The sequence below is a fragment of the Balaenoptera borealis genome, assembly GCF_965194805.1.
Source record: "Balaenoptera borealis genome assembly, chromosome: 2".
Classification (NCBI taxonomy): Eukaryota; Metazoa; Chordata; class Mammalia; order Artiodactyla; family Balaenopteridae; genus Balaenoptera; species Balaenoptera borealis.
Window position 1 is genome coordinate 38,973,987 of NC_138867.1, and position 288,358 is coordinate 39,262,344.

Genomic DNA, 288,358 nt, shown 5'->3' on the forward strand with positions numbered 1-288,358 from the left:
GTTTGCCCTACAAACAGTCCACACAAGAAAAATGCTTGACAGAGGACAATGCAGTTCATATTATACATAATAAAATGTAAGAAAATAAAAAATACAAGACAGAAATTAATGACATTGCCCGTTAATAAGGAAATGTTTAAGTAAATTGTGGAACATTAACTGGATGCATTTCTAGTCCTGGTTACACCATAACCACTTAAACTGCTATGAATGCATTTTAAAATTCCAGTAAAGTCCATGTATCATGAAATCACTACACTACAAATATTGACTTTCTAGCCTTAAGGCTCTTGCTTGCAGTGTTGCCTAGGCCACTTGTTTCTGCAAAGGTGCTTGATGAAACCCCCAGGTGTCAAGGAGAGGGCCATTGTCTTATTCATTTATGTGTCCTCATTGCATGGCAGAACAGAACTAAATAAACTGAATGGAAGGAAATGGGAGATCCCTGTGGATTTGGAGAAGAGTGTCCAATGTATCCCATAGTGTTTTGCCCTTGGGGAAGCAGGGAGGGGGGACTGCTGCTGTCACAGTAATTGCTTTTGTGGTTGGAGGGGGGACTCTCACTTACCTCCCCACCCCTCCCAGCCCCTCCCTTCCCCCAGAGAACATCTTCCCTCACAGCTGTCTGCAAGGTTAGGAACCATGCCTTTTTCAGTAAGTAATATGTGCCTTCCATGTGGACACCCTGTAATGAATATGGAGAAAACCTGAGGCTATAACCAATGTTTTTTGTCTTACTTATCCATTGTCTTGCCTGGATTGTATACTTAGTTGTTTAAATCAAGCCCTTGATGTTTAACACGAAAGCAGCTGGGCATCAAATGAACTCCTGCTTCTCACTATAGTCTCCAAAATCATCCTGGCTTTTCTTCAACTCTCTGCACCATGTATGAGACTTAAACCCATTCTTAGGTCAGATTCTCCTAAACACACTTTCGAGTCAACAAGGGAATTTTGTTTGAATCCAGGCCACAGGACATAAAATAAGTGTTCCTGAAGGAACGTTCTCTTCCTTCTTGTATTGGTTCAATTCATCCTGCACTTTAACTCCTGTCTCTGGTTCCAGAATTTGGTACCGCCTCTCACAGTGTTAAGCATCTGGGCTTTTAGGCTTTTCAGAATGCTGTATACTTTAGGAAGGTCAGCACTTTGTAACAATTTTCCAAAGAAAACAGTCTTTGTTGCCATAACCTTCTTGTATAACCAAGTTCACAGGGCCTGGAAGCATTTTGTAATCGTATTGAAACAGCAAAAACTGCCCTGGGGGACCACCCAAGGGACAGGGATAAATTGGTTGCCTCCATTAAGTGATCTTTAAGCATCAAATTTTAGTAGAAATGTTGGGGAGTAAGCGATCACTTAAAAAAGAGGTTGCCTGAGGTCTGAGAGTGCAAGTTGGCCTATATTTAATAACTGCAAGGTCATTGCATGAAATCAGTAAGAGGAAGCAGAGAGAAGTGGGTATCTTATTTCCATACCCTCCGTGCTCTGATGGTTTGTGATGTCAGCAGACCTTCAAAATGGAATGATTGCCTTTAAAATATCATATCATCTCATTAACGAGAAAAGAGATCAAAGAATTTTCTCCAATATCCAGTCATGACACTATAATTTAAAAATGCTTTGCAATGATTCCCATCCCAGGACCTCGAATTCTTTTTCTTAATTAATTTCATTCATAGAAACTGCTCTAAGGGCCAGAGATTTTTATGGCTCTTTTGCAGAGAAGTCGGGTCACATGCAAGGAATTCTCGATTAGGCACGCTAATACTGGAAGAGATCAGGAGTGAAGATTATCCCAAATAGTGGATAATCCAAAAATCCTCTCTGTTGACCTTTGGAAGCTATGGCATTATTTGTTGTCATTTTTGCTGCTGCTGCTGCTGGGGTTTTTGTTTGTTTGTTTGCTTCCTGTTGGTTGTTTTTTGGGTTTTTTTGCCAGAAGACACTGAGTAGCACACTAACAGAAAGGACCTCAATGCCAAACTGACCAAATGCCAGTCGAGAAGGTGGCTCGTGAACATCCTGAATGGCAACAGAAGGGGGCCCTGATATAAGGCATGCAGTAGATCGAAGGAAAACAGATACATATAAACCTCACGTTTGTGTTGTCAGAGAGAAAAACAATTCTTCCCATGGCTTCTTTACTAGAGTAATAACCCGGTTATTAATTTATCTTTGGTAAAATGAAAAGGAAATAGAGTTGAAATGAATATGAACTTGCATTGCAAATTTGAAATGCTGAATTTTAAAAAATCTCCCCTAACGATAAGGTATATAGAATCTGACATTTTTTGGCCAGGAAAAACCTGATTGAGCTTTATCATTCAGGGAATTGTTTTTGCTGATGTTTTTAAGTGGAATCAGAAGCTAATTAGTTGGGAATAGAGCATGAAGTGAGAGAGTTAAAATATATACTTGGTGTTTGGTTCAAAATATCCCAAAGCTTCCCAGATATTTGTTGCACCCTGTCAGCCTTCACAGGAATCATCTTTATCTTGGTCATGTAGATCCTAAACATAGTTCATCTCTATATTACTCTTCCTAAAATGGATGCACCAACAAATGTACACTGAGTCTCTCTCACACTGAAATAACTGTCAAAATGGGGATCAAAACAAGAACATTAATTCATTCATCCATTCATCTATCCACTTGTTTATTTACCTTCTGTATAGAAAATACTGTTAGATGAAGGATACTGATTGTGTGTACAACATCTCTGAGCATACAATCTACCTGGTAATATAGGGTATTTATATAAGAAGCAACTAAACCTTTTGGTATGGGAAGTTCAAATGACTTGTAAATTCTGCGTATCAGTGTGAGGAGTATTGTTTTTTTGTCAAATCTTCTACATGCTACCTGTGAGGTATCTACTTACGCCAGCTGCTTTCATCCTCACAACACCCCTCTGAATTAAAGTTATCAGCCACATCCCCCAAGTGCAAAACCTGATGCTCATTGAAGAGCTGACTACAATTACAGCCCAGGACTCCAGGGTTTCAGTAAGACATTCCAGATCTGGCCTCCAGGAAACAAAAAGTAGGGAGAGGAAGAAAGGAGACATGGACAGAAACGTAAAAAGAATTTGCCTCAGTTGGGGTGGAGGGGAATGTATAGTTTTTTTTTAAATTTTAATTATTTATTTATTTATTTATTATTTTTGGCTGTGTTGGGTCTTCGTTTCTGTGCGCGGGCTCTCTCTAGCTGCGGCAAGCGGGGGCCACTCTTCATCGCGGTGCGCGGGCCTCTCACTGTCGCGGCCTCTCTTGTTGCGGAGCACAGGCTCCAGACGCGCAGGCTCAGTAGTTGTGGCTCACGGGCTTAGTTGCTCCGCGGCATGTGGGATCCTCCCAGACCAGGGCTCGAACCCGTGTCCCCTGCATTGGCAGGCAGATTCTCAACCACTGCGCACCCAGGGAAGCCCCACGTATAGTTTTTATATGGAGCTAAATACTAAGAAAGAGAAATCCTCAACCACAACATTATAAGGGAAAAGAAGCAACTAAAACTGTATAGAAATGTAATTGCACGGGAAGAGTGAACGCTACCATATCTTCCTCTAGGCTCATAACCTTGCATCTCTCTGAGTCTGTTTCTTCATCCACTGGTTAGACTACCTCATAGATGATTAAAAAGTTCATATTATATATTCTATGCTAAAATGTTTTAAAACTGGCACAGTAAATTGAATGTGAAATAAATCGGCAAGTGCTTTTATTGAACATATTTTGTTAGCCATACCTAAATTCGCTAACCCAGATAGCTCTAAATTAGGATCAGCCACGATTATTTTATGATGTCGTTATGAATATGACACTAAGAAATGTTAGTTCATCAATTACAGCATGGAAATGGCCTTTGCTAAATCCATTGGTTCATATTATGTGATGCAGCTGGTAAAGAGGTATAGTTGCATATTCCTATGTTGTATCATAAGCCTAGGTCCAAAAACCTCTACTATTCCATAAGCAATGGATTGGTACCTCTTGAATTTAACTGTTTAATAAACGAGGACAGAAGAGGTAAGCTATATATTGTTCTGTCAGTGTTAGATAAAGAAATAGGAAATTTCATTTTAAAAATACCAACAAGAGTTACAAAATTATTCCATTGCTTTTCTAGGTTTAGTGATCTTACACAAAATTTTGCATCAAATTGCAATTACAGTTGTAAAAATGTTAAGAATTTTCTTCATGTGTTTAACCTTTGCTAGCCACCCTCTACATGATGCAACATCAAAGGAATTCCTTTGGGAAAAAGGAGATAATCAGGTTTGTTAGAGAAGAACTTTCATATGTCATCACCATTACTTACCGAACTATAGTGAAGTATAATTTTGCAAACAAGGAAGGATCAAAAAAGATATGACAGAAATCCTCTTTAGCCACATTCTTAAAGCTGATCCAAACAATGTTCGATTTTTATCTTCCATGACAAATCAGGTGTCAAGGTGAGTTTGGGTACCACTTCCATTGAATGAACTTCTCAATTAGATGACAACCAAACGATACGTTCAAGCTGCTGTAATTTAACAATATAGAAATAAAGGCCTTTAATCTCTTGTATTTTCCTCTACAATCCTCCATTTATTTCAGTATTGGAGAAAGGAGGAAACTTGTCACAAACCCTTTTGAGAACAAAGCATTAGCTTTTTATTAGAGACTGGGAGTTCAGCTTACTTATACATGCCTCAGTGTCAGGTAAACCAATGTCTAATTTTTTTTCTCTTTCATTCCTGTAAAACTTTGATGCTCACAATAGAATGTCATCATCAAACACAAAGATTTCCACAGGTGCCAGACTGGTTGGAATAGAACTTGATCTCTGCTAGGTGAGGACTCTTATTGTAGAAGGTTGTGTCTTTTGTCTTTTCAGACTGGATGGTGATTATCTTACAACTGTTAAATATATAGCATCTACAAATACACACTTTATTTGGACTTAACTGCAAATATGCAGATAATTTCCACTTCTGTATAAGAATAACCTGGTTTTTATTTTTTGTAGTTTTCAAAGCACTGTCAACTGTTTTATCTCTTTCAATTATCACAACAGTTCTATGGTGTGGTTAGGTATATGTCTCAAAACAAAACAAAAACAAAAACAAGAAACAGATTTTCAAGTTTTAGAGACTTTCCGTAAATCTTATGTGCAGTAAATGTGGTAACATAAGAAACAGATTTCATAATGTCTGGAAATTTGTTTAGAATATTTAGAGTCACCTGTAGTCTACCACTTTCTTGAATAACAATGAAAATATTTATTATAAGGATCAACAGCTATAGAAATGGAAAGGATTGGAATATGGCTTAGTTTTATTGCTTACGTATATCCTATCTTTTAGTGGCCATTTCAATGTACATGTTTATTTTTTAGTGGTTATCACTATAGAGATATAGATCACAGAGAGGATCTCATTTTCATATATCTTTCTAGCAATTTTTAATATCAGGAGGCCACTAGGATTCCTGTTTATTTGTTAGACTTCATGCAGACATAATGAAATAGAATCTTAACAAATGCATAAATGCTAGTCAGGTCCCAGAGACACGGAATAAGTCACATGAACATAAATAAAATGAGAGCCATGAAAGCTATTCTAAAAAAAAAAGGGTAGGTACAATTGGGGTGGGGAGAGCAAAATCATGTCCAAGGCTAGCAAGGAAATTAATAGGAGGTAAAAGATGATCAGAGATACTGACTCCTTCTTATTTAACAAGAAAAACAATTTTTTTTCATGTATGTCAATGGGTGGTCTCCATCAAATTCTCCCTTCCCTGTTCCTGGAGGGACTTCTCATAGTTACTCAAAGCTGGGAATGAGGTCCATCCATGTCACTGCAAATGGCATTATTTCATTCTTTTTGATGGCTGAGTAGTATTCCATTGTATATATGTACCACATCTTCTTTATCCATTCCTCCATCGATGGACACTTAGGTTGCTTCCTTGTCCTGGCTATTGTAAATAGTGCTGCAGTGAACATTGAGGTGCATGTATCTTTTTGAATTATGGTTTTCTCCAGATACATGCCCAGGAGTGGGATTGCCTGATCATACGGTAGCTGTCTTTTCAGTTTTTTTACCTAGAGATTGTCATGCTGAGTGAAGTAAGTCAGACAGAGTAAGACAAGTATCATACGATATTTATATGTGGAATCTAAAAAAATGGTACAAATGAACTTATTTACGAAACAGAAATAGAGTCACAGATATAGAAAACAAACTTATGGTTACCAAGGGGGGAAGGTTGGAGGGAGAGCGATAAATTGGGAAGTTGGGACTGACATATGCACACTACTATATATAAAATAGATAACTAATATGAACCTACTGTATAGCACAGGGAACTCTACTCAATACTCTGTAATGACCTATATGGGAATAGAATCTAAAAAAGAATGGATATATGTATATGTATAACTGATTCACTTTGGTGTACAGCAGAAACTAACACAACATTGTAAATCAACTATACTCCAATAAAAAATAATTTAAAAAAAAACTGGAAATGAGGCACTGTCAGGATCCAGCTCTATTTTGTACGCACGAAGGGTAGAACATTCCAAAGAGCTATAGCTACATAAATGCATGACCAACTGAGAGGTAACATCATGGAGTTGGGAGTGGGGAGGAAAAAAGATAAGGATTATACCACAGGTAGCAGGAGAACTCAGAGAACAATAGAAGGTGTAAAATGGGATATTGGGGGAGAAAAGGTGATCAAAGATGTGTTGTTAAAAGTGACAGCTCCTTGAAAGCAATATCGGTACTACTCAAGATCTAGAAGAAGAGAAATTTCTGGGAAGCTTGAAGACCCAATGATTATCATAAAATACAGTCTTGCTCAATGTCTGTATTATTGATTGAAGAAATAAATGCTAAAAATTGTTGTTATATGTCATTTGGTTGAGACCAAAATGCCATATGAAAAATCTAGGATTCCTTGCTAAAGCAATATGTAACTCTTACCTATGCTTAACTCACTTAGAAGTTCATACAGAGTGTTTAAGAACATGGATTGAAGAAATGTAGGTATGAGCTGAGCTCTGGATCTGAGCTCTGCCACTTATTATTTCAGGGATAATAGGTAAATTATTTAAATTCGTGTGATCTCAGATTTCTCATTTGTTAATTGAGATAGTAATATGTATGTTCCTCACAGGGTTGTTACACAGGTTCTGTTACATAATGTAGGTATACCTGTTAGCACAGTGTTCAGTACTAGACTGAACTCAGTGTATGGTAGAACCAGATAATGCAAATGAAAAAGCAAAAATGTTAATGTCACAAAATGACTGGAATTTTAGCAGCATTTCACACAAGTGACCAATGTGTTCTTTTCCCTGTGAAATTATTTCTTCTCTTCACGTAATGCTGTGGCTCTCTTCCTGTTTTTTTTCCTGCAAGAAGCATTCAAAGTGATCTTATAAAAATGCAATACACAGCATGCTGTTCTCCAGAATAAGCCTCTCCCTTATCTCCCCATTGCATTTGTAATATATTCAAACCCCTTCCTGCAAACCCTTTCTACCTGCTTCCTTTCTATCTTTCCTTCTACTTTCTCAAGATAGGTTTCTTCCCATTCATTCCTCAAGCACATTAAGAATGTTCTTATTTTAGGGTATTTGCTATAGCCATTTCCTCTGCTGGGATGCTTTTCCAGCAAGCAACTTAAGGTTGATTAAGTTTTGCCCTATCGATTTTACGTCCGTGCAGGACTTCTCAGTCTCTGCATTGTTAACGTTTGGTCTGGCTAATTTTTTGTGGTGGGGACAGGAATCCTGTGATTTACAGGATATTCAGAAGTATCCCTGGACTCTGTCTATTAGATGCCAGTAGAACACCTCTCCACTCCCCTAGTTGTAAAGAGAAAAATGTTTCCAGATATGACCAGATATCCCCTAGTGGGCAAAATCACACACCACCCACGCCAAACATACCACTGAAATCACTGGCTTCAGGTCACTTTCTCAGAGAAGCCTTTCCTCATTCCTCAACCAAAGGTAGCCCGAGTCACTATCTATCCCCCTTTATCTTTATCTATAGATAAAGATACATAGATAGATATCTATCTTTATCTATCATAAAGCACATTAATCACTTAATCTTTTCTTACTAAATGATTTATTTGATTATTGTCTATTCCCCCCACCCCCAGCCACCAATACAGTATAAGTGCCTTGAGAACAGAAGCCATGACTGGCTTATGTATAATAAATATGTGATGAATACATACGTACATAAATACGTACATGTTAGTTTAATAAATGGATAGATGAAGAATGTGTGCAGTGTCCAAACTGCAGTTTAGTTTTATAAACCCTGACTCTAAACATGATTTTATGTTAGTAATTTAAAGATTAAATCTTATATTACACTAATTTAACAAATATTAATTGAGTGCTTCCTATGCAACAGACATTATCCTGGTTGCTTGGCAATGCAGTGGTCAACAGGACAGAAGAGACTTACATTAATTCTGAAGTCATTTGACAGGTATTTTAAGGTTGCAGAGTGGAGGGACACAAAGAATATTATTGGTAAAGTAGATTTGTTGCAAGCATCATGTGGGAGGATTGTACATCCTCTCTTTAGTCCTTAATTGTATATTTCTTCTGAATCCCAGTCTTCCAAGACTGAGATATTTTTCCCAACACTTTCCATAGTTAATCCAAAAGAAGAATTGGATTTGCCTTTCCTAATCCATTAGGAATAGCTTTATCTATGCTTGTATATATATATATGTCTGTACATATGTGCATCTAAAAATGGAAATGATTGGAATAAGTCCTGAAACATAGCTAAGTAATATAAACATAATTTTGTTATGTATGTACTTTATATAAGTAGGATCTTATTCTAAACATTGTCTATAATTTGCTTTTGTTGAATCCCAATATATGTTGGAGTTTCTTTCCATATTAGTTTATATAAATCTACATTGCTCTTTCAAAGTATTTAATAGAAATTCATATTATGGATATGTTAACTATGTTTAATTATTGTGTATTCATTTAATTTATTTACAGTTTTCATTATTACAAGCCTATAACTTTTCTTGTGTAAGTATATCTGGAAGTAGAATTATTAAATTGAAGGGTAGGCATTTACATTTTAATGTAATTCCAAACACTCTTCTAAAAAGTTGATGAATTTATATCTGTACTGATTTAATGGTTGTGTGTGTATATTAATATTACCTATTAATCTGTATATATTATAAACAGGTTCCAAATACATTCTCCCTGTTATTATTTTTTAAGACTCTGAGTATGATTATTTTCCTATAGAGAAGTTTTATGTTCTTTTAAAATGTAGGCAAACATGTTAGTCTTTTTCTTTGAGATATTTGTGTTTTATGTTTTGCTAATTAATTAAGTAGGCCTTCACTAATCCAAGTTAATTTTTCCTTATAATTATTGTTTCTATAGTTTTTTAAAAATGTGTAACTAGTTAATCCTCTAGAATTTGTTTCTTGTATATGGTGTGAAGTAAGGATTTAACTTTTTCTTCCAAACAGATAGTCCGTTATTAAAATATCATTCATAGGATGGTATTAAATCACATATTTAATATATACAAAATTATCAAAATTATGTATGTCTATATCTTTCAGAAGTCTTGTGTTTAATTGATCTTATTAATTCTGTGCCAATTCCATACCATTTTGTTAATATAATTTTATAGTAGGTTTTGACATTTGGTAAAATTTTCCTCTTACCCAACTCCCTGTAATATTTTTTCTATTTTTTCTATTCCAGATGAATTTTAGAACCAGTTTAGCAAGTTTTATTTTTAAAAAATTGTCAGCATTGTATTTCTTTTATAATCAAAAGTACAATGATGACAAAACTATTAAAAAATAAAATATATAATAATGTTTAATACTGGCAAAATTCTATGAAACCCCATACTCTGAGACAATACTTTTGGCAATTTGTACTTGTAGCCACATGTACAAAGCTTTCTAAAATTAATTTTATAATTAAAAATTATGCATATATGTTTTAACTCAGTAACCCTCAGTATGTTTCTTTAGGAATAACATTTTAAAAAGGAAGTGGTCATACGGATTTTATTATAACATGGAAAAGACTTGGAAAGAGCTTTAATGTCCAATGGCAGAAAAAGGATACTATGATACATTAGCTAACTTCTCCTTAAAGAGCAAGTTGCTAAATCAGTTGGGTTGCAGGCTATATGGTCTGTGTAGCAAATATTCAACTGTTCTGTTGTGTCACAAAAGCAGCTATAGACAATATAGAAACAAATGGATATGGCTGTGTTCCAATAAAACTTTATTTACAAAAATGGCTGATTGGCCTATAGGCTGCAGTTTGAGTCCTGTTATAGAACCATAATAGTGCATATAAATATAATAGCAGTAGCCTGGAGAGTATCTTGTGCTAGAGGATAAATAAGAAAAGGCAGAGTAAAAATATACCCACATTGTGATTGTAATTATGAGTAAATTGTAGGTGTGGAGAAGAACTTGTGAGGAACTAATAAAAATGTAAAACTTTTTAGTTATAAGGCAGTTAGATTTGTGGATTGTTTTCTTTTGTTTTAATTATTTATTTGCTCTTTGTGCCGAACAATATTGTTCAACTTAAAAAAATCAATATTTCGTTCTGTAACATTTCTTTCAGTGTCCTTAATCTTTCCCCATTTATTTCTTGTCTGCATTCTGCATTAAGCCATTCCATATGTGACCTGACTTTCAATTATTTAAGCCCTACACTTAATGGCCTATCTCACACTATATCTCTTATTCTCTTTTTCCTCCCATCTGCTTATACTATTAATCAATTAACAACTCCAGCCCTTCACTTCTGAAAAGAATGATAAAAGTAAGAAAAATCTCAAATACTTTGATATTTGCTAGAAACTTTCAAAAGTTATGATTCTTCCAAGTAATTTTTCTGATATCCCTGATATCCCTAAATATATTTAGTTCTAAATCATTATAGAGCTCTCTTCAGATAATGAAAAATAGTACAAAATATGTACAGTTGTAAAAGGGAAAAACTCATATCATGATAGGAATTCTCATTATAAACATGAGCAATTCGGGAAACTAGAAACATGTGCATAATTATATATAGCCTACATTAGCAAAACCTTAACAAACTTAAACCTAATCTGCGAAGAATAGATTGTTTGATTACTCTCTGTCTTTAATAGGCCTGAGCTATCACTTGGGGGAAATGCTAAAAGTGCTAATGTTACATTTTAAAGTGAACTACTGGCGACCTCTCTGCATCAAATAAATCTAAATTGAACATTATATTGATGGACTTTAACCACCAATAGATAGTATAAACTGTCTGAAAATGATTAAAAGTCCAGTGGAATGGGCAGTGAAATCATTAATCAAGCTACTTGTTTGGAATACTGAATGTTCATAAATGTATAATTGATACTTTTGCAACGTGCATTTGCTATAATTCTTCATTGTAGACGTGATCTAACATGAGCACATAAACCTTTCAGGAATATCAGTACATTTTTTATAAATAAAATAGTTTACGTCTCTGGTGCTTTGTATCAGTCTGCATTTCATTATGTTTTGTGTGCGAGGATGTGACTAGCACAACCTAAAAGGCCTGGATACCTAACTGTTGTGCCATGAAGCCCTTAGAAGGAATTGCCAAAGATCTTCAGGAAACACTTAAAGTGGCAGCAGCAACTGAAATAGGAATAAAATTGTGAGGGCCATCTGTTGGAAAAATCAAAACATCTGGATAAATGTAGGCCATAAGGCTCCTGAGATTGGCAAAACTATTCTATAATGAACAGGTATTGGATTTAGAGGGGATGATTTCATTTGACTGGGAATAAGAAACTAATGTGGGACATATGTTAGCCATACTTCATGTCATTGCTTCACATCTCAGGTGCAGAACACTTGGGATTGCAGTCTCCAAACTCCGTAGTAGGTCTGCACATTGTGAAAGTAGCAATTCGTAGACTTACTTCCCTGGGGGAAATCCTGAACATTTTCATGTAGTGAATAGTTATCTTTTGTGGGGAGACATAAATGTTTTCTATAAATAATTGTTTTTGATTTCTTCTTTTTCTTAAACATGCTTTCTCTGCTTTTAGAATCATAATCCAGGCTCTGATAGTAGTCAAAGAAGCATTCACACATTTAAGGTTAAATATCTCAACTGTCGTGTGTTACTTAAAAATATGTCTGTCCTTGGAGGTATTATAATAGAGAAAAAAGGAAAGTATACCATTTAAATTTGAGGATAAAAAACATTCCACTAATTTAAGAATATCAGTTTCTAGGGAACTAAGCACTGTTTTCAAAATGTTTTATACAACTTAAAATTATTTGTATCCTTTATTTTCTATTCATATTGATTGCTTTCTTTGAAAATATATTCTTATATTTCTTTACAAAAGAAGTTTGCTTGCTTATTTCCAGGTGGTCATAGAGGAGTGATTGCAGATGGAAAGTGGATGCCTCTGGTTTATGAAAGAGTTGCTAAAGAGGAATTTCTGAATGGCAAAGCTTACTGTCTATAACAAACACCCTCTTCTTAGGATGTTAGACCAAGATCACATCTGAATTATCTCCCTGCATCATCCCAAGTAAAGTCTCAGGACTCAAGGTCTTTTGGCCTTGTTTTGAGTGCATTGGTCACTGCTACTTGCCCCCGGCATCTTCTGCCCTCCCAGAACAAACAGGCTTCATTCAGTCTCAGAAACATAGATGGCAAGTAGTTACAAAGAAATCAGAAAATGTTACCTTGTTATTGAGAACTGCTTGAGCTCAAACCAAAATAACACAGATGGAGAGCCAAAGAGAAAGAAGCAAGCTGGTGGAATGCTCAGTGACAGCCTTGGGCACGTCCTCCCTGAGTCTTTCAAAGAATGGTCACCCCACTTGGCTGACCCAGAACAGTTTGTCCCCAGGCTGCAGGTGCTGCAGAAAACCATGGATCCACTGGAAGGGGCCATTCTGGTATTTGAAATAATTTTTAAAAAGTGATATGGACCACCTTTCAAGGATTGTTCCCCAGTCTCTCATCCCTCACAATCACCTCAAAACACAATTTTAATTACAAAAATCAGAAGAAATACATACCATGCATGAGTACAACTTAATCCCTAACATATTTTCTGTCTCTTTCCCTGTAAAAATCTGTATCACAAAAGATAAAGAACAAGAAAAAATACATTTTATAAGTGCTAACTTATGAGTGGAATATTAAAAATCCATATATACAAAAACCTTAATGAATCATCATAATCTGAAGAAAACTAAATGACTAGAATTTAAATTATGACAGGATATTTAGAAAAAGCTGTATTGCTATAGTAGTTTCAAGGATGTTCCTTTTAAAATAAATTTTATTATGTAGTTAAGATCTTTAAGGTTCTTGATTGGGTGATTAATTTTTCAAAGCATGACAGATAAATGGGTATTTTTAAAGTGCATAAATGTCTTCAAAATTATAGTTACAACTTACAGCTTATAAAGTGGTGAATCGTATCAACATTATTGCACACTTTAATGACTATTATGTTTACATGTATTTTGAAAATACTTTAATGTCTTCTTAAGAGTGTTTTGTGTTTGGTTGTTTGTTCGTTTGTTTAGTTTTTGGCTGTGCTGGGTCTTTATTGCAGCACACGGGCTTCTCTAGTTAAGAGTGCTTTAAGTTTTGTCCTGCACATCATTGAATTTTACCTCTAAGATACATTTGACTGTATGAAAACTTTATCTCAAACAAAGTAACTAAAGGCATGAGTTTTAAGAACAAGTCCTAAGATGTGTGAAAGTAACATGTGTTAAAAAGACATATACAATATTGATCAAGGCGGAATCTGAAATGGGTTAAATTAATATATATCTCAGAAATCTGGGATCCTCTGAAACCAGAACAAAGGTGGTGCAACCAGAGCAATATCAGAGAGTGATCCTAACCTCCTACATGATGATGAATGTGGCAAATGGACAGTTAACCACTGATATTCCCAGGATTTCTGCAATCTACATACAGTATTTGATATATATGATGATAATACCTATTACTACAACTGTACTATAGAGCTTGTCAGGAAAGCATGTGGTGAACAGTTCAGGGGAGTAAATCTTACCAGGTGTAACTCATACAAACAAAGTAGAAGGTTTATAAGAAACATGCTCTAAAATTTAGTGCTTCTTAAATTTGAATGTGCATACAAATCATCTGGAGATCTTATTAAAACATAAACTTTGATGCAGGAATACTGGGGGTGCCTAAGAATCTGCCTCTCCACAAACTTCCAGGAGATGCTTTATGTTTCTGGTTTGAAGACCAAACCGAGAGTAGCAAGAGTTGACATTTCTCGTGCCTGATGCAGCACAAAATTACCATATTTGACAACTGGGGATAAAGTAAAATAAAAAATGATAAGCCTTTAAATTGGCATGTTTTGATGTCGAGTAACATTATAGGGTCCCTACTTTGTACATGGTACTGTACATAAACTCTCTATATGTATTATCTCATTTAATATTCCCACACCCTATGGATGAGGAGCTAGTATTAACATTACTTTTTTATTAGAAAACCATGCTTTAGAGCTGTAGAATTAGTATAAAAATTGGTATTCAAATACAGGTTTTTTCCAATTCTAAGCCATACTTGTGTACTTATTTAATGATATTATTTCATATAGAAACCTAGAGATATGATGGAGAAGGCAGAGTGAGAATATACTTAGAATTTATATTGATGTAATTTGGGGTCATCCAAATGCAAGAAAGCCAAGTAATTCACAGAGTTCATTAAAGTAGAAACGACCATTTTATAGGGTTTAATTTGTCGTATGCATTGTTCATTCCTTCTTGATTTAGTATAATGCATATATCTATTTTAAAGATTATGTCATTATTGGATATTTGCAGATGGCATAAGGAGATAGTATTTCAGGTAAAGATGATTTCATGTGCAAAGCAGTGGGACTGTAACAGCATGTTGTAGTTGGGAAAATATAGTTTGGGTTGCTGGAACATTTAGTCTGAGGAAACAGCACCTGGAAATAGACCAGAGAGCAGGACATGCGCCAGATCACGAATGGTCATTCAGTGGAGTGTTGGCTTTATGACACAGGTAGAATGTCACTGAAGGAGAAATCAAATGCAAATCTATTATTTTTAAAAGAGGAGTCTATTGGAAAAGAGGAGAAAGGATTGAAAGGGGAAGAGACACTAGGCAACCATACCAGTTTGGGAATTTTTTCATAGTCAAGGCAAGAGAAAAGGCTTAGTTTTAAGGTGGTTCCCATAGAGGTAATGATTTAAGAAATATTTAAGAGGTGATATTATTATTAGAATGTTGTGAACAAATGGGTTGAGAGAAGTGATAGAATTGACTTAGATTATAATTTGTAAAATTGTTTAAAAATTAGTTCCGTTACCAGAATTGAAGTATTCTTTTAAAGTATTTTTTTGGACATGTTGACATCGAAATGCCAGTAAAATATACAGGTCTTTTTTTATTGCCTACAGATACAACATAGCATAGGAAAGGCAAAGGTTTACCTTGAGGGCCAATTTCAATGCACTGACAGATGCTCAAAGTGCTGTGCCGTCATGCTGCTACATCTAAGTTCATCAGAAAATAGATTCCTGTAGCTGTTTTGGTTACCTATTGGATTATTTTTAACCTTCCAGAAAATAAAATATAAGATATTCAGGTAGAGTCAAGACTGAAGTAAATGCAAAATCCTCAACTCAAAGAGATAAAAAAAAGAACCAAATGAAAGAAGTAAAGGAGAAATCTTTCCTAGGTGTCAGAACAGAAAAATAAGCTATATTTATATAATTGTCAGGAACGTATCTTTTTTGTGTGAACTAATCTTATATATGTAATGATTATTTCTCTGTAATGTAGTTTTTATTAGATTTTTGAAATATACTATAAAAATATTTATTTGTAGTTTATTCTAGCCATTTTCTCACAACTACAAAAACTTTGTGAACAATAGTTGAAAGGGAAAGATGTAAAGAAAAATCATGGAAAAAATAAATTCCTTTGAAGACACTTTAGTAATAATGTGAAAGTATTACATATACCCTTTACATAAAAATTCAATTCTTAGAATTGTAACTGGGAAAATAGTGATAGACATAGTATGCAAATTGAGCTACACTGAATTTACTGTAGGAAAGCTTAATTTTTAAAACTTTTGATTGAAGCAATACATGCATGCATATGAATTTTTAACCAATTGGCTCTTAGAATATTTCTTTAAAAAGTCTTTGCCCATACTTCTTCTAAGGACCATTGCTATTTTTTATTTCAATAGGTATCTTTCTTCCTCTAAATAAATTGTTTCTATTACTATCTATAATTTTAGATATTATCAATTTATTCTTTGCTACAAATGATTAAGATTTAGCTTGATTAAACTAAAATACCTCTCTTTTCTTTTCCTCCCAATAAAGCTACATAGCTATTTTTGGTTCTTCAGTTAGTTATATTTGTATGTTTGTAAATTTAAAGGATGAAATTTAACACCTATATCTTTTTGTAGACAGTGATAAGTAGAAATTTTTTATGCTTTCTAAGTTCATGATATAAGTATCCCATGATTGCTTCTATTTAGTATTTTATTGGAATACTTAACAAATTCAACAAGATAAAAAACAGAAATTAATTATAAATATTTTTAAACTGCATCATTTGCATATAACTATCTATGTGCACCCAAGTGAATATAACAAGGTCATTAATAATTAAAAGAGAGGTAAGAAGGGAAAGTATGAGAGACTAAAGCAAAAGAAACATTTGTAGTAATAATGGCTAAAAACTTTTCCAAGCTTAGTGACAGACACCAAACTACAGATCCAGGAAGTTCAGAGAGTAGGAAACAAGGTAAATACCAAGAAATCTACACCTTTCAACTGCAGAAAACCAAAGACAAAGTGAAAATATTGAAAGAAACCAGAGAGAACCTTACCTATAGAAGAACAAAGATAAGAATTACAATGGGCTTCTCATCAGAAATTATTGCAAGCAAGAAGAGAATGGAGTGAAATATTTCAATTGTTGGAAAGAAAAAACAAAACAAACAAACATTCATTTAAAATTCTGTATTCAGTGAAGTTATCCATCAAAAGTGAAGAAGAAATACTTTCTCAAACAAAAACCAAAGGAATTCATCACCACCAGCAGAAATAACCTGCAAGAAATCTTAAAGGAAGTTCTTCAGACATAATGAAAATGATATAGGTCAGAAACTCAGATCTATGTAAAGAAAAGAAGAACATCAGAAAATGAATGAATAAAAGTAAAATAAAATATTTTATTTTTCTTATTCTTAATCTAAAAGACAACACTGACTGTTTAAAATAGAAATATTAACAATGTTTTGGATGATTATAGCATATGGATAAATGAAATAAATGACAGCAATATTCTAAGAAATGAGAGGAAGGAATTAGGAATATTCTGTTATAAATACCAGCATTACATGTGAAATGGAATAGTCTTTTTTGAAGGTGGATTTAGATTAGATAAATATATAAATTTCAAAATGTAGTGCAACCACTCAATTTTTTTAAGAGGTATAATTGATTGGCTAAGAAAGATGAAAAAATGAAAGCATATAAAATGTCAATTAAAACAACAAAAGGTAGAAAAAGAGAGGAAATATAGAAATAAAGAACAAGTGCAACAGATTGAAAAAAGTCACATTCACCAAGATACCAAATTCTGAGCTATAAAACATACTACCAAATATAAAGGACTAGGAATCATATGAAGTATGTTCTTAGACCACAAGTTTAAGTTTCAAGTTTAAAAGTACTAGTTCAGATGGTTTCACTGGAGGGTTCACTGGTGAGTTGAAGAAATGATACCAATTCCCCATAATCTCTTCTAGAAAATAGAAGTACAGCAAACGCTTTCTAACTTATTCTATGAGACCAGCATTACCCTAATAAAAAACCACATAAAAATATTGCAAAAATCTTCAGCAAAATGTTAATAAATTGGATCCAACAAATAACATATGAAAGAACAATCAATATAATTTGTCATTATGGAAGAGAATCAAAGGACTGGATATGAAAGACCTACTTGGTGAGCAGGAAAGTATGTCTGGGATAGCATAGCCAGTCACTGGAATAGCCGATCACAGATTAATTGAGGGAATGAACTCTCAAAATGCTAAGGAATGGAAGGCTAAAGGAAGGACTGGGGAGAAAATGACATAAGATTACCCATGGACTTCCTTGTTTTTTGTTATTATATAGTTTTTGAAATGAGTCATCCAGACAGAAATGGCCTGTAAAGGGAAAATATTAACCAGGGAAAAAAGTTACCAAAGGATGGATCCCTGTTTCAGATCACTGAATGATACCAACGATCAAAATGACTTTTTAAAAGATATTTGAAGAGGGTGCAGGACATGGAAAAGACGAAAAAGGATATGCCATAACTGTACTCCCTCACGATGTATTAGGATACTAAAGAGACCAATCCAATGGGGCAACCCCCAGTTCTTTTATTAAAACCTAGTCATGTGAAGACTCCGCCGCTGAGGTAGAAGCATTGGTTGTTCGAATACAAATACCCCTGAACACAGTTCAAGTACTGAAGGGTAGTCTCCACTTATAATGGTGGCCTGCAAACAATATTTAATTAGAAAATGGACCTCTTTTCATTGCCCAGGCAACACAGAAGTTGGTCCCCTAGCAAGGAATAAGGTAGCTATTCTATGATCCTTGGAGCAGCTGGCCTATAGATCCCTGGAATAGTTTAACAAAGGCATATTTCACCAGGCCAGTGTTTTGCCCCCCATGACAGGCTGGCTGGATGTTTGCCTGTAGCTAATTATGCTAAGCATGCTCTGAATAAAACTGTTCCTCACAGATTCCATGTGCTCTCAGCAGTCTGATGAGAATCTAGGAGTTCATTGTAAGGAAGGAGGGAGAGGCCTGGACCAACAATTGCGGTCAGGACCCTGAGTCTAGATATATCTTACCACATCTATTTTTCACCTCTACTCTGACTCTCAGGGGGCTGGGAAGTCTGGATCTCACCCTGAGCCTAGGGATGAGGGACACATACCCCAAATCACTGCTGCATCCTCATTCATTGTTGGTGGCCATCTCACTGGAGCTGGACCCCTTCTCTGCACTTTGGAAAAAATATTGCACTTCCAAATTCACATACTGTGTTTTAAGACCTTGTGCTGGCTGTTCTCATCCTGATACAGGTGGAGAGAAGTTCACTCAACCATCATGAGATGAAGGGGTCCTTCCAGGTAATAGCTCTGTATATGGGTTAGACAGTATTAATTATATAATATATTTTATTACATATTATTATTATATAATTATAATTCCAAAACAATGAGAAACCCCTCATTTAGTAGAAAGGGGACATTTAAAATCATCAGAGACAGGGATAGGTGCATATTTATTGTCTTGAACTTATCCCCCACTGCTCTGAATTCTTTTGTACATCTCCCTCAGCAGTGGCTTCCTCAGCTAATCTGTCATGATTCTGGCCAGTACTGACAAGGACGGAGCTGTTAGCCATTCAATTTGTGTAAGTCAAGATCCCCTGAGAAGCAGACACCAAGAAAGGAGTAGACATGCAAGAGAATTACTGGAAGAGAGCACATAGGAAGGATAAAGTGGAAGAAGCAAGAGTAGGCAGGGAAAGACTTTGTACAGCAGTGCAGGCCTGTGAAAGGAAGTTTTGGTAGGTAGAGTCCAGACTCCAGCACCTTTGTAATACATTTTCTAGTGAATTTTCAAACAGGGCAATGGGGAGTCTTTGAGCCAAAGTTGCCCATTTGAGGATTCCCATGACTCACAGAAACAAGCTTGTGTTAGCATCACTGTTGTGCTTAGTCACTGATAGGGATTGATTGGGAATTGGCCAGAGGAATGTGGTAGATCCCAAGGGTTGGCAGCTGGGACTGTCAATCAGCTATGGTCTCTGTAGCAGATCCAAGTGGTGTGTTCCCATGGCTGCCATATATATATATATCTGTGTGTGTCTTTAAAATGTGATAAATGTTACTTTTCAAATTCGTGAAAAAAGAATGACCTAGTCAGTATATGGCACTGAAAAATGTTGGCCAGCATGTACGCTTCCTGATAGGAGCAACTTGTCATACTTTTGAATGGATTCCCATTACCTAGAAATATGCCTAGCATTTCATAGTTGCTAAAAACAGTTTTCTTAGTTATATTGAATAGTCTATCTTTTAAAAAAAAGATCCCTACTTCATACCTTTTAGTAAAATTAATCTCAGATATTCAAAGATTTGATCATGATAGTTATAAAAGTATTGGAAAAAGTGTAAGAAAATGTATTTATAAATTTAGGGTAGGAATAATTTTAATTAGACAAGCAAAAAAAAAAGAGAAACGATACATTTGGTTATGTATAAATTTAAAGTTTCTTTCTAAAGTTTCTTTCTAAATTAAAAGATAAGCAACAAACTGATATATTACAGATGAAGGATTAATATGCAAATGTATTTGAATACCTACATATCACTAAGAAATAGAGAAAACTGACAGTGATCATAAAAGAAATGCCCAATAAACATGAGTGATGTTTGAGAGCTGGTAATCTGGGAAATGCATTAAGATAACATACATCTTAATCTATTAGATTTACAAAAACATAAATAGTTTAATAAGGTTACAGATTGGTGAAAGCATGGTTAACAGATGCCAGCAGGACTGTATTTTGAACAGCCATATTTGACAGTATATTTTGACCATTTTGGCATATAATATAAAGAAAATATTTTGCATATTCTATGTACCAGCAATTCAACTTCTAGTTTTCCATTCTAGAGAAATACTCTCACATATACAAGAAAAATTCTTTTACAAGGATCTTCATTGGATAGGTATTATCATTTTTAACAGTGAAAGATTTGAAGCAAATTGAAAGTCTGTGGAAAAAGGAAGGACTAAAGAAATTATTGCATATCCATAGTATGGAGGAAATTGCAGTTATTAAACAAATGAGGTATACATTTAGATCTTTCAGATATTCTTGAGTAAAAAAGGAAAATTATAAAACAACCAAAAATGTAATGTTATGTTTTAAAGATACAATTATGATAACAAGTATTGGTGAGGATGCAGAGAAATTGGAACCCTCATTCACTGCTGGTGGGAATGTAAAATGGAACATCTACTTTTGAAAACAGTCTGGCATTTCCTCAAAAGATTAAACATAGAGTTACCATTATGACCCAGCGATTCTACTCCTAGGTATTTAGGCCAGAGAAAAGGAAACATATGTCCACACAAAAACTTGTACACAAATGCTTACAGAAGCATTATTAGTAATAGCCAAAAAGTAGAAACAATTAAATGTCCATCAACTGATGAATGAATAAATAAAATGTATATTCGTCCAATGGAATACTATTCAGTTATAAAATGAAATAAAGTGCTGATGTGTGCTACAACATGGATTAACCTTGAACATTATGCTAAATGAAAGAAGCCAGTCACAAAGGATCACATATGGTTTCATTTATATGAGATATTCAGAATAGGCAAATCTATAAAGATAGATTAGTGGTTGCCTAGTGCTGAAGGGGTTGTTTGTGGCTTGGGGGTTGGGAAAGTAACAGCTAGTGGGAGCAGCGTTTCTTTTTGGAGCAATGTTCTAGTGTTGGTTATGGTGATATACACAAAACTCAGTGAACATACTAAAAATGATTGAATTGTACACTTTAAATGAGTGAATTGTATGACATGTGAATAATATCTCAATAAAATTGTTAGAAGTATAATTATAAAATAAAGTTACATATTTTCTGTAAGGGCGTATATATGCACCTAAATTAATTGAAAAAGCTCACACACCAAGTTGATAACTATATATCTGAGGAAGAACACAGGGGACTACAATTGAAAATTACATTCTCAAATGGATTTTAGCTTTATCTTTAATGTTTTCAATTTTTTTTCAGGTAGCATGTATTTGTGTGCTACTAGTGTAAATGATAAATAATTCTCAAAATTTATTTTCCTAATAGAGGGTTCCTCTACATCAGACTTATCAAAGACTTCTATAAAGGGAGGTTCAGGTTTCACCACCCCTCTTCTCACTCAATGTCTCACCACCAAATCTTGAAAAAAAAAAAGACAAACTGTGTATGTCTAGAGTGTATCCTTGCCAAACGTAAAGTGGAAGTCCTGAGAAGTGCACTAAAGTGCCGCCAAATATGTCACCCTTCCACTGAGCAGCAACTTGATCTCCAAATAATGTAAGGTCACAGCCCACAGATAATGTGTCACACTCACTCTTACTCAGCTGGGGATTCTATTAGGAGTGCTCTTCTACTTTATGAGAGAGCTAAGAGTCGCTTCCACAACATCCCCACCAAAACCCTATAACATTTGGCGATGGAATCTCTATTCTTATGTTGAATTTGCAAGAATTAAACAAAAACATCTATTTGAACTCATGTTGATGTATAAAAGATATGCTACTCAAGATTTTTTGAGGTATGCCTGAAATATCTGAAGCATTAAATAAAAGAACTTTGTGAGAAATCTGGAAGAACATAAACTACTTAGCTACAGGTACAAAGTAAAAATTTATTTCTATAAAGCCACAAAAGAAGTTTCAGTTTGATGAATAAATTAAGATTATACTGAGCATTTTTTTCCATAGTTTGTAGAACACCCAGAGCAGTACTTCAAATATTTTCCTTCTCCTTTAAGTACAGTAGAATTTAATTCATAACATCTTGAATTTCCAAATTAAAATCACCTTCAATTAAAGAATTTCAATCAGCCATAGAAAAAAAGAGTGCTATATTTTCTAACCATAAGTGATTACGTATTCATCAAAGCTATATGTGTATTTAAATGGAAAAGTCTAAAAAAGTAATAAAGCAGGATTCTGCAGACCAGAAAGCAATTAGTCTCAGGTGTTTCCTGTTAATAAATTAGACTAAACTAAGGGCCAGACTTGTGAAATAATTTCCATTAATTAAAAAATCAAGGGTTTAATGTTTATTCTCTTTTCCCAAAGGTGAACTTGAAAGCTATGTTCTTAACTAAACAAGAGAACATAATTACATTTATACTTAAAGCTTTGAGGTACCATTTTATTTTTCCAAATGACCAGGTGTGATATTGAAATAACATGAATGACTGGGAAATCTGGGAAACCAGTTTTCAATCAACAATTAATGATTGACCATCTGTTTTGTATACGTTAATCTAGGAGCCAGGGTGTGACACATCACTTATTAACCATACCTCCTGCTTCCAGGGATTCCCAATCTAAACTAAACTATATGAAACAACATGATTCAGTGATATCTTGTAGGATATACCCTTTACATCATATTAAATTTTGAGCGACATCAGAGAAGATCATATTTACAGAGTACTACTGTAATTAGGAAGTTGGACTTGAGCTGGAACTTGGAAGATAGATGGCAGATGCAGAGGTGAAGAAGATGAAGGAGGATGCCAGGTAAGTCAACCATCAAAGCAATGACACAGAGTTAAGAATGAGAGTGGTCTGCTCACTGGAGGAAACAAAGGAGTCTTTCCTGATAGAAGAGAAATGTGTATACAAGACAATAAAGAGAAGAAGGTAGGACAGGTAGGGTAGGATCAGGTAAGGAAGCCTTAAACCCAGGTCAAACCTACTTTGATAAGAAATAGGGAGCTATTGCAGGTTTCTGAGTAGAAGAGAAACCATATCAGAGTGGTAGGTCAAAAATCAGGCTGGCACTGATTTTTCAAGAGGGAATTCCTCTAAATAATTCTAGTGCAGAAATGTATCTAGATGGAAGTAAAATTGGCTTAAAAATTCCAATAAAATATGGATGCGCTTTGATTACTTACTAATTACATATGTCAAAGAAAGGTATGAATCAGACAACTTATCTTCAGTCCCAGGTAGAACCGATTGAGGGACATGAAGTGAAGAAGATCATAGGTTCACCTTTGAACATGTTGAGTTTGCAGAGAACCCATCTTAAAATATCAGAAGGTATACAGAGAGAGCCAAAGACTGGCTGAGAAAATTCTGGAAATGCAGATTTGAAAGTCAGCAACATAGCTGAGAAACAAATACATATAAGAGGACCAAGTTCCCAAAACTGAAACTTGGACGTCTCAGTGGTTAAAGAGAAGCCAGAAAAGGAAACAAAGAAGGATTAATCAAGGAAGCAGGAAGCAAAGTAGGACATTATTTCACAGAAGCAAGTGAAGTAAGGCAGTTCAAGAAGGGTGGAGTCACCAATTTCAGAGGATATAGAATCATCAGAGACTGAGAAAAAAAAAAAAAGGCCTCTGGGATTTGCACACACACACACATACACACACATATTATTGGTGACCTAGAAGAATACACAGGGTGAAGTTTTTTAAACTACATACTAAAAAAACCCAAAACTTAATTTACACTAACATTTAAAATTGTTTCTGTTTCTCCCTAATACAGAAAAAGCTTGTTTATCCAACATTTGCATTATTATTCAATGCCTTGACACATCTGCAGTGCTGTAAAACTGCATTTATAATAATAGTCCTAAGATACTTAAAGGTGATTTTATATCATCCCAAAAGGTCAATGGAATATAGCACTAGACACAATTACCCCTTTACCAGGTTATCCATGCAGATGATACAAAAGGGTACCTGATGAAATTAGAAATTCCACATCATATATCTTCAAGCTCACTCATAGTCAAAAGTAAGTATCAAAAATCTGCAAATGTCAAAATCAACTATACTGTTTCAGTTTCAGTGTATTTCACTGTGTTGTTATTGTTTGTCAAATAAGCACTCTACATTAAAGAGGCTATTTGTTTCACCAAAACTCAGTACGCTGAAGAGTTAATTGTGCTTGGAAAGAGGTGGAGAATAAGTCAGAAATCTATGACTGTTAATTACAGAATGGCTTTCACTGCCTGTAATTTTTTTTCTACTGTTCCTAACAAAGCTAAATTGCTTTATCGCCAGTATCACAGTAATATCATTATAGTTAGAAATGAAATTAATAATATTCCTGAGAAACGGCTTTCTCTTGACCATAATAATAATGTTTTATATTTTTTTAAGCAAGAAAATGTCGTCCTGTGACAAAAAAGTATTGTCTTGAGAGCAAATCTAGCTTCTCTCACTAGCTTCTCCATACCACCTCAGCTGTTTCTTAATTGCTTAAGTCTAATTTTCCTGTCTTTCAAATAAAAATAATGATTCTAGTCATATTTATCTCATAAAGTTTCTATGAGAAAAAATGAGAAATTACTGTAAAAATCTTTAACACATCAAAAGGAATTAGCCCTTAGAGATTCAATCAACCCTTTCCACGATAAAAATAATTATTGCTTAAAAATATTAACACGTGATTCATATGTAGCTTTGTGAAAACAGTTCTGCTGCCAATTTTCACGCAGTGGAAGACTTTGATTATTAAAAGTATAATATAGGTTTGATTTTTTTTAGCAGAAAATACATGGTCATAACATTCTAATTCCCTCTTGTCAAGAGGATTGTTGCATCTAGAAGCCTGAAAGAAAATGTGCCTTAAACCCTGTCTTTACTTCTTTATTCCCTTGTTTTGGGCTGATCACCTTGTATCATGTCTCTCCTCTGAATTCCCTTTCTTTCCGTAACTGCATGAGCATGTTTATATTAGCTGTCAGAGTAGAGTAAGGCCCAAAGCCACAAGCAGCCTGGCCAGCTCAAGGGGACCCTTGCAGGGCCCCATTACAAGGTTTTTATTGTTGGAGGGAGCAACTGCTCGCAATCACATTTTCAGATTCCCTGCAACCAAAGGGTTTGTTTGTGTTTGTGTGTATCCCAGGCAGCCTCCTTATTATAGGAAGCATTACTCATCAGTGCATATGGCCCATTAACATTTGACCGCTGTCCATAGGGCAAAGCTCCATCCTCCCAAGGACCAGGCAAGAGGTTATACAAAGCCGGAGGGAGTTCTAGGGTCAATAGATCCTCCTAACTGATTTAATTATATACTTATTAACCATTATGAATAAAAGTCTCATTCTGATCAACATTTACTCAACAATTTGGCTGGGTCAGTCTGGCTTTTGCATCAAGCCACTACTGCTATTTTTCTTGACACCAGATTATTCTCCCCCTAACCCTGCCTTTAAAAAAATAACCCTGGGATATTTCAGAGAACTACTTCCTAATTATCCTCATTCTTCCTGGCTCTTCTCCCCATAGAAATCCTTCAAAATATTCAAACTGTTATCACTAAATACGTTCACTGCATGCATCTAAATGTATTTTTATACATCATATTATGCTTTGCTTACACCTGAAATCAGGTCAACAGATTTCTTAAAATGTTTGACATCTAATAACTCCTCATTCTTTTTTTTAATCTATGTTTCACTCTTTCCAATAAGTTATTAGAGATAGCAATTGCTGAAATCCACAGTATCTGAACAGAAACCTCAGAAGGTCCCTCTGCTGTGTTGTTTTAATTTTCAAAGCTTGGAAGCATCTAAAGTATTTTATCATTGCCACATCTCTGAACCTTCTATCAATTTATTTCAAGGAAATATTATTTAAAAATTTAAAAACATAATTGCTTAACAATCATTTAATCTTCTGTTAGCCTATTGTTTATAATTTATATCAGATTTTGATTAGTAATGTATCTAAATAAATTTGGAGATAAGCTTTTTTTTTTCTCATATAAGACAGGGTGGGGAGTTTCTGTTTAGTTATTATTTTGGTTTAAATACCCTTGTATTTGTGTTTATTGTGTAACAAATTACCACAAAACTGTACCTATTTATCATCTCAGAGGTCTGTAAGATGAAAGTATGACCATAGTCCAACTGTGTTCTCTGCTTGAGAGGTCTTAGAAAACTGAAATCAATGGGTGGGCTATGTTCTCACTAGGAGTCTTGACTAGGGAAGAAGTGCCTTTCCAAGCTCATTCAAGTTGTTGACAAAATTCAGCTTCTTGTGGTTGTAGGACTGAGGTTCCTGTTTTCTTTCTGGCTGTTAGCCAGGGATTGCTCTCATCTCCTACAGGCCACCTTCATGTACAAAATGCACAAAAGGGAAAATTGCTTCTTCATGACCAAGGAAAGCAGTTTCTTGGTCTGCAGCTGTTACTGAGTCTTTTTCTTTTAAACATCTTTATTGGAGTATAATTGCTTTACAACAGTGTGTTAGTTTCTGCTTTATAACAAAGTGAATCAGCTATACATATACATATATCCCCATATCTCTTCCCTCTTGCGTCTCCCTCCCTCCCACCCTCCCTATCCCACCCCTCTAGGTGGTCACAAAGCACCGAGCTGATCAGCCATAAAAAGAAACGAAATTGAGTTATTTGTAGTGAGGTGGATGGACCTAGAGTCTGTCATACAGAGTGAAGCAAGTCAGAAAGAGGAAAACAAATACCGTATGCTAACACATATATATATGGAATCTAAAAAAAAAAAAAAAAAAAAAGGTCATGAAGAACCTAGGGGCAGGATGGGAATAAAGACACAGAATGGCTAGAGAATGGACTTGAGGACATGGGGAGGGGGAAGGATAAGTTGGGACAAAGGGAGAGAGTGGCATGGACATATATACATTATCAAATAGTACTCTGAGTCCTTTAAAAAGAGCTTGCTTGAGACTCACCCAGAATTATCTTCCTTTTGATCATATTAACATCACCTGTTTACAGACTTAATTACATCTGCAAATCTTTTCACCTTTGCCTGCCAAGTTACATAACCTAATCACAGGGGTGATATCCATCATATTCACATACCCTGCCCACATTTAAGTGGAAAAGATTACACTGAAAGTGACTGTAGGCAGTAATTGTAGGGCCTTGGCAGCATTCTGCCTGATACAACTCTAATCAAAAAGATCTTAATTAAGACAACAATGACATTTTTGTTGATGTTACTGTTGTTCTTTTATTGGAGTATACTTGACAATTACCTCAACTTTCTAGGGCATTGTAGAGAACTATAAGCTGAAACTTTTTCTGACAAAATTTAATAGTCCTGATTGTAAACTAAGACATTCCTAAAGATTGCCTGATTGCTCTAAACATTATAAATGTTATCCTGGGATGAAGCCAGACTTGCAGGGAGTTGAGACGCATGCAACATTTTTTGGTCCCTCAAAGACTAGAATTTACTAATCTTGGCTATCCTATTATCTCTCAGCCTACACTTAAACTTAGAATAAACATCTCTAAGAATCTCATCATCATATTTACAATATGGTAGATGCTCACTATACAGCATGGCCTCATTTTTATGGAAGAAGTTTCCCTCTGGAAGAAGTTTCCCTCAGGTTTTTTTTTTTTTTTTTTTAAAGGAATTCCTTTATTTTTATTATTTATTTATTTATTTATTTATTTTTGGCTGTGTTGGGTCTTCGTTTCTGTGCAAGGGCTTTCTCTAGTTGCGGCAAGCGGGGGCCACTCTTCATCGCGGTGCGCAGGCCTCTCACTATCGCGGCCTCTCTTGTTGCGGAGCACAGGCTCCAGATGCGCAGGCTCAGTAGTTGTGGCTCACGGGCCCAGTTGCTCCTTGGCATGTGGGATCTTCCCAGACCAGGGCTCGAACCCGTGTCCCCTGCATTAGCAGGCAGATTCTCAACCACTGTGCCACCAGGGAAGCCCTCCCTCAGGTTTTAATAGAAGGATTAATTATATGTCTTCAGGAAAATTAGTTTTGATTTTGTGGATATTGATACATATAACTGATCAAGATTGCAGTTTTATCTTGGCTACTATAAAGCATACAATCAAATGTATAACATAACCCTAGGAAATATACAAGAAATTTTGGGTACAATCTTTATCCTAATTTTAATTTAATTTTCTTGCCTGTGTTTTCTTTTTCACGTTAAACTTCTTCACTTAATTTTTTTAATCTTGTGGTTCCACAAGTATATTTATAAATTGCCTTAAATCTTTTCTGAAATAAATCAGTTAATATATATTGATCATTGTCAGGGGAGCAGTTTTAAGTACTCTAGCAGGAACCTAAAACACACTCTTTTATTTTTCCTTCCTCTCAAAAAGGAGACTAGCTAATGGGTTCACAAAATAATTAAGAATGCACATAAAAAAGGATTAAACATGTGTTAAAAGAAATATAGAAATGAGCATATATAGTCATTATAACATACAAACATTTAACACTTTATTGTATAAATGTTCCTTTTTATGTAAACCAAATAATATCAGGCCTTACCTGTGGTTCAAATTAAATCATATTAATATTAAATCATGTTAATTCCCCAAACCACAAGTTTCTCATCTTGTGCCCATCTGCTCATGTAATGCTTTAATTCCATTGAAAATACATACTCCAACTATTCTGAGGAGTTGCCCCAAAAATGTCTCACCCTCAATCCAGACTGTCAGCCAAGGTCACTGTGTGACATGTGTCTTTATGTCCTTCTACTTCTGATCTGGCTCCTATTCCTCAACATCTGTTGTTCCTTTTAATAGGGCCACACAGGAGGATTATACTTATCTATGATACTCCATCCTATACCCTTGCCCCCCATCTTTCCCTAAACCACTGACCCAGCAAAAGTACTCATCCCTCTTCTCTAAAAAAAAAAATCTAGTATCATCATCATCATCATCATCTTTATTATTGAGTGTACACAAAGTACTAGGCACAGAGTGCAGTGATTTACAGGGACTATTTCACTAAATGTCACAAATATTACTATCTTCATTATCTTTAGGGGATAATGAATGCACAGGGAGATTAAGACACTTGCCCATGTTCATTCAACTAATAAGTGGAGAAGCTGAAACTCAAGCCTAGGTAGTCAAATCCTCATTCTTTAACTGATATACTATACGAATTCCTGATGTAAGTTAATAAATGCAAACAGAGGAGATGTGGTCAACTCTGAATCCCACCTCAGTATGTTGCTATGTCCAATTATATTCACATCTCTGATCAGTGATAACCCCATAAACCCTACTCTTGCCTTTTTTATAGGAAAATAAAATGAGATTCAGAAAAACAAAATGACTTTTGTAAGATTTCACAATTAATACCTGGTAAAGGTAGGACTCATAATTCTATTGGATCAGCACCTTGAAGTCAGGTACTCACCTGTACAACTCTAGCACCTGTGAAAGTGCTTAGTATGCAGAATGCCTTCAACAAATGTTGGCTGGATGAATGAATGAATGAGTGAATAATGAATAAAATCAAGAAAACTTGATTATTAATTCAATCCTTTTTTTCTTTATACCACAGGTGTCCCATTATGACAGTAGTCCTGAAGGAAAGATGCATTCCTGGTAAGTACTATTTATCCAGAAAGTGCATGGTTAGTGTTTTAAAATCAAAGATCATAGTTTAAAGAGTGAAAAAGAAAGGAATTTTATATGGGTGCAATGGTATGTGATGGGGTAATAGAGAAACACATGTACCTGTACGTAAGTGATGTTAAACATGTTTGCCTGGCTAAAGTCTAATCTGAGTTAACTTACTAAGAATTAACTGCTTAAGTGATGAAGGACCAGTTGATAGAAGCACAGCTTTTTTTTCTAGTTCTGTTTTTAAGCTTTAGCAAGTGTTGGGAAAATTTGAAAACAATATTACTTTTATTAAGTGCTTCTAGAAAATGTGTGCAGAACATGTTACGAAGGCCAAACAAAAAACAATGAGGTGTTAAAACTTGTAATAAACTGCAAATCTTTTATTAGGGAGTCATTGTACCTTTCTAAGCAGGGAAGACACATGATTTAAAAACATAAAAAATAAAAGCCAGGGCTTCCCTGGTGGCGCAGTGGTTAAGAATCCTCCTGCTAATGCAGGGGACACAGGTTCAAGCCTGGTCTGGGAAGATCCCACATGCCTCGGAGCAACTAAGCCCGTGCGCCACAACTACTGAAGCCAGCACTCCTAGAGCCTGTGCTCTGCAACAAGAGAAGCCACCGCAATGAGAAGCCCGTGCAGTACAATGAAGAGTAGACCCACTCTCCGCAACTAGAGAAAGCCCGCGCGCAGCAACAAAGACCCAACGCAGCCAAAAATAAATAAAAATAAAATAAATCTATTAAATAAATAAATAAAAGCTAAATCTCTGCTTTACGTGTCTTGAGAAGGGGTCAGATTTTATTCAGGGGGATTAGCAATTTACTATTATTGATTTCACCTTATAAGACTAATTGTTCATAATTTTATGAGAAATCCTTAGTTTAGACTGGCTTAAACTTTATAGTTTGAAATCTATTGGCCCATTAATGTTTTCAACAGTCCCAGTTTTTCCAAAGTTCTTTTTCCACCTAATGTGCATACTAGTAGGTATTATAAGCCAAGTTTTTTTCCAGTGTATTCTCAGTAATATTTTAATAACATATTAAGTGATCAGTCAAAGTCATAAGCAAAAGAAACCAACTCTGGACATATTTGGCAGAAAATGATTTATGTTAAAAGAATTGGATAGTTCACAGAGTTTCCAAGATGACCAAAGAAAGAGAGGCCACACAGCCAGGAAAAACTCCAAGATAATGTTGCAGAACATATCGGTCCGGGAGGCGGTTGGCCGCGGATCTCCTCTGCTGTTGTTTCCAGCATAGATAGAAGTCAGCTCTACCCCAAAAAGGGACATACACGCTTGCCCCTGAAGAATGATGCTTGATTACTTTGCCTGTGGAGATGGGGAAGAATTTCTATCATCATATCTACCATCATCTTCAGAATGAATTTTGTTATATTCCTCTTTGGGGGTGTAATTAACTTTATATTCAAATCTACGGCATCTTTGGCAGAGGCTGGAGCATATCTCCATTACGGGGTCTCCACTGAAGACCCCTTATCAGGGTTTGCTGATGGCTCCGTATAGCATCTCACAAACATCTCATGAATCACTGGTTTCACTGGGTCTTAAGAGCCACATGGCAAGGGTCTTCTTTGGCCCCCACTTAAAGCTGTAAAACTTTTGGGTCTTACAATAAACAGATTTGTTTGTTGCCTCTAAATCCAGGAAGGCTCACCAAATACTATATCCCTACTTAGTGGGAGGGAACGCAGAGTTCAGCTATTGCTCTGCCATTTTGTAGGGAGTACATACCTCCACATGTTATAATCCGTGGGTCTCTGGAAACTTCACCAAGGTGTCAGGATAACATATTTTCATGAATTTATCTACTATCTTCTAGTGAAGCACCAACAAACTTCTACTCCCCTGTACTAACAGTGTGATTTTGTCAAAGTAGTGGGCCAAGATGATATTCAGAGGGATAGTCAGAAGATTAAATTCCCTGCAAATTAAATTGTGGTCTATAACTGGAGATAGCTCATGTCTTTTGCAAGACATTGAAGATGTACTTCTGTCCATGACAGGTAAAAATTACATATATATGTATAAAACTTCCAGATTATACTAGTTGCTAGGTTTGTATTGATAGGACCCAAGAAAGAAACCACATCTGGAACTGCAGTTGCAATCAGAATTACTGCTTACACTAAAGATAATTCAACTGCTATTTTTAGTATCAGTCAAAGAGGAAAGTTCAATGTGGACACAGCAAAAATCATCACCTCTTAATCTTTTAAGTCTTTGATAGCAGGATCGATCTCTACTGTTCTCTCTGAGCTGCAGTATTGTTTTTGTTTTACTATTTTGGTATGGGATGGGGAGGTTCTGGAGTTTCCCTTTAGCATTTTCTATCACGATAATCCTTACTCTATGAGTAAAGGTGGGAATTCTGTCAGTTGTTTAGAATATTAATTCCATTTGGAAACTAGGGAATAAAATGTAGGTTAGGTTTGGGGCTTTACTGAGCCTAACATAAGATGGACTTGGGTCTTGACTCCCATAAACCCCTTTATGACAGGTACAGTGATATTCTGGCTTTATTCCAGGATCTACCTTGAACCAAGTGTCCAAGAACTCCTGAAAGTTATGGATAATTATCTTTTCCAAAGATGCAGTTATTCTAATAAATAGACACAATTCCCTTTGGGAAAACATTAAGAGGTAGAGTCAGAGTATGTACTTCTCATATAACAGATTCCAAACAAAATTATCTATCCCTCCCTTGGTTGAAGGATCATGAGATATCTGTACTGACCCAGCTCTAAAAATCGGGTGAGGAAATGTTATAAATTGTGGTGGCTTAAGTAAGGCCTCTACTCATGAGGTCTAGGGTTTATGCAGTTCTGTGTTCATATCAAGGACCCTATGATCAATATGCCACCACAAAATGCCTTATGGAACACACCATTCTGTTCCCTTTGCTCATATTGCTGCTGTTTATAGTCACTATGACCTGATTAGTCTAACAGTGATGCACCATTTCTTACCTTCTGACATCCTGGGATCCAGTATCACACTGAAGTCAGGGAGCCCTTGACTGCAGTATCTTGCACAAACATTACTTTTCTCCGGAGTGCAACCCCCTGCAGTACCTTTTAGAGATGTGGGGACTCCATTCCCTAGAATATTTCTCAAAAACTTGGAGTAGTGAATGTTTACTGGGCCCTTCAGAGAGCATAGTCAGGCAGCAGTTGAGCCGTTCAATGTGTTCAACCTTCTTTAACATTTGCTAATCCGTGAACCTTTAGATTCTTTCATCTACATTATGCCAAAGAATTTGAGTTCAGTGTAAAGTTAACCAAACTGAAAAAAAAAAACCCCACACTCAACTGCTCAAGCTGGCACAGTGAACCAAGAATCAGCTTGGTAACTGAGTGTATATTGATTGATTTAACCCATTCTAAAATTATTCCTCTCCCTCTTAGATCTAGAATTTTCCATTCTTGCACATTTTCTCCACATCTATATCCATATAAATCATACAAATTATCAATATCTTATAAGCTTTCTATGCCAAGGGTGTGTGTGTGTTTGTGTGTGTGTGTGTGTGTGTGTGATTTCCTTACCCAAATATTCTTGACTCTGATTCTGGTTATAGGTCTGGGGACTACGTGAGGAGTCACGAGTACCTGGTATGATCCTTCCATCAGGGAAGTCAGTGCCCTCCAATAAGACCTAACTACAAGGAGGAGGACCCAATTCCAGTGTTTTCCGCCTATAAATTCCCATTCCAGTTTTCAGAATCCCAGTTTTCCCCCAGGTCAAAGGCCTAGTGAATTCAATTAGTATGATAATCTGGCAACCTGAACAATCAAATTTTAAGTTTGGTTTTGGCAGTTGCAGCCCTGAGGACTCTAGACAAAAGATAATATTTTAGTATGCTTGTATAAAAACCCTGGTATTTGGACTGAAATCAAGATTTTGAGACTTTTGTCCATCATTTTCTTTTCTTTAAGCCATGCATGTGATTAGAAGCAACTCCCCCCCTTCCCCACCCCCGACAGGCCTTGCACTCTTCAGGGCCATCATACTTTCTTATGTCAGCATCCACTTTGTCCCCCAAAGTCTCACCTAGTCTGAGGTCACTCCTTAGAAGTCAGGTTGTAAGAAACATACGAACTCTATATAATCAAGCAAGATGTAAGTTAATAAAAATATATTCAATAATTGTATTAGGATGTGTCATGGCAGGTTATATTGTTGTCAAAAAATATATAACCTCCAGAAGCTTAGTTGCTTATATAGAGAAAAATATGTGTTACTTTCTCATGCTACATGTCTAATGCGGGTTGGTCAAGGACTTTCTTCGTTCACCACAACTACTCAAAGAATTGGACCACTGGAGTCATTTTTGACATGTGCTTTCAAAATCACTGAAGCAGTGGGAAGAAAATATGGCAAATTGCACATTGGCTTGAAAACTCCTGTCACATCACTTCTGGTCAAACTATTTTGGCCAAAACACATATTATGGCTGCACATACTTCAAAGCAAGTGGGACAGAGCAATTCTACTGTGTGCTCAGAAGAAAAGAGCAAAAATGTTTGTGAACATTTCTACTGTTCACTGCAGAACTCAGAGGATTTTCAGCAGGGCGGGAGACTTAGGCTTTTATTCCAAGCATCCTGAAACAGTTTAAAACCCCATTTTTTACCAAGGATGAAAGTACATTGACACATCATAATCATCCAAAGTCCATAGTTTACCTTAAGGTTCATTTCTTGATGTTGTACATTCTATGCATTTTGACAAATGTATAATAACATATACCCATTAATTTAATATCATAGGGAGTATTTTCACTGCCCTAAAAATCCTTCGTGCTCTGCCTATTCATCTCTCTCTTTTTCCTCACCCTTGCCAACCACTGATCTTTTTATTGTCTCCATAGTTTTGCCTTTTCCAGAATGTAATATAGTTGAAATCACACAGTATGTAGCCTTTTCAGATTGGCATCTTTTACTTAGTAATATGCATCTAAATTTCGTCCATATCTTTTCATGGCTTGATAGCTCATTTCTTTTTTGCACTAAATAACATTCCATTGTCTGGATGTACCACCCACTGAAAGACCTCTTTGTTGCTGCCATGTTTGGGCGATTATGAATAAAGTTGCTGTAAATATCTGTGTGCAGGTTTTTTGTGTAGACATGTTTTCAGCTCCTTTGGGTAAATACCAAAGAGTGTGATTGCTGGATCATATGGTAAGAGTAGGCTTAGTTTTGTAAGAAACCTCCAAACTGTGTTCCAAAGTGGCTGTATTATTTTGCATTCCTACCAGCAATGAACGAGAGTTTGTGTTGCTCCAAATTTTTGCCAGCATTTTGTTTTGCCAGTGTTCTGAATATTGGCCATTGTAATAGGTGCATAAATGCATATATATATATACATATATGTTTTTCACACTCTTTTGTGGTCAGTTAATTATCTCACTCAGAAAATCTTGTATATGAGTGTGTATACATACATATGTATATGAAAATTCGCTGGTTTATGAGAACCCATTAAGACGTCAAAACTCTATCTCAATTCAAATAGTAGTTTTGTACAATATTACATGCCCTCTAGTTTACTACATGCTACAAAAAGAAAGTAAGGGAGATTGTAAAAGAAATATCTAATACAGGGTGCTCAGAAAAATAAATGTAAGCCCAAAAAGTTAAATGACACTTCTTAGGGACATCAAGAGTTGAGATGAGAGTTAAAGGAAGGAGTGGTAGAACTTTATTCTTTTATTAAGAACATTAAATTCACAAAATAAACTCATAAAAGAAATACAAGTATATCTAATACCATTATCCTAGTAAGGATTACAAGAAAAAATTCAAGTTTATGTCAGTGCTAATGTTGAGTCTTTCAATTAACCTTCTCCAAGATACCTAATTATGACTAACTTAAGTGGTCTTAAGACTTGTGGCTAATTTTTAGCTACAGTTGAATAGAAACTGAGCCTCTGATATACATAAATAGAACAAGCCCAGGGAGAATCTGGCAACATGCTCTTTGCATCGAAAGAGTTGATTAGGCTAAAATTGACAAATATTTATAAAGCAAATTTTAAGTAGAAAATGTTTAGTTTGAAAATTCTTTTAAACATTATATCATTAGAATATGAAAGACAATTACTATCCTGTCACTGGAGAACTATTTATTTAATTTTAAACTAAAAATGCTTAAGAAAAATAAAACATTTGATTCATTAGCTACAGTATCTAGAGTTTGACATTATATGAGGGGGTGTGTTCATACCAATTTTGATATCCCCCATTATCATGACTTACACACTTCATAGATACTTGTCAACTCATTTCAAAATGCCTTCAAAGGAAGAGAAGGAATTACAATGCCTAGCCAATCCTGCTTAGCAATTTTCAGATATGCCTTTACATACATGGACTCTAAAGGAGAAATACGTTTTAAGACTGTGACTGACAGCACAGCTGGGTTGTGCCGAACATGTCGTGGCATGACTCTGAAAGTATAAACTCTGGAACTGAGTCTCAAAGTTCTTTTTATTGCAGTTTGCATAAACAATCCACATCCACATCATTGAAAACCTTTGCTTCAAATATGCTAATGAAAGATTAACACATGGAATTGGGATGTATGAGAAATTATCTAATGCGTGTCCTTACAATAAATTTTTAACTAATATAATTCCCTAGAGTAATACACTATAGTAGTACAGTCATGACTCAATGAAATACCTCACTATAACACATATTATTCACTATAGTCTGATACTCAAGCACCGTGTTTAAAAATCTTTCTCTCTGCAGAAATTTCCGTATTTGTTTACTTAGGCAGCCATATTCTAATCTACAGTACTGAGTTTTTATTTCTACTTCAATATAAGATAAAAGAGTCAGCTGTGTCCAGAAACAGGATTTTTAAAAGTGACAATTCTCCAGCCTTCATCTCAAGAAGAAAACAAAAATAGCCCAAAATATGACAACGTGTCCTACAGGGTTATTAATGAAGTTTTGTCTGGAAACCAATTGAGGTGATAAGGTATAGTCATGTGGACAAAAAAGTAGTAATTTTTTTAAACAAGGAAAACTAGTTAAGAAATAACTAGTCTTGTCTCTTCGTACAGTTAGTAGATGAGTTAGTGTAACTACGAAAAACAGTATATCCAAGTTTAAAAAAATGTTCTCACTCTTTTAAATTAAGCCATTCTAATGAAGTAGACCAGACGATATAGTAAGGGAACCATAGTTAGGAATAGATGGAAAGATTACTCTTGTTGAGCAACTTAATAGGCATCAATATCCAAAAATATCAACTCTACTTAAGAAAATCTCATAGTTTCTGTTTTCCAGAGGTACAGTAGGATCATTTGAAATTTTGTACTTTCTTCTATGCTAAATTAAGTTTGTTTTTTTCATGTCAGGACTGACTATATGCCATAACATAAGTAATCATTTCCATAGATTCCTAGGGGATGAACATCTGGCCCATATTTGCTGATGATGATCATGTTTATATGTTGCCTCCAGACTGGACCTGGCATGCCTGTGTAGTAATTTTGGCTATTCTGATGGCTGCTACCACCAAATGGAATATATGCTGTTTCAGATCAATTGTTAAGACATCTGAAAGCATCAGATGAATGATAACCTGGTCCAATCTGTGACGCTTAGAAATATTCATGAATAACATTTCTTTGAGTCTGTATTTAGAAACATTATACATGGTATTTTCCATGAATACTAATCCTTAAATATCTAAGGTGGTTTAACCTAATAGAATGATTGAAAAGACTTTCTTGCACTTGCTGGTAGATGTTTATTTGGCTGTATTGAAGGGACCAATAGATTCCTCCAAATACTCTGAAACATTATTAGCCTAAAAGATAGATAATTGACCCTCAAGAGGGGGGAGAAGGGCCACCTTATTTCCCTGACAATTTTATCCAAATGTAATGTTCTCCCTTGTTATGTAAAATGATTTCCTAGGACCCAAAGCATATCAGATAACAGAGCGTAATTTTTATTTATTGAATGTGTGCTACGTACCAGATATAATATAAAGTATGCGAATTACTGGCATAAAGTAATGAAAATTACTTCCCAACTAGTGAAATATTGACTTTAAAAATTGTCTTAGAGATAAGAAGTAGGATTTTCAAAATTATTGTGCATTCATTGTATGGAAAGTAATACAATATCCTAATGCCACACATCTTTCAATCTTTGATTTCTGTAAAAATCATTTTATGAGGCATAAATTTTCAAACAGAACTGAAACAATTTTGCAGAAAATTTTAAGCTGTTTAAAATGAAAATTACTATAAGCTCACTTGCAAAGACAACGAATACTTGCAAAAAATAGTAAAGAAAAATGTCCAAAACAAAACAAAGACAAAATTGAATAAGTGACAAAAAGAGTATAAATTCCAATAACAAAACCTGAAGATATTGGAAAGAAATGAAAAGGAGACTTAAAATTAAAACTTAAAAGAAAGAAGGCTGGCAAAATAAGGTTACAATTCATGGGACACAAAACCCACAAATAATTAAAAGAAGAAAATTGTGATGAATATAAGTAAAAATTATCCCATTTAACTAACATTTATAACATTATTACTCTTATGCATCTGGTGTTGATTTTGACAAAAAGAAAATCACAGATTTGACAAAGGAGCAATGGGCATGTATTGATATATTTAAAGTCTCTAAGATTTCTTCTATTGCTTTATATGTTTGTCTTACTGCAAATTAGGAAATAATCTGCTTAGGAAAACTTTTAAAGTATTATTATATTACGCATAAATTTTCTTAAACATTTTATAGAAAAGAGTTCAAGTAGTTTCCACAAAACACATTCTCTCTGACAGCTCCAAATGGCCGCACATTACCCAGGGTTGGTTAACTCCCCTTTGTGCTTATTGAACTTGTTCCTATAAACTCTTCAATCCCTCCAACCCAATTAATGGGACGAAATGCCTAAATAAACAAGAAAGGGAAGACCTTTAAAAGTTCTACTACCCCTAATAAAAGAACTTCATTTTGAATGTTTGCAGCTTATAGTTGACACTTTACTATGACTAACAGTATAGACATCCCCCCTGCATTTCTGTGCGCCCAGTAATGACACCCACCTCACCAAGCGTTGAGAGTTTTCATACATTGGCAGTTAAAGTCATTTGGCCTTTGGCCTTGTGCCTTCAGGGGTTAGAGGCACTTATTTAAGAGGAAAGATTAAATTAACCATAGCTAGACCAAAGAATAACTAAAAGAAATAAAAAGCAAAAAGATAAAGGAATGAGGAAGCACATTAGATGGTAAAATGAGGAAGTCATTAAGCAAATGAAACCTTAGATTGAATAATTGGCAAAATTTCCTGGAACAAAAGAGCTCTTAACTCTGAAGTACTGTTGTTCTGTGACCAGAGTGACTGAGCTGCCCTTGGGTCGGGCAACACTAGATTGGCAGCTTGCGGCAAGCTTTGCTGGACTAACAATCCAAGTCAGACCAAGGAAATTCCTTTAATGTTTAACACCTAGCTGTGTCTGTGGGAACATGAAATCAGTATTATTTCTTTCTCACTCTCAAAAAGTGCAAAATACTCTGGGTAACTGTACCAACCATCAATCTTCATAGTCCGCTGGGTAGAAATTTTTGTTATACATTTCAGACTCATCTAGATCAAAGCATCTATAGGGCAGGAGTCTTCCTGTCCTTAATGCCTGTTATGGTGTCTGACACTGTGAATGCGAATGATGTATGAATATGTCTGGTAAGTTAGCCTAAAAATTATGTTAGGTCAAATTATTCTGAAGTAATCACTAGATATTTTCTAATTTCTGATTCTATGTCCTTCTGATTTCATTGCCCATGTTTCTGAAAGAATGATTCAGAGGCGACTGTGATCATTCATAAATGTTTATTGCTCATTAGACACCAGCGTTTCACTGTATCTCACCATCCATAATTTTTTCCACGTCGTGCAAAATTTAATAAGATACAGAGATGTTCGTTTTCATCTCCAAGCCCATTGAGATGCCACTTTTCAAGTTCTGTGTTGAACACTAAAGTGCCCTTAATAAATGAGTCCAGATGGCGTGTGTATGTGAGACAGGTTAGGTAAGTGCGTGAGATGTAGACCACAAATAGCTTTATACACAATCACTTCATAAGATGCCACATGGCCTGGGGTAATTTTCCATAGCAGAATCTAAATAACATTGTTCATTTGCTAATGGTCTAAATATCATAATTAGGACATGTTGCTGCTATAGAACTCTAATTACTGATAAAAAGGAACTTTCATCATGACCCTCTCCCATTTAAAGAAAATGATCATTATACCTAACTCCAGCCTTTCAACCCCTTGATCATTCCAATAAAGCATTTTGGAAAATGCCAAACACATTGCCTGGTTTACAATTGCTGTTCTAACTGGGAACTAATGATTTATGTCTTTTTCAAATGTCATATATTTGGAATCATTACCAGGTGAGAATCAAAATAGCAAAAAGTGGATGTCTCGGAAACCATGAGACACATGCTTACTAAGGTTACAACTAGCCACTGTACCACTTCTCTCTTTCACTTCATCTCGTGCCAGAGGCATTACAAAGCAAGCCAAAAGTAAGTTTAATCTAGTCAAGTTCAATTGCAGCAGTATGGTTTCATGTACCTTAGCATTCATCAGACCCATTGGATCTCTCTGCAAACACACGTATCTGTACATCTCTACATAACACCAAGGCTGGACTAGCTTTATGATGTGGGCTGCCTACATGATGTGATATGGAGAGTCTCTCTGTTTAAAAAAATATATCCCTGATTGTCTATTACAATTACCAAAAGTCCATTACCAGAATTTTGTTATAGACTCTGATGTGTCCCCAATGAAAACTCAAATATCCTTAAAAGGAAAAGCATGGTAATCTATATTAGCTAAAATCTTGATTACCTTGAGAGCAAGGTGTGAGCAGGTCTTCTGGTTAGACAATAGAAATAGGGTCTTGGAACCATGAATGGTCATTCACTCCTTCACTTAGAAAATAAGCATTGACTAGGAACCTATTTTATTCTAAGAAAAAATATAATTTAGGGCATAGAGATGCATGTGTATGATGTCTGTATTCAAAGAGCTTAGAGTTCACTGGAGGAGACAGTCAAGACATAAGGCAATCAAAGTAGGAAAAGTACCATGATAGAAAAAGGGAACTATGGAAGCACGTGGGAGGGGAATCTAAACTGGGCTGGGTTAAAAGGAGACAGTGTGGAAGCTTGCTTGAGGAGATCATATATAAGTTAAACTCTAAAGGTGTCACCCTTCAATAGGGCCTTACAGAGTTAACTATGTTTTCATATTCTATTAATGAAAAACCAGGGCAATTACCTTCCTTGACTCATAGTCAGTCAAGAATAATTTTTGTGGGCTTCCCTGGTGGCGCAGTGGTTGAGAATCTGCCTGCCAATGCAGGGGACACGGGTTCGAGCCCTGGTCTGGGAAGATCCCACATGCCACGGAGCAACTGGGCCCGTGAGCCACAATTACTGAGCCTGCGCGTCTGGAGCCTGTGCTCCGCAACAAGAGAGGCCGCGATGGTGAGAGGCCCGCGCACCGCGATGAGGCGTGGTCCCCACTTGCCGCAACTAGAGAAAGCCCTCGCACAGAAACGAAGACTCAACACAGTCATAAATAAATAAAGAAAGAAAAAAGAACGTGAATTTCTAAAAAAAAAAAAGAATAATTTTTGTGACTTCTTGGTTGTAACCGTAGTTTTAGTATTAGAATTGCAACATGCCCCATGAACTGAATATTAATCAGCAGACTTGTACCATTTTCTCACTTGGTGTCTCTGGAAATTGAGCAAATACCTTGTCCTTTTTGTGTCTTAGTTGCCTCATATGTGAAATGTGCAGTTGGCATCCCCAATCCTAATTTGTTTAGGGCATCTTCCCTGCCCAGGTTGAGGCTGGGGTTGAAACTGTGTCCAAGGTTCTGAGACAACAGACAGGATCCCCTCCTTCCCACCTTCAAAAGAATAAGTAAAAGGTATGTGCGTGTTCCTGACAAATTTTGCTTATGTCACCATTTTGTACAGTAACAAACAAATCTCTGACCTTAGAAAGTAGCTCTTTATATTTACCATCATATTTAAAGTTTTTCTCTAGAAACTTATTTTTCTTAGAACATTACCTAAAGGAAAAAGGAAAAAATACATTAAACGTTATATTTGATTTTTGTAACCGAACACAGTTTAGTTAAAAATCATGAAATAGAATGTAGTTACCAAGCTTCTTTAAATTTTTTTCAGCAGGTTTTCATTAATTTAGGCAATTTTTTAATCTTTTGTTGAAGTATAGTTTTATTGAAGTATAGTTATTGATGTACAATATTACGTAAGTTACAGGTGTACAACATAGTGAGTCACAATTTTTAAAGGTTATACTCCATTTATAGTTATTATAAAATATTGGCTATATTCCCTGTGTTGTACAATATATCCTTGTAGCTTATTTTGTACATAATAGTTTGTACCTCTTGCTCCCCTACCCCTATGTTTCCCCTCCCCCCTTCCCTCTTCCCACTAGTTGGTAACCACTAGTTTGTTCTTTATATCTGTGAGTCTGGTTCTTTTTTTTATATTCACTAGTTGTGTTTTTTAGATTCCACATATAAGTGATGTCATATAGTATTTGTCTTTCTCTGTCTGATTTATTTCACTTACCATAATACCCTCCAAGTCTATCCATGTTGCTGCAAATGGCAAAATTCCATTCTTTTTTATTGCTGAGTAGTATTCCATTGTATATATACAACATCTCCTTTATCCATTCATCTGTTGATGGACACGTAGGTTGCTTCCATATCTTGGCAATTGTAAATAATGCTGCTGTGAACATTGGAGTGCATGTATCATTTCAAATTAGTGTTTTTGCTTTTTTTGGGTATATACCCAGGAGTGGAATTGCTGCATAGCAGGGTAGTTCTATATTTAGTTTTTCAAGAAACCTCCATACAGTTTTCCACAGTGGCTGCACCAATTTACATTCTCACCAACAGTGTATGAGGCTTCCCTTTTCTCCACATCCTCACCAACATTTGTTATTTGTGTTCTTTTTGATGATACTTAGGTGATAGGTGTAGACAAAGGCAGATTTTCTATAAGTTAATTAAGAAGGGCAAATTAAAATTATAACAGCCATAGTGTTCTTCATCAATTGTTCTTTTTTAAAGCATAATATATATTTTACACCAATATAAAAATATTTGTTATTTAATAATTACAATGATCACAAAATGATGAACAACACAATTTGTGAACTAGTTTTCCAGATCACTGAATTTGGAAATAATATTCCTACAAAGAACTTTTTTTCATCATTAACTGTCACCTTACTATGCCTAATTCTATTCTGACTCTGGAGAAAGGAATAAGACTTAGAATTAATGATAGTAAGCTTGAATGAATTTTGTTATGGAGCCATGGGGAAAAAGTCTGGGTGGTTCTCTAGGTTGCTTTCCTCCAGGTTTAGATTGCTGAAGCAATCTAAAATCTTTCAATTGAGGAAGAGCTAAGTAAATGATATATATACATACAATGAAACATTACTCAGTTCTTAAAAAGTGAGGCAGGTATATGTGTACAGCTAATGCAAAGCTATCTAAAAGTAAGAGTAAAATTATTTTTAAAAGGTCCAAAACATTGGTTAGAATATGTGCATAATTATATAAATTTTTAAAGATTTAATTAGGAAATTTAATTGCGTGTGTGCATGTGTGTGTGTATGTGTGTGTATGTGTGCACTTCTGAGAGATATAACTGAATATCAGGATGGGAGGGAGGCTAACTTTATATTCTATCCATATTTTACGGTTTGACTACTAAAATTGTAAAATAATTTTGATAGTTTGATGATTTTTATCAAATACATAAATTATTTTTTAATAATTAAAATTGTATAATTGTATTACAATTAAAATTGTATAATAATTATCTTGGAAATTAAGAAAATACTGATATATTTCATAATTTGGGGAACAAAAGTAAGGCAAGTTTTTTCAAAGTATGTTTTATAGAAACAGTCTTGGAGATGCTGTTAAAACAATGACAAAAACAGCCATAACGAAAACTACAACAGAAAAGTGCTATTTAGTCAAAATAATCAGAACCACCTTGAACTCTACCTCAGACAACAATAATGAGTATTCACATATGCAAGCCTCTTAAAAATCTTGCAAGCAAGAAATTTTACTGGTTTTAACCAAGCGTTTCCTTTTTTTTTTTATTTTTGTGTTACCAGTCTCCTCAGATATAATCGTATTTTGAAATAAAATGCAATGTTTTAATATATGGTACTAAGGAAAAAAATGTATGTGAACAGACAGAATAAACTCAAAAAACTTTGTGACTGTTTGCTTTATTTTTTAAATTTTTTTGCCAGTCTAAATATATATATATATATTTTTTGAATTTTTGAATTTTATTTTATTTATATTTTTATACAGAAGGTTCTTATTAGTTATCCATTTTAAATATATTAGTGTATACATGTCAATCCCAATATCCCAGTTCATCCCACCACCACCCCCCCACCACTTTCCCCCTTGGTGTCCATACGTTTGTTCTCTACATCTGTGTCTCAATTTCTGCCCTGCAAACCGGTTTAACCAAGGATTTTCCAAACACATTTTTTCAGGTAATTTTTTTGTGTTTGACTTATCACCTATTAATATCTCACAAAACATACTTGTAGCATCCTTTTAGAACTGTAGCAGAAACAATGTGATCATTTTAGCTGTTTGAGAATGGGACTGAAACAGTTGATTCAGACTCGCTTGGCTGCCAGCTGGAGAAATTCCAGGAGGCTGGCATCTTGGCCACACTCCTGGGTGCCATGGTCCTTCCCTCTGTCTCTGGGAAGTTACAAAATACTGAGAGGCATGCTGCCCTCATTTGGAGGGCACGCACACGGCTGGGATTTGTCTGAGATCCATGAGAAAGAGAGCAGCTCCAGAACTTTATTTTCTTTGGTACAAAGCCAAAGCCAAGAAACTCTTGGCAGAGAAGACCTTTTTCTCAGAAATTGGGCAAAATTCATATTTGAACACTTCAAGTGGCAGAATCCTGTTGATTCCTTTGCAGAGGGGCTACCCCTGGACTTGTTCTTGGTGCCATTGTTTGCTTATGCCGGTGCTATTAGAACTGGAAAGTCACCGTATTACTGGCCTGGGTTGTTCCTGCTCCAGCATTTGGGAGAGAAATGCAATTGGCATGCAGGGAGAACTTGGAGGATGGAAATGTCTTCCACATAGTTGCTAGAAGGGTAAGGGTTTGCCAATTCTTTTTGTTTGGCTGCTTCATTTTGGGGGCAAAAAACACTTACGTATTTTCTAATGATAATCTAATAAAACTAGAAATCACCAATAAAAGATGAAGTATTAGAAATTAAGATACACTCAGGAATAACCACTGAATCAGAGAGAAACTGAAAATAAAACTTACCTATGAGATATACAAAAGCTGCACTTATGAGAGAAGTTATAACCTAAATGCCTAAATTAATGCAGAATTATGGGAAGTAAATTTGAACAGTAAATACATAAATGCCTGCATAAAAGGCAGGTGTGGTTTTTTTATTGTTGTTCTATGAGGTTTTCCCTCATAAGTGAATCATTGTATATTTGAGTTCTTATAAAACCTCTCAAATAATCTATCAGGCTCTCAGTAGTTTTGAAAATCAATGATCTATTTGAGGAAGACATATTAGCCTTAAATGACAGCCCTCAGTGCTATTTTGGAATGATTATAATACAGTTTACCTGACAGAATTTGTTAAAGAAGGTAGTAAGGAAATTGAAGGTGGATTTAGTGATTATCCCTGAGTAAATGATTTTATAGTTATATGTTTGGGATTTTATGAGAAACATGGATCTTAAAAATTATTTGGAATAAAAATATAGTGGTCACAGTTTAGAGATTATGCAAATTCATTTTGGAATACATTGGAACGAATGAGAAAAACTGTCTTATGTCATGCAAATAAGATTGAAGTGTGTTAGGAAATTCAGCTATGATTTCAAAAAATGCTACATCTTAAATAACTTAGACGATGTGAAGGTTATGTGCATTAGAAACAAGTACCCAATGATTCACAAAGTGGAACCAGTGGCAAAAATTACAATAATTTCAAAGATGCATTTAACAAGTTTGAATAAAATTGTTTCAAAAATGTGAGAGAAGTGTTTCCCACACCGCATGTAAGAAGCTTGGAAATTGCTACTCCATCCTAATAACAAGTAAAAAGCTGAACAAACTGGAAAATCAACAACTTACTTAGATCTGTAAGGGAAGTGAGCTCACAAGGTAAACCGTGGTGCCCCAAATTGCAGAGGCAGACAGGTAAGCACAGAGAATCACAGCAGCAACCCCCATGGGTACCAGGGCTGAGGCAGGGAACCTGAACTGATGATTGATAATCACTGAACTGCTGTAACAGGATTAAGATTATTTGATGAAAAATAAATCAAGGAATTAAATATAAATTTTCATAGGTATAGGACACTGATAACACCAAGTAGGAGCAAGCAGTTATATAAAATATCCAAGTGGAAATACTGAGAATGAAAAATAAAATTGTTTAAATAAAGAGCTCATCAGAGAAGATGAATAGCCAAATAATGAATTAGTGGGTTAGAATTTCAGATTGAATAACTTTGCCAGAAAACACCAAAATTAATAAAGAATTGAAAATGGTAAGTGCTAAAAAATTAAAGTGTCAATAACTTTAAAATAGAATTTCTGAAAAATAAGTATAAATAGAGAATATAGATTATTTAAATATAATCACCAAGAATTTCTTAAGTAAGGATATCTGAGAAATTAAAGGATGGTTCAATATTGGGTAATTTTTAATGTTATTCATTATTTTCATGGGTCAGAAGGAAAGTAATGTTCTTTCAACTGATTTAGGGAAAGCAATAGAAATATTTTACCATTTATTTATTATTTGAAACACTTATAAAACTAGAAATAAAAACTTAACTTAGTAAAAGCCATATACACAAATCTCTATAATACTTAATGAATAAACTTAATAAAATCAAAAGCAGTATTCAGTCAAGGATGTTCAGTATCATTACTATTATTTACCACTATCCATAAGAAAATAAAAAAAGAGAGATGTAAGAATTAAAAGGTAAGAAATAAAACTATTATCGTTTGTAGATTATATAAACATCCACATAGAAAACTTCACAAAATCAACAGATACTCAAAACTTACTCAACTAATAATATAACATTTTTACAAAACAACAGAACTATATTATCTATTAAGGTCTTAAAATGCATAAGCTCTATATAGATAAAAAGTTTAAAAACTGTCTTGAAGAACATCATAAAAAGAGTTAAAATAAATAAATATACCCCTTTCACTGATGGACTGACTTAACACTATCGATTCCAATCTTGTAAACTTACAAGTTATTGGTAGCTATAATATCCATAGAACTCCAGGAAATCATATAGAAAACTATTTTTAAAATAGCAAAATTAGTACAGTCAAATTGATTATAAAACTAATATAATAAAAAGATACTATTACAGGAATGGACAAGTAAGTAGTCAAACAGAATAGAGAAACCAGAAACCAGAATGGGATACAGATAGGTTAGATAGATAGATAGATAGATAGATAGATAGATGATAGTGTTTGGTTTGGCAAAATTGGCATTCATTTAATTCTAAGACAAATGATGGTTTATGTAAAAAATGGCATTAACATAGTTCATTAACTATTTGGGGGGAAAACTAGATTACATCATATATAAAAATAAATTCCAGGTTTTTAGTAATGGTGAAGTGTCATTTATACCAAGCCTTCCACTGAAAAAAAGAAATGAGAATAGCTAGACAAATAATAATTATAATCTGTTTAAAAACATTAAAAAAATACCAAAGAAGAAAACTGGAGAATGCACCATTCCAAGAAAAAAACAAAAAAGCAATTGAAGGTACTCAATATTTTCCCTCTGTCCCCTCAATACTTCTCATTCCTGCTTCTTACTTAAAGAGAAAGACCTGCATGTACATTAATAGTTCTCTTGTGCTCTGAGAGAAGTTGACAGGTGTAAAATGCATATTGTAGAAAGGACGTTTTTAGAAGGAACCATAAATAAACCCCAGAAAAAATAAAAGAAAAATAATAAAAATTAATAGGAGAAATTCATAAAATAGCAAAGGCTATTTTAAACTAAAGAGAGTCAAGAAAACCAAGTTATTTTTCTTTGGAAAAACTTGTAAATTTCTTGCAGAATTAATCTAGAAAAAAGAGAGAAGGCACAAATAACAATACCAAGATTGAAAAAACAATTACTATATGTACATATTATTCATAGTATACATATTATGCTACAGACATTTAATAGTTCATAAGAGAATCTTATAAAAACTTTTTGCCAATAAATTTGCAAATGTAGATGATCTAGAAAGATACAACATATCAAAACTAAAATAAGAATAGAAAATGTTAATATTCTTTTATCCAATACAGAAATTGAATCTGTAAATAAAACCTCGTCTGTAGAAAACTACAGGTTCTGATGGATTCAATGGAGTATTCTAACAAGTGTTTAAGGAAGAAGAAAGCCAGTTTCACACAAACTTTTTAGAGATGAAAGTAACAGATAACACTTAAGGCATTAGGTATTGTTAAACCTTATTAAGAACACTAAAGCTATTACCAAAAAGAAAAAATACATATATATATATTTTTTCTCTTTCATGAAGAGAAAGGCAAAATATCTTCACAAAAACATTAGCAAATTAAATCTAGTATTATATAAAAATGATAATTTATCTCAACACAGTTGAAAGTATCCCAGGAATAAAGGACTAAGTTAACACTTGAAAATTACTAAGTACTATTCATTAATTAATAGACTAAAGTAAATATAACATATGATCCTCTCTACCAATTTAGAAAATGCATTTGACATGATTTGACATTTCATGTACGATTAAAAACAAAACCACTTTGTAAACTAGAAATAGAAAGGCACTTAATAAAGTAATAAAAGGTATAACTTTTAAACTATTAAAAGGTATTGATAAAGTCTATAGCAAAAATCATACATGATGGCAGAACTGGAGGAATCAGACTCCCTGACTTCAGACTATACTACAAAGCTACAGTAATCAAGACAATATGGTACAGCTACAAAAACAGAAATATAGATCAATGGAACAGGATAGAAAGCCCAGAGGTAAACCCATGCACCTATGGTCAACTAATCTATGACAAAGGAAACAAGGATATACAAGACAGTAGGAGAAAAGACAGTCTCTTCAATAAGTGGTGCTGGGAAAACTGGACAGCTACATGCAAAAGAATGAAATTAGAACACTCCCTAACACCATACACAAAAATAAACTCAAAATGGATTAAACACCTAAATGTAAGACTGGACACTATAAAACTCTTAGAGGAAAGCACAGGAAAAACACTCTTTGAAATAAATCACAGCAAGATCTTTTTTGACCCACCTCCTAGAGTAATGGAAATAAAAACAAAAATGAACAAATGGGACCCAATGAAACTTAAAAGCTTTTGCACAGCAAAGGAAACTATAAACAAGATGAAAAGACAACCCTCCGAATAGGAGAAAATATTTGCAAACGAATCAATGGACAAAGGATTAATCTCCAAAATATATAAACAGCTCATGAAGCTCAATATTAAAAAAACAAACAACCCAATCCAAAAATGGGCAGAAGACCTAAATAGACATTTCTTCAAAGAAGACATACAGATGGCCAAGAGGCACATGAAAAGCTGCTCAACATCACTAATTATTAGAGAAATGCAAATCAAAACTACAATGAGGTATCACCTCACACCAGTTAGAGTGGGTATCATCAGAAAATCTACAAACAACAAATGCTGGAGAGGGTGTGGAGAAAAGGGAACACTTTTGCACTGTTGGTGGGAATGTAAATTGATACAGCCACTATGGAGAACAGTATGGAGATTCCTTAAAAAACTAAAAATAGAATTAACATATGATCCAGCAATCCCACTACTGGGCATATACTCAGAGAGAGCCACAATTCAAAAAGACACATGCGGGCTTCCCTGGTGGTGCAGTGGCTGAGAATCTGCCTGCTACTGCAGGGGACGCGGGTTCAAGCCCTGGTCTGGGAGGATCCCACATGCCGCGGAGCAACTAGGCCCGTGAGCCACAACTACTGAGCCTGCGTGTCTGGAGCCTGTGCTCCACAACAAGAGAGGCCACAATAGTGAGAGGCCCGCACACTACGATGAAGAGTGGCCCCCGCTTGCTGCAACTAGAGAAAGCCCTAGCACAGAAACGAAGACCCAACATAGCAATCAATCAATCAATCAATCTTTAAAAAAAAAAAAAAAGACACATTCACCCCAATGTTCATAGCAGCACTATTTACAATAGCCAGGTCATGGAAGCAACCTAAATGCCCATGGACAGATGATTGGATTAAGAAGATGTGGTACATATATACAATGGAATATTACTCAGCCATAAAAAGGAATGAAATTGGGTCATTTGTAGAGATGTGAGTGGACCTAGAGACTGTCATACAGAGTGAAGTAAGTCAGAAAGAAAAACAAATATCACATATTAACGCATATATTGGAATCTAGAAAAATGGTACAGATGAACTGGTTTGCAAGGCAGAAATAGAGACACAGATGTAGAGAACAAATGTATGGACACTAAGGGGGAAAGCAGGGGGACGGGGTGGTGGTGGGATGAATTGGGAGATTGGGATTGACATATACACACTAATATGTATAAAATAGATAACTAATAAGAACCTGCTGTATAAAAAATAAATAAAATAAAATTCAAAAAAAATCATACATGATGGAATATTGAAAAGTTTCCCTTTTATATGTAGAATGGGCTTAGATAGCTCAAAAAAGCAGGAAAAAAATAAGATGCATGGCTTGGAAAGGAAGAAATAAAACTGTTATTATTAGTTATAAAAATCCCTGTGAAGTCCAGAGATGAATTAGAAGGGTTAAAACGTGAGTTCAGTTGCATTGCTGGAACAGTGTCAGTATTAAAATATCAATTATATTTCTATATGCCAGAAACAAATAACAATAAAAATTCTAAAGCTATATTTTACTGTAGCAAAAAAAAAAAATCAATTACATAGAAATTGAGAGAATTTAAAGAAATAAATCATTGTACTGTCCTTCTGGATAGTGTCATATTTCCAAATTGATTTTTTTAACGCAATTTCACTAAAGTTTGAGAATTTTTTGGCATTGTGTGGAAACTGAGAAACTAATTTTATTTAAAATGTATATGGTCATGAAAAGTACTTGTAATAGCAAAGACAATATTAAGGAGCAAAAGAAGGAATATTAATTCTACCAGTTATTTAGACTAATAGATAAAAGGCTACAGTTATTAAAACAGTGAGGTATTAGCGCAGGATTGACAGATAGACCATGCAAAGAGATTCAAAATAGACCCACCCCAAGGGGCTGCCCCACCATGTAGGGAGAACAAGATGGTCTTTCAGTAAATAGGCAATTTGGACAACCACATGGGGGAAAAAAACAAAGCTTTACTCTCATCTCTTACCATATGTACTATTAACTCCAGACAGTTTGAAGATCTAAATGTGAAATGCCAGACAATAACATTTCTGGGAAATAATATAAGAGCCATCAGTGGAGTAGAGGAAGAATTCTTAAACATGACACACAAAAATACTAACCATAACTGAAAAGCATGATATATTGGACAATATTAAAACTGAGTTATTTAATTTGCATCAAATGGCACTTTTAGAATAATAAAAAGTCAACAGAGTGGAAAAAGAGGATATTTTTGACATGTAACCAATCAAGACCTCATATCTAACATGTACCACAATGTTCACTGCAGCACTATTTACAGTAACCAGGACATGGAAACAACCTAAATGTCCATTGACAGACGAATGGATAAAGAAGATGTGGCACATATATACAATGGAATATTACTCAGCCATAAAAAGGAACAAAACTGAGTTATTTGTAGTGAGGTGGATGGACCTAGAGTCTGTCATACAGAGTGAAGTAAGTCAGAAAGACAAAAACTAATACTGTATGCTAACATATATATGGAATCTAGAAAAATGGTACTGATGAACCTAGTGGTAGGGCAGGAATAAAGATGCAGATGTTGAGAACAGACTTGAGGACACAGCAGGGGAAGGGGAGGCTGGAACATAGTGAGAGAGTAGCATTGACATACATACACTACCAAATGTAAAATGGATGGCTGGTGGGAAGCTGCTGATAGCACAGGGAGATCAGCTCCGTGCTTTGTGACCACCTAGAGGGGTGGGATAGGGAGGGTGGGAGGGAGACTCAAGATGGAGGGGAATGGGGATATGTGTGTGCATATAGCTGATTCACTTTGTCATATGGCAGAAACTAACACGACATTGTGAAGCAAATATACTCCAATAAAGATGTATAAAAAATAAATAGAACTAAAAAAAAAAAGACCTCATATGTAAATATTTAAAGAATGTTTACAACTCAATAAAAGACAATCCAATAGAACAATGTACAATTGGCTTCAAAATAAAGAAGAAAACCAATAACCGATAAACTTATGAAAAAGTGCTTGAAATCTTAAGGAATCCGAGAAATACATATTAAATTCAAAATGAGATATTACTACATGTCCTCCAGAATGTCTAAAATTGAAAGACAAACAATACCAAGTACTGGCTATCATAGATAATGATACTAATTTGTAAAAGAGATATTCCAAAAGGTCAGAAAAGCATAAAATATTTCTCAACTTTACTGATTGGAAGATGCAAATTGAATGATCGAAGTGTAAATTATAAATCATTTTGGATATTATCACACACACATGATGGAGTAACCATACTATAGATACTATGTAGCTATGAAAACAAATGTGTTAATACATCAACTATATTGATCTGAACGGTTGCTAGGGACACATAGTCCAATTAAAAAAGAAAATTGCAGAGTTATGGTTTTGGTTTAAAAAATATTCCAGTGCAACAAGAACAAAACAATCAAAATGCATATACATATAAATATTCATAAGTATTTATGAGCAGGGGAAAATATGTGGATGAAAACACATCAGGCTGTTAGCATGTTTCCTAGGGCAACGGATGTAGAGATTTCAGAGAAGGAAGAAATAGTTAACCTGTTCTTTATATGTCTTATATTATTTCCCAAATTAATGAGTACGTAGTACTTCTGTATTTTTAAAACAATGTAATAAAAGATAAATAAAACTAAAACATAGAATAATAAAAATTAAGATGACTAAAAAATTTAAGCTGAACAAAACAGCTACCATGTTCACGTTCTGGCAATACATCTTATGACCAAAAAATTCACTGAGAGCTAAAATTTCACTTAGAATTAAACTCTCAAGAAGCAGACTTTTTCTAGATTCCATGGCGGATGTGATAAAAAGCAAGGATGCCTTGTGATAGTTTTCTTTGTTTGTTTTCTGTGAATCACTGGGGCCTTTATACATGACTAAAGTAGACATTTGGAATTGATAGATTTTGTTATCTAGAAAAAACATGGTATATTTTGAAGAACTCTTTTCATAGTTGTTGAGTCTTTTTGATGATGGTTTTATTCTATTTGGCATGCTCAGTGCTGTGTCTCCTTCACATTTTTATAGTTACTTTTTAATAAACATCTTTAAACACTTTCTTAATCTTTCTCAATTCTTCCTGGCCTGACCAGAAAGATAGCACTATTTTTGAAAGTGTGAAATTAAGCACTTGCTTAAGGAGCTGCATTTTGATGATCATTTCTTTTTGTCACATCAAAACAGTGCTGGCCTGAGGAATCACATGAATGCTTTTGTCTTTCAATTTAAGTAAAAGTAACCATTACAGATAGCATCAGTGGCATTTTCTCAGTTTTGAAAAAAGTGTATTCTGCACGTTATTTATACCTACTTAATGTAGCAAGACAATAAACCATAAATTAGATCCATATTATCGCTGGGTTTTTAAATATTTGTTTTTTCTTTGGACCACTAAAAGACACACATACAGACCTAGGATGATGTTCAATTTCTTCATTTGGCCAACTATATGTAAAAGAAATTTCTAGGAAACAATATGAATTTGCATTTCTTGGATGACTTAATAAACTACTTTTTAACATCTGTATGTTAAGAGTTAGTATCTGTTATATGTTTCAGTGCTTTAACTCATCTAAACATGTGTTTCAGAAAGTGATCTGCATAATAACTTAATTGATATTCAGCAAATGAAGTATCCTTAGCTTTGTTTTCTTTTTGCTTGATTTTCATTATTACTGTTATTATTATTATTATTATCTCAAAGTTTGATGGCAAGAAGCAACTTTTCATTGGTTGAAATATTTATTAACAGTGGAGAAGTTACCTTAAAAATGTTATTTTACTTACGGTTTGTTATCTTTTTTTAGAGTTAGTTAACAATCTTCAGAACTGTTAATATGTTTGACTTTTCCTTAGAGAGTTGATTTTAATAATCCATTGTCATTAATAGATTTTAAATAAATATACATATATATTTACTTGCTTCAAATTATTGACAGATTTGGACTCAACAATCAAACCCATTTGCAAAAGTGTTATTTAGGGTTAATAATTCACATTGTGGTAACAAAATAAAGCCAAAACTATATAGTAACTGTACAGTAAAAAAGCTCCTTGACATAGGTCCTGGCAGTGATTTTTCAGATTTGACACCAAAAGCAAACGCAACAGAAGCAAAAATAAAAAAGTGGCACTACATCAAACTAAAAAGCTTCTGCACAGCAAAAGAAACTATGAACAAAACGAAAAGGGGACCTACCAAATGGGAGAAAATATTTGCAAATCATGTATCTTCTGGGAAGGGATTAATAGCCAAAATATAGAAACATAATAGAAGAATGGTTCCCAGGCTGGGGCGAGTTGGGAAATAGGGAGAATTTGCTAAAACGGTACAAACTTTCAGTTACAAGACAAATAAGGTCTGAGGATCTAATGTAAAGCATGACTATAGGTGATAACACTGTATTATGTAATTGGAATTTGCTAAGAGAGTAGAACTTAACTGTTCTCACACTAAAAAGTTAAAAAAGACAAAACAAAAAAAAACTCACAAAGCTTCAAAAAGTTTTTTAAAAAATTCACAAACCTTCCATTGACCTCATTGTCATTTTTCAATGTTTTTCTCTTATGTCTTTCTACAATTATATCTATTTGTAACATATATTTGGTAGATGTTATTTTCCCCTATATGGACAAATTTTAGCTCTTTTTTATATTCAAATGCTGTGTTAATGGTTTTTACCTTAAATTTTATGTTCATCAAACTGTTAACTGGCATTTTTCCTCACAGGCTTTTTCAGATTGAAAATGCAGTTCTGTGTTCTGACTTTTTATTTGGTTCATTAGTGAACAGTGATGTTACATGGGTTGTCATGGCTCAGGAGTTTAGGAGGGAGCGTGAAGCTTGGGAGTGTATTTAAGAAGTTTCTGCCGCGTGGATCTGTGCCTGTAGTGTCTTAGGAAAGCTTGCCGTGAGACTTCACACCTCTCAGGGATTGCGCCACAGAACCCACTGGCAATTTGCATGTGCTCAAAAATTTATATTTATATATTATATATCAAGTCGAAATGCTAAAGTAAGCCTTTAGAGGGTAGCTTTTAAAAGTTTCTACAAAAAATCCATGGATTAAACATAATGCCAATAATGCAAGCACATGCGAGCAAAAAAGGGCGGAGCTGACCTTATCCAACTTTGAAAAAGGCTTAACTAAGAATATTAAAATTATCTGAGGAAATCAGACAAAAAATTGAAATAATTAAGAAAACTATTTGAATGTGGATTTATAACAAAAGTCATTGACAATGAACTTTTCCTTAAGTATAAATTGTACTTTGAGATGTTAACTATTAATAGAAGTATATATAAAACCTTTGTGAATAGAAATACATATATTGGGAATGCATGACTTAAAATGCATGACATCTTTTTGATGTGCTATATAAATGCAAACAGTTGGAAACTAGGTCATAATGAACTGTGACTCCTGGTTTACTATTCACTTTCCTTCCTGGGACCTTGAGCTCTCTAATGCCAAGAACTTCCCAGCCTGTGAACAATATCCGCAACATAAGAGAAATTTATCAAAAATTTTTTGCAGATAATTTAATATTTTAGGTTATTCAAAGGATAAATAGACTTAGATCTTGCCATCAAGGAACTTATGATTTGTTGATAACTAATTATTATGACTAATGAAGATGTTTTATCCAATGCGTATAATACTATCCCCTACAGAAAAGTTTGTCGTCAGTAAGGACTTAAAGTTGATCACTTCCCAGCATCCACTTTATGAAAATCAAACGATAGTCCTGCTGAACCAAAACTAATTTCTCACATATACTTTTGTATTTTAATCTTATTTCTAGTTCCATGGGTTCTAGTTCCGTCTTTTGCTCACCTCTCTCTAATTCATTGTAGGTTGTCTGCAGTTGTGGTCTGCTCATGTTGCATGCCCTAGGCAGCCTCTCTTCAACATACCTGAACTGCCCCCTGCCCAAATATAGCATCACAATGAAGTATCAAAGCAGCAATGAAATGGATCAAAGGTGACAGGCTGTATATTCTGGAATACAGACTTTTCTGCAAAAAATTACCATTAAAAAAAAAGAAACAAAGAAAAAACAAAGAAAGACCCCACCATCTTTGTTCACTGGTAGTATAAGTTCAATTAAATGTGTTATATAGCAGCATACAAAATTATTTTTTTCCCTTGTGATGAGAATTCTTAGGATCTACTCTCTTAGAAACTTTCAAATATACCATACAGCATTGTTAACTATAGTCATCATGTTGTACATTACATCCCTAGTACTTATTTATCTTATTTTAAAAATCAGGTATCTGGGGCTTCCCTGGTGGCGCAGTGGTTGAGAATCTGCCTGCCAATGGAGGGGACACGGGTTCGAGCCCTGGTCTGGGAAGATCCCACATGCCGCGGAGCGACTAAGCCCGTGAGCCACAGTTGCTGAGCCTGCGCGTCTGGAGCCTGTGCTCCGCAACGGGAGAGGCCACGACAGTGAGAGGCCCGCGCACCGCGATGAACAGTGGTCCCCGCTCGCCGCAACTAGAGAAAGCCCTCGCACAGAAACGAAGACCCAACACAGCCATAAATAAATAAATAAATAAATAAAATTAAAAAAAAAAAATATTGTTGACCAAAAAATTAATAGTCAATGTAAGAAAGAAACAGAAAATTAAAAAAAAAAAATCAGGTATCTGGAAATATAAAGGGAAACTAGGTCACATCAAGGTAGGACTTTAGATTCTAAGACGTAATATTTTAAAGCATGCTGACCTCATATTCCAAAGAACAAGAAAGAGACATTTAAAGAAAAAAGAAGTAAAAATGTCAAATCCCTTCACAAAGGGAAAAATGATATGTATCTAAACAGCAAGTTAAATGAAAACTCAAAAATATGCTATTTGTTTACCTCATGCCTTTTTTAATCCAAAAGAGATTTTGAAATCAGATGAATAAAGAAATTTATACTGTTCCATGGAAATATATATATTGTAGATGTTTTAACTACATGACAACAAAAGTTTAAAGGTTTAGGCAGGTCATGAACAGATAATATATTACTAGAATATTCACCTTAAAGACAAAGACATCATTGTTCATGGAGCTGATCTTCTGATTTTTGGTGACTGAAGAATTCTCTTAGTTCTCCAAATCATTTCTGTTATTCTTTTAGCTTCCAACAATAGCAGCTAACTTATTATGCTTCACTTTAATGGTGAGATAATTGCATTTTGGAATAATATTTAACTGCTATGTTTTAAGACCCGTTGTGAAGTCATTTCCAGTCATTTCAAAAGCACAAACACTTGCTTACTTGTAAACGGTTTCCTTTCTTCGCCAAGGACACCAGGCATGTCAAAACTCTTGTTTCTTCCTATCTCTGACGCCAAAAAGATTAAGAAGGATAAGAATTAATACAATTTAGCATGACTAGAGGGATATTCATCCTCTGAATTTGTTTAGCTTCATTAGATTAAATTTACAATAATGCAGTAAGCATAAGAGTTTCATATCTTAACACAATAATTCTTAGTTACATCACAGTTAATAGTCTTGCTTCAGCTCTTCATACAACTATCTCATGTATAATCTTATATCTGTTTTCTAAACATATTTTCTGGCAACCCAGACCTCACTAAGGATCTTGTCTAAATAAATATATTCTCTATTTAGTTCATACCATGGGGAAATTATCTTTAATGGCAAAAGATCATAGACTGTACACAAAAACATTAATAAATACATAATAATAATAACACTCATACCCCAGAAAGACAAACTCACCTGATTCAAGGACTATACATGGACTGTGGTATTACAAAATAATCATTACCACTCCGTGTAATTCTGGGGCAAGTAAATTTAGTGATTGTCTCATTACAAAAGCTGGAAATTTAACAAGTTGAGAGATGGAATAGAGGTCACCAAAACCAGAGGAATGAACAGATCCCAGAAATGTGTGCAGAACCTAAGTCCAAGAAGCTTGGAAAGGGATGTTCACTAAAGCAAATGGGTAAGCAGCAGATGTAGAAATTGAACTGAGGCGCCAAAAATTCAGGAAATCAGAAGATGGGAGTAATTGCAAGCAAGTCCAGAGGGAAAAGAGGTTTCTAGTGTAAAATGGCATATGGTTTGCAGCCCATGATCCAGCTGGTCTCAACTGTGCCCAAAAATATCCGTGAAGGCAGAGGAAAATCACAAAAGTCAGAACACTGTAAATCAGAATCGACAATAAACCCATTACCAGTATCTATAAAGAATGTTCATAAACTACAGAGCTAAAAAAATTGTATTAAAAATTGTAATAGATATTCCAACCTTATTTGCCCAATTAAAAGTAGATAAAATATTCCCTCTTTGCTATTTTTCCTGATTCAGAAATAAATCTTCATCGACCTGGAAACTAGGGAACTATCTATTATATGCATACCACATTTTGAGATTCCTCTTCCCTCTCCATAACCCAATGACTATTACTACCATGACTCTCTCTCTTTGTATGTCTATTTGGAGACTATAAAAAATAGAAGGAAAACAACTAGTCAGGAGTGTGTATGTGTGTGTATGTGTTTGTGTTGGGGAGAGGTTGTCTAGTGAGGTTGTACAACATCCTAGAAGGTATAATCTTTACAAACAAAGTGTTATATAGAAAAATATTAATGAGAAAGAACTCAGAACAGTGAATACTGTTAAGTTTTGAAAGCATCATTTATTCAGAGTGCTGCAAAATTCGGCACTGAAGTACAGGCAATCCTATCTCAGGTCAACAACACCTCACTGGCACTTAGTCAATAGATATTGGGCTAAGAATTATGTGCATCAACCTACTTTCTGCTTGTAGCCCTGGGAAAGAATTCTGCCAGTGTGCAAGTGTATAGAGAAGCAATGGCAGTCCAATCAGTGGAATTTGGGACATCCAAGAGAAGATGGTGAAAAGTATGTATTTTTTCAGCATAGCATTCACTGGGGTTACTTATGTCGCATGAGTGAGACACAGTCCCATATAAATGTTGGTAACTATTGGCAACATTCTAACTCCCTAACACTGAGAATGAAATATTCCATGCCTGGAATCCTGCACCCCTCTCACTAGGCTACTGAGAGTGACCTGAGGATGTAAATAAGTCAGGAGTTTCACATTTTTATTTTAAAATGTCTGATTGCCACAATAGGTAATAGCTAATTCATTCTTTTCATCTTTACTTGAAGTAATGGCGAATGTCAGGGTGAGATTTTGGAAACAGAGTGGCCAAGCATAAGCACAAGCATAAGGTCTGCTTGCCTTATCCATGAATAATATCAATGATCTCACTGTGTGGTTTTTAAGCGGGTTGTGAAAGCAATTTTAACATAGGAATTTCAAAACTGAGCTGTTAACAGCAGCTCAACGAATTAAGGATTAACTTTGGTGATTCATATGCATGACGACACACATCTGAATGTATATGCTTTAGTATGTTTGCTAAAACGCCAGACACACCTAAAATTCTTCTTAATATTTCATAGCCATTCCTTGAAAAAAGCTTTTGCGACACAGACACTGCTCTGCATCAGTTCACATTTTTTCTGGTCCCTCAAGGCTTTATGCCCAGATACCTTCTTGCTGCTCAGCTCTATTGATTTGGGTCTGAGCACATAGCCTTGGTGCTCAAATCCAGTTGCCCAGTCTCCTTGTTGACCTTGCCCTACAGTATCTGCCACACTTTTTCTCTTAGTGGAACTTTTTGGATGAGACTTTGGACCCATATATTAGCCTCGTTTCCTATTTTATCAACTGTACTCCCCCCTATGCCCACCTGCCCTGTGGCTGCTCAAGCCCTGGCATGATCCTTTTCACTCTCAATTCAAATGAGGATGTTGCTTGAATTTACAAATTTAGTTGGGATGTTATGTAGGCAAAGCCACAAAGACAAAATAAATTGATAAAAATCATACCCTTTGCAGTTTTAATTTTGTGTCCATTGCTTGATTTCCACAGGGAGAAATCTGATGTCAGTGGGAACCGAGGCCAGAAAGTGAAGACAGCACTGAGCCTTCTTTTGGGCCAGAGAAAAAATGTAAACAGATGTATTAAAACATTGCAAAATCTGTTAGATGTGTGAGCAGACGCTGGGTTATAAGAGTAATTATTATCAGGTTCTCCTATTGCCTGAAATATTCAAAGCTAATTTATTTGGGGGTACTTAAGATGGTTTTAAGAAAACTTTCTACTGCTGTATATTCTGGGAAATGTGCATTTCTTCACTGCATATTGAGAAGATTTTCAATGGTCGTGTTGCTGCCTACGTCTGAGTTTAAATTCTCACACTTTAAATCTTCACAATTGGAGAAGTTTAGGTTTAGAAAACCTGTCTTTTAACTGCTTTCCAACCAACTTCATTGCACATTGTCTATCACTCCCTTTGTGGCTTTTCTCTTTCCCCAACAATGTACGTGGCTCAGGTAAAGAGTAGATGTGAAAACATATAAGTAGGCTCTGGAAGTTTCTTGATTCTTCAAATTATCTTAAAAGAAAATTACTAGGCCTAAATTCACACTGAGTTTCAGAGCTTGTGTATGGTTAATTTACTGTTCTATCTGTCTTGCTGCTGAACTGATGTTTTTGTTTGTTTAATGTGAGTGGTCTTTCTAATCCCATTAAGTGGAAACAAAGTTTACAAATGTAAATCCATTTTACTTTGATTTAGTACTTTTGCAAGACCAGGCTTCACAAATCAAGGCATGAACTTTGACAGCAGGAGTAGTTTCAAAAGGTGTTTTTTCCCCACCTTTGAGAGAAGAGGACTAAGACCTTTTCTAAGGGATTCCTTTTTTTCTCTCTAAAGATAAACACTGGGAGTGTGGGAGGTTGAGAGGATCAGGGACTTGGCAGACACTTTTTGTCCAGAACTAACTGGTGAGCCTAAAAGCCCGAGGTCCTGCAGGTGGAATACGATCTGTGGGATTACTCCTGTTGTTGTTCTATTGTTAAATCAATCCCCATTCTTTGAAGGGAAAAATTAGCTGAGAATCTCTGTGAGGCCCTGAGGATGAAATTTTGGGCTCTGAGTCAGAAGACCTGGGCGAGCCGTAATCACTTTGACCCTCACTTCTCATAGGCACCAAATAATAGCAGTGATGGCGACCATTTACTGAACAATTAGAATGTGTTAGCTCCTTCTCATTTCTATTTGTAGTTTCCACAGTAGCCCACGCAAGTTTCTGAAAGAATTAATTTAGTGAAATGTACATGAAAACTCCTGCCACGCTCTCTAATGTTCTTGTGAAAAATCAAATGGAGAAATTTATATAGAAACCATCTGAAAATTGAAGTTATTATTCCCACTGGAAAGGACTCTTGGCTACCCCTCTTGAAATCAATTTCATAGCTATTTCTTCATAATTCAGTTACTCTCAGAGGAAAAAGAAATTGTATAAAGATTGTACGTCTTGATAAGCAATAAGTCAAACTAAGAACCTATAGATATCTATACTTTCCCCTGAGTAACAACTTGGAAAAAGTCAATGTAATACTTTGATGGATATTATTAACAGGAGATTATGGAATTAAGATACTTAAAGTCTAGTGAGAAAAATTTTACATTTGTTTCTGGGACTCAATAAATACATCACTATTTATAAAAATGAAAACAAAAATAACCTAATTGACATGATCATTAAAGAGTAACACTCAATGAGTGGGTGATAAACTGTTTTCTAAAGGTATGTTTATGCTCTTGTTCCAAGAAAAGTTTATGCACCAAAATTATAGTCCTTCTTTTTATATATACCTTGAAAGTAATGATAATTTGGGCACATTGTTTAAACAATGTAAAAAATTATCATACACACACATACACATGAGAAAAAGAAAGAAGAAAGAGAAAGCAGAGATAAACTTTTGTCCTCAAACCTGGACATGCAGGAAATATTTTTATTTAAAAATTTTCTGCAACTTCATTTCTGACCCTGAGACTCCATTTTATATCTACCTAAAAAATTCAATTGTCATCATTCTTGGGTGTCTTCCTTATTTCGACAGGTTTTTTTCCAGAGTGAAGGCCTTGGGGGACATTTATTGGCATTCTGTCATCTATTCCCTTGTTTGCAAAACCACTTCAGGTCTGTTACTTCTATGACAGGCTTAAGAGAAGGCATGTTTTCTGACTTGCCCATGCACTCATTTTCCTTTCATATCTGAAATCTTGTTGCTTCCCTGGTGAGGTCAGAAAACACCGTCCTTCTTTCTTTCCTCCTCCACAAGTTCAGGGGATCTCTATTCTTGAGGGAGGTTTGCCTATCCTTTATGGACACTCTCATCCATATATTTCTCCAAAACACATTGTCTTAATCTGCAGATCTTCCTTTATATGCTTTAAATTCACTTAGGACATAGATTTTCAGAAAACAAAAGCCAGAAATACCCACAGTTTATTTCTGCTTTCCGTTCCTGCTACCATCTCTTAAGTTGTTCAAAACTTGACAATCTCCTTAAATTGAGCAAGGGAGAGAGAGAAAATGATAATGTAGTATAGTATGTATAATTTTAGTATAGTATGTATAATTTAGTATCTCTGTGGTAGGATGACATAATAGTCCCCAAATATATCCCAATCCTGTTCCCCAGAATCTGTGAATGTTACCTTATACCGGAAAAAGCATTTTGCAGACGTGATTAAGTTAAGGATCTTAAGTTTGGGGACTGTTTGTTATGCAGCAGTGGATAACCAAGATAGAAGTTAATATCTAAAAAGGTAGATACTGCTATAAGAATAACCTAAATCATGGGCAGTGACTTTGGGACTGGTCAGTAAGGACACTGTTGGTGGGGGCTTGAAGTGCAGGGAGAAGAGTGCTATTGCAAGCTGGAGGGATTTGTGATATATATTTGGTGGAGCAATTGGTGAGACTGTCACTAGCTATAAGCTGGAAGATGTGAAAAGGACCTAATAAATCTGTGGTCTAGATAAGGTGATTTTCAGGCAGAAAAAAAGTATAATGTACATTTTTAAGCTGTCTTTGATAAAGTATTTCAAAAGAGAGATGTACTAAGTAAGGAAGGAAATGTTCAACTTTTGAGCAGAATTTAGAAGAATTATTTACACAACAGGATTTACTGGGTTGGAAAATAAAACTGTTTTTCACTCTCAGGATTTCCAGTTGGCAAAAGGTTTTCAAAGTTAGGAAAGGCCTCAGTGCAAATATCAAGTACAGAGTACTGACAATAAAATGTGACTTCAGGGTAATAATCAAGTCAAGTCAAGCTATAAGATCCCTTTTTGAGGCTTGAGGAATATTTACGATGGTGCTTTATAGTCCTCTCAGCTATACAAAAGACATATAAGAATCTTAATGTTATGCCTCTTACAGTCTCTATGTCAAACAAAAGGGCTCTTAAGACTTAAAGAAAAAAGAATAGATACATGAATATGTATAACTGAATCACTTTGCTGTACACCTGAAACTAACCCAGCATTGTTAATCAACTATACTCCAATATAAAATAAACATTAAAAAAAAAACGACTTAAGGGAATCATTCTATAGCACTCAGGGTAGACAGGGTCTTTTTCTAAGAGATTTATTAGCATAGCTTTTGTCTAATGGACTGGATTATAATTTGATAATCTGGAAACCCATGAAGCTTTTAAAGGAATTATATCAGCTTGGACTGAAAGAGACAGAGACAGTCAAAGAAAAAAAAAAAATCTCTAAGCTCTTTTTCTTTTCTATAGGTCAGAAATATTGGCTGAGAAAACTATTCACGTGCTAACACTGGCCTTTCTTATGGAAAATGAAGGATGTCTCAGAAGGCAGAGCCAGTATCCCAGAGGGTGAAACAAATAGCTGCAGAAAACCACTCCCAGAGAGCAGAACTTAGTCCTAATGAACATAATTCCTTTGTTTCCAGAACAATGAAAAGGGCTGGATTTCAGAATTTTTATGAATCAGTGACTGCTATGTGCCTCTCATCACCTCAGCCCTCATTTTTGAGTAAGATATTCTACCGTGGTTCATTTGTCTCTGTCCCACCCTCAATATAGAATATGGGTAGCTTATTCTATATTGGGTAGCTTATATGGATAGCTTTAGTTCACAGGTCTTCATTAGGGAGAGCTGCACCCGAAGTCTCATACATTACTGGAACCTGATTTCAGTTATGAGATTTTGGACCCTAAGCCTGAGCATAATGCCATTAAGGAATGAGGCTTTAGAGGTCTTACAGGAGAGGGAAGTTAAGTATATTTTACAAGTGGGAAAGACATGAAAATCACTGGAAACCAGAGGGTGAACTGTGATAGACTATAACCTTTTTTTAATTGAGACATAACTGACATATAACATTATATTAGTTTCAGGTGTACAACATAATGATTTGCTATTTGTATATATTGTGAAATGATCACCACAATAAGTGTGGTTGACGTCCGTCACCACACATAGTTATCATTTTTTTCTTGTGATGAAAATTTTAAGATTTCCTCTCTTAGCGAGTTTCAAATATACAATACAGTATTATTAACTATAGTCACCATGCTGTACATTATACCACCCCCCAGGACTTACTTATTTTATAACTGGAAGTATGTACCTTTTGACCATCTTTACCCATTTCCCCCACCCTTCACTCCTGCCTTTGGCAACCACTGATCTGTTCTCTGTATCTACGAGTTAGTTCAGTTTTTTTGTTCATTGGTTTGTTTTAGATTTCACATATAAGTGAGATGTTATTTGTAGTTCTCTGCCTGACTTATTTAACTTAGCATAATGCCTTCAAGATCCATCCATGTTGTCACAAATGGCAGGATTTCCTTATTTTTTATGGCTGGATAATATTGCACTATGTATGTATATATATATATATATATATATATATATATATATATATAGTATATATCACATTTTCTTTTATCCCATTCATTTGTCAGTGGAACTTAGTTGTTTTCCTGTCTTGGCTATTGTGAATAATGCTGTAGTGAGCATGGGGGTGCATATATTTTTTTGAGTTGGTGTTTTTGTTTCCTTCAAATTAATATCCAGAAGTGGAGTTGCTGGATCATATAGTAGTTCTTTTTAAATTTTTTTTGAGAAACCTCCATACTGTTTTCCATAAGGTCTGTACCAGTTTACATTCCCACCAACAGTGCACAAAGGTTTTCTTTTCTCCACATTCCCTGGTATACATTCTTAAGTGTCCCTTATCAAGAACTGTGAAAAATATGAGACAAATTAGCCTGCCACAGTATCACTGATGCTGGTAGAGGCAGAAGAGTCCTGGATTAGAGCTAAAAGATAGGTTATTACTCTCAACAATAGTTTGTGGCCAGAGGATTATCATTTTTGTGCTAGTTGCACACATCTGAATTCTCACAAGATGACAGAGATCCGTATTACACTTGCACATACAGCAGATTGTGTTACAAGAGAATGACTCCAAGCTAATGGAACCCAAATCTTTTATCATGGGCACTAAACCTGCTTGCTGTTGCTCTGGAGAAAGACAGTAATTTCATTATACCAGCCTTTTGCTCAGAAGAAGACATATCTGTCTTCCAAGGCTATTCATTATACAGCTGTCTGTGAAAAGATAGTTCAATACAAAGGCAGCTAGTTAGTGTCTCTGCTCAAAAGAAGTGCAGAAATGCAAGAGACCCGTGGGGAATTGTCTCTCAGAAAATACTTCCAGTTATTAGCAGAGATTTCTGTTTGTTTCGGTACTGGATATATTCCTTTTCATTGTAAAGATTTAATGTCAATTCAGTTCAAGGACTGTGTCCTTCGTGATGCACTGCAGGCTCAAATCTGGCCTCCTCCACTCTTGGAGTAAGGGGGCAGGTTCTGGCTCAAAGGAAGGTCATCTTTTTTCCTTCTATGCGCTCACTCCCCACTTTTGGGGGCACGGTGGAGAAATAGGGGACTTAGGTGTCAGTGAGAGAGAGATGCGTCTGGCTTCACTCTGGTATTGATTGGTCTCATTTTCTCCTAGTGTTTTCTGTTGACATGATGTTTGAAGACATATGGGCATATTTTTCTCAGCTTGTTCCAGACTCCTTTCCCTCTTCAAAGGATAGCCCTGACTCCCTTTGACAAGTCAAAGGTATAAAATCACCAATCTTTCTCTGGTATGAACATCTATTCACTTGACGTCTATGACCTCTTGAGCAGCAATGCACCTCATGCCCACCACTAACCTTCATGCACCTTTACATGTAGCATCAAGAACACTTGCTATCCTCTCCTGAACCCTTAAAGAACTGCAGAGAACTGGGTCAGGAGTAAGGTTGCCCCATCTTCTTCCCAGACGTATTTCATCATGGCCCCTTGAAGACCATAATGATATCAAGCTTTTCAACTCTCCTCAAATCCATCAACTCAAATTCAACATCGATCAAGTTGTTTCCTTCACTAATACCTTTGTTCTTTGTTTTCAGCCTGAAAAAGGATCACCTATGACATTTGTTAAAATTCAGATTTCCAGCTCCCAAGCATAGAGATATTGTTTCAAGAGTTTGACTGTTTAACAAGCTTTTCACATGATTCTGATCATGATTTTGATACATTGGTCCCTCTGTTTCCCCTCCCTTATCAGAATAAGTAGCATTCTTCAAAACAGTGCAAATACTGTGGAAACAGTGTAATATATTGGAAAAAGCATTGGCTTTGCAGTCAGCCAGATGTGCATTCAGATCCTGGTTCTGTTAGTTATTAAAACTTTCTTCTTTTTGAAAGGAAATAGATCTTTGGTGACATCTAAGAGAAATTAATTGGTGCATGTGCCATAAAATATGATAAGCAGGAATGTCTAGTTTTCTGTAAAGGGTGAGGTAGTATTTTTAGCTTTTCAGTAGATATTTCAGCAGGCAATATGATCTCTGTCACAGCTACTCAACTCTGCTGCTGTAGCATAAAAACAGCCATAGAGGGGCTTCCCTGGTGGCGCAGTGGTTGGGAGTCTGCCTGCCAATGCAGGGGACACTGGTTCGAGCCCTGGTCTGGGAAGATCCCACATGCCGCGGAACAGCTGGGCCCGTGAGCCACAATTACTGAGCCTACGCGTCTGGAGCCTGTGCTCCGCAACAAGAGAGGCCGCGATAGTGAGAGGCCCGCGCACCGCAGTGAAGAGTGGCCCCCGCTTGCCACAACTAGAGAAAGCCCTTGCACAGAAACGAAGACCCAACACAGCCACTAATTAATTAATTAATTAATTAATTAAAAAAAAAAAAAAACCAGCCATAGACAAGAAGTGAGCAAATGAGAGGGGCTGTGTTCCAATGAAACTTTATTGACAAAATCAGAGGCCGGCCAGATTTGTCATGTGGGTTGTGCCTTATTGTCCCCTCTATAGAACATGAAAGTGATAAAACCAAATTTGTGAATGTGTAAATTATGAACCATAATTTGGTGATCAATTTTACAATTGTAAATAAGTTTTCCTAACAGAAAGAAAATTTTAAAAGGACTTGATTCTGGGGTCACATTATGGAGAAATTAACCACCACTGGGCCAGATTTTGCATCTCTAATTTTTATTAATTGGAAGACCTTCTTTATGATGGAGTGTCACCTATCTTTAAGGGGAGATTTGTAGTAGAGTGGATTATTTGTCCATTCTTTACTTTATCCACATAATTAAATTATAAATCCATACTATTTGGCATGTAACTTTCTTTGCTTTCCTATAGTTGGTAGAGCAGACTTACTCAGGGTTTTTTTTTTATGTCAATCTTTGGTCAGTGGGGTATTAGCAACTGTGACATAAAGAGAAATTTGTAAAGCTGTAGCATAATTGGCCCTGTACTTTAGAACACACACACATGATGAGGACACACTTAGGCTAGCCTTCTGGTTCCATGAGGAGGCTGTCAAACATGTGAGGCAGAACCGCCCTAGCTGAACCTAGCTGCCTTCAGAAGCATGAGTGAGTCCAGTTATGACCAGTAGAACCATCCAAACAAGCCCAGCTTAGACAACCTTCAACAACATGCAGCTAAGTGAGAATAAGTAATTCAGTGTTTCAAGCCAGTTTCATTTCAATAATTTGAATTTTTTTTGGTGCTTTCCTCTTTATTGATGTGCCTTCTACCTTCCCCCCACAATTTCAGTCCCTTCCATTTACCCCCCAAAAAGAAGGTAGTGAAAAGAAGGGATTGTTGGGGTTCTGAGCTCCTTGAGCAGTTAGAAAGGGAACAGAAACCAAAATAATCACTGGATGTGACAGAGATTGACAATCAAGAAGTCTAAAACAGAATGGGAAAGGTGGTAGAGAAAGGGGAAGAAAGGAGAAAAGAAAGGTAAGAGAGGACATCTCCCCCAGTAATCCTCATGTTAAGAGGGGCTGGAGGAGAGTCTCAAACATTATGAAGTGCAGGTCCTGAGGACGCGAGTTGGTGTTTGAGCCTCAAGGAGGAGTAGGTCAAGGAAGGGGGCCCCCCTCTCTCTTTGTAGAATGGGACCGCCCCACCTTAGCGGCAGCAGCTTCACAGGCCGTAGACACTTTCATCACCATAGGCAATGTACAGAAAGAAGTCTTCTTCATGGTGTTCCTGGTATAGCTCACCCATAGTGGCACTGGTGGGTGGAATGACATTGTTGACAAAGAAAAACAAGGCATCCTCAGCTCAGAGATGAACTTGCTTCCCGATCAAGAAGTAGAACTGACCAACTATAAGATCAGAAGGCACCAGGTATATCTTTTTGTCCAGGTCTCCTATCTGAACTTTGGGAGCCTTTTCTACTATCACCAGGACCCGGTCCGGGTATTTCTTTCAGATCTTCTCGCCCTCAGAACCACGCTTCTCTAACGGATACTCCTCTTTATACACGAAGTTCATCCTCCCAGGAACTGGGCTGGACCGGGCTGGGCTGAGAGAACCTGGGGTGGGGGCTGGGAAGAGGGGGCCGGTGGCAGCGACCTCAATAATTTGAATTTTTAACAAATTTTTAGATGATTCTGATATACGTTATATATTTGTTCCTCTATTTTTCCTCCCATTGAGTTTTGGGATGGTTTTTAACACAATGTTATTTTGATCAGAATTAACTGATAAAGGGTTAATGTCATATGTATTTCACAGTCAGACATAGACAGACAGTCAGACAGACACACACACACACACCCCAATACAGGTCTACTGGCTTAGAACTTGCATGGAAATTTTCTTCTATTTCTTTAATATTTTTTTTCCAGTCTCCATTGCTGGTTTCAGAAAATGATGCTAGAGCCATAGGCAAGAACCAAATGAAATGGTACGTGCCAATGTATAACTTAGTAGCCATAAGAAGACACTAAAGGATTCTAAGCAAAGGTATCTCATGTTTATATTGTGCTTTAAATTTTTATATTATCAATCATTTATACTGAAGTGCAATTTTATTTTCCATAAAATAATTATTTTTGATTTTAGCCCCAAATCTGCTAATAGAGAGGAAAATAAAAATAAGAATAAAAATAACTTACAAACTCAGCCCTGCCAAGCAACCTAGTTTCTTCTACTTTAGAACTTTGTCTCTTTCAGGTTAGCTAGGTAAATCAAAGGCTCTCCACCTACTCTATTTTTCCTATTCCCACATCACCCTTCTTTTTCACCTCTCTTTGGTGTATATCTGAGCATTTAAAAAAAACTTGTAAGAGTGGGATAAGAGGGGCCTCTGTTCCATGAGCTGCCCTCTCGATTCCTTCTGGTCTCCCTTACTGATGTACCCATTCCCTTCTGTCTGTAGCATCGGCTACTATGGCCCATGGTCATCCCACAGTCTCCAGTCAAAAGGGGACTAAATACTTTCCCAGTACGAATTACATGTGTCTTCAGATCTCCAGACCACTTATTATCACTTTAAAATGCAAACAGGAGCTTGTGAACCTATTCCATTTACATTCACACCATGGGGAACTAGAGTCAAAGGTTATCTTGGGTCCATTCTCTCTGATTAAATACACTGCGTGCTGGAGGTGCTCTTTGAGGTGATGTCTTTCCAAAGTTCAAACATAAAGGGAAATACAAACTTCTGCTTTCAGCTAAGTTTGAAAATTATTAAGAATGCAGAATCTAGGATAATGCTTCTCCAATTTCAATATGCATATGAATCACCTAGCAATCTCTTTAAACTGCAGATTCTTATATAGTAGGTCTGGATTGGAGCCCTCCAAATCTGTATATGAACAAGCTTCCAGGTAATGCCAGTGTTGCCAGCCCATGAACTGCACTGTGAGAAATGGAATCACATTAAATTCCAGAGCATTTGGAAACTGATTGGAAGGCAGAGTTAATGTCAAGGAAAAATTTTGAGATAGCTTACCATCCTTTAAACTGGCCTTGCCAACTGTTTAGAGTGTTATAACTTTCTTCCCCAGCAGTTCCAAAACCCTGCAAATTTATGTTCGATGTAACCTTCATCACCATGTATTGAAACTATTTTCTGTTCCCCTCAACTCTCTGAAACAACTCTCTGTGCCTAATTCTTTTGGCACTGCTTTTGCCCGATCCAGTGGGACACCGAATATTCTCAAGAAATGTATGATGAATGACCTGTGTTCTCAGTTTAGGTGTGCAAAATATGCCAATATCTTTACCAAACTTCTGAGTGTTATAAGTAAAAAAAAAAAATCTACATCAGCTTGTTTCCTTTCATTTGTAATGTAGAGGAACAGCCTAGCCAATTGCACTTTCTGGTTACTGGATTTTAAACCAGTATAAAAGAAACATATACATAATATGCAAAACTGAAAAGATTATTGCTATTTCACCTTCCTCCTCTCCACTCTCATCCTGTACCCCTTGCCTCAGAATATTCATTGGCTAAGTGCTGAAGAGCAAAAACTAAAATATTGTCATCTATGATTGAATTTTGTTACAGCACATATTTATGAGAATGTAATTCATCTCAAAAGTCTATATAATTACTGTTCCTCTTAAATAATTTTAAAAAGTATAATATAATGGAAAATTTTGGAATCTACACTGGTCCTAGAAATACAGCCTTTTTCTAAATATAAAATTAATTATTACATTCTAAGCTTTCTGTGCAGCATTCAAACAACCAGTTGGTGAGGTACAAGTCAAATGAGAGAAGAGGAACTGGTCCGACTATCAAAAATGCATTTCTAAGGTAAAATTTGCAACAGAACATGTTTAGATCAGGGTTTTAATCTATCAATCATTATTATCATTAAACTATTATTTTCCAACTTTATATAAGCTCCCTTTGGTTCCCTGAATACTACAGTTGATTTTAAGCTCTAATCCAAAATGAAATGTAACATTCTTTTTGCTTTATGTAGAAACATCAGTGACTTTCAAATTATCCAAGAAAAGACAAATTTCCAATAATGAGACTTGTTTGAATAATTTTTAAGTGATTCCAGGCAATATATATTTACTAATGTATAGAACATGGAAAGTTTTAGCTTCAAATTATGAACTTACAAAAAGTTTGTAAAGGACTGAATATAAGGGGGGAGTTATGGAAAATATTTGGTCACCTTAATTATAGGTTTAAATGCCACAAATGCTATAATAATACTTTTTACTTTGTTTTAATTTATAAGCAACCAAACCACTTTATAAACATTAAGCCAAATATATCTTTAAAGTAAGACTTCTTTTTTTCTCCCTGAGTATCGTTCATAGACTGATAAAAATGAAGTGAAAAGTAAATGTTTTCCTCTAGGCAGGAAAAGTACCTTCCATGCTAGAGCAGTTCTGAAAATGGTAACCACAATTCCTCCCAATTTTTTGCTTTTTCCTCTCTATAACTGTTAATTATAATAAAGCATACAGAAAAGTTTTTCTTGAATGATAGCTCTGGTCTGCTATTATGTTTTTATTAATATTTTTACTTTATTTAATTTATTATTATGAGGATGAAACAATTTGGGGATTTCTTTTTCCACTACTCAATGTTTTTTTCAGCAACAGATTGTTTTCTCTTATTTGACAGTATTCTGAAAACCACCTACTCATTCATGTTTGATGTGGTCAGACCTCTGTGGTGAACTAAAGACCATCATTACTGTTTGTTTAGTGTTCACATTTTGTTTAGCAGGGGTTTCATATTAGTGGCTACTCTGGGAGATGTATCTCAGATAATTATGGCAGAAAAGCAGCAAAGGAAAGGCTGAATGAAGCAACCCTAGGCTGGAATTCTCAATCTTGCCTTCAAGTGAACAAATATGTTTTCATTAGACGCCCCTCTTTCTCCACAGTATCTCTTAAATAAAGAACTTTTTCTTTGTACAGTAGACCAAAAAATGTATGCATTTAGTCTTTATAGATTTTACTTTTATTGATTTTGCATGTTGTGTAAATAGTTTCACTGAATACTTAATTATTCTTAGATTCTACTTGTTTGCAGCTTCCCTTCGTTTACTTATTTTAAAAAATATTTTATGTAGACAAAGGTGCTGTGGCTGTGTCCTCAGATCCTCAGACAGTTCTCCCATTAAAGTTATCTATTCTGTTTGTGACATGATAGCTTAGCAGGACTCAGTAGGCCATTAGGAAAATAAGCAAATTCTTATCTGGAAGTCATTAACTAGAATCACTCATTCTCTTGCCTGGAAGTTGGTTCTTTTCACATCCTGGAAAAATATTTTGATAGAGAATTAAGTGCTGGTGAAAGGTGAGTATATGGCAGAGAGACTGGAATGGGTAGGGGACTAAAGCCGCATTTGTCTGTGTGATCACTGAGGGACATTAACAAAGGCAAGGTCAGTGACCAGCTGCTGGCATTGCCATAGTTCACTGCTTAAGTTCTGACATAGAAATAACAGATTCATAGCCAATCCATTCTACCTCACTGAAGGGTCTTCTCATCTATGTCAGTAATAGGTAGCTTTAGGTTACATAGTTTTAATCCACAGTTCTTGATGATGATCTGTGGAGATTATCTAGAACTGCAAATTAAAACTCTTAGCCATTCCGAATCCAGTGGGTCATCTAAACCCAAGACATTAGCTAGAGGTTACCTTCCCAGCTCCAACATCAATTTCAAGGAAATATCCTGATCCAAAATCAAGAATAGATTCCCTCAGTCAGATTCCCCCACTGAAGTCCATAGTGAATAAATGAGCAGAGTTTGAGAGACTCTTCTTAGCAGGAGGTAAAATATGCTTTTCTTTGGAAAATCATGTCATTTTTGTAATATAGAAGCATTTGCCCATGAGAAAGTTAATCTCATTTATAATTAAATTGTGATATAAATACCCATTCATGCCCATATATCCAAGTGTGTGGTTCTTTTGTTCAGCTATCATACATAGAGTAAACATGAAGTAAAGCTAGATCTGTCTCTCAATTCTAAGTCAGCACATCACTCCTGGTATTTGCTGACCAAGCTTAGAAACCGAGTAACATCATAATATAAATTGTTTAGTGATTCATTGGGTTGCAAAGGCATTGTATTTTAGAACTGTATTATTTCATTTATGTCCAGGAGGACTGATTAAGAGTCTGGGGCCATTTAGTCGATGGGTCCAGTGCTCTGTGATGGTTTCCTGGAACATGAATGATCTATGAGCACACTGTTGAGTGGTGAACTTCCGCCAGCCCCCCACAGAGATTCTGTCCCAGGGCCCAGATTGTGCTGAGCTCCAGGGGGAAGATACATAGAGTCAGAGCCAGCAATTTCGCTGGCTGATAGTTCCCCCCACATCTCCAAGATATGAAAAGACAAGTGAAAGGGGACAGTTTTAGAGGACCTTTCACTCCCCTTCCTGACAATGTCCTGGAACATGCATCATCACTGACCTTAACTATCCTCTTAGGGAAAAGGACAGATAGTAGGGGTTTACGGTAATTTGTGTTCAGTCTTGTGGATCAGAAAAATCAAGAATAATGTGTCCTTCAGATAAAATCAATATCATTGAAATTAAATTACAGAAAACTTAATAAGATTGTGCTGGTTACTTATAAATGCACTCTAAATATTATTGCTAATGCACACACCATTAAAGGGAAAAATTAAAAGGGAAAAATTATTCTCACAGATCAGAACACAAGATTATAAATCTGAGTTCGAGATTCCCTAAGTTAAGAACATATCTTTGAGTGCACATTATCTATGCAAAAAATGTTCTGGCTTTATATATGATAAAACAAAGTTTTCTTATTGTTTTTTAAAGAGTAAGATCAAAAGAAAAGCAGAGAAAACCGTGTAGATATTGTAGATGTCTAGAGCAGGACTCTAGTCTGATGTCTGTATAAATAATCTGGCAATATACTTGTGAATATAGAACTTATTTAGTAAGCTGCCGAAAGAATCCATAAATTTTCTAAAATTGCTTAGTTTAAATTTGGTAGTGTCATAGAGCTTTTGAGTGAATATGGCTCAATCTGCTTTCCTGATAACTCAAAATATACACAATTCATAATAGTATGTCTATGTAGTAATGATGACATAGTTTAGTATCATCATTTTGACAAAGATCAGAGGGAACAAATCACTAAATTACCAATGAAGAGAAAATCATCACTGTGCTATAGCCAAATCGTGTTTGGGCAAAATATTGTAAGACCTGAGCCCAGATGATGAGTTTTGTGGAAAGACTGATAACTATGGATATTGGACTTGGGAGAAAAGTGAGCATATCTTTAGTTTATAACACAGTATTAAGAAATTTCTCATCTGACTTCTTGCCGAACTGAACTGGCTACTTAAATGCACCCATGGGATGGAATGAGGTAATGGTAAAAGCCTTTGAAATCGCCCAAACTGTCCTCACTTGAGGAAACAAATACAGAGACCCTGATTTCAACGTAACCATTTCTAAAATACTGGGGGAATAGGTGTGGTATGTTATATGGAGGTTTTTATTTTCCTGCAGCAAGTGTCAGGTTTTCGAGATCCCTAAGTTAAGAAAAAAAAATCCAGAATTTAGCGTCAAGACATAGTGAGGGGTAGAAACAAAAGGTGACTTAGCCCCCCGCTCCCTCATAATCCTCTGCAGACTAAAATTTGGTGGTCAAACAAGCCAGAGCTGAACTCTATTATGGCCACACTAAAGACACAAGGAAAATCAGTTGGTTAGATTGCTGATGAAGATTTTGTTAGAAATCAATTCTCTGTGGGATAGTTCTGTTCCATCACATGAAACCAATTCTCTAAATCTTGACAGCTTTTTCATAAGCACTGACGGTGGATCACAGAAGGGGCCAGGTATTCTTGTATCACTGTAAATCCATCAACGTGTTTCTTTAAATATATGTCAATTCTATGTACACAGAAAGTACACACTTATTTGAGAACTGTTTGTTATTAATCATAATAGCTATATTTCACTGAGTGTGCCCTATGGACCAGGTGCTATGCTGAGAGCCTATATACCTCATCTCAATTAACCCTTACACTAACACCAGGAGTAGATATCAAGCCAAATATGTGAGATGCCCAGAGTATCATAGCTAGTAAGTGGGAGACACAAGATTTGAAATCATTCCATCTGTTTCTTATTTTTACATTCTAAGCCACTTCATTATATTGTTATTCCATTGTTTTCTGTTTCTAAATAGCCATTCAAGACTAGGTGATATATTCCAAGAGTCTGTGAATTTGTAGGTTAATTTAGGTTGTAAGTTTTTAATCTAGATGATAATTCAAACATTTAGGATTTCAAGTCCAGTATAGCCGATCTGCCTTGGCTGCATTATAACAAGAAATCCATTCCAGTAAATATGACTGCGTTTTCTGTGCTATTGATAATCATATGAACAGATTCCACAGGAATAAGAGCTCATTGGATATATTTATATTTATATATGGTCATGTCTCAAACATACACATCTTGGCCTCTGTTATTAAAAGAAAAATGAAGTAGAAAAGGTAAACTCTTTTTTCTGCTTAATCAGCCATAGCCTAAATGTCAGAAGGATTAAGTTTCAGGATAAGCCTGGAGAGGTAGATAGGAGACACACACACACACACACACACACACACACACACACACACACACACCTCACTCACCAGAACAGTAGGAACCTAGGTGGCAGTATTTCATTAGTAGAGGATTTACAAAGGGTTGATTAATAAAGTGAGTAATGTCATTAAGCTACCAAAATAATTTTGGAAACCAATGATCCCGATGTATTCTTGACTCCTCCAACTATATCTGATGGATTAACTTTTAGTTCTGGACATCATATTTTAGGAGGACTATTGTAAGTCTGTAATATCAGTAGACAGTAGCAAGATGATGGGGACTTAAAAGTAGTACTGATATTAAAATGGTCAAAAAGTCTGGGTGAGCTTAAGAGAATGAAAGAAAAGGTTGGAGAGTTAAATGACAGTGGTCACCCAGTATTTGAAAGGCTGTTATGTAGGAGCAGGAAAAAACTTAGCTTTACATGGTTTCCAAGGATAGAAGTAGGACCAATGGGTAAAAGCTATAGAGAGGTAGATACCTGGTTCAACTAGGAAGAACTTTCTAGTCATTATTACTATACAACAATGGAAGAGGCTGCCATAATATAAATTCACAAAGAATGGGAAAAAAATTAAAGGTACTGTCAGAGGCAGAAGAAAAATGAGGGGGAAAGAAAAGGACTCTAAAGAAAGCAGAGAGTAAAACAGCAAAACCATAACAAAGTCAGAGTTACGGAGTCTGCTTTGGAAATCAAAACTGTTTTGTCCAGGAAGGTTTAATTGTAGATATGCTGGAAAGTAGTGGATTAAAAATAGATTTCTTTCTACTTTACCTGCAGAATAATGTTGTAAATCATGTAGTAAAAAAGTAAGAGATACAAACTTAATACAACCATTTCTAAGCTATTTTTTGAGGATAGAACCAATTCTAGTCACATAAAGCATCTTGCATGATGTTCTTTTTTTCATCTTCTATTAAATCTTTTCTGGAGGAAATGTTTGTCAGTTCAAATAAAGCTATTGTTATTGGTTAAAAGAATAATATAAAGTCAGAGTGTTTTTTTGTGGATTTGTTTTCTATTTAAGAATAGAGCATTCAACTTCATTAGCAAACCATATTGTTTTAAATTAAATTTCCAAATAAATATACTTGGGTGTGAATTCAAGGGAAAATATTTTGCAAAACTCAAGGAAAAAAAATTAACATCCAAACTCAAAACATTCTAGTGGTTTTGTAAAACTGAAACATTTTCTGTCAAGGTTTTTAAAATAATGAATTCTAACCACATGTGCCCAGCAAAATCTACGTTCTTCAAGGCATCCGTCCTGCCCATACAAAAGTTAATAGTGACATCTTGTGGTTAGTTTTTACTCTTAAAAAAGCCTGTGTGTGTGTATGCAAAGTACAGAAATAATGCCCTTTTGTTTTACTGCAAAAATATCTAGTTTCTCCTTCCACTTCCAAATATTTTTGTGGTGCTTATCCCCTATGCAGATCTTTAATTGTTAAATTAGTTGTTTAAAATCACAAAAGCATAAGTCATGTTGATGGCATGTATTCTTGATATGATTTGATGAGAATGGCATTTTACCTCTGTGGTCTTCCTTCTCAAAATCCATAACCCCAATCTAACCATGAGGAAAATATCAAACAAACCCAACCTGAGAGGCAGTTTCCAAAAACTGACCAGTATTCCTCAAAACTGTCCAGGTCTTCAGAAACAAGGAAAATCTGGGAAGCTACTACAGACCAGGGGAGGCTAAGGAGACATGACAACTAAATGTAATGTGATATCTTGGATGGGATCTTGGAATAGAAAGAGGACATTATGGAAAAACTAGAGAAATCCAAATAAAGACTGGACCCTAATTAATAGAAATGCACCATTGCTGGTTTCTTAGTTGTGATATATGTGCCATGGTCATGTAAAATGTTAAAAATTAGGAGAAACTTGTTGAGGGGTATATGGAAATAGAATTCTATAACATCCTTGCAACTGTTCTGTAAATCTCAAACTATTCCCCAAATTTTTAAAGTTTATTTAAATTTAAAAATACTTTCATGCTATGAAAGGTCACTGGATTTACTGGCTGGGACATATTTACCTTTCCAAAAATAAGAAACCAAAAATAAAGATTTTGCAGTTTCTAAATGTTCCAGGTCTTATGTAATGAACTTATATTGCTATGCAAATGCAATTAATAAAAACCTGATTTCTTTACAGAAAGCCTTAGGGCTTAACCCCAGATACAACATTCCTGAATTCCTCTCTTTGCATCTTTCCCACACAAATAAGACAATTTCATTATGAAATTATAAATACAGTGGAAGTAATTCCTGCTCCCTTTGATGTTATCTCCTATGTCTCATCCCCTTCCACCTCCTCTTCCTTCCTTCCCCCCTCTCCTCCTCACCTACAAACTTTTGCACTTGCTATTCTGACTGACTGGAACTCCCTTTCCTCAGGTATCTTCATGGTTCACTCCTTGATTCCCTTCAGTTTTCTGTTCAAACATCCCTTGTCAATGAAGTCCTTCCTGATCAGCTTACATAAAAAGTCACCCTCCACCATCACTCTCTGTCCTCTTGCCCTACTTTATTATCCTCCAGAATGCTTATCCAGCATGTGAATATTACATATTTATTTTCTATCTCTCTGGGACAGCATGTAAGCTTCAGGAGACTAAGAACTTTACTTGTTTTGTTCACAGCTGAATCCCCAGTGCCCAGGGCAGCCCAGTGTCCAGTACATGATATGCACTCAACAGCATTTGTTCAATGAAGCTAAAATCTCCTCTAAAACTGGTGTCTACTGTTCCAGTTCTTCTCACTGGAGGAGAAAACTGGTGTCTCTTCCCCATTTCAGCCCACATTTATGATGCCCTCAGCTCCCATTTCTGTCTTCCTCTTCTCAGGCTCCACATGATATGCAATGTTTACTCTCTATCTGTAGCCAGCTCCCATATCTATTCTCTGCCATGCTTTGTGCACTCGGAAGCTGAGCCCCGAGGACTGCCTCCCTTGGACTCCCTGACTGGCTGGTTTCTATCTGGGTTTGGATAAAGGGCCTGAGAAGAGAGAAGTTGAGGTATTTCTTCTGTGTCCCCCCTGTTTTGTACCCAGATATCCCATGACGACAGGTACCATCAGGTGGTTCCTCCTTCAGGGGACAGGTCTCTCTGGGCTCAGGTAATGCGCTTTCCTCCTTTGCCTCTTCACAGCTTGAGGTAGGCATGTCTGTTTGCTGTTGCTGGTCTCTGAGTGTTTCATCATCCCTAGTGTGCTCTCTTAACCCTGCCCACACCTCTGTAAGTAGCCTGTTAATTAAAATCTCTTCATTTGTACCATGTGGGGTGCATTCTTTTTACTGCCATGACCGAGTGATAGCCTGGAGCAGTGGTTCTCAAAAATTAGCATGCATCAGAATGACCTAGAAGATTTGCTAAAATATGGATTGCTGGGCACCACCCCCAGAGTTTCTGATTTAGTAGATCTGGGGTGAGGCCCCCAAATTTACATTTCTCACGAGTTCCCAGGCAATGGTGACAGTGCTAGTCTGAGGATCACGCAATGTTATCACTGCCCTACAGAGTATTCTTTCATGATCCTAAGTGATATATGTTGGGGGTGTAGTAGTGAAAACTTCCCACAAACGTGAAATAGAGATTGTGAGTGCTGGAGGATGAAGGGTGAGAGCAGGCTCAGGAAAAATAGTGTTTTAATTTCATTAGGATGTGTGAACTACTTCATCTTCCTGGTCCCTACCACGAATATCAGAGTGCTGCATAATCATAATAACAGCTAAAATTTATTGAACATTCACAATGCTCCTGTCACTCTTCCAAGCACGTTGAAGTAGTATCATCTCATTTAAACATAACAATGGCCTTATCAGGTAGATATGTTATTATTTCCATTTTAAAGATGAATGAAGGGGACACAGAGAGGTTAAGTGACTTGCCCAAGATGGCAAAGCTAAAATATAGTAGAACCATGACTTTTACCGAGGCAGTCTGACTCCAGTGGATATACTTATCCACTAATCTGAAAAAGAGGTGCTCCTGGGATCAGAGCACTTGGGTCATTGTCACCTTTCTAACCCATGTTGTTGGATGAATCATCACCAGAGGTTTTATTCTTAATATTCTCTAATAACGAAAAGGTCACAGTCATAAAAATTCTACCTCTCTCTTCACACAACAACACTATAGTCATGATGGTATTTCCTAATGAACTCAATAGCCAAATAATTCAAGCCCTTGAATGAAATATAATGGTCCTTGTAGATCTTTAAGTGCTATAAATTCTAAAAATTTTTGTCACCCACTTTTTTGAACTAGAGATTGAAGTCTCTTCTCTTTCATGATGATTAAAGTTCAAATTCATTGTACAAAAGGCAACTGGGGGATTTGCCAAATAATGTACAGAAACCAAATAATGTACAAAAACCAAATATGAGAAAGTTGAGGGTTGCGTCTGTGTATACATACGTGTGTGTGCACATGTGTGCACATGTAAACATAGACTTTCCTCTTATCCAACCTAAACCCCATGGTGCATTATTCTAATAACTCAGTCTATAAACCTTAATGTTCCATCTTCGTTTAAATTTTTGCATAGCCTTCTGTGCAACTCTCAGCCATCTTTTCTACTCCATTGCTGGAAAAAAAATTAGAATCATCTAGATTGCTGCCAGCAAATTAAGTTTCTACACTTAATTGGTCCCTCAACAATATTGTAACAGTCAGAGTTCAGCCTAGATATTTAGACCAGAAGGAGTTTTAATGAAGGAAATTAGAGGCAGGAAGGTTTCTTTCAGAAAATCCAGAAATGCAACTATTACAGGAATGTCCCCACCATTGGTCTCAGCTGCTGTTGTACAGAAGGAAATGACTTATTTGTCACAGGGAAAAACATGAATATTAACCTTTATCTCACACCATACACAAAATCAATTCCAGATGAATTAAAGACTAAAATGTGAAAAAATAAGTAATAAAATGTTTGGATGATAATATAATATATCTGTAACATCAGGGTTGAGAAATGCTTCCTAAGCCAGATTTAAAAATGAGCAAAACATAAATATGACCACATTGAAGTCAAGAAATGATGTTTATCAAATGATATAAAAAAGAAAGTGAAGAGTCAAGCTACATACTGGAAAACATAATTTCAAGTCATTTAAAAAAGATGGACAACTCCTGAAGAGGCATTTCATAGCAGAGGAAATACAAATGATCAGCAAACATATTTAAACATGGTCAAATTCATTAGTAGTCAGGGAAATGCAAATTAGAACCACAAAAATTCTATTTTACACACACCAAATGAGCAAAAATGTGTCTGACAGTATCAAGTGTTGCTGATGATAAATTAGTGGAAACAATTGCCTTGGAAAAATATTTGATGCCCTACTAAAGTTGAAGATGACCCCACCATTCCACTTTTAGCATATACTACAGAGAACGTATGTTCGAGGAGGATTATTTGAAATAGCCAAAAACGAGAAACAATGCAAATGTTAAAAAAACAGGAGGATTACCCTACTGAAATCTATCCATAAAAAGTAATACTATGCAACAGAAAAGTAAGCAAACCACAACTATAAAATTCAATATGGAGAAATCTTAGAATCTTAAAGTTGAATAATTAAGCCCATCACAGAAGAAAATACATAGCATGACTTCATTTAGTTCATTAAAGTTCAAAAACATGCAAAACTAAACAATATGTAGTCAGGACTGCCTTGAATGCTCACACAGGTTGTTCACTGCACAAATCCATGGCTGCCACTTAGAGAATAAATATTTAAGAATATCCACTTATGGTAAGAATATCCATTACTGAGAACAATTATGTTCTCAGTAATGTAGCTAGTAGCTTCCTTGTTATCAAATCAGTACGAATTATCTGTTTCTATTTAAGTTCTCTTCAAGATTCAACACTATCTGGGATCCTCTATCATGATTTCTACAAAACTACGCTCTTCTGGCCTTCTTTCTATCTCTGAGGATGTTTCTCCTTTACCTTGGCAAAGATCCTCTAATCTGCCAACCTCTGAAATATTGGTGTCCACCAAAGTCCAAACTACTCTCTTCTCATTCTCAGTAATGTGTCAAGGCAATCTCACTTGTGCTCATGGTTTCAACCTACCACACATTTATTGACCTCCACATCTGTATTTCCAGACTACACCTTGGTCCTGAGCTCCACTGTCATATGTCTAATAATTGGTAGAAGGATATCCAAAAATGGACTCATCATTTTCCCCGACTAAAACCTACTTCCCTCCACATTTGAATAATGATGCCAACATCGGTATCATTTCCCTGAGGGTTATTCTAGGAGATTTTTCATGTTCCTTTATTTCCTATATAAGTTCAGTTGATTATACAACCAAAATTTCTCTCCTATATATCACCCTCTCCATCACCACTTCAGTTCAGACTCTCATCATTTTTCTCTTGACAATTGCAGTAGCTTTATTAATGTTTTGTACACCTCCATTCTTATCCCTCATATTTATTCTTTGCTGCCATCAGAGTTATCTTTCCTATATGTAATAATTTCTCTGCCTATAGTTCTGCCATGATTGCCCATCCCCTAAAGGATCACATGCAAAATTATTATGGCATACAAGACTCTACATAAAGATACAGTCATTACAACATAAAGGATAAACTCAGGTCCAAAATCTTCATCCTACATCAAGACTTCATGTTCCTATTACTGTGGGAACAAGCCAGCCCTAGTTGCTGGGCTCAGGGAATCATGGAGGTATAGCTATAAATGAAGAAGCTACTTTGTCAAAGATATCACTTTCTCTCTAGTTCAGAATGACACTTCTTGGGCACAAGTCTAAGATTCTGTTTATTCTCCCACCGATGTAGAGCAGACTAGCTGAACACGATGTTGTGCCTTTTATCCTGTTTCTCTTTCTGCCACCTGTCTTCCTGGGAAGCCTCTGCAACTGTGTTTTGTTGTCAGCTCAATGTGTAGGCCATGGAACCTGCACTTAAACAAGAGGTGAGCTTCTTCCAAGTTAGCTGTTGTCTGTTCTGATTCCACACTGGCTTCTTTCAGGTTATTCTCTGTTGACTTTTGACACTTCTTCAAGTGTCTGATAGTTTCTTCCAATTCCTAGCACTGAATTTACTAGTTTATCCTCTCTAAATTTGAACTTGGGTGAGCAGACTATTAGACTTTGGCATGGAAGATCAGTACAATCTAACCCAGAATTCTACTTTGGGTTAGAATTTTACTATATGATCAAATTTATTCAACAAGGAATTGGCTATCTGATATAATAAGAAATGGTACATCTATTCAGATTCTGATTACCTGTTACTTTTTTTCCTAACTTTTAATTTCCAAGTTTTGTTCTGATTTGTAAAAGAAAGAAACAATCTGTATCCAATAAAGATAAATTAGAAATTATAGGGAGGAAAAATGCCAATAATTCCATCACCAATTTTCAACATTTGTTAACATTTTATTGCACTTTTTTCCTGGGCTTTTCTGTGTGTCTTTGTGTACATATATTTCTTAATGAATCATGAAGCTAATGCAGTTTTTTTTAGTCTTTTTAATTTGTATTTATTTCAAAAGCATTTCATACAGAGAAATAGGAAAATATATAACCCAATAATCAGTTTGGTAGGACACTAAGCCACATTAAAATCTGATCCTATATATAAAAAGTATATTCAATTTCATTGGTATCTCCTTAAGAAGTCTTTGTTGGGGAGGAAGGACCAGACCTATGTACAGATAGAGAATAGGATGAGGGGAAACTCACCAATCTAGTATTTAAGGAAGCTTCATCAGATGCATGGCCTCTTAGGGGCTTCACTTCTAGACTGGGAATAGATTGTGAGTAGATCAGTGCTTCTGTTGATCCTGTCTTCATTTAAAATTTTGACATTTTGTTCACTATGAACTTTTTGGTATTAACTTTGATTTTTTAAAGATGTTTTATTAAAAATATCATTTATATAATATTGATGTTTTTGCACCACTCAAAGTCTGCACTGGAGGTGAGTGAGACACTTGCCTTACTCCTGACTCAATGTGCCTGCCCCAACTACCCTTTTCTCCCCTTCTCTGCTCAGAAGTGTAGCATATTCATGTGGCCACCAAAAAAATCAGAAGTTTCTACTGCATTCTCCAACCAGACCCTTCCTCCATGGGCTGTTTTTTCATGCTTCCAAAGCCTTTCATCTTTCTTACCTCATCAACCCCAAAATAAGTCTTAAATACATTCTATTCCTCAGTGTTCTTCTCTTACCTGGTTGTAGACAATAGATAATCTATATGGTACGTGACTGTTGAAGGATAATTATATTATTATTCTTAGGGTATATGTATGTGTTTAAAAAGAATCTGCCCAGAGATAAAATCTCTTCTCATTAATTTAGTACAGAAATATATATTTTTTCTGCACTAGGAAGGTAGCTGTAGACAAGACAGACGAAACTCCTGCCCATGGAATTTACATTATGCCAGATATATAAAGATATGATCAAGAATGGTGACATCTCATACACCTTGGCAAATAGTAAGGAAGGAATGATAACAAAAATGCTGATAACAGAAACAGGACCTAAAAAAATCTTGAAAAGATAGAGTTGTCTGACTTGAATAAGATGACACTGAAGGGGGTAGATGTAAAATGTTGAATTTGAGATTCAGTGGTTATAACTACAGAGCAGGAGATGTAGCTTAGTCATAGTTCACGTGAGACATTAGGCTTAGCTTGACAGAAACTATGAATTGACAGAAATGTCTGCCGGGTCTCCCTTGTCCACACCATTAATTCAGGTAGTAAGTAATGTGAAGGGAGATGTTTCGGGCTTGTGTTGGGAGTCCCCAAGGCCACCCTTAAGTTTGATGATTTTCAAGAAGTACTCACAGAACGCAAATGCTTTTATGCTCATGGTTATGGCTCATTATAGTAAAAGGATAAAGATTAATATCAATAAAGGAAAAAGGTGCATAGAGTAGAGGCCAGGAGAAAACAGGTGCAAGCTTCTAGTTGTCCTCTCTCACTGGTGTCATACAGATAATGTGTAATTCTCCCAGCAACAACATATGACGTGTTGCCAACCAACAAAGCTTACCTGAACCTTGATGTCTAGGATTTTTACTGAGGGTCAGTCACATAGGCACAGAGTACTTGCTTGACTGACCTTATTTACACTCTAGCCTCTTCAGAGGTCAAATTGATACTGTATGGTCCAAGACCCCAGTTATACAAAAACACACTCATCTAGCAGGATATTCCAAGGGCTTAGAGGTTAAATCCCAGGACCCACCCCTACCCCCTCCTCTAGCCAGTCTTTGCTTTGGAACGTTCAGAGTTTGAACACTCCAAGCCTGGTCAGTTAATGCCTTACTACACAGTTGTTTAACTCAACAGTATGAAAATATCATCAGGGAATCGGGACCATCTTTCCATTCTGTCATCTTTAGCATTTCTGTGATGTTTCCATTCATGGTTATAAATGGCTGAAGCAATTTCAAGCATCACATGGAGATACTGAGTTGGCCAAAAAGTTCTTTGGGGTTTTTCCATAAGATGTTACAGGAAAACCCGAATGAACTTTTTGGCCAACACAATACAATAACTGCTGGGGAAGAAGATGGTGTCTCCTTTTATTGAAGAGAAAAACCTTTCTAGAAGCCTCACGGGGAATTCCCCTTCAGGCTTCATGGACCAGGATTGGGTCATATGTCCTTTTCTGAGCCATCATTGAAAATTGGCTAGAATTACCACAACTGGCTCAAGCTAATCATGATCTACCCCCATGGACTGAGGGAAGTGTTGGCTTTGCAGAGCGTATTGGATGATAAATGCCTGAACACGATTAAGGTTCTACCACTCAGGAAGAAGAAGAAGAGAGGGATGGTCACTGAATTCCAAAAACATGCCACAACCAGAAAACTGAATAGATGAGAAGATATAGAAATATCCATCTCAATTCAGTATAATGAAAAACACTGTTTTACACACTATTTTGTATGTGTGTAAAGTAACACCTATTATGTTGTATTCTAATTATTTCTTTATGAAAAGTAAAAATGTATGTGGGACGAAAGACAAGTTCTTGGGGTATCTGTTCAGTTAGGAAATTACTTGATTATTGAGAAATTACACTTAGAGAAAAGGAATCTACACAAATTGAGAAAGACAGCCCTTGGGTGTTATCCCTTAAGTTTCCCTTTGTATAGGGTACTATACTAAAGAAAATGATTTATAGGAGAAAAGAAAATTGGTAGATATGCAAGTGTCATTAATACAGGTTTCCATTAAAATAGAGAAGAGTTATAAATCTGTATGCTCTCCCATAGAAAATATTCAGTGTGACATCAGTGACACTATCCTGAATTGTATGTTGATAACAGAGGACATGGCCTGGGATATAAAAGGGGAAAAAATGTAGAATGGAGCTAGGAAAGTGGATATGATTCTTACACAAGTTCTAGCATCATATGCTGCTTGAGAGGCAATGTGCTCAAGGTAGCCAGAGATAAAAGGACACCTGGCAGGAGACTTTTATCAATATACCCAAGAGATATAACAAAGCAAAATCTGAGCCCAATATTTACTGAACATCTCTACATCATTGACATTGGAACATACAAAATCTAGTAAAATGATGTATGGTCATACTGGAGTCATACTGTGTCTCTGTATTTATTTTAGAATATTATGAATTGGAGTATTATGACTACGGGTACACTGAGACATCAATGTATACATAGTCACATGTAAGTGACCTCCCTCCTCAATTCAAATCCACGTCTAAATTAATTTAGGACATGCATCAACTATACACCTCCAATTGTACAATAATGGAAATGTTTCTACTGAACTTTTTCATGCATAATCCAGTTGGGCTATTCTTTGTAACTTCCGTAACACTTTCTCTTATTTCAAGGACCACTAATCCAGATGAATTAGATTAAAATCTAAATTTTCACATAAGGTGGGAGGATTTTCTTCAGCAAAACAGAAAACTAGAAGTCATAAAAAAGAAGATACACATTTTTGAATGGATAAAAATTTTGTGTAGCAAGACTCCAAATTAACAAATTGATAACACACAGTGAATATTTTATAGGCAAAGAACTTCAAAGAAAAAGACCAAAAAAGGGCAAAGCCTATTCATAAAAAAGAAATGTAAGTGGTGGACAAATATATGAAAAGATGCTCAACCTCAGTTGCGGTCTGTGTTATAGTAATTAAACAAGGAGGCAGTTAGACTGAGGTGTCTCTAATGCCTTGGTAACCGAGGTAAGCAAACTGAAATCTAAGTCAGAGTCAATGCACTCAAATCTAAGAAAACAAAACTGAAGAACAGCTAATCACAAAAAGCCAACCAGCCTTCCCCAAATAAGGCAACCACCTAAGCTGTAGCCAATCAGATAATTTCTTTGCTTTGCCTCTGATCTTCTCTGGAAAAGTCTATCCCTTGGCTTCAGTCAGCAGAGCACTCCTAAACACTTTCAGTTTGGTGCTGCCCAATTAGAACCAATGTTTGCCGAAATAAACTCCTGTAAATTTTAATGTACCTTTGTTTACCTTTTAACATCTGATAAATAAAAGTTAAAGCAATTATATAATCTATTAAGCTTGGCCAAAATTACTTTTTAAAAAGGCAGTGTTGGTGAGAATGGGAGAAAATGTGCACTTCACTGTGGTAGAAGTGTAAATTGTTGGTAATATGTCTAAAAATCAAAAGGGCATATAACTTGTGTCACGGAAACTCCACTCTTCAGAGTCTAGCCTAGGAAAATAAAAGCAGTAGTACTTAAACATATTTATTATATAATTGCCTGTAATGTAAAAAAGAAAGGAGATTTAAAAATATTGAATTAACCTGAATGCCCATCTACAAGACTGTCTAAATAAATTATAGTAGATGCATACTAAGGATTATAAAGCAGCTATCAAAAAAAGTGTTAAATTTTTATCTATTGACCTAGAGGACTCTTCTTATGTATGAGATTAATTCTGTTTTTCTTTAAAACTTATCCTACCCAAAGTGAAAAAATAAGTGTCTTGTAAGTATTTGTCTCTCATATAAGCATCTATAGAAAATATTTATAGCTTTATGAGCATTGTGGGAGACAATTATTGGGTCTGCTGCTCTGAAGCCATGAGTGGGAGATAAATCTATCTATGGCAGAGCAATGAACCTGTATTGTTGGTTCTTTTCCTCACATAACAATAAGTCTGGAGACAAGCATCTGGACTAATGCATGGCTTCAAGAAGATAAGAAGGTCCCAGCCACACCTATCTTTCTGTTTCCTCACTCTTCAAAATGGGCTTTTGTCCCCCCTGGTTTATGGCTTCTTGCATCTGTGGTCCAGGAAGAAAAAAAAGGTGGGGGGAGATCCTCTCCTTGTGAAGCTTGCCTTTTATTTAGGAAAGATTGCCCTCTCCAGGGACATTCTTAATATGGCAAAAATGGGTGATTTGATTAATCAAATGTTTTTATTCTTCTAAAATGACACACATTCTTGTGGGTGACCAATACTCATATTAGAATGTAGAAAAATAACTCAATTAAAAATTATAATGAGAATATTTGATTCCTTGATGATACATCTAAAATGATTTAGAAAAAGAAGGTAGACTTCTCTCTCTATTTCTGTATATAGACATACACACACACTATCTCTGTCTTGTTTTCAGCTGAAGCCCTAAAACACTAGGTGCCAAGTAGTTCCATGTTTCCAAGTAAGTGCCAGGCTAAGTATGCAGCAATTGCAAAGGAGTTTATAAAACACGGTTTTGTACTTCTTGACCCTCCCCCAATCCAAAGGTCAGGAGAGACTGAGAACATACTGAGAGTCTCTCCCACCCCAACGTCATCATTGACAGGGCAGGAGGAGCGACTTTCCTTTATCTCAAGCCTACCTAGAAAGACCATCAGACCCCCTGGAGGAGCTTAGTACTGGTTTCTTGGAGTTTGGGGGCACAGTGGTGTCTGAGTCACAACTTAAAACATGGAGTTGCCAGGAGCAGCCTAGTGAGCAGGGGAGAAGCTGAGGTAGGGAAGCAGAGGAAGCCCACCCAGGCTTCCGCCAGCCAGGCTAAGGCAGCTTGAGTTAAGGGTGGAGAGAGAGGATAGAACTTTAAATGAAGTTGACAGCATTGTTTCTGTTCCTTATTGCATTGAACTGAACATGGAGTTACAGGGTTAAGACATTTTTGTGACTAGAAGGAACTGGAGGATTTGTCTGAGATCAACTAGAAAAATAATAAATCTTGACCTACATTTTCTCCAAGATGCAAGAAGGAAACAGCTCTTCAGAGTGGATTTGAATAAGCAGTCAGTGACAAGAACAAATAACATCTGACCCTTTGAGTGTGTATGTATATGTCAAAATTCTTATGCAGGAATAGAGTTCTTTAAAAAGATATACCAGAGACTGGTAACAGTAATTGCCTCTGGAGAAGGAAAGGGAGGAACTAACCAAATGTAAAATAGATAGCTAGTGGGAAGCTGCCGCATAGCACAGGGAGATCAGCTCTGTGCTTTGTGACCACCTAGAGGGGTGGGATAGGGAGGGTGGGAGGGAGGGAGACGCAAGAGGGAAGAGATATGGGAACATATGTATATGTATAACTGATTCACTTTGTTATAAAGCAGAAACTAACACACCATTGTAAAGCAATTATACTCCAATAAAGATGTTAAAAAAAAAAAAAAAGAGTGAGGAAGGAGGAGAGTTTTTCACTGCCCATCCTTTGGTCTCTGAATTATTGACCTTAGACATTTATTATTTAAGAAAAATTTGATTTTAAAAGGGTCACTGGAATTTTGCAGTGGCTCTGATTTATCTTTGTAAACATCAATTACAAATTGTATAAACATGCTGAAATCAACTATACTCTAATAAAAATTTTTTAAAAAGAATTAAAAAAACCATACTGAGAAGTAGCAAGGTCTGATCAATAGAAATACCAATAAAAGGAGCTAACCAAGAAGTTCAAGAATCCTGAATTAGCAGTTTCTTTGAAATCTGAAATGCTATCTACTTTTTAATCAAACTTATCTTAGGGAGTGAAAATCATAGAAGAGTTTTCGTTTTATAATTTTTTATATGTGGTTGAAATTTCCAATCACAAATATGATCAACATATATACTTTTTCAAAACACGTATTATACCTTTGTGTACTGCTTAACCACAAACAACAACAATGATAAATTCAAACTTACACTTTTCAAGTTCTTAGAAGTCTACTTTGCAGATTATTTATCCACTCAATCGTTTACAGCAAATCATTGTAACATGGAAGCTCAGTGCCGTGTTATAATCATGAAATATTAGTCAATAAGAAAAACACGCCACCTTATTCCTACAAACTTTGACGGCGCACCAAAGTGAACATTTTTTGTGGGTTTTTTCTATAGATGTATTAACCTTAATTTCTGTGGGAAAATATTTGGAACATTATGCTATTGATATGGACTGTAGAAGTTGATTCTAATTACTATTTTTCATTTAATGAATTTCTTTGCCATGACCATATTTTATTGTTGCTGTTGTTATATAGGTTTTAGGACACTGATGCCTCAGAATTGTTCGCCCACAGTGGAGGACCATATCCTGATCATGGAAGTTAAAGTGCTCTTATTTCTTGGAAGCAGAATTAGATACATGATTATTTGCTGACATGGCAGTCAACTTTCTCCATTCTCCCCACGATCTATGTCATTTTGAGTTGACTTAGGTTGTTGACTCATTATTCCTGAGAAGTCCACTGTGACCTCCTTTTCTGTAGTTTAGCAAACTTAAAGCTCTGCTGTGCTGTCCTATGACTACTGTATCTCTGATAAGATTTTTGAGGCCAAGAGAAAATATTTCAGTTTCCCTCACATTGCTTATTTGTGAGATAGGAAAAGTCATGGACTAGTCAAAATAATGCACAAGATTCTGAAATATTTTGTGCTAAGTAGATATAGGTGAATTTCATATTATCCCAATTTCCTATTATTTCTGAATTGTGCATACAATCTTAGAAAGTTGACTTCCTACCTTTTAAGAATTCCTGGATCTCATCGTTCTAGTTTACAAAACCACTCTTTACGAGCATGGGCTTCATGGTCAGAGATCATGGTTTAATGCTGGTTCTGACCCTTAATGAGCTTGAGCAAATCCCTTACCTCAGGAAAATCAGTGCTCTGATTTAAAGTATGTTGCTGAGGGAATTAAAAACATTGGCACCTATAGAGTGTTTGGTACTTGGCAAATGTTGTTTTGCATCATTTTACATATGCCACCTCATTAAATCCCCATAGCAAACTTGTAAAGTGGGTTTTATTAATCTAGTCTCCTAAATAAGGAAAGTGAAAGTGGCAGAGCTGGGCCTGGATCTCAAATGAGATCTTTCAAATCAGCAAAGAGTGAGAGAGTGGCATGGACATATATACACTACCACGTGTAAAACCAATAGCTAGTGGGAAGCAGCCGCATAGCATAGGGAGATCAGCTCGGTGCTTTGTGACCACCTAGAGGGGTGGGATAGGGAGGGTGGGAAGGAAGGAGACGCAACAGGGAGGGGATATGGGGATATATGTATATGTATAGCCGATTAACTTTGTTATGAAGCAGAAACTAACACACCATTGTAAAGCAACTATACTCCAATAAAGATGTTAAAACAAATAAACAAACAAACAAAAAACACATAAGTAAATTCATGAAATTCTTTATGATACCAAAAAAAAAAACAAACAAACAACAAATCAGCAAAGAGAATGGTTTAGGGAAGACAAAGAACATACTTCCATAGGTGCATATAAATTGTTATATGTTGGACCTGTAGGAAAAGAACATTTATCTTCATTTTTTTTCTTGTATCTAACTCTAAATGCAGACTATCTACATTAAAGTTTCTCAACCCCCATCTACACTACTCACAGATTGATCTGCCCCTGACACTGACAGTTGTACTCTGTCATCATTGACAGTACTTATCCGATTTTCCTGACCCAGAGCCATAACTTCTCTCTCAGTTTCCAAGATAAACATGTTACTAGAATGATGTTCTGGTAAGGGGATGTCATGAATCAGCTCTGTACACTCCCACTTAGGAGAGGAACAGGGTGACTGGTCCCAGATGTATGTGGCACTGCCTTTCTGTTAGTCAGGGAATGCTTCATCTAAACTAAGCTCCTTGCCCGAGCTTATGGTTAATGCCGGCAAGAAGGGTCTTCAGGTTCTGGGGAAGGGAATGGGCTGCAACTGCCACCCGCACCATTCTCCATAAGGGTCTCTTGATGGTCCCCAGTGACCTGCGCCCAGCTTTGCTGGGCTTTTTTTAGCTTGCAAACTTTGCTTTTTGTTCTGAAGTGCTGGGATCTGAGAATCCTGTACCGAAATCTAATCATGGATAATTTCTCATACATCATATGAAGAGATACTTTTATTCTTCTTCTCTGTCGATTAAGTTGGAACTTTTTTGGAATCAGGTGTCCCCCATTCCTGTGGTGGTCCAGCCCTTGGTAGCAGCCATAACAAAAGCGCTTTCTCTTATGGTAGCTCAAGGTGACCACGATTGTGCCACTCTCACCTGTACTCTGGCTCTTCCCATTGAACTTCATAGGAAGATCAGAAGCCTGTGGCTCTGTCCTAGGTCTGTGACCACTGGCCTGACTTAAAACACTATTTGCTGGTACGTCGGCAGCTGCCTTCACGAAACTTTTCTCTCCAGAGTGTTCATGATCAGAGTTCTTTGCTGATGATAGCAACTTCTCTGCTTGGAGTTTCAGGAAGGTACTTGAGGAGGAAATGAAGTGTTTAGTGTCCTTTCTTTTCACTTTAGAGGACAAAGTACTAAGATTCTGAACAGCCATATCGGACTTTGTCTTAGCAAAAAGGGGTTCATCCTGGATCCACATTTTCTGGATTTGAAGGGCCTTCTTTCTGCGTTGGAAATGCCTCAAATGCCTGCTCCAAGTAACTGGCCTTCCCAACTTGGCTTTCAGAATGCACAACTGTTGATGAAAGTAGAACTTCTTAAAGCCTCCAAACCCAGTATTCTATTTCTAAGAAAAGGCTAAGTGGATTCCTTTCCTCCATAGAATTTTCGTCTGTTTTTTCATTTTTCTGATGCATAATGAGATCTGAAGGCAGCTGTGTCCCTCGCTGCTGGAACCTGTCACGCCGCGGGTCCGGATGCTGCGGCAGCTTGGACGGCGGCTGCACCTTCGCCAGCTTTAGGGGAAAGCCCGTCAGCAGCAGGCGCCTGGCCTGCTTACAGCGGCCATGGCCGCCGAGCTTCCTCTGGAAGGGTTGGCTTTTCTCACTCAATCTAATTTTCTGGAGATTCATGCAGGTATTACATGTATCAGTAGGTCTTTCCTTGTTATTGCCGAGAGTATTCCATGGTATCGATGTATCATAGATTGATTAAACATTCACCCATTGAAGGACACCTGGGTTTTGTTTTGGTTTTTTGTTTGTTTTAATTTGGGGCTCTAATGAATAAGGTTATAATTATGTATAGGTTTTTGCTTGAAAATAAATTTTCCTTTTTCTGGGATAGAAGCCCTAAGAGTGTGGGTCATGTGATAGCTGTATGGTTAATTTTTTGACGAAAATGACAAATTGTTTTCTAGAGTAGCTGTGCCATTTTACATTCACCCAGCAAAGTACTGGGTGATCTAATTTCTCCTAATCCTCATCGTTCGTTGTTATTTTATTTTAGCTATTCTGATAAGAGTATAATAAAAGCTCATTTTGATTTTAATTTGCATTTCCGTTATGGTTAATGATCTTGAACATCGTTTCATGTGCTTATTTGCCATCTGTATATTCTCTTTGATAGTCAGTTTTTTAAAACCTATCTTCTAATTGGATTGTTTTGTTTACTGTTGAGTTTTGAGAGTTCCTTTTTATGTGTTCTAGATACTGGTTGTTTGTCAGATATATGGTTTGCAGTTATTTTCTCTCACTCTGTAGCTTTTTCATCCTTTTAAGAGTATGTTTTGCAGAGCAAAAGGTTTATTTTGATGATGCCCAGTTTATCAATTTTTCCTTTTATGGATCATGCTTCTGGTGTCAACACTAAAAACTCTTTGCCTAGCTCTGGAACCCAAGGATTTTTTCCTCTTTTTTTTTTTCTAATAATTTTATGTTTACATTTAAGTCTGTGGTCCACTTTGAGTTAATTTTTCCTAAAGATGTAAGAAATAGGTCGAAGTTCTTTTTGTTTTTATTTTTAGCTTATGGATGTTCAATTGTTCTAGCACTGTTTGTTGAAGAGTCTATCTTTCCTCCACTGATTACTATAGCTAAATATTAAGTCTTGAAATCAAATAGACTGGTCCTCCCCCTTCATTCTTTTTTTTTCAAAATTGTTTTAATTGTTCTTCATCTGTTGATGAGAAAGAGCTCTGTGACTTTGCAAAAAAAACCCAGAGGGAGGATAATATTCCCTTTGGAGGGTGATTGTGAGATTATGGGCACTGACACATATAAAGTACTTATTATAGTACCTGGCATATGATGCAGACACTTAGCTTTCTTCCTGTTGATTCTAAACCAACCATCAAAAATCCTACACATACACACACACACACAGACTCTCTCCTCCAGTAATACTGTTTTTATGTTCTCTGTTTTATGTAAATGTGTTATATATGCAACCAGGTAAGAAATATGCCTTCAGTAAGAAATACATGTGAAGGAAACAACTCAAAAGGACTAGCTGTTACTCTCATCCACATCTGTAAATAGGAACTATCCAGTCTCCATCTCCTTCCCATACCTTCAGTTTGAGATATAAGCTCTGATAAGGACCTCAATCAACTGGGAGGTTATGGTCTCATCCAAACATCAACAGAACTCATGCCCAGTCAGGAGACAGGGAGATAGGTTCCCAACAGGACAATAAAAAGTGAGTATAAATATTGCCTAACTCATCAGAACCTGTTTCTGAATTGGCTATTGACTATTGCTGGCAAAAGGGTAATGTCCTATTCCACTTTAGCCCACTGGTCTCCTTGCTGTTCCTCCCACTTTCCAGATACATTGTGACCTTTTTGCCCTGGTTGGAATGTTTTTCCCCCAGATATCCACATGGCTCTATCTTTCATCTCCTTCAGATGTTATTCAAGTGTCACTTTCTCACGGAGGTCTTCTCTGCTCAGTCTATTGAAATCACCCTACACAACCCCTAAACCCAAATAGTCTTCTTCCCAGCTTTATTTTTCTTCTTGGCTCTTATCACCATCTAGCACAGAATACGTATACTTGACAAATTTGGTTAGATTTCACGTACTAACTTGTAAGCTCTATGAAGGCCTTTATTTCACTGTTGTATACTATGTACCTAGAAAGGTGCTTCTATGTAGTAGTCACTTGATAAATATTTGTTGACTGAATCAAGTAGAGAGGTTTCAAAAGGCCATTGGAGAATGTCATGGCTTTTAACTCTAATACTTTAAATCTAAGATCAGTGGCAACCTTAATAGGGAAGATCTTAATATCCATTTCTTCTAGGAGAATGTCAACTAAATAAACATATATAATAGATAAATACATGTTTCACAGATTCTCCTATTTCCTTTCCCAAATCTTAACCCACTCTTCTGCTGCCCTCTCCCCTTCCAAAAAAAGATGACAGATTAAAGGAAAAATGCATTTCTTGCCCATTGGCCTTCTCTTCTTATTCCACTGCTCAGGCCCAAAATCTTGGATACTTTCTCATACCTACATTCAATTCAGGATCTATGATTACTCTCACCATCTTCACTGCTATTGTCTCTGGAAGCCACAACGAGCTTTTGCCTGAAATACAGCAAATTGTCTTCTAATTGGTTTCTCTACTTCCAAATTTGACTCTCCATAACCTATTTCCAAATCAGCCAGAGTGTTATGGACTGAACTGTGTCTCTCTAAAATTCATATGTTTAAGCTCTAACCTCCAATGTGACTGTAGACACAGCCTTTGAGACAGTCAGAGACAGAGCCTTTACAGAAGTAGTTAACGTTATGTAAATACGGTCATAAGGTTAGGGCACTAATCTGATAGGCCTCTCTCCTTATAATAAGCAACAGGGGAGAACTCAGTCTCCACCATGTGAGGACACAGCAAGTAGGGAGCTGACTTCAGGCCAGGAAGAGAGCTCTCACCAGAACCCAACCACGCTGGCACCCTCATCTTGGACTTCCAGCCTTTAGAACTAAGAGAAAATAAATTTCTGTTGTTAAAGCCACCCAGTCTATGGTATTAGTAAGCCTAAACTGCCTAATAAATAGAGCAATTCTTTTAAAAGCTAAGTTACACCATGCCATCCCTCTGTGTGGAACCCTCCATTGGCTTCTTACTCCTATGAATATTAGTGAAGAGTCCTAAAAATCCTAGAAATTTCCTTTAGGAACCTATAAATTCTGGCTTTTCTTTCCTTCCTAATCTCATTTCCTACTACTCTCCCCATCCATCACTTCCTTCAACCACACTGGCCTCCTCTCTTGTGCTTGAACCCACCAGGCATGTTCCCATTTCAGGACCTCTGCACCAGCTGTTCCTTCTGCCAGAATCCTCTTTTCTCAGTACTGTCATGATTCACTCCTCACTTCCTTTGAGCCTTTGCTCAAAAATTAATGACTTAATGAAAAAAATAATGCATTTGGGGCATCTATTTCTAAATGTCAGTTTAATATACTTGCAACTTTATAGTTAGATTGTATCATCCATTATAGCTTAAAGGAATACTTAAGTTATAACTTCCTTTTACCAACAAAATGTTTGGTTTTCAATACCCTCAAGAACTATTGCAATAAATCCAAATAATATTCCAGTTCCTGATTATAATAGGAATGAGAGTCAATAAATGAGATCACCTGAAATGAGCTTACATTTTTAGTGATTTAGATGAGTTTTTTCAGCAGCTATTTGGTAAGTACCCACTATGCAAGGCTGACTGGCCACTGAGGATCAAAAATAAAACAGTCCCTACCTCGAGCAGCTCACAGATTAGTAGGAACCAATTCACGTTAAAAATAATAATTGGTTTTAACACAAAGCAAAATTTAAGTACAATCCTTTGGTAGTTTTTAATTTATTTCCCTTTTTAAATTAGATCCAAGTAAAAGTATATTCCTCTTTTTGTAAATTGTTATCACTAAACAAATTATGTATCAACTAGCATAGAGATATATATGTAATTATTTCCCCCAAAATTAGCACTAGTCATCTATGAGTGATGCTTGCATCATTTAAAAAATAAGCATGTATCAAAAAACATGTTAGAACAGTATTTTCAATAACAGGACTCGACCCCAAGAACTAAAATAGAAAAGTGATGTGATATCCATAAATGAAACCAGTACATTTAGCCAAGGGCCAGAGGTTTCGGTGCAGAGTACTCCTAAAGGCTTTCTGGCAAAAAGTTTGCCCTGGTCCTAAACAGGCAGCATCTCCTATTTAAAAGTTTCACTTCTCCCCGCCACATCCGCGGAAAACCTATCGGCACACGAGTTCTTCCTTTCGGCAACAAACTCTTCGGTTCAGGATAAACTAAGTTGCAGAAGCTATCTGATTGGCTAAGAAATAATGACGTAAGATTTCTCAAGCCCACTGAGAATCGTCCTCCCCAAGCCTGGCTCAGATTCCGCTTTCCGATTGGTTCTTACGGCAAGAAGGCGGGGACAATTGCTGAAGTTGACCTCTGGGTCGGGAACCCCAGCAAACATGGCGGCGGCCAGGTGCTGGAGGCTTGTGCTCCGTGGTCCAGGGCTGTCACTGCACACCGCGGCCGGGGCCGCCGTCACCGCTCCCGAAGTGACCGGCCCAGATGTCGCGGCGGCCCCAGTCGCGCGCTACCCGCCGCTCGTAGCCTCTCTGACTGCCGACAGCAAGGCGGCACGGCAGCGGCGAGTGGAGCGATGGCAGGCCACGGTGCACGCGGCCAAGTCGGTGGACGAGAAGCTGCGAATCCTCACCAAGATGCAGTTCATGAAGTACGTAGTTTACCCGCAGACCTTCGCCCTGAACGCCGACCGCTGGTACCAGAGCTTTACCAAGACCGTGTTCCTGTCGGGCCTGCCGCCGCCGCCGCCGCCTGCCAAGCCCGATACCGCGCCCGCGCCGGCTCTGGACGTAGCGGCCCTGCGCGCCGCCGCCTGTGACTGCCTCCTGCAGGAGCACTTCTTTCTGCGGCGCAGGAAGCGTGTGCCGCTCTACCTGGAACGTGAGGCCATCGCTTCGCCTTTCTTGGACCAGCTGGTTGCCTCCCTCACGGGCCTGCTCAGCGCTCGCAATCCAGCCCTGGCTGCCGCCGCCCTCGGTGAGCCTCGGGCCCGCCATTGCGGGCGGGGGAGGTGGGGATGGTAGGGGACCTCTCTGCGCCAGATTTGCCCCCTCTTCCTTTCTTTCTGCTTGGTTAGGTTTTTTTCCTAGTTCTTTCGCTCCTGGCTGGCCACAGCGTCCGGAGACTGGGTTCTCGTGCCTGTGCTGCCACCTACTCACTGTACAACCCTAGGCTAAGTAGCCTAAGGCCTCCAGGGCTGTGCTTTGTGAAGGTCCAGACAAGTGTTGGTTAAAGAGAAGGGGCTCCTGGAGAGCGGGACAGGCCTGGGGTTGCCTTTTAGCTCTTCCATCAAAAAGTTACTGACCTTATGTTAGTTTATAAACCGATTTTGGCCTAGTTTTTCTCATTTCAAGATGAGAATACGATAATAGTACTACTTGGTCATAGATAGAACTGTTAAGATTAAAGGCGATATTGATTAAAATACCTAACGTATATTCGGTACTCTCTATGTGCCTGGCCCTGCTCTGAATTTTATATGTGCCAAATTTAATCCTCACAGTAACTTTACAGTAGGCAGCGTTGTTTTATAAATGAAAAAAACAAACAGATCCATCTAAGGCGCAGAAACGTAAAATGTATCTAGTTAAAGAGCCTACAGCTGGTAGATTTGGAGGACGGGCTTCAAACCCAGCCATTCTGGGTTCCCAGGAAACAATCAGCAACTTCTGTTTTACTGTTACATGCAGGCATGAAAAATAATGAATGGATAGGCAGTTTTAAAAATGAGTGTTTCTGACGTGTTCATCATTTTATATCTGCCACCCAGTAGGTATCTTAATAAATATCTATGGAATTAACGTTACTGTGACTGTAGGTGTGTGCTCAACGGAGTCTTGTAGTGTTCTTGTTTCTTCCCTCCCAGTTGGGAATGAAGTGGTCTTGAGAGAAGCGTCACAGACTTCGCTCATGATTGATGGCCTGGGAAAGTTGGCAATCTCGTCAAAACCCAGGTTCCTCTTCTATATAATGGAGATGATAACAATTATACATACCTTTGAGAGTTATTGTGAAGATTGAATTAGTAATTCATAAGACACCTCTGACTCTTAGTAAACTTTTTATTTCTGGTGAGTGATGCTGCTGTTGGTCTTATTTTATGTTTACTCTTAACTGAGAAGCCTCTTTGGTTACAATGCTTAGTGTAGCGTGGCACAAGTAGACAATAAAGGTTTGAGCGTTATATTAAAGTTGTGATTGTTTAAGTTAAGTTATTACATAATCCAGACTCTATATCTTACATCAAAGAGTAATTTTTGATGTATTTTCAGTTAGCACAGTCGTTCTTGAGTTCTGTATTGCTGAGTTTGGTGTTCTTACAATAACTAAATTCATCTAAATTATCAGGTAAAATTTTTTTGAATATCTTTTGATAGATTGTAAACGCCCAGTTCACTTTTACTGGTTGCGTGGTGAAGAAATTATTCCTCGTGGTCATCGGAAAGGTCGAGTTGATGCTTTGAGATACCAAATAAATGATAAACCACACAACCAGATTCGAATATCCAAACAACTACCCGAGGTAAGGATTTATTGCATATGTTTCTGTTGACAGTTGAGGAGGAGGTGTCATAGCAGGCTAGGTAATGGGCTACGTAGGATAAAAAGTTTTGGATAGAACCCTTTTCTTTCAAGTGTATTTGGAATATATCTCAGCTGAAATTCTTTTTCAGCTTTTTAACTTGCTATAGTATATATATTTTGCAGAGGTCAAATAATCGTTTTAAGTGGGGTTAAGTCCTCAGTTTTTAGGACCGTACAAATCCTTTTTTTTAATATGAAAATACTGATAATAGTTTATGATTGTAATTTACGGTAAACTACGCTACCTAATTATAAATCAAGGCATTTTTACAGCTATAAGCTGGTCATCTTACGTGTATACACTTCTTTTGGAGAAAACAGGTGTGTTTTGAGTGTCATCTGTGTGTCCATGTCAGAGGTTGGCACATTTCTTCTGCAGAGGTCCGGATAGTAAATATTTTAGGCTTTGGGGGCCATAAGTCTCTGTTGCATTCTCAGTTCTTATCATGTAACAGCAGCTGTGTACCATCAGTAAATGAATTTGCATGACTGTGTTCCAATAAAACTTTATTTGGAAAAACAGGTGGCTGGCTGGATTTGACCCATCACTAGATGGTAGTGTTAAATCATTTTGTAAAATCATCTCATTTTTAAGATTTTTAAATCTATTAAGGATGTGACTAAAACATATGCTAGTGTTGCTGTGAATTCACTTATGACTTTTTCTTTAAGTTTGTGCCACTGGATTATTCTGTACCTGTAGAAGTCCCTGTTATGAATTGTAAGCCAGACAAACTTCCATTATTCAAACGGCAGTATGAAAATACCATATTTATTGGTAAGTTTCCTCTTTTAATAAATGAGTTCAAAGTGTCCTGTGCAAATTTGCATAATTAGTTCTTGATGACCAAGAGGTTCAGATAGTCTATAAGCAATGTAATTCATCTCAGGTTGCAGTATGCATGAAAATTGGAAAGAAAATATTCTTTCAGCTTGCCATTTAAAATTTTACTTGTTTCTACTGAATTAACAGTATTTAACTCTAACAAATAGTTATGTTTATTAGGCTTTGTTGATTTATTATTTATATAGAAAAGTAATTTTTGTTTTTTCAAAAGTAAACAGGTAAGAACTGGATTTGAGGTAGTGATTGGCTTTTTTTTAACAAAAGCCTCCCATTTGTGCCACACACTGATAACCATCAGGAATATAAAAATTAATAAGGCCTGATCTCTGTGCTCATGCAGCTTATACTTTGGCTAGTTTTTCTTTGTTTATTAATTCCTAGCTGATTGAGGAAGATTTTTAAGAAAGCAGCTTTCTGCTGGTCCTCCAGAACTGTTCTATCAGTCCGTTCTCAGTCGCTGTGGTCTTAGACAGTGAATTATGGGGAAGTTTTGGTTGAAAAGACTTAACCACTAAAACCAAGAATGTCAGCATTATAAAGGAAGTTTTTAAAGTTATGAAGCATTTGTATCCTTTGGTGATTATGACCAGCAGAATGACAAAACTCCTAACGATGACCGAGGAGTTTGAGAAAACTGAAATAATAGGGAATTTAAAATAAATTTTACATATATTCTTTTGACTTATCCTATGTCATAGTGAGCTGATGATAGCTAGCAGATTGTACTTTCAAGTGAAATTTATTATAATCAATAAAATAAATAAGTAAACCAAGCTTTCCATTTGTGTATTTTGAATGCTGATCACATAATGAGTAGAGAAGACAGATAGCCTTGAAGCAAATACTGAGGACATGTGCTCCAGATATTCTACTTGTGTATTTCATCTGAAATGTTTTTATTTTGCTCTTCAGGGACAAAGACAGCAGATCCACACTGTTATGGACATACCCAGTTTCATCTGCTACCTGACAAATTAAAAAGGGAAAGGCTCTTGAAACAAAACTGTGCCAATCAGATAGAAGTTGTTTTTAGAGCTAATGCTATTGCAAGCCTTTTTGCTTGGACTGGAGCACAGGCTATGTATCAAGGTAAAACTAGTTTTATGGCATTATAGTTATTGGAAGACATTTTAAGAATTTAATAGATCAAATTGTTTTCCTTGGGTTAAAATGTAGGCTGAATCTTCACATTTTGAAAACTTTTGCATTGGCACAAAATGCAGTTGTTTTAAAGTCCATAATTAAATATTTTACATTTGTAGTTGGTAAGTGGCACTTTGGTAGTTACTCTGATCTTTTACTTTGACCATTTTTGTGTGAATGTATTTCTTTCTGATGATGTTCTCAAGCATTTCAAAGACCACCTAACTGAGTCAGCTCTGTAGATGACAGCAGCTTTCTGAAACTAGAAAATGAAATGCTTTCATGGATTAAATTTTAGATTAAATCACAGTTATGATGTATAACTTCTTTGAAGGCCATATCTAGGGTGTGAGTTAGGAGACTGTTCATTCAGTTACTGGCTTATGGTTTTTACATACCAGGTGCTGTTGGCCTTGGAGATATAGTGTTGAGTGAGAGAGACAGATCCTGCTCTCCTTGAGCTTATGTTATAGTAAGGAGAGTAAAAGACAATAAACATGTAGCATTTTTAGCTAGTGATGTTACTCTGGAGAGGCTATACTAGATGAGGGGTAGAATGATTCATAGGTTGCAGGTATAAATGAGGCGTGGGGCAGAATCTATTTAAACAGAGTTAATTCAGAGGAGGTCTCTAAAAAAATGACATCTGAACAGAGACCTGAATGGTGAGGAGCTGCCTTTGCACAAACCTGGGGGAAGGACACTTCTAGGCAAAAGGAATGGCAAGTAACTCTGAGCGAGGAACGGGCTTGAAGTGTTGAAGGAACAACATGAAGGCTGATGAAGAAAGGGAGGGGGAGAATGGAAAGCGATAGGGAGTGAGAGAGAGGAAGCTGGAGGCATGCCATGGAGGCCTCGTAGAGCCAGCCCATTGTGAAGCATTTGGATTTTGTTTCAATACAATACATACCTAGATTACTCCTATATAAGCATCCGTGAGGAATTTTAATACAGATTTAATTGCTGCCAGGCTCACCTTTTTCCTTTATATATATTTTAACCTTACACTCACAATTGTTTTGTTTTTTTTTTTAATTTATTTATTTGTTTTGTTTGTTTTTTGGCTGCATTGGGTCTTCGTTGCTGCGCGCGGGCTTTCTCTAGTTGCGTCGAGTGGGGGCTACTCTTCGTTGCGGTGTGCCGGCTTCTTATTGTGGTGGCTTCTCTTGTTGTGGAGTTCTAGGAATGCGGGCTTCAGTAGTTGTGGCGCACGGACCTAGCTGTTCCGTAGCATGCGGGATCCTCCCGGACCAGGGCTCGAACCCATGTCCCCTGCATTGGCAGGCGGACTCTTAAACCACTGAGCCACAGGGGAAGCCCCACAATTGTTGACTTAGGTTTTTGTAATAGAAATAAATGGATAAAGTAGGAATAGGAGTAGACAGAATCAGAAAAAGTAGAAGGAAACTTTCTTGAAGATACTAGAATGGCATTGTTTATTCATAAAAGATAAAGTACTTCTTTTCACAGTATAATTCTATATTTTAACAATACTGTTTATTGGCTATCTTCATTAAAGCTGGTATAAAATATGTGTGGCAAAATTCATAAGTTACTCCTTGGCCCTGGCAGTTGGATTTAAAAGTATTAAAGCCAGTCAGTCTGGAACAAGAAGCAGCCAGAAAACTTGAGTAGTAAAGGTATTAAGATATCCTGGAACCTTATGATGATGTAAAATACACTAGGCAAAATGAAAGCAACTCATAAAATCAATTTTGATTTATAAATTAAGACACAGAATTCATCTAATAACTACATGGTTTAAGTTCTTAGAAAGTCAAGTTTTTTTCTGAAGGGCGTTTTTTTGTTAGATTTGGTGAAGTAAATGGCAGTAATGGTTATTGGGTGTTAGATGCTGCTGGTATAAGGAAAATTTGAACATATTTGAGGTTGTGAGTAATCATGTGGTTAGTACCAGATGTAGGAGAGATCTGCATAGATAGAGCTTGCTGCTCTTCTTAGATGAAGTGAGTTAAGGTTGAAAGCTGATGAAGTCCAAAGTTGTTGAAAAGGTGTATCATGAACTTTGGGGATAGTAGAAGGAAGGAAATAGTTCTTGATGCAGAAATGGAATATAGGATTAGAATGGAGAAGATAGGGAAAACTTTGAGATCTTTAGGAATTTGGTAGGTAAAATATATAGGTTTTAGGAGGTATTTTATACCCTCTAATGTGTTTTGTTTTGGTAAAATATATTCTGTATGTAAGTTTCAGCATAGCTTTCTTCTACAGGATTCTGGAGTGAAGCAGACGTTACTCGACCTTTTGTCTCCCAGGGTGTGATCACAGATGGAAAATACTTCTCCTTTTTCTGCTACCAGTTAAACACTTTGGCGCTGACTGCACAAGCTGATCAAAATAACCCTCGTAAAAATATATGTTGGGGGACACAAAGTAAGCCTCTTTATGAAACAATCGAAGATAATGATGTGAAAGGTTTTAATGATGATGTTTTACTTCAGATAGTTCACTTCCTACTGAATGGACCAAAAGAAGACAAATCACAGCTGTTGGTAAACTAAGAAAGAACATTTGTTTCGAGACTTTGGGAATACTTAAATTTCACTGAAGGAACAATGAAAGGAATTTTGATAATGAGACTTCTGTCAAATATTAAATGTACTGATTTTGAGACAAATATTTCTTATGTTAACCTCTGATTAGACCTTTCATTTGGCTCAAAATACATCACTAAAGGATTTAATTTTAGATATAGTATGTCGATTAAAAATAATTTTACTTATATGTGACTAACTGACGAGACTAATTGAGCAGTCATCAATACCTGGTATTAATTGTGTGTGTAAGCTCATACTACTTGCTGCATACCACTCACTGCATGACAGGCCAGTAATTTGAGAGACAAGGTGTTGGCGCAAGGAAAAACGACGTTATTTGGAAAGCCAGTGAGCCAAGATGGCAGACTAACATCCTAAAGAATTATTTTAATTCAGGGTAGAACTCTAGCTTCTTTTAGGCTAGGGAAGGGGGAAGCAGGGTGCCTGATAAGCTTGTGGACAGTCTTCTGACTTGTTGGTAATGAGATAACCAGGTGGTATTTTGGGAGTCAACATTAATCAACCTTCTGGTTCCAACCTGGCTGGGGTGTACGTGCTTGTGGTCAGCATGTAGTTAACTTTTTCTACGTGGTGAGAATTTTAGTATCTATAATAAACAACTGAAGGATATGGCTCAGAATATTATCTATAGCCCTCAAGGAGGAACTAAAGGTCTTTTGACTTTGTTTTATGGCTAAACTGTTATTTTGTCTTGCTTGACTATTTTCCTTTGTTTCTGCATTGTCTCATTTCTCTGACTAAATTTGCTGTTTGGAACTCAGGGAAGGCCTTGGAGGCTAAAGCTTTTCTACAAACAAGAGGCAGGGGATATGGGGGTTCTGTACCCTGGAAGGCCCTGCAGGTCCTGCTCAGTTTTCTATGGTTTTAAAAGTAATATAAAGACAATTCAGTGCTTGAGAATATTTAGATGTTTTGTTATATTTTTTCTTTTTAATTTTTTATAATAATATCATATAGAGTTTGAAAACCCTACACAGACCCCTTCAAAACATGAACAGTATTTTGCACATATAGGAAACTGGCACAGAGGAGTTAAAGTGACTTTAATAAGTTTTCACAGATGATTAATAATATAACTGATGAATTATATGCAACTTAGGTTCCTTAGAGCTTAGAAGTAACATTAGTATATTTCTGCTAGTTTCATTTGTTCTATCCCAAAGATTGGAAAACTAGGTTTGTTATGTTTCAAAATCTATTGTCGGTAAAATTGTTAATCTTGTTGAGAATTAAGGTTCGTTCAAACTATTTTTCGTGAGAAAAGATAATTACCTTTGTTGTTGTTGTTGTTTTTTGGCCGTGCTGTGTGGCATGAGGGATTTTAGTTCCCTGACCAGGGATTGAACCTGTGCCCCCTGCAGTGGAAGCACCGGACCACCAGGCAATTCCCCTAATTACCTTTGTATAACCATGCTAACACTTACGATTTGATATAACCTCCTGCTGTAAATATCTAAAAATAATCCATTATTTACTGTAGTTAATGACAAATGCTGTTTTTTCTTTCTTCCTTCTTCCTTCCCTCCCTTCCTCCCGCTCTTTCAAAACAGAGGTCACAGTTACATGGAATAGATGCCTCAGCTAGAAGGGATTGTTTACTACAAATGATTGCTAAACTGAAGGAATATTATTTGAAAGTTGTAATTCAGTTCAGGCAAGTGCCACCTTCGCAAGGCATTGTGCTAAGTGTTCCATCTTTACTTTCACTTTTTGCAGAATGCCATGTAATTTCACTCCGCCATTCTTTTATTTAAGCTGTTTCCAAAGCTTGGAATACTGTTTTCTACCCTTGGTCCTGTTTATTCCAACCTGTCTGTTGCATTCTCATTCATCCTTCATAGAAAAATGCAGGTATAGAGGGAACAACCATATCAAGCTCCAAATAAAATATATCTCTTAATCTTTGCTCTCACCTTCTAACTAATTGAACCTTGGGCAATTTGAGTTACCATCCTTGATTTCTGCTTCCATAAAACAAAATAATTTCACAAAGTTGTCTAAGGATGAAATGAGCTAGTGTATATGAAAGTGCTTTTAAAATATTATGTAATTAAAATATCGAGGGTTCAGTTGAAATACTTTTCTTTTCCTAAACAGATTGTAATTGATTGTCCCATCCTTTGAATACTTCTTCCTCTATGGTAGCACCTGTTTCATTGTTTCACAACAATTTTTCTCATTACCAATAGTGGACAACACACACATCACACATACACACCTGTACGTACATGTCAGGACTTCATAGAGCACTTACTATATTCTAGAGCATGGTCTAGATATTTTACCGATATTAGCTCACTTAATCATCACAACCATTTTGTGAGCTAGGGACTGTCATTCTCATTTTGCTGGTGAGTTAACAGGCACAGAGAGCCCAACAGCTTATTGCAGGTCACACAGCTAGAAAGTGGCAGGATTAGAATTTGAGCCCAGGTGGTCTGACTCCAGAGCCTGTGGTAGATATTCCCCAGTAATACACTATAGATGTAGTCAGTGCTACAGCAGTGTATCAGTGGTATAAATTTAGATAAAGGAAATGTTAATACTGACTGATACGAATCATAGGAATGTGCCTTGGAGCAAGTAGCATTTGAATTGGTTCTTGATAGATGACATTTTCCAAAAACAGGACAGTAAGTGGATAGATCTGTGAATGAAGGTGAAAAGTTCAAGATTTACCTGGGAAGTAGGTGGTAACTTGCTTTACCAAAGTAGGGTGTAGTCTGAAAGCATTTCGAGAAAAAAATTATTTACTAAGAAACAAAATCTAATTGGTGTCCCATCTACATATAACACTGAACGTTTGGAAACAGTGTAGCAGTGTTTAGACTTATGGGGGAAACTACATCAGAAGAAATCTAAATTAGTCAAGATAAAGATAGGTTAGGACAATTGAAAAAAATGTTAGAACACCCAAGTCTCTTGTAAATTCATCAAAAATGTATTGCAGTTGATTAGCACATGATTTAATAGAGGAACCAATGAATGGAGGAATCAAAATGAATAAATGTAATGAGTACACAAAGTCGTATCAGGCAAAAGTAAGCATAAATCAGGGTTAGTACCTATAATTTCAAACAATTCAAGGCAAGAAAAGAAATCTAGTGTTAAAAGGTCATTTTATGTCATAAACTGTAATCAGTGTACGAAATGTTAGTCTTAGTCTTGAGAAGTTGGAGTAACTAAAAATGAGGAATAATGAGTAAAGGTGACTTAATAAAATTTGGTATCTTACAAACAGAATAGATCGTTTAAAATGTGGTAGAACATGTATACAAAGTCATTTATTAGACCACAGAAAGTGTTAGGAAATTCTTAAAAGTGGGAATCATATAGGTCGTGAACTCTATCCACACTGCAGTATACCCAGAAATCGTTAGTATAGTTTTAAACCAGGAACATCTAATCATTTGAAAATAAAAGTATATTCCTCAATGGTTATTGCCTGGACAGAATTTTCAATATAAAAATCAAACACTCCCAGAGCTATATCACAATCTAAAAGTGAGAGCTAGTTATCTTACTTGCCTTTTCATTTTTGTCAGATGTATTTTTATATGATCTGGACAGTTCTTCCTTTCCTATGCTTTGAGCAGGAAAGCATTGTATTAGTGTAAGTAAAACTTTAGACTAAAATACAAATCCTGCTTATAAAAGCTAGTGGGATATAGCCAAAGTTATTCTGAATACATTTACTCCTAAGGATGCATGAAGGTGCTGTAGGAGAGAATCACTGAATAAACATAATCTCTTCCTTTTGCAGTTGTCAACTAACTTTGCTTTAATACTTTTTGTTTTTGTATTAAAACACATGGAGTAGAATGGGAAAAGCCACATATATGTTAAAAGATAAAACATGAAGTTCAGAGAAATTTTCACTAATCTCAGAACTCTGGGAGAGCATCATATCTTGCTTTTTGCTGTCTTACATTTGATTTGATGCCTGTTTACTAGTATACTTAGTGGCAAATTTATAAATTTACGTGTTTATGTAAAGTAAGAAAATAAAATCTGTATTTGCTAGAAGAGTTTAAAAAAACAAACTAAAGAAAATCAGAAGAAGAAAATACAAATGTAGAAGACTGAATTGGAAGAGAAAGCAGACTTGACAAGTAGATGCACTAACTGGGTCTTTATCCTAGCCCCTCCCATGTCAGTAAGAGTTAATATTCTAGTAAATCTAATCAAGAGGAGAAAAGAAAACATTGAGAATTGGAAAAGGGGAAGTAATATACTTGGTGGAGGCTCTAGGTAGATAGGAAAATGCTATATATAACAAATTTGGACATTTTCTGCTGAGAAATATAAACAAAATGATAAAGATGGAAAGCTTAAATGGACCATGGAAGAAACTGAAAATATTTCTAAGATACCTTCCGACAAGGATCCAGAGCAGTACAGTTTATCTGTGAATTCTTTAAAATTTCCATGAAACAAAACTAAAGTTTGGAGTGCTACCCAATTCATCTTATTAACTCATCCCAATTTTTAAAAAAATCTCTAAAAACATACAGGTTAAATGCACATTTGTATATGAATGCAGAAACTCCAAATGAAATGCCACATACCAACTTCAACAGTAATTAAAAAATCTACCCTAATAGGGTAGAGTTAATCATGGAAATTCAGTACCAGATTGATGTTCGGAAATATGCTAATAGCTAACATCAGTAGTTCAAAGGAAAAAAATAAGGCTTTTGATAAAATTCTTACTCTTGGTTAAAAAAGCAAAGAAAAATGGGTATTAATAGAAGGATATTTTAATAAGAGTTTTATGTTAGTCAACCCCCAGTTTATGTTTAATGGTGAACAATAACTGATGTTCCCACTGAACTCAGGTAAGACTGCCAGCTTTGACCTTTATGTGTGGTTTGCTGATTCATTCCAGGTGCCTAGAATCGTACAAGCAAGCACTCCAAAGTTTGTTGAATAGATGTGAATTAATGAACTTAAGGTAGTCAGTCTTTCTAGTTTGGAATCAGGTATATCTCCTCATTTATTTGCACTTTTCATATCTCAGCAAAGTTACAGTTTTCTTTATGAAGATTTCCATGCCTAGATTTCTCTGTAACTGTGAATGAATTTTTTTCATTTCAGTTATTTTTTATAGCTTCAAAAAAGGCTTTGTAATAGCTGTTGTTGACTGCTATATATTTATTTGGTAAAAGGCCTGTTTAATTAGCTCATTAAATCAGGAATTTTTTAGTTGAGTCTCATGAGGTATATAGCTCCAGTCTGTCTTGGGTTCCTCTGAAACTGCTTATCAGCACAGATAATCATCAAACTCCACGTAGTAAAATCACTGGACAGTCTCTGACTACTTCACTCAGTACATTTGTCACATTTGGCGTGGATGACCACCCCTTCATTCTTGAAGTGGTGTCATTTATTGCCTTCAATGAAACATACTCCATTTTCCTCCTATCTCTTTGACCATTCTTTCACATTCCCCTTTGCTGTTCTTCCTCTGATCTTTCTTTAAATATTGGTATACCTCAGGCTTCTGCTCTAGACTCCATCTTTTTTTATCCACCATCTTTCCTTAGATGACCTTACCAAGTTTCATGGATTTAAATATATTTATAAGCACATTCAAAATTGCAATTCTATTTCAATTTTGTGTTTCATATCTGAACTGTTAACATCATTGTAACTGAATGGGTCTGAGTGATTAAAATTAGGGTGATTTTTCAGTTTCATAAATTTCCCAGAAAATACATATTATTTTTATAATAAAAAATTCACTTAAATTAGAGAAACTAGTTCTCTTTCCTGAACGGACTCTAATATGAAACCACCGTCTTATGTCAAATTGTACTCCATCATAAACAACTTTATTGTGAAATTGTATTTGGAAAAGCATTTCTTGAGTACATTTGTTATTTAAGAAAAGTTCGTTCAATAAAATTCACATAAGTTTCACCATACGTATATTTAACTTATTCTAAATAGTTGATCCCTATAAACTGAAAACTTATTTATTAGGTACAAAGACCTTAGATTTTTTTCTTGAGATATTTTAATAGACCAGTCAAGTTAATTGCTATGCATATTGCATTTTATATTAAATTCTAGCACATTTTGGATAATGCTTAAATTAAATGTGAGGTACGGTTAATTCACATAAAATATGTTAGGCACAATCATTTTTTAATTACTCATTTACTATTACAGAAATCAGAAAAAAAATCGTTGCTTTGGACAGAGGCAGGAAAAAAGAAAAAGAAAATAAAAGGGAAAAAATTGCTACAGAGAATATTGAGAATAGAAAGCAAAGATCCACAGGTGAAGAACATTGACATTGGGCAATATTTGATTGGACAAGGTTGAATTTCTCATGAAAGGCCTTAGTATTCCAAAGTTTGGTAAAAAAAATTTTGTAAGACAAACAACAATAACAGTACAAAATAAAAAGCAGGGACTAATAAGACTCCACAAAGGGTGAGAATTACAGGTAATGATATTCCAAATGTACAGACATGATCACTTGTCTTGGTGTGTAATAAGCACACTGTAGACTAAAATTCAGCAATAGTTACTATCCAAATAAGCTTATGTCTTCATTAAATATAGCTTATAAGACTATGTAACTTTAAGAGTATTCTCATAATTAGCCTGCTTTAAATAATGTTCTGGATGTCATCCTTAGAACAAAATTAAGCTCCATTTCTCAATCACATTTCTTTGTTTCTTTCCCTCTATGTAAAAATATGGAATTCTGTCTCAGGTCTTGATTACATTTTGTGTTCTTTGTCATCCTATAGAATTCTGCATTTCACTTTGGAAATTTCTGTAATTAACTTTTGATGCTTGAAATTGGCTTTTGAAACTTTTATAGTAGTTTGGACATAAGTTTGGGGTTTAACGTGTAGGTTGTATTTTTGGCTTTTTGCATCTTTAAAAGAAAGTTATGGTTATGAGATGATTTGTTTTTGAAATTATGTAAAGGAACTGCCATTGGATTTAAATCTCAAGTAGTGTTCTCTAGAAATGAATTGAATTGATGGGAAGTCCAAGTTGATACATGCAAATGGGATATCACTTTTTTTTACCTTTTTAGTTTTGGGACAAAATAAATGAAGTTTTAAATTGGTGACATATAGCAAAAACTTATATATTAACCAGTTTAGAAAAGCTGAAGACAGAAGAAAGTAGCCATCTTTTATTTTTGTTTATTCTTTTAAATTTTTATTTATTTATTTATTTATTTTTGGCTATGTTGGGTCTTTGTTGCTGCGCACGGGCTTTCTCTAGTTGCGGCGAGCGGGGGCTACTCTTCTTTGCAGTGCACAGGCTTCTCATTGCGGTGGCTTCTCTTGTTGTGGAGCATGGGTTTTAGATGCGTGGGCTTCAGTAGTTGTGGCATGTGGGCTTCAGTAGTTGTGGCATGTGGACTTAAGTAGTTGTGGCTCGCGGGCTCAGTTGCTCCGTGGCATGTGGGATCTTCCTGGACCAGGGCTCGAACCCGTGTCCCCTGCCTTGGCAGGCGGATCCTTAACCACTGTGCCACCAGGGAAGCCCCCATCTTTTATTTTTGAATAGATAACTGTGTAAATGATTATAAACTTGATGCTTTAATATTTTAATTCGAACAAACACCCTCAGAATGTTTTTATAAAAGTTGTGTATTGATATAAAGATATTCACACCTTTAGCATTTTTTAGATGTGATACATATATATATAAAATGGGAATTGCCATATTCATTTTTGCTATGGCCTTATGGCCTTATTCATCTTGTAGAGGTCTATACTGCAGAAATATGTAACCAAATAACATTATAAATTAGCTACCTGTACTTTTTATCATTTTAATTCTAGGTTTGAATTACTAAAATCTGTCATGATCTTAGGAAAATGAAAGCTTACATGATGTTTAGCCACTTGGAAAGTATTTCTCTGGGTCTTCAGTTCATGTAAAACTTGACTTTTATTTGCAAACTAACAGTACTTTTGTTATAAGCACTTTATTAGGATCTTCTGAAGCATTCCAATAAGTTTTCTCTCTTAATCAGTAATTAATCATTAATCATTAATAAAGAAGGTGGGCAGGATTTAAAGCCAGAATGTACATCAGGGATAATTTACTTTAGCAGCTGAGTTCTGTTTATGTCATTCATCTTTACCACAGATGGTGCAGGTTTTTTGTCTTAATTGGCAACATTAAAAGGGAGAGAGGTTTTAAAACATCCAGGTTTCAAGTTCTTTTGAAAAATAGTAAAATCTGATGACTCTAGGTTTACATTCTTTTGTGTTAACAATAGACAGGCTCTGGAACTTGCCTGCTCTGGGTCCCTTTAGAGGGGACATACTCTCTCCAGTTTGTCCCAGTCCCCCCACCACCCACTCCTCATTTTTACTCTCTTGACCAACATCATCGGTCATGCTTCACTAATTTCTGTTAAATGTTTTGTCTCTAAGGCATTGAGTTTATGACCCCTGAGGTCCAGATTACCCTTAAGAACTTGTATTACTAGTGGTAAAATTCAACCTTTATAATTACTTTTCAGGTTTTAGGATCTCAGTTTTCTATCAGTGTACATTAATGATAAATTGAATCCAAATGAGGCGTTCAATTTCGTTTGAGATAATTGAAACCTGGTCTTTGAGTGAAAGAAGATATATTAGTTACCTGGCAAAATACATGAACTTCTGTTCCCTACCTCTTTTGCTGAATGAAAGGCAAAGTGAAACCTGATTTGTTTTGTTTTGACAGTTTATTAATCATGAGGTTAGGAGAAATTTTGTCTATTTTCACAGAACCAAAGTTGGCAACCAGAGAATATTTGGACACTATATGGAGTATTTTGTTTCCCTTTATAGTCTATGTTGGGTTGTCTACAGTATCACCCTCCCCAGTTGTGGAAGAATAGTTAGGATGCTCTTACAGAGTTGAGCCCTTATCAGACTAGAGAAGATGCCCAAATGGTGGTCAAACACAGACTGGTTAGAAAGCTGTGAAGTAACCCATTAAAAAACAAAAACAGAAACAAAAGAAACCTTTGACTTCTGTGTCCCAAAATGGTGGACTAGATTATTTGGTTCAATCTTCCTGCTATAATATCTGACTAAATATAACAAATATCCACTTGAAGGCAATTAGAGAGGTAACAAGGTAGTGAGTAATTGCCAGACTGATATCAGGAAGAAAACGGAAATCCAGAAAGGTGAACCTAGTCTTGGGTCTGCCTTTGCTCTGGAGGGGGAATTTGTTAACCAAGAAGAGGAGACTGAAAGTTTGAGTAGAATTTTAATAGTCTTGTGAGATTAGAAGGACAGAAGTTATAGCACGGCATCTCCAAGTTTGGGACTTGGGTAGAATTCCTTGGTTTGAGACCCTGAAGGATCACATTCAAGGTATAAAGGTGAACTAGAAGTAAACCATTCACATAGAATATAGCTTAGAATTGAGCCAACTAGATAGCTTAGAAAAATCTGAAGTTTTGAAAGTAGATTAACATGATCTGAGATTTCTGGTGCCCTGGGAATCTGAAAGATGCGAGTTTGGAGAAAGAGAACATGTTCCTAGGTCTCAAATTATTTCTACAAAACTTTTTCAAATACAATATATCCATATAATAATTGGGCACAAGAGGAGAAAGACAGAGTGAAAATCAGCAGAAACAATAGACAATAGAAACAGACCCAAAGGGGCATCAAATATTTGGATTGTGAAATAGACTTTAAAATTAATGTTTACTATGTTCAAGGAGGTAGAATAAAAGATTGAAAATTTCAGTATAGAACTGAAAACTATAAAAAATGTCATTGCAGATTTGTAAAAGAGCCAAATATTCAAGAACTAGAAAAACAAAACAGTAAACAAAATTAAGAACACAAAACATTGTATTAGTTATCTATTCTGCATAACATATAACTGCAGACTTAGCTTCTTAAAACAACATACATTTATTATCACAGTTTCTGTGGGTCTGGAGTTCAGCCATGGCTTAATTGGGTTCTCTGATTCAGAGTCTCACAAGGCTGCAATCAAAGTATCGGTCAGGGGAAGGGTGTCATCTGAAGGCTCAGCTAGGGAAAGATCTGCTTCAGATTTGTGTGGTTGCAAGCAGGTTGTTGGACTGAAGTCCTCAGTTCCTTACTGGCTATTGGATAGGGACATCCTTCAGTTCCTTGCCATGTGGGCCTCTCCACTAGAGCAGCTTACAATAGAAAGAGCATATAGAGAGAGCTTGCTAACAAGACTGTTGGTCAGAAGGCCAAGTCACTGTGTCCAGTCCATAACCAAGGGGGGGGGGGGATTGCACAAGGTCATGAATAGGAGGTGTGAATCATTGGGGACCAATGATTCTTAGAGTCTGCCCACCAAAGATTATAAATACCACTGAAGAGAGAATTCCTGAATTGGAAAGTCAGAATAAAATATCCATAATGAATGTTGTCTTCATAAACTTTTTTACTCCGCCATTACCAATAAAGAAGGGTTGATATTTACCCATGCCCAGAAGAATGGAAGTAGTGTGGAGAGAGGATAAATAAGGATATATGTTAATTGAATACAGGAGCCTAGAAATAAGGAGACTGTTAGGGAAGGAAATGAAGGATCAAACTAGGTATTTAGGAATCCCACTTTTTCTTGTTCTGGATGCCAGTGGATACTCCATCTGTAGTACTCTGTAATGAGCTATACATAATTTGTGGCTGAGTTGATATTTTTGATGTTGATTAATAACATGCCAGTGGATAATCAGTAGAAACGTGTGTCTATAAACTACTATCCATAGCACATATTTTATCTTATTTTCTTTCTGCACAGGATTTTTCAAGGTGAAAACATCATATTTCTGAGAAGTATACAATTTTCTTAAATAAATAGGTGTTTATTTTTTAATTGGCCATTACCTCATGGGGGGTGATATTTGTAAATATATTTCAAATTAGCATGCATTTCAGTAAGTAAATTCTTTAAATGTCCAAAAAAACCCAACATGACAACTGGAGGTTAAGAACCAGTTTTAGTTTATCTCATAGGTGTTCTGTCTTTGTTCAGCTTAGTTATAATGGAAAAACTCTTTAATGTTGACAGAATTTCTTTAGAATAAACCATTAATATGTCTGAAAGACCAATTTCACCTGGCAAAATTGGAGAGGAAATAGTAATTTGGAAAACCAAATTACTGTAACCTTTGATAAGCAAAGGCCTCTATAATGTAAGTCATTATAGTATTTCTCCTTTTTAAGAATTCATAAATTTAATGGTCCTATCAGTTGCATGTTAGTTTGAAAATGATCTCGAGCTAGATTCATACTGAATAAAATCCAGAAATTTTCTTCATAATTTGACTTGATGCACAGGAAGCTAGGAAGAAAAAGGAAAACATGGCGAATAAACTTCTTAGTTCCAGGTACTATATTAACATGAAATCAGTCAACCTTCAACACCCATATTCATTTGAAACTCGATGACATTGTTTAGTTACTTATCATGCACTACCCAAGGGACATATAGATAAATATTTTAACATCCCGATGTAGAAGCATCCAGTAAGGTTTATTACTTTGTTTATATCAAATCATATCCTATGTATTAATTTTATCCACTTAGGTAGAGAATGGATAGGCTTTTTATTTAGTTTAGAAAATCAGATTTTCATATTGTTTTGTTTTTTAGCTTCATTTTAATCTGTAGAATATAAGATTATTTTTGTTGTCGATATGAAATATGTAATCATTATAGAAAATTTGAAAAACTCAGAGAAGTGGGAAAAATAATCTCATACTGTTAACATTTTGGACTGTTGCCTTATATCTATGCATTTTTGTTGACAATGTTTTATGTTTTTATTTCATAATCATCAAATTACTATAAATTTCTATATTCTATGAATAGTCTTTTGGGGGTATTTTGAAAGGTGATTGAATAGTAACAGTATTATACACTGAAGGAGAAATACTTAAACATGAAATTTCCACAATATTCAGATTCATTTACAGGGGAAAAAGAATCATAATTTTTTTCAGTTGTAAAAAGCTTGAACATGATAATTCTTTAAGATTAGCTAATGTGGGCGTAAATATATTTAATGTTGGACTAGTTCACAAGTACGCAGATGATTATATCCTTTCAGTATATTTGCAAGATTTCCATATCTCACCACCTGGGTGTGATTCATAATTGGAAAAATAAAGGATCTGTGTATTTGGAAAGCCCTAAAGGAAGAAAAAATATCTATACAATTATCCTCTGGTAAAGTGTAATTTGTTGCAACCTTCAGAACTAGGATTTTAAATGTCATTTAAAAGAACAATGCCAGAGAATTCTAGTTCTCATGTTACCTGAAAATGTAAACAAGTTTTAAAATCGGTTTGACAGTTGGACCTGAAAATCTAGATTGAAGTCTTGCTTCTATCATTAACTAGCTAAGTGATTTAGGACCACTCAGTTTTTCTTGAATTCAATTCCTTCATATAATAAATTGAGGGGATTGAACAAGAAGATCTTCAAAATCCCTCCTAACTCTAATGTGCGATGAATCATTCCTTCTAAGCCTGTCACAGCAGATGTGATTTGCCATTATTTTTTTAAATTTCTTTTTTAAACCTCCTGTTTCCAAATGACAAAATGGTAATGTTCTTGAGAGCTGGAGAGTTGTGTGGGGTTCAGCTTGCCCTTTCACTAAATTTCTTCAGTTGTGATATTTTTCTTTCATACATTTTCCCCCATGGCACTATCCCCTGAGGGATAGACTCATAAACTTTTAGAATAAAAGGAAATTTAATGGTCATCAAGTTCAACCCACTATTCAGTGCTCAAATATCCGCTAAAACATTTGCACCAAATACTCCCCTCTGTGCCTGAAGGTTGAAGATTTATTACCTCCCAAGGCTGCCATTTTTCCAGTTTGTACTGTACTGATTACTAGACAAAGTTTATTTTGAGTTGAAATCTCTTTTCTGGTAGCTTCTTCCCATTTATAATTGCCTATCTCAAGGTTATTTGGATATCTTCTCCATTTCTTTTCATCAAGTACATTTTTTAGCATCTTACTATGTTCTCTTTTTTAAAAAATATTTATTTTATTTATTTGGTTGCACCAGGTCCTAGTTGTGGCATGTGAAGTCTTAGTTGTGGCATGCGTGTGGGATCCAGGTCCCCAACCAGGGATTGAACCCAGCCGGGCCCCCTGCATTGGGAGCGCAGAGTCTCAGCCACTGCACCACCAGGGAAGTCCCTGTCTTACTTTGTTCTTTTAATTGGAAACAACCTAACTGTTCAACAGTAAGGGATTGGTGAAATAAATTTTTCCCAATCTGTATAAAAGGAATACTGCATTAGTTTCCTAGAGTTGCCATAACAAATAACCACATATTTGGTGGCTTAAAATGACAGAAATTTATTCTTTCACACTTCTGGAGGCCAGAAGTCCAAGATCAAGGTTTGGCAGAATCATGCTCCTTCCGAAAGCTTTAGGGGAGAATCTTTCCTTATCTCTTCAAGCTTGTGGTGGCTCCTGGCATTCCTTGGTTTATGGCAGCATAACTCCAATTTCTGCTTTGTTTTCACATGGTCTTCTTCCCAGTGTCTGTGTGTGTTCTCTCCTTTTCTCACGAGGATGCCAGTGATTGGATTTAAGGTGAACACTAAATCCAGGATGATTTCATCTCAAGATCCTTAACTAATTACATCTTCAAAGACCGTATTTCCGGGCTTCCCTGGTGGCGCAGTGGTTGAGAATCTGCCTGCCAATGCAGGGCACACGGGTTCAAGCCCTGGTCTGGGAAGATCCCACATGCCACGGAGCAACTGGGCCCTTGAGCCACGATTGCTGAGCCTGCGCGTCTGGAGCCTGTGCTCCACAACAAGAGAGGCCGCAACGGTGAGAGGCCCGCGCACCGCGATGAAGAGTGGCCCCCACTTGCCACAACTAGAGAAAGCCCTCGCACAGAAACTAAGACCCAACACAGCCAAAAATAAATAAATTAAAAAAAAAAAAAAAAAAAGACCGTATTTCCAAGTAAGTTCACATTCTCAGCTTCCAGGTGGACATGAATTTGGGGGGGATACTATTCAACCCATGACAAATACTATAAAACTACTTAAAATGATGAAATGGGTAAGTACTCAACTGGTCATACACTATCTTGTAGGACCAGGCACAAGTTCTCATTGATCTTTTGGGAACATCCAATTTTAATAACTCTATCATCATCAAGCTTTTTAACAAATTATCAACATATGTAGTGTTATGTGTTGAATTGTGCCCCCCCACCCCAAATTATACTGAAGTTCTAACTCCTAGTACCTCAGTGTGTGAGCTTATTTGGAAAGAGTCACTACAGATAGAATCTGTTAAGAGGAGGTCAGACTGGGGTAGGGTGGGCTCTTTATCTGATATGACTGGTGTCCTTACAAGAAAAAGACACACAGACACAGGAGGGAGAAACCATGTGACAACAAAGGCAGATTGAAGTGTTGCAGCTGCAAGCCAAAGAATCCCAAAGAGTGCCAGTAAACCACCAGAAACTAGGAAGAAGCAAAGAAGGATTCCCTCCTACAGGTTTCAGAGGGATATCTGCCCTCCCCGCCAACACCCTGATTTTGGACCCCTAGCCTCCAGAACTGTGAGATAATCAACTTCTGTTGTTTTAAATCACCTAGTTTGTGGTAGTTTGTTTTGGCGGCCCTAGTAAACCAACACGGGTACAGTTGACCCTTGAACAAGATGGGGGGCTTAGGGGTGCCAGCCTTCTGCACAGTCCAAAATCTGAGTATAACTCTATAGTTGGCCCTTTGTATACATGGTTCTGCATCTGTGGATTCAACCAACTGTGGATCCAGTAGTACTGTAGTATGTATTTAGTGAAAAAAATCGGCATATACGTGGATGTATGCAGTTCAAACCTGCATTGTTCCAGGGTCCACTGTAGTTTAAAAAAACAAAACAAAACAAAAACAAAAGAAACTCTGAGCTCCGGGAACAGGATTTCTGAACTCTAAAAGCCTCCACCAATAATAAGTTTTTTGAAGCCTTCATTACTGCTTTCATCATATGCACTGTTTTCTTGACACATGAGATAACTTTCAGCCTAGAAATGCTATGGCTTTAAACTGAAGTTTGCCTAAAGCTAGAGTAGAATGTCTTGGAATTCCATGATCAAGAGAGCAGCTTTGTGGAGGACTGAGATTTTCCTAGATTGAGCCCAGTATCAACTAGAATTTTCCCTGATCTGAAATTTCAGTAACTTAATCAAGAAAACTAAACCTTACACTAAGAGCAATCAGTGGCTTATAGTCTAATAGAATCAGTCTTAACTCTGTGCCGGGAAAGGGCTCCGAACTTCAGTACAGGTAAGATTTAAAGACCAAGCTCTCTTTCTCTGTTTCTCTCTCAGTCTCTTCCACCTTCTTTTCATTTTGTTAAAATTGCTGTTCCTACATAGTTGATAGTATGTTGATAGACAGTTTTCTAAAATGTCCAGGAAACCAAGGTAGAGAAATTTCAAAATGTGCTTTTCCATAGCTATCTTGGAGAGAAAAAGGGAACCAGGCAGAGCAATAATTAGAGATAATGGCTTAAAATGAAATAAAAGTAGCAGAGATTTTCTAGTTCAAGCAACATGGTAGACTAGGGCATCAACTACTTTCTCCCTCTATTACAGATTCTTTATAAAGAAATGTACCATAAGAAGGTACACTAAAGTATGACTGAGCTGAAAGGAAGGAAGGAAGAGAGGAAGGGAAGGAGGGAGGGAGGGAGGGAGGAAGGATGGATCCATCAGTGGGAACCCATTAGTACACTCAAAGCCAGAACAGTGAGCTCTGAGTGGTGCTTCTGCAGCCTGGGTGATATCATGCCTGGATATGGGCTGTGGAGTTTGAGCATATTCACGTTTGCTTGGGGAAAGGAGGCATGGACATAGCTAAAGACTGTTGAGCTGAGAGATCGGGAAACAGCCCCAGTCCTCCTATGAAAGGGACTAGAAGAAAGGCAATCCATAGAAAATGAAGCTCAAATATCCTTAGCCTCAGTATCAATGTGGGGAATGCAAATGAAACAATGAGTCACTCTATTATTCTCATTGTATTGGAAAAAGAATGTCTCAATACCACATATAATCTTGGTGTGGGGAAATGGGAGCTCTCGTACACTGCAGGCAGGCATTTAAATTGCTGGAACCACTTTGGAAGCTGCTTTGTAGTACTTTGTGCAGTGGAAGACGAACATGCCCTGAGACATACCGATTGCACTTCTAGATCAATACCCTGAATGTACTCTCGCTCAGGTGCATAAGAAGATGTTGTAAGAGATTATTCCTTGTGGCACTGTTTGTAATAGGGGCAAAAGGGAGAACTTCTGAATGTCTAGCAATAAAGGAATAGATATATCAGTTGTTATATGTTCATATGAACATACTAGTGTTTGAATGAACATGAACGAATCTGGAAAACAAAGTTGGGGGAAAAAAGCAAGTTGTCGAAAGATATGGTCAATATCATCCCATCTATGTAAGTTTTAAAAATCCAGAGACTATTACATTGGTAATGCTATACAGGTGTAGTAAAATATAAAAATATAAACTGGAAGCTCTGTACATACTTCTGGATATTACAGTATGATGAGGGAGGAAGTGGAATAGCATTGGAGTGGGGTGGTGGTTATGTTTGGTGGTTCCCTTTGGTTATTTTAGTTATGTTTGCAACATTTTCTTTATTTTAGAAAAGAAGGAGGATCAGGAATAAGTATGGTAAAATAATAGTATTTGTTAAGATTGAATGATGGATATATTGGTTTTCATTCAATATTTTCTAAGTTTTCTGAATGCTTGAAATATGTGTATGTTATAAAATTTATGTAAATGTATTGTTTTGTGCCGGTCTCAGTCTATTGATAACCGGTGTTGTGGCTGGACCAGCCCTTATGGTTCTTATTATGACTGCAAGATGCCCTCAGCAATAACCATCACCAAACTTGGAAAAAAAAAGGTTTATTACTTAAAGGTCCTGGAAATTACATGGCACACCTGGGGCCACACAACAAGGTTGCCGGTAGAGAAGAGAGAGAGCACGAGGCTGGGGTTCTGTTTTTTTGGGGATCGAGGGTGGGGGCCTAGGGTTTCACGGGCTCACTCTTTATTGGTGAATTTAAATGTAAGTGGAAATTTTAAGCACAGAAAGAGAAAAAAAAGCAGCCCAAGTGGTCAGTTATAGAAATCAACAAAGATCTCTAAAACAAAGGAGACTAAAGCGGGGTGGCAGTGGTGTCCTGGCTCTATTTCTGTGGCTGGCAATGTGTTTATTTGAGATAGCTTTCTTTGAGGGGGATGACGCTTTGTAGTGGATGACTCAGCAATCAAAGCTTAAGTCAGGCACTTGCATTACAAAAGAGAAAAAAAAAACCCATTTAGGGCTTATACTACATTTATAAAAATAAAAATAAATATAGCATGTTGTATATAACAAAAGCTGTGTGTGTGTGTGTGTGTGTGTGTGTGTGTGTGTGTGTGTGAAAAACATAGGCAAAGGAAAGGCAGGACAAACTTCTGAGTAGTATAAGCATGGAGAATCCTAGGGATAAGAAACTGGCTTAAATGCACAAACTTATTTGAGAATCCACATTCCCACATGACAATCTAGTACAATTTTCTGGTTTTAAAGTACAGGCATACCTCAGATATATTGCGGGTTTGGTTCCAGACCATCGCAATGAAGTGAATATCGCAATAATGTGAGTCACATAAATTTCTTGGTTTCGCAGTGCATGTAAAAGTTATTTTTATACTATACTGTAGTCTGTACAATAGCATTATGTCTAAAAGGTAATGTACACACCTTAGTTAAAAAATAGTTTAGCATTTTTTTAGCAAAAAAGTATTTTTTTTCTGAGCAGTATGTCTCAACAGTGGGCTTAAAATATCCAGTAAGCAATGTTGTAAATATAATCATCCAGTCTTTGTTGTTCCATTTCTAGAGTGTGGAGTAGACCGAGCATAATTCTTAAGGGCCCTAGGGTTTTTGGAATGGTAAATGAGCATTGACTTCAACTTAAAGTCACCAGCTGCATTAGCCCCTAACAAGAGAGTCAGCCTGTCCTTTGAAGCTTTGAAGCCAGGCATTGACTTTTCCTCTCTAGCTATAGAAGTCCTAGATGGCGTCTTCTTCCAGTATAAGGCTGTTTCGTCTACACTGAAAATCTCTTGTTTAGTGTAGCCACCTTCGTTAATGATCTTAGCTGGCTCTTCTGGATATCTTGCTGCAGCTTCTACATCAGCACTTGCTGCTTCACCTTGCACTTCTATGTTATGGAGATGACTTCTTTCCTTCAACCTCATGAACCAACCTCTGCTAGCTTCAGACTTTTCTTCTGCAGCTTCCTCGCATCTCTCAGCCTTCACAGAATTGCAGAGAGTTAGAGCCTATCTGTGGATTAGGCTTTGGCTTAAAGAAATTTTCTGGTTGGTTTGATCTTCTATCCAGACCACTAAAGCTTTCTCCATGTCAGCAATAAGGCTGTTTTGCTTTCCTATCATTTGTGTGTTCATTGGGTAGCACTTTTCATTTCCTTCAAGAACTTTTCCTTTGCATTCACAGCTTGGCTAACTGTTTTGTGCAAGACCTATCTTGGCTTTCAACATGCTTTCCTCACTAAGCTTAATCATTTCTAGCTTTTGATTTAAAGTGAGAGACATGTGGCTTTTCTTTTACTCGGACAGTTAGAGGTCATCGTATGGTTATTAATTGGCCTAATTTCAAGATTGTTGTGTCTTAGGGAATAGAGAGGCCAGAGGAGAGGGAGAGAGAACCACTGTCTTAAATGAGCGCAGTTTGTGGCACCCCAAAACAATTACAATAGTAACATCAAAGATCACTGATCACAGATCTCCATAACAAATACAATAACAGTGAAAAATTTGAAATATTGCAATAATTACCAATAATTACCAAAATGTGATATAGAGACAGGAAGTGAACAAACGCTGTTGGAAAAATTGCACCGATAGACTTGCTCAACACAGCGTTGTCACAAACCTTCAATGTGCAAAAAAAAAAAAAAAAAGCACTGTGAAGTGCAAAACAGTCAAACCTCAATAAAATGAGGTATGCCTGTAAGCCAGAGAAGTTTAGAGATTTGCCCAAGGTCACATGTATATTGGTGTAAAGCTGGGTCTAGAATCCAAGTGTTCTGAGTCCTGTCCCGTGTTCTTCCTAAACTGCCACAAATCCGTCATTAGTGTACAACTCATGATTTGTACTTTGGCTTCATAAGGTAGATCATGTTGTGAGCTGTATTTCATAGATTCCCTTTATTTTATATTCTCCTAGTTCTTTCTATAGTGAAAGGCATTTTGATGTATTAATAGTAGGAAGCCCGGAGTAACTCTGAGATGATACAATTTGCTTCCATGTGAGAATCTTCCAGTTGGCATCAAACTTGAGACTCAAGTAATAATTAGCTTTTAGGATTTTTTTACAATACAGAATCAATGACTTATTGACCTATCTCTGTTTGCCAAGCCAGGCTTAAAGTAGTAGTACAGGTGTGCTGCTGTCACACCAAAAGATCAGTTGTCTGAGAGTTCTGCTGGTATGTGTATTAACTAGCAATCTTTTGGATTAAAAGAAAAATATATTATTTATTTTCAACTCTAGTTAGTAAAAAAAAGAAAGTGTTCAATGATTATATTAGAGTCCAGATTGTCTTATCTTTTCTTGACAATCTAGATAAATAGACTGTGACTAGACACCATTTTTAGTGTTGTCAAATATTTTGTAGAACTACATAGATTTTGTGGAGAAGGAGTTATATTTTTAGCAAAGGAATTGTTTCCTTGGGGAAAAATACTGAACATGGAAGCATTAAAACAAGTGACAGGGAATGGAGGTCATTTATTGTACCTATCTTCTTTGTCCTATGTTTATAGCCACTAAGCATTCCCTGGGGAAGGAGCAAAGAGCTGGGTATCAGGAACTGGATTCTTGCTATTCTGATAAGTCCACCTTTATCAGTTATTTGCCATGTGTCATTTCTCCATCTGGAAATGGATTTTAATACTAAATAATACAGAGATACAGTGTGAGAAGGTATTAATTAATTCTTATTAAATATAGCCATTTACAGGGCTTCAGTATTAATGTTTGACTGTTTGAAAATGTTAAAACATCTGCAGCAGAGAGGCATTGGGCATGGGGGAAAGTAACAAAACATTTAATTTGGACCTTCTGCAGTGAGCAGTATGACAGCTTACATGATATGGTTTGGAGGTTACAAAGGCCTGTTGCAGGAGTGGTTTGTTTCTGCTCCACGATGCCCGGGATTTCACCTGGTAAAACTCAAGTGCTGGGAGTGACTCAACACCTACATTCTGGGATCATCTGGAGCCACCTTTACTCACATGTCTGGCAATTGATGCCAGCTGTTGGCTGGGATCTCAGCTGGAGCTAGCTGACTAAACTACATGCACTTGGCCTTTCTGTGTGACCTCGGCCTCCTCACAGCATAGAGGACTTAGAGTGGTCGGACTTTTTATGTGACGGCTCAGGGTTCCATAAGGGAGTGTCTAAAAAGAACTATTGGAGGCTGCATGACCTTTTCTGACTTAATCTCAGAAGTCCCATAGCATCACTTCCACTGTGACCAGTTATAAACCTACCAAGAATCAAGAGAAGGAGGCAGAGACCCCTCTTCCTGATGACAGGAATATAAAACTAATTTGGAATCATGTTTTAAAACTGACATAGGCACCTAAATGGGAAGGAAATCCAAAAAAGAGGGGAATATATGTATACGTACAGCTGATTCACTTTGCTGTACAGCAGAAACTAACACAACATTGTAAAGCAGCTATACTCCAATAAAAATTAAAAAAAAAAACAACAAAAAAAACTGACATAGGCTACATGACTTGAAGGCCTCTAAAATCAACAAAAGAGGACAACAAAAGGAAAATGGTGAGAAACTCTGCCCTCTTTGCCCAGATCAGGCTGCCTGTGGAAGGTTCAGCTCTAATCAAGCTGTGGCTGCTGCCAGCTCTCCAAGTGTTGCTTTAGTGATTACTCTGAGGTTCTCACGCGTCTTCTTTCAGGAAGCCCTCCACGCTAACACTGGATTAGCATGGACAGTAAGGACCCCTAGCCTCAGCCACATTAATTGGTCTCTGTTACCCACCAGGAGGGAGTAGCAAAACACGGCCGCTTCATCATGTCAGCCTACTTAAAGTATTCAGTGTTAGATTACTCACTCACAGATGTGTGAAAAGGTTTTTCAGGTTTCAACACTATTTTTAGTACAATTTCAAGGAATCTCCTTCCTTAATGTAGAGCTCCTCAATATACTATTGTCTCTCAGGAGTACTACCTGCCCTTACACCTACCACAGAACCTTGGCGGGACTTGGTTTCACGATTCCCGACACAGACCCCATGTCCTCTCTGACTCATGAGACAAGACATTTTTGAGAAGGAGCTGATTATCCCAGTCAAAAACTGGCCGTCCAAGTCTCACTGTGGTGCGGACTCCACAGTGCTTCCAAACATTTTTTTATATCACAGAGCCCAGAGAAATTTATATTTACTCAGCATCCTCTTTTAAATAGGAAGGGTCAATGTTTAATCAGCGGCAACTGGCTTATGTATATTCCTCCCATCCGTTTCTCCACGTGCCTGTGTAAAAGGAATCAATATTTGTATACCTGTAGCCCACTCTTGCCAGGCTGATTAGGAAACTGTGGGTAGAGAAAATCACTCTGGACTAGGGATCTAAAAATCTAAATTCCAAGCCTGTCTTTACCATGTGAGTAGTCTTATGCTCTTGGTCAAATCAACTGCCCTTATTATTTAGCGCTTCCTTTTGCCTCACTTTCCTTTCTCCATTTACTTGTTTCTTCTTCTACCATTCTTTTCCCCATAAAATAGTTCTTCATATTTTTCATTAATGATACTGACCTTACCTGTCCTTTCTGTGTCGATGAAACAGATCATCTTTGGGAGATGATCTCTTCTTGCATAAAAGATGCCTGTATATTCTAAGTGGCAATTTAGGTGACTCTGTTTTGTCTATCTGGCAATGTTTACCAGAAAAAGCTTTTTTTTGGCCATTGTAGAAGGAAGCATGTTAGCTGTTTGGAATGGTTTCACTGGTTGAAATCCGAATCTAGATAAGGAGACTGTAGCTGCTCAACTGGCATCCCAAATCCTACAGGAAATCTGAAGACACTTATAGTTTGACAGTGCTACGGAAAGGAAGCCTAAGAGAAACTTTTCTTTTGAGCAAACGTGTGACCCAAATGTGACATGATTCCACTTTGGTTATATCTTTCCCCACGTTTCCTTAGCTGAATATAGTTTTTTCCTTCGGGTGGTAGATAAAGATAAAGGAACCAAAAATCAATGTCTGAAGATGTAGTCCTCAGAGTAAAGGAATAAAAAATAAGGTATGAGAAAGAATGATGGGACTGAGTGTGGAGGTGGGTGTAGGGTTGTGGTGAGTGTGGGCGTCATGGTGAGTGGGTGGAATGGTGGCAGAAATCAGAGGGCTTCTCTTAATACAACATTCAAAGCAGAGCAAAAGCTTTCATTTCTGGGGTTGGGGGGAAGAAAGTGAAAAAACTTCCCTGACCAAATATACTCAGTGTGACTTGCTGATTTATAGAAGAAAAGAGGAGTGTTTCCTAGCTTTAGAAAAGGATGTAACAGAAAGAAACCACGACACAGATAAAGGCAGGTCATGGGCTTAGATGGTACGTCTTGGCTGGCAGGGTCCTTTCATGGTCCACCCTTGCAGGATTGCCACATGCTGGGTCTCTGCTCAAGAGCTATATGTCTTGAGGCGACAGCACTGGGAAGAGTCAGTCACTGGCTGCTGTGGTTGTGAGAGGAAGGAAGAGACAGAATGAATAAAGGGCCAGATAATGCTGTACAGGCAAAGGGAGCAAGACAGACCCTAGGGTGAGAGGTGCAAAGCCACAGACTAAAGAACCATTTGGTTAACTTTGCTATAACCATGATCCCCATCATTGACTTTGTCAATGTGGAATGAAGCACAAATACTATGAGAGGATTCATGACAATAACTTGCATGTTTGTTTATTCCACAAACACGTACTGCATATGATGGTGTGGGAAGCACTGAACTGATCATGGGGGAACCAAAGATAAGAAGTCAGACTCCACTTTCAAGGAGCAATCAAAGAGGAGTCAAAAGGAAAGACTGTATTTCCATGTATGGCTCATCTACCACAAAATAATAAAGACTTGTTGTCTCATCATTTCAGGCTCAACTTTTTCTCCAGACTGACCTAGTTGTGTCCAAAAAACAGTGTCACGAATTTTAAGAGCTGGTGGGAGTGGAGTGGTTGTAATAGTGTGTTAGTGGGGGTGGTAGGCTAGAAATAGCCCTCCAGTAGGTACCCACATTCTAATCCCTGGAGCCTGTGGATGTTCCCGTATTCGGAAAAAAGGCTCTTTGCTGACACCTTGATTTGAGTCCAGTGAAACTGATTTTGACCTCTTGGCCTCCACAACTGTGATGGAATAGATTTCTGTTATTTTAAGCCAGAAAGTTTGTGATAATTTGTTACAGTATCCACAGGAAACTAATGTAGTGAGGAATGGCTTGTAAAAATGTGGATATAGTCTTGCTGCTCTTAATTTTTTTGATGACACCATATTCCTCCCAGTGATGTTTGGGCATATGTATTTATACTATATATCAAAACATTATTCTTCCCCTCTCCTCTCTTCCTCCCTTCCCCATCCCTTTCTTCTTGTCCCCCCACCTTACCTCTCTCTCTCACACACATACTTGCATGTGCAGAAATAAAAATGAGGCAGTATCGGTGCAGAGAACCAAAATGCCTTGGTGATTCATCTAAACCAAGATAATTATTTACTTATAATGAGTTCCAAAATCCTGCTTTGAAGCATGTGCTTCTTCAAGAACTTGGGGTTGGAAACAAAGTGTTGAAAACCATAGCAAAATGTTGATTGTATTTACAGTAACTTTGCCATGTTCTCTGCTTTTGAATTTTGATGTTAGTCAAAATTAGAGGCAAATCCTAACAAGTAACAAAGAGCGGTAAGTGATAAGAATAAAGGAAGGCTGATCCCTTAGCAACATCCCTGGCTTGGAGGGTTGTTTGGACAACAGCCATAAGTAACAATTGTGTTGATTCCAATGGCCAGTCTATTCAAAATCAATTATGTTCTAAAAAGACACCATTTACATTATTGTCCACGAATCCAAAGGTAAAAATCCCCATGTTTATGTTGATTGCTGTAGCAATAACATTGGATGAGGTTAGTTGCACAATCACTGAGCACTTCCAGAAAAGTTCAGCAGCAATTTTGCCTAGATTATCAGAACAGTTGTTAGCTTCTGCATTGCAAGTTAATGATGCCAACAGTTGGAATCTCTTAAGACTCTGCATGGCCACTCCAATAATCTTTTGTCAACTGAGTTGTTTAATGACAGAAACAATGTTAGTGACCAGTTCAAATTGTGGCAGGCTAAGCTGAGTGGCGAATCAAGCATAGCATATCCACTTAGTCTCAAGGAAAAGGGAAGAAAAATATCTTAACGTCTGGTCACTTGGTCAACCAAAATAAAGCAAGGATTCAGGTTCTAAAAGGAGCATTCTATCATTGTCGTTGTAACTCCAGAGTAAATGCTGGAATTAAGATTTTGGAGTTATTTAGCTCCAGAGAAATGTGGGATGTGGTTGAAATCACTGGAGTCAAATAATAGAAGTAAAAATGTATTCATTTCCTTCATATCTCCTGAATCACTAATGAACCTTTCCACGGGGTGTTCTGCTGTTCTTAGTCTGAGGGTATTGCACCATCACTTGTGATTTTTCACATAATCCCCACATTTTATAAAATAGTTCCTTTATTAAACTATCATTAGTTGCCCAATTCAAGTGTGCATCTTTTTCTTCCTAGACCCTGATTAATTGATGGTTGGAATGTACACCAGATATAGAACATAGCCTTCTTGTTACTTTCATGCATTTATGTGAGGCCTTTCTTTAGTATGTAGTTTATATTTAAATTCCAGGATGTATTGCCCCCAAATGTAAACACTTTTCTTACATTATCACCATAAAATCTTTCAAATGAGTGATTTAACAATACGACACTATCATACAATCTATAAATCCCATTTGGATTTTACCAAACATCAAGCAAAGTCTTTTTCCTTCCTGGGTCAGGATCCAATTCTGAAACACATGTTGCATTTTGTTGTTAGGTGCTGTAGTTCTCCTTCAGTCTGAAACAATCCCTCACTTTCCCTGTCTCCTATTCCCTTGACAGTCATAAAGAGTACAGGTACCTCCCATCCTTGTCAACTACCACTATAACGGATGTCAAATACTGATTACCCATTTGTATGATTCGTTATTTACTTATTAAAAATGTTTAAAGTCTTATTTATTTATTTATTTTTATATCAGTATGGAATAATAGAATCCTAGAATGTTTTCTCCTACCTACTTATCTATCTATATCAATATGGAATCATAGGTCACTGTTTTATTCAATAGGTTGTAATTCTATATACTCATTTATATTAATGCTCAAATTAGATAAGTTTTGGCCTGTGAGCATCTCCTTATTTTATTGCTTAATTTATGTCCAGGCTTATTTTCTTCTTTCCCTGTTTCTCCCTTGAGCCAGCATGTCCCCAGGAAGCCTGTGTTCCTTTTGGTGGAGAGTGGTATTTGGAAACCAAGAGATGTATTCTCAGAGTACTTAGTGCTGCTGGAATTTTATTGCTTCTAAGCTTCTTTCATGGACAAAGCTAGGAAATATGTGTGTGTGTGTGTGTGTGTGTGTGCGTGTGTGTGTGTGTGTGGAGAGAGGGAGAGAAAGAGACAGAGATGTAAGTACATACCTTTATGACTATTTCTAAATCTGCCTCTGTTTATTTTTAAAAGTCCGAGTTCATACAGATACTTTTAGTTCTAATTCAACCTCTCAGGGTTTTTAAAAAATAGTCTTAAAAAGATAAGTTTTAAAAGGGTAAAAGTAGTGGCCAAGATGGCGAAGCAGGAAAACCCTGAGCTCAGCTCCTCCCTCAGGCACACCAAAATTACAGCTATTTACAGAGCAACTATCCATGAGAATGACTTGAAGACTAGCTGAAAAGATTTTCCACGACTATAGATATAAAGAAGGAACCACAACGAAATGGGTAGCAGGGGCAGAGATGTAGTATAGTCAAGACCCACACCCCTGGGTAGGCGACCCACAAAAGGCAGGATAATCACAATTGCAGAGGTTCTCCCCAAGGAGTGTGGGGTCTGAGCCCCGCATTGAGCTCCCCAGCCTGTGGGTCCTGCACTGTAAAGACGAGCCCTCAGAACATCTGGCTTTGAAGGCCAGCAGGGCTTGCATACGGGAGAGCTGGAGGGCTGTAGGAAGCAAAGATCCCACTCTCAAAAGGCACATACAAAATCTCACATACTCTGAGACCCAGCACAGAGGCAGTAATTTGAAAGGAACCTGGGTCAGACTCACGTGCTGATATTAGAGAGCCTCCCAGGGTGGCAGGAAGCAACTGGAACATCCCCTGGGGACACAGCTATTGGCAGTAGCAATTTTGGGGAGCTTGTTCTACAATGAGGACACCAAAGCTGACAAGCACCATTTTGGAGTCCTCCCTCTGCTTATTAGTGCCGGAGACTTACCCCCCTGCAACTGGTCTGCACCAGTCCTGGGACGCCCCAGTCCAAGTAGCTAGTCACAATTGGACCCAGCCCCACCTACCAGTGGGCTGGCACCAGCCCTGGGATCCCCCGGGCCAGGCATCCAGCTGAGCCAGGACATGGCCCCTTCCACCAGTGGCTGGCAGCCTCTGCGGGAGACAGGGCCTGGCAGTCAACTGCGCCAGGGGCTAGCCCCATCTACCAGCAAGCCCACAGTTGTCAGTCCCACCATAACAGAAGGGCCAATGAAGTTGACATAGGAGGCATCGCAGGAGAATATAGTTCTGGTGATCAGAGAGGAATGCACTGCTGCGCCCCATAGGGAATCTCCTACATCAGGCCTCTTCTCCAAGATCAGGAAATGTAACCAGCTCACCTAATACATAGAAATAAAAACAGAGAATTAGGCAAAATGAGGCAACAGAGAAATATGTTCCAAATGAAGGAATAAGATAAACCCCGGAAGAAGAACAAAGCAAAGTGGTCCATAGTTTCTCAATTTCTTACATTTGAATGAAAAAAAAATGAAACAGTACATCAGTAGGGAATCACAGAATTTTCTGTTGCTAAAATATACATTTTGATAGTTATGTATACAAGGATATGCCTTATTTTTAATCAGTGATAAGCCATGGATTAAGAAGTCAGTTATCTGGAGGGCCTTTCATACCTTGTATCTCCCCAAAGTTTTGAGACTACACCATCACTGAACTTGTCAGCTAGGTTGAAATCCTGCTGTATTAAGCTTTTGGTACCTGTTAGTGTGTTTCACATTTTCCAAATGTGAGAAGGAAACTGAAGTTTGTAAACTGCTGTTTCAACAGACCTTCATATGTGAAAATCTAGATTTAGACAATAGACAAATTGGAGGTAACAGCTTTAAGATATTCCAAACACTTCTCATGTTCTTCACATGTTCAGTGGCCATGTGTACCTAAAAAACTCTCAGGTTTCTTTCTACAGCCAGGAGTTTGCTCCTGATCACCACCTGGATGTCCCAAATATGCTCAAACTCCACATGCCCCAAACTGGACTCATTAGCCTCCTGTCGTTTTAAGTGTCCCCAAATCCATGGATTGGCACAACTGTTTACACAGTCTCCCATGTGGAAAGCTGGGAGTCATTTTTTACATCCATACTTTCCTTCCCATATCCAGTCAGTTACCAGGTGTTGAAAATTCCTAAAGATGTTTCCTTCTCGCCATTCATTTCTTCCCCTACCAATTCTGTCTTATTTCAGACCCTCATCACTCCTCATCTGGACAATTCCAAGGGTCTTCTAAAGCTCCTTGCCTCCAGTCTCACTGCTCTCTACTTAGCCTTCACAATGCAATCAGAAGGATACAAAGATTTCCCCCAGAATGAATGAAATCCATACTTCATAGCAAGACCTACAAGACCCCTGGTCACCTTTCTGGCCTGAAGTCCTGTCATTCTTCACTTTTTCAGTTTTAGCAATACTGAACAAGTTGCCTTTCACTAAATGCACTGAACTGATCCTGAACTCCTTGTCCTTATGTGACAAAGCTCCAGATTTACCTTTATATGTGAACCGCTTCTTGGCCCCTCCACACAGACTGAGGCTCACCGCCCATTTACTCCACACAGACTTCCATTATATCCCCATTGTATTGCATTTATTGTTCCTAGGTTCCTTGAGAGCATGGACTGTGTCTGTTCTTTGTTCAGGCTCTAGTACACAGTGCCTGGTACATTATAATTCTCAGTAAATATCTGGCTAATGAATGAATGCATCCCCCTGATTAGAACCCTCAACAAAAGCAATCAAAATATAATTTACTATGCAACAAAATTTGACTTACAAATTTTGGAGTTACAAATACATTGAATCTTCTACTGGCTTCACTCATAATCAATCAGAATATTTTAAGAATATAACTATCTGATTTGAATATGTTGACCTTTTGGGGAAAATATAGTTTGCAGCTACAGTGGATTCTCACATAAGTGCTGTAAAGTATAGACACCAGCACATTTATTATCTCTACTGTCTACTTTGTGTCTTTTCCTCCTTATGATCAGCAGAATGCTTTGTATATCATATTTGTTCTCTTTTGCAAGACACTGTGTGGGTGCTCTGATGTGTAATTTGCCCATGCAAAAAGGAAAATCACTGCTGGAGAAAACTGTAGGCGGTGTCTGTTCTTACCTTTGGGGAAAAAATATTGTTTCATAACTCGTCCCAAACTTTGAAGAAATTTTCTATCTTAAGACTTTTCTTCCATGTTATTGTGACTGCAGTTGGTCAAGGCTTCTGGCGTCATGTTCATTCATTCATTCATTCATTCATTCAATGAATGTTTATTGAGAACCTAGTACTTGCCAGATATTGTCCTAGAGGATAGGGTTACAAAAATGATTAAGACAGAATCCCTATGCTCATAGAGATTGTAGTATAGTAAGAAAAACAAGCCACTAAAGAGACAATTACAATAATGGTAAGTATTATAGTAGGTAACCTGAATACAGCTGAACTACCATGTAGCCCATTTCAACAGCATGGTGTCCTACGGGGTATGACATGCATGAGAAACTCAATCTAAAGATTGAAAATTAAATTATTTTTGTGTGTATTCTTGAAAAATGCCAAGAGTGATTGTCCCATGAAGCACAGCAAAATATCCTAAAAATCTGCGTTCCCAACCATCCCCCCAGCTGATAAACACAGTAAGGCTGCTGCCCTCAATTTTCTCTTCACCCCTTCCACAACTTTTAGTTTATTTGCTCTTTCCCCACTTCCTCTTTCATTGTCTCTCCTTCTTCAAATTCTCTCTCTAAAAATTCACACCACTCTTGGTCTTCTCTATTTCTTTCTCCTTTCCCTCCTTTGTTTCAAATCTACTCTTTTCTTTCAAGAATAGACTTTGCCTACCTTAAAGTAAGTAATCTAGTTGGGTTTGTTTGTTTGTTTTTTGGTTTTTTTGACTCTACCACTTGATACCTACACCATAATCTGGCCAACACAAGAATCAGTATAATAAATAGCTCAGAAGCCCAGCAAGGATAGGAGAGTGAAAGAAGATGTGACCATTCATGCATTAACATTTTTTCCCCATCACAATAAGAAATTATGACAACCCATCATACCTTCCTTACAGAGGTGGGAATTCTAGGAACAAATGCACACTTTCCAGTTTACACAAAACAAAATGGAACCATGATTATTAAACTCCCTAGACCTAGACACTTAAAATTATGAAAAGAAACATTTTGCTGCTAAAATGGAATGGATATTAAAATCAAACAAACAAAAAAGAAAATTCTAGATAACTTTTTAGAACAATTTGTCTTACGAAATCCTGAAATGAAAACTTTTGGTCCTTGCCTGAAAAGTGGTTGTCAACTTTGGAAATATACTAAATTCAAAATAGACTAGACTCTAGTTGTGTTGTGCCTTTGTATCAGTATAAAATCAGTTGTATGCTGACAATTTGCTCCTCCCAAGCTTGGAAACATTTTACTGAGTTATCACAAAGGACTTTTGAAATGATCTAGTTCAATTTTTAGCCCAGTGAAGAAATCTCTTCCATAAAGTGCTTGATAAACAGCCATTGACCTTCCTCAGGGTCAATCTGGAGGATGAGTTAAGGTGGGCCGTCTAGGAGAGGATTCCCCATGAAGGAAGTATTTGAGAATTATGTCTTAGAAGTGGGGTAAGAAGGCAGCAGATGGAGAAGGGAAGGAAGGACATCCCTAGGTAGAGGAATTGCATGATGAAATGAGAAAGGGATTGAAATATATATTGTGTTTGCAGAAAATCCAGTGGCTTGATATTGTTGTGGCATAAGAGTTTAGAAAAATGAGAAATAAAGATTGGAAATATATTTTGGGAAAAGTGATGAATTCTCTAAATGCCACTGCAAGGAGTTTGGAATTCATCCTGGAAGCAATGAAGAATTCAATCCAACTAATTGTGGGAAGCATTCTACAATTTTTTAAGTTGGAATAAATTCTTCTTCCCACTGGAGAGATAAAAATAAATGAATGAATAACTAAATGAATCACCCCCAAAGGGTGTTTTTTTTTTATGTAAAAGGAAAGTTTATTGTTTATTGTTTCCATTTAGTCCACACCTGGGAGGGGACTCTGGAATGAGGAAGGCCGCTGGGCTTGGAAGTCTCCTTGTCGGGCTTGGAGGTGAGCCTTTTGCCCAGTCCGTTCTGGGGCTGGCAGGCCTCTGGAGGTTGATCAGGTGGTTGCCCAGAGGTGGTTTACACCCTCCAGGACCACATCTTCATGGTGGAAATGGAAACACAGAGACGTAGGTGTAGGATGCCTGCATTTGCAGGTGGACCAGACAGTTGATGGTGGTTTTCACTTTGGTGGAATAATTCTGGCAGATCTGACAGCTCATGGTTGGTTGGCAATGAGGATTTAACCACAAAAAATAACGTTAGCTGATCTTGGAAGCTACGATCCTGCAGAGAAGTGGTCCTGGAGGATGGACTGGAGAGGTGGTTGGAGGGTGGTCTGAGTTTCTGGGTCCACTTGTCCAAACACTGGTAAAGCGAGCTGGCACCAGTGGGCGCTCTGTGCTTTTGCAAAGAAGGTAAATATGCCTTTAAGATTATGGTTCAACCCAATCAAGAGAAGAAGGAATAAATAAATAAGAGTATGATGGTACTTATTCTACTGAAGACTTCTCTCCCAGTTGTCAGAGTCATTGGCTAAGCATTTAGTGGGATAAGTGTTCAAACATCTGAGACTTCTATCAACAGTATGACCAGCAACACATTTTGTTTAATTATTTGAAAAGATCTTTTATTTCTAGGACTAAAGTCAGAGACAAAATAAACTACATCAGGACCAGAGATACTCTAGTAATACCATTTTTTTTTTTAATTCACATATATTACATCTGGGTTTTCCAGACATTTTATGGGATAATTATGGCAAGGATAATTATTGTAATTTTAGAAAAGAGGAAACTGAATCTAAGAGGTTAAATGATTTGCTTAAGGCCACATAGTTAGGGAGGGGAACCCTAGGGTGCAAACCTAGATATTTCCAGTTCTAAGGCTACTGATTTTTCTTAAACCTTACAATGAATCCAGATATACTTTAATAAAACATATAAAGTCAGCTTTATGAGGAGGACACAAAACGAGGCCCATTGGAATGACAAAAGAATGTAGTATACATTATGTAAATATACAAATTATTTTCTACATCTATATTGATAAATCAAGTGCATGCAGGTGACAAAGCAATCTACAATGTTAAGTACAGCCAGTGTGAGCAGAGATTAACTAATAATGCTAGGGAAATTATTATTTTACTATGAAACATTTCTTCACCTCTATTTGTCTTTGGAGATGTAGCACAGGAAATTTGCCTGAGGAGCAATTTTGAGAAACAAAAGATGTAGACAAATTTTAAGGAGGTCAGATGAGTGCTAGGGAAGAAAAATGCCCAAGGAAATGTTAATAGAACAAATGTATTTAATCTGCAAATGGTTATTTAAATGGAATTTTTCTTTTACTTTGAAGCTTTAACTAAGTTTTTAAAAACCTACCTTGATTATTCATAATGATGGGTGTCTTTAATTTCCCCCACCAGGTTTTGTTTGTTCAGTCTCTCCCTAATCCTTAACAACATCATTCCCTGGTTCACTTCTCCCCTCCTCCCCAACAGGGATATTCACAGTGCTATGCATGTAAGAGATACCGACTAAGTATGTGTGATTGATCTAAAGTCTGACTTAGCTTTGTTTTCCTGACAGCAACTATATACGCCATGAAATGGATGGAAAAGAGAAGCAATAAAAATCCCAGGTAATAAGTAGACTTTATAATTAGGCACTGAGTAATTGATAAATGTCTGTAGTTAAATGTAGTTGCTTATAAATAGTCAGCTAATTAGTTATAAATTTATAACGTCCAGAATTGTTAAACACCGTCCATAAGCAAGTTCTCTGTTATCTAATCTTTTCATTTTAAGAAGTTTAATCTTCCTTCCTTTCTCCCCCCACCCTTCTCTTTCTCTCTTTCTTTAACATAATATCAGCTACATATGAGGATAATAATAGCACGTACTTTTTGGTGGTGGTGTGAGGATTAAATGAAACAATCCATATAAGGTGCTTAGCACGTTCCCAGCAATGTCAGTTTATTTTGTGATAGGTTGTTTATACTGAACTCTTATTTTTGCCAGGCACTTGCCTAAGTGCCTTTGGTGAGTTATGTCTTTTTATCTTATCACTCTTACTTGGAAGATGGGGTCCATGGTCGCAGAGCCAGTAAATGCTAATGGCAATATTTGACCCTAGGTAGTCTTATTCTAGTTTCCCAATTCTTAGCCATGGTACTTCTCAGTCTGGACACCTGTAACTTGCTCTTATTTTTCCTCAATGTGCAGCAAGTGCAGCTCTGCCATATTTTTCAGCAGGATTTCCAGATATAGCAAAAGCTTAGGTCCTTTGAGTTAACTTGAGTGAAGTCCTTCTACAATAAATCAACAAGGAGAGATGTCACATTAATATTGAAATCACTGAGAGTTCCAAATTTAAATTAGAATTATGTTTATATTTATGTTATCAATAATAAAAGCTCTGTCAGGTATCAATAAATGAAATTTGAAATATTCTGGATATAAATGTTAAACATTTATTACTTAACAGTATAGAGGTCAAATACTCTTGTCCCTTCATGGCTGCAATAAGGACTCTTGATCTGGTGGAAAATTTCACAAAATTAGGAGTGTTTTGAATGAAACAATCAGAATCCCTCTGATTTTATTAATATACAGATCTCAAAATTTAGTACTTATGTCCAGTGCTATAAAATAGCAAGTATATATTTAAAAAAACCCTGCAATTAAAATTTCAGTAAAGCTCTTATATGAATTATAGATAATTAAAAACAAGGTGTTATACTGATAATAATTTAGGGGACAATATTGGATGTGTGTATTTTTCCCTTTAAAGGCTGTAGACTTATGCTTGACTAATTCTTTGGACAACATCCCTGGCAATGTTATTATTTTTCTTGAAGTAATTGGTGTTCACAATTTTTAATTCTCATTACCAGCATTTAAATATACATACCAACATTTACTGTTTTGGGGTGTGTATTTAAGTCAATAACTGTAAAGCACCCATAGGAAAACAGGAGCAACATGAAGTCTTTCACATTTTAAGTAGTGTAGCTGTATCCCAGGAAGGTCTGTGCCTTAAAAGACAATTGTCTTGTTCAGAGGACTACCTTAATTTAAAGACAGCGTGTGAATCTATTGAAATGTGTGTGGATTACATACATCTTGCCTCCTGGACCCAGCCCTGGACCCCAGCAGTTGACCCAGTGTCGAGCACATAGGTGGATCTTAATATTTGTTGGATGGGTAAATTCTGACTGATTAATGGAAACACTAGAAATGTGATTTTGTGTGTGTGTGTTGGGGGGAGGGGTGGTTTTTAGATGGGAGAGATTAGTTCATTCCTGCATAACAAGTGGAAAAAAGTTTGTAAAGAAAAGGTTTTAATGGCAAAGGCTTTGAAAGTAAAAGTTTATTAAAAATTCAGAATCCAAACTTGGGTGTGAATGGTAAGTTCATGCAGTGTAGCTGTCTTTTACTGTCTTCTTTTTGTATACTTTATTTTAGAGGCATTGACTGTGATCTCAAGATATGTCTTGGATAAATATGAATTAGTGGAACAGAAAAAAAGTGATAAGTAAACATTTTCAAAACAGGTTAGAATTAGAAAATATGTTATATAAGAATATATATTCTCCCTTAAATCTTCATGTATCTAGTGATTTTGCTATTTCTGTAGGAAACATCATCTTGCATGAGGAGAGAGGGCATTTTAAATTACATAAACAATTCCATCTAGTTATAAATAGATTGTGTTCTAGAAGTTCATTTGAAAGTTAATTTTTTAGAAGTTATAACCTATTTTCCTGAGGAAGCAATGTGAGAAATAGGACTTAGATTCTCAAGGTGCCAGAAGGTGTCATGACTTGTCCAAGCAATTTAATGTAAAAGCAAGTGCTCCGGGGTAAGAAAGAGCTGGATTCAAATTCCACCTCTCTAACTGATAGTTTCCTTCTCTATAAAATGGTGCTAATTATAACACTCACTTCATTGTGTCTATGTGGATTAAATGACGTGGTAGATTATTAAGTGCAGTGCATGCTTCCAAGAAAATATTGCTCAAAAATGGAGACATTGTTTCTCCCATTACAATAAAGCCTACAAAAATCCATGCTCTCACTGTATTTATACTATCTTTATTGTATCCCATTCCTTTTGGGGCCCCAGACATTGTTAGTATTTAAAAATTATCTATGTAATTCTGCTCTGCCTCATCAGGACAGACTTCCATACCTTTCTTCATTCTCTTTTCTCAGCTGGAAATGAATCCATATACTTTTTTTTTCTTTCAAGTTCCAGCTCAAATGCTACTTTCTCTAGAAAGGCTTTTTCCTCATTGGAGCCAGAATTAATGAAGAAAAACTCAAATGGTGAAGAAGGAGCTAAATGCTAAGCAGAACTAGTTCTAGAACCAGAACAGGCCAGTAGACATGTAGGTTTGCCTGCTTTTGAGGGTGGATAGGGCAGGTGGTTTAGTGTCCTGGATTAGGATAGGGCTCTTTTATTAGAAGTAGACTAGGTGAGAGCCCTAATCAAGGGTCTGCCAAAGTAAATCAGAAGGGACTGAAGTAGCACAGAAATCCAGCTGGAGCGGTACTGTATAAACTTAACAGTGAGCCATATAAAAGCAGGAGCATTGCTAGACTCTCACAATCTAACACAGGGTTAGTTAGGTGTTCGTTAACTGACTTGGTTATTTGATTAGAAAAGACAGATGGAAGAAAGAAGGAGCGTATACAAGCTAAGTTGTACAGAGGTTCAAAAGTCTATTAAGGCACATTCATTGAAGTAAAACGTCATTAAATGTGTAGTTTTCTATGCAGTAAAACAGCCTGCTGCTTTTAAATTTTTAATTAAAAATTTTAATTTTTGTTCTCATTCACCAATTCCCTTTTAAGAAGTAATTCCAGCTTTCATTTCAAACCATCACTAGGAATATCCATATCCCTCATGTGATGATTTAGAACAGAGCAGGGTGGTAGGGTGAGACAAAAGCCTTTAGTGGATATTAAAAACTATGATGCTTTAATTACGGGGCTTTTAAATTTGCACATACTCGGTAAACATGTTACCCTTATAAGTTTCATAGCTCAGGTGTACGCATTTATAGAAAGAGCGACTCCTTTGGGAGGAGGAGGATCAGATACACGTTAGCAGACTGAATTAAAACTTGTATCACCTTATCTTCTGTTTTTTTGGCTCACAAAATTATGTCAACAATTCCGACTTTTCTAAGGAAAGAATTTTACATTTTTGGTAAATGTCAGGTGTTTTTTGTTTTTGTTTTTTGTTTTTCCTTAAAGGGTAACAGTTACCAAAGGCTATGATACATTGGTACCTAGTATATTAGGAAGATAGTAGTTTCTGGCTTTATTCCAACTCTTTCATTCAGCACATGGCCTTCCCAAGGGGACTGTTCTACTTTATAATTATGCTGTTATGGGCAATCGTTTTAGCCAGGTGCAGTGGAAATTTTTATCCCTTTCATGAATGCTAAGCCAGCCACCCCTTGATGCATGAGGTTGCATGTGTTTCTATGAGTGCCTATTTGCATGTACACCTTCAGATTTTGTCCTTGACCTTCGTGTCTTTTATTTCTATTAAAGCTCTTTGGCTTATTTCCTTTCTTTCTATGGTTTTTAGTACAATCTCTGTATATACCAAAGATGCCCCATTTAAACTTCCAACCTATATCTCTGTCCGGAATATTCAGATACATATATCTAAATGCCCCCTGAACATCTCAACTTCTGGATCCAACAGACAGCTGTCATAGTGTGGTTTATAAAGAGAAATATATATTTGGTCTTTGTCCCCATTCGCGGCACAGAACTCCTGAGTCCTTGGGATTTCCTAAGTGATGAGAACAATGGGTGTCTTCTGTTATGCTCATGAAGTGACTTTTGAAAAACCCCTAGGTAACCTAAGGCTGAGGGCTGGTTTCTAGTGGAGCCAACCACGTGATTAGAGGGTTGGAACTTTCAGTACTCGCGCCTACTCCTACCCCGGCCCCAAGTCTGGGGAGGGGAGAGGGGCTGGAGATTGAGTCCAATCACTAATGGCCAATGATTTAATCAGTCATGCCTAAGAAATGAAGCCTCCAAGAAAAACCCAAAAGGACGAGCTTCCGAGAGTTTCCAGACTGGTGAACACATGGAGATCTGGAGAGAGTGGTACACTGGGAGAGGATGGAAGCTCCCCACCCCTTTCCCTAGACCAAACCCTATACATCTCTGCCATCTGGCTGTTCATCTCTATCCTTTATAATACCCTTTATAATGAACTGGTGATGTATTAAGTAAATGTTTCTCTAAATTCTGTGAGCTGCTGTAGTAAATTAATGGAACCGCAGGAGGCGGGTGTTGGAACCTCTGATCTATAGCCTGTAAATTAGAAGCACAGGTGACAACCTGGATTTGGGATTGGTGCTGAATTGGGAGGGGGGGGGGGAGAGGGGCAGTCTCGTGGGACTGAGCCCTTAACCTGTGGGATTTGATGGTTAACTCCAGATAGATAGTGTCAGAATTGAGCTAAATTTGTGAAATGCCTGGTCAGTGTCCACAGAGAACTGAGTTACTTGCCTGGTGGTGTGGAAAGAACACACATATTGGACAGTTCAAAGTCAATATGTTAGAATCTTAACACATAATATTTTCTCTCCTTCTTACACATTTTCACAACAACATGGTCCTTTTACTATATCCTTATTTCAGTGAAAGTCACCTTTATTTATATAGCTACCTAAGACTGTAATCTAAGATCAAAACTCAACATCTTCCTCGTTTCTTACAGACAATTAATTCACCCTCCTTAATATCTTTAGGATCAGTTTCTTTTTCTTTCCTTATATCACCACCTTACTTTGGAGCCTCATAATTTTTTGTTTGCTTTACTGTGATAGTCTCCAAAGTACTTAGCCTACATTCAGTCCAGCTCTTTTCCAATCCATTTGCATACTTTACCCTTCCACAGTGATCTTTCTAAAACACAAACCTTGGATATTAAACTTGTCTAACATTCTTCTGGCTCGGTAAGTTCCGTGAGTTTACCACGTCTGATTCAACTTTGCATCTCTACTGTTTAGGTGAATACTAGATACAGGATATTTACTAATTCATTCTCTTATTCATTCCTTCACTTTAAAGGAAGTGAAGGTATTTAAAACCTTCTGTGATCCAGGGACTGGGTCTACAAATGTAAACAAGACAGCTGAAGTTTCTGTTCTATGCAAAAAAAAGTGGTGTGATATGATAGAAAGTAGACAGAAGTGGATATTTTATATAGAGTTCTCAGAGAAGGCCTCGCTAAGGGGCCTTGGAATCTTCAAGGGTGAGAAGGATTCAGCCTTGAGAAACAAAAAGGTGACTGTATATCTGGAGCAGGGTAGGCTAAAGGGAAATTGCAGCGAGGTAAGATTGCCCAGCTGGGAAAGAGCCAGAAGACAGAAGTGGTCAGTACACTTTCCTTCACTGTCTGAGTGAATATAAAGAAGTAGGTGGGGAGCTTCTTTATTCTTTGACTTGGCCAGACACTAGAAGAGTTGCTTTGCAATCTTTCCATGCTATTGCCTTTACATTTCCATCAGATACTGAAATCTGCAATCTGTTTAAAAGTAGTCAGTGGGGATTAGTGAGCTCTGTTGGCCTTTAGACTGCTGATTGAGGACATGCAAGTGCCAACAATGAATAAGCCCGCAAGTCCCTGTAATATTTAAAATGGATCCATTTTGTGACATATTTTCCCCAAGTCTTTTAAAAGCCTTAAGCGGAGACTCAGAAGGATGACTCCAGAGTGAATTAGCATCAAGAAAAAGCGGAAATTATTCCTTTGTTTTGATTCATGCTAATGGGCCTGCCTTCACATCAGAGCAGGAAGTCCTCTGATTCTTTTTTAAAACACTATCAAATTCAAATATGCTTTCTGTTGTCTGCATAAATTTCCAGAAGTGTCTAAAATTCAAATAGTTCAGTTTACTAACTGCATCTTCAACTCCTTCTTATATGCAGAGGCAAGACAGTTCTATTGAAGAAAAGTCAGGATAACGAGGACAGAATTTCAAATTGTAATTCCACATACAAGAGTGTTGCATTTCACAATAATGTAAATAACCAGTACCAAGCTGCATGGTATACTGAACTGAATTTGATTAGTTGGTTATGGCACTGGATGGAATTTGGAAGTGGGTGGTAATGGGGTTCTATCTGATGTAGTAAAATATTAGGGGCTTTGGAACCAAACAAATCTCTCTTCTTGCCTCTGACCTTTAGGAAGAACATGGAATCCTCTGAGCTTTATACTTCAGAGCCAATTTCCTTTAATGCAGTACATGCCAAACTTGCCTGGCGGTAAAAATTACCTCAGGTAATCCTATCATTTTACATTCCATAGTCCCTACTGACTGCTGACTCTCTTAAGGGAGGAGCTGGGAAAGACATATATTAAACTGATAAGAACAGATACTACACTTGATCTTAGCCAAAAAGCCAAGAAGCGATGGGAAAGACATATATAATGCCTCAGATGATCAGGAAAATTTGGGACTCACAGGCCTCATGTGACTAATTAGACATTTTCTTATTAGTCCCTGAAAATTCCAAGGTTCACCAGTTTGAGAAACACTAACTTGGAAAACTAAAGGCTTATACTTTTAAAATGTCTCTCACATGGTAATTATCACTGAAAAAGAGTGGTTAACCTTTAATCTTGTCAAAATTAGTTTTAAGGCTTACCTTTAAATGAAAAAGTAAAATTTTTAAATTCTCAGAGAACTCATAAACCCCCAAGAGAATGTGGGATGATCCTTAGTTGGAGAGACTCAGTTTTACTACAGAGCCAACTATGACAGTTGTCACTTCATGAATTTATTGTCACTTCATTACTTCCTAACTTTTCCTTATGCAGTATCTCAATTTCTCATTCTAAAGGCATCTGAGTTGTTCTGACACAGAATTTGCATTTTGGAATACCTAATATATGCCAGTTGGTAAGATGTTTAGGTCTAGCTCTGTATGTGTTATCACATTAGTTCAAAAAAACTATTTCAATAACTGATTTTATTTTCTGTATTCCTCTTTGAGGGTAAGAAGCAAGTCATCTGAAAATGAGGTATGTCGAGAATGTGCGTGTGTGGTAAAACAACTTCTGGATCCCATCTTGTAGTTAGAAATCCACGAGCTCAATCTCCTTCAATTTCTATACTCAAAAGGAAAAATGGTTATTTATGTTCAACATGAAGATTCCTAGACTGTGAAGCTCTTAACCATAAAAGCAAGCCTCACCATACAGAATTTAGCTGATTACTCTGATCCAGATATTGCTAAAACATTTTCAAAGATTATTGAAATATTTCCGTGCAGTCTTTAATTTTTCTGTATGTATTTTTCATATAGTTTAAATCTATCTAGATATCTAGTTTTCTCTCCCATTTTTCTTTCTGTCCCCCTACCCTGACCCACACCCCAACATACACACACACACACACACACACACACAGCAGTGTATTTTCCCTTGGAGTGCATCAGTGTTTTTCTGATTAAGTTTGTATATATTTCTGAGACTGCATTTGATCAGAAAATCTAGGACATGGAGGAGGAGAATTGAAACTTTGATTAGAAAATGTGACTTTAGGTCATTATAAGAAATTAAATTATGTACTAACTAGTATTCTCTCCAAAAATAATTATGATAAATAATATTTTGCTTTGAGATGTCATCAAGAGTATCAAAAGATGAATTGTCCTAGGCTACATACTATGTATTTTGCAGCACACTCCTTATTTTAGATCTATTACTATAAATAAATCAAACATATACTTAAATAAATATGAACTCTAAGTCCTCAAATAAGAATAAGATATACCTTTCCCCCTCTTTTAGCAATCTCTATCACAAAATAGGCCAAGATGTGCCACATTCAGTTCATGGGAAATTTGCTTTATTCTGAAAGTGCTACTCTAGCTTTCCCGTATGAAATAATTTGCATTGAATTTGTCTCGTACTTTGGAATAGGCCATCAACTGAGTAAACTATTTGGAAAGTTCAGTCGAATCTTTGTTATCCCAGAAAATCTTTGTATGCTATTAAGAATTGATATATGGTTTGTCAGTCCTTTTATTATTGTTATTTTTTTTTTAGTTGTAAGTTATGGTCATGAGTATTGGAAATGGCTAAGATAGATTAAAAATGGTAGGTAATTATACTATATTATTTCTCAGATGGTTAAATTAAGAGCTCACATGATATTAGGTATCATATGTTCTACATGGAAGAAGACCCTAAGACGTATTTTAAAGGGTAGTTTCTCAAATAGTGATTATTAAAGAAATAGTAAATTTCAAAAAGCAATAACTGTGCTATGATAATGCTTTTATTTTTTAATACCAGTGAAATTTAACAAATACACCAAATTACAGTTCTATAAATAACTTATTCCCTATGTGATTCATTAAATATATAAATGATCCCTTGTTTAGTCCTTGCTTAGCTAAACCTGTTGTATTTCCATCTAACAATATTGGAAATTACTTTTTTCACAAACATGTCTTCTTTTTCATTTGGTAGTTTGTCACTTTGGAAAAAAAATGATTTCAAAGTAACACTTCATGCTACACACATGCTATCTACCATGTTGGATTTAAATAAAAAATGACAGGACTTCCAAGTTTTACCTTTTTTGTGTGTTACCTTTAGATTATTGGTGAAGAATGAAGAATTCAAAATCATACATAATTTAAAACAAATGAACATTGATTTTTGAATTTGCTTTCCCATTTTGTGAGGTTATTTCCCAGATCAGAAAATGTCACTGTTATAAAGTAATAAAGCCATACTGGGGCGATCCAACTGAAAGAAAGGAGAAAAAAACTGTACAGTTTCTTATTTAAAAAATGTTTTCCTTTCTTATTAGAGAAAATTTAGAAAATACAAAAAGGAGAAATAAGAGAAAAAAACCCACTTTAAATATTATCATTCAAAGGTTGTGTCTTTTAACCTTTAGTATATTTTCTTCTAATGTTTTATCTATGTTCACCTTTAGGGATTTTCATAGGTGTATATAAGCAATATCAACTTCTATTTAGTTTTCTTTTTACCAGTACACATCATATTTTCCTGTATTATTATAAATTTCTCAGAGATACAGTTATGAATATCTGCAGAATATTTCATTGGTTTGATATCCCATAATTCATTCCATTATTCCTCTATGGTTAGACAGTTAAAGAACCTCTAATCTTTTGTTATTTTTTGTACAGCTTTGTATTTCTATCATTGACATGTTGCATTTCTCTATGATTCTATCTATCTTTAGGAAAATAAACCCTATCAATAAACTTGTAAACAAATTTTTCTCAAATGAAGTTCAGTGGAGTTTTCCAGAGATGGCAATGGAAATTGACAAAAATTCTTATTATTGAATGTGGAGCTATATGGTTTAGAGAAATCATATTAGATATAATTGATTTAGTACTTTAAGAGTTGATATTTTTCAGGAATTCCCTTGTGGTCCAGTGGTTAGGGGGGCCTGGGTTCGATCCCTGGCTGGAGAACTAAGATCTCAATGTTTATCAATACCCAATTTCAAAATCATTATCTGGAAAGTTATATATAAAGCAATGTAACTTTAACTAATGACAAACATTACATGAAAACAGTACATTTCCTAACTTAAAAAATATATGTGATTATATTTTTGCTAGATGCCTGATGTTGAATATTGTCATGTGAGGAATAAAGTAAATTCCAGCAAAAAGAATACTGGAAACCAATTCTGTCCCTCACCCGCTCTGCAATCTCTCCACGAAAGGACCAGTCTGTGACACGATGTCGATGAAAGGTAGACTGATGAACTGCATTTCCTTTTGTGTCTGGGGCACTGAATCCAAGCAAGGTTACACTGTTATTTGTTGAAATAATAGCTGGAAACAGAGAAAGTGCTATTGATCCTTTCATCAATAAACCACGAGTAAACAATGCAATCTCCTTGAGCTGCTAGGGGAAAATTATATCTCATTTCCTGTTTGCCTCCTCAAGTAGAGCAGGATCATTCACTAAATAGGCAAAAGAGAAGTTTCAATTACAAGTTGACTTCTAACATCTTCTTCAGAGAAAATTCTCTGTCTATGAGTTCACCTCTCATGACAAGCAGCCTTTAATATAACTCTTCCTTTTCATTTCTCCTCCTCTTGTTTCTTTTCTTCCTCTTCCATCCCCTCCTCCTCCTTTTCTGCTTCATTCTTCTTCTTTATTCTTCATTGAACACTGCTTTCTTTGGAGGAATACAAGGAGACATTTCTGAGAATAAAAATCAGTTTTTAAAAGGAAAAAAAAAAAAACCCCAAAAAACAAACCCAACCCTCTCCCCTGTGCTGTCTTCCCTGACAATGCAGATTGAATCGACTTCTGAATGTCAGCACTGGGTCTCAGGTGGTATTGGAGTTGCTAAGGCCTGGCGAGTAGACAGCACTACCACGGCAGATGAAGGATCCAGGACAGACTTTAACAGTAGCCAGTGAGGGGCAGGTAGACATTGCAGGTTGTCGAGGAGGATCTGCCTGTTCAGTAAATGCAGCAGGTGATTCAGGCAACAGTACCTGAGTGCTTGTCATGGTCTAAAGATGTCACATATGATAGGCCACTGGTTTTGACATGTTACAAGACACAGGTAGGAAGGGAATTTAAGAGCAAGTAGAGGAAGCCGACTCACCGGAACTGCGGTGCAGCCAAAAGACTCCTGCATACAGGGAAATAGAGCAAGGCAAGTCCAAGTCTAGAGAAAATCCTTAGAGAAATATACACTTATGGATGTGTTTAGTGCCCAATATTGTTATGCAAATTGTGCTATAATTGCATAAAGTTCTGCTACCTATTTAGAATTTTTAGCAGATTTTAAAGTGATTGGGTCCTCAATATGATTAAAATGAAAATCTAATTAGAAATAAATGTGTGCACACTGATTTGGCAAAATATTTATTTTAGTATAAATGTAATAAACAAGTCACAGTTAGTTTAAGTTATATGTGTGTCCTTCTGTACAAGAGTAATAAAAAAAAGTAAGTTAAAAAGTTAGCAAGCTTTAGATAGACTCTATTATACCATTACAGTGTCAACCAATTTCAAAATGCGATTATATCTGCAAATGGCAATAAACATTAGAGGGTGATTAAATTAAGTGTAGTTACGCATCTTTTGGTTATACAAAAATCAATTATGGAAGGTACGATAGTTGAATGGTGCACTGAAGTTTTATTTTCATACCAGTCTAATGTGTAACTGTAGATAAATTATGTCCCCAACATAAGTTATTGTTTTTGTGAAATGATCCACCAACCAACCGAGCACCAACTTGCCAGAATCAAGGCAATGGTACTTTCATTGCAAGGAATCACTTCCTAAAGAATATGGGCATTGGTAATTGCTAACACAGGTCTGAGTGATAATGAAAACTCTTGGTTACTTTGACAACATATTTTCTTTTATTCAATCAAATACTGACTATGTGAAAGAATCTAAGTATGCTTGGGGAGAACTGGGGAAAGTTTGTGGATGGTTAGAAAAGGCTGGATATTTCCTACCATCAGAATTTACCTATGTCCTTTATTTTTTAGATAGAAATGTGACTATAAATGAAATGTTACTGATACTTCGGACTACGAATTTTGTTGGAATAGTGCTTAGTTTGTAATAAGAATTTTCCTCTACAAGATAGTCTTTCTTCCCCCTCTGCACCTTTAAAATAGAAGCAGTTCCTTGTTAATGTTCAAGAGTCAGTTAATATTTTCTAGTGGAGGAAAATAAAAATTGCCAGTGTCTGCAGAAAAGAGCAGTATTATTTGTCTGAAGAGCTTTTGTTTTATTTATAGGCTGAGCAAAGAAAAGATCAAGCTAGAGTCTTTCTTTTGGTAATTTATAAGTAAATATAAGTCATCTTTTAATAGTACGGCTAAATATTGAAAATGTTTCAGGCAAGCTTGAAAAGATTATTATTTGTTGGGTGTAGGATTCTCAATTATATATCTGTGTAATTGAGTTTATTGTGTTCTTTAAATCCTCTCTGTTGTCAGTAATTGACTCTATCCATGTATAAAAGAAATAGATTTAAATCTCCAATTATATTTGTGACTTTTATCAATATCTTATAATTCCATAATGTTTACTTTACATATTTTAAGGCAATGCATTTATGTGTTTACATATAAATGATTATCTTTTCCATTTTTATTATGTTATTTACTATCATTTGTTTATTGGTTATTATATTCTTGGAGACTATTTATCAATCTTCACTGTTAAATTTCCCACTTCATATTTAAGGAGTATATTGGAGCAAGCATCTAGCTAGATTTTGTTTGTGTTTACTGATTTTTTTAACTTACATATGTCATTTTACATTTTTACTTTATTCTTCATTTTCTGGAATTATGGTTATGTGTATGCTGGAGTCTCCCAAGCTATAATTTTTAACCTTGTTTTTAAAGTTTCTATTTTGTTATCTTTTTAGTCTACATTTTGGATGAAGTTTTCTACATCATCTTTGAATTTACTAATTTTCTTTTTACAATACTTCAGATTGGAGTTTACCTTATTTTAAGTTTTCAGTTTCAATGAATTTATTTGATCATTTCTTAGGATTTCCATTTTGTTCTTTAAATTCACCCATTCTTGCATAATTTCTTCATGCTGGTTTCATAATTTCTTGTTCGTTTTGATGAGTGCTATCTCTTCTTTGTGCTCGGTAAGGATGCTAAACATTCATATTTCTAAAAATATTTTCAGATTGCCTTGTTTTCATTTTATCTAGAGTAAATTTATCAGATATTTTTTAAGGTTGTAGGTTATCTCCCTATTCATTATTTAGAGGCTTATAATGAGTGGAAGATTTTATTTCTATCTCACCTGCTTTTACCCCCTTCTTATTGGCAGTTTTATAATTTTCTCCATCCAAACTCACCAGAACTCTCAGACCTGAACTAGGTCTTGTATTTGTGACTCAGGGCTCCTGTTCCTCAGAGATTCAGGAGACCTGGAAACTAGTCACTAAGCTAGATGTAAATATGGCCCATGTCCTGACCTCTAGGCTGCATTTGCTTGCTTCTACTTTCCTTGCTTAATCTAAGTTTTAACCTCTGGCTGAGTTTGGTCACAGACTGGGTCAATTGACCATACCTTGAGTAGGATGAAATTTGTTTTATTGCCTAAGCTGGAGTGGATCACTTTAAGTTTCTCATACTTGCCGAGTTGGGAATTCCCATCTGGCCCTGCCTTCTTACAGATGCTAAACTTGGCTGGCCCATGGTTGTGTTTTGACTCCATACCTATGCTACAGAGATGGTTGTCTTATTTCAGATCTCAACTGTTTCTTTTAATTTTCTTTTTTTTTTAAATTGGTATCTTCCATTGCTGTACATTAGAAGAAACAGCTCTCAAAACATAGAGCTATAACACTATATTGTCTATAGCTGCACTGTACAATATAGTGGCCATCAACCACATGTGGCATGTTAAATTAAAATTAAATAAAACAAAAAATTCAGTTCCTCCATCATATTAGCCACATTTCAAGTTCTCAATAGTCCCATGGGGGTATTGGCTACCATTTTGGATAGTGCAGATGTAGACTATTTCCATCGTTGTAGACAGTTCTCTTGGGTGCTCTGTCTACAGTATGAAGCTAAATATTGAAAAGAAGACAAAAAAGGCTGCAGATATTTAACCTGTTATGAGGTTGTTGGAAGCCCTGAAGCTTACTAAATTATTGCAACAAGACATACGTAGACTCTTCAGTAATAGGATTCTGAGACCAAGTGCTTTATTGTCAACAACATGTCTGTAGTTGCCCACTATGAATTTTTCTCTGAAGTATAATCTTATGATTTTGGAACCTGAAGACCTGGGTGCAAGTTCCAGTCCTGCCCCTTGCTAAGAATGTGATCTATGATTATACACCTAACTTCTCTGAACTTCCATTTTCTCATTTGAAAATTAGGATAATAGTTATTTTGCCAACTCTGTGTGATTTTTGTAGTATGTTATATTAAGGTGTATCTCAGAATTAATTAATAAGTGACCTTTTTATATTTAAAATTTTGCATTTCTTTAAATCTTGCTTTTTATTGTTTCTTCTCAAGTAACATAATGTTTATTCTGATTTTATTTTTATATTAGAAGTATCCATGTCTAATTATATTAATAGAGACGATTTTGAGTAATGAGAAAAGCATAATAACTTCCTTCCCAAACAGGTACACCTATGGATTAGAGAGTGCTAATGATGGCATTCTACTGAAGAATCTTCCACTTCAGGCCTAGTGAATGAGGTATATATATTTCTGAACCTTAATGTAATAAATTTCAATCTGTAGTGTTATAGCAATTTTAGCACCTATTACACAATGTGACTCACTTTTATTAAACATAATCAGGCAAACCATGAAGCTGAGTGCTGAAACCATAAATAAGATTTGACTCTAATACTTGTATCTATCTCCATAATCAAAGAGTAATCTTCATATGTGTGCAGTTTAGTCAGTTTTTTTTTTTTTTTGGTAGAACATCTTAAGAGAAACATTTTTATCAAGACCCTTAAGTTTTAATATAACAGATTTTCAATTTTGAGATCTATATAATTGTAAAATTTCTATATTAATTCCTGAATCATTTCACTTACTTGTAGGAAAGGCAATCTCTAATTGTATAATAAAACACATGTTGAGGGGATATAAGTAGTTAAATAACAGCAATTTTTTAACTGTTCTATTTTTTCTACTTAAAAGAAAATATGTCTATTCTTATAATTGTTTGGTCTAAATTAAACAATATTTATTTCTCATATATGAAATTGAGACATGCATGTTCTAATATTCATCATTTGTAGCCTATTTTAACCGTCACAGAAACTCTTCAAGGTAAGTGTTTATAACAAATGAGGTGACTGAAATGCAGAAAGTTTACTTTTCTGAAACTGGGTTTTCAATTCAAGCTCTACTCTGTATCTGTTGTCTTTCTTGTAATGAGGCCAAAAACAGAGTCCTAATTATAATATTGGTTATCTGGTTCTTACCCCACAATGAAGGTTTCTAATGTTTACATTGACTGAATTTTTTATTAGCCCTTTTGGAAACCTATTTTATAATCTTTGTTAATGTGACACCAAGTAACTATTTTTTGGAAACAACCTATGGACACTGAATCCTTCCCAGAAGGCCTAAATATTCTCTGTTAAAGTAACCTGTAGCCTTTTCTGGACTATGACACATTTGCTGTAGAATCTCATTTTATAATCCAGTTTTAACCTGTGTTCTGTAATTGTCCATTCATTAATGATGTCTGTATCATAAAATTATAATTATGAAGTTAACATCTAAATTTTAGCTTGACAGGGAGCTAATTATTATTTATGTGTAAATAATAGTGGAATAAAGGAAAATACAAACTAAACATAGATATCTATAGTAAAATGTTGCAATATATGCAGAGATAAGAAATATGACCTATTTGTTTCATTTACTGGAAACTACTAAATCAGTAAAACCTTGGGAAATTTAGTTTTCTATAAAAATGATTTTACAAGTTTTCCGGGCCACTGACAATGTGTAAGGTGCACTTGCACATTCATTTTGAATGTATGACCCAAGTTGTTCCTTTGAACTCAGATTGTAGTAATGGGGCGTCTACATGGAAGATTCATGCAACTGTAATGTGAGGCTGAAATGAATTTTAAAAGATTATCTATTCCTATTCCCTTTTCTTCTCATTTTGGCTGGATCTTTCCAGGTGCATAAAGTTTTAAGGCTATCAGAGAAGGAAGCTCACAGCCTTTTACTAACTCTAGTAAACTTTTATCTTGCTCTATGCTCTATTTTAAACTTATATCAGCCCTACTGGTGACAGCTCATAGGCGAATTATGAGAACAGTAAGAAAACTTGAAACTATATCAAACGAGGAGAGTTGGAGGAATTTTTAGCTAACTAGCGGCATAAGCAATTTCTTAAGCATTTGAACAGATGTGAAAGAGAGAAGGAGAGGACTCTTGTCTTTTAAGAGTTACCTATGCTAATGGATAAAAATTGCAGAAAGACAGATTTCAGTGATATATTGAAAATAATTTTATAGCAATCATTGAGTGTTTTCCATATTTGAAGATGATATTGTAGAAGGAATTAAAGCACTAAATGGGTGTTGGAAGATGGCTCCCATATTGTAGACAATACATTGAACCTCCAGGAACTTAATTTGTATGACCTAATAATTATGTCAGAGATGGAACTTAAAACTAGGTCTATTTGAAGTCCAATGAGTATGGCATTGCATCCAGTTTCTGATGCTCAGAATTTTAGTCAACCACCATCCCTTCATTTTTGCATAGGAGACAACTGAGTCCCAGATTGAGGTGAGAACTTGCCTAAATTTACATGTAAACAAAGTTTATATTTGGGTATGGCTCGTATAAATGGCAAGTTATTAATATGAATTTGTTTGCAAAGATGGGCTGAATTATAGATGGAAAATCTCAAATATAGAAGCGAGAAGACCTGCAGAGGTCATGTGTCCCATGTAAAGCTCCCTTCTATAGCTTGCTTGACAAATGGTTATTCAGCTAGAGCTTAAAAACTCAACTTTGTGAATATTCCTTTTCATGTTTGACAGAGAGCATTGTTATACTGAACTGAAAAACTGTCTTCTTTTCTGGTCCAACTTCTATACTTAGAAACAATAAAGAATAAATTAGCGGGCTTCCCTGGTGGCGCAGTGGTTAAGAATCTGCCTGCCAGTGCAGGGGACATGGGTTCAAGCCCTGGTCCAGAAAGATCCCACATGCCACGGAGCAACTAAGCCCGTGAGCCACAACTACTGAGCCCACGTGCCACAACTACTGAAGCCCACACACCTAGAGCCCGTGCTCCGCAACAAGAGAAGCCATGGCAATGAGAAGCCTGCGCACTGCAACGAAGAGTAACCCCTGCTCGCTGCAACTAGAGAAAGCCTGAGTGCAGCAACAAAGACCCAATGCAGCCAAAAGTAAATAAATAAAATAAGTATCTTCACTATGATTAACTGTTTGGGTTTTTGTTGTTCTTGTTGGTGTTTTTGTTCACTCAATTTATAGTTGAAAAAGTTAAGACTCAAGTAATAGAACAGAAGTACATATCTTGGGAAACTTTATTAGTTTTTGAATTATTCCTGTGCAAAGCAGAAATTAAATAACAGAAAGTGCACCAAGGGAAATTTAACTTCGTGAATTGTGAAGTAGGAGGTGAACAATGCTTCCTTTTTACCACCAGAGGTCTTCAAAAGATCTATAATAGCTGCATTTCCTCCGACTGAGGAAGAAAAATCTCTAATGACGAAGCTGACAGAGTCTTAGCAAATAATATACTCAAGAACTTAAGTAATGATTAGTGTTCTCTAGCCTTAAGGCTAAACATTTCCTCTAGGTAGAATTCAGTCCAAGAAAACAAAAACTAATAACCAAACCCTCAAATGCAGAACAATTAAAATGTATTATTTTATATTTTAGTTTGATTTATTGCTTAATCATCTCAGTTCCTGTTGGGGAACTTCTGATGCTAATTGCAATGATTAAAAACAATATTACATGATTATCAATATTACATGAAAGTGGAAACCCACTATTATTTACATATGTTTAAGAATGTATTATATATTACAAATGTGAAAACATCCTAACTTTGCTTTTCAATTTAAAGGTTAAGGGACAATGTGGCTTAATTCCTTTGACTTATCCTAAACCACTGGGAAGCAAAGCTAGGCAAAGATTTTTGTATCAACTTAGAAAAACAGCTCCCTGTTTGGATTTTAAAAGAAAGAAAATGACTTTAGATGAACTAATGGATCCTGTAATATGCATAATAATTTGAGTAACAGTTGTCTAATTTCATTGGTACTTTGTATTTCTTATGGTGATTACTATTTAATTCAATATTTATTGAGAGCTTATTATGTGGCTGCCATTTTACTAGTGATGGCATATATAAAAATTGCAATCACACATGATCTTGTTCTCAAGAAATTCACAGCTTAGTGCAGGAAAATAGGCAAAGAATTACAATTCAACTTTCTAAATGCCACATTAGAAAGATGATCATAAGGGCAATGAGAACCAAAAGGTGGGCACCTAACTCAGGGAGAATCAGAAGATTTCAACAAAAAGCAGATACACGAACTAGGTATTGAAAGATGAAAGGCAGTCATGTTGTCTAAAGTGGGGGGAAGGAGAGCAGTGCTTCATGGAAGAGAAAAAATATGAGCAAAGCAAAGTGAAGGCAGAAGAGAATATAACATATTAAGGAATGATGGGAAGTGGATGAAGAAATATGCCTCGATCTGTAACCCAGGCTAAGCTTTTTGCTTCCTACACGTCAAATGAAATCAAGAAATACATCCTCGATTATTTTATTTTGAGGGTAAAGCAAGGGCTAAGGTGAAAACATTCTTAATTCTTGTTTGCAATTTTAATCATTAACCATATAAAAATAAAGAGGTTCCCCAATCAGTGTCCAAACAAAATTTAAAACATAAACTCACACAATGATCTGAAAAACAATTTAAAAGTTGTTTTTCTTTTTATATTCTAGCCCTGCATCTCCTGATTTTTGTTTTCTCATGAACGTTTTCATCTCCCCCTTCCCCCTTGCCACAGGTTGGCATGCTTCATTTTTTTTTCTTTTTTTAAATCTAGTGAGACGGGGGCAGTGGAGAATGAGGCATGTCTGACTTGGAGGAGAGGGAACACTAGATAATGTGGGTGTGTGTTCAAGGAAATGTTTGTGTGTTTAATGTTTTTGTGAGGGAGGAAACAGGAAGCATAATAAAACCATTCAAAATAGAAAGAAAGCAATACATTTTAATTATAATTTATGGTCATAACAGTACTGCCCCAAAGAGACTTAATTCAACCATCATGTTCACAGACATTGGTTAGTCTTGTAGTAACATAGCTGCTGTTGTCTTTGGTTTTGATAGAGTACAACTGTTAAAGAAAAGGCTGGATTCTAGAGTTTGAGGGTTTAGATTCCTGCCCTTTGCAGGATTCAATACAAATCTCTCTATTTACATTTGAATAGGAAACAAAACAGACCGGAAACTCCTAACCAGTCTCCTTGCCTTGCATTTAATCTTCCTCTGCCCAATTCGTTTGTTTTGTGGACTCCTCTTTGTTTCACTCCTGTGCAGGATCTCCACGAGACCTCTCATGATGGTTTGCCATCTATCTCCCTTTCCTTTCCTGGCTCCACTCTGCTCCAGTTGTACCAAATTTCTGTCATTTTCACATGTTGACATTTTAGGGAAGCTTCTGGGCTTTTGCACAAGTTGTTCCACAGCTTGGCCATCATCTTTCTTTTCACCCATCCTGTCTGTCTATACAATAAGACAATGATGAACTGAAGAAACTACAGTATAACAAAAAGACTCCTTTCTTTTATAGTAGTTGTCTCTTCGCACATCAAATTCTTCCTAAACTATGAAGGGCAAGGCTCTTATGTTTTCACCATGATATCACCTGCCTTGGTGAGTATATTTGTGTTGAATAAATGAATGAAGGAAGAGCTGTAGGGAGATAAATGGATACTGAAATAATGACATAAATTATGGAACTATTTGGATCAATTTTTTAAAACTTGATAACAGGTTAATTTCAAATCATAGTGTTTCAATATAAATAATCTGTGTATCATTTGGTTACTATTACCTTATGTTTTAATTTTTAAATACCAAAGAAATAGATTTCTCACACTTTTCCAAGGTAGTCTGTTATGGCATTTGAATACAAATCTTCCCTACGATTTACTTAAGCCTGTTTGTTTCATCTTCGTGCACTCACTTTTTCAAAGGGAAATATATTTTGTTATTTATTACTAGATTAAGTACCTGTTGAACGGAGAGTAATGGATATCTCTGGCAAGCTCTTGAGTCTTGTTAATGCTTGAGACAGGAAACAAAGGAAAAGATCCATTTTTTTCCTAATATGCTTCAAGCAATGAAAATGCATTAATACAGGCTTTACACGTTTGATCTCAACTGTCAATGCTTCTTTCCCGGGAAGCCACCTCTACTCATTTTGTTCTTGGGGAACAGCAATGGGTGAATACTTGGACTAAACATTCCACAGAGAAGTTAAAGACCTCTGTGATGCTAATTTTCACTTCTGGACTTTGTTATAGAGACATGCTTTCTTTTTAGTATCACTTTACTTATTAACCAGTATTTGTGAAGAATCTCACTTGTAGACTTTATGCATTTGGAATGTTGCTTTTGAATAAGGAGGCTGAAACCTTTATATTAGCCAAACAGTAAGTTGGTGTGGTATCAGCCTCTTCTAGTTCTTCCTTTACACCTAACCTGGCATTTGATAAGGACACATTTAAACATGTTGCAGAAGCATTTAAACTTGGGAAAACATACCAGGAAAAACATACCAGGAAGAACTGCAAGCAAATGAACCAGTACCATGTTGCGCTTCATTGTTACTAAAGCAAAACTTTAAATTTGAACTTCTTTCCTACTGTTTATACCATGATTTAATTTTTGAAAAATTTGCTACAAGCTGATTTTTAGTTATATATGTCCGGAATTTGCAAACTACTACTGGCACCACCGAATCCAGACTGTCCCTTGTTTTTGTCAATACCCTTTATTAGAATACAGCCACTCTCATTTACTGTCTATGGCTGCTTTTGTGCTATAACAGAATTGGGTAGTAGCGATAGAGTCTAAAATATTTATTGTCTTACTTTATCCAGAAAAAGTTTACTGACCCCTGATCGTAGTTTATGATACTTAGTACAATTTTCTTGGTCAGTACGATGTTATTTTTTACCACTTGTTCTTCCTGGGTAATGCTGTAGCAAGATTTATGTTATACATTAAAACTTTACAACATACATTAAAAAGTGGAGATATAAATTTGTGTGCATTGAATAAAAAATAGGTTAAAATATATATAGGAATTTTTATAAGGTAAAGGCAAAATTGATAAAAGAGATGAAATAAAGAAATTATGAGCAGAATGAATATAAATATCATTACAAATATCTATCTGTCAAATAACCTGTTTTTAAGAAGCTTTCTTACTCTGACATTGTTTACTATCCATTTCTCAGGAAATAAAGTTTCTAATTAGAACAGAGTTAATACTACCTGTGAAAATTGATATACTTCATCTATTTTAGGGCAGAGAAATTCTACCAAGGTCAATTAAGATAATTTCCCCTTCTTAAGCTCTAACATTGTTATTTGTGTCATTTGTACTGCAGTTCCCAGTAATTAAAACAGCAGGTTACAGATGGGTTATTTTGGCATGGGCACACTCATTTTCTTGCCCTCAGGTTAGATGGGCATTGTCTTCTGTAGGCACTGCCCATTGTCCCTCGGCAAGACTCCGTCAGATTGTCCTTGGACAAGAAAATCAGCCTAAATAGATCTCTTTTATTTGTCTCATAAGTCTTTCAAACAAACTGTATTAGTGACTGCCAGCTGAGTTGTTCGAAACAGGAAAAACAATCTTATGCTTTTGATGTCAACCCGACAGAAAGTTAAAAAGAAAGAGATTCTGTTATTTAAGAGAAGATTTTAAAAGAGTTTCTTTGAAGTCCATATTTATCTGTAAACTTTTGTTTTTAGGTTGACAAAGAAATCGCATTCCTCTGAAAACTCTCTAGTTAATGTATTCCATAGCAATACCTGCCTAAAGAGTGGTAGTTAGGAAAAATTTAAGGAAGAAAGATGAACGATGAGAAAGTTTCAAAACAATATACTCATATGTTTTTGGGATGAGAAGGCAGAGTATCAAATGCCCATTTACTCACTTACTTAAGGTTGTGTGGAAAGATCTTAATACATACTGCTTATGTCCCTTAGATGATCTAATGTTTCTGCTCCCTTCCATAATCAGAAACCATTTCTTTTTTCTCCCCGCAAGCCGTTGAGTAGAAACTCAAATAGGATTTTCCAATGCATGATGGAAAATTCTATTTTAAATCTTATGATTTCTATGTGTTAAATGTGTAGTTTAAATTACACGTCAGTATGTTTGAGTTGCCACAAATGCATGGCACTGACCCAAGTTCCTTTAGACAGGTTTCTTTGTTGAGAATTCCTGAAGTTCTAATTAATCGGCTGCCTTGGTTTTAGATGTTATATATAGAATATATAGGAATATATTCCTCCTTTGAAACAATACCCAATTGTGAGAAAAATCCTGTTTGTATCTAGAAAAGATGGGGAAATATCCAGATCAATATATCTATGTCTCAAAATCAGAGTATTAAAATCAATGTAGTAATAAATACCTGGATGTTGTATGATATTGTTTTGAGTAATAAAAGGGAGGGCAGTAGAAAAATTTTTTTGGTTTAGCTCTAAACTTATCAGTGTTTTGAAATTTAATTTCTGGAATTATTTTTGAAGAACTCAAGTTAGGCCTCATCTGAAGAGTTACCATTAATTTAGACTGGAGCCTAATGCAGCACGTTGGAAAGCGTGGTATGCAGATGTCAACTAGCACATATTGTGTCCACCCCCTTCCAGGTGTTCAGATAATTAACTCCATGAGGTGGTTCAACATTTTTATCCCATTGCTGCCTATCAAGGAACCGAGGCCTAGGAAGAGGGTGTAGTGTTTGCCCGAGGTCATGCAACTGAGAAATCATGGAGCTAGGACAGAAAGGCAGGTGCATCTGATTTCAAAGCCAATGCCTCTTCTGTCCTGTGTTGCCTTTTACAAGAACGTGTTATCAATATCTAGAAATCTTGCTTATAAAAATCCCCCCAGAGAGTTTAGAGCAGATACATATATTCTCTACATATACATAAGTAGGTGAAAAGGAAATTTGCAAATATACTTCAAATTACCGTCAATAAACTTTCTACATGCAGCCTTTGGAAAAAGCAGGATCTACCATTTAACAGAAATTGTTGACTTTTAAAAGAGTATGGCATTTTCAACTCATATTCAGTGTGTTCTCCATCTGACCTCTGAATCCTTGCCTGTTGTATTTTCGCTTAACTTGCCTTTCTCCTTTTTAGAAAAACAATTTCCCTCTAATGGATTTTCTTTTAGGGCTGAAACTCAGTTCAATAGGAATCAGACTCTCAGAGCTGCAAGAGACCTTAAGGCAAAATTGAACCTCAACCATCATTTTACTGATGAGTAAAAAGCTGACAGTCAGTGAAGTGAAATGATTTATCTAGTCTACAAGAGGGATCCAGGTCTCCTGATTCTCAACTTAGTGGAATTCTGTGACACACTGCATCTTAATGAGATGCTCAGAAATCAAATAATTTTGAAGTTGATCGACCCTTTTTTTTTTTGGTATTTATTGACCAGGTTGATTTAAAGGCATCATTACTAATTCATTGTTTGAAATGCTATTTTTAATCTAAAGGCCATGGAAAATTGAAAGATGGCATATAATGTAGGAAAGTAGATATTATTATACTTCAATATAGGCTTTAAGCTGCCTTTCCAGCCTCACCTTTCACCCATTTTCCCCTGGTTTATTCTAGAATTTGTCATATACTTCATACCTCCATGATTTAGCCCCTTGTGCTCCTGCATCTGGAATTCCCTTCCATATCTTGACTGTCTGGAGAAATTCTACTTATTTTTCCTTTTGCATACCTTAACGTTAGCCACATCTTCCCTTGACCTTGGCAGAATTAATTTTTTACTTGTCTGTGCTATCATATCAGTTTGTGCCTTTATTGTAGTATTTATCCTTATTTTATTGCCATTATTTCTTCACTTATCTTTCCTCCTCCAGGCTGGAAGCTCCTTGAGGGCAAGATTTTGTTCTAATCACCTTAGTATCCCCATAACAACATAATGCTAGGCACACAGTGGGAGCTGCAAATACATTTCTCTTGAATGAATTACTTGCAAATCATGGTCTTTCAAAAACAATACCCTAAAAGAAAAAGTAAAAGTCTAAAAGTTAGGGCTGTACGTGAGGTCACTTGATCTGATAATTATCACAAATTTTGCTGTCATTTTTACAAGTTGAATTCTGTCTAGTCACAAGGTTTGAAGCTATTGCTTTATTTTCAGTGGTCTGTGTTTTCGGTTCCTTTTTTTAGTAATAGAGATTTATATGTCCCCAATCATAATTTCTTGCCTGGTTGTCATTATTGCTAATGACATTAATTTAGCCATCTGTTGACTCAAGAATAAGCTTCTGACCGCTCCTTCTAATTTGATATAAGAAATTAAGTCAATGACAAGCATAAGTTACAGGCCTTCACATCACTTCAATTTTGGTAGAACTGAGGTTTAATATATTACACACATACATAGAACAAATCTATTATAAATAAAATGTAACTGCTCATTTTTTTTTAATTAATTTATTTATTTTTGACTGTGTTGGGTCTTTGTTTCTGTATGAGGGCTTTCTCTAGTTGCGGCAAGCGGGGACCACTCTTCATCGCGGTGCACGGGCCTCTCACTATCGCGGCCTCTCTTGTTGCGGAGCACAGGCTCCAGTCGCGCAGGCTCAGTAGTTGTGGCTCACGGGCCTAGTTGCTCCGCGGCATGTGGGATCTTCCCAGACCAGGGCTCGAACCCATGTCCCCTGCATTTCCAGGCAGATTCTCATCCACTGCGCCACCAGGGAAGCCCTAACTGCTCATATTTATAGAATAAATTCACATACAAATGATTTGCAGAAAGATATGTTTTTCTCTTCAATATCAATAAGAATGAAAGAAAGCTAAACTTCAGCTCTAGGACATTAATTCAATAGATTATATTTGTTTATTAGCACAAATGCATTCATCAATATACCCCCGCAACCCTAAGCATGATTAACAAGACACTGGGCTCCTGAAGATGGTGTCTTCTGGTTCATATATAGCGTTACATAATACACAGCTGTTGGTGATTAATCACAGTTTGTAATGGCTAGTGAGTTCATTCTGTACTCCTTAGAAAAGAAAAAATGCAATTTTTTTTTGTGTGTGTGTGATCTAAGTAAACAAATTTTGAACAAATGTAATGCTGATTTATCAGTTTCCAGTTCATTAATGGGGAGCTTTTGCTTTCCCAACAATTGAAATCAGTGAAACATCTGTCAAATTATAGTTGCATAATCTATGAGTGAAACAATGCTTAGGTGGTATAAATGAGCTACTTCCTTAGAGATTCTCAAATTGTGCAAGAGGCAGGTGCTCAAGTGTCCCAGAATTCAGGATTCTTTAAATGAAATATCTAATAGACCTGCTATTTTTCTTTGCCATTTCAGTGAGTACAAATATGATCTACCATTTCAATAGCCCTAGTGGAAACCAGATTGTGGACTTTTAGGTTTAATTTAACTCTCCTTATCTTCACCCTACTTCACTGCCAGCACCCAGATTATGTATTTGTGCATTACATATAGCTAAGTTAGAGGTATCCTACCTAAATGTTTTGATTAATATACTAATATTAATACTGTATTTCTTTCCTCTTTTTCTTAATGATGAAGTAGTTCTCTGACAAATCATCACTTTTATTCAGGGGAAATGCATACCCTTTAGTTAATTAAATGCTACTACAAAATGCATCATCTTCCAGTTAATTCAAGGAATTGTTACAGTCTTTTAGTAGAAATTTTATCCTCTGTTTTGAGAAAAGTTTCTGTGAGTGCCTGAAACAGGTTCCTGCTGATAACTGAAAATGTGTTTCTAAATGTCCCCAGCTTGCCAGACTAGGGTACCTAGGTCATTCAGTTCTTTCTTTCTAGCTACTTCTATTCACTGTGAAATTTTTTCCTGTAGAAAATGAGATGTTATGCTGCTTTCACTGAAACATCATATAAGTCAAGGGAAACTAGTGCCATAGGGTAGGTTCCCCAAGGAACAGACCCTGAGCCTCTGAGATTTATGTGCAGGGGATTGCTCTGGGGAATAAATAGGAAAAATGATTGAAGAGATGTTGAGCAGGTTAAGAACATGAGCTATGATGCAGTTGCAACACTGGCTTCGGACCATCTTACAGAAAGCCCTCCACCTGGGATGGTCCTTCAGAGTTTTGTGTTTTGAGGCAAGGAGCCAGATTTTATGCTCCCGTATCCATCAGCCATTGAATGCAGGCCACCTTTGGGGAGGGGGTTGATTTTGAGCCAACCTGCTCTTTTTGGCTGAGGCTGATTCCTGGAGAGAGATTAATCAGAGAGCTGTTGGCCACCAACATTCCCAGCAATGGATGAAATGAGTGTTTCAGTCCCAAGGAGGAGTCTGGGCAACACACCACAGTATCCACTATAATGAGATGCCTAACTTTGGTACCACATTTGTAATGCCAGTTGTGAGTGATGATTAACTTGCGTGTTGTATAGAACATTAAAACCATTTAAGTAAACTATGGGTTGTAAGCAGTGGATAACATCCAAATTATTCTATAGCATGGTTATCTTTAGATAACTTTAGAAATGCCAGCCTCTAATTTCCTACTGAGACCCTAGGGAAGTTATAGTCAAGATTATCATTAGCTTTAATGAGAATAATTTGTACAGAATCCCCTGTGTTAGACAAAGATAAAAACATCTCTGCATGTGAAGCTTTGAATATCCCTTTGTTTATTTTAGCCTTTAACTGAATACAGAGTTGTTTTGTTTTCAGAGGTTTTATCAAAATGACATTGAAAATTTTCACATTTTTGTTGCTTTATTTCTAATAGATTTTCAACTGTATTAGTACCAGATATGGGTGTTTTAAAATATTTCTATTAATCTGGGTTAAAAATTATAAGTAAAGAATTACTCTGGCTACTAAATAAAATACTATGGTTAAATTCTGAGGGTTAAAAAGATCAATTTTGAAGCTATGCTTAGAGTGAAAAGGATGATAGAAGCTAAATGATGTAAATTTTGATATGTATTGACACAATTATTGCCATAGCAAAAATAAATCCAGATGTGTGGTGATTATAAAGGAGTGGCAAAGTGGCATAATTGAATCAAGTACATAAAATTTGCTAGTTGAATGAACAGGTCAATTTCCATTTAACACTAAGGGATCAACTGGTATTTGGAATGAGTGTTGGTGACAGATGGTGTAGTTACATAGTCCTATTTCAGTCAATTAACAAGTAATTGACAGATATACTCATGGTGCTGAACAATTATTTGAATAAAAATATTTAGGACTGTTTCCTAAGCTTCAAGGTTTACCAAATGTAATTATAGTTAATTCTTTACATAAATTGCACTAAATAAGTTAGGATATTCACCAACTTAGAATGCCAGTATTGTTTTAACCATATAATTAACTCATTCTCATGGTTTGTTTGCTTAATGGAATAATCCATCTGATCTTGGTCTCTATTAATACTATTTCTTTGTCCATCAAAATGATGACCCTAACAAAATGAATACTTCTATAAAGTAAACATCAATTTTATATAGTAAAAGACCCAGCTAAATAAGACATTGGATAAAGAGAAATGGCAAAATAATCATACTCAGCTTAAAGTTTTGATTATCAGTGGACACTGCCCTCATAGAATTTTGTACTAACATGTTTAGGTTAACTTATTATTTAAGCTCAGGATATAAAATTTCATCTGCTTTATGTTTTCCTAGAGAAAAATGGTTCCTAGGCCATATATTATACCCCTATACTCAGAATAGGAATCAGGTAACTATAGATAGATAGATAGATAGATAGATAGATAGATAGATAGATAGATCAGGTAACTATAGATAGATAGATAGATAGATAGATAGATAGATAGATAGATAGATAGATGATAGATAGATAGATAGATAAAGATACATTCTTATGAAAAAATATGGATGACTGATAGAGAAAGAAAAATATCTTAAAGCCTATGTGGGTAAAATTTTGTTAAATTTAGCTGACAAAGACATTGAGATATGTCCCCCTTCCTCCACCCACAAAACACATAGAAAAGTTGAATAAAATATCAGAGCATTAAAAAAGTTAAACTCAAAGTTACCAAGTGGCAGAAATGTTGAGGGTGCTTATAGCTGAAAAAATGAGTTGTAGACAAACTGTTTCAGCCCATGGGGATATTTGAAGCATGTATTCTTAAGAGATGGTTGGTGTTTAAATGTCAGTGAGCATTGATCATTCAGGGCCACAGGACTGACAACTTTGAATTCTAAAAAAGAGAAGTGTACAAAAAAGTAAAAGACAAAAATTCTAGAGACTATACATACGTACACATAAGGAAATAAAAACCTCATGTGGGTTAAACAATACATACCTGCAGAAAATACTAGTCAAATACAAGCCATATTTAATGAAATCACTCAGAAGAAAGGAATTATACTGTATTATCCATCATTCATCAAATTCAAACTCAGACAAGAGAGAATTGAAAAGAGACACTATTCTAATATTGATGAAAAATGTTCCAGGTTGAAGAGAAATGTAAATTTTCAGATTGGAAGAAAACATCTCAAGTCCCTAAAACCAGACACTGTGCTCTGAAACTATAAGGTATCAAAGATTAAAAAAAAGATGTGAAGAACCTGGAGAGAAATGACAAATTATTTATAAAGAGACATGATTCAATTGCTATAATATTTCTCATTAGGAAAAATAGATGTGTGAATACAATGAAATATTTTCAAATTGCTGGGGAGACATAGACATTCATAAACATAAAAACAAAATTAAAATGGTGTCCATAGACCCTCACTGAAAGACATACTAAAGGATATACTTCAGCAAGAAAAAAATTTAATTCATAAGAAAAGTTTGTAAAGCAAGAAAAAATAGTGACCAGACCAATTGACTTAACAAATTTAAAAATACTGAAATACTAAGATGACTAACAATAACTACTTTTGGAGGGTTTAAAAACAAGGTGGAACTTAAATACCAAATAGTAATTTAAATGACTAAAGAGGAGTACCTGAAAGGAATATACTTTGTTACATATATTTGAAAGAAAATAGTGGTATTGATTTACTTTAGATTTTATTAGGAAGAAATAAAGTTAAATATGTATGTAAAAGTTTTAAAGGAAATAGAATTACTGCAACAATAGAAATAGAATGTTTAATTTCCCAACAAGGAAGGAAATTTCTATCAAGTCAATAGAACATAAAAGAAGAAAAAAAACCACAAGATACTAACAAAAGCATAGTAAATTTAAAAATTCTGAAAAAGATGTAGAAATAAATCCAAATATATTAGTAATCAGAAGTATAATAAATTAATCATCCTATTAAAAGACCAAGACTGTCAAATTGGATTAAAAACTTTAAAAAATGTTGTTGTTCTATATAAATACTAATCAAAGGAGGCAAGGAATAGTTTTATCAGAAATATGTAGACTTAATTCTACTTCTTCCTTTCTAACATGGATACCGATTTTTTTTTTTTTTTTTTTTTTTTTTTTTTTTTTGGCCTATTTGCTCTGGCTAAGACTTCCAGTACTGTGTTGAATAAATATGGTGAGAGTGAGCATCACTGTCTTGTTCCTTATCTTAAAGGAGAAGCTTTCAGCTTTTCACCATTGAGTATATGTTAACTGTGAGCTTGTCATATATGGCCTTTATTATGTTCAGGTACATTCCTTCTACACCTAATTTGTTGAGATTTCTTATCATGAAAGGATATTGATTTTTTAATTGCTTCTTCTCTACTGACATGATCATATGATTTTATCCTTTATTCTGTTAATATTATATATCATATTTATTGATTTGCAAATGTTGAATCATCTTTGCATCCCAAAAATGTCTCACTTGATCATAGTATATGATCCTTTTAATGTGCTGTTGAGTTCAGTTTGCTAGTGTTTTGTTGAGGATTTTTACATCTATGTTCATCAGGAATACTGGCCTGTATTTGCTTTCCTTGTAGCATCCTTGTCTATGTGCTGGCCTTATAAAATGAGTTTGGGAGTGTTCCCTCTTCTTCTATGTTTTAGAAGAGTTTGAAAAGAATTTGTATGAATTCTTTAAATGTTTGCTAGAATTCATCAGTGAAGCCATCTGGTTCTGGCCTTTTCTTTGTCTCTGTTTACAGGTGACACAATCTTGTATATAGGAAATCCTGAAGACTCCAGAAAAAAATTGTTAGAACTAATAAATTCAGTAAAGCTTCAGGACACAAAGTCAACATGTTGTGTTTCTACACACTGACAGTAAACTATCCAAAAAAGACAGTACAAAAACAATCTCCTCTACAATAGCATCAAAAAGAGTAAAATACTTAGGAATAAATTTAACCAAGGAGAAGAAAGATCTGTTACTGAAAACTGTAAAATATTGATGAAAGAAATTGAAGAAGGTACAGGTATATGGAAAAATATCCAATCTACATTAATTAAAATAATTAACATTTTTTAAATCTCCATACTACTCAAACCTCTATATAGATTCAAGGTAATCCCTGTCAAAACTCCAATGGCGTTTTTCACAGAAATAGAAAAAACAATCCTAAAATTTGTATGGAATCACAAAATGCTTCAGATAGCCTAAGCAATCTTGAGCAAGAAGAACAAAGCTGGAGGCATCACATTTTCTGATTTCAAACTATATTACTAAGCTACAGTAATCAAAACAGTATGGTACTGGCATAAAAACAGCCACATAGACTAAATGGAAGAGAATAGAAAGCCCAGAGATAAGACTACACATATATGGTCAACTACTCTTTTACAAAGTTACCAAAAACAGACAATGAGGAAAGGATAATCACTTCAGTAAATCGTGTTGGGAAAACTAGATAGCCATATACAAAAGATGTGGGGTGATAATAAAATATACCTAAATAATTGTAGTTACATCTTATGTTTATTTAATATTGTCAAGTTCAGAGAGCAGTGTCCTATAAGTCATTGTGGTATTTATTGAACATCTGTTACATGCCAGGTGTTATGATAATTTCTGGAGATAGCAAAAATATGTGTCAGTCCCTGTTTTAAAGAAGTCAATCTACTCAGTGGTACAGACACACAAAGAATTCCACAGGTTGGAAGAAAAAGAGGGCTAAGAAAGGAATTTGAAAACACAGAGAATTTCAGAGATCTTTGAAGGAACAGTTTTGAGTTATGTTGAGAAGAGGGATGAACAACATAGCGGTTTTAAGCAAGGAAACAAGTGGTTGCAGACCCAAAAAGGAAATTTCCACATCCTAGTTACATAAAGTTGGTTCAGTATTAGGAAATTTAACTTACTTCACGGAAAAAAGAAAAAAAAATTATTATATTAGTGCCTGCCAAAGTCTTAAATACCCTTAACAGTTTGTTTCAGGAAGTAACAGCAAATATATGTGGTGAAATATTAAAGACTTTCTATTAAAATTAAGAACACAGCAAGCATTCTAATGGCCACTGCGATTATTCAATACTCTTTTGGTAATTTTAGGTAATGCAAAAAGACCCAGTGTGGAATAAATGTAGTAAGAAAAAGTTTTGTTTTCAGATGATATAATTGAATACCTAAGAATATCACGAAATTCAACCAACAATCTTTTTGAACAGAAAAAAAAAATTTATTAAGATGGCTGGCTACAAAAAGTCAAAACTTTCTTTTTATACTAGAGTAACAGGATGTTAAGTTGGAGGCTTTGACTGAACTCCAAGTTACAATGTGTTATGAGTCAGACTGACAGGCTGAAATTTCAAAGAAAGTGTCTGGGAACCTGCTGGATGAGTCATCTTCAATAAGGATCTAAAATGGTCAGGTTGCTGGAGATTCAGCAGGATTTGGTGAGAACCAGTTTGAAAAAAATCTACACTCTAGTCACATCTCCCACTCAAGGGCAGGGAAGGAAATAATTGATCCTCTTGCTCAAATCTAGGGAGAAGCCTTCACTAAGTGGGGAGTGAGCAAAGGGGGCATGAGAGGGGATCCTGAGTTGTTGGAAATGGTCTGTGTCTTTATCTAGGCAGTTTTCACACTAGTGTGTGCACTATGTGAAAACTCATTGAGCTTTACACTTATGACATATGCCTCCCCCCTTCTCTTTTAACATTTTTATTGGAGTATAATTGCTTTACAAAGTTGTGTTAGTTGCTGCTGTATGCCCTTTAATGTGTATTATACTTTAAAAATTTTACTTAAAAAAAAGAAAAAGTCTTTCTTTGGCTTGTTGAAGTTAGACACTATAGACACTATACAGCTAACTGGGCCTTTTCATATCCTCCAGTCTTAAACTGATTGGAAATCTTTAAAATAAAAGTAATATATTTTCTCAGGGATTATTGAGAGATGATCCTACATAATTGAAGCTTGCAGGACTGCTATCATCATTATTTTTTACATAACCATTTTCTTTAACTTTTGTAGAACTAAAGCAGGGATCCCAAATTGAATACAAAGACTCAGACAGGTCTGGATGATTGGTGGGATGGGTGTGGAAGTCTAATAGCGTCCCAAGAAGGTGATAAAATCCTTGTCTAACACTGAGACTCCATTGCACTGTGCCTGGCTCATAGAATTTTCTCAATAAATATTTGTTGAATACATAGGTTAATGGAAGGATAGATGGATGGGTGGATAAAACAGAGGGAAAGCTTATCATAAATGACAGAGCGAATAGAGATGACTAAGAAATCAATTTCGGGATTATCAGAAGGTGGATCACTCTAATTAGCAGATGATCCCTCCCTGGTATTTGTTTCCTGTCCTGATTGATTGCACTGACTTCATGTCCAAGTCCAGAGGCTATCAGGAGTGCTGTGAATGATGTCTATAAAAGTGGTTTCATTAAACCTCAGTAAGACTTGAAGCACAAGTAACAATGCTCAGAAACACTGAGTGAACCCTTCTTCCCCACATTACAAGAAAGCATGGTGAAATTTTGAGAGCTGTCCCTGTAGCAGTGAGTTTATCCTTGACCACTTATAGCACATCTCCTGGGATTATCAACAGTAATTGATGGACATTTGTCATGTGGCTACAACCTGTACTGACAGGTGTTGGAGATAATAACCAATATCATTTGAATTTTTCTGCTAATGTGACTTAATTACAGAGCCAGGACCCTGAATGTAACTGCCTCCTTGACTTTTGTACTCTAGGTACTTTTCCTGCTTCACGCTAGTTCTGGCCTTGCTTGATAACCATTAACTGATAATAACTAGAGAATCTCAGGTTAAAAATATGTATTTCACTGTCTCCCATATCCACTGATGAAGCTTCTTAACAAGCAAATAAGCAAAATGGTAAAGCTAACAATACTGACCTTAGGTAATTGCTTTTAGTGGAAAATGACAATAAATGTGAATTCTACATCCCAGACAAATGTCAGTTATTACAATTTCTACTCGATTAACTTCCTTACACATTGATTGAGGTCCTTCCCTAAGAGTAAGTAGACAACCAAAGATGATGACAGCACAATCATGGCACTTGGGAGCCTAACGCTGATTTATTTTACGAGAATATTTTTCCCCTTAACAATGGTAGTACGTATACAATGACCAGTCTCCAGTCTCTTATCTTATATTGTGGCTAAGCAAGACATTTTCTAAAAAAAGTTTTAAAACCATTTAAAAATTAGGAAAGCTTTCAAATTATATATGATGTATAGCATGCTGACAGGCAAACTTGTATGCTCTGAAGCACCACTCAGCAAAGCTGTAGTTTTATTTCTACAGAGAATGATGTCAAAAAGCTAGGACCAATTCTGGTGAATGTAGGCTGGTGTGGGACCTAATTTTAAAAATAGAAGTGTCCTGACTAATCTGTTATGCTGGCAACAGATCTAAAGACTATAGACTGATATTTTTGAAGATCTGAGAAAATGAAGACAAGCAAAGACAGATTTGCCTTCACCATAGTGGTTAAGATAAATACTTCATTCAGTTAGTACCGCAAGGAAATTTCATTTAGATTTTTAACTTTTTGATATATAATTCACAAAGGGAATTTGTCTCACTTCGAAAATAACTCTTCAAGTGTCAAACAACAGAATAAATGTTTTTTTACACTGGAAAAACATTTGAGATTTTTCTGACAATGCCCTAGATTCTGGGAAAAGAAAAAGCAAAATCAAACTTTGTTTTCTAGAGGTTTCCTAACAAAATTCTTGCCTTTGTCTCTGTGGAAACAGTCAAATTGTTCTGGGTAATTTTGCCACCATATGTTGTCAGAAATTTAACATTTTTTTAAAGGTTAGATTGTATACTTCTATTTATTTCATTAATCTCGAATGAGGGTTAGTCATATAAAACATTTTAAATTGTTGTGAATTGACCAATCTACTATAAGAGCTTACATCCTGAATGAAAGGAAGACAATTGCCCATCGTGTTCCCAATGGTCTGACCTGCAAATGTAGACCTGGATGTTGAGAAGCAAACGAAACAACTTTGCCATATGGTGGCCCATATGCAGCTTCCATCCAGTGCACTGAAAAAGGGCGTTCACAGAGTCTGAGCAAGTTCAAGGTGACTTCTGTAGGAGGAGAAGATCCAACTATTGAGAGAGAAGGAGAAGGGAGGAGGAGGAAGAAAGGGAAAAAGAAGGAGAAAAGGGAAGGCAGGACGGGATGAGGGAAGACAGATCTAAATGAATTTTTGCATTTAATATCTGAGCTCAGATTTGAGTGAACACAGTGGTGTGCTAGAGCTGGCTGGTACTGGCCCAGAGCAGATTGTGGGCATCTCTTCCCAACTCTGTGCTCAGTAATATCATATAGGTTGCTTCAAACAGACCATGGCGGAAGTATTACACTGCAAAAATAAGCAAATGCTACAAATCAGGGCATCATCCGTTGCTCCCCTCCCCCCAACTCCAGGAGCTAAACATTTACGGGCTTACTCTGGTAGACCTGGAAACTCTCAAGGGCCACTGTGATAAAGAAAAGCAATGTAAGGAAATAGAAACAACTCTTGAGCTAGGATGAACGGATCAAGGAGGAAAGAAGGAGAGAAACTCAGGGTGGTCATGAAAATAATTTAATCACTGAGGTGATCATGCCTACTGGAAAAGCACACCCAGTTACTGAGCTGACTGGGAAAAGAACACTGGCTTTTTCTCTGGTGGAACATTACTAATGTATGATCCAGGCAGACACTAGAAATAGGTCAGGTAGTTTTCCTGGGGGTTTCTTGGATTAGCAGGAAGTAGTCCATTTTTAGGGTGTTAAATAAGATTTGGAGGTAAAACATAATTAAAATGTGACATACATTTGGAACAAAATGAGATAAATACAGGCACTTTTCATGAAGATTTGAGGAAGATTATGAGTAAAAAACCTTTTTAATCTCTTGATTCAAATCATTTTGGTATAATCTATTGCCAGTGCTGCTCATAATAGCTGACTTCTTCAAGGTTCCTAGAATGTGCCAGAATGTCCAGAATGTCCTAGAATTGGTTATTGACTTTATATACATTATCTGATTTGATACTCATGGAAATCATATTAAATAAGTACTATTATTATCCTCATTTTACAAATAAACTAAACAAAATTTAGAAGTGTGAAAACACTTGCCCAAGGTCTGGTCCAGACTCTCAGCTGTTAGCTGCTTTAGCATGTTTTGCTGTGCCATTCCAGGAGTTGCAAAATCTATTTGAAATGGAAAATTCTGCATTAAACTGAGTAACTGAGGAATGATTCTCAAGTAAGAAAAAGTACCAGTGAGCTTGATTTTTCTGTTATAACTGTGGTCTAAATTGGTAACTTTTACAGTACCCTTAATATAGAATATATACTTCTCATACATATCCATTATATATAAAGTATTATTTTATTAGTACAAAAAATATGAACAAACCTGATTCACTGTGTAGTGTCTATCTGGAAACTTCAACAAGCTAAAGAAATAATTTTTCTTTTTTTAAGTAAATTTTTGAAGTATAATACACATAAAAGGGCCTATGTCATAAATGTAAAGCTCAATGAATTTTCTTATAGTGTATATACAAGTGTAAAAACTGCTTCAGTAAAGAAATAGACCATCTCCAATAATCCAGGAGCCCCTCTCTTGCCCTCCTTGGTCACCCCTCACCCCATACACAATACAACTACTACTATCCTGACTTTTACCACCAAAGATTACTTTCGCCTATTTTTGAATTTATGGAAATGGAACGATAAAGCATGAAAATTGTATTTGACTTTTTGTTTGTTCAATATTATATTTGTGAGGTCCATCCATGCTATTGTGTGTCGTTGTAGATCATTATCATTGCTGCAAGATATTTCATTTTTTATTTACTTATTCGACTACTAATGGAAATATGGATTGAGAAATATCATTAAACCATATTTCCTCCTTTACTCTTCCATCTTATGTTAAATCTTTTTAGCTGCAGGAGAAGGTCTTGGGAGTTGGAAGGACTTCTTAAAAGAATTTGCCAGCAAATACACTAATATAAGTTAATCTCCATCTTTGTTCAAACTTAGCTTTATATAAGTTGTCTTATTTACTGAATTCCTAAAATTTTAAACATTCCCAAAGCACTTCAGAGACAGAAGAGTTTCTTATTACCTATTCCATTCAGAGACCTCAAAGGCCTTTGTAAATTTACATGTGATCCAAAGTTCCCCACATACAACCAATATGGATGTAAAGATCTCTAGAAATCCTGCCAGCTACTTTGAGGCTAAAACTTGTACTAACAGTATAAACCCTCTCACAAAAACTCTTGTTCTAAGAAAGCTCTTTAAGACAATGTTCCACTTTCTTTACATGTACTATAGCCATTTTCACAGAATCAATGCTCAACAAATTTTGAAGATCTAAATTGAATTTGGTTATTTCAACAAATGAAAATGGAAGCTATTATATAAAATTCATTAAGTCAATCAATGCCTAAAACATTTCCAGTCCTGTAGAAAATAAACAATTATATCCAGCATACAAATGTCCCTTTTCCTATTGTTCTAAAACCAGTACTTCTTAATTTCTTTAATATAGTGAAATCTGTGGACCTTCTCAGGATAGTTCTTTTTTTTTTCTTTTAATTGGTTTATTTTTGTACTATGTTGAGCTCTAAGTGGTCTTTTTGTATTTTGCATGTAAGTCCTTTTTCTCAAATATATGTTTCAAGTATTTTCTCTCAAGTCCCTGGATTGTCCCTTCATTTTCTTGATGGCATCTTTCAAAAAGCAAACTGAGGGCAAAACAGTTGATTTGACTTACTTAAAATTACCTGGCTTATAAATGTTATGTCTGAAATTTGAACTCAAGTCTTCATTTTCCAAATCCTAGCTCTTAGCCATTGTGCTATGTTGCTAAAGAGTATTGAAATAATTCATTTATTTAGATATTTTAATGAATGGCTACAATTTTTTTATGAATTTTAAATTTGTTTTATTTCTGTATATATGAATTGGATCTCTAAGTGTTAAAGTTTAAAATTAAAGTAATTGATATACATTTGATAAAAACAGTATAAATGCATTACTCATTTGAATAACTTTTAAACAAATGTATTGGAAATGCTTTCTTTTTTTGTTTGTTTGTTTTAACTTATTTTATATTGGAGTATAGCTGATTAACAATGTTGTGATAGTTTCAGGTGCACAGCAAAGCGACTCAGCCATACATATACATGTATCCATTCTCCCCCAGACTCCCTTCCCATCCAGGCTGCCACATAACATTGAGCAGTTTCCTGTGCTATACAGTAGGTCCTTTTTGGTTATCCTTTTTAAATATAGCAGTGTGTACATGTCAATCTCCAACTCCCTAACTACCCCTTCCCTCCACCCTTCTCCCCCTGGTAACCATAAGATCATTCTCTAAGTCTGTGAGTCCGTTTCTGTTTTGTAAATACGTTCATTTGTATAATTTCTTTTTATATTCCACATATAAGTGATATCATATGATATTTCTCTTTCTCTGTCTGACTTACTTCACTCAGTATGACAATCTCTAGGTCCATTCATGTTGCTGCAGATGGCATTATTTCTCAGAATAGTTCTTGATGAACAATTTTTTTCCATATGATTTTGGTGGGCCTACCCAGGAGTCTATGAGGTTTCTGTGGACATCATATTAAGAAACTCTCTTCTAAATATTTGACATCAAACATTTGTTGTGTGGCTACATGCCAAGCAATGTGCTATTTGTCACTCTGTAGCATGCATTTTCTGTGGGGTAATATCACCCTCAAGGGGATAAAAATTTGTTCTTGAGAGGTGAAAATAATCTTACTATATTTTATGTGCAACATGTAGCTATAGATACAGTACTACATTAACTGATTTACAATATATCTGTGGTATTAAAATTTCTTGGGGTAGAAACAAATAGAAAAAGAAAAAGGTATAAAATATCTTCTTAAGGGGGCAATGGAATTGCATTGGGAATGGGAAGGGCTGAGGAAGAAATACTGAGTAAGAGAGGTTTGACTTTAAGCCTTTTAAGTATACATTGTAACTCACCCTAGTTTCAATTAAACATCTCCTTTTAAATATCTCTGAATATATGTTATTTTAATCAAGCCAAAATGTGTTGGTAAGAATATTCAATTCTGGGAGGCATAACTATGGGTGTTTCCCACAGTAAGCAATAAAATAAGTCATTTGTTCTTCAAAGCTAAATTTTAGCAATTTTTTCATGTATTTAAAAAATCTCTGAAGATAGTTTTACATACTTTATTGGTTCTGACACACTATAGATGTAATTACTTCTAATTTCTTTAATGATATATCTTGGAAAGTTACAAATTATATATAATCTTTTAGTTTTGTACTTAGTGATATGATTTGGGAAGAAATGATTATTCTCTGAAATAAGAAATATCATCATTTAACATAATTTTGAGTAAATTTATACTTTTAAAGCTTATAGAATACTGAAATCTTGGGACCCAGTTTTAAAACAATCAGTAAATTATCTTATAGAAAGAATGAACTAATTGTTTTGTTCCTACAGAACATTCCTGGTGGGTGATTATTTTCTAGGTATAAATAGTATGTAATTTACTACCCAGTGGCATATTTCCTTGCGTGTTTTCTTGTCTTTTATGTTATTCACTTACTCCTTCAGTACAATTACAGTGAGTTTCACCATCTACTAAGAGGTAAAAATCAAATACCTAGAAAAACACAATGACTAACCTTGGCATTTTAAAAATGAATTTTAGACATCATCCAGAAAAATATATCAGCTCTCTCTTATTAATCTGATGCAGGAAATCGCCCTATCAAACAATAATTTTAGCAAAAAAAGCAAAAACAAAACAAACAAAGCAAAACCCACCAAAGCAACAAAAACAAAACAAAACAAAAAAATGAAAGCAAACCCTTGTTTGTGTTACTATCAATAGCTTTTTATAATGTGGGTCAACTTTCTCAAAGACTTGTATAATTTTGTTATGGAAGGAGGACCTGCCCCTAAGCAAATGAGACTAAAGATCTTATTAAACTTGGTAGATTGTCTTTGGGCAACTTTGTTAAATATTAAATTTTTTCCATTGGGTTTTAGTTGGAAAGCTAGAAATAACATAGAGAAATTGTAATAATAATTCTTACTTCAAATATTTCAGGCTTTTTGTATTTGGCTGAGTGTTATGGGCTGACTTATGCCCTGCCCCTAATTCAGATTTTGAAATTCTAACCCCAGTACCTTAGAATGTGACAGCATTTGGAAACAGAGTTTTTATGGTGGTAATTAAGTTAAAGGGAGGTCAGCAGGATGGGCTCTAATCCAATACGGCAAAGTGCTTTTAGAAGAAGAGGAAATTTGGACATAGATGCATACAGAGGGAAAATGATGTGGAAATACAGAGAAAAGATGGCCATCTACAGGTCAAGGAGAGAGGCCTGAGAAGGAAACAACCCTGATGACCTGTGGATCTCAGACTTGCAGCCTCCAGAAGTGGAGAAAATATAAATGTCTGGTGTTTAAGCTCTCCAGTCTGTGGTACTTTGCTATGACAGCCCTAGAAAACTAATATGCCGGGTTGACATTTGTAAAAAGTTCTTTACAATTTTTTGATATAATACACAGTTGGCCCTTGATCAACCTGGTTAGGGACACCGATCCTCCATGCAGTGGAAAATGCATGTATAGCTTATAGTCGACCCTCCATATGCATGGTTCCTCCATGTGCATAGATTCAACAACTGTGGATTGTGCAGTACTGTAGGACATAATTAGCAAAAAAAATCTGCATATAAGTGGACCCGTGCAGTTCAAGCCCTTGTTTTTCAAGGATCAACTGTATTATTTTCTGTGTTATTTTCTATCCATTTCCATCTCTTTGTTATATAGTTGTCTCTTAGCTAGAATGGTTGGGTAGCTATAGGTAGAATTCTGTGGGATAAAGGAGGTTTCTTTTAAGAGAGAACTAAGACTATAGAGTTAGGAAGATACAGGTTTCTTTCTACCTGCATCTTAAATTCTGTCATCTACTTAGTCATTTCTTTCACTTTGAAAAGGCTAATTATACTTCCTTCTGCTTCATAATTATACTTGCTGCCACAATGAGGATAGAGTGATGGGACTAAATATTCCATAAAACTGAGATGATACATGCATGATTCTAGCAAAGTGCCTGGATAGAAGAGTGATAATAAATACTGGTTCTCTTTCCATCTTTGTTCTCTGCTCTCTTAAAGAAATGCCATACAAAATATAAAATTATCAATAACTTAAATTTGAATAAACATATCATCTAACTAATTATGAAACTAGTAGTGATAAAGCATTTGTTTATTTAAAATTAATTTTGTCTAATAAATACAGGGATTCTTTTCCAGACATTTATTTTTCACATGGAATTTTTATAGAAGCCATCAAATGATATTGTAGACAGCATAGAAACAAACACCATGGCTGATTTGATTAGAGGTAATAATTAATTTCAGAAAAAGTACCTACTATGAGTGATCTTTGTTGAGATATAGGTTTTCATCCAGCTGCATCTTCAAATTTCTTAGTCATTACTCTTGAAATGTATAGAAATTTGTTCTAGGCAGTTCTGATTACAACTGTCTTTGATCATTGTACAGGTTTTTTTTTTCCTGTAACAAGGAAATCTTCACTTCTATTTTTTATTTCTATGGCCAAAAGAGAGTATTTTGAGGGCTACTTTGAAACATGCCTCTCCATTTCTACAAAACCAAAGTCTAACATTGTCAAATGTTTTAGAAGTGCCAAAACTTGTTACAGAAGATTTCTTTATTTTTAACCCACGGGTACTCTTTGTTATTGCCGTTCATGGTAACATACTCACTAATGGTGGAATTTGTGTGTATCATAATTTGCAGATTTTATTATTTTGGTCAGATATCTTTCTGATACCCGAAATGCAATATGATTTTAAAAAATAAATTTCTAGGGACTTCCTTGGTGGCACAGTGGTTGAGAATCCACCTGCCAATGCAGGGGACACAGGTTCGATCCCTGGGCCGGGAAGATCCTGCATTCTGCGGAGCAGCTAAGCCCGTGCGCCACAACTACTGAGCCTGCGCTCTAGAGCCTGCGAGCCACAACTACTGAGCCCACATGCTGCAACTACTGAAGCCTGCGCATCTAGAGCCTGTGCTGTGCAACAAGAGAAGCCACCGCAATGAGAAGCCCACGCACCGCAACGAAGAGTAGCCCCCGCTCACCGCAACTAGAGAAAGCCCGCACGCAGCAACGAGGACCCAACACAGCCAAAAATAATAAAATAAAGTAAAGAAATAAATAAATAAATTTCTAGTCTTTTCATTCTACATCAGTTCACTTCACTAACCTTCCCATAAATCTGGCAGTATTATCATCCTGTCTGCTTTCCAGTTAAACACACACAGAGGTTAAGGACTCTCATTCTTATAATCCTTTGTTCAAACCATTGCCATATCCTACTGCTGCTTTTTTGTATCATCTATTGAGTGAGTTCTTTCTGCTCTAACCACTTTAAAAGTTTTGTGCAAATAATGAATTCGAGGCTGGACAGCAGCAACATTCTTTACAGGGACTTTCAATGTTCAGTCATCCCATCTACATTAATCCAATTTTCAAGAATGGTTAGAGAGGCACATCAATGCTGATTGATGACATGAAACACAGTCACAAGCTGCAGAGATGCAAGAGAATTTCTAATGATGAAAATAATCATCTTCATAATGTGATATTCCTTTAATAAATATTTAATGAGTACCTACTATGTGCCAGGTACTATTCTAAGTTATATGTATTTTACTAAGTTCCTCAAACTTCATAATCATGGAATCAGAAGTGAAGGTAAACATCACTTTATAGTATAAAACTGTATACTGTGCAGAGACATTTATAAACCTTAATATGGATGGAAGTTAGTGTATTTAAGTGAGATTAAGGGAAAGAATAGGAAAGGTAATTCTGGTATGGCAAAAACTTACCGCTATCTGTCCAGTTAGAGGAAATCAGTTGGTGATGTGTATGTTACACAATCACAAAACTGTTATAATGGAATCTACAGAAGTGACACAGAAACTTCAGCAATCTGTTCATCTTCTGGAAGTCTATTCCACATGAGCAGAACAACTGGCGAAGTCTTGCCTGGTCTTATTGACATTTTCATGCCCTGGAGGGTAAAGGAAGTGATTATACGAACTATCATTTCTGGCCCAATTTTGATCAGCAAGGATAATTTAGTTCATAAAAGGCCAGTAACACGAGACTGGAAAAACTGGCCATGTCATTTTTAAGAATTTGGAGTACCTTGGGAGGGACATTCATTAGATGGGTACTCTAGACTTTAAGAAGAAAGGCTTCAAAAATTTCAGATATGAAAAACTTAGAAGGAAGCTCAGAAAGGTAGCAAAAGGTGCTAATGATATAACTCTGACAATGCAAATCTCAAATTATTTAAATGAGAAAGAAAATAAGGCTGATAGTGGAAGAAAATGACATAATTATGCAGAGAACTTATATATATTATGTCTACAGATCATAAAAAGACATGTACAGAAGAGGAAAAGGAAGATGGATAACCAAAAGGAAGAAAAATAATTTTAAATATAGGAATGTAGCGTGGATTGGCAAGAATAGTGCAGGAAGGTCAACATCCACAATGAGCTGAGGTTTGCAAAATTTGCTACCGACCATTGAGTTTGGCCTCAAATGGAAATGAGTAGGGCTATTTTGGGTGAAAAGTCAAGACTGTTCTGGTTGATATATTTCCCCCCTTGCTCTCTTGCACTTTGCTATTTCTTTCTCTATTAATAAACAAAGACATTATCTAATATTAAAACAAATTTCCTTTACTTTCCAGCATTTTCCCTAAGCCTTTCTCAGTCCAATATGTAGGATTCACAGTTTAAAAACTAATTTTCTAATCTACCAATGTAGGAAATGGAAGGGCCCAAGGCAAAGATGTTAAGCTGAATGTATTGAGGCCACAAGCTCATAGGTAGAAGATACAAGGAGACCTCAGGATACACATCTTAAATGAAGGGCAAAGATAGTACTCACAAGAGGGTATTTTCCTGCCTTCTCGAGATATTTCTCTAGCAAATTGTGGTAGGATTATTATTATTTTTTAAATTTATTTAATTAATTTATTTATTTTTGGCTGCATTGGGTCTTCTTTGCTGTGCGTGGGCTTTCTCTAGTTGCGGCGAGCAGGGGCTACTCTTTGTTAAGGTGTGCGGGTTTCTCATTGCAGTGGCCTCTCTTGTTGAGGAGCACGGGCTCTAGGTGTGCGGGCTTCAGTAGTTGCAGCTCACAGGCTCTAGAGCTCAGGCTCAGTAGTTGTGGTGCACAGGCTTAGTTGCTCCGCGGCATGTGGAATCTTACCGGGCCAGGACTCGAACCCGTGTTCCCTGCATTGGCAGGCGATTCTTAACCACTGCACCACCAGGGAAGTCCCAGGATTATTATTAAAATAGTCAATGAGAGAGAAAACTGGGGGCAGAAATGAGGGATGAGCTTTCTTTGGCTTGACTCTTTTGAAGATGGTCTGGAAATCTCAAACTTTCCAGTGTACTCTCCTGGCATGCAAAACGTCAAAGCCAGCCCTGATCAGATTCCTGAGGGACCCCAGAAACACCAAAGATTAATGGAAGATATTATGGTGTGAGAAATACAACAAAAAGGGGAATTTAAAATTTATATTGCAATTGGAAGAAAAAGGAAAATATGGAATGATTTAAGAAAAGTTGAAATTGTTGACTGTTAGGTAGCTATTAGAATTTTTGTCAAGGAAAATACTTTTCAGGATCATTATAGAAGAAACTAATAATGGAGAGGAGACTAATTAAACCCAAGATATTTCATAAAACAAATAATCGACTAGGTCAATCTCCTGCTTAAAAAACTTTATGGTTTCTCATTGTACTTAGGGTAATAGTCCCTCTGACTGTTTCCTCCATCAAATCTCTTTTATTCTCCCCTTTTCTCTCCTGACAACACATCATTTAAAAACATTTTTTGTTTTGAGATAATTGTAGGTTCACACACAGGTGTAAGAAATATTACAAGAGGTTTTTATATACATCGCCTGTTTTCCCCCAATGGTGACATATTGCATAATTATAGTACAGTGCTACAACCAGACACAACAACAGTAAGATCTTACTGTGACTTACAAGTCCTAAGTGAACCGGCTGGCCCCTACTCTCACGCCACCACATGACCACAGCAATCTGTTTTCCTCCTGTATCAGTTTTCTGTTGTTGCATAACAAATTATCACACAATTAGTAGCTTAAAACCACGCATGAAATATCTTAGTTTTTGTGGGTAAGGCGTCTGAATACAACTTAGCTGGGCCCTTTGCTCAGGGTCCCACAGGGCTGCAATCAGGGTGTCAGCCATGTTGCATTCTCATCTGGAGGCTTGTCTGGGGAAGAATCCACTTCCAACTTCCCTTGGGTCAGTGGCAGAATTCACCTCCTTGTGCTTATAGGACTGAGTTCCCTGCTTTCTTACTGGCTGTTAGCTGAGAGCCACTCCAACTGCAAGAAGCAGCCATGGTTCCTTTCCATGTGGTCCTCTCACAGCATGATACCTTACATTTCCAAAGCCAGTGAGGGGAGTCTCTCACTCCAGTCTACTGTGATGAAGCTCATACAATGCCACTTAATCATGTGAGAGGCAGCTCAACATCTTTGCCACATAGTGTGAACTAATCAAGGCAATGATGTGCCTTCTCCTTTGCTATATTCTTTTATTAAATGTGATACCAAGTAGGGCCCTGTGGGGTTCCTGGACACAAAAGCCCTTCTGTGTCCCCCTTTTCTTTGATTACAGGAAATAGGCTTCATTCGGCCTCCATGACTTTCCCTGAGTTCCAATGGCAGATTCAAGCAGTTGTTAATTAGGGAAGGGAAGGGATATGAGACAAGGGAGAAACAGTCATGGGAAACAATAGTGGAGCCTTGGGACAAGGTCCTAGTTCCCCATCAAGGGATACACACAACATCTTTGAAACCCCCATCAGGCAGGAGAAGTTAATGGTAATGACGGTACGCTGCCCAGAAGCACATAGACCCCAGATGGGTTGAAATCTGAAGGTGGATGATGCTGACTCCTACTTACCTCACCACCAACCAATCAGAAGAGTGTCCATGAGCTGGTCACGCCTTCTTTGAACTATTACTATAAAACTTCTCACTACCCTCTCCAAGCTGGGACACACAGTTTCGAGGGCATTAACCTGCTGTGGCCCCCTTTACCTGGCAAAGCAATAAAGCTATCCTTTTCTACTTCACCCAAAACTCTGTCTCCGAGATTTAATTCAGTGTCAGGGTACAGAGGCTGGATTTGGCTTCGAAGGGAGGGAACTTTACTGGTGTAATACCAGGGTGCTGAGATTTGGGAAGCCATCTTAGAATTCTGCGTACCAGACCTCCAAATGTTCCCATCACTCACTCTGCTCCAGCCCCTTGGACCTACCTTCCTTCTACTTCTTTCTGTCTCTTCGTAAAGGTAACTGTAGTAGAGAGGCCTTCCTTCATGACCATCTTATTTAAAATAGCATTTCCATTTATATCCCCTATATTCCTGCGTCCATCATCTTGCTTTATCTAGCTCCATAGCACTTTACACTGTCTGGCTTAGTATATTCTTGTTTGTTTATTGTCTGTTTACCTTCACTAAAATGAAAATTTCATGAGGCAGGGATTTGATCTCTTTTGTTTTCTATCTCTAGCACTTAGAATGGTGCCTGGTATAAAATTGGTCCACAAATATTTGTTGAATGAACAAATAAATACTTTATTTGGTGAATATGGACAATATGGTTACATGATAGAAATAATTCAGTGCCTGGATTTTTAAAATGAAATAATTTTGTTTGAAGGAACATAGTGGTTAAGCTCTCAAGCTTGGGATAATACTGCTTGTGTTCAAATCCTGTTCTCTGACTTAATGTGTCTTTGTGCAGATAATTTTACCTCTTTATGCCTCAATTTTCTCAGCTATGTAATGGCTAAAATAATAGTATTTCTTCTTTGGGTTTATAAGGAATTCTGGAATAAGACATGGAAAATATTTATTAAATCATCTTATAAACAGGAAATTCTCTACCATATCAACAAATGTAATTGCCAGTGGTAGTTTATTCAGACACAGTGCATTAGATGATTGCCAACTCATCTCTATTTCATATTTTGTGGGCATGTCTGTTTCAATGAATTCTTCCTGCATAATAAATTACCTCAAAACTCAGTGGATAAAAATAACTATTTTTAAAAATTTATTTTATTTTATTTATTTTTGGCCACATTAGGTCTTCGTTGCTGTGCGTGGGTTTTTGCTAGTTGTGGTGAGCGGGAGCTACTCTTCGTCGTGATGCGTGGGCTTCTCATTGCAGGGGCTTCTCTTGTTGCAGAGCACGGGCTCTAGGCACGCGGGCTTCAGTAGTTGTGGCACATGGGCTCAGTAGTTGTGGCTTGCGGGCTCTAGAGCGCAGTCTCATTAGTCGTGGTGCACTGGCTTAGTTGCTCCGCAGCATATGGGATCTTCTGGGACCAGGGCTCGAACCTGTGTCCCCTGCATTGGCAGGCAGATTCTTAACCACTGCACCACCAGGGAAGCCCCTAACTATTTTATTACTTCTTATTCTGTGGATCAGAAATTCAGGCAGGGTTCAGTGGGGATGGCTCCTCTGCTTCACATGGTATTAGCTAGGGCAACTCCACTGGAGTTAATGGTTTATGATGGCCTCTATCGTTTGTCCAGAGCCTCATCCTGGGTGGCGTTATCTGAGATGGCTGAACCTCTCTCTTTTCATGGAGTCTCCAGACTCAGTTACATGTATTGTCATTTTTCCTTGTGTGACCTCTCTGTCTACATGAAGTTTCATCCACCAAGGCTTAGCTCTCCTGTCAGGTTATCCAACTTTACCACGCAGCTGGCTTCTCAGACAGTGGAAAGGAGAAGCTGATGGCCCTCTTGATGCTGAGGCACAGAGCTGGTCCTGAATCAATTCCACTGTCCTCTGTTGCTCAAATCTCCTCACAGACCAGTCAAGATTTGACAGGAAGGAAATAGACTCCAGCTCTTAATGGAACAAGTGACAGGAGTGTACAGAGATGGAAGGAATTTTTGGCAGCCATTTAGCAGATGATCTAGCACGAAAACCTAAGAAAATGTTTATTTCTGAAAACTTATAGCAGAGGTTAGAATGTGGATAAAGTAGTGAAAATTATATTTTTCAAGCTACTTCCTTGTATCTAACCTAAAATGGAATGAGATCAACAAACTAACACACACACACATACACACACACACACACACACCCATATTAACAACAAGAAGTATTGAGAGTTTGACACATTAGATTGAAGAAAAATAAGTCTAGACCACTCAGTGAAGCAATAATTTAAGAGAAAGACAACCAGTGCAAAATGTTAAAGTGTGCCAAGGAGACAAGCAAATTATAAGAGCTAAAACTCATGGTTGAGAGCAATTTGATGATACCTTACAAAATGAATCTGAGTGTTTAGACTATGAGGAAAATATCTACATATTGGAAATAGGACTGTTATTTTAAAAACAAATTGGCTGTCCTATATTTAATTTACATAAAAATTAGATTTCTCAGGACTTGTTTTTCTAGCCCTGATGCAGAAATAAAAATAATATATATCCACCTCTTGGTGAGGGAATTAAATTTTTTTCCAGTTATAAAAATCATAAAACTGCAAATTATCTGCAAAAATAAATATTTTTAAAGAGCTAAATCACTAGGGATGCCAAACTAATTCAAACTGGAATTATAACACTGTTGTATGTGGTCTGTAAGGGCAGATACAAATTAAAAATAAGAGGCTTAATACTCCCTGTTGAAAATAAGGAAAGAGACGCTCCTCTCTTTTCTTAGAGCATTTCCTTTAGAAAATTCCTAAGTTCTATCTCTGTCTCTTTGAAATATACATAAATCTCTTGAAAAACTAAATAAGCCTCTTGCACTTTATGACTCAGGAATGTCTTTCTCAAGGACCTAGGAGTCATTTCTTTAAAATGCAATCCAGGAAGATGGTGGCCCCATGTCCTAGTGTCTGTGGAAGGGTGGGAGCCTTACTTCGGTGGGTGCCTTATCACCTGTCGAAAAGATGAGTTTATTTTTCCTTTGGCTAAAGCCAATTAGCTAACACAGGCAGTCACTCCAATTACCAGATGAGTTTAGGATGAACGTGTGACAAATGGTTCTGTCAAGTCCTCTTACTCGTGGACTATTTACTGTTTATCTTGAGAACACGTGTGTAACAAGTTGTATCTGCTTGGTTATACACGAGGGTGAGATTTCTTTCTGTCTTGCAATCTCTGAGCAGCTTGCGGGCCTAATATTTATTCAATAACGAAGTTTTCTTTTTCTTCTACCTTTGAGGACAGATTTTCTGGGTTGAGAGGAGATTTGGGTTTTAATTATATTTCCGTAACAAGGTACAGTTCATGAAAAACACAAATTGATTATAAAAGGAACACAATGTACTAGAATAGTTTTAAGTTAGTTTCGACGACTGAGAAATCTGATAGACTTGATCCCATGGCAACTAAAACCGTGGAGTAGAGAGGCAGCAATGGAGAACGGAACAGCCTGGACCCAGGGAATCCACGATTCTACTCTTGGTTTCACCATTTTGGTATTTGTATTTAATCTTATGAGGAATCATTTTTCTCATTCGTAAAGTGAGGTTAAATTGGACTGGTGGCCTGTTGGCAATATCCATCTTTATATGTGTTTTATTTATTATACATTTTGCTTAGGTTATTTTCAAAATAGAGAGACTACACATAAAAATTGAACTTCTGGATAAAAAGAAGAAGGAAAAGGAGAAGGGGAGGAAGAAGAAGAAGAAGGAGAGAAAAAAGGATGGTTTTGCTATACTGGGCTCATAATAATGTTAGCTGGAGCTGAGAAGTGACTGACTCCTTGATCTGGACACATGCACTTGAGTGGCCCACAGTCTTCATCATTCCCTGTTGCATATTAGTTGGTTTGTTCATCTACTTATATTTCCTGTATACATGTATGCAAGATATAGGTCACTGAACAAACCACTTAAAGTAGATGTGCATGATAAGAGCAAGAAGGGAAGGACTATCTGAATGGTACTTTTCTACTCTCTTTTAGTAGAAAAGTAACACTCACATGTGTATGTACATGGGCAAGGCAAACAATGGAAGGTTTCCAAGCTGTGCTCCAGTAGGGGATCAATCCTTTGTATCTTGACAGGCAGTTATTGGTGATGTAATCCAAGCATGTCATTACCACCTGTGCCTTAACTGGCCAGAGTAGTTTCAACATAGAGCAAAACACACAGAACAAACAAAAGTTGATGACTGATTCAAAATCTTGCAGTGAATTCTAAAATGCCACCAAAGCTCCTTGGTAAAGTGTATCATTATTGATTAGATGCCAATTTTTAATCTTGGTTATATGTACATTTTAAATATAGATTTGAAACTGCTATTCCCTTTAAACGTCTATTCACTTTTTTTTTTTAAACAGAATTGCTCTTTCTCTTTTCCGTCAAACCTAAAGGTACCTAGTTCCTAAGATAGGCAAATGATCACTACATCAAGACATGTTATTTCTTCTTCAGCCTTCTAATGGGCATTAGTTTTATATCTAGTTTACCAAACTGTGGCAGATCTGTGGGCTTTCACTTTGTAACATGAATGAACATCTGATGAGGCATGTATGGTATGGTATATAAACTATCTATGGTATATGGTATAGTATATAAACTAATGTATGGTATAGTATATAAACTATAAATATATCATGATTTTTAAAAATCAGAAAATAGCCATATTTCAATGAAAAAAATCTTAGAATATCTACTTGACTTAAAGTTCTATTGAACAATGCCATAAATAGTTTCCAAATGATTTACAATTAGCTCTTCTTCCAAAGAATAATAAATAAATAATAAATGAAGCTTAAAAATAAGCTTCTCATTTTTTTAGAAAGTTTCCTCATCAAAGAAATCAATATTGTTAATAATAGGAAATGTCACAAATGTCCAGGTCTGCTAAAAATAAATCTGTCTAAAGTGAAAAAAACTCAAAGAAAGGTAAAATAATCTCTTTTATTTTTAGCTTGTAATGTGTTTTGGAGGACTAATTGCTTATATACTGAATATCCTGTCCAGGCAAATTAAAATGGAAGTGAAATTATCATGCTTGGAATTTGCCCGCGTCACACATTCAACCATCCAGATTTCAAACACAATGACCTCAGCAATTCTCTTGCTAAATCCATCACCCTCACATTCTTTATACATATTCCATTTCCAGTCTTTCACCCTGAAGAGCTGGCTGAAAATTGTGTTTAGCCTTGAAGTATTGGCAGCCATCCAGCTAATCTTCAAGACTGCATAATGAAATGAAGGGGGTGGAGACCGAGCATACAGCGTGCCAGCCTTAAGCACATTCCTTGTCATTGGGCCTCATTCCATGACTATTAAATTATAATTTTAAATGATTTAATTTTTAAATTATTTTTCATAGCCTGAAGCAATTTATGTGGGTGATATTAGGACCTCAGGGAATTAGCTTCTCCTTTAAGTAAATATTAAGTAGTCAAAAAGTTTAGAACACATCAACTTGTTATATGTTAGTCTCAATCCAACAAACAGTGGTATATAGGGTGATGTTTAACATTTTTAGAACAAAGAATGCGATTGATTGTTTATGGAATTCAAGTCAGACCTTTACATATGGTGTGGAAATGCCTAAAATCTTCTTTCAGTTCCGGAACTATCCAACATAGGTTAAAAATAAAACCATGGGGCTTCCCTGGTGGCGCAGTTGTTGGGAATCTGCCTGCCAATGCAGGGGACACGGGTTCGAGCCCTGGTCTGGGAGGATCCCACATGCCGCGGAGCAACTAGGCCCGTGAGCCACAACTACTGAGCCTGCGCGTCTGGAGCCTGTGCTCCGTAACAAGAGAGGCCGCGATAGTGAGAGGCCCGCGCACCGCAATGAAGAGGCGCCTCCGCTTGCCGCAACTAGAGAAAGCGCTCGCACAGAAACGAAGACCCAACACAGCCATTAATTAATTAATTAATTAATTAAAAATAAATAAAACCATGTGTATGGCACTAGCAGCTAGGTATTTAAAATATATTCTAATTTACAAGATTGGAAATTTCTCTTTGCTTCATTGACTTATGACTTCTTTGATTTGAAAAATAGCCACAACTTAGAGAATAGGAAAATAGCAGATACGGATACATTGCTAGAAGATAGCTACTTCACTACAATTTTTTATGACAGTTCAGACTCAGGATTTTATGGCTCACTAAAATTGAGTTCAAAGCCTACAGTATGCATTTTAGCAACACACAATTCTTCACCACCTACTGAGAAAGTTTTAGTGTTTAAAGACTTAACAGCTGGGAATATAGGATCATATTTGGTTACATAGTTCTATGGACAATAAAAATTGATTATTAATAATCACTGAATAGCATCCTGATTGATTTTTTATTTTCAATTTTTAATTTACGTCTTTACTTGCAAAACCCAGAGACCCATGGCCTGGGATTTTCTGTAGAAAGATCTTACAAAGGTAACAGTCTTAGCTTTATTGCTCTTGAGACTTGTGTCAACACCAGTAAAAAATCAGTTGTTTCTTGCCATGAAATAATGCTGCTACTTAAATTTGTATTTACTTGAAGAATTGAGAAAGTAGGTTGGAAATTAAAGAAACCAACAGAAATGATTAAATCTAGAGAATATTTTACATTTCAAAAGCAAATAATATGCTTCCTTCAGGCAAACAGTTTCCAAATTTCATGGAATCCTCATTATGACCCTCCCTCTTCCTGCATCCCAGGCCACTTTTTTTTTTTCTTTTTATTGGAGTAAAATTGCTTTACAATGTTGTGTTAGTTTCTGCTGTACAATGGAGTGAACCAGCTATAGGTATACTTATAGCCCCTCCTTCTTGGGCCTCCCTCCCTCCCTTACCCCCCCATCTAGGTCATCACAGAGCAGCAAGCTGACCTCCCTGTGCTATATACAGCAGGTTCCCACTTTGGGAGTGGTGTACTTAATTGACCTTATTCTGTTTATGCTGTTACTTCACAATGGTGTTATTCTGGTGATTCCAGATTTTCTTAGAACTATTATTGTAGTCTTCATGGATTTCAAGGACTGTAATGCTTTAACAGGACAATAATTTTATAAGTTCCAAAGTTGTTGGATAACACCAGTTTTCAACAATTTCCCAGGCATGCACAGTGGTTTATTTTTACTGAAGAACAAACTGATGTACAGCTAACTGTAAAATATTGGAAATAGCGATTCCCAAAGTACATCAGAGAAGGTTAAAAGGTCACAGGACTTCTTACAAAGTTAACATTTGAATTATTTTTCAGGTTAGCAAGCTGAATAAAGGGTACTCTAGATTCTTCAGATAAACTAAAACAACTAAAAATACAAAAACTTTTTCTTCAGTCAAATCAAGACAAGTTAACTTAGAGTGGACTGGTGTGCAGGGCCACAGAAATCACTGTATGACTGAAAAGGGAACTCAACAATCACTGAACATTTGAACAAAATTATGGCCCTATTCTTCAGAAATAACTAAAGAAAAAAACTTTTAAGGGTTGTTACTTCTTTCTAAGTGAAAGTGAAACGCACTATTAGGAAAAAGAAATCCGTAGAGTCTACATTAATGAATTTATAACCTGTTTGGCACTTAGAGGGGTGCCTGGATATAGTGCTCAATAAAGGTCAGCATCCTCATCATCACCTTCAGTCCTTGTTGTAAGTGGTCGGTAGCTGATAACAAGCAAGACATAGATTGCTTGTTATCAAGATTCCTGCTTCAAAGGTCGTTGACCGTACTTCTCTTCAGGGAGTAAGGAATGGGTGTTGGGGTCAGAAAGCCTTCCTTAATTTGAACTATGTTTCTGCTACTTATTAGCAATGGAAACTTGGGCTTTTTTTTAAGTTTGGTGAATCAATTTCTGTTCTATAAAATAAGGCCAATAATTGCTACCTCACACGTTGGGCTAACAGTGTAGTCTCTGACACATAGTAGGTGCTTCTTTCGTATGTGCTAGTGTTCCCTCTTCTCTTTGAAACAAGTATTCAGTTGAAATGTTTTTCTGTGCACACCCTATGTAAGAGGAGATTTCTAGTAGTACCACATATCCATTCTCCACTTTGTCCTTAGAACAGAACCTCTGAATGTTCACTGGTCACATTGCTTTCCCGGATATGCTTCATTTCCCAGATATCTTTGCAGCTAAGTGTGGCCATTTGAGTTCTGACAGATATGAAAGTGAAAATAGAATGGTCAACTTCCTGAAAGTGTGCTAAATAGGTAGCCTGGCCCACTCCTTCCCTTTCCTAATTTTTGCTGACTGGAATGTAAAAGTAATAACTGGAGCAACAGCAGCCATTTTGAGTCATGCAGAAGAGGGTCACACCCTAGGAATGGATCATTAGAAGCTAGGAAAAATGTGTGTGTCTCTAATGAAATATTGTTCTAATTAAGGTATGTCATCTGACCCCAGAGCCTTAGACTGTCAAATTCCAGGATAAAAATTTTATGCATTTTAGTCACTGTTAATTTCAGTTTTCTATCACAAGTAGCAAAAGCTAATCCTAACTAACACTATCCCAAAATATATTTGGGAGTACAAGCAGAATTGACATATTATTCATGTGTTCTTATGGTTTATTATTTTTGATAGCACTTTTGTTAGGGTTATCTTTTTATGCAAGTTTCTCAGAAATACTTGAATTATATTTATAACACAGAAAAAAATTCTGTATGAGCCAGAGAAGTTGGTATGGCATAGGGCTACAAATAATAACATTTAAAGACAGGGATCTACTCCCTTTGACTAAGCTTTGGGTTCCATACAATCCACACAGTGGGACTGAAAAAAGTGATTGGTGTCTGATCATCTGTTCTGGTTACTATCGCTATACTACAGAACACCCAAAACTTAGTGGCTGAAAACCACCATTTTATTATGTGCAAGAATTCTGGAGTCAAGAATTGGGACAGGATATAGAAAAGTTGCTAGTCTCTATGTTATGGTGTCTGGGCCTCAAATGAGATCAGCTGAAAGCTGGGGTGACTCAAGAGTCAAGGGCTAGAATTATCTGAAGTTCACTCCTTACAAGTATGTCTGCTGTTGTCCTATAAGGACTAGAAGACTAGCATTGCCAATTGGCATAACTTATACGTGGCTTCTCCCTGTGTTTTGTCTTCCTCATGGCATAGTGGCCTCAAGGTACTTATTCTTATATCTTACAGAGTGGCACAGGGCTCCAAATACATGTGTTTTCAATCAACGTGATAGAAGCTGCGTCATCCTTTACTAACTATCCCCACTTATGCTGGTCTGTAGTTGAGGAAGCAGTTCCATGCCTGCTGAGATATAAGAGGAGGGGACATAGACTCTACCTCTTGTTGGAAGGAATGTCAAAGAACTTGGAGGAAGGAATGATTTAAAATAGCCACATCTTTGTGTACTGAAGGAGAAGTAAGTAGCTCTGAGTTTTGTCATGGCTAGGCCTGGTATGGCCCAATGATACATTAAGGAATAGAGCAAGGACTTAATGTGACTTGTATTAGTAGGCAAATTCTTGAATGTTGCTGTGGTCCTTCCAGCCCAACTAATAGATAAAACACAGGGAACCCAGAGATGTGAGTAATTCTGACCTAGTAGGATGATTCTCCTACACAGGTTGCACTGACCTCTGAAATTTGAATGAACTTTATGAGGAACTAACATCTAGGTAAGTAGCAAGAGTGAAGCATTGGGGAGCTGCTTCCACTCACTTTTATCATTATCTGGTTGATTTCTTTGCATTGCTTAGGTCTGTGTCAAACCAAACACAGCAACCCTGTGTTTGAGTTTCTATTCTCACCAGTCTTCATACTTCGTGGTCTAGTGTCTTAACCTGATTTGGATGAACAAGAACCTTTTATACTTGGAGATATTAAAACTTGATAGTGGTGACACTATTAATATTTCAGGTTCAATAACTTTTCTAATTATAACCAGACAGAAATAAACATCAAGGTATTCTTGCTTATTGGGTGACAAATAATTTCTCTTACCAAGAATTTGTAAACTGAGAGACTAATATTAGAAAAAAAAATTTAGTTTAACTGTTAAAATTCTGTGTCTCAATTTGCTTGTCATGCAACAAATGAAAATTCTACCTAACTTGGGGAAGTTTGGTGGGAATTAAAAATATGGGCGTGAACAGCTCCTGGCACAGAGCAGGCACTTAGCAAATGCTGGCTTCCTCTTCCCCATGTGGCCTCCTGTAGACTCTGTCACACTCCAGGGCAGTGTCTCATTTCCTAAAGTGAGTCTGCAACTTGGAAATTCAATTTCTGATTCACTGAAAAGGAAATTACAACAAGACTCAAAATCACCACTGTTTCAAAAGCTCTACCTTTCTAAAAATTAACAAAAGAGCTGATACTTATATTTCTAAGTCATCTTTTATGATCAGAAAATATGCTATTCCAGAGTACTATCATTTCAGTGAGAAATAAGGAGGTTATGGCTTAGAGAGTTTCAAACTTGAAAAAAACAAATTTACATTTCTTACAGTAATTTTAATAATTAAGTTGTCATTCATAGCCATAATTGTAGGCTTATAAATCTAACCGTCTCTGAGCCTAAGGAGTTGGCTGTTTACAACTAGCTTTTGCCCACGAACATTGGCCTTATTTCTCTGCTCACATAAATTAGTCACTAGTGCGTCACACATTTTATCATCATTATCATACAGCTTTATAACAGAGCGCAACGGGGCTCCAGTGGAGCAGCTGTGTGTGTGGCTTGTGTATTCCCTAGTCTAGAACAGTCACAGCCTGTAATGGATGGGATAATAGAAAGTGATCCCTACCCAGTGGATTTCATTATACACTGTCTGCCTTATGCAAACCTGTGCTTTGGGAAACATCAATTTTATTTATTTATTTTTAACATCTTTATTGGAGTATAATTGCTTTACAACAGTGTGTTAGTTTCTGTTTTATAACAAAGTGAATCAGTTATACATATACATATATCAATCACCATATCTCCTCCCTCTTGCATCTCCCTCCCACCCTCCCTATCCCACCCCTGTAGGTGGGCACAAAGCACCGAGCTGATCTCCCTGTGCTATGCGGCTGCTTCCCACTAGCTATCTATTTTACGTTTGGTAGTGTATAGATCAATTTTAAACTGAGATATGAGAACATTTGGCTACAGCTGTTAAAATACATGAGTGATTTTAAAAATAAAAATATTCATGTTACTAAACAGAAAGTAAGAGGTAGAAAGTTCCAGGATTGGACCAGCAAAGTAAAGATTTCAGAATGGGCTCTGGCTGTTTCCACCTTCTGTTCTGCCATTCTCAGCATGTTGGTGATGCCTTCTCTAGCTGCACCAGGCACTACAATCTTATAGGGCATTGTCCAAAAACAGAGAGGTAGGAGCGGATCTTCTTTTTGACTTTTGTCAGCAAGATAATTTTCCCAGAATCCCCCTATAGACTTCTTTCATTTCATTGGCCAGAACTTGGTCACATGGCCACACTGACTGCAAAGGGGGCAGGAGATGGAGTGTCTGTCACTTTCACCCTCTGTCATGGGAAGCAGACTCTGCTAATGAATAAGACTAGAAAAAGAGTGACTGTAGGGTACCTATGGAAGATCTCCTGTCAACCCTGATAACTGGTAATCGCTGTAAAGTTACAACTAAGGTCATGGATATTTTAGAGGAATAGTTAAATAAAAATAAGAAAATAATGATACAAGCGGCTGGCATTTGTTGAGGGCTTCCTGTGTGCCAAGTGTGGTGCTAAATGATTTACATTTACCATCTCATTTTACTTTCAAAATCAGCCTATGAGGACAGTATTATTACATCCTCTCTATAAAGGAGGAAACTAAGATTTAGAGAGATAAAGTAACTTTCCCCAGGACATGCAGCTGTTGAGAGTGGGGTCAGTATTTGAAGGCAGCTACCCTGACCCTAGAGTTTATGTTCCTTATCAAATTCAAAATATAATTCTTGAGTCCCTACTACATTTTAATCAGTGTCTTACTACACCAAGAGTCTTAGCAACACGCAAGGCAATATGTTTCTCTTTTTCATTGGAATCATAGTCTTAAGGGGTGAACGCTAAGGTGATTATACATGTGCATATTCTCAAAGGGGATAAAGTATTTAGAGATTGCAATAAAGGGATTTAACCTGTTTTAAGATGTGAGAGCAGGCTTCTTTGAATAAGTCATCAGTATTAGTCTGGGTTCTCCAGAGATACAGAAGCAATAGTGTGTGTGTGTGTGTGTGTGTGTGTGTGTGTGTGTGTACAGAGAGAGAGACTGTAAGGAATTGCTTGCTCACCTGTGGGAGTTTGCAAGTTTGAAATTTGCAGGGCAGGCTGGGAGTTCCCACAAGAGCTGATATCACAGTCTCAAATTCGAAGGCTGTTCTGAGGCAGAATTATTTCCTTTTCAGGGGATCTCAGTCTTTCACGGCCCTCAGCTGATTGGATGAGTCCCACTCACATTATAGAGGGTAATCTGCTTATTTAAAATTTACTTATTTAAATGTTAGTCACATCTAAAAAATAAACACCTGCAGAGCAACATCTCCGCTGGTGTTTGCCCCAACGACTGAGCACCATAGCTGTGGTAGGCTGACAGAACTAACCATCACATCATCTTTAGTCTCAAACTCCAAGAATGAGTAGAAATTATCCAAGAGCTGGGGAGAGAGAACTCTAAGAATAAAGAACTGAGTGAATAGAGGCATGAGTCAGGATAGAGTTTGGTACATTTAAGGAAATGAAAGAAATTTATAATGGCTGCATCAGATAAACAAGAGTAGTGATGGCTTGAAATGAGACTGGAGATAAGGAAAGGATCTCTATCATGAAAAGCCTTTGAAGTGAACACTTAAAAGTTCTTCAGCACTCACATCTTTGTGTTTTAGTGCATTTTGAGTTTTATTTTTTTAAGGTATAACTCAAAAGCTACAATTTCTAATATCCCTTAAGTTAAGGTGCAGACATGTCACTTATGTTCAGCCAATCAAATATAAAACGATTTGATAAGTGAGCCACCTGGGAAAATGGGCTGGGTACTGGACATCCATCTAACTCATGTGAGTGGTTGAAATGGCAACCAGGTTTTGGGGGTGGTGGCAGGTTCCTGGTTGAATTATATGGATTTGAGGGGAATTTATAAGATGAAATCAGAAAGACTGGAAGATTAGGTGAGTGCTGGAGATGAGAATGAGGAAAGGATTAGCTTCTATCCATTTTTCAATGTTATCTATAATCTATTTTTACTAAACTTTATCTATATTCCATCCACAGAATCTCACTTATATATTTATGGTTAATACACATCAATATTCACCTCTTAAAAATAATTTGCTCTTTTATCTAAACTGCTCTCAAGATACCACCATTGTATTATTTATTATCTTTCATAAAGCCATATGCAACGCAGTCCTCTATAACTTAATGATAGAAAAAAAGCTTACCTATTATTACGCTTTTTTAAAATAAAATGTTTAAGTGATTCACTATACTTAATATTTGGTTTTCATAGCAAGGAACTTCAAAATCAAATTTTGCACTTATTTGCAACAAATTTAGTGTAAGTTTCTTGAACAAAATTTTCCCTTAAGTTATGATATACTTCTTCTTTTGTTTTTACTTTGAAGGTCGTACTTTAGGCTTTTTTTTGGGGGGGTGGTATAATCAAGGTGGAAGCTATGATGAGAATAAGTGTGGAATGTGCCAAAATAGAAAGCAAGATTTTTCTGGCATTTTTTTTTTACCTTCAAAATTATTCTTTAGCATAAGGGATTCACATCTTATTACTTGAGTCCTTACAAAGGGCACTCCCTCACAATTATTTTGAGTTTGAAGTACTGTTAGAGGAAGCTACCTTAGTCTGAAATAAACTCAATCAATGTTTCTTTGAGATGCTTAAAAAGTTCACCTGAAGATTTGTAACACAGAAGTCAAGGAAATATAATTTTCTCCGCAGATTTTGACCTCACAATTGGAAGTATCGAAGGAAGTGGTAAAAAAAGGTTTTTAAAGCTTTTGGATGAATGGAAAGCATAATCGCATGGACTCTGTTTTCCAAGAACACCAAAAAACAAAAACGTTGAATTCAGGTATGTGTCTTAGCTCAGCATCTGGTCCAAAGTGCAGAGGGGATAAGACTTGGGGCTTATATCTCTCTCTTTCCCCTAAGATGCATTTTTATAAAGAAAAATCTAGTTTTCATAAGAATCAAGGCTACATTTCATGTTTACAGTTTTCTATTTTTTCCTCATGGAATTTCTCTTGAACATTTTTTTCACACTTTAGATTAGGGACTATTTTGTCATACAAATTTGTTCAACATGAGATAATTCGTATATTAAAAACTAAATTAAATTATATTAAGTAAAGGAAATTAGTAAATTGCCACTAAATTTCTCAGGTCCCTTCATTGTATTATTAGCTTTTCATTGTTTTAAGCAAATGTGTGTAAACATGATTAGTATATTCCAGTGAAATATTTTAGTAAATAGATTTGAAATTATAGCTTTTGAGTGATATGCACAAGTGGTATAATAGAGTATAATTTAAAGCAATTTGTTCACATTTTTTTGAGTTTTTTAATTGAAATTTGTATCAAGATAATTGGAGATTCATATGCAGTTGTAAGAAATAACACAGATAGATACCCTATACCCTTTACCGCAATGGTAATATCTGCCAAAACTATAATATAGTATCACAACCTGGGTTTGACATTGAATGCAATCACATATTTTCACAGATTTTCTCAGTTTTGCTTATATTCATTTGTGTGCATGTATGTGTGTGTGTGTATCTAGTTCTATCACATTTTATCACATGTATAGGTTTGCATATCCATAATCACAGTCAAAACATGTAATAATTCTCATAACTAGGCTCCTTCATGTTGCCCTTTTATAACCATACTCACTACCTTCACCTTCTCCCATCCCCAACCCTGGCAACCCACTCATCTCCTTTCATTTTTAAAAATTTGTCATTTCAAAAATATTATATAAATGGAGCCATATAGTATTTTGCCCATTGGGACTGGGTTTTTTCATTCAGCATAATTCTCTGGTGATGCACAGGTTGTTGTGTGTAGCAATAGTTTGTTCTTTTTTATTACAGGGTAGTATCCATGGTATGAATGTACCATAGTTTATCCATTCACCCATTGAATAATATCTGAATTAGTTCTAGTTTTTGGCTATTACAGCTATGTATAGGATTTTGTGTGAATGTAAGTTTTCATTTCTCTGGGATAAATACTCAGGAGTGTAATTGTTGGGAAATTTGATAGCTTTATACCTAGATTTTTAAGAAAATGCCAATTTTTTTTCAAAAGTAAATGTACAGTTTTACATACCTACTAGCAAGGTACGAGTTACCTAGTTTTTCCATATCCATGCCAGCATTTGGTGTTCACACTATTTTCTTTTTGAATTTCGAGATAAGTATCTGCTGATAACTCATAGTAGTTTTAATTTGCATTACTCTGATGAGTAATAATGTAGAACATCTTTTCAAGTGCTTATTTGCCATGTATATATCCTCTTTGGTGAAATGTTTTGGTGAAAATTTGCCAATTTTCTAACTGGATTTTTTTAAACTATTGAGTTTTAAGATATGTATATATAGATATATATATACACTCTGTAGTGTGTATTTTTATCCATTTAACAGCATCTTTTGCAGATAAAATTTTTAATTTAATGAGGTCAACTTTTTCTTTTATGGATCATGCTTTTGGTGTCAAGTCTAAAAATTCTGTCTTATTCTATATGTTAAAGATTTTTTCCAATGTTTTATTTCCTAGAAGTTTTATAATTTTATAATATAAGTCTCTGATTTATTTTGTATAAGGTGTGAGGTTTAGTTCGAGGTTCATAATTTTGCTGATGTAGGGTCAGTTGCTCTGGCACCATTTATTGAAAATGCTAGTCTTCCTCCATTAAATTGCTTTTATGCCTTGGTCAACAGTCAGTTGAGCATATTTGTGTGGGCCTGTCTGACTTCTCTGTACTGTTTCACTGATCTATGTCTCTGTCCCTCAACCAATACCATACTACCTTGATTACTGTAACTAATAGTAAGCCTTAATATTGATTAAGTGATTGCTCCCGATTTATTCTTCTGTGTTAAGGTTGTTTTACCTATTATAGGGCCTGCACCTTTCCATATAAATTTTAGAATCAGCTTGTTGATGTCCAAAAAGCCTTGCCAGTCCAGGATGCCATTTTTTTCTCCATGGACCTAAGATGCCTCTTCACTGTATTAACTTTTAAATAATTTGGAAGTTCAAATGTAAGATTTTAGAAAAGCTAAATCAGGTGAAAAAACATCTTGCACTGACTAGATAAGTGAATAGTCTACGTACACAGAATGTGTCATAATTTCTTTTTTTGTATTATAAGATAATACATTTGAAATAAAATACTTTCTCTGAAATGAAAAACCTTGGGAAACATTAAGAAGTATACTCTTCATATTGGTGTACAGACAGTTCTGTAGTTTAAAAGGAGTACTGGGCTTTAAGGTCATCAAAATGAGGATGAGTTATTATTTTTGTGGTGAAACTCCAAGGTTCTGGTTAATAGAAAGTTTGAGAACTTTGAGTGTTAGATTAAGTGATTTTTATACAATTAATTAATTAGTGAAGACTATGCCTTAATAAGATATCATATCTCATTTACATTCAACAATTGAAGAGAAATAGAGCAACTTGGGAAGTAAATAAGATAAAGGTTTTAAAATGAAACTTTGTGTTGGATATGATTAATTAGCACCCAATATTTATTTTTTTACCCATTTCTTGGGGACCTTCTTGTTTTGTGTGGCCTGGAAAGCTAAATACTCCATTTCCTTGTCATTAGCTTTCTAGATATAAATCATTTTCTGCCTATTGAATGCACTGTGTGAGATTTAGAAGATAGAAATGAGACGAACATCATCTTCCTTCTACTGCTGTCTGTTTCCTGCTGTAACCAATGGGATGGAGAAATAATTGTTTTGTTTTTGTTTTCTGCAGCAGAATTCCATATCTAGTCACCAGCTTTGGTATTGAGAAGGAGTTAGTTAACAGTGGTGGTGCAGCAGCTTCTCAATCCTGGTTTCTTGATCGTCAGTGTGCTACCGAGAAGTGTGGTTCTTGAACCTAAAACTTCCTTTGGCATCCTTCAGGTTCCTAACCCTTCTGGAGTGCGGTTGAGGTAGTAGCTACTCTGGTGGTCTGTTCTTTGGCCTTCTGTGGTACAGGTCTCAATGAGATCCCTTTGCTCCAGCCCTTTAAACATTCTGCAGGTGCCGTTTTTCCATATTAAAACTCTTTCTGCTCAAAATACCTGGAGGGTTTCTATTTACTGAATAGAATCCAAATTGATACATAGTTCTGCAGAAACATTATAAAAGTAAGCACCAATAAACGTGGAGAAAATCGAGGAATGATTTAATAACTGACTTTTTAAAGAGGTAGTGAACAGGCTTCTCAATACACTGTTCTTACTGACACGATGGCAGTTGTAATTGGACACCTCACCCACCAGCAATATTTGCTAGAAGCAGCTCTGATATGCTGCTCCTTAAGTCAGATGTTTTTGAAGTTTAAGAAAATGAAAGTAAGAAAGTTACCCTGTGTTTTTACTTCTGCCTGAGCTATCTTCAGTGAGAGACAAATAGATGGTTTTAAGACTAGTTTTTAAAAATGCAACTCAGTAGATCCACCTTCTAAATGACAGCATAAAGAGCTCTGTGTATCTGTTCCCCAGCAAAACAACCATAGTGGTTTTCGTCCCCTCAAAATTCATATGGTGAAACAATCCCCAATGTGACAGTATTTGGAAGTGTGGCCTCTGGGAGGTGATTAGGTCATTAGGGTGGAACACTCATGAATAGGGTTAGTGCCCTTATAAAATAGACCCAGGAGAGCTCCTTTGTCCCTTCCTCTACATGAGGACACAGAGAGATGATATCAACCTATGGATCAGGCAGTGGGCCTTGACCAGACACAGAATCTGCTGGCACCTTGATCATGGACTTCCCAGGCTCCAGAACAGTCAGAAGTAAATGTTTATTGAGATGCCCAGTCTATTTTTGTTATTAGTAGCCTGAATGAATTAAGAGAAGCAGTTAATCTGTATTTCTCTTAGACTCTCTTTCAAGAGAATCAGGCTTAAGTTTCAATGAAATTAATTAATGGTAAATGAGAAGAATGACTATTACTCTGGAAATATATTATTAGTCTCTGAAGTTTATTTTTCCCAGTACAAATTTCTGGCGCTTTTTAGCTGTAAAATGCCTAGCAAAGTATTTGTGGTTTTATTATTATTTTAAATGATTAAAGAAGACAATACAAATACACTTTAACCCTTCATAAAGTGGGCAGTTTCTATTCCCAAGGGTACAGAGAACTGCAAAATGGAGTGAAAGGCAGAGAGCTCTTATAAGATAAGGAATAAAGAACAAGGAAGAGAGAAATAGAAAATAAATAAAGAACAAGGAAATAAGTACAGGGCCCAGAGTTGGCTTGGCTTTTGGGAATTGGCTGGTTGGATAGACTACATTTCTGGTCAAGCAGAGCATTTACAGAGACACAAACGCTGTATAAATTTCAGTTTGCTGAGTGGCACCCCAGGAGGAGCAGTTCCATCTTGAGTCTACAAATTTATTTCAACATTATCCATAATCACCTTTCTTTCTACATTTTTTCTTTCACAGCAGTTTTATACCCTCAGTCTCCTCGTCATTCATATACAAAAATTAGAATTTATCTTTGACTCATTCATGTCTGTCCTTTCATATCAAGTTAATCACTAAAATTTATTGACAATTATTTTCAATTAATCTCTCCCTTTTTGTTGTCATTACCATGTTCTAGTTTCAGATCATTATTATCACCTGCTTGTACTAAAGAAATAAATATCTATATGTTTCTCTATTGTCTATCCTCCTTCTCCTAACAATTATACACATTACTGCCAGAGGAATTTTTCATACGTTCATTCTCAGAGTGTCTCTTTTCTGCCCCAAAGTATTCAATGACTTCTGGTTGGCTACTGAATTTATTTCAAACTTCCTGGCCTGGTATGTGAAACCTTTCTTAGTGTGTTCAAGCCTACCATTTCAATGCAAAAGAGATGAACAGTTCTCTGACCATGAATTAATGTATTCTCTCACACATATTAATGTCTCTTACAGAAAAAAAAATTAAATGGAATCACTGCTTTATAAACGTGGAGCAGTGTGTTGAATCTGAGTGAACAGCTCCGTTTACCATATAACAAAACCAGGCTGTATTTTCAAAGTAAAGCAGAACATTTACATTAGCAAATTATGATGTGGGTCTCTTTTGGTCACAAAACAGGAAAGAGAGAGGGATTTGTATTTTTGTAATAAAATTGATTACTAGGACCTTGTATTAATTTCTTATTGCTGCTAAAACAAATTACTACTACAAACTTGGTGTCCTTAAACAACACAAATTTGTTATTTTACAGTTCTAGAGGTCAGAAATCTGAAATGGGTATCTTTGGACTAAAATCAAGGTGTCTGCAGGGCTACATTCCTTCTGGAGTCTCTAAGGGAGAATCTGTTTCCTTGCCTTTTCCAGTTTCTAGAGGCTGCCTATATTCCTTGCCTCATGATCCCTTTCCATTTTCAAAGCCAGCAGTGGCCGGTCAACTCCCTCACATCGCATCACTCTGACACTTACTCTTCTGCTTCCCTTGTCCACATTTAATGACCCTTGTGATTGCATTGGGTCCACCTGGATAATCCATCGGGATAATGTCTTTATCTTTAGTCCAGCTGATTAGTAAGCTTAAATTCATCTGCTTCCTTAATTTCTCTTTGTCATGGGATACAACATTTTCATAGGTCCAAGAGAGTAGGACATGGACATCTTTGGGAGGCCATTATTCTATCTACCACTGGACTATTCAAAATAGAACTGAAAACAGTAGACTCCAGAACTTTGTCCAGGGTTTATTTAAAGTATCTATATCAGCTTGGCTACTCTCAACCACTTTCTGAATCCTTCTCTCCCTTCCCAACCCTTAGAAAATTCATTGCATTCAGAAAATCCTGAGTCTTCTACCTGAGGAAGGATTTTTTTTTAATTTATTTTATTGACGTATAGCTGATTTACAATGTTGTGTTGATTTCTACTGTACAGCAAAGTGATTCAGTTATACATATATATACATTCTTTTTCATATTCTTTTCCATTATGGTTTCCATTATGGTTACAGTAGGACCTTGTTGTTTATCTACTCTAAATATGATAGTTTGCATCTGCTAACCCCAAACTCCCAATCCATCCCTCCCCCACGCCCCTTCCCCCTTGTCAACCACAAGTCTGTTTTCTATGCCTGTGAGTCTGTTTCTGTTTTGTGGATAAGTTCATTTATGTCATATTTTAGATTCCACATATAAGTGATATCATATGGTATGAGGAAGGATGTTTTGACATCCTTTCCTTTTCCTCCTGTCAAGCCAACTGGGGAATAGCTCCAAAAGAATCAATAGAATCAAGAGGAGAAGGTAAGATTGGCAACTCATTTCCTGGATGGACTTCTTTGTATGCAGCAGATTGACATTTTGCCATCTGGGAAGATCTAGCTGGGGCAAGACTAGAATTAGAGGGAGATAAGGGAGTAGAGAGATAAGCTGTAGTCAAACACTGGGACATCTGCAGGGTATTAAGGCTGAAGGTCAAGTTGGCACTGCAAAAATTGGAAAGTTGTACCACCTGACTGCCCCCACCCCCCCTAGGAGTGCTCCACGAGGGGGTCGCTGGCATTACTGCCCCTCAATGGCACAGTCGGTTGATGTCAGCCAGAGAAGCCACAAAAGGCAGACAAGAACTACATTAGCCCAGTTAAGTAAAAAGTCTTTGCCCCTTTGCTCTAAACACTAATCGTGGTCTTTAAAATTCTGGAGGAAATGGACCCAGAAAAGGGAAGGAAGGGGGATATGCGAGAGCTGACCATGCCTCTTCCAAATCTGAGCCATAAATTGCATACGAGCTTGACGTTTTAAATTGGATTAGAGTGGATTGGAATTTAAAATCTAAAACTGGCAAAGAATTGTAGAATTTACTCAATAAATCTTTAAAGGACAGTGAAGAAAGATTTAACTGCAAATGTTTGAAGGTAATAATGGAAGAAAAATAAAATTATTTCTTGTCTATACCCTTTCAGTTTAATACTGGTCCATTTCAGTTTACAGATACAATTTTTCTTCTTTAATTATCTTTATCAAAGATTCAGGCATATTATAATACAATTGATAAACACTCTAGCTTCCTTGATTAAATATGGGAGCTTTTTACAAAAAAATAATTTGGGACTAACTTGAGAGACTCCATAAGCTTATCTATTAATCACCTTCTCATATGGGTGATGCCGAAGACACACTGTTTGCATCTGAGAAGGTGATGTTTTCTGATTTTGCCTGGTGAGATGTGATTGGACCCTCATGCATCTAGCCTATTTAACCCTATGAGATAGTTATAATCTCCTTTTACATCTGAGGAAACAGAGGCAGAGAGAGGTTGTATAACTTTGTCCAATGTCTCAGAGTTAGGAAATGCTAGATCCAGATTTTACTTTAGAATTCTGTCTCCAGAGCTGGCTCCAGAGGCTAGGCTCACGGCCTAGCAAAACAAAGTAGTTGTTCATGAGTATTTGCTGAATTGAATTGACTACTAGAGTTTGTCATGATTATCACCAACTTTGTAACCTAAACTAGCTCTCAGTATTTCACGAAATAGGGCAGGATAAATTGTTCTCCAGAATGGGTAGTTAGTGATTCATACTGTTAAATTGCCTAATTTTCCAACTGTCAATTGTTAAATTGCCTTATACATTCTCTCAATGGTATTTTGTTTCCCTTGAAGAAATAAGCAAACAGGAAAACTCTTTCATCTCACCCATTATGGAATAAAGCTCCTCTCTCAGCAATGCTTTGCATGGGTTATGGATGACGTTAAATCATCTTTAAGCATTTAAAAGGCAAATTGGTTCATCCATGGCAATTTTATTGTGCTAGAAAACCTTAATTATAGAATAAGGTCCTTTCTCTCTGAACTTTGATGTCTTTGGTAAGCTAGAATTCAAGCATTTGTGTTAACTAGAATCAAAGAATGGTGTTCATCCTTTAGCAGAAATGTTTGTATTATCAATACAATACAAAATGAGGTTGTTAATGTTATTATTTATGGCTAAATGTTTGCTTGCTGCAAAATCTCTATAGGGAGGTGGATTTCAGAGAAAAATTTTTATGAAGAAAAAAGTTACACACATATACACACACGCACATATAAAACATTTTCCAGTTAGAAAGTAGATCATGCTTAATACCTGAAACTTTAAAAAGCATATGGAGAAATGAAGCCAGTTAACCATAATTCCACAACCTAATAATAAACCACTATTACAATTTTGATGTGTATCTTAACAAATATTTGGTTCCATGTTTGTGTGTATATCTCTATATTTCTCTTTATAAAAATATAGACCCAATATATCAACAGCATTCAATAAATGTATGTTTTGAGGAATTTTTCACTTATAAATATTTCATTAAGGTCTTTCTACATTCATAAATATACTTTCATAATATAGATTTATTGGATGCACAGGAATCTAATGACAGCAGCATTGTGTATTAAAGCAACAGTCTTCAAACTGAAGATACTTTGACCCATCTAAAAATCGTTTCTTATGTCTTCAGCTTTTAAGAACTGAATACTGTGCAAAGTAGGCATTTTAACTCACATCAGTTGTGATAAATTGAAAAAAGAATGCATCCTAAATACTAAACCAGGACAAATGCATCTATTTATAAATTTTATATGTATCTGAGTCTACCAAATAAAAATATTGCCAACTCCACTCTGTCCTCTAAGATTTGGCCAATGTGCAGAATTGTTCATGATTAGTACAGAACAACTTGACTGAGGTCATCTATCAACATTCTGAAACAGAATCTGAATGGATTATCTGTTTATTTAAAACTGACACTGGTAAAAATTCTGGGTCCAAGTCAGAAGAGATCATGGACAATTGTATGTGTTAAATGAAGAAATTCTCAGAAGCCATTCAGAAAGCACTGATCTTGGATGCTTTCATGGCTGTTACATTTTCAAGATTGAATGGTATTATATGTTTCTGCGCTTGTAATTGAATATATAGCTGTTTCCCCCTTTATGTTAGGAGGTGATAAATCTTTAAAAAATAAAAATGTTAATAAAAATTTGTGAAAGGATCAGCCTAAAATGATCTTGACTCCATTTTGGATTTTTTTCTAACACAAATAATGCATGCATATTTAACTTTGCTTTTTTCATTATAACTGTAAAGCTTTGAGATGCCCTTTTGTTCACATCCCTTGAAAAAAACAAAATCAAATTGACTGTGTTGAAAACTGTTTATAATTTGAAAATTATAGCAAGATCATATACTTTTGCTGAGTATATTTTCAGAGGTCAGAATTCTGGTTATATTTTTCAAAGAGAGAACTTTAAAGATAAAAATTATCTGAGGACATGGGCACTTTTATGCACTATGGTTTGGTTGTTTTGTTTGTTTTTAATATTACTCTTTGGAGTTTAGATGCTTATTAGCAACCAAAAGTACTCCTTGATTTTTCTTGCAATTTGATGGATTTTGGAAGTTAATTTTCTTTAACCTAATCAGGAAGGGGCTTTTGCAAGAGGTAGGTTTTAGGAGAGAAAAAACAATTCTTATAAATTGGAAGGTAGATTTATTCTTGCATAAAACACCACTGGCTTTCAAGAAGATGCGAAAATTATTGATACTCCTTCTCTAGTCCTTAGGGACATTGTCATGAAAATAAAGATGATAATGATGATGAGGAGGTAAAAGAAGAGGTGGAGGAGTGGAAGAAGGAGGAGGAGGGGGAGGATGGTGTCTCTGAAGCATCAAAACACATCTCCAGAGGAGTATGAAATGATCACATTTTATTTCTTGGAAGCATATTAACAGCAACAAACAAATAAACACAAAACAAGAGACAGCTGTTTTTCTTGGACATTTTGTTTGCTATCTTACCTGAAAATTAATATGAATATCATACGTAAGTACTCTGTAAACTTCAAAGTAATTTACAAGGGTAAGATGTTCTTATTTTCATCACTGTTATTGGTATCATTATGATTATACTTATTTGAGCAATGAATATTCATATCACCATTTGTCATTCTATTCCATGTTTATGCATGTGAGCTGAATATTAAGATGAGAAACACCTTGCCCAAGGCCAAGATGGGGGTGAGTGATAACAGAATAAAGCTATAACTTAGTTTGTGACTCAAATGTCTGGGCTTCAAGTTCATCACAAGTAGCTACTTTGTCACATGGCTCAGAAATGACTTTGATGTTGCCATTTTCCTGTTGGAAACGCTCATAGTATAAAATTTAATCTGAAATTGGAATCATTTTGGCAGACTAGGGTTCTGATTGCATAAGACTCGTGTTTCTATTGTGTATATGTCTTTGTGGGTATTTCACTCAGTTGAAAGAGAAAGAAAAAACAAGAACTATTTTGCCTTAAAAGCTGCTTGGTAATCTGCAACATTTCTTGATGATTCACTTTCTATTTTCCAGTCTTCAACAGGTGAATTTCCAAACACTATGGAATGAACTTTCCCAGTGAGTAGCCACCAGGATAGTAAATCTCACCCAGAGAATTCACTGAAGTGCACTGCCCCACAGCCTGGGCACCTGTGTTCTCATAAAGACTTCTTTTTTTTTTTAAATTAATTAATTAATTAATTTAACATCTTTATTGGAGTATAATTGCTTTACAGTGGTGTGTTAGTTTCTGCTTTATAACAAAGTGAATCAGTTATACATATACATATGTTCCCATATCTCTTCCCTCTTGCGTCTCCCTCCCTCCCACCCTCCCTATCCCACCCCTCTAGGTGGTCACAAAGCACTGAGCTGATCTCCCTGTGCTATGCGGCTGCTTCCCACTAGCTATCGGTTTTACATTTGGTAGTGTATATATGTCCATGCCACTCTCTCACTTTGTCCCAGCTTACCCTTCCCCCTCCCTGTGTCCTCAAGTCCATTCTCTATCATAAAGACTTCTGAGGGCAGCACATTCACAGCTGGCGTGTGTTTACACAGGCCATATACAAGGAACGATTTTCTGATAAATTATATTGTGTAGAGTCCTGCACTGCCTAATAGGTCATGTATGGTTATGTAAATTAAATTAAAATTTTATAAAATAAAATTTCAATTTCGCAGTCACAGTAGTCACATTTCAAGGACTCGATAGTCATTTACAGATATAGAACACTTCCATCATCATAGAAAGTACCAATGGATGAGGCTGGTATAAACACTTGTTATGCAAGATATGGTCCAAGAACGTGAGGAGCCGCATGAACAGTGGCAGCAACATGTGGGAGCGCCTTAGAAAGGCAGAATCTCAGTCTACCCTGTGCCTACTGAGGAAGAATCGACATTTCGATAAGACTCTTAGGTGACCCAGGCATATTAAATTTGAGAAGAACTGTAGGTGGTCAAATAAGATAATCTAGTGGGTTTCAGAAGAGAAATATCCATTTTAGTCTAAAGTAAATCAATTAACTTTATAATTTTGGTAGTTCTGTGGTATATGTAAAAAAAATTTTTTTTAATTTTCCTTATATACTGAAATTTTGTCTATTTTTTTCCCCACTCAAAATTTTGTTATTCAGAAAGGAATCACACTAATACCCATGAAAGAGAGTTGATATAAAAACATAATTAAACTAAAATAATATCTATTTAAACATGCATTTAGTCCAGCTAGTTGACAATTAATTCAATTTTTATCATTTACGGTCTGCATTCCATATAAGGTGATAATAGAAAGACATAAGATTCCAGTAATTTTGCAACTTTATTGGGGTTTTTTTGCATATGTGTGAGGTCTTCATTTTTAAAATTGCTATTTTCCCTTTTCTTATTCTATTTTGGCTTCATCTTTTATTCTTCAAGATTGTAATAAGTCTTGTTTGCAGAGTATTTATAACTCACTTTCTCATGAAAAGATTTCCCTGACTACAAACAGGTTTATCATAATACAAAAAGAAATATCATGAGCATCTCTGCTCCTGCTGAACATTGATCAATTTTTTTATTTAGGTTCCAAAGCTCCCTTCTTTAACCTCATATTGGTAATTATTTATTTGCTCACATGTACAGTGACACATTTACCCAAAACACACACACGCACACACACACATCTAAATTCAACTATTTTTGCAATGTTTTAATGTGGCTCATTGGATATTCAATAATACTTAGGCCATAAAAAAAATATGCCTCAACTTTATAGTTCAAACCGGACAGTGCAAATAGAATCCAACAAAACTCCATATTTTGTTCATATGACAGGTGAAAAATAAACAACCAGGAAAGTGTTCACTGTTTTTCTTTCTCCATCTCCTACACACATACAAATAGTTATTTGCAACTGAATTTCTCTCCTTTCCCACATGCTGAGGAAGGAGAGTTGATCTTCGTGATTCTCTGGTGTTTAGGAAGACAGTTGACTAAAGAGGTAGAAGGCATTGGACTGAAGCTGGGAGTGCAACTGTCCAGAGCTTCTGAATTGAAATTGCATATCAAGAGCCTGAAATGTGGAAAGGAACTTTTGCTGTTTCAATTGCAAGAGGTTTCTGACCAACTGCTGCTGGGTATGAAGAATTAGGCAGTGAATAAAGGGACTCTTGAAAGTATTAGTGTGGGGTTTCAGTTGGGTGTGGAGGACTCTATAGGATAAATTTTTTTCAACTTATTTATGGTACTGAACTGTGCTTCTTACATTTGACTCCATAAGGAGACTGATTCATATGAGACTCTTGAATATTAGCATTATACACATGTATTTAAAATGTGAAATGATTGCATCATTTGCTATATCTTACCTTGGTATTAATTAGGCTGAGCTTAATTAAAATCCAAGATTTTAAGTTGATTTTATGAAAATTAACTATTAAGTTTTCAATGTCCTTGATGTAACAAAATTAATCACATCACCTAACCAGTCAAGACTAACTGTAGTTGCCTTTAATCTGTAAGGATCATGAATAACTTTTTTCATTCTATTTTCTGTAGCTTCAAAGTTATTTTATATTAAAGTATATATTATATTTGTAATAGGACAATACATTATCTCTAGGGAATTGGATTTCTCTTTTCCTCTTAATGGTGTTCTCTAATTCCCAGATTTATTTTACAATTAATATATATTTCTTTATAATCCAAAAAAGTAATTAAAATGGCATACCAATTTACCATTGATACTATTTCTAGTATTTTACTGTTTTATCATTTCTATGCTCAAATGCCATGTTTTGGAAATTTCCCATGGAAATGGTTACCTTGGATAGATCCTTAGGGAAGTTTCCTTTTCAATTAGAGGATATGTCAATTAGAGGAGATTCAAAGATTCAATTAGCGGAGATGTCTCCATGTCTCCTTTAATATTTATGCGGGGCCTTGTATTCTAGCTCTCACTTCCCTGCCTAGGGCTTGTTTAGACCCATTGAACAAAGTAACTGAGCATTTGAAGCAAAAAAAAAAAAAACTTCTGATTGTTAAATTGACTGAGACTTCTGGAACTTATGAGGGTCACACTTTTCGTTTAAGTCACTCTGTATTTTACTGGGTGCCTTTCCCATTTATAGTAGGATTACTCAGCAATAGAAGACAAAGCTCTTTGATAAATCAGACCACCTGAGTGTGCTTAAGAAATGTTTTCCAAGAAATACAAAACTGCATATAATTGGGGCCCCAGTTGGTCATACTCAGTGTGAGTCATATCTTCTTCCCCTCCTTCTCATACACAACACACAGAGACCAATCAAAAACCTACTCAGTTACCCCGCCCCTACATGGGACAAAATCTTGGATGGCTGTGTTTGGGAGCCCTTAAGAACAGAGGGGCTTGTGGGCTAAAAGCAAAGGCAGAATGAAGCCCTCGTGATGCTTTGGCTCTCTCCAGAAACTTGAAATATTCTTGATGCTCAAGGCATTTAGTTACTACCATAATGCCTAGTTTATTCTACACAACAATAGACTTATTATTAGATGCCTTTGAATTAAGATTCCGCACCACGTAAATGAGAAGGAGTAAACAAAAGCAGGCAAACTCTTCAACGCACCATGTTTTTCTTAAATACCAAGCCTCAACAGAATAAAATGCGTAGGCTTACAAAAGGACTCACTAAGTGATTTTATCCAAAGATATTCACTCCTCCCCAAATTGCAGAACACTGCTGGGAAGTCCTCTCTGAACTGCTTTTTTAACCCCACAGAAGCATTCACTTTTAAGACTGTTTGCTTTAAGTGTGATTGTACAGATTTCTGGGGGAAAAATTCACACACAATTTTCCCTGCAAATGATGTGGGGCAGAACACATTGATCTTTATAAATAACTTTGTGTTTATAGTTATGCTTCTTAATTGTGTTGCATGTCATAAAAAAGAACTGAATGAAAAACCGATTCATGTTCAAGCTGGAGGTACAATGACTTAAATGAATCTAAGCTTTTCAAGGCTGTTTGGTTCTAAAAGCTGTTGTGAAAGTGGCCAGAAGCATGTCATTTTGGTTCAACCAAAAATAACAGATGGAGTTTGTGTTTTTAGCATTCTTGTTGAGTATAGAAATAATCAGAAGTGTTTTACTCTCTAAGTTTAAACAGTTGCTAAGTTCTGTAAAATCTAATAATAACAGTTATAAATAATAAGTCTGACTTGGCAACATCTGTCACAGAATTCTCTTCTTCATTCCTAGTGCTGCTACCAAATCCAGGCCCTTACAAATTATGTAATCTAAGAAAGTTGGTGAGCCTCCCTAAGATTCAGTTTCTTCATCTGAAATGGGGAAATGTACTACTATATGCCAGGTAGAGCCCTATGCACTTTGCAAATACAAATCCAGGAATCCTCATAATAACCCTGCGCAGTAGATACTATTAGTACCTCACCATTTTGCAGAAGAGAAAACTGAGTCACAGAAAGTTAAGTAACTTGCTCAATGCCACACAGTTCATGATATGGTGAAACCAGAATTAAAATCTGGTTAGTCTATCTCTGGAGTCTGCTTTAACCACTGCAACGTTTGCTGGGAACTTAAATGAGACATTATGTAAAACATTCAGCAGTATGCACTCAGTATTTAATATCTGTCTTTACTATTGTTTACAGCTATTGCCAGCCAATGAAAGAACATTTCTTCTGCTCTTGTCCTGCCCAATCAAGGTAAATGGAATTCAACACTTAGTTTGGGGATCCTTACCGTCTTGTTGTTGGTACCTTCTGAAGAGGGAGTAAATCTTTGGTGCTAAAGACTCTTAAAAAATGCCATAGAAACATTTGAGATTTGAGGTACTGTTTAGATACAGGGTATGGCTAGAATTCTGAATTCCTGAAAACCGAAGGATAATTCTATGGATTTTCATGTACTAATGACAATACAGTTGTTCAATAATAATATTAGCCAAAGAAATTTGAGGGGAGGAAATGATCTCATTGAAGTTACTTCTTAGCCCATCCACATGGTTTTCAGAATCAATCACCTTAAGAATGTGCCTGTGCATGTGTGTGTGTGTGTGTGTGTGTGTGTGTGTGAAGACACACCCATTTATATTTTATGGGTATAACAGATCAGACTTGTGGTTACCAGAGGCAGAGGGTGGGAGGACAGGGATTTGGAGGAAGGTGGTCAAAAGGTACAAACTTTCAGCTGTAAGATAAATAAGTACCAGGGGTGTAATGTACCACATGGTGACTATAGCTACCACTGCTGTATGATATATAGGAAAGTTTTTAAGAAAGTAAATCTTAAGAGTTCTCATCAAAAGGAGAAAATTTTTCTCTTTTTTCATTTCTCTTATTTTTATTGTATCTATATGTGGAGGTTGACATTAGCTGAGACTATTGTGGTAATTGTCTCACAATATCTATAAATCAAACCATCATTCTGTATGCCTTAAACTTATACAGTGGTGTAAGTCAGTTATCTCTCAATAAAATTTGGGGAAAAAAATAACATATTTTTAAAAAATAAAAGCAAATAATGTCAAATGCCTGTCCAATCTCCTCACCCTTAGCATTCTCCCATCCATGGTCCCCAAGTAGAAAAGTCTAAGAAACTCCCTTGGGATGCATGTAGATGATGAAGAGTGTCATTTTAATAATCCACTTTGGGGCCATGACTCACTTTCATTGGCCCCCATTTGGTGCTTTTCACACAGGAAAGTCATTAGATTGAACTCCATCTCAAAGCACTAAGTAAATAGGGAAGTTATACACGGTATCTGTCCCAAACCATGGTACGGTATTCATTGTCTTTTAGTGTTTCTTCCATCTTGTTTCAATACCTAAGAGTGGAAGAAGCACCCTATTGACCCCTGTCCATTCAAACTGTTACATGGGAAGTATGAATATACTTCTCATAGGCTCCTTTTCTCTGAAGACATTGAGATAAATGGAAGTAATTAATATTAGCTCAATTGCTTTATTTTACAGGGGAACAAAAATTTAATAGTTAAGGATTAAAATTATGTTGCAGCCAGATCTCACAACACATTTATTTCTTGGCTGTAGTGCACTTTGAGTGAAAAGTCACTTCCCACACAAATCTGCATAGTATGACTTGCCCTTTTCTCATCAGGGTAACATGATCATAACGATACTTTATCACACGCAAAAATGAAGCCTGAATAGCTGGACAAGTAGCTTTGTCACTGTGGAGAATTCCACTGGAATCCATAGTGACTACAAAGTTTAATCACATGCTGAACATTTAAGCCTTCCTGTTTTCCATGAACAATTAAAACGTGGCAAGACAGAATAATACAACTAAAAAATAACTTGCCAAGGAATATCATGATTTCTATAGTTTACATGTTTCAGTTATATGATTCAGTTTGTGATGTAAAATCTCAGTCTTCCTGAAGAACAATTACAGACAGATGAAAGATATTTTTTATTTGGCATTTCATAATCTCAAACAGGATAATTAGAGGGACTGACTGAAGATAGACAAATGTAATCACAGGCAAGAGAAGGGAAAGAAGGAAAAAAGCAAGCAAAAATATGATAATAAATATAGAAGCAGTTCAGAGCAAAGGTGCTGCAGGAGGTTAGAAAAAGCAACAGGACATCCAGCAACTTTCTAACAGTAGAGAAGGATACAACTGAAGATGGATGGGCTCTGAGGTCTGTACAGAGGGGGTGGAAAGCAGCAAATAATTTAGTCCTTAGTAATCCTAAAAGATTCATGGCATTATTCTGTGTAGTTTTTAAGTCTTGTGTTCTGAATTTAACTGTACTGGGTTGGATCTGCCTCTGCCACTTACTACCAGGCCATCTTTGTGTAAATCAAGCCATTATGTGCCCCTTTCCTCGTAATCTCAGATGAAGATAGTGATAGTACTGACCTCATTCCCTTATTGGAAGAAGTACCACCCTTAGACCTGGCAAAGAACCCCCTGCTCTGTGTCCTGCATGATAGAGGGTCCTAAATCTAACAAATGAGAATAAAGGGAATGTATTAGAGTACGCATAGGCATATGGGCACTGGCTCAGTGCCCTTCAGCGCTCCTGTGACAGCTTTCAGGCCACAGGGAAACACTTCTCAAAATTTCTTGCTCTGTGTCCTCCTAAGAAAAGAGGACCATGTCCAACTCCAGGATTTGAGCATTTTCCATTGCCCATTTCCCAGCTGAACACAGCTTCAAAGTATTGGGAAGATTGTGTTGGAAGCTCTCGTCAACAGGAGAGCAAAGTTTTCTCACACGAAAAGGATCACTTTCCAATAATGCTGAGCTTCCATCTTGTTTCTTTTCCTGGATCATTTCCCGTTTCCAGAAATATTCACAAATTTGTGAATTAGCAAGGTATTTGCAACAGTTGCATTTGGTGGTTGAGGGAAATTGTGAAATATTAAACAACTCAACATTTTTGAAAGAGTGGGTAGGTAGACCTTTAGTTTGGCAACTGGATGGACACAACACTAGAATTGCTAATAACTACTTCAATTAAATTGAGTAATGATTTCAGTTTTATTTAAATAATTCTAACTTGAAATTTTGATATTTAATATTATATTTTTCACTCTGTCTTTATTCTTATTAGATGTGTTTGAATATTGATTCTCCATCCTTTAATGCATATATTTTGATGCATATATATTTACATTTTGTACACTTTTAAAATAACTGTATTTTTTAATTCTTTGAGTTAGGATTTGTAGAGCACAAATTATGAAAAAATTTGATTATAACAACTTAAAGATTTTGCTGAATTGAAAGCAAGAAAACATATTTTATGAAATATATATTATAATTGATAGACTATGTATTTCTTTATTTCTCACCCAAATATTCTTAGTCCCTCAGTAGAACATCTTCCATCATATTTGACAGTTTTGTCATTTTATAGGCATATTTGTTAAGGTAGGAAGTTAAAACATGTTTTGTAATAGGTTTATTACTTAATGTATAACTTAGTTTAGAAGATCAAATTAGATGGTATATAAGCTTAAAATAATTTAATTAATTTTAGCCATGGCATTTTTCTAGTTACTGAGAAAGAATAGTAAACAAAACAGACAAAACTCCTGCTCTCAGAGGGCTTATGTTCTAGTGCAGAGGTCCATAAACATTTTCTGTAAAAGGCCAGACAGTAAATGTTTTAGGCTTTGTGGGCTACATATGATCACTGTCATATATTCTTTTTTGTTTATTTTTTCAAACCTTTAAAAATTATTCCTCATTGCGGGTCATGCAAAAGCAGGCCATCTCAAAACAGGCCTTGGGCCAGACTTGGCCCTTAGACCTTAGTTTGCAGACCCCTGTTCTAGTGCCTTTAGCCGCAGTGCATCTGGAGGGCATCTCGTGAAAGGTCAAATCAAGTCCTATACACTTCAGTATCTTCTATGTTCACCACTGAATTCAAACTGGCTTCTTCTAAAAGTCAGTGTGTGTCTGCAAGTGAAGCAACTTGGGGATATGGAGGGGACGTGATGCGATCGGGGTGAGGCATTGTCAAGGCCAAGGAAAGTGGACACAGTCAAGTACCACAGGAACATATTAACTGTTCCATACAATTCACTGTCAGGGACTCAGCTGAGCTGGAGAGAGAGCTGAGCTGTCAGGTATCGAAGTAGCCAACTTCACTTACTGAAATAAAGTAACAAGCCAAATGGAAGGAACAGTGAAGCCTTTAATCAACTGCTGCAATAGCATAAGCAAGAGGCTAAATCAGGGAAAGCACTGACTCCTTCCTGTACCAACAAAAGGTTCCTGTAGTGTTACGGACCTGGCTCCAGAGTGAGGAAAAGTGACTTCAAGTTTCCCAATAAGGTGACTTCCAAATAGAGACACCTGGGCTAGGAATGGGGCTATGCACGAGAGCATGGCTGGCCAGGGGGCCTGAGTCCTTGACTGCAGCTCCCTTCAGAGACCACCATGCACTGGCTGTTGTACATCAGGTCCTGCAGAGGGCGGTTTCACCCCATGAGGCCACCAGGTAGAATCTTTTTGTCACTGCCTATGATTGGGCCTGAAAAATCACACAAAAGTTTTTGGCCAGAAGCCAGATTCCTCAGTCATTCTGCAATAGGTCATCCTTTACTCTGATGAAATGAACTTACTATTTATTTGACAGATAGTTATTGAGCAGCTGCTCTGTGCCAGATTCTGGGCTCAGCAACTGTGTACCTCTCTGGCTCAAAGAAAAATCTGAAAGGTAGATTCTGTGTATACAGGTAGTTGAATCATTTTTGAAGTATCCAAATTAAACCTGGCTTTAGATGGCTCAAAATAATCATATTATTGCTAAACATTTACTGCTTTAAAAAATGATTTATTTTAAAATAATTTGTGGATATAGCCTCTCATGGTTTTTAAATGCTAGTAAATATTTTAGCAAATCTTGAAGTTTCCTGAAAATCATATTATCCTCAGTTTAAGTAATTAGTTCTTAAACATACTGATGGTTTAGATTCTCCCACAGTAGACTGGTTTGTTATTAAAATAATATTAATCTAGAACATTTGTATGTAAAGACTAAGGAGAACTGCACCAAGAAAACTTCTTACTGGTTTTGATCTATTTGTACTTCTGTTTAAATTATTTTGTTTTTAAACAAAAACTTAATTGAGTATAATAATATTGTGCATATGATTCTAACAGTCTTTAAAAGTGTCAATAAATACATAGACACATGTATGTGCACACTTGTGTGTGCATCTGTGTGTAATGATCATTTTGTCCTCCAATAATGATTCCTCATTGTTTTAAACCTGTAAAACACAGTGCCTTTTGGCATAAAATTTCACAAGGAAGTTGTTCTATTCAATCCAAGACATATAGGGTTTCATTCTTCTCATCTTAAGAAAGATACACCTTATAATATGGTTTAAACTTTGAATTATGTTCTATATCAAATATCAAAAGGAACTTGAAGTCAACTGTCACTTGATTTCTGTATGCTCAGGTATCATTCTTTTCTTCTGATGATGAATATGTTTTAGTTTAAAGAAACCACAAAGGAGATGAAAACTTCAACCAACACATCAAAAATATATTTTGCAGAAAGCCAAGTTGCAAAACTTTAGAGAGGGCACAAGCTGTGTTTCCAATATTTCAGCTTATGAAAAGGGGGAAATAATTAAAAAGCGAAAGTAACTGGTGTGACCTTTTGTAATCCTACAGAAAGTTATTCCATAGAGCTTGGAATCTATTAATTCTTTCCCATAATGTCTATGTCTATAATTCATGATTAAAATCATTTTAATATCATTAATTGAATTTACAGAGAACTAAGTGGTTAAAAGTGGTGTTTTGCTCTCTCTCAAACAAAAAGAGAGAGAGGAAGGGAGAGAAAAAGAAGCATTTATTGGTTAAAGGGATACATTTCAATTATGAGAAAGTCTTTTATCTGGAATACTTCATTAAGCAACACTGCTAAAAATAAAGATATTTTCTAATGATTAGTTAGTATTGCCTAATAAATTGTCAGTCACAAGGCATTTATTAGTCACATGCATACATATCAATATATATGTATAAACACACACATACATGTATATGTACTACATGTATATATACCTCCAAAGTGCTTTGAAGAGGAAAATATTAAGTACGAGGCAGGTCTTGGATTCAAATAGACACGGGTTCAAAGGCTACTTTTGTCACTTTTTAGCTGTGTCATTTTGGGCATGTAACTTTACATAACTAAACCTAAATTTTCACAACTATAAAATAAGACTGATAATAATACCTTTTTAAGATAATTCTTCTGAAGATGAAATGAGATCACGTATGTTAATGCTTATCTAAGTTTCTGGTACAAGCGCACACATACAGTAAATCTGATTATTATGCTGTTTATAGTTATTAATATGTAAACAGAAGCATTAGCATTTGTTTTCCAGCAACCATCAGTTATGACCATTGATTGCGATACAATTGGCTTTAAATAACAGAGACAGGATGGGAGAACTGATGCTGTGAAAGGTACCTAAATATCACAGTCTGTGTTGAGAAGGCTGTGTGCTCTGGCAATGTACAGAAATTTGGATATCAAACAACAGGGAATATAAAACCCACTACAGCTTGAAAACTTTACACATGGGAAGGCTTCTTTAGGTGTTACCCAGGTTGCCTGGTGGGCCCTAAATAAGAGCCTCAGAAAATTTGTTGCATCTCATCAGAACTGTGTATCTTAAGAAGGACTTGTATTCACTCTTCCTCCCAATTTGAAGATCTCAACAGAAATGCCATGCCATCCCATAAACTTTACTATATTTATAACTTTCCTGACAGTACAACCAATTTGAAATTTAGTGCAAAGGTCGAGTTACTAAATCTTGGAAATTACCATGGGTTTTGTTTAGTTTCTGCAAGTGAAATTCAAAGTAATTAAAAATAGACTAAAAGAATAAGCAGCAGAAACAGTTACTAGATGTTTGGTGATTTTAAACTTGGGTGAATGGAATTCAAAGCAGTCCTTTAACCTAAAATTCCAAAGTTAGATGGTGTCAGGAACTGTGAAGGACCCAGGATCTGGGTAAGTTAAGAAGTTAGCCTGTTACTGTTTCATAGATGCTGCTGGAGGACACACGGCTTTTGGGTCAGAAACAAAGGGCTTTATTACTTTTGGCATAGCAAGCAGCATAAGCACCGGGTACCATATTAATGTCAGTTCTTCGAGCTGCCAAGTCCCCCAGGGGCTACACAATAAGCCTGGATGGATGCTGTACTTACACACAATGGGTCTGTGTCATAGTTGAGGAACACTGATCTTGGGAATTCCACTGCTTTTTATTGACAGCCATAAGCAAGTCTGCATGTTTTCCAGGAGGTGGAAGGGTCACAACATCTCAAGGGTACCAGTGGCATAAGTCATCTCGAGAAATGGCACAGAAAAAAGAACAGTCAGGGCTTTGTAGCCTCGGCACAGCCAGGAAGCCATGTAGGAGTACAGGAAGAGCAAGAAGATGATATCTTTATGGAGTGTGGATCTATGTATGTATGTATCTTATATAAATAATACCTATCTATATTTGGTTGTCATGGTCTGAATAGCAATTATGTATTACTATATTTAACATACTGTGACATTTCATTTAAATTAGGTAAAAACTGCATGTAGTGGAAATACTGTAAGGTAGTCTCCGTGATTCTCACTTCTCGGTGTTCATGTCTCTGTATTATCCACTCCTACTGAGTGTGGATGGGACCTGTGACTTGCTTCTAACCAATAGAATGTGGCAAAGGTAATGGGATGGGTCAGTTAAATAAGATTGTCTTATTGTCAGCAGATTCACTCTAGAGACTCTTTGTTGGCTTGATGAAGTAAGCAGCTGTGTTGGGAAGCCCAGGTAGCCAGAGATTTGGGGCAACCTCTAGGACCTGATGGTAGGCTCTGCCCAACAGCCAGCAGGAAGCCAGATTTTCAGTCCTATAACTGTAAAGAAATGAATTCATCTGACGACCTAAGTGAACTTCGAAGTGAACTCATCCCCAGTCCCCAAATGAGAATGTAGAGCAGCTAAAACCTTTATTGAAGTCTCTGAGACCCTAGGCTGAGGACAGAGGTAAGCCACACTCAGAGTCTTAATCCACAGAAACTGTGAGGTGGTAAGAGCATGTTGTTTTAGCCACTAAATGTTTATTCTTTTGTTACACAGCAAAGATAATGAAAAAACTCCAGTGATTCAACACGTATCAGTGATATCTTTTAAGAATAGCAATTCCAATTACTATTTTAATCAATGCAAAATCATCAAAATAACACTTCTGAAGTCAAATACATCCTAGAATTTCATTTTTGTATGTACTTTTCTTTTAAAATTTAGCATATTTACAGAGTTCTGCAACCATCACTACAATCAATTTTAGGACATTTGCATCACTCCATAAGGAAATGCAGTACCCATTGGCAGTCGCTCTCCATTTCCCCCCAACTTGCCCCATCCCAACCCTAGGCAACCACTAATCTACCCTCTCTCTTGATCCGCCTATTCTGGACATGTCATATCAGTGAAATCACACAGCATGTGGTCTTTGGGGACTGGCTTTTTCACTTAGCATATGTTTTCAAGGTTCATTCATGCTGTAGCCTGTATCAGTACTTCATTTCATTTTGTTAACAAATAATATCTCACAGTATGGATATGTCACATTTTATTTATCCATTCATTCATCAGTTGATGGACATTTGGGTTGTTTCCACTTTTGAGCTGTTGCGAACATACGTGTACATGTTTTTGTGTGTACATATATTTTCATTTCTCTAGGAGTGTGATTGATGGGTTATATGGTAACTCTGTGTTTAATCTTTCAAGGAAATGCCAGACTATTTTCTAAAATGGCTGCACCATTTTCCATCCCCACCAGCAGGTGTACAAATGTTCCAATTTCTCCACAACCGCATTAACACTTGTTACTCTCTGTCTTAATTATAGGCATCTGAGTGTGTGTGAAGCGGTATCACGCTGTGGGTTTGATTCTTATATCCCACGTGGCTCGTGACGTTGAGAATCTTTCCATGTGATTTTCTTTACATTCTGACCATTTGCTCTTATTCAGAAATAGCTACATATTTTTGAGGAGTAGAGACTCAATACAGCTGATATATATTGTATGATGTCATTTGAGCATATGTTTGTGTCTGTGTGATAGTATAAGGTCCTAATAATCCATGCAAGATTATCTCCACTGATGTAGGGATTTGTATTTTGGAAAGAAAGAGGCACAGAAGAGTTAAGGGACAATAAAACAAAAGAGGCCAATTCAAAATCATAGAGAAAACGGAGGGTTAAGTTGGTTAAATTCAGGAAAGCAAGAATCCAAAAGTTAGCACATGGTAAAAATCCGAGGTGAAGCAAGATGAGTGCTCTTTGTGAAATGAGATGAAATATCTTTTGCAACCCCTTATGGACCATTAGAGTCTTAGAACATTGGCGGTTTGGGCCAATTTATGGGTACAGTGTCAATGAGAACTGTTAAGTGTTTAACGTCTCCATTCTTACCTTGCATTAGGTACTTTAGGGCTACAGAACATCTCTCCACCCCTAAAAAATAAAGAAGAGAGAGGAAAAATATAACCACAAGGAGGCTTACTGATTATATTGTCTGGACCTGGTACTATCGACGTGAGCTGACAATAGACAGAAACATAAGCTGATATGAAACAATAAGTCAGAAACATAAAGCTGAAAACCCACATGTAAACTGGAGGATGGAAAAGATGTGGGAATGGTGACGGCTAATAATAGGGCCTAGATTGTTGTCAGTATAAAGTTTGGGAGAAGAGATATCATTACTTTCCTGGGTTAAGAGAAAAATCCAAATTAAGTGGTATCAGTGTGAAGTCCAGGCATGAAACAAAAGAAAACAAATAAAATGAGTAACAAGATGTAGAAGGCAGCAAGTCCAAATTATTTATAACATTTAAAAGTTAAAGATTCTGGGACTTCCCTGGTGGTGCAGTGGTTAAGAATCCTCCTGCCAATGCAGGGGACACGGGTTCAAGCCCTGGTCCAGGAAGATCCCACATGCCGCAGAGCAACTAAGCCTGTGTGCCATAACTACTGAGCCTGAGCTCTAGAGCCCGTGAGCCACAACTACTGAAGCCCGTGCACCTAGAGCCTGTGCTCTGCAACAGGAGAAGCCACCGCAATGAGAAGCCCATGCACCGCCGTGAAAAGTAGCCCCTGCTCGCCGCAACTAGAGAAAGCCCACACGCAGCAACGAAGACCCAACACAGCCAGAAATAAATAAATAAATAAATAAATAAATAAATAAATAAATAGTTAAAGATTCTGATCACACATGAATTTTTGTCTCTTTAAAGAGCCGTCTCCCTAGGCATAGTCACACACAAAAATGCAGTTTAACCCCTCATTTCCTGGATAGGGAACTAAGGATCAAAGAAATAAGGAGATTTATCCAATTAAGCTAATACTGGCTATATTAATAGACACAAAAACTAGAATTGAGATCTAATCCCAAATACAGTGATTTTTCTTTTTCAGTATTAATTCAACTACCTTTTCAAGCCATTTGCAAGCTAGGTCTGGTTCTTTATGATATAAAATGGTGGGAATATTTATTAAGAATCTGATTAATTCAGTTTCTCTTTCTCTACTTCCCAGTTTACTCTATGACTATCACCTCAGGAAATTCCATTCTGAGACCTACATGCTTACCTGTTCTCTACCATTATCCAGGCATAATATAAGGTCTAGATTCCACTTATTTAACAGTGAATAAAACACTGTATGAATACTGTACAAACAATGTACAGACATTATACTTGTACAACAGGAATTAATGTCTCTAACAATGATTGGTACTCTAACAAAGGTTGTTCTGAGTTTATTATTAATACACAAAATTACATGTAAACTTGACTGATCTAACCCACCTAAGTGGTTTTCTTTCACTGCAGAATAAAATAATATGAAGCAACATCAACCAAAACCAAATAAACAATATAAATGGTCTTGAACAGTTGAATATAAACAACATACAGGTACTGCCTAAAGCTTATTATTTAAATGAAAACTTTAGGCAACTTGCTGTCTTTTACATTTTTTTTTCATTTTTTAAAAAATGTGCATCACACAATGTATATGCCAGAAACAGTTGTGGCCTACTTAGAGTGCTAAATGTTAAATTTCTGAATCAATAATAACCTTTCTGTTTCCAAGATATTTATAAATCTTTCCTCCTCTTTAGGGTCTTCAAGGACTGTATACCACCAAGAAACTAAAGAATCTTGTACAAAGCATTTGCACACCATAGATGAGCTTAGTGAATATTTGTTGATAATGAGGTTGATGATAAATTATCACTGATTTTTTATATCTCAGAGTGGTTTCTCTGCACTGGAACGTTTCTTGTTAAAAATGATGTTTTCCTCCTAAACTTTGGTTTTTAACACCCCTTGATGACTGCCTTCACAGAAATTGATGTAAGAAAGTTGCCATCCTGTTCTCTGCAACCCAATGGCAATTACAAAGAGTTTATAGAGTTTGAATGAATTCTTTCTAAGCCCCTGTTTAGATAAATTTTCAGCATTTATCCAATTACAACAGATATTTGCACATACCAAAACTTTGCAAAAGTAGTTATAAAAAGACTTAAAAGCTATTTTCACAAAACCAGACTTTTACAAATGCAGTTTTAAAATGACGTATCCAGTATTTCTAATGAGGAAATAATTGCCTTTGTGGGGGAACACACCTTGAATGACCATTTTGTGCAAAGAGTTAGGTCCCAGAGGCAGGTCAATCAGAGAGTGTACAATGGAAGATGGGCTAGATTCCTCTGTACAGGAAGATGCTCTAAATATGTCAAATATTCACATTTAAGTTTTATGCATAACTGCAAGGACTCTTATCTTCCAGTACAATCTGCCATAAACACATTTCTGGTATGAGTGTTTCTTGTAAAAAAAGAAATTGGCAGAGTACTACCATTTGAAAGGTGAGGTACACATACAGGGTGATGAGACAATACACAGCCTTAACCAGTTCAGTAGAAGCATGAATTTGGAACCAGAATTAACCAAAAAACCTGCCTCTTCCCCTTTTAAGCACTGCCTCTTCATCACCATCTGCTGAATCTCTGGCGATCTTGGGAGGAACAATGCTTGCCACCATCTACGAAATGGGGCTGAAGCATATTCATTGACTGCTACTTCTGCTGACTTGAGATCAGACGATTGCTATTTTATATCTCAAAACCATATTGCTTTAGCATCCTTTAGTTTTAGAAAACAATTTATGTTAAACCTATCATAAATTAAGAATCATACTTTGACCTCATCATCTTAATAATTTGCTCCATACCTTTTATTTAGCATTTAGCAATTCTTCAGCATTGTGATAGTTGCTTAGATGGAATTTAAAGGGAGAAAAAGGAGATAAATCCCTAAAGAAATGTACTTTCTAGTAGACAGCAATATGAACACATAAGTTACTAATTTTAGTGATTCATCTGTAAATCTGGCTATTTGATTACGGGCAGGATCAGGTTTTATTCATTTTTGTATCTTCATTGTCTAGAATGGTTCCTGGGACATAGTTGGTATTCATTAAATATTTGTTGACTGAGTGTGAAATAGTTAGGGAAATATATGTAAATATGTAATTGACCTTTGTTTTGTTGAAGCAGGATTAAGTATGTACAGAAACAGGCATGGAGGCCTGGAGGAATAATGAATAGCACCCAGAAAAGAGGATCTTTAAAAGAAGAGTAGAATGTGTACTGTTAAGGGTGAAGAAGCATTCAGAGCTCTAGTGTAGGAGAAAATATAAACCCAGGACATAGAATGAGAAAGGAGTATGGTCTCTTGACTGAATCTCAGTCTTGAAAAATTGCTGGAGCTATACAGGGCCAGGTAAAGCAGGGTCAGATTATTAATAGCCCTGGAAGTCTGGGATTTAAATTTGATTGCACAAGCTGTGAGTTACCTCTATTTGTCTTTCTTCAGAAGAAATGTGGTCAATGTTTTGTTTCAGGGAAATGTCTGGTAGAAGATAAAGGATGGCATAGAGTAAGATAGTTACGTGGATAGTCATATATAGTCACATAGTTCAGTTAAGAACGTGTTTGAAATAATGGTCTCCCAGGCATCGGGTAGGGATGCAGGGTTAAAATGAAGGTTGTGAGAAAGTAGAGAGTGTACTGAATCCAAGAACTGAGAGAAAAAGAGAATGACCCACATTCTAAGATAGGGAATATAAAAAATACATCCAGGGACTATCACAGAGAACAGTTTCATGGGTTTGTGTTGGGTTTTGGAGGCTGAGAGGCAGGGGCAAATGAGAAATCTTTATTTGTTAGTTTCATTATTTTGAGAATCAAACTGAAGACAGTTTAGTAAAAGAGAGGATCCAATCAAAAAAGAAGGATGCTGTAGGGAAAGATAGAAGTGTCGGGGTAAGGTTTTATCATCAGCGAAAACCTATGAAACCTGTGTTTCACAGACTGCGCATAACAGACATGAAGAGGGTTTATAGGAATATCAAAGGGCAGTGTTTGTCTGGCTTTAGCTCCACTAACACCCTTAATGATTCTAAATTTTTGGAGACATTTCTTGTCAACGTGGGAACTCTCTTCTTGATTTCCATTTTGTCCACTTGTGCTATACATCAGTCCAGTTATATCTCCTGTATGATGGCGGGGCCACATATTCCCACCCAATTGCCAATTCCCACTATTGCCTTTCCCGCTCCTCTGGTCCAGATATGGGCTGGGACAACTTGGCACCCTAGGCAACTGTGTCAATTCTCTCCTCTAACATGCTCCCATAAATGAGGACAGTGAACTTCCCTCCAAATTGTGCCACCTGTTACACGTGCTATGAAACTGAGACTTTACTGAATAAAGTTTCAACTTCAGCCCTCCCTGCCCCCCAGAACTGAAACTGAGCTCATAGGTCCAAGACTGGGAGAAATCAGGCTTATTTCAATACTGACCAAAAATTTTTAAGTACTTTTAACATTATAGGGAGTATAGAAGATATCACTGACTCTAGGTTTAATCTCCAATTTTATTTTCAAAGTAAGGTTTTTATACATGCAGTCTACCTGGAGAGAAATACTTCCTAAATAATCAGACCTGGGGGTCAATACCTCATGGCCAACACTGGTCATCATCATGTCTATTATAATCCTTGCTGATTTCAGGTTTCTGAATTCCCATTCTCTTGCATATCGGGTCTGGTTTCAAGTTTTATGCCTCAAACTTTATATTTTTTCTTTTTTTCTTTTTTAATTAATTAATTTATTTAATTTTGGCTGTGCTGGGTCTTCGTTTCTGTGCGAGGGCTTTCTCTAGTTGCGGCGAGTGGGGGCCGCTCTTCATCGCGGTGTGCGGGCCTCTCACCATCGCGGCCTCTCTTGTTGCGGAGCACAGACTCCAGACGCGCAGGCTCAGTAGTTGTGGCTCACGGGCCTAGTTGCTCCGCGGTATGTGGGATCTTCCCAGACCAGGGCTCGAACCCGTGTCCCCTGCATTGGCAGGCAGATTCTCAACCACTGCGCCACCAGGGAAGCCCCAAACTTTCTATTTTTCACCTCCAATCCTGATCCTTCGTTTAAGCAACTAAACATTATGATGTTTTAGAAATCAAATTAAAAGTAAAATGTTAATTGTATAAAAACACCACAAATAAAACGTGTTACTTTTGTGATGCAAGGGAAGTGTTTGGGAGGTGAAGTGCACAGGAAGGGATTAGAACATCAGTGTTTCTAAACAAACTGCAGAAAATTGAAATGGTTTGCGTGAGTCAGTTTGTGCATGTGTGTGTGTGTGTGTGTGTGTGTGTGTGTGTGTGTGTGTGTTTGATGAAAGCAGAAGAAAAAAAAATGAAAAAATTATTTTTAACCTGCAGGCTGCAAAGGGTTGCCAAAGAATCACACACGCCATCTCCTTTGCTGAACAGGCTGGGGCTAGCGGCAAGGGCCACAGTTAACAAGTTTGGTATATTGAGTTCTAAAAGCCATATCTGATTCTCTTCACTGTGACGTGACAATAGCACTGATAACCCTCAGGTTCTGTGAAAAAACAAGCACATGTACACAAACACACACACACACCACACACTATAATCACTCTTTGTGCATCAAAATTTTTACTTTTAGAGCTATAAAAAATAGAAGGAAAAAGACACCAAATAAAAAGTGTTATTCTCTGGAGTTTGCTTCTTCGTGCATGTGAAACAAAAAGAGCACAGAAATTAAAACACAAAGTGACAACAAGTTCTCAGGTGGTTTTGTATATTCCTTGGTACATCATTGTATTCCCTGGCTTTGCAAAGGTTTCTATTTGAGAAATGTGCTACACTGAATGTTTTCCCTTCACTTTGATGTTGGCTAGGACTCTTTGGACCATTTTTTCTTTCATTTTTTTATTCCTTTATCAATTCATTCACCACAACATCTCACTGAGCCCACATGTCCCAGGTGCTGTATTAGGCTCTGGAGGTAGATGGATAAAATCCAGTTCTGTCTTCAAGGAACCCAAACTCTAGTGAGAAAAATGCATAGCTACCTGTGCATTTCAGATAGTAAATGCAATAATATGTATATACAAAGTATATTATGAAATCATAAAGAAAAGTCATTTATTGAAATGGTAAGAAAATTTTCCAGGAAGATGTGATAACAGGATTGAGCTTTCAAGTGTTAATAGAAATTAGGTGGGTAATGAAGTGAGCCCTGCCTAGTAAGCAACATGGAAAATGGAATTAAGGCAATAAACATCACAATGACAAGAGGAAATTACAGAGGATGTGCTAGAGCACAGAGAAAGGAAGAACCAGGTGCTATGGACTGAATTGTGTCCCCCATATTCATATGCTGAAACCCTAACCCTAAATATGGTGAGTTTTGGAGATGGGCCTTTGGGAGGTAATCAGGTTTAGATGAGGTCATAAAGGTGGGGCCCTCATGATGGGATTAGTGCCTTATAAGATGAGAACTTGCTTGCTCTTTCTACCTTGTGAGGACACAGCAAGATGATAGTCTTCTGTAAGCCAGGAGGAGAGCTCTCACCAGAACTGAACCCTACTGGACCCTGATTTTGGACTTTCCAGCCTCCAGAATTGTGAAAAATAAATTTATGTTGTTTTATGCCACCAATCAGAGGTATTTTGTTATGGCAGCCTAAGCTAAGACATCTTGGAATGTGAGGAAGTGAGTAGGGGCCACTGAGCTTAGATTGAGAGAGCCTAGTTGCCCTGTAAAGAGACAGACTTGATACTCTTGCCAAAGGAGATTGCTGATGCATTTTCCTTCTCTTTACATAGGCTGAGTTTTTTTCCCATGTATTTCATCAATTCTTAATGTAAATCACTCCTGGTTCATCAATCATTCACCCAAATATGCTTTAGTCCTAAACTGAAAATTACTTATATCCTCAGGTTGAAATAGATATCTTCCTTTCAACAATAAAATCTGAAAAAAGTGAGTTGAGGGATTATTGAATGCACCAGAAATTTCACTTTCTAAAACAAAAGTAAAATAAAAAGCAGAATAAATTCACAATGGCACATTAAACTGACACAATCCCACTGTTATTGGGGTGTTCCCTTTTGGGAACAAACAATTTTCTTTGATTTTTGTAGGCAATGGAAGTGAAAAGCAGCTTCAGGGGATCATTGAAATATTATTATGTTCTTACAAACCTTATGTCTATAGCTGATTACTTCTAAATGTTCGGATAAACTAATTTTGACTTTTTTTTCCAATGGTTACACAAATGGGAAGACTAAAGATGATAAAATGAGCAAGTGCTATGCTTTTTAAAATAATATTGTTTTCTTTCTAATTTTACAAGCAATGCATGTTCATTGCAGACAACTAGAAATACATAAAGCATAAAGTAAAAATTAAAAGTCACCCATAATCCCCACCCTGCAAAGATAAACATCATTAGTATTTTGATGCATTTCTTCCCAGTGTCTACATATATATATATATATTTTTTTTTTTTTTTAATTTATGTATAATTAACCTACAATACTCTGTTAGTTCCAGGTACACATTTGATATTTCTATATATTATAAAATGATCACCATGATGTCTAGTTACCACCTGTCACCAAAGATATTACAATATAATTGACTATATTCCCCCTGCTGTATTTCATCCCTGTGATTCATTTATTTTTGGAAATGGAATCTCCTATACACATTCACTCACCCCCTTCCCCTCTGACAACCATGTATTTGTTCTCTATATCTATGAGTCTCTATCTCTGTTTTGTTATGTTTGTTCATTTGTTTTGTTTAGATTCCACATATAAGTGAAATCATATGGCGTTTGTCTTTCTCTGTCTGACTTATTTCACTTAGCATAATACCCACTATGTTTATCCATGTTGTTGCAAATGACAAGATTTCATTCTTTTTTTATGGCTGAGTAATATTCCATTGTATAGGTATACCACAGCATATTTATCCATTATTTATTTATCCACCCTATATTTATTGCAGCATTATTTACATTACCCACTGATAGATATAGGGGTGCATATCTCTTTTTGATTTAGTGCTTTTGTCTTCTTTGGGTATATACCCAGAAGTAGAGTTACTGGATCATATAGTAGTTTTATTTTTAATTTTTTGAGGAACTTCCATACTGTTTCCCATAGTGGTTGTATCAGTTTACATTCCCACCAACAGCGTACTAGGGTTTCCTTTTTTCCACATCCTTGTCAACACTTGTTATTTGTCGTCTTTTTGATAATAGCCATTCTGACAGGTATGAGGTGATACCTCATTGTGGTTTTAATTTGTATTTCCCTGTTGAGCATCTTTTCATGTGCCTGTTGGTTATTTGTATGTCTCCTTTGATAAAAATGTCTATTTAGGTCCTCTGCCTATTTTTTAATTGGGTTTTTTTTTTTTGATGTTGAATCATATGAGTTCTTTGTATATTTTGGATATTAACCCTGTGTTAAATGTATCTTTTGCAAATATCTTCTCCCATTCAGTTGGTGGCCTTTTCATTTTGTTGATAGCTTCCTTCACCGTGCAAAAGCTTTTTAGTTTAATTAGTCCTATTTGTTTATTTTTGCTTTTGTTTCCCTTGACTGAGGAGACAGATCCAAAAAAATATTGCTAAGACAGATGTTAAAGAGTATACTGCATATGTTTCCTCCTTGGAGTTTTATGGCTTCAGATCTTACATTAAATCTTTAATCCATTTTGAGTTTTTTTTTTTGTATATGTTGTGAAAAAGTAGTCCAGTATGATTCTTTTGCATGTGTCTGTACAGTTTTCCCAACACCATTTACTGAAGAGGCTGTCTTGTCCCCATTGTATGTTCTTGTTTCCTTTGTCATAGATTAATTGACCATATAAGCATGGGTTTATTTCTGGGATCTCTATTCTGTTCCGTAGACCTGTGTGTCTGTTCTTGTGCTGGTACCATGTTGTTTTGATTACTATAGCTTTGCAGTATAGTTTGAAATCAGTGATTGTGATACCTCCAGCTTTGTTCTTCTTTCTCAAGATTGTTTTGGCTATTTGGGTTGTTTTTTGTTTCTATACACATTTTAAAATTTTCTGTTCTCTTCCTGTGAAAAATGCCATTGGTATTTTGATAGGAATTGCACTAAATCTGTAGATTGCCTTGGGTAGTATGGCTATTTTAACAATATTAAGTCTTCCCATCCATGAGCACAGTATATCTTTCCATTCATTTGTATCATCTTCAATTTCTTTCATCAATGTCTTATAGTTTTCCAAGCTGAGTACAAGTGTTTTTTTACCTACTTGCTTAGATTTATTCCTAGGTATTTTATTCTTTTTGATGTAATTTAATGTGGGATTGTTTTCTTAATTTATTTTCTGATACTTTTTTGTTAGTGTATAGAAAAGCAACATATTTTTGGATATTAATTTTATATCCTGAACCTCTACTGAATTCATTGGTGAGTTCTCATAGTTTTTGGGTGGTATCTTTAGGATTTTCTATAATCATGTAATCTGAAAACAGTAACAGTTTTACTTCTTCCTTTCCAACTTGGACTCTTTTTATTTATTTTCCTTGTTTGACTGCTGTATGACTAGGACTTCCAATATTACGTTGAATAAAAGTAGGGAGAGTGGGCATCCTTGTCTTGTTCCTGATCTTGGAGGAAATGCTTTCAGTTTTTCACAGTTGAGTATGATGTCAGCTGTGGGCTTGTCATATATATACCTTTCTTATGTTGAGGTATGTTTCCTCTATATTCACTTTGTTGAGTTTTTTTTTTTATCATAAATCGATGCTGAAATTTGTCAAAGGCTTTTTCAGCATCTATTGAGACGATCATATGCTTTTTATTCTTCAGTTTGTTAATGGGGTATATCACACTGACTGATTTGCAGATACAGTATTTGACCATCCTTGCATCCCTGGGATAAATCCTATTTGATCATGGTGTATAATCCTCGAACATGTTAGTGAATTTAGTTTGCTAATATTTTGTTGAAGATTTTTTCATCTATGTTCATCAGTAATATTGGACAGTAATTTTCTATCAGGATGATGCTGACCTCATAGAATGAGTTCGGAAGCATTCTTTCCCCTGAAAATTTTTGGAATAGTTTGAGAAAGAAAAGTGTTAACTCTTCTTTAAATGTGACACCATCTGGTGCTGGAATTTTGTCTGTCTGAATCTGCTATACCACATATATTCCCAATTAATAAGTGGGGGTTAAGTGGGGGAGAGGAGAATCAGAGGTAAGGATTTGAGGTGTTTGATATTTGCTTCTTTTTTTCATAATTCTCTATTTTCATTTCCTAGTTTTGAAATTTCAGCTGATTTGACACATGGGAGTAGCCTAGGAATAATGTAACAGGGGCTGTCTTCAATTACTAAAGATAGTCCACAAGCCATTTGGTAACAGGATAGGGGAAAAAAATATTTTCTTGATTTATTTCAAACAGAGCTATTTAAATGAGGAGGCTAATACCTTGCTATCCTGGTCACATAATTGAGTTATTGCAAATCAAGTGACTTGAGTTTTCGCCTTTTTTTGGTGCTTATTGCAGCTTCTGTTGGCCATGATTTAAATTTTAAGAAGCACATTTTAGTTCCTTCAGTGATATTCATTTACAAAAGTCCTAAAGGGATTTGATTCCCTAATGAGAGGTATAAAACTTGTGACTGAAATCCCACATAAAATTTAAATTGTATTTTCACTCACCAATGGCTTAATAGTGCAAAAACTCTTACTCAGACAAATAATTAGCTTTCCAATAGGAAGGTAAACAAAACTATAAATTATGATTAGATACGTGTTCTTCCCTGCAGAGACAAATTAGTCAACACTATTCTTCAGCTGTGATACATAGATGTTATAATATTGAGAGAGCTTTGTGAATAAATTTGGTAAAAATAAAGAGTCTGAAAACTGTACTCTTTTTTTGTTCATGATATGGATGTATGTTGTAATTTAATGCCTTGATTTGTATATTACTCGGTCATTTTCCCTTTCTTCGTTACAGATAAAGGAAATCAAGAGGAGAATTTAAATGTTTTTAATTGCAAGGGGGAAATAATTACATTCAAGGAAGCCTTGTGTTTGATAACATTTTCCAATTGGAAGTTCCTATGACAACGCCAGATTTTCCTCAACCATTTATTTACATAAAAATCTTGCTACTTAAAGGTATACATTTAAAGCAATAAAATGTCTAATATTAAAAAGCAGGGTTTTTTTTTTTCTTTCTTCAGTCTTCCAAAAATGAGTGTTTTTTTAAGAATGGAATTTTGTATTAGCCAGCTCAGGCTGCCATAACAAAATACCACAGACTGGGTGACTTAGGTTTTTCTTCTCATAAATGGTGAGGAAAAAAGAGACAAGCAATGGGCCTAAAATATATTACTGTCTTCCTGGTGCCAGTATCATGTAAGATGAATCTAGAAAGATGACTTCATTTATCTTTATAACCCTGTAGTACTTATGATCTGTATTTATAAGTTAACTAATTATGGTTCAGGATAAGTATTCACTTATCAAAAACCATACAATTAGTAAATAGTAGAGCAGGTATTTAGCCCAGGTTTATGTAACCCCCAAACTTTTATTTTTTCAATAAAATACTACTCTTGATTTCTTGCTATAGTCTTTCGATAATGGGAACAATCTTCATGTGATATATCTATTTCACAAGTTTTCAAATTATATAAAGTGATTGAGGAATATTAGATCTAATGGAAACCATAATCATCCAATTCAAACTTTTCATTTTGCTTGAAAGGAAATAAACTCAAAGTGATAAAATGCCATATCAGGGCTTTACAACTTGTTATTGAGAAAGGTAATACAAAATCTCATATTATGAACTAGATTCCAATTTTACTTTACCCAACTGTTTTTAAAAGTATGGTATCAGTGCCTTACATATCTATGTGTTACTTATATACGCATCATTAATCTCACTTATTGGGGAATAAAGATATCCATATGATTGTCAACTGCAAAAAACAATGCACAACCTAAAAGTTGAGAATTATGTTTTATTCGGCGGACACTCTGAGGACTTCAAGTCTGGGAAGCAGCCCCTCAGATGGCTCTGAGGGGCTGCTTTGAGGAGATAGGAGAGGAGCCAGGTTATATAGGAGTTCTTGCAACAAAGACCAGGTAGCGGGAACATCAAAAGATTACTGTTAATTAAAGAAAACCAGACATCTGAAGTTAATGAATTTAGCACTTTTCTATGTATGGGAAGATGCCTTAGCTATCTAGGGCGAGTATCTTGTTCTTTCCCATCCAGAGTCCCCTCAGGGTGCACCGTTGGGAGTGGCTGCAATGGCTGAGGGTGCGGCAGTGGGCAACCCATTTGTCCTGATTCCAGGTTCCCTCAGGCCCACCTTGGGGTCGACGATAGTGACTTAATGGCTGCAACATCCTTTGTTTACTGATATGGCAGGCAACATTTTTCATTCACATGATCCTTAGCTTACATAGCTATTGAGAAATGTAGGGGCACACAAGCTTGGTAGAGGAGTTCTAGTGGGCTGAGTTTTGTTATTTGGAATTCCTATCAGGCAGGTGGTCATTGTCCTGGAGATTGTTCCTTGGCTTGGAGGTCTTTAGTCCCTGTCCTAGGGCTGAGGGACAAGCCTTATATTTTTGAAAAGAATTGCTGTTTTAGTTAAAATTATTAATTAGCACTTGTAGGGAAGATCCAGAGTGATGCTTAATCTTACGGATGTGACCAACACAGGGACAGTGAAGGGGAGAAATGCATAATGCTTTGGAGTCAGTAGTTTCTGGGCTTGATTATGAGCTTCAGAGTCTCAGAACAATACTGGGGGCAAGGGCAGCAAATATTGTTGCTGATTCAGGATATTCCATGTTAGGGACTGCCAGATTACATCAGAGTAGGAGCCTAAATGTTCCATGTCTCAATGCAGAATTTTATGTAAAGATGGGAGATTAAAAAAAAAGTGAGGAACTTAGGAAAGAAGGAAAGAAGAAGCATGAAAATAATTAAGATTACTGACAAAGCCTCTCTTCTTAGATTGACTTGACACTTTTAAACCATAAAATATCATGAAGCCTTGAGAGATGATTTGCTCTTTGACCTGTGACCATTTTTGTTTTTCATGAATTTGTTGTTGTTGTTATATGAAAAAGATTTGGAAAGTTATTTTTAAATGAAAGTAGTATTTTGTGAGAGTGTAGAAGTTGACAGGGCTAAGGGACATTATGAAAGAACTGTCAGGCATCAAGAAATTATCTAAAAAAGGTAAGAGTCTAGGTACAGAGTTTTAAAAAAAAACAACAATATATAAATACAGCTTGGTAGGGTTAGATTATTTTCATGGAGCATAAATCAAGCAATTAAATTACTTAGCAGAGTAAGTGATGTGATCAGATCAACAAGAAAATGTAATTTGGAAAATTTGCAACCCTAGTGTAAATTAATAATGCTTAAATGTAGTTACCCAGAGTAGTAACAGAATAATGCAGTTGACTGAAAGAAGAAACACTCTTAGTCAAGAAATTTGTGTACATATTCAGAGACAGTTAGGGATGAGATGTTTAGCTTAAAGTTATAGCCCTAACTAGTTTATTCTCAATGTTATCTAGGCATTATTAAGATAAATACCTTAGATATTTACTTCACCTCTTACGTGTAAACAGGGAGGGAAAAAATACATTTAATGTACAGTTGAAAAGCTGTCCTGTGGACATACAAAAGAATGATTACACTTTAAAATATTGGGATTTTGTGAGACTATCAATGAAGGAGAGAAGAAAGACAAAGAAAGTAACATAGAAAAGAACTTCAAAGATTGAGGCAATTGAGTTTCCACAGTAAAAGGAAAAAATGATGAGCAAGAAGTTGGTGGTGGAGAAAAAGGCTTTTTTCTATGCTGAGGTGGAATTTGTAATCAGGCTTTTATGAGGGGATAGTATATAGAAGAATAAATTGAATATTTAGGATATTTTAAGCTTTTTCTGATAATAGTAATATGTTTCATTTATATAATTGAGAAAGGGAAAATAGGAAAAAATTTAACTACGAAATAAATCAATAATTCTAAGCCTCAGAGGTAGCTATTAGAACATTTTGAAATAGTTCCTTTTGGTTTTCTATGCATGTTTACAGGGATGGCATAATAAAGTTTACAATTTTATATCCTTTAAAAGTTATACCTGTTTTTTAGCTATATCTTGATTGCTCAAATCAGGTAGACGATGTAGTTGTCATGTAAAAACGTACAAAAAAGCAAAAGCAAACTGGACAAAGAATACAGGAATGAAGTAACAGATAAATAAGTATGTGATAAATAGTAATGTAAGAAACACCCAGAACATTCAACAACTGTTCTGATATCTCTCAATTTTGCTGTTATTCAAAATGATGCTATTTATTAAACTTTATCCTGTTGATAGATGATTTCAAAAGTTATGACCGCTTAAAAGACTAATTACATTTTGGTCTTTGATCACAAATAATCCTTTTATGTAAGATATATATTTTGGCACATGGCAAGCAGCCTGCAGCAATGAATATTACCTAAAATAGGGCAGCATCTGCAGAAAATCCCTAGGCTGGCTGTACAAACATACCTATTTCTGCTTCCATTTAGGATGAAAAATCTACAAAGACTATTGCTTACAGTCAAAAAACTCACCAAAAGCATCAATTTTCTTGAAAGCTAAGGTTGTGAAGCGACCAAATGAACATCACTTTGGAATAGTTGGGGCCCAAAACACAGAAGTGACTCACCTTCTCTCCCAACCTCTTTACCGCCCTCTGCCAGGTGCTCCTGGGAAAGATTGGGCGCAGGACAGGAGATAAGACAGAATCCCCCTTGCTGGAGCAAGTGCCGGGGAGATGACCAGTGGCTGCTGGAGAACAGGGGAGAAAATCTGCCCATGTTCATGGAATGGTCTCTCCTGCGAAGATAAGCCTTAAGTTACCAGTCGGGAGATAAAACACAATCTTGCCCCCATTGCACAAAGATCTATTGCTTCTTGAAAAAGAAGGTAAAAATCTCTTGGGCAGGAAATTCTCACCCAGGACCAACCACAGATTACAGGCAGGATTTAGCTGTCACAGGGAACAGGGGCAGTACCACTGAGAAAGCCCTGCCCTTTGCACAGAGCCTGAGGTTGAGGCTGGACCAGACAAAAAGAGAACCCCACCAGATAAATTAAGAGTATGGGATAAACAGATACACACCACTATATATAAAATAGATAACAAGGATTTATAACCTACAGTGGAAAAGAATCTGAATATATATCTATGGATAGATATCTAGATAGATAGATATATATCTCTAGGTATGTATCTGAATGACTTTGTTGTACATCTGAAACTAACACAATATTGTAAATCAGCTATAGAAAACAAAAGAGAACCCCATCGATCTCCATTACAAACCTAGTACCTGTTAAAGTAATTAAACAAGGAAGTCATTAGACTGAAGTGTCCCTGATGCCTTGGTAACCTAGGTAAGCAAACTGAAACCTAAGCCAGAGTCAATTCACTAGAATCTGAGAAAAGGAAACTGAAAAACAGCTAATCACAAACAGCCAAGCAGCCTTCCCCAAATACAGCAACCATCTAAGCTGTAGCCAATCATATAACTGCTTTGCTTTGTTTCCATCGTCTTCTCTATAAAAGCTTTGCTCTGAGCTCTACCTACTGCTTTTGGTTTAGCGCTGCCGGATTCGAATTGGTGTTTGCTCACATAAACTCTTGAAATTGTTAACCTGCCTCAGTTTATCTTTTAACATATCTATGACAAATAACTACAGTCTACCACTGGGGGAGGTACAAGAACATGGAGAAAGAGCTCCTCTGTAGCACGGGTGTTCAGGAATTGCTGGAGGGGAAGTAGGCAAACTAATAAGAGAAACTAAGCCCTCTAGCACCCCAGCTGCTACTCTAAGCACAAGGTAAGATGTCAATCAACCACTGGCAGAAATTGAAGCCTGTAGTGTCCTGAGGGTAACAACAGTATCAATAAAAGGCAAACACAATGAAATCTTAAATACATGATGCCCAGTGAGAAAAGCCAGAAGCAAAAGACTATATATTTTATTCCATTTTTGTGACAGTCTGGGAAAGATAAAACTACTACTACCAGTCAAAACTCAGACCCATGTTTGCCAGTGGCTAGGGTTAATTGGAGAGGATTGACTGGGGAAAAAGAGGTGCAAGTAAATTTTGGGGGTGTAATGGAAATCTTCTATATCTTCATTGCAATGGTGGTTGCATGACTATATATATGAACTTAAATGTAAGTAAATTATACCTCAATACAATTGACTTTTTAAAAGTCTGCACAAAGAGTGATGTCATGTTTGTTAAAAGGAGAATGCAACTGGGATTTAAGAAACCTGGTTATCTTTCCAAATCTGCAATTGCTGATTGACCACATATTTGAAAGATGCCTAATTCATTTATTTATTCAATCGTTTATTCATCCATTTCCCGATACTATTCAAAATAATTTGTCTACAGTGTTAAAGAAAATAATGTTTCTAGTCTTATGATATTTATAATGGAAGAGATAGCAAACAAACAAAACAGCACAAAATAAAATTTCAGACACTGGTAAGTCCCATGAAGAAAGTAACACAGGTTGAAAAGACAAAGAAAAGACAAAGCATCACTGCAGGAGGCAACATTATAGCAGATGGGATGAAGAGAACATTTGGCCAGCACTTTCAAAGATGGGCTTGAGATTCTCAGGCAAAATCTGGAGGATGGTGTTATGCAGAAGAAAGAGAGGTACTAAAGCCAGGCTTTTGATTGGAGCTGTTTAAAGGAGAAATATGTAACAATCTATACCCTAAGAGTTTCAGAAAATCTTCAAGTTGTATCTGAGACATTGAGACATATCATTGCTTTAAAAATAGCCTAATAATGCCATTTTCTTAAACTCATTCTTTAAGTTATTGCTCTTTGTGAATTTTTTGTCTATATCAGGAAATAATATCATTTTCCATCTTTTTTTTGCAAGATGGACTGTGTCAGTCGTGTAGGAGCTATTAAGCCAAAACATTCATGTACCACTCTAATCTTGAATTATCAATCTTATGTAAGTTAGTTTTTTCACTTTTCTTTCAATAAATATCAAATCCAATTTTTGAAAATTGACCTACAATTAATTCATTTTCCTTTGGGGAAAAAAGCCTTTGGAATCTTTCAATATATATATTTTCCTTGTCATTACATTTCCAAGAAACAGTTCATATTTTATCCATATAATAAAGACCGTTATGACTTACTGGTTTTGAGGTTTCTTGGAATGTTCCATCCAAATAACTGTAGTAGTAGAAACTGCTTTTACCTGAAATTGACTCTCAGCAGAAAAATTCTGTATTCTACATATTTTGTGTATCCTATGAGTAACCTGAAGAAATATTTGTCATTTGATGTATAAAGTTAAAGGAAGAGAAAAATCTTTTGGTGTGCTGCATCTAGAACATTGACACCAAAATGCATATGGGATTCCAGCTTCTTATAATAAAGAGCAGTTTTTATCAGACAAACCCTCTCACCATAAACAGCTATAAAATATGGACATAAAATAAACATCATTTAAAGATGTGAGAGAACAACCAAGGCTGCCAAGATCTTAAAGGTTCAAGATTCTATAGAGAAGGGAAATTGAACACCTATATGGAAACATGAGTTTTCATCTCTACATCAAGCTATACACACTGTAGGTCTTAAATATGTAGATCTAAGCATAAAGAGAAGATAATACAGATTATATAAGAAAACATATGATCTGTGTCAGGCAAAAATTTCTTAAACACTATAAAATAATACTAACTATAAAGGACAAGATTAATAAACTTGAGTTCATTAAAAACCAATTACGTTATAAAAAAGACACCTTGAGAGGGTGGAAAGGTAAACCACAGAGTGGTGAGAGATGTTTGCTGTAGATATCTCTCAAGTGATTCATATCCCCAATGTATAAACAATCCTTAAAAATTACCAATAAAGAAACAGGCAGCCTGATTTTTACAAATGGACAAAAGACTTGATCAGCCACTTCAAAGTGAAAGAAAAGACTAACTGTCCAAAAAAATTATGAGTCATATGCAAAGTGCAAAAAAATCACAAGATATCATTATACAGCCACCAGAATGGTTATAATTTTTAAAACTTATGCACAAACATAAGCCCACCAAAAAATCTGATAATACCAAGTTTTGGTGAAGATATCGAGAAACTGAAACTTAGCACATTGCTGATGAGACTTAGTTGGTACAATTATTTTGAGAATAGGCAATCTCTACTAATGCTGAATGTAGGCTTTCTCAGTAACCTAGCCTTCCAATCCCATGCAGACCAAGTAGTGGGGGCTGAAGGTGGTTTGAAAACATGTATGGAAGTTTCCCCACAAAAAGATGAACTGCTTTTACACTTGGCCAATTTCAGTTAAGATAAAGGTTTGCTTTACAGAACTTGTTTATCTATTCTAGCATGTGATCAATGCAGAGAGGTGAATTTTTGGCAATGAGAAAAACGATGTGAATGTTGCAAGATCAGATAGAGGATTCAGACACTAAGCAAAAGTTAGTAACATTTGCAAAGTTAGATAATTCCGACGCTTATTTCTCTTGCTTTATAAAATAATCATTTGCTTTTATTGAGGGTTAAAAAGTTGTGTGTGTGTGTGTGTGTGTGTGTGTGTGTGTGTTTTAATGAAGGGAATGCTACTTCTGTCTTGTCAGCTCACCTTAAAAGTGGCATGCTTGAAGTTGAGAGAAATTAGGTGAATGTGTTTCTTTTGAGTATAAATTCTTTCATAGTCAAAAGAATTTAGAGAATGCTTTCTTTTTCTATTTTTGTCATTAAAATGAGAAGGAAAACATACTGCAAAAAACCTTTTTAATGAATTTGTAGTAAATGTGAGAAAGTGTTATCCTAATTTATATTTTTGCCCATCCAACCTCACTTCCATTTACACCCCACAAAGTCCTCCCCAACACGAAAGCTGACGTGACTGCATGAAGCAAAGACCAGAAACAAAGAGGATGAAAATAAACTATGTTGCCTTTGAACCTAAGTGGGATAGAGAAAAGCTGGGATTTACCAAGGCTTTGTTATATACAAAGCTTTCAGGTACTTTTCCTGTCAGTAGCCTTGGAAGACATCAGAGAATATTTCTCCCAAGCAGAGGACCTGCCTCTGAACTGATATAAAACCCAGAAAGCATTAGAATATTAATGGATTATCAGTTCAGACTTTATAGTAATCTTCAAAATGCCCAGAAAGCTAAAGGAAATATTAGATGATTCCAGATTATCATTTTATGTGTTGGTGTAAATTTTAATGAAACATATTTCTGTGCTCAAGTGCTTAATCTACACTATTATAGGCATTTTAATCAAGTCTTATTGTTTACTTGACTGGGAACGGTAAAATAATGTAGGTGTATGGTGGAAAGGTCAGTGGACGAGGAATGAAGACACTTGTTTCCAGTTTGGGGAGATTATGAATAAAGCTGCTATAAACACTTGTATATGAGTTTCTGGGTAAAAATTTCACTTGGTTAAACACCTAGAAGATTACTACTTTTATTGCTTTATAAGAAATTGCCAAGCTATTCTCGAGCGGTTTACCAAGTTGTGTTCCCACCAGCAATGAAGGAGAGTTCTTGTTTTTCCACACCATTACCAGCATTTGATATTGTTAGTTTGATTTTTGCAATTCTCATAGATTTACAGTGGTATCTCACTGTGGTTTTAATTTGCATTTCTCTAATGACAAATGATGTGGAGTATTTTTTTTTACATCCTTACTTGCCATCCATATATCTTTTTGGTGAAGTGTCTATTCAGATCTTTTGCCCATTTTCTATGGAATCATTTGTTTTATTGTTTTTAGTTTTGTTTTTATTGTTGTTGAATTTTAAGTCTTTATATATTCTGTATATAAGTCTATAGCAGATATGTAGTTTGCAAATATTTCCCCTAAGTCTGTTGCTTATCTTTTCAATCTTTTAATAGCAACTTTCAGAGGACAAAACTTTTAAATTCTGATAAAGTCTAATTTATCAATTTTTTCTCTTATGGATTATACTTTTAGTGTTTTATCACAATTCATGTCAACCCAAAAGCCATGTAATCTTCTTACATAGGAAACAGATTCATGTGTCTTCATAACTGTGCAAATTTTCTGCTAGCATGCCTCTATTTGAGTTGTCCTGGGAACCAAGTTATTATGTGTCTACGCCACTCAGGTCAGAATTATAAACTATTCTAGAATTTTTAATGGAAAAAAAGAATTTTCCAACAGCATTTGTTTTACAGATTGCTAGACCTGACATTCCGATTGTTGATTTTAACACATTTTTCACTTTTCCGCTGCTTTTAGAGATAACTTACAACAACTTAAATGAGAGTTAATACTTTAGGGGATAATTGGTGCAGAATTTGACAGATTTATTTTTTAGAATGTTACTACTACTTCTTATTTCCATCACTTAGTGAATTTAGTAGAAGCACCAAAGTATTGTTTAGTAGTGTTGACATGGTAGACTCTATATTTATTACCTTCTTCAAATTATTATTATCCTCAGGGAGACTTTGTTTTTATGCCAGTGTAATGTTTAGGGGCAGTTCCCTTTATATAATCCTCAGTTGAACCTTGAACATATACTTGAAATGCTTTGTGGGATGCAATTCCATAGACACCAGTTTTTGATATGAGAGCCATTTGGGGATTGATGTGGAAGTTCAAGAGAATCTGCAACTGTCTATTTAATTATAATCATATATCTACCTCCTCCAGTTAAGGTCTCTAGGTTATATCTAGTCTTGTTAACATATTACTAGAACATTTCACATAGTATGAACTTTATAAATCTGTTACAATTTAATTTGAACTTCATTGAAGGTAGCCTCAAGTATGTGATATATGCTCTCAGGATTATGTTATAGACAGCTCTGATGTGGATTAGAAGCACTAATGGAGAAAACAAGCAGTAGAAACACCGTTTTTCTATTCTTTTAGCCTTTTGAATCAAATATGGCTAAAAAAAGATAATTCTTATTAATCAGAGCTTGATTAGGGAATTATGTTTAAATGTTTGGGATCTAAAAATTTTATAAAGTCTCCTTTTTATAATGACACCAGTCATATTGGATTAGGTCCCATCCTAATGACCTCATTTTATCTTGATGACCTCTGTAAGGACCCCCATCTCCAAGTATGGTAACATTCTGAAGTACTAGAGGTTAGGATACAACATATCTTTTGGGGGTAGACACTATTTAACCCATAATAGTCTGCCTCCTGGCCCCTCAAAAATCATGTTCTTCCTATTTGCAAAATATATTCACCCTATCCCGACATCCTTAAAAGTCTTAAACATTCCAGCATCAACTCTCAGTCCAAAATTTCATCTAAACATCATTAAGTCAATGTCCCAAATCTCATCATCTAAATCTTTGAAGTCAATTAGGGTACAATTTATCCTGGGGCAAATTTCTCTCCATCTGTGAACTTATAATACCAGACACGTTATCTGTTTTCAAAGTGCCGTGATGGGACAGGAATAACATATACATTCCCACTCCAAAATGGAAAAATTGAAAGGAAAAAGAGGTCATGGTTCCCAAGCAAATCTGAGACCTAGCAGGATAAATTTCATTAGATTTTGAGGTTTGAGAATAATCCTCTTTGGCTTGATGCTCTGTCTTCCAGGTCCGCCTGGATGGCAGCCTCACCCTCTGGAACTGATGAAGTGGTGTTGGGGTGATTCTTTCCTTTACTTAAAGGAAAACATACTCACGTCAGATAGCTCTACTAGCACATTTCCTGCCTGTGGCATGCCAGTAGTCTGGCAGCCTTCGTTTATTTCATCTGGTTTCTTTCCCTTTCCGTCTAAGCTGGCAGCATTTCTGTTAAAATGGTCGACTGGATCCACAACTCACACACCTAATCTCTTTAGCAGAGGGTTGTCTAGCCATACCCTTGGTGTTCTCTCCAGAGCACACTTTCTCATTATTTGCAACACGGATAGGCTGAGGATTTTCCAAATCTCCAAGTTCTGGTCTCTTTTTGCTCAACAATTTCTTTCTCAATTATCTCCCTCCTCTCACATTTTACTATGTGCAAAAAGGAGAAATCAGACCACACCTTCAGCACTTTGCTTAGAAATCTCTTCTAAATATCAAAGTTCATCACTTACAATTTTGCTTTCCACAGGACAGTAAAACACAATTCAGCCAAGTTCTCTGCCACTTTATGACAAAGATCACCTTTCTTTCAGTGTCCAATAACATGTTGCCCATTTCCATCTGAAACCTCACCAGAAGCATCTTTAACATTCACATTTCTAAAAACAGTCTGGGCTTCCCTGGTGGTGCAGTGGTTAAGAATCCGCCTGCCAGTGCAGGGGACACAGGTTCAATGCCTGGTCCTGGAAGATCTCAAATGCCGCGGAGCAACTGAGCCCGTGCACCACAACTACTGAGTCTGCGATCTAGAGCCCGCGAGAGCCACAACTACTGAGCCTGTGTGCCACAACTACTGAAGCCTGCGCGTCTACAGCCTGTGCTCCACAGCAAGAGAAGCCACTGCAATGAGGAGCCTGTGCACCTCAACAAAGAGTAGCCCCCGCTCGCCGCAACTAGAGAAAGCCCGCGCACAGAAACGAAGACCCAACGCAGCCAATAAATAAATAAATAAATTTATATTTAAAAATATAAAAAAATAAAAACAGTCTCTTTAAGAAAAGCTAAACTTTCCTGGGTACCGAAATCAATATTAGAATTCTCCAGAGAAAGAGAACCAATAAGAAATGCACACACACACACACACACACACACACACACACACACACACATACACACATAAATACACATGTGCATATCAGAGAGAGAGAGAGCAGAGACAGAGACAGAGACAGAGAGATTGAGAGATTGGTTTATTTTAAGGAATTAGTTCACATGATTGCGGGGGGTTGGCAAGTCCAAATCCAGAATGTAAGCTGACAGGCAGGAAATTCAGGTAAGAGTTGATTCTGTAGTCTTGAAACTGAAATCCACAGGATAGGACAGGCAGGCTGGAAACTCAGGCAGGGTTTCTATGTTCTGTCTTAAGGCCAAACTCCTTCTTTGGGAATCCTCTTAAGGGCTTCAACTGATTGAATGTGGCTTACTCACCTTATGGAGAGTAGTCTGCTTTACTTAAAAGCTACTAATTTAAATTTTTAAATTTTTATAATATATATTAATAGCAACATCTAGACTCGTGTTTGACTAAACAATTGGGCACCATAGCCTAGCCAAATGGACACATAATATTAACCATCAAACACTCTGATAATATCATGGAATTGAACTGACTTTGTAATCAACAAAGGCTGAATCCTGCTATAAAATGAGTGTGGGATTAGAACAGAGACCACTCATGGGGAATAGTTACATCTAAATTACTCACAGATAGATAAAATCCTCTTTCTCCTTTAATGGAGTAGATTAGAGCATAATATAGTAGAAATTGCATGAGCTGGGGTTCAGACAAACCTATGCACTAATTATAATTCTACCATTTACAATTGTGTGACTTCAGAAAAATTATCGGTAATTATGATGATTTGCTGTAATTGAATGGACAAACCATTGGTTTCACATATGGGGAGGCCCAGCTGATTAGATAATGGTGTAGCTCAGAATCATCGTTCATCAGGAGGCACTTGAAATGAAGGCTGTGGAGGTAGAATTTTGTAAATCAAATCTAAAAGTACTGTCAAATATTGTACTCAGAGCTTGGTATATGTCCAAAATCTTAGAAATTTCTTATCATTGGCTTCCCAGGAATGACTTTATACGATAGAGTTCTCTCAAATATAGTATTGTTTCTGTGTTAAAACTTGAATTTCTTTTCAGATAGATATTCTAGTTAAAATGCCCAGAGGCTACTATAAAGTAGAATGCTTGTAAATAAGAGATCTTGAGATCTTTTTAAATTAGGAGAACATATCTATAGAAAAACTAGTGGGAATTTAATCAAAGCATTGACATGCTGCCAAATAAATCTGTGAAAAATAGTCATCACGTGCTGAAAATTCAAAAATAATCACTATCAATTAAACCAGCAATGCTAAACAAAGATAAACAATTGTAGAAGAGCAGAACAAGAATTTCTGAAAACAGTACTTCCAAGACCTGCAAACCAGAAATAGCATTTTCATGAACAATCTTTAGAATTTATCTGAAGTTCCTGAATAGTACCCTTGCAATGATCATTTCAGAAACTATTTTCTGTAAGATTATATTTACACTAGGTGAAAATTTTGCCTAAAGAATGGACTGAGAGCTACAGGTTAATTTCAGGGGTTCACAATCTTGGTAATTGTTTCTGCTGTTTCTTACACTCAGTTTCTGAAGCCAGAAACCTAGGAGTCATCTTAGTTCCTCTTTTTTCTTTCCGTCATACCCTGTATCCCATTCATCAGCGAATCCTGTCACTCTCGCCTTTATAATCTATTTCGAATTAAATTCTTTCTCACCACTTCCACTCTGTCACTCTATTCCGAGCAACCAGGCCACAATCATCTGTCACATGATTTATAGCAATCGCCTCCCAACTGGTCTCTCAGATTCTATTCTTACCCTTCACCGTCTATTCTCCACACAGCAATGAAAGATCCTTTACAAGTTCAATCATATCTGTCTCGGGCACAATATCTTTTGATGGTTTCTGTTCTTTCTTTTTTTTTTTAACAGATCTTTATTGGAGTATAATTGCTTCACAATATTGTGTTAGTTTCTGTTGTACAACAAAGTAAATCAGCCATATGAATACATATATCCCCATATCCCCTCCCTCTTGCGTCTCCCTCCCACCTCCCTATCCCACCCCTCTAGGTGGTCACAAAGCACAGAGCTGATCTCCCTGTGCTATGCAGCTGCTTCCCACTAGCTAACTATTTTACATTTGGTAGTGTATATATGTCGATGCTACTCACACTTTGCCCCAGCTTCCCCCTCCCCCCTCCCTTGTGTCCTCAAGTCCATTCTCTATGTCTACGTCTTTATTCCTACCCTGCCACTAGGTTCATCAGTACCATTTTTTTTTTAAGATTCCATATATATATGTTAGCATATGGTATTTGATTTTCTCTTTCTGACTTACTTCACTCTGTATGACAGACTCTAGGTCCATCCACCTCACTACAAATAACTCAATTTCATACCTTTTTATGGCTGAGTAATATTCCATTGTATATATGTGCCACATATTCTTTATCCATTTGTCTGTCGATGGACATTTAGATTGCTTCCATGTCCTGGTTATTGTAAATAGAGCTGCAATGAACATTGTGGTACATGACTCTTTTTGAATTATGGTTTTCTCAGGGTATATGCCCAGTAGTGGGATTGCTGGGTTGTATGGTAGTTCTATTTTTAATTGTATAAGGAATCTTCATACTGTTCTCCATAGTGGCAGTATCAATTTATATTCCCACCAACAGTGTAAGAGGGTTCCCTTTTCCCCACACCCTCTCCAGCATTTATTGTTTGTAGATTTTTTGATGATGGCCATTCTGACTGGTGTGAAGTGATACCTCATTGTCATTTTGATTTGCATTTCTCTAATGATGAGTGATGTTCATCTTCCTTTCATGTGTTTGTTGACAATCTGTATATCTTCTTTGGAGAAATGTCTATTTAGGTCTTCTGCCCATTTCTGGATTGGGTTGTTTGTGTTTTCAATATTGAGCTGCATGAGCTGCTTGTATATTTGGAAATTATTCCTTTGTCAGTTGCTTTGTTTGCAAATATTTTCTCCCATTCTGAGGGTTGTCTTTTCATCTTGTTTATGGTTTCCTTTGCTGTGCAAAAGCTTTGAAGTTTCATTAGGTCCCATTTGTTTATTTTTGTTTTTATTTCCATTTCTCTAGGAGGTGGGTCAAAAGGATGTTGCTGTGATTTATGTCATAGAGTGTCCTGCCTATGTTTTCCTCTAAGAGTTTGATAGTATCTGGTCTTACATTTAGGTCTTTAATCCATTTTGAGTTTATTTTTGTGTATGGTGTTAGGGAGTGTTCTAATTTCATCCTTTTACATGTAGCTGTCCAGTTTTCCCAGCACCACTTATTGAAGAGGCTGTCTTTTCTCCATTGTATATTCTTGCCTCCTTTGTCAAAAATAAGGTGACCATATGTGCGTGGGTTTACCTCTGGGCTTTCTATCCTGTTCCATTGATCTATATTTCTGTTTTTGTGCCAATACCATACTGTCTTGATTACTATAGCTTTGTAGTATAGTCTGAAGTCCGGGAGCCTGATTCCTCCAGCTCCATTTTTCGTTCTCAGGATTGCTTTGGCTCTTCAGGGTCTTTTGTGTTTCCATACAAATTGTGAAATATTTTGTTCTAGTTCTGTGAAAAATGCCATTGGTAGTTTGATAGGGATTGCATTGAATCTGTAGATTGCTTTTGGTAGTATAGTCATTTTCACTATGTTGACTCTTCCAATCCAAGAACATAATGTATCTCTCCATCTGTTTGTATCATCTTTAATTTCTTTCATCAGTGTCTTCTAGTTTTCTGCATGCAGGTCTTTTGTCCACTTAGGTAGGTTTATTCCTAGGTATTTCGTTTTTTTTGTTGGAATGGTAAATGGGACTGTTTCCTTCATTTCTCTTTCAGATATTTCATCATTAATGTATAGGAATGCAAGAGATTTCTGTGCATTAATTTTGTATCCTGCTACTTTACCAAATTCATTGATTAGCTCAAGTAGTTTTCTGGTAGCATCCTCAGGATTCTCCATGTATAGTATCATGTCATCTGCAAACAGTGACAGCTTTACTTCTTTTCCGATTTGGATTCCTTTTATTTCTTTTTCTTCTTTGATTGCTGTGGCTAAAACTTCCAAAACTATGTTGAAAAATAGTGGTGAGAGTGGGCAACCTTGTCTTGTTCCTGATCTTAGTGGAAATATTTTCAGTTTTCACCACTGAGAACGATGTTGGCTGTGGGTTTCTCATATATGGCCTTTATTATGTTGAGGTAAGTTCCCTCTATGCCTACTTTCTGGAGAGTTTTTATCATAAATGGGTGGTGAATTCTTTCAAAAGTTTTTTCTGCAATTATTGAGATGATCATATGGTTTTTATCCTTCAGTTTGTTAATATGGTGTGTCACATTGATTGATTTGCATATATTGAAGAATCCTTACATTCCTGGGATATACCCCACTTGATCATGGTGTATGCTTCTTTTAATGTGCTGTTGGATTCTGTTTGCTAGTATTTTGTGGAGGATTTTTTCATCTATGTTCATCAGTGATATTGGCCTGTAGTTTTCTTTCTTTGTGACATCTTTGTCTGGTTTTGGTATCAGGGTGATGGTGGCCTTGTAGAATGAGTTTGGGGGTGTTCCTCTATCTGCTATATTTTGGAAGAGTTTGAGAAGGGTAGGTGTTAGCTTTTCTCTAAATGTTTGATAGAATTCGCCTGTGAAGCCATCTGGTCCTGGGTGTTTGTTTGTTGGGAGATTTTTAATCACAGTTTCAATTTCAGTGCTTGTGATTGGTCTGTTTATATTTTCTATTTCTTCCTGGTTCAGTCTCAGAAGGTTGTGCTTTTCTAAGAATTTGTCCATTTCTTCCAGGTTGTCCATTTTATTGGCATATAGTTGCTTGTAGTAATCTCTCATGATCCTTTGTATTTCTGCAGTGTCAGTTGTTACTTCTCCTTTTTCATTTCTAACTCTATTGACTTGAGTCTCCTCCCTTTTTTTCTTGATGAGTCTGGCTAATGGTTTATCAATTTTGTTTATCTTCTCAAAGAACCAGCTTTTAGTTTTATTGATCTTTGCTATTGTTTCCTTCATTTCTTTTTCATTTATTTCTGATCTTATTTTTATGATTTCTTTCCTTAGGCTAACTTTGGGGGTTTTTATTTCTTCTTTCTCTAAGTGCTTTAGGTGTAAGTTCAGCTTGTTTATTTGAGATGTTTCCTGTTTCTTGAGGTAGGATTGTATTGCTATAAACTTCCCTCGTAGAACTGCTTTTGCTGCATCCCATAAGTTTTGGATTGGCGTGTTTACATTGTCATTTGTTTCTAGGTATTTTTTGATTTCCTCTTTGATTTCTTCAGTGATCTCTTGGTTATTAAGTAGTGTATTGTTTAGCCTCCATGTGTTTGTATTTTTTACAGATTCTTTCCTGTAATTGATATCTAGTCTCATAGCTTTGTGGTTGGAAAAGATACCTGATACAATTTCAATTTTCTTAAATATACCAAGGCTTGAATGTGACTCAAGATATGATCTATCCTGCAGAATGTTCCATGAGCACTTGAGAAGGAAGTGTATTCTGTTATTTTTGGATGGAATGTCCTATAAATATCAATTAAGTCCATTTAGTTTAATGTATCATTTAAAGCTTGTTTTTCCTTATTTATTTTCATTTTGGATGATCTGTCCTTTGGTGAAAGTGGGGTGTTAAAGTCCCCTACTATGATTGTGTTACTGTCGATTTCCCCTTTTATGGCTGTTAGCATTTGCCTTATGTATTGAGGTGTTCCTATGTTGGGTGCATAAATATTTACAATTGTTATATCTTCTTCTTGGATTGTTCCCTTGATCATTATGCAGTGTCCTTATTTGTTTCTTGTAATAGTCTTTATTTTAAAGTCTATTTTGACTGATATGAGAATTGCTACTCCAGCTTTCTTTTGATTTCCACTTGCATGGGATATCTTTTTCCATACCCTCACTTTCAGTCTGTGTGTGTCCCTAGGTCTGAAGTGGGTCTCTTGTAGACAGCATATATATGGGTCTTGTTTTTGTATCCATTCAGCCAGTCTATGTCTTTTGGTTGAAGCATTTTATCCATTTACATTTAAGGTAAATATTATATGTATATTCCTATTACCATTTTCTTAATTGTTTTGGGTTTGTTATTGTAGGTCTTTTCCTTCTCCTGTGTTTCCTGCCTAGAGAAGTTCCTTTAGCATTTGCTGTAAAGCTGGTTTGGTGGTGCTGAATTCTCTTAGCTTTTGCTTGTCTGTAAAGGTTTTAATTTCTCTGTTGAATCTGAATGAGATACCTTGCTGGGTAGAGTAATCTTGGTTGTAGGTTTTTCCCTTTCATCACTTTAAATATGTCCTGCCACTCCTTTCTGGCTTGCAGAGTTTCTTCTGAAAGATCAGCTGTTAACCTTGTGGGGATTCCTTTGTACGTTATTTGCTGTTTTTCCCTTGCTGCTTTTAATATTTTTTCTTTGTATTTAAGTTTTGATAGTTTGATTAATATGTGTCTTGGCATATTTCTCCTTGGATTTATCCTGTATGGGACTCTCTGTTCTTCCTGGACTTGATTAACTATTTCCTTTCCCATATTAGGGAAGTTTTCAATTATAATCTCTTCAAATATTTTCTCATTCCCTTTCTTTTTCTCTTCTTCTTCTGGGACCCCTGTAATTCAAATGTTGTTGTCTTTAATGTTGTTCCAGAGGTCTCTGAGACTGTCCTCAATTCTTTTCATTCTTTTTTCTTTATTCTGCTCTGCAGTAGTTATTTCCACTATTTTATGTTCAAGGTCAGTTATCCATTCTTCTGCCTCAGTCATTCTGCTATTGATTCCTATGAGAGAATTTTTAATTTCACTTGTTGTGTTGTTCATCACTGTTTGTTTGCTCTTTAGTTCTTCTAGGTCCTTGTTAAACATTTCTTGTTTTTTCTCCTTTCTATTTCCAAGATTTTGGATCATCCTTGCTATCATTACTCTGAATTCTTTTTCAGGTAGACTGCCTATTTCCTCTTCATTTATTAGGTCTGGTGGTTTTTTACCTTGCTCCTTCATCTGCTGTGTGTTTCTCTGTCTTCTCATTTTGCTTAACTTACTGTGTTTGGGGTCTCCTTTTCGCAGGCTGCAGGTTTGTAGTTCCTGTTGTTTTTGGTGTCTTCCCCCAGTGGCTAAGTTTGGTTCAGTGGGTTGTGTAGGCTTCCTGGTGGAAGGGACTAGGGCCTGTGTTCTGGTGGATGAGGCTGGATCTTGTCTTTCTGGTGGGCAGGACTTCATCTGGTGGTGTTTTTTGGGGTGTCTGTGACCTTATGATTTTAGGCAGCCTCTCTGCTAGTGGGTGGGGTTGTGTTCCTGTCTTGCTAGTTGTTTGACATAGGGTGTCCTGCACTGTAGCTTGCTGGTCATTGAGTGGAGCTGGGTCTTGGTGTTGAGATGGAGACCTCTGGGCGAACTTTCGCCATTTGATATTACATGGAGCCAGCAGGTTTCTGCTGGATCCGTGTCCTGATCTCTGCTCTCCTACTTCAGAGGCTCAGGCCTGACACCCGGCCAGAGCACCAAGACCCGGTCAGCCACACGGCTCAGAAGAAAAGGGAGAAAAAAGGAAAGAATTAAAGAAAAAAATAAAATAAAATAAAGTTATTAAAATAAAAAATAATTATTAAAATTTAAAACAATTAAAAAGTAATAAAGAAAAGGAAAAAAAAATGAAAGAAAGAAGTGAGAAACCAAACCATAAAAGAAATCCACCAAAGATAACAAGTGCTAAAAAGTATACTAAAAAAAAAAGAAAGAAAAAAAGACAGACAGAACTTTAGGATAAATGGTAAAAGCAAAGCTATACAGATAAAAGCACACAAAGAAGCATACACATACACACAAAAAGAGAAAAAGGAAAAATATATATATATCGTTGCTCCCAAAACCCACCACTTCAATTTGGGGATGATTTGTTGTCTATTCAGGTATTCCATAGATGCAGGGTACATCAAGTTGATTTTGGAGACTTAATCCGCTGCTCCTGAGGCTGCTGGGAGAAATTTCCCTTTGTCTTCTTTGTTCGCACAGCTCCTGGGGTTCAGCTTTGGATTTGGCCCTGCCTTTACATGTAGGTCGCCTGAGGGTGTCTGTTCCTGCTCAGACAAGACGGGGTTAAAGGAGCAGCTGATTCGGGGGCTTTGGCTCCCTCAGGCCGGGGGGAGGGAGGGGTATGGAATGCGGGGCGAGCTTGCGGTGACAGAGGCCGGTGTGATGTTGCACCAGCCTGAGGCATGCCGTGTGTTCTCCCGGGGAAGTTGTCCCCGGATCACGGGACCCTGGCAGTGGCAGGCTGTACAGGCTCCCGGGAGGGGAGGTGTAGATAGTGACCTGTGCTTGCACACAGGCTTCTTGGTGGCTGCAGCAGCCTTAGCATCTCATGCCCATCTCTGGCGTCCATGCTGATAACCGTGGCTCGCGCCCTTCTCTGGAGCTCGTTTAGGCAGTGCTCTGAATCCCCTCTCCTTGCGCACCCCGAAACAATGGTCTCTTGCCTCCTAGGCAGTTCCAGACGTTTCCCTGGACTCCCTCCCGGCTAGCTGTGGTACACTAGCCCCTTCAGGCTGTGTTCACGCAGCCAACCCCGGTCCTCTCCCTGCGATCTGGCCTAAGCCCGAGCCTCAGCTCCCAGCCCCCGACCGCCCCGGCGGGTGAGCAGACAAGCCTCTCGGGCTGGCGAGTGCTGGTTGGCACCGATCTTCTGTGCGGGAATCTCTCTGCTTTGCCCTCTGCACCCCTGTTGCTGCGCTCTCCTCAGTGGCTCTGAAGATTCCCCCCGCCGCCACCCGCAGTCTCTGCCAGTGAAGGGGCTCCTAGTGTGTGGAAATCTTTCCTTCTTCACGGCTCCCTCCCACTGGTGCAGGTCCCGTCCCTATTCTTTTGTTTCTGTTTTTTCTTTTTTCTTTTGCCCTACCCAGGTACGTGGGGAGTTTCTTGCCTCTTGGGAAGTCTGAGGTCTTCTGCCAGCGTTCAGTAGGTGTTCTGTAGGAGTTGTTCCACATGTAGATGTATTTCTGATGTATTTGTGGGGAGAAAGGTGATCTCCACGTCTTACTCCTCAGCCATCTTGAAGGTCTCTCCCCTGCCTATTTTTTAATTGAATTGTTTGTTTTTTGATATTGAGCTCCATGAACTGTTTGTATATTTTGGAGATTAATCCTTTGTCTGTTGTTTCATTTGCAAATATTTTCTCCCATTCTGAGGGTTGTCTTTTCATCTTTTTTACGGTTTCCTTTGCTGTGCAATTAAGTTTAATTAGGTCCCATTTCTTTATTTCTGTTTTTATTTTCATTACTCTAAGAGGTAGGTTAAAAAAGATCTTGCTGTGGTTTATATCAAAGAGTGTTTTTCCTATGTTTTCCTCTAGGAGTTTTATAGTGTCTGGTCTTACATTTAGGTCTTTAATCCATTTGTAGTTATTTTTGTGTATGGTGTTATGTAGTGTTCTAATTTCATTCTTTTACATGTAGCTGTCCAGTTTTCCCAGCACCACTTATTGAAGAGGCTGTCTTTTCTCCATTGTGTGTTCTTGTTTTGATGGTTTCTTACTACACTTATAATAACATCTAGCACTTTTACTGTGACTTTAAAATGTCTGCTTGATTTGCCCCTCTTTTCATTCACTTCATGCTGTCTCAACCCAGTTCAATCTCTTTCAGACTCTTAGGCATCTGTCCTATCCCTTAAAGAAGCCAAAATTATCCTTTTAAACTTTAAACTCCTAGTCTTCCTTCTAGCTGGGTGCTCTCCCTTTAGATTTTCATGTAGATTTCTCCTGTCATCTCCCCTTGCCCTCACTGTCTGATGTTCTACCTTTTAACCTGCTTGATTTCATTCATAGCACTCATCACTCTATGAAATTGTACTGTTTATGTACTGTTTACTTGATTAGTGTGTATCTCTACAAATAGAAATAATCTCTCCCTAAAGTGTTAGAACTTTTAGGCTTTTTTTTGTAGTTGTTCATCACTGTATCCCAGCTCTAAAGTACTTGTTAATATCTATTGAATAAATGAATAAAGAATGAATAAATTTCTGTGGAAAACCTAGCTAGAAGAAAAGTATCAATGGTCTAGAGAATAATTCTAATGAAGTGAATCCAAGAATCAATGTATTCAAGAACACAGTGTTGAGATAAAAAATTAGAAATAATCTTAATTGTGCTACCAGCACATGCTAAGACTTTCTTTCCCAAAGAGTCTATTTATGCTGATAGGAATTAAATAAGAGTAGCTTTGATCACTTCATTTCTTTTCTTGCAACCAATTGTGAGATTTTTCCTTAGTATTTATGTTTCACTATAGTAGAAAGTGTGTGTGTGTGTGTGTGTGTGTGTGTGTGTGTGTGTGAGTGTGTTTAATTTGGTCGGAAATTATCAGCTATAAATGTGATGTGACCTCAACAAACGATCGAGGACTAACCCATTCGGGCTTTTCTTCTCTGGAACTTTGATGTGAGTGCAGAGAAATTGAAGCTCTCACCTTCATCTTATGGTCTTCCCAACTTGGGTGATGGAAACCTTGAGCTGTCTTTGGCCAAGTTCTCCTCTGCTTGGAGAAAATTTAATTGTACCAAGAGAAATTGAAGTCAACTTACAAGGAAGTCAAGCTGAGACAGGGTTGGAGAGGGAGGCGGGTAGGGAAGCCAGATGCTGTTGTCCAAGTCCTAGAGTCTAGGTCTGCTTGAGGCCATCTCTACCTCTGTGCTTCCTGAGTCAGTGAGCCACTTAAATCTATTTTTTAAAACTAATTTGGATTGGTTTTCTATCACTTGCAACAAAGAGTCCTGAGTAATTCATTTAGAGAAGAATAATGTTCTTGATTAGTTGCTTCAAACACTCTCCTGATTATTAGACAATATATGCCGATGGATATTACATTAAAATCATAGGCATGTTATCTTACATAGTAGGGCTCTCTAGAGTATATCTGGTTCAGGGTAGTTAATGCTTTGTGTATATCTAATCTTATCTGAAGGCCTGTATGTAAAGCAAATAAAAATGGAGATGTGTTTTGTGGGGTTGTTTCCATATTTCTCCATACAGAGGGCTTTGAAAGAGCTGTATGGAACAACAAACCCCTTTGAGGACATGTTTTGAGAATCAACAAATTATAAATATCAAAGTAGAAGAACTTTCCCCAGGCATATAATTAGCTAATTAACTCACTGGTCATGAGAAAGAAATGAATAAAGATAATAAACTCTAATTTATGTTCATAACCCATAATTCAGAAAAATCTCATATCATTGTACTTCTTTTTTTTTTTAATTTTATTTATTTTTGGCTGTGTTGGGTCTTCATTGCTGTGCATGGGCTTTCTCTAGTTGTGGCGAGTGGGGGCTACTCTTTGTTCCAGTGCACGGGTGTCTCATTGCAGTGGCTTCTCTTGTTGCAGAGCACAGGCCCTGGAGCGCACAGGCTTCAGTAGTTGTGGCTCATGGGCTCCATAGTTGTGGCACACAGGCTTAGTTGCTCCACAGCATGTGGGATCCTAGTTCCCTGACCAGGGATTGAACCCGTGTCCCCTGCATTGGCAGGTGGATTCTTAACCACTGTTCCACCAGGGAAGTCCAGGACTTCTTAAAGTCACTATACTTCTTAGAATCTCTTTAATTTTCAAAATAAAGCTCAAAGTCTTTAACCTAGTGAACAGTTCTTTTGATGATCTAACTCTGCTTCTTTCTCCAACCTAATTCCACCACATGTCTTTGTCAACTTGTTAAAGATCCCCAAAATATGGTTCTTTGGGTTTCCTTGTATTACACATGCATTTGCCTCTGTCCACAATGCTGTATTAAACTTCGTATATTCTGTGTGTCTAACAGTGCCTGAGATGCGGTAGGTATTCAGTAGAAGTCTGCATAAATTAATGAATACATTTCTTGTTTTTTGAAGGCACTTACTATCTAGAGAAACCAGAGATATCAGAAAAGATATTGAGAATTAGCTTATTAAACACATAAATTGTTGCTCACTTAGAAAAAAAATGGTTAAAGGAAGTTGTATAATTTTTAGATTGGATAAAGATGAAAATATTGGGGATTCTGGGACAATATTTACTTGCACTTAATACATATTCTTATTTTTCCTACCACAGAATTCCTGAGCCCCCCAAAGGCTTAATTGTTGTTATCCATAAAAAAAGAAGTAACCTCACTTTTCAGCCTTTTATTTTTACTATCACACATCTTTATTTGTGCTCTGTGACTCTGTGGGGAAGATTACACCAGGCCAAATCGCCAACTTATAATTTTCTTTACTTTAAATGTACTTGTTATTTAAGAAAGTTTAGACTCAAACAAATTACTGTTTTTAGCTTGAGCAAATTTATTTTGTTAGTATAATTTAATTGGATAAATATTCATTATTTTTAAATCAATTGTTGATGAAATAAATATGTTACAGAAAGGTCATGTGTTTTCTTGAGAGTCAAGTATTTGTCTGAAATGTTAAAAAGAAAATAGCTAAAATTATTTTTATGCTAGTTTGAATGAATATTTTTTATATTCTTAATAGTCTTATTCCTCTTTCTACGTGTGAGTTTTATTTACTAAGAACATTATATTTTCTGACTGGAACATGGTGGTTCTTCAACTTTGGTGTATGTGTTTGAGTGTCTCTAGGACTTTATATAAAGTATATTCTTGGGTCCAATCACTATATGGGACCTAGAAATATTGTTTTTCCAAGTCTAACAAGTGAATCATATCAGGCTGATTTAAGGACTCCGTTTTGCAGAGGAAAAAAGCTAGACTATTCCCTGATAATATGCAGGAAAACAGTGAAATGAGAGAGGAAATGTCCTTTTCTCTTTAGAAAGAAAAGTCAGAAGTCTAAGGAGTTCAAAATTAGTAAAAAGAGTGGTAGAATTACAAGTAAAATGGAAAACATTCTACTCGGTTAATTACTGGTCATATATTGTGAAAAGAGCCTGATTGGGCATTTAAGTCAGAAAACCTTGGGTTTAAATTTTAGTTCTAACACTCAATACCTATGCCCCTGTTAAATCTCTCTGAGGCAGAATTTTTTCATGTGCAAAATTTAAATAATGATACTTAATCATAAAGTTGATTTAATTCAAGTGGTTTTACCCATCTCCAGACATTTTGAATGGTTTGATTCATTTATTTATTCAGTAAACATTAATTGGAACATTAATTGGGTATTTTCTGTAAGTCAGGCATTGAAGACAGTGCGCTAAAGCCTAGAAAAGATTTAATTTTTGTAACAATGAAGCAAAGGTATACTTTACTGCTTTTTAAAAAATCTTTAATTACCAAAGCCATGGATGAATACATGCTCTTTGTGAACTTATCATTTATTTCCCATCCTCCAGCACTTCTTCCCTCTCTATAGTTAACCATTGTTTTGATTTTTCCAGATCTTTTCTCTATTAATATCATTTTATAATTAGTCTACCAAATCCAAGTACTACAACTTTTTTTTCAATAGGGATAATTTTGGCTTCAGCAACAAACAGGGGCCTAGAAATATCTGTTTATTATCTCACAAAACAGGTCCAAAGACTAGGCAGGAACTTCAAAGTAAACTCAACAGCTAAATGGTATCAACAAGGACATGGGTTCCCTCCATCCTACCATGCTCCCATCCTCCACTTAACAAAACCCCCTCACCTTGCCTATGGTAACAAAATGGTTACAGCTCTTTTAGATAACAGCCCCTCAGCAATATCCAAAGGCATTTGCTGATGCTGTTCCAAAGGCTGAAACTGATGTTTTCCTAATGTATCTCCTTATAAAGCATTTTCCCAGTAGCCCCCAGAAGACTTTCCCTGATGTCTCATTGGCTGGGGTTATAATTTGTGATATGCATAAACAAATTACTTGCAAGAAGAATAGAATTACTATAATTGGGTTAAACAATTGACACTCACTCTCATATTTCCTGCAAATAGGGGATGGTAAACTGAATAAATCAGTCTCTGCAGCAAGAAAGAAGATGAGTCAAGGATGGATGCTGGTAAACTTCAGGGTCTGCCAGAAACAAAATTATATGGAAACTGAGTTCCTTCATGACAACTAATTTCTTGCTAGAAAAAAGTAAAGATAAATGTACCTAGCCATCGTACAAATCTCAGCTTACATTTTACTTCTAACAGCAAGCTTTTCCTTGACTTCCCAAACTAGACCAGGTGTCTATTTCACATCATAAGAGGACCATTGGCAGTTTCAGAGAGAGCTATCACGATGCTGCTATGGGATTTTTTGATGCATGTATGTTTTACTGACTAGACTCTAAAATCTATGCCAGAAGAAGCTAGGGTTATTTTGCCCATCTTTTGTAGCCTTTGTGCTTAGTACCGTGCCTAGTACATAACAAGTGCATAAAATTTTATGCAGAATAAACGAATGAATGATTGAGAGGAAGGGTAGTTTTTACTGTAACTGAAATAATCCAATACAGTGAAGGGATGGAAATCAAGCAAGTTTTAAAAGTTGACATATACAGAACCTGTCTAGACATTAAGAATTTAAACATACTATCTCTGGGCTAGGAGATAGTGTTTTGAATTTCTTCACCCTGTTAAAAGATTCATGAAGCAGACACTGATTCTCTGACATGAATATTTCAACAGTTAAAAGCCCCCCATTGCCCTTAATCTACTACTTCTCCATGTATGTGTATGTGTGTGTGTGTGTGTGTGTAAGTGGGACCTCTTTTCTCTCATATAGAATTCTGTTTTAAATTGGGAAAAATATTGGGGAAGTTGAAAGATAAATTAACAGAACAAATTTATAGAAAAATAGTACTCTTTTTAGTAGAGCCTAGAAATAGACAATCAGAAAGCAGGGCCTTGAGATTGGAAAAGAGAGAGAGAATGAGAAAAAGAGAGAGAGAGAGGCAGAAAGACTTTTGTGCTATTTTATTTAAAGATTCTGAAGAGGGGAGGGAATTCTTCCAAAGAATAGGCATACTCCATCTGTTTGGTCTTAGAAGGAGTCTCAACTATGTCACACTGTCACTAAGCCTGCACTTAGCTGTCTTGGTTGTGTGAGATTGATGGCAGAGAAACAGAGAGTAGGAAATCAAGAACAGAGCAGCTCTATCAATCTCTCTGCATAGGCCCTTCTGGAACACAGCAGCCTTGAAAGGCTATGATGTATGAATTTATCTTCTTGGAATCTTCCTGTTACAGGAAAAATCCATGAGATTTTCTAGCTAAAGAATGATAAAATCCTAATACCTCAGTGTTCTGAAACTTTGTTATAGCCCATAAAATTGATTTCAGGTTTTTGTACTTTTTGTGGTCTGTATATCCATGTAGCTGAGTGTGTCTATTTGTGTTCTCTTATAGATGGTAAAATATCAGTGTTTTCCCCTAGGTGGTCCTTAGAGAGATCATGCTATGTGTTCAACAGATATATGTATATATTATATTATTTAAAGACACTGTAACATGGTGAAATGAATAGTGCAAACAGCATTAGTAACAAAGCAAGCATTATTTCAACTATACATAGCCTCTTCTTGTCCAAAGTAACCAGTATACTTTTAAATAAGTTGGCTATAGGTGCCAAAATAATTTCCAGTGACTATTGACGTGTCTTGACTATTTAGCCTAGGACAATTCATCAGATACAGTTAGAATTATTTCCAAGGAAGAATAAAAATGAGACCCCTTTTAAAAAATAATCAATATTCTTCCTCAGCCTTCACCAAGTCTCGATCTCGTTTTAGTTCTTCAGTAAGTTCAGAATTTGCTGGCTACTCAATTTTATATATAAAAATAGAGCCCTTTTTGACTGAGGGCAGCACTTTTGACTCTCATCTAGTTGGTAAAGTGTGTCAAAGTCAGAGGGAACTGGGGCTCTCAAACCTGAGAGGAGAAGTATGTTCAAATGCTGATGGACATATATCTTGAAATTGCTGAGTTTCTTATGGATTGTGTACAGTTACAAGACTTCATGAAAAATACTTTTGATTCCTTAAGAAACTTCTTTTTGACTTTACAAACTGGGAACTGTTGTTCTCCAGGAATCAGGATATGAACAGACTCTCTCATTACTTTTACTTATAGAAGATTTTCCCAGCTCCTAATCACTTTTTTTTCCATTAGGTGTATGTGAACAAAAGTGGAAACCACTGATAATAAAACCCAGAACATTCTGGGTATGAAGCAACAAAAACCCAAACCTGCAAACATGGCTGAGACTATTGCAATGCTGATTACAATCAATGGCCTACAGCACAATCTTTCTTATTTCTTCGTTTTTTTGGTTGACAGAAAACATGAGATCAAATAGTATTACATAACAAGGGAGACCACTTAAAATTATATCAGATCCTTGGTCTTAAAATTGAGTTTAGTTTAAAATATGTATGAGGTGGTTTATTCTTACTACATTTGTTTGATATAGGACATAAAATGTGATTAAACATTAAACATTCCATAAAATGTAAACAGTAGAGGTTATGTAAATGGTGGAACTGATGTGAATATTTATTTTATCTCTGTCTTGATCAAATTGACACACCAAGCAAAAGTTCATCCAAATTAGATTTCAATCCTTTAAAGGAAGTCATTCAATTGAAACTAATTTTCTCGTCCCTTGCCTCCTCTGCGTGCTGTCTGATTAATTTATAGTCAAAGCCAAGGGGTGGAAATACATTTCTATAACATTTTTTTTCTCCTAGAGATAACTTATTTCCTTTTTGGAGGTTTTCTTTCAATTGCATTGTCAATGTAAAGAAATTATGTGAAATCACTGAAGTTGGGCCTAAATCAAGCTTCCATTAAAACAGAACTTATAAACAGAGCCTGATGAATAACAATTTAGGAAGATGTTTCAAAAATTTAACAGACAATAATACAATGTTAAAAGCACCAACATTATCAGAAAAAGCTGCAAAGAAATTTCTTTAATCAAGACAGTTTAAATGTGTGACTTTTCTGTGTCCTGGGTAAGTAATTATTTTCTGTCTGAATTGCATTTTGTCTCTTCCATCTCTGTAATATACTGCCCTGTGAGTTCTACTCAAGTACTTAATTATTTTTTTAAGTAAGTAAAGAAATAGAGATCATAGAAGCAAGTAAAAGAACAAGACAAGCCCAAACTGATATCCAAAATGGCCAAACAATGTAGGTAAACAGAAAAATATTTTTTCTTGATGAAATCTTGAAAAACCTATCCAAAATTTATACAGCAAGCGAAGAAGACTAAAGTACATCTGAGTATAGAATAATATAAAAAATAAGTAATATTTTTAGCATGCTGAATGAAGGTGCAGTGTTATCCTGATATTATTCAGCATCTTCAAATGTCTATTTAATAATTAACAGTGTATGTTAGCGATTGTCAAGCTATAGCTATATTTGGTTACCTGTTTTTATAAATAGTGTTTAATTGGAACACTACCATACCCATATGTTTATGTGCTGTCAAGGCTATTTTTGTGATACAAGAGCAGAGTTGATTAGTTTTGATAAGAGACTCACAGATTGTAAATATACATTATATGGCTCTTTATAGAAAAAAAGTTTTCTAAATCTTGGTCTATACAAATGAAAATAATTAAATTTATGGTATTTTAAGATGACACAGTTGAGGCAATTTTTACTAATGAAAAGATGAAAATGAGTTAAAGCAGTCTGAGATAAGCAATGGTGTGTTATGAGTTTTATCTTTCTAAAATTGTACATTTCCTAGAAGAAGCAATTTTATTCCAAGAATACAATAACTATGCAACATTACCTTTTTGGATTTAAAAGGGAAAAGAAAGCATTCTAAGAATATATCTATTTGTTAGGGTAGGCTAACTGCATTACACAAGTCTAAAATTTAAGTGACATCACACTATTATTATTATTATTATTTATTTTTCACTCATACAACAGTCTGAAAAGACTGTTCCTCTTTGGAAGGCTCTTGAGGCATTGCCCTCTGCTTAGGACTGCTTGGCTCCTTATATTTTTGTGGTGGATTTTTTTCTGGGTCCTTGGAGCTTTATTTCATTTTCTGATGAGGAAAAAGAGTGAAGTATTGTGAATGGAAGGATTTTACAAACCACATTTGAAAGTGTGTTTCATCGTTTCCACCCAGATTCCATTGTTCAGAGCTTAGTCACATGGCTTTCACACAATTGCAAGGGTGGCTGGGATATATAGTCTTACTGTGTGCTCCAGCGGAATAGGGAATTCCTTTGATGATCCAGCTAGTTATCGTATTAAGTGCATGTGCCCACATACGCTCACGCATGCGTGCGCACGCACACACACACACACACACACACACACACACTGTAATACGGAAGAAGCAGTTTGTAATATCATTCACAATAGCAGTCAACTTTTATTGCTAGTAAGGTAACCTATTTTAAGAGTCTGTGGTAATTGTTCGAGTTCATACATTCAAATTACATCAAATTTATTTACGGAATTGATTTTTAAATTAACATTAAAGTACATATCATTTATGACAAATAGCTTATATTTATGTGATAAGAATACAGTTTAGTACTTGGATGTCACACATAAAAATTAAAAGTGAATATCCTTTAAGAATTCTAACAAATTATTAAGAAAATATGAATGTTTCAGTGTAAAGCTGAACAAAATGTCTGAAGTTATTATCAACATCTATAGTCTAGAGAGTAGCACTGTCCAAAAGAACTGTGATGCAAGCTATATAGGTAATTTTAAATATTCTTGTAGCCATATTAAAATTGTAGAAACAAAGCAGGTGAAATTCATTTCAATAATACATTTGATTTAATCCATTGTATCCATAATATTATAATTTCAGCATGTAATCAATATAAAATTATTAAGATAGTATTTTTTAAGAGTCTTCAAAATCTGGAGTATATTTTATGCTTCAAGCATGTCAATAGCCCTATTTCAAGGACTTAATAGCCACATTTGGCTATGGCTACCATATTGGACAGTGCTTTCCTACATCATTGACTCTCAAATTTAGGGAGTCTGACAATCACCTGTGGAATCTGTTAAAAGTACAGATTCCAGGTTCTCACTTAGAGAGTCTGATTCAGTAGGTTGGCATGGGCCCACGAATCTATATTTTAAGAGATATACTCATGATTTTCAAGTAGAAGATCAGGGGTCCACAGCTGATAAAAGGCTGCTGTAGAAATCTCTAAGGTCCCTTCTACCACCAATTTTATAATTTCTAGAATTTTTCAGAACCTGTTGTTCTAATGATTTCAGCTTGTAGTGTTTATTATAGCATACAATTTTGTGGAAAATTTGTTTAACAGAGCATATTGAATTTCAAATCTTTGGATATTTTTAACAAAGCAACAGGGCAAGTTAGAGTTGACCAGGGCCATTTTGTTCTAACTCACACTCCTCCACTGAGTAAAGGGACAGATGGATGGGAGCCATGTTTACAGTGTCACCGAGAAAAATACTCAATTGCCAGATATGAAGAAACTTATCCATTTTGATTATCACAGTAAGCTTCAATTTCAGAAAACAAATTAAATCCATATGTAGTAGATCTCAGCTTTAAAAAATGCTTCCCACATTCTAAATCATTAACAACATATGGTTTATTTTTACTGTTTTATTATCCTTCTCTATTGTGAATTTTCCTCAGATCGTCAAGTTCATATGCTTTCCTATAGACTCTACCAGATGTCTCATTTTATTGAATCCTGTACTCGTCTGAAATACAAATGACTGCTATTTAGAAAGTTTAATATCTCTGTATATGCAAATGACATGTATATATATGAAAAAGTTTTCTAAAATATTTTAAAATACCAAGACTCTCAAAATGTTACATGTATATTAGCAGCAGCTTCTGCTTTAGAAATAAATGACAGTTTTTCATTATTTTCCAATTTAAAAGGGTTGATTCCACTCACTCATATCTGTGAATCATTCTCCTCTAAAATGAAGAAGACCAAGGGCATAAAAGTTTACATCTTTCCTTAAGAGAACTAAAGAACAGAGAAAAACACATTTTTCTCCAAGGAGGCTTTCATTTGTTGGCATGAATCCAATTCAATCCTCTCCATGATCAATTGTGGTCCAACATATATCTCCAAGCTATTTTCTTTCCAAAGACATACGGTTAAGTGAGGTATGAAATTTCCTTAATCTTTATCATAATAGAAGTTGGAAAATATATACTGTTGAGTTAATCTGCTACTTGAAACTTTCTGTGAAATTTCTTAACAGCTTTGATAGAAAAAATGGTCTATTTTTCATTTATCTGCTCAAATTACTTACAGAGTGAAGCCTTTTTTTCAAATGTTAATCAAAATAATGTATTAGATCTCATTTTTCATATGTAAATTGGACATATTCTAAATGCAAGGGAGTGCCACACATATTACTAAGAATACAATGGACCTTAAGACAAGAGTCCTACTTCCAAGAAGAGTCAAGGTGTGCTGGTATGTATGCCATTTCATTTATTTCTTAGATAAAATCTTATAAAGTAAGTATTATTATTATTCCAACTTTGCTGATTGAGAATCTTGAACCCAATGTAACACAGCTCCTGAATGTTAAAATTGGAGTATACACCCCATATTTTAAACTCTTTCCTCTACATCTGGTGAGTATATTGGGAGAGGACAGAGCCAAAAAACAGAATGTACCCAGTTTCAATGGACATTATTTATGATACTTAATTCCTCCCATTATGAAGCAAATATAATGTACCAGATGGTTTTCATAAAATCAGAGAAATCTTGTGTTTGAACAGTGATGTGGAGAGAATGAGACTGCCTAAGATTATAAGGAATAGAACCAAACTAATCATTATTTTTCTTTTAAAAATACAAGATAAATTACTTACTCTTAGATCCCCATACAGTCATTTTCTTATAACTGAAAGATATTTAATGTTATATTGTTAGGCCATCACATCCTGAACAGTGAAAATTGGTGTAATTTAGTTCATGTAGAAAGCTATTGAGACTCTTAGAGTAAGAAATTTTACAAAGTGACAATGACAATCCTTCCTGGAGTATTAAAAATATCAGTTGTTTTATAGTCTGACAAATCAGAGCTAAATGATAGTTAATAACATGCATTTAATAGAGAAAAAACACAAAGTACTGTATGATCTTTTGTATCTTTTCATGTTAGCAGGGAACAATTTTCCAGCTCCTTTCAGTCCCCAGCCACCCCCCTCAAAAAAATAAGATTAAAAATGAGATCTCAAAATCAATGTTTATTAAGCTACAATTTGGATTATAGAGAATACCATTACAGAGACAGATTTTTATGTTGCAAATATTTTCAGACATTAGTGTTGTTCAAGGTAACCAAGCTTTTTAGATATGTATATGCCGCCATCTTACACAACTAGCCTTTCTTTAGTCTCTTTACATCAAATAATTACCCTAAGACTAAAGATGAATACATTAATAAAGATTGCTGTTTAAAGAATAATGACTGCAGAGTTGACAGTGGGAGGTAAGGTCAAGATTAAATTTTCTCTGTTTTTTGTTTGTTTGTTTTTCTCATATTCTCCAATTTTATTATAGACCTTGCTCTCTGTAGTCTGGACGCAAGGTCTTTGAACTTACTTTTTTCTCTGCTAGGAAATGTCTCCTTATCCCTTTGCTTTGTCCTACAGACAGCTGATTCAGCACTTTCCCTCCAAGAGAACTTTCCTACCCTCTGATTGATCAATTCTCTTGGATATGTCTTTTGTAGGACCACATGCTCTCCTTAGGAGTATTAAATAAGGGTTTAATTTTTTTTAAACCGCCATTACTTAATTTGCCTCTATTTTCTCTGCTAAACATACACCATTGTGAGAGCAGGGTTGCTGTCTGTTTGGCTAACCAATGTTTCTCCAGTATACATTGAAATGCCTGAAAAAATCTAAATTAAGGTGGTAACTCCTTATCTCCTCATCTTGCCCCTAGCACTTGCCTTCAGTTGACAATTTATTGTTTAGTTTTGTCACAGTCAAGAGCAGTCTTTGCATTGGACCCATACTTCTAGCACCATTTTTGATTATAAAAAATTTTATTAAAAGGATATAATTTTGATTCTGCTGTTTGATTAAGGAAACTACTAAGATTAAAGACACAGATTCAAACCTTGTCATGCTTAATGAATGAATTAAAATTCCAGTAGAATATTTCCTAGTATTGTTTTATAATGAAACATTATTAAATACTTAGCTTATAGAAAGATATTGAACAAAATGAAACAACCTTTTAAAAACCCAACACCCAGGGCTTCCCTGGTGGCGCAGCGGTTGAGAATCTGCCTGCCAAAGCAGGGGACACGGGTTCGAGCCCTGGTCTGGGAAGATCCCACATGCCGCGGAGCAGCTGGGCCCGTGAGCCGCAATTGCTGAGCCTGCGCGTCTGGAGCCTCTGCTCCGCAACGGGAGAGGCCGCGATGGTGAGAGGCCCGCGCACCGCGATGAAGAGTGGCCCCCGCTTGCCACAACTGGAGAGAGCCCTCGCACAGAAACGAAGACCCAACACAGCCATAAATAAATAAACATAAACTAAAAAAAAAAAACCCCAACACCCAGATTAAAATACAAAAAATACAACTCTGTCAAAACAGCTGACACCTCTATGAAATTTCCAAGATCACCGTTCCCAACAAGTCTCAGGTTGTAACTATTCTAAATTTGTTGTTTATCATACTACGTATTTTTCATGTATTTGTGTATGTATGTGTATATATATCGTATGATATAGTTCTGTATCTTTTTAAACTGTATATATTTATATATTGTTTATATTTTATATACATTCTTCACCACCTGATTTTTATGCTCAGTATTTTAATTGTAGGTCCATCCATATTTTTCTATAACTTTAGTTCACTGATTTTTTTTTTTTCCTCTGCTGAAGAGAGAAATTTAGGATATTTAGGATATTTCCAAATTTTAGTATTTTTTTTTCTTTTTTTTAAAGGAATTTCTTTTTTATTTTTTTAATTATTTATTTATTTATTTATTTATTTTTGGCTGTGTTGGGTCTTCATTTCTGTGCAAGGGCTTTCTCTAGTTGCGGCAAGCGGGGGCCACTCTTCATCGCGGTGTGCGGGCCTCTCACTATCGCGGCCTCTCTTGTTGCGGAGCACAGGCTCTAGACGCGCAGGCTCAGTAGTTGTGGCTCATGGGCCTAGTTGCTCCGCGGCATGTGGGATCTTCCCAGACCAGGGCTCGAACCCATGTGCCCTGCATTGGCAGGCAGATTCTCAACCACTGCGCCACCAGGGAAGCCCCAACTTTTAGTATTTAATAAAATGTTTTCTATTAATATTCTTGTGAATGGGTTTTAATGTATGCCAGAATTTCTCTAGACTATAAATCTAGTTGTTGAATGCCAGGTCACAAGTTTGTTAAACATTTGATTATACTGGTTATGTCCAATTGTTTTCCAAAGTGATTTTACCAATCTACATTCTAATAAACAGTTTAGTAGATTTATTGTTGCTTCACATCCTGAGCCATTATTTTCATGTTTTAAAATTTTGTTAGACTAGAGCAATAAACACAGTGTGGATAAATCTTAGTAACAGTTGAATGATAAAGGCATCTTTCATAAAACTATATACAGTATCATACAAATACTCTTTTTTGGAAGCAGGGGAATGATAGCTTCAAAGACCAGGAAAGTGGTTCTCTCTGTGGAAAGCAGTATATAGGTGGATAGGATGGGAAAGAAAAATAGCTAGCAGAAAATTTTAGTGATGCTACAACTTGGATATGGATTTGGATTTATCGTTGTTACATGTATTAAAGTAAGTAAATAAATATATACAATAAATAAATCAAAGAGCAAGTCACATATGTATCAACATACCAATTATGTTAGTGTGTCATGAATTGTGGAATTTAATTAATCCAATTATACGCACCCAGTGACTGAAAATAAGTAGACAGGCAGACCAAAAGAAAGATAAGTATGTAGATGGAGGTGTATGATGTGGAATTGTGTTACACTGTGATTTTAATTAGCATTTTCTTCATTTTCCAATAAAATCAACCATCTTTGAAAATGTATTGGCAATTTGTGATTTCTGATGTGTACTGATATTTTCCCCCCATTTTTCTATTGTATTAATTGTATTTTTCTTTTTGATTTTTAAATTTAAAAATATATTTTGGCTATTAATCCTTTGCTGTTTATATGTTCGCAGATTTCTCTTCTCTTTATTTCAATAATTCAACAAATATATACTGAGGTCCAATTATGAGCCAGGAAAACACAAGTTTCTAGGTGCTTGGGATACAGGGATAAACAAAGCAGACACATTCTAAGCTTTATGTAGCATATATTTTATTTTGAAAGAAAAGATTAAAAACATATAAGTGTTTAAGAGAATGAAAAGAGAAGCCACAGACTGGGAGAAAATATTTTCAAAATGCATATCTGATAAAGGATTGGTATCCAAGATATACAAAGAACACTTAAAAGTTAACAAAAAGAAAGCAAGTAACCAAATTTCAAATTGGGTGAAAGATGTGAATAGACATCTCACCAAAGAAGATATACAGGATGGACCTAGAGTCTGTCATACAGAGTGAAGTAAGTCAGAAAGGGAAAAACAAATACCGTATGCTAACACATATATATGGAATCTAAGAAAAAAAAAAAAAAAGGTCATGAAGAACCTAGGAGTAAGACGGGAATAAAGACACAGACCTACTAGAGAATGGACTTGAGGATATGGGGAGGGGGAAGGGTAAGCTGTGACAAAGTGAGAGAGTGGCATGGACATATATACACTACCAAACGTAAAATAGATAGCTAGTGGGAAGCAGCCGCATAGCACAGGGAGATCAGCTCAGTGGTTTGTGACCACCTAGAGGAGTGGGATATGGAGGGTGGGAGGGAGGGAGACGGAAGAGGGAAAAGATATGGGAACATATGTATATGTATAACTGATTCACTTTGTTATAAAGCAGAAACTAACACACCATTGTAAAGCAATTATACTCCAATAAAGATGTTAAAAAAAAAAGAAGATATACAGACAGCAAGTAAACATATAAAAAGATGATCAACCTCATACGTCATTAGGGAATTGCAAATTAAAGCAACAATGAGCTACTATTATGCGCCTATAAGAATGGCTAAAATCATAAACTCTGAGAATACCAAATACTCATGAGAATGTGGAACAACAGGAACTTTTTCGCTGCTGGTGAGAATGCAAAATGGTATCACCATGTTGGAAGTCAGTTTGGCAGGTTTTTACAAAATTAAACATACTTTTACCATAAGCTCTGGCAATCACATGCCTTGTTATTTATCCAAATGAATTGAAAACTTACGTCCACATAAAACTTGGACTGGAATGTTTATAACAGTTTTATTCATAATTGCCAAAACTTGAAAGCAACAAAGATGCCCTTCAGTAAGTGAATGTATAGATAAACCATGATATGTCCTTACAGTGGAATATTATCCAGCACTAAAAAGAAATAAGCTAGCAAGCAACAAAAAGACGTGGAGGAAGCTTAAATGCATTTTGCTAAGTGAGAGAAGCCAATCTGAAAAGTCTACATATTGTATGATTCCAACGGCATGACACTCTGGAAAAAAACAAGACTGTGGAGACCATAAAAAGATGGGCAGTCGCCAGGGTTTGGAGGGAGGGATGACTAGATGGAGCACGGGGGATTTTTAGGTGAGTGAAACTATTCCGAACGATCCGCAATGATGGATAAATATGTTATACATTTGTCAACATCCATAGAATGTGTAACACCAAGAGCAAGCCCTAATATAAACTATGGACTTAATTAATGTATCAATATTGGCTCATCAGTTATCACAAGTGTACTATATTAATGTAAGGTGTTAACAATAGAGAAAACTGTGAGGGAGAGGTGAGGCAGTATGTGGGAACTCTGTACTTTCCACTCAATTTTTCTGTCAACCTAAAACTGCTCAAAAAATATAGTCTATTAAAATTAAAAACACAAAAGTGTTTGATATGTCAGGCAGTGATAGGTATTTGTGAGAAAAATGAGACAAGGCAAGGATACAGCAGTTGGTGGGGATGAAAATGCTATGCTGCTATATTTTAATAGAACGAACAAGGAAGACCTCCCTGAAAAGAAAACATTAGAGCAGAGATTTGAAGAAATGTGAGGTTAGGCAAAGATATGTAGAGAAGAGTGACTTTGTCAAGAACAGGGAGGGCAATAACCTTGAAGTTAGGAAGAGTAAGGAAGTCAGTCCAGGAAGCAGAATGAGCAAATGAGAGAGTAATTATTTTGGTCAGAACCACAGAGGGAAGTCACGCTATGGAGGAATATATACAGCAGGGTAAGACTTTGGCTTTCACTCTGAAGTAGGAAGCCATTTGAGGGTTTTGAGCAGAGACCTGGCCTTACTTATGATTTTACAGAATCATTCGGCTGCTATGTTGAAAATAAACTGTTGGTGGCAAAGACAGAAAGAGATAGGCTCCCATTTGGTGACTTGGTTTTTATTTTCATTATGATGTGTTTTGATAAAAATATGTTTTTAATTATTTTTTTATTTTTATTTTACTAATTTATTTTTTATAATTATATTTTTAATTATGCTTTTAATTATTATCATTTTCTACCCTACCCGCTAGCACAAATATATTTCTTTATAACAGATTTTTTATATCTTGTAGAATATTATATTTACTATACCTTATTCTTCTTCAATATTGTATTGACCCTTATTAACCCTTTCTTTGCTCCTTCATATAAGTAAGCTTGTCAAGTACTCTGAAAATCCATGCTCAGACTTTTACCAAATTCGCATTGAACTTGTTGATTAATTTGAGAATAATTTATATTTCTGAATACTGAGTCTTTCTATCCATGGACAGGGGTCTATATCCCTAAGTTTTCTTTAATAGTTTTAGATTTTTGATGAAAGAAGGTGATGACCTGGAAACACATACTAGACTTTTGATATCACTTTTATTGGGAAAAACTCATGAAATTGGAATGTTACCAGGGTTTTAGGTCCTCCATTGCCCTCTGCTCTGCAGCAGAGCACAGGATCTAATTGTGCCGGATATCAGACTCTAAGTGGGCACGTGGCCTTTGACTGAGTTCTCAGGTTTAAGTTGCGTGACTAGGGAAGACCAAGCCCCTCTCCTCATGTAACTGGGGTTGGTCTCCAACAGTAATACGACATGCTCCAAACCTGACACCTAGCCTGTTCTGCCATATCAGTAGATTAATGGGTGGGTGGAGCATGTCTCCCCTGGTGAGATCAGGGAGATGGGGTCCATGCTTTTAAGTTTCCCCTGTGTGGTGGGTGGAAGCCTGATTTGTAAACTCAGCACTCTACCAAAGTGATTGCTTGAAGAACTTGGTGTAGCTGGTTTTCTATACAGCCTTATAGGAGGCATTACACAGCATCAGTTTTTGACAAATTAATTCTTTCTTAGTTGTCTACATAATGGCCATGTAAATATTTTGTTAGATTGACTTCTAGGTACTTTATATTTTTATGATGAAAGACATTTTAAAAAATATCCAGCAGATTTGCTAAACTTTTATTAATACTAATAATTTGTCTATATACTCTTTGGGGTTTTGTTATAGGCTGAATTGTGTCCCCCCTCAAAATTCATATATTGAAGTCCTAACCTCAGTAGCTCGGAATGTGCCTGTATTTAAACATCAGGTCATTAAAGATATAAATTAAAATGAGGTCATTAGGGTGAGCCCTAATCTAATATGACTGATGTCCTTATAAGAAGAGATTAGGACAGACATGCACAGAAGGAAGACCATGCAAAGACATGGGAAGAAAACGGACAAGGAGAGCGGTCTCAAAAGAAACCAACACTATCAGGACCTTGATCTCAGACTTCTAGCCTCAGAATGTGAGAAGATAAATTTCTGTTACTTAAGCCATCCAATCTGTGGTACTTTGTATGGCAACCCTAGTAAACTAATATAGATTTCAATTTGAATTGTGCTTCTTAGATTTGGTCGGTTCATAACCTGTTTGTCTGTAGGTGGTAGTCTTTAGACAATCAAAACATCTGTGAACAATGACACTATATTCCCATAATATTATTTTAGTTTTATCTCTTTTTCTTACTGAAAAATTTAGAATGTTGAAAAGAATCAGTGAGAGTGAATATTAAAGGGAATGCTTCTATGTTTTCACCACTATGAATGACGTTTGTTATGGATTTTTGATAGATAACCTCTATTAATTTAATGACTTCCCTTCAATCCTTATTTGAAGAGCTGCTTCTTTTAAAATTCTGGATGAGTATTTAATTTTATCTAACACTTCTTCCACATCAAAACAGGATATTTCTTTTTTTTAACTCTATGTTCTTTTGGAATTTTTAACAACTGGATAGATACAGGTATTACTTATATGATATAAAAAGAAGGAAAAATGGGGTGAATATTTATAATCTTCTATTCGATTTAACAAAATCCGATGAGTGTAGACCCTGGTAATAACACTCTTGCTAGTTCTCTGCAGCCGCAATTTTCATTAATTTTATTGGTGACACTTCTCAAACCATACAGTCCAAAGAACATACATAGTAAATACTCACTTGAAACTGGACATGAAATACTCACTTGACATGAAAACTGGACAGAGAGAAGCTACTCTTCTAAGATACATGATGTTGGGTATTAAATCTCTGTTAACTCTAATAAAGAGGCAAACGAATTACAGATTCTCATTTAAAATGAGCGATTATTCTTACTTGTTAGCTTCACAAACAGTTGTGGAGACAGTCTTATTTCACTCTGTTTTAAAACAAATTTCCAAATTACAGGAAGTTGTTATTTTTATGTATATGTTATTTTACTTTTCTGTGCAGGTGATCACGTGTCCTAAGTCATTTCTCAGTAGTGTTTATTTATGGGTTTATGTTGATACTTTCACAATTCTCCCTGGGTATTCCATATAAAATATAATTGTTCTAGGTCAGGGTTGGCCTTGTCCTTGACCTCAACATCTGAACCTATTCTTCACTTTCACTTTTATAGAATCAATCACTTCCTCTCTAGCTATACACAAGAAAGCTCCCATGAGATACTTATCAGACTTTTAGTGTCTAAGGAGAGCTTTAAATTTGTGCCTCTGCTAGACATTTCAGCTGGTTTTGTTTATTTTAAGAATCTGGCATCAAATCAATCAGACAATAAAAAAGGACTCTCTGAGGGGGAAAATAAAAGAATTATAATTTCTCCTTAAATCATCCAACACACAGTTTTAGTGTGCTTTGAAGAAGGCATACTATTGAGATCACTTAAGTCACAATGCCTTGTTTTACATGGATGGTAAGGAAGGAATTCTCCAAAGTTTACCCATCCTGTCATAAGCAGGGGCTGAGTCATCCTCTGTGATTGAAGTTTTTCTGACTGAAAACAGACATAATGCTAAAATAAGTCTTTTCTAGTACTATCACTGCTTAATAGGCAAGCACCTATTGTATGTAAAATGTTATCACAACTAGAAATATTTTCATTTTAGCATTTTGTGATTCATCTAAAACAATTATAATTTGGAAAGTTTGAGTAAGGTAATTCCTAAGGAAAGCACAGTTGAAAATCACTATATATGTGCACATGTGTATATAAATACATATATATGTGTACATATCTATGTAGGGTAATTTTGATAAAAAATAAACTCATTTAAAATAGACAAGTTATTATAGGTGTGCTATTAGAATCTTCATACCAATGACTTAGATTTCACTAACTTCTTTTCATCAATTAGGAAGGCATTTCTTTTATACAGTACATAAATGTCTATAGCAATAGAGTGTTCAAATTTGAAAAATAGAAAGATGTAGTAGATTCAATTATTGGCCCTCGTTCTTCAGCCCTTCCTGCAAGCTTACCATTGTCATGCCCCATTCATGTGCAAAGAGGACTTCCCTTGACCTTGAAATTTGACATGTGACTGGCATTAGCTGGTGGTATGTAGGCAGAAGTGACAGTGTGCCAGGTTTAAGCTTAAGCTTGAAAAGGTCTTCCATGTTTCCACTTGCTCTCATGAACTTCTAACATTGCAAAAAGAACACACGCTCTGGTCAGCCCGCTGGTCCAAGGAAGATGAGAGACGCTAGGAGCACAGCTGCCCCAGTCGCTGCAGCCTGAGCCAGAGTTGGCCAACTGAGCCTAGCTTAGATCAGCTTAGCTCAATGAATCTATGAGAATAATGAGGGCTACTGAGTGCCACTGAGATTTTGTGGTTATTTGTTGTGCAGCATTATAATAATAATAGCTGACCAATCCAGGGAAATTTGTTTTTATAGAAATAAATAAATATATTATTTATAAGGTGTTCTCAGCACACCCCCCCCCTTTGTTTCCTCTCTCTGTCATCACTCTTTTGGCAAAAAGGATAACCAGACTCTCTCCTAGTGATATACCTTCAAGATTCAGTGTGCCCATAAACCTGAACCACATGCCTAAGGTAACCTGCCAAAGTGTCACATTTACATGCATGAAGCAGGAGTTGAGCATAAACCTTCCCTTCCCTCCTCAGCTTCTCCTGGGGCAGAAATATCAACGAACCTAAGGCGCCAAGAGATTAGATGCCATGTCCCACTTCAGAGGCTGCCTGAGCATTCTCTTCCTTGTTCCATCAGGTTTAGTTATTGGTCTACATCTCCTGGAATCCAGGAAAATTTCTTCTAAGGTCTTCTTCCAACATGCACCAGCACATATCCCTCATGCTAGAGTGGGAGTCGCTAAGTTAATAATTTGTTTCACAGAAATTTTAATCAGGAAATATAAATTCTGCTTTTCCAAGAAATACCTGCACACAAATTATCAAGAACTCATTTATAATTAAAAACGTGCTGAGTGGAAGGCTGATTTTACAGTTTAAAAAATTATTTGGTGCTGGGAAGTTTATTTTATTTTAACTACTCGTTTCAAAAAAGGAGTTGCTGTAGAATGAAAACTAAGTGTAAACCCAAAGTCTTTATTTGGCTGAATGATTTTTTAAAAATTGGATGTCTTATGTATTTAACATGATTTTCCGTACCATTGGAATGCATTTATTCTCATTCAAAAGGAAGAGAGACCTTGAATTAGGTAGACTAGAGAATTGGGGATACAAATGATCTTTAGCAAAACTAGGTTGTACCAGCTAATGGTTATCTGTTTGGGAAACAGGAAATATAACATAACGGTTTAATCTAATTAAATCTATAAATCTGTTGCTTGCTCTTTGAAATTGTAGAAAGGGAAACCAGTTTTGAGAGTGTACGGTTACATGGTGTTTCCGCGATGTTTCTTGTTGTCACGTTTAAGTTAGACTGCCATTCTGATATCCGAGAATCCACCTGCTTATCGTGTCAGGGAGTGGTTTAGAGAATCTGCTTTTGTGTATCTGTGAAGCATTTTACAGCTTTCCTGTCTCAGGATGTGGGACATTTTTCACTCTTCTCAGGGAACTCAATACTGTGGTAAAGGGAACAGTGAGCGCAAGTCCAATAGTGACTCTTTTAAATTTGGCGGTGTATAAATAATTAAAACTTAATCCATGAACTCTCACTTTTTTCTCATCTTTTAATTTCTTTCATATCATAAAAAATATGAGTACATAATTACCATGATCAAGTAACATGCAGCTTAAGGCAGGCAGGCTTTGAACACAGATCTAATCAATTAAAAATCCAATTGCCGGAGAGAGACAAAAAAAAAGCTTACGTGTCTACTAATAAATGAAAATATGTTTGGATTTGCTTGAATTCTGCTCTAGAGAGCAATACCCTGACAATATTTCCTGACCTAATACCTCGAATGTATTAACTTTCAAACACAAATAAAAAAACTAGTCTATAAAAAAAAAAAAAAATCCAATTGCCCAATCACTTTAAAAGATTATTTTAAATCTCCTATATGTCCCCTCTTTTATCAATTTATTTTATTCTTTTTCTTGTTTTTTTACCTTCATAAGCCTTTATTCTATATACTAAAGGGACACCTGCTCCGTAGACACACGTTACAGCACAGAAAATGGAGAGTCTGTTCACAAAAAAGGATTTGTTTATATTTTAGTAGCCTTGGCTGGTACACTTAAGTTTGCTACCAAGTGTTTATTGTTCCAATATCCTTCTAGGTAGAGGCTTGATTCTCCTTAGTTAGGTCTAATCTTTTCCCCAGTTTGGAAAAAGAAGGTAAACACTGAGAATGTCAAGGCACAAGAAAGACAATTTTACTTCACTGGGTAGAACATCTTAAATGTTGATTCATTCATATATTGATTTATATAAAGATTAACAAATATTTATGAAGAGATTGCCATTTTCCAGGCACTATTCTAGGGACATAGAAAAAAATAAGAAATATCTAACATACTTGGGTTAGTGATAGTGGGATGAAACAGACAATAAACAAACAAACCAATTTAAAAATACTTAAAATTCCAGGTAATTAAAAGTGCTATGAAGGAAATTAAATATCCAAAGTGAATAGCAAGTGGTAAAAGCTACTTTTTTGTATATGGAGGTGACATTGCATCGGAGACCTGAATAATATACAGTAAAGGAAGAAGCCACAAGAATGTTGGTGGAAGAATGGCCCATCAGAGGGAAAATCCTGAGATGGAAGCATGTTTGGGGTGTGTTTATAGGAAACAGTAAGTAGGCCAGTGTTGCTGAAACACAGGGAGAGAGAAGGAAGGGTGGCACGATATGGGAAGAGAGAAGTAACCAGGGATCAGATCTTGTATTGAGGTAAGTTCCTTCTACACCTATTTTGTTGAGAGTTTTTATTATGAATGGATGTTAGACTTTGTCAAATGCTTTTTCTGCATCTATTGAGTTAATTATGTGGCTTTTATCTTTCATTCTGTTAATGTGGTATATCACATTGATTGATTTACTTATGTTAAACCAACCCTACATTCCAAGGGTAAATCCCACTTGGTCATTGTGTACAATCTTTTCAATGTGTTGTTAAATCAGTTTGTTAGTATTTTACTGAGAATTTTTGCATCTAGTTTCATCAGAAATAATGAACTATAATTTTCCTTTCTTGTGGTATTTTTGTCTGGATTTGGTATCAGAGTGATGCTGGCCTCATAAAATGAGTTTGGAAGTGTTCCCTCTATTTTTTGGAAGAGTTTAAAAAGGACTGGTATTAATTCTTCTTTAAATGTTTGTTAGAATTCAGTTGTGAAACCATTCAGTCCTGGGCTTTTCTTCATTAGAAATTTTTAATTACTACTCCATTGTCCTTATTTGTTATTGTTCTGTTCAGACTTTGTATTTCTTCTTGATTAAGTCTTGGGAGGTGGTATGTTTCTATGTATTTAACTTTTTCTTCCAGGTTATCCAATTCATAATAGTTTCTTACAATCCTTTTACTTCTGAGGCATCCATTGTAATAGCTCCTCTTTTATTTCTGATTTTATTTATTTGAGTCTCCTTAATTTTATTTATTTGAGTCTAGATAGTAGTCTAGCTAAGGGTTTATTGATTTTTTTAATTTTTTGTCAATTTTTTCTTTGTTTTCTTTCTATTTATATATTTATTTCAACTCTGATGTTTATTATTTCCTTCCTTCTGCTAACTTTGGGTTTAGTTTGTCCTTTTATTTTTCTAGTTCCTTGAAGTATAAAGTTAGATTGTTTATCTGAGATCTCTCTTCTTCTTTAATATAGGTGTTTATCACTATAAAATTCCCTCCTTTAAGTGTGATGGAAAGTCATCCAAAGGTTTCGAGCAGATTTAAAAGGTTTATGTGGAATATAGACTGTAAGCTGGCAAGAGTGCAGTCGTGGCATCAAAGGTCTCTGTGGATCAAAGTTATCCATGACACTCACCTAACACTGAGATCTTCCTGAAACGGAGACTTTTGTGGGTATGAGCCCTCTTTGTGTTTATCCTCTGCTCTACTTCCCAGACCTCATTTTGTGTTCCACTTCTTAGATACGTGCAGACAACAAATTTTCCCTCCAAAAGACCCCACACAGGAACCACTTTTCTAATAATTATGAAAAAGAAAGATGTGCAGGTTAATGGAATATTTCCCTTCTTGCATTACTTTGGAGTATGTTTTTTTAATCTCAGCAATATTGACGTTTGGGGTGGTTTAATTCTTCGTTTTGCGGGACTAACCTGTGCCTTTTAGGATTTAGCAGCACCCCAGCTTTTACCGACTAGCTGCCAGCAGCACCTCTTAAATTGTGGTGAAATTGTTTCAGATATTGCTAAATTTGCCCCTGGGGGACAAACCCCCTTCCCAGTTGAGGACCACTGGTTTAAATATTTTACAAAGAAAACCAGTTTTATTGTAAGTATATTAACCAAAATATTGGCTAACGTTTTCCATTTTGATTTTAAGTGGAAAGTAACATCTTTTTTCTTTCTTTCCGGGGGCCTAATAATTTTTGAAGTGTTCTATAACTTATACCTACGCCTTCACTCTACCAGTTAAATAAATCTCCTCAGTATGTGTTTATTCAACTGGTATAGTTAATTCTACTTATTGGGATGGAGAAAACACAGATTTCCTCAGACATAAATTCCATGTTAATAGCAGTTCCTGTTTGGATGACATAACCCTTTACTGATGAGATGGTTGTGTTTCTACAGAAAGTTTTGTAAAATAAATGAAAGAAAACTAAGGTTCTTTGTGTTTATGTACTATATACCTTTTTCTGAAGAACATTTGTGTGCTACGTGTTCATGGTATTTACTGTATTCTCATATTGCCTTTTTGAGTATAAAATGCTCACATTCTTGTTATCTGAATTTACATTGGTTTTAAAGTAGATTCTACAAATTAAGCCAAAATTCATGGGTATACATTAACTGAGCAGTCATATCAAGAATCAACAATCATATTTTGACATACCATATCCTAGAAGCACAATGATGCTCATTCTATATACATCATTCAAATGTGAATTGTGTCACCTGAAGTATACACCAAGACTGGAATACAGAAGAGGTAATACGATACAGATTTTGTACTTAGTAAGATGACACTGAAACTTAAAGGATTCTAGCAAAAAGTATAGAAAACAAAACCAAAACAACCTGTGCCCTAGGATTATAATTGTGAGGTAATATATGCCAAGAACCTGATACTTGTCCAGTCAGCATTGTTTTTCATGGAGAATAAACCTAATGTGTTCTAAGTTAGTCTTAGGAATCATGGAAAAGCTAAGACTTGAACTCAACTGTGAAGGGTGCGCAGAGAGTGAAGGATTACATGAGCAAATTTATGGCAGAGGTGAAGCACAAGCAAGGTTTGGTTTATGAATGGTCTAGACTCATTGGAGCCGTGGGAATCTAAAACGTATATTATTGGTAGTCCTTTTTATAGGTGACTTAAGCAAGGATGCATTTTTTTGTAAAGTGGGATAACCATTGAAAGATTTGGTTAAACACAACTTTACATAGAAACGTTAACATTGGAGACACTATTTTTGATAGCACTATCTCTGGCCAGCAGAAGGTAAAATACTACCACATTTAATAGCATCATTATCACATCTGGTTGACATATTTAATCATATTTGTTTGGATTAAGCAGAAGTCAGGGGACTCTTGATGGGACGGGGTGAAGACATCTCAATAGAACATAGGGTGCACAAAGGGGACACACGTTCTTAAGGGTGAGTCCATGGAAGCTCTGAGCAGGGAGGGTGCAGAATAAGGACACGCGGCAGCTGGAGGAAGAAAGAGTCCTGTAATTGAAGGGGGTAGACAGCCAAATATACACTTGCCAACAGCATTTCAGAACAATGTGTTTTTAGTCTACAGAGAAATTTGAGTTGGATAAAATGTTTCTATAATAAATGCTATTATAGGAATGAGAAAGCAGAGTAATGAGTTCATAGCATAAACTATCTCAGTTTCCAAAGTGGAATTCACTTCCTGAGATACTGAAAAATGAAAAATAATGGCAGGTGCTGAGGTGAAAAAGCAGCCTACTTAAAAATCATATTCAAATCAGTCTTAGAATTAATTCATAAAAATATGCCTGAGCTTATCAAATTGCCTTCAAGTCCTTTAACACTTTTCAGTGTTTATGAAGATGATGAATTTTATGATTGTGAGTACTAGTATCAAAACCATAAAATTATTGGACCAGTATCATGATGGTCATTTCCATTTTTAATATATTTCTAATTTTAATTTTGGTAGATTTTTAACCAGTGTATGTATTGTTGATCAATCTTATGACTCTTCAAATCATAGTAATTTTTTCATTTATTTTAAATTTTAAAAATAATTAATAGAAATAAAATGTTATTATAATAAACTTTTAATATTATATTACAGTTACAATAGTTTGAACTCTAAATTGTATTAGGTAAGTAGAGAACTTCATTATAAAGGAAACAATTCATATAAATGTGGTCCAACAGGGTCCACATTTATATAATCAAATTATCTTAAGGAAGAGCTATTGATCATTTGAATCTAGGATTGATTAAGTATGTCATTGAAACATATTATTTGTTTGCAGTTGTTTGTGCTTGTAAATAATTTCACTAATTTGTTGATTCATTTTTATTAGGATTGACTTTCAACAAAGGCGTGCAGTCACAAATTGCCCTGAATGAATTTAATATATATTGAGTCTGCCAGCCTTGTTAGAGATAAATTATTCTAATATAAAAGAGAAAGAAATCTGTCTTAAACTTTAAGACTTTTCTAATTGATGAGAGGTGTTGAGTTAATTGGTAGTAAAAAAAAAAAAACACTCTGCATCAGACACAATTTCTCAGTGGCTAATGCTAAGCACAAAATTTTCTCCTATTTTTAAAAAAATTATGGGGTTGCTACTACAAATAAGTCATATTCAATATCAAACTGCTTAAGCCACTTGCATTGTTTTAAATGTAACAAAGGATGGAGGACTTGGGCAAATGTCTTTCTTTACAAACAATGCAAATATATAAATGCTTAAAGGGCATTGTTATCAATCCATCCCAGATTCTATAGCATAGATATTTTATTTAACTCTTCTCTTCTATATTTGACATTTTCATTGAGTAACCAAATTTATGAAGCATCTCTTTTGTTTATTTTTAAGCATTTAACTAATACCCAGAGGACCGTGACAAAGTGGGCATCTGACTAAGTAAAATGATTTAAGGTTTCCCTCCTCACTTTCATGCTATTCTCAAATGAATAATGATTAGTGACCTAAACTCTGAATCTGTCTGTCATCAGAATTCCCTGTTAAAAATGCAAATCCACTTGATGGAGGGAATGACTGTTCTTTATTAATCACAGAAACCTGAGCATATATTAGTTTGTCACCATTAAATATACAGAGGAAATATACAAGAAATTGAACACAAAACTGGGGCATTTTTTACAGTAGAATGGACAAAGGTAAGATTTCAAGGATATGTGTCAGCCAAGGGACAGCATGAAGGTCTCAAAGTGGGAAAAGATGCCGTGAAAACAAACCTCACTCGTTTCCCATTTTTTTTAAGGTAAACCTGGAGTGCTATGGCTAGAGAGAATCTATGAGATATTTATATTGACTCCTGATTAATTTCTTCTAAAAGCTAGGCATTGTAATAACACTACTTTATTGATGACTCTGGTCACAACTCCTGTCACTTGAAGTTTGTGTTTTTTTCCCTCTCTGGATATTTGGTAAAAGTGACTTTTGCCCTGAAGCTCCCTAGTGACTATTCGATTCTCTGTTTCAATTTGTTTAATAAAGATCTTATTTATACAGAACTGTCTTGTTTATTAAATATAATTTCTTCCTGCCATGTTTTTAGCTCTTAATATGGTCATGATCAGATGTTTCTTCAATTGAAAATTCATATTAGTTAATAATTGATTAATATCAGATTGTAAGATACAGAGCTTCAAGTGCTTCAGGATAAACAATAACTTTCACCCTCTAATTTTTCAATATATTAATACCTTTCAATAAGGTGATGGATGTCGTTCAGCATATATACAAAGAATAACCAAATAGTCTATAAGTAGTAATTTTCTAAGTATTCTTTTTAGAAGTATAACATCTGGCTGGTTGCAATTTCATTAAAAATTCAAGGTATAAATGTATTAGTAAAATCTCCTACAGGCTATTTTGGTATCTATTAAGATCAAATATAGTCCTACAGTATGCCACTTCTGGCATAAACATTAGGGATAGTGGTTCTTTAATTTGGCAACATACTAGAAAAAAATAGATACTTTTTAAAAATACTAATACCTGGACCTTCCTCCAGACAAACCAAATGATAGTCTATGGAAGTGGAGGTTGGTCATCTCTGTTTTTAAAAAGCCCCCCAGGAGCTTCTTTTGTACAATGGACCTCAAAATCACTGCAATAGAGTGATGAGGAAGGGGGGATATTATAGATACTCTTAAATTGTCTGTTATTTATAACTTGCTGATTTCAAACTCTCCCAGATTAGTAGAATGGCAATTTAGCATCACATCTGCAGGGACACACCACAATTTTTGTTTGGGGAAAAGTATATTTTTTGCTTCACCTTAAATTCAGGGGATCATAAAGAATATTCTTTGAATAATAATCAGAAAGTATTAAGTAGATTCTAAAATATGATCTCAACCCTATTAAATGTTCTATCAAGTATAAAATTGAGAAAAAAATCTTGACTGTGGTTCACAACTACCAGGAACTCTAAGTCTATAATCTTTCTGGAATTCAGGTAAGTTAGAACCTTGAACTTGAAAATAACTTAGTGATTAAAATATCTGAGATTTGGGTATAGAAAATGAATACTTTAGGGAAAAATATGAATTAAATTATTATGTTTAAATTTTAAAAGTTGGACAAATATTCTAAGAAACTAATTTGCCACTTGATGAAATAGACATTTTGGAGAGGATTTTTCAATGTGGATTCAAAAGCCAACTTGTTCATATCAATTGCCATTGTAAACTGTTGGTTTTATTTCCTCTTATCACTTTCAAAAGCTTCTCAATCTCTTTGGTGTGTCCATTTAGATCATAATTTTTCCTTCTCACTACCATTTTCTTATTACCTAATAGTTTATTTCATACAAAAATGGGAAAGTAATATTTTAAATTGATGTTGTAGAGGATCATAGTCTAGAAGACATTTTTCATACAAAATTCAATTAAATTAATCAAACATTTACTGAAAAAAGTTATATTATAGGTTCTTTACTAGGATCCAGGAATTCCAAAGAGCTAAGGGGCTCAGAACATACCAGGGAACATAGACACAGCTAAACTTAATCAAAAAATAAACACACACAGATATGCTTTCTGAAAAATTGATAGGCAAAGTTTTGGGAAGAGGGGGAAAAGAGTAAAAGGAGTAATTGATTTTACCTTAAATTTCAAAGCATCTGACTTTTAATGTGAACATTAATAAGAATTTTACCATGTGACTAAATTAGTGTATTATTTGGGGAAGTGGGTGATAAGAGAATTTCCAGAGAAAGACTGTCCAAACAACTTTTTCACTGGCAAAAAATTTATTTGGGACCAGTAATAAAGCAAGATGGAATAGTGACTACATCAGAAGAGTGGTTGGAGTGTTTTATCCCCCTCCCACCTTCCCTCCCTTCCCTCCTTCCCTACTTCTTGTTTTACTTTCCATATGATAACTTACTTTGAAATATTTCACTATAAACATTGTAGCAGAAATATGCATTTGGAGTGTGCGGTAGAGTATCCGTTTATATTTTAAGGGCATTGATTTAGTATTTGATATAATATAATCAAAACTGCACGCTTTGGAGACATTCAAAGAAGTATCAAAATCTCTATCAAGGGGTTTATTAATTAGCAACAGATATATTAGAAAAAAATTTTCTTTGATGAAAATGAGCACTGTTTAAGACATACGGTTGGCTAGAAATTTTGTGCAGACACCACCCTTGCATAAATAAAGCTTACAAGTCAGGCAAATCTAGTGCTCATGGAGGACTCTTGCCTGCCTCAGATAAAAGGACTTCTGTAGAATTACCATATGACCCAGCAATCCCACTACTGGGCATATACCCAGAGAAGACCATAATTCAAAAAGACACATGCACGCAATGTTCATTGCAGCACTATTTACAATAGCCAAGTCACAGAAGCAACCTAAATGTCCATCGACAGAGGAATGGATAAAGAAGATGTAGTATGTATATACAATGGAATATTACTCAGCCATAAAAAAGGAACGAAATTGAGTCATTTATAGAGACATGGAGAGACCTAGAGACTGTCATACAGAGTGAAGTAAGTCAGAAAGAGAAAAACAAATATCGTATATTAACGCATATATGTGGAATCTAGAAGAATGGTATAGATGAACCAGTTTGCAAGGCAGAAATAGAGACACTGATGTTGAGAACAAACGTAGGGACACCAAGGGGGGAAAGGAGAGGTGGGATGAATTGGAAGATTGAGGTTGACATATATACAAGAATATGTATAAAATAGATAACAAATGAGAACCTGCTGTATAGCACAGGGAACTCCACTTCACTGTACAGTAAAAACTGACACAACATTGTAAAACAAATATACCCCTCCCCCAAAAAGAATAAACATACAATAATTTTTTTAAAAAATAAAATTTTTTAAATTTAAATAAAGGACTTCTACTAGAGAATATTTTTGCATCTGCCTCAGAGTGAACATCTGAGGCAAGGGGCTTATTTGAAGACAAAGTAGAGTTTTCCAGATCTATTGAAGCAGATTCAATCTATTTGTGTTTTATTTCATTTTTCGCACTTGCTAATAAATATTTGTGATTCCACAGTATTTGGTCTAACCCTTGCTTGCATTGCCTCACATCCCTTGGCGGGCAGTTTGTGGATAAGGGTTGTACATGACCAGCGACCTCTACTTACCAAAAGATCTTGTTTGCTGATTGTCCAATTTGGCTTATGCCAGTTCACAGTACTCTTTTTCTTCCTTTCTACTTTCCTCATTATTTCTTTCCCTCCTTCCCTCTCTTTCTCCTCCATTGTTCATTATTTATTTATTGAGATCTTGCTATCTCCCCAGCATTGTGCAAAGCATTAAGTAAAACTTATAAATTTATAATTTATATTTTCACCCCACACACAAAGAAAAAAGATTCCTTGCTTGGCCACCGTGGTTAAGGAAAAAGATTCCTTGCAGAGTTCACCATGGTTAAGAAACTTGTACCTCCTTGACATTTTGTTTTTCAGTGATAAACCTGGAATCCCCATGACTACTCTTTGGAACCTCTAACCTGACACTACGTGGTTTTCTATCATTTTGGTTGTGACTTCTACATGATGAGTGCAAATTACAAATCGATAATTGGTAGATAATATATTCATCCTTTAGCTTGAGATATTTAGGTCTGCCTTGTTAATAATAATTCAGAGTAGTCATACTAGGATTTATTCAGCAGTAGGGCAGTCTAGGAAGGCAGATCAGTGAGCCAGGTTAATCTGGACTGAACTGGCAAAAACAGTCAATGAGGCAAGACAGGCTGTAGGAATTAGCAACCTGAAGTCCAGAAAAGTAAAAGGATCAGAGTCCAAATGACCTAGACTGGAAAATATATGAGGTGACAATGAAGTGACAAGTCTAAGTCAAAGAATCTGGTTCATAAGAGACAGCCCTACTTCAGGGTCTGTGGGGTTATCACCAACCACTTGAGCCAACTGCTAAATGTGAGCCAAGCTCTCTGTGCAGGAAACTCCCCATGTATTGTCTGTTTGGATGTGGATGACGGCTGACTTGGGCTATAGCTCTATAAAGGCAGAAGCTATGCGTTCCTTGTTTTTTCAATGATCTCCAAAGATATTCAAATGTGTTTATTCCATACTAGCGGATAATGGTGAAAGAGTCTCCAATTCTTAAACTGGAGATACCTTGTTGGGGTGTTCTTATTTTTAAATTTTTATATTTTCCTATGTCTATGGACTTTCATAAGCATGTTATGCTTAGATGATTGCATGATGAGTTCACTTCAATGGCTTGAATAGGTACCTCATGGCCCAATTTGTGCTACAGTGTTTGTGCATTTCCTTGGGAGTGAAGGTTGCTTGTTTAATTTAGCCCATTGTGCTCTCTAGGAAAGGAATCAGGGGAAAAAAGCAAAACAGAAAAAAATTGTGGAATTTTGTACCTGTAGTTAAAATTTGGACTCCTTCCTATGCTATGGGAACCTCTAATTCTTACATTGTATTGAGACTAAAGGCACTGCACCTGCTGTTTTTCTTTCCACATTATTTGCTATTTCTTTGATCTACTAAAAAGTCTCACCTTATCCATATTCATTTTTTTGCTTGAAAATATCCTTTAAAATAAGTCCGAGTAGATCCCATTGACTGTGAGCATATTTTATGATATCTTATTTTGGAGGTTATCATCTAAAATCATGTAACACACATAGCTAATCATCATGGTACCTGTTTGATTCCTTAAGCAAAAATGGTAAATATATAAACCAGCAGAGGAAAAATATAATTGGAGTTTTACGAGTCTAAGCACCAGCTTTTGATAACTCTTTCTAGTATATACATCAACATTCTTACGAAGGGTGTTTTCAGCTATACCAATTACTTCAGTGTCTGTTCTTGGAAAAACTGTCACTCTTTACTAATTGATCTCATCACCAAGGAGAAGCTCATCAAATATAATCACAACCATAAATTCTTCTGCATTTCAATCAAGGGATATAGAAGGCCTAGATTAAAAAGACATTAGGGATCTCACAAGAATGAGTTTTGAAGAGGAGTCAGCATGCAGAGTAAGTACAGTTCAGTAAAAGTAACTGTGCTGGGAAATTATGGGGAAGATATATAGTCTGGCTTGAGAGTATCGTGAGTAATAATTCATTGCCTAATTCCCTAAATGACAACTCACCATCCCCCCTTTCACATTTTTAGGGCTGAAATGAAGAAAATTTGAGAATGATCTTTATCAGAGCAACACGAGGATACAAAAACAGACTTTAAAAACCAGTAGAAGTATTTTTCCTGGAAATTGGGAAGGTCTATATTAATCAATCAATCGTCTTAATTCAAACTTGAGGTCTGTTAAGACCAACTTTACATCAGACATGGTTTTCTTTTCAAAGAATAAAAATATTTTCTAATAAAATCACATGGAAAGGAATACTGGTCAGACTGAAATCAAGCCAATTAAGTGTTTCTTTATGATGATCTATTTCAGTTTTATTTAAGCTAGTTATACATATTCTGAAGTAGTTTAAATTTCCATCTGCCACTTTTATAAAAGGTTTTTGAAGTTGAAGTTTAATCAGCCAAAAAACAGAATTTCTTGGACTAAACTACAGAAGTAATTTCCAGTTTCTATAACGTTGACTCCTTCTATACGACTGATAACTACAAAATAAAAGCAGTTATGTTATTCAGTGGTTATCTACAATCATTTAGAACATTTGACTGACATGCGAATGTCCTGACCTTGTGAAATAAAGCCCCAAACCTGAGAAGTTAACTCAGCACATTTTCGTGAGACTTGTCTGCAGGCTATATATATACTACTAGAATAGAGAAGTGTCCAGATCTCTGTATTAAGGATGTCAGCATTTCCGTTAAGAATAGCCTAGGTAAGAAATTTAACTTGATTCAATCGTTATACTGCTTCAGAGTTGCTTAGGCTTAACTACTCTACTAAAAATACGTATTCTGATTATCTGGTTGCTTCAACTAATGAACATATTTAAATACAGAATCTTAT

The 288,358-nt window shown here is 36.1% G+C and overlaps 1 protein-coding gene, 1 long non-coding RNA gene and 2 pseudogenes across 14 annotated transcripts; 2 read left to right on the forward strand and 2 right to left on the reverse strand.

The window, feature by feature from the left end:
• Positions 1-57,178: 57,178 nt before the first annotated feature.
• On the forward strand, positions 57,179-61,040 carry LOC309624433. The gene is made up of 2 exons (XR_014241918.1): positions 57,179-57,262; positions 57,638-61,040. It is a non-coding gene; the product is annotated as an uncharacterized lncRNA (long non-coding RNA).
• A 7,101-nt stretch (positions 61,041-68,141) lies between these two features.
• On the reverse strand, positions 68,142-76,838 carry LOC309624146 (gamma-aminobutyric acid receptor-associated protein pseudogene; annotated as a pseudogene). The gene has a single exon. The product of its transcript is annotated as a gamma-aminobutyric acid receptor-associated protein pseudogene (transcript).
• Positions 76,839-90,328: 13,490 nt separating this feature from the next.
• On the reverse strand, positions 90,329-97,840 carry LOC309624344 (sentrin-specific protease 5 pseudogene; annotated as a pseudogene). Its single transcript has one exon. The product of its transcript is annotated as a sentrin-specific protease 5 pseudogene (transcript).
• A 534-nt stretch (positions 97,841-98,374) lies between these two features.
• MRPS30 (mitochondrial ribosomal protein S30) lies at positions 98,375-222,056 on the forward strand. 11 transcript variants are annotated; one of them, XR_014241853.1, is made up of 12 exons: positions 98,375-99,096; positions 100,497-100,642; positions 101,377-101,482; positions 102,464-102,640; positions 104,927-105,088; positions 137,679-137,730; positions 145,126-145,153; positions 147,745-147,881; positions 152,287-152,361; positions 154,753-155,063; positions 212,656-212,709; positions 222,006-222,056. XR_014241853.1 is itself a non-coding variant. In XM_082382401.1 (6 exons), exons 1-6 carry the CDS (start codon positions 98,502-98,504, stop codon positions 147,750-147,752), a joined length of 1,194 nt encoding a protein of 397 aa, XP_082238527.1. In that variant the 5' UTR covers positions 98,375-98,501; the 3' UTR covers positions 147,753-147,850. The 11 variants fall into 11 exon arrangements, 6 of the variants coding, with proteins under 6 accessions (XP_082238527.1, XP_082238528.1, XP_082238532.1 ...); XR_014241854.1 differs by lacking the exon at positions 154,753-155,063 and adding an exon at positions 200,454-200,634; XR_014241855.1 differs by lacking the exon at positions 154,753-155,063.
• The last annotated feature ends 66,302 nt before the right edge of the window (positions 222,057-288,358 follow it).

Excerpts from the sequence above, each read along its gene's own strand:
- MRPS30 (XM_082382403.1), top strand. The coding sequence starts at position 98,502 with ATGGCGGCGGCCAGGTGCTGGAGGCTTGTGCTCCGTGGTCCAGGGCTG. Across the intron at positions 100,643-101,376 it reads TATCCAAACAACTACCCGAG|TTTGTGCCACTGGATTATTC; the intron begins GTAAGGATTTAT and ends TTTTTCTTTAAG. Across the intron at positions 102,641-104,926 it reads AGCACAGGCTATGTATCAAG|GATTCTGGAGTGAAGCAGAC; the intron begins GTAAAACTAGTT and ends TTTCTTCTACAG.